Below are 288,358 nucleotides of genomic sequence, written 5' to 3' on the forward strand. Positions count from 1 at the left end.
TAATTTCTTTCTAACCCTTTTGTAAAAGGTTACAAAGAAATTAGCTTCAACTTTTGCACCTGCTGTAACCCTGTAAGTGCTTGGCAGAAAATTCATCCCGCTTGCGAATTCAAGTCAAGTCAAGTCAAGTCAAATGATTTATATAGCGCGCTACATACCCAAAGGGTCTCAAGGCGCTTGAAGAAGGGTGGGGAATTACTTGTCGAATATCCAAGTTTTAAGTTGCTTTCTGAATGCTAGGTGGTTCTGAGTGAGACGAAGGTGAGTGGGGAATGAGTTCCAGGTTTTAGCTGCCAGGTAGGAGAAGGATCTACCTCCCATGGTGGTTTTGTTGATGCGAGGTACGGTAGCAAGGGCTTGGTTGGAGGATCGTAGCTGGCGGGAGGGGGTGTAGAAGGAAAGTCGTGTGTTGAGGCATTCGGGTCCAAGTTCGTAAAGTGCTTTGTGTGCGTGGGTTAGGAGGCGGAAAGTAATCCTCTAATTGACGGGGAGCCAGTGGAGGTTTTTCAGGTGACTAGAGATGTGGTCTTTACGCGGGATGTCTAGTATGAGTCTGGCTGATGCGTTCTGGATGCGTTGGAGTTTTTTCTGGAGTTTTGCGGTGGTACCGGCGTATAGGGTGTTTCCATAGTCCAGGCGGCTTGTAACCAGTGCATGGGTGACCGTTTTTCTGGTTTCGGTGGGGATCCAGCTAAATGTTTTTTTGAGCATGCGAAGAATGTTGAAGCAAGATGATGAAACGGCGTTGACTTGTCTGTTTATAGAGAGTGAGGAGTCCAGGATGACGCCCAGGTTCCGTGCGTGGTCCGTCGGGATGGGTGCTTTTCCAAGGGCCTCTGGCCACCAAGAGTCATCCCAGGTGGAGGGGGAGGTACCTAAGATAAGGACTTCTGTTTTGTCTGAGTTCAGTTTCAGACGGCTGTGCTTCATCCACTCGGCTACTTCTTTCATTCCTTCATGTAGGTTGGTTTTGGCGGTGTTAGGGTCTTTGGTGAGTGAGAGGATCAGTTGAGTGTCGTCAGCGTAGGAGATGATGTTGAGATTGTGTTGGCGTACGATGGCCACGAGGGGGCTCATGTATACGTTGAAGAGGGTGGGGCTGAGTGAAGATCCTTGTGGTACGCCGCAGATGACTTCAGTGGCTTCTGACTTGAATGGTGGGAGGCGGACTCTCTGGGTTCTTCCGGTGAGGAACGAGGTGATCCATTCCAGTGCTTTTCCTTGGATTCCGATGTTTCTGAGGCGCTGTAATAGGGTGCTATGGCAGACTGTGTCGAAGGCTGCGGAGAGGTCGAGGAGGATGAGGGCGACTGTGTCTCCGTTGTCCAGTAGAGTTCGAATGTCGTCTGTTGCTGCGATGAGGGCGGTCTCAGTGCTGTGTTTGGCTCGGAAGCCGGACTGTGAGGAGTCGAGGGATTTGTTGGTTTCGGGGAAGGCGGCGAGCTGGTTGTTAACAGCTTTCTCGATGACTTTGGCCGGGAATGGAAGGAGCGAGATGGGGCGGTAGTTTTTGAGTTCGGTGGGGTCAGCTGTGGGTTTTTTAAGGAGGGCGCTAAGTTCTGCGTGTTTCCAGCTTTCCGGGAAGGTGGCGGAGTTGAGGGAGCAGTTGATGACGTCTCGGAGGTGTGGTGCTATGATGGAGTCTGCTTTGTTGAAGATGTGGTGAGGGCATGGGTCTGTGGGGGATCCTGAGTGGATGGAGTTCATCCGGCGGATGGTGTCCTCAGTGGAGATTGGGTTCCAGTCATTAAGGATGTTCAAGGGGGGTGAAGGTCCTGCAGAAGGTTGGGTGGGTTGGTCTCCGGGTCGGTTGTCGAAGCTATTGTGGATGTCTGCGATTTTGTTGTGGAAGAACGAAGCTAGGGAGTCGCAGAGGGCTTGAGAGGGGGTGATGTCGTTGGAGTTGGCTGAGGGGTTGGTGAATTCTTTGACGATGTTGAATAATTCCTTGCTGTTGTGGGCGTTGTTATCTAGTCGGTCTTTGAATACGGCTTTCTTGGCAGATCGGATCAGTTGGTGGTGTATGCGGGTGGCGTTTTTGAAGGCGTCCCTGGTGCTGGTGTTTGGGTCTTTTTTCCAGGCCTTCTCGAGGGAGCGACAGAGTTTCTTCGATTTCTTAAGATCATCGTTGAACCAGGAGGCGTTTTTGCTGCATAGTTTGATTTGACGTTTTTTCAACGGTGCTAGGATGTCGGCGCTGTTGGATAGCCATTGGGTGAGGTTAATGGCTGCTTGGTCGGGGTTTGAGGAGTGGGCAGGGGGGTTTTGAAGAAGAGATGAGGAGATCTGGTCGGTGGTGATTTTCTTCCAGTTTCTTCGCAGAGTAGGTTGAGGATGGTTGTGAGTTGTGGTCTTATTGTAGATAAAGTGAACGCAGCTGTGGTCCGTCCAATGGAGAGTTGTGGTGTGACTGAAGGAGACATGTTTGCTGGAGGTGAAGATAGGGTCGAGTGTGTGACCTGCGATGTGGGTGGGCGTAGTGACAAGTTGTTTGAGTCCGAGGTTGGCGAGATTGTCCAGAAGGGAGGTGGCGTTGTTGTCATAGCTCTTTTCCAGGTGAAAGTTGAGGTCTCCCAATATAATGTATTCCTCAGAGGGGAGGGCGTGTGGGGTGATAAAGTCAGTGATGTTGTCGCTGAATTGTGCACGGGGTCCTGGAGGTCGGTAGAGGAGGGTGCCTCTGAGTGTCGTCTTGGGGTCGGTGTGGATCTGGAAGTGAAGGTGTTCGGCGCTGGCAAGGTTGACGTCTGAGCTGGTTGAGATGCGGATGGAGTTCTTATGGACGATAGCGATGCCTCCTCCTGTTTGGTCGGTGCGGTCCTTACGGATGATCTTGTATCCTTCCGGGATGGCAATGGTGATGTCTGGGGCTGATGAGGCGTTCATCCATGTTTCTGTTAGGAAGGCGACGTCGGGAGAAATGGTGTCTAGTAGGTTCCAGAGGTCGATGGCGTGTCTGTGGACCGAGCGCGTGTTGAGCAGGATGCATTTTAGGTGGTTGGAGTCAGATATCTGTTGTGTGTTCGTGGATGAGGAGTTGTTCTTGGTGCCGTCGAACTTGCAGGAGTTGCAAGAGAAGGGTCCATGGGTGTGTCCAGGAGCGGCTTGGACGCAGTTGGGGAGACGGCCGGGATCACAGATTTTCAGCGATTTTGCGAGATTCGTGGATCGCGAAATCGCGGAAAATCCGCAAATTCCACGAGCGGAACGAATTTTCAGCCCGCCCTTACTTTTAGGCATTATAAGTATTTAGCCATGCAGCACATTACCCGTGGTTGTACAACATCTACTGTTATATCTTTTGTATCTTTGTATGGTGCTCCAACCCAGGACACCTGCACCACGATATTTACATTTGTAAATAAAAGCTCAATCACTCTGTTCTTGTTGACATTAGCATAGCCAACTGCTGATTTGGACTGTATTCAAATGCAGTCGGTGACTTTCAGCTTGTACACAGTTCACTGCAGTGGGACCTTATCCCACTAACCAGCTGTATCATGCTGCAACAACTGAGAATGTTGGTTCTTGACAGCCTTCATTTACTGCTGGGCGCATCCACAGGGGCCCACTGTTGTTGAAGTGACAGACGCTGAACCGCGTCAATTTTGCTTCAGATTGGTAACATGAATTCATGGTTCAGCATTAACGGTGATAGCGTAGAAAGATCGAAAACACCTTAATACATATAACCCCCGTAAGAATGATTTATGTAGTTATCCTACTTATGCACATCATTACCCCACACTCCTTACTACGCACACACATATACACACCTGGCAGTCACAGTGTAGCACAAACCTCTCTGTCCTGAGCATGGTGCAGATCTTTGGAACGGGCGCTGGATGTCGGCAACGGCCCACAGCTGTTTTTGTTGCAGGACTTTTTGAGGTCCAGGTGACATTAGAAACTTAAATGTGCTTACTAAAAATATGATAGCACAGAAGAAAATAATTTCTTCTAATCTTCACCTTAAAACGCTGATGATTATGGAAAGTGGTAGGATGTTATGTTATGTTAAATTTATCCTTATATAGCGCTAAGGTATCTTAGCGCTTTTAGAGAGAGGACCAGGGAGCATTAGGGTGGTTAAATAACATCACAAGCAAGCTCTACCTCCTTTGGACACACTGTTGTATCGTGGGGAACCAGGCGGCAGGCCTCGGAAGATCGTAAAGTGTGACTCAGGACGTAATTCTCAAGGTGTTCTTTGATATATAGTGGGGCTTGGACTTTGATTGCTTTATGTGCAATGCAGAGGCGCTTAAATTTTGCTCTTTGCTTAATCGGGAGCCAATGTAACTTGCACAGCCGGGGGGTAGCAGGTGTCCTTCTCGACAGCCTTAAAATCAATCTGGCTGCGTCGTTTAGTACCACCTGCAATTTATTGATAAAATACTGAGGGAGGCCAATGTATAAGGCATTGCCGTAGTCTAGTCTGGAGACAATAATTGCAGATACAATCGTCTGTAGTGAGGCAGTTGAAAGAAGGGGAGCAAGTTTCCGCAGTTGTCTCAGGAGGACTATGCATGTTCCGACCACTGAGGTGACCCAAGAATTGTTTTTCGTGGGTATGACAAGGACTTCCGTTTAGTCTGGGTTTATTTCTAGGGAATTGGCCATCATCCAGTTTACCGTGAATCTGAGGATGTTTTGTGCCAGGTCTTGAACATGGACGGAATTATCAATCCGAAGAATGAGTTGGGTGTCATCCGCATAATTGAAAACTCGACAGTCCATACGGGCTAGAGCTGCTACCAGAGGCTGTAGATATATATTAAAGAGGAGCAGTGGCAGTGCGGAGCCCTGGCGGACGCCACAGGTGAGGGTGCTCCTGTCCGACACTTGCTCACCTAACTGGATCTTCTGGGACCGGCCAGTCAGGAAGGATGAGAGCCACTGGTGTGCCTGTCCGCAAATGCCCAGATCAGTGATAGGGGCCAGTAGTTGGGTATGGCTGACCGTGTCGAACGCCGCTGATAGGTCTAATAAAATCAGGGCGCTCGGTTTTTTATTGTCAGCCTTGGTTCTAAGCTCATCTAGGACAGACAACATTACCAGCTCGCTACTGTGGTGGGCTCTAAAACCCGCCTGTCAGGCTTAGGGTAGCTGGTGTTCCTCTAGGAAGGCTGAAAGTGTCTTAAGGACAGGTTGTTCGATCACTTTCACTACGAAGGGGAGCTGTGATAAGGGCCTATAACTTTTGGGGGTAGTGGCATCAGCTACAGGTTTTTTTTAGCAGGGGAGTCACTCTGGCCTCAGGATGAAGATCAGGTTGCACCTACTGAATAGTAAAACTATCCAGCAATTTGAATTAAAAAGTAACAAGAATTAGATGAAGCACTTTTATTTGATCAAAGAAAGTCAAAGTTCATATGCTTGGCCTGTTCTAAAACAGTTAGTGGCCTGGCGTCGAAAATCACATATGAAACACTCTCTTTTAACCCATGAAGAAATGACAACATACCTGTCATGTTTTTCCAAGACCCATCTCGTCACCAAGAATTCATCCACGCTGATTTTTGACTGCCAAGATAACCAATTGACTCCATTGAGGTAGGTGGGGTGTGTGAGGGGAACGTTCTGTGTGTGGGTCTGTATCTCTATATGTCAGTCAGTCATGATAGCTGCAGGGCTTTAAGTGAGATGAAAAAACGGTGGGGGTGGTCTCTCCAGGGGCGTGGCCAATGTAATTAAGGGCGTGGCTTAAAATCACTGTAAGCTAAAAATCTGAGCTTAGCATAGTGTGCAACCCGACTGGTATTTTGCTGTTTCTGTCATAGCATCCAGATATATGATACAACAAGTAACATCATACCTACAACACGTCAGGACTATTGGCGTTGTCAATGGTTGTTAGTTGCATAAGATAAATAAGCAGTGTTAGACCTGTCAGACCTAGGGTGGTCTTTCCCTATTTTTTTCGCCCTTGCATAATTTTTCCCACCTTTTTTTTTGTTGGCCTTGGGTCTCCGAGCACCTTCCTAATGCTAATCAATGCTAAGGTGCAGGTGCTCACTTCCCCCAACATGGCTGCCACTGGCCCCTGCTACTGCAGCGTGGTCTTTTTAGTCGCATTCTAGTTCCCAGGAGCTGGCTGGAACCCTATAACATTGTTGCCATACCAGCCTGCCTTGCCTGCCCATAGCTAGACTAGGGAAGCTCCTGGAACCTTCTAGAATAGGGGCGGAGTCTGTTTTTGCAGGCTTAGAGCGTGGTCACCTGCCCTGGGCATATATAAAGAAAGGAGGGAAAGTTTTTAGTCAGTTGGGGCATCACTGACCTGGGGGACCCTATGCAGGAGACTTAGGCGGTAGGGCCTAGTCAGGATCCTATACCACTGGGGGTGACAGGGTTTAGGCGTTGCCCACCAAGCTGTGTGAGGAACACTGAACTATCCCACTGATCTGGCCCGGCGGGAGGGAAACCCAGGGACCACCTGCAGTGACCTGCTGAGGAATCCTGTCAGCAGCCTTCAACTCAACCCCCCCCCTCGTCAAGCAACTACCTACTAAGGGCGCAAGAACCACCAAGCGCCGAGAAGCCCACTTTCCTGTGCCACCAGGACCACTGGGGATCAAGCAGGTACCAGCGCTGTATCCACTCTGCGCTCCCCCTGCTCAACCTGTGCCCCCTGTGTGGCCCTGACCTGTTTTAACTAAACTGAGCTACCTTCTAAGCGCTCCCTACTTAGCGCTAGTACCCTGATCTGCCACTGTCGTGTGGCCTGGCCTGCCTTATTGCCCCTCGAGGCCGACGAGCCTCGTCGGCCTCGGGGCCGACGAGGCTGAAATGCCAGAAACCAGTCCCCGGTAGCTTGTATCCTTTCTGGTGAAGAATTGGCTTGGTAGTTTGGTCTGCCCTGTTCCCATGATGCTCGGGGCCAGGGACAGACTAATTTGCATATAGCCAGGTTCTGAGCTGGGATGGGGCAGTGAGCTAAATAACGGTGATGGATCAAGCCCTGATCTTTGGACTGGGTAAGAGTGGTCTGCTTAATTCAGACACTCTGTTCATCACCACCCCCTTTTCTGAATCGTTTTTGGCCACTATAGGTGTGGCAGGGTATACTCAGACATGAGTCCCTTGCTCACTGCTCCATCAGGATTCAAGCAAGCCGGGCCGACGAGGCTGAAATGCCAGAAACCGGTCCCCGGTAGCTTGTATCCTTTCTGGTGAAGAATTGGCTTGGTAGTTTGGTCTGCCCTGTTCCCATGATGCTCTGGGCCAGGGACAGACTAATTTGCATATAGCCAGGTTCTGAGCTGGGATGGGGCAGTGAGCTAAATAATGGTGATGGATCAAGCCCTGATCTTTGGACTGGGTAAGAGTGGTCTGCTTAATTCAGACACTCTGTTCATCACCACCCCCTTTTCTGAATCACCAGAGAAGCACTGGCCTCCCCAGAACTGCGGCGCCCTTACAAGCGCTATAGTTCGCTCCAGGCGCTGGACTCCCACATACACACACAATTGCTCCCCCCGCGCCTGCAGCGCTGTGGCGCACGAGACTGTTGGTGCCCCTTGAAGCACTGTACCTGCAAGCGCTGTGTCCCGTGAAGCGCTGGTCGGGTGGCTCGCCGCTGCGGCCCGGGAGTCCTCGGGGCTTCCCTGTCAACGCCACGGCCCGGCGCTCCCTCATCAGAGCCAGCGCCAACAACTTTGCCCCCTCCGCAGCCCCCGGAACCCGGAGAGGAGAGGGCCGCCGCTACATTCCCTCAGGCCGTGTTAGGCCCCGAAGCCTGAAACCAGCATCACGTGACGGGGGCGTCAGCGGAGACTCTGCCCCCGCCGTGTGCTCATTGGTTCCCTGCGCCGCGCCGCGCCCTGCAGGCCGCACTGCTATTGGCGTGTAAACACCGAGGAAGGCCGGGGACTGGGAAAGACACCCGCGCGGGGGCTCGGGAAGAGCACCGGAGCCCCCGCCCGCCACCGTCATCGCCGGAGGGCTCAGGAGGAGAGCGTGAGCCCCCATCAGTCCCCCAAGCCCCGGGGCTGCCGTCACTGCCGCAAGGGGCCCGAGGAGGCCCGAAGACTTCAGGTAACCCCTGGGGGAGGAGGGCGGCAAGCTCGAGTGGACACGAGGCCTCCAGGGAAGGAGGCCCCGAGGTCGCCCCTCCCCCGGGAGAACTGTGATAGGACCCCGTTGGCCCTAATTAACCGGCGAGAACTTGAGACGGGGTGTGTAGAGACCCAGAACCCCTGAACCGGGCATTAGCCCTCCTGTTATCCGAAATGTCCTCCATTAACATTATGAAATGTTCGCTCTGAAAGTGTCCTAGGAACAGTGGTTATCCCGAATCTGCCTAGGGCCAGTACTGTTACAGGAGCCTGTGTTTTACAGGAAAGGTTTGATGGCTGTTCCCCAATGAAATGTTGATTACTTCCTCAAAGATATTCTAGGAGATGGTTAGTCCAAGACAAGATTTACTCCTATCTAATGAAATGTTCTTCCCATGCCTGAGGAAAGGTTTATGCTTGAGTAATAAGGGTAATGCACTTCTTATCCCTGCATAAGGAAATGTTGATTAAGTGCCTATAGTTATCTAGTGAAGAATGGTCTAAAGAGTTACAACTACATGGTTTATTGATTTGCCTGACATTGATTAATGATAGGCTTAATAGGAAATGTTCTGCCTACAATGAAATGCGTTATTGAGTAAATGCTACACAGATCAATTGATTACCTTGAATTCTAATCTACATAAAAGTATATTGATTTGAATCAAACTTACTGGTGTGGTCTCAGTCATTGTGTGCGTTTCATTGTCTCAGTGGATGTGTGTGCGGTATGGTCACTTTACACCTAAGCTTTCGGGTGCCTACCTGCTCGGGCCAAGCTACCCCCCGGGGAACTGGTGACCCCAGTTCCTACATTTGGTGGCGAGCGGTGGAGATCAGGACCTGTGGCTATACAGCACCCTCCAGTGAGATGGGGAGCGCCTCAATTAGACTAGACACCTATCGTGCATGCAAGCCTACTCAATTGACCCCCCCCACTGTCTAACCTGAGTGTGTAGAGTCCTGTTTTGACCCAATCCTGTTACCTACGTCCTAGTATCTTTCCCTTGATTTATCTGGGTCCCCACCTGTCAAAATGGAGTTCCAGCTAGCCGACCTGGAAGAGTATACAGTGGTGCAGCTAAGGGAATTTTGTCAGGGGATGGGGATGCCGGTTGGGCGGAGAGCCGCGAAGGAGGAGCTCCGTTCCGCCTTGAGGGCATGTTTAAGGGCCCACCCAGAAGGGAGAGGGGATGGGGTACAGGAGGGCCAGGGCACACAACAGGAGGTGGGTGCTCCAGAAGAACTAGACCTACTAAACATAGATGTGAGTGAAAATGTGTGGCCAGGAAGACATTCCAGGACAGGCAGTAGTGGGTCTAGAAGGAGTACGTCGTCACAGGAATATGAGGACAGGAGGGAGGAGAGGCAATTGAAATGGGAGCTTGCCAAGCTAGAGCATGAGAGGGAGAGAGAAAGGGAAGATAAAAAGTTTGCATTGGAAGAGAAGAAGCTGGCGCACACGATTCAGCTGAAGGAGTTGGAGCTGAGAGCCTTGCAATTAAGTTCGCCAGGAAGTCCTAATGGTGGCAGCGTACCAGGGGCTCAACACAAGCCTAAGTTGTGGTTACCCAAAGAGGTGATAGCAAGTTACACCCAGGGGGATGACATCCGCAAGTGGTTGGAGGCGTATGAGGTGGCCTTGACAGCCCTGGGGTGCCTGAGAGCTACTGGGGAGGTGGCCTGTACCGATACATACCCCCAATGTCAGGGACACCCTCCTGTACCTAGATAAGGTGGACCAGTTCAGGTATCCCCCCATGAAGGAGGCATTTCTTGAAAAATTTGGCCTCAACCCCGAAAGGTATCGCCAGACGTTCCGTGGCAGCCTTAAGCTGTCCACACAGAATTGGGTGGACTTTTTCGATTATGCCCGTAAGGCTCTGGATGGTTGGGTGCGTGGCAGCGAGGTGCATGATTATAAGGGCCTGTATAACTTATTTTTGAGAGAGCACCCCTTGGATAAATGTTTTCCGGAGCTGCGCCAACATTTGGTGGACCGCAAGCTGACTGATCCCCGTGAGCTTGCGGAGGAGGCGGATACTTGGGTCAGCACCCAGGTGTCTCACAAGGGCCCCGGGCGAGATGGCCCGAAAGGCAGACAGGGTTTCCCCCAGAAGAAAGAGGGGGGAGATAAAAAGAAGTAGTTCTCACAAGGCCCACAAAACAGACAGTTTGGGAGAGGAGTAGGTACCCCACCTCAGTCCAGTTCCCCAAAGCCCACTTACCCTGACAAGAGTCAGCAGCCAAGATTTGTCCGGTGCTACGAATGCAGGGAGGTTGGACACTACAAGGCGGATCCCCAGTGTTGCAAGAGACCCCTAGCCCCCACAGGAGGCAAGAGTCCCGGGGTGGCTAGTGTAGCGCTTGGGATGGAGCTGCTCCTAGATAGGGAAGGAGAGTCGACAGGCCTGACCCTGGTTTAACTCGGGGATAGAGAGATGGTCCCAGTGACGCCCTTACCATCGAATACTGCTAAGTACCAGCGGAGGGTGAAGGTTAACGGGGAGGAGGTGGAGGCTCTGAGGGATACAGGTGCCAGCACGACCACCGTAGTGAGGCGGCTGGTGTCCCCTGAGCAAGTAGTACCTGATGTGTTCCATCTGGCTGTGTTGGCTGATGGCAGTCTTAGCTACTATCCCGTGGCTCAGGTTCCCTTTGAGTGGGGAGGAGTGAAAGGCCCGTTGAGAGTTGCTATAAGCCCTGCCTTGCCTGTGGACTGTCTGCTAGGAAACGACCTGGAACATACCGCCTGGAAGGAAGTGGAGTTTAAGGCCCATACTGAGATGCTGGGGTTACCAGGATGGACTTGCGTGGTCACGAGGTCCATGGCTGCCCGGCAAAGAACCCAACCCGGGTTGGAGCCTGAGACTACGGCCCAACCCAATGCCGGTCTCGAGGAGAATGGAGTGGATGTGATGGATGGGGAGCCCGCGGAGGTAACCCCGGAGTCCGCAGAGGTGGAGGTTGTTCCTGTGGGGGACCTGCCGACCCTTGCCGAGTGGCATGTGGAAGGAGGGCCTACCTGGGAGGAATTCTGTCAGGCGCAGAAGGAGTGCCCCACGCTTGAAGGCATGCGGCGGCAGGCCGAAGCCAAAGCGATCAACCAAGAGACCGGCAGTTATCATGTGTACTGGGAGGATGGCCTCCTCTACAGTGAGCCTAAGGTTCCGGTGCATGGATCCTCGAGGGCCTTAGTGGTCCCCCCAATGCTACCAGGCCTTCCTATTAGAATTGGTGCATGAAATACCTTTGGCTGGACACCTGGGCCAGGACAAGACCTTTGCGCGGCTAGTCCCACATTTTTATTGGCCAAGGATGAGAGTTGCCTCTGACACCTACTGCAAGACTTGCCAGGCAAGTGGCAAGACTGGGACTAAGGTGAAGGTCCCTTTGGAACCACTCCCGGTGGTCGGGACCCCTTTTGAGCGGGTCGGAATTGACATTGTTGGGCCATTGGACCCTCCGACCTCTGCGGGACACCGGTTCATCTTGGTGTTAGTGGACCACGCCACTCGGTACCCAGAGGCTATCCCTCTGAGGACCATCACTGCACCGGTGGTGGGCCGGGCCCTGATGGGGATTTTTACCCGAGTCGGATTCCCCAAGGTTGTGGTGTCAGATAGGGGCACGAACTTCATGTCGGCCTACATGCAGGCCATGTGGAAGGAGTGCGGAGTGACCTACCGGTTCTCCACTCCTTACCACCCACAGACTAACGGGCTCGCAGAGCGCTTTAATACGACTCTGAAGGGGATGATCCGGAGCCTGCCAGAGTACTTGAGGCGGAAGTGGGACGTCCTCCTCCTTTGCCTGCTGTTTTCATACAGCGAGGTACCACAGAAGGGAGTCGGGTTCAGCCCCTTTGAGCTGCTCTATGGCCACCCCGTTAGGGGGCCCCAGAGCCTTGTCAAGGAGGGGTGGGATAAGACTTCGAAGAAGCTTCCCCGTGATGTCGTCAGCTACATGCTGGCATTCTGCAGCCATATGGCCAAGCTGTGGAAGGAAGCCTCAGACAACCTGGAGGCTAGCCAAGCCGTCATGAAGGAGTGGTATGACCGCAACGCTCGGATGGTCGAGTTGGACGCTGGACAGAAGGTGTGGGTCATGGAGCCTGGGGAGCTTAGTGCCCTCCAGGACCGGTGGACTGGTCCGTACGAAATTGTGGAGCGTCGAGGCCAGACCACCTTTGTCGTGGATTTGAAGACCCCCGACAGCCCCATCGGGTGCTCCACGTCAACCGCCTGAAGCCTCACCATGAGCGATCTGAGCTTGCTCTCCTCATGGTGACGGATGTGAGCGAGGAGGAGGAGAGTGAGCCTCTTCCTGACCTTCTGGCGGCCCAGGAGAAGGATGGATTGGTGGAGGGAGTGGTCCTCTCCCCATCCTTGACCCCAGAGCAACAGAGGGACTGCCGCCAGGTGTTGGAGCAGTACGCCTCGTTGTTCTCCCTCACGCCTGACATTACACATCTGTGTACCCATGATGTGGACACAGGGGACAGTCCGCCTGTAAAAACCAAGTCTTACCGGCTGTCCGATAAAGTTAAGAACAGCATCCAGTGTGAGGTGGCCAAAATGCTGGAGCTGGGGGTGATCGAACCTTCCAGCAGCCCTTGGGCTAGTCCGGTTGTGTTGGTGCCGAAAGAGGCCCCACCGGGCACCACACCAGAACTTCGGTTCTGTGTGGACTATCGGGGATTGAACTCTGTCACCAAGACAGACGCTCACCCGATCCCACGGGCAGAGGAGCTGATCGACCGGCTGGGAGCAGCCCGGTACCTCAGCACCATCGACTTGACATCAGGGTACTGGCAGATTGCCATGGCTGACGGAGCAAAGGAGAAAACAGCGATCTCTCCCACGAGGGTCACTTCCAATTCAGAGTGATGCCCTTCAGGCTCAAGAATGCTCCGGCCACTTTACAGTGGTTGGTGAACCAGGTGCTGTCTGGCCTGGAGTCCTTCTCAGCGGCGTACCTGGACGACATAGCTGTCTTCAGTAGCACCTGGGAGGACCATCTGCAGCATCTCCACGAGGTGCTACAGGCTCTGCAACGTGCTGGCCTGACCATCAAGGCTAGTAAGTGCCATATTGGACAGGGATCTGTCGTCTACCTGGGACATCTGGTGGGCGGGGGTAAGGTGCAACCCCTCCAGGCCAAAATTGAGGCCATCTTGTCCTGGGAGCCCCCAAAACCCAAACTGAGGTCCGAGCTTTCCTCGGCCTCACTGGATATTACCGCCGGTTTGTCAAGGGATATGGTACCATCGTAGCCCCCTTGACTGAGTTAACGTCCAAGAAGCAGCCACGAAAAGTGATCTGGACGGCTGCTTGCCAAGAGACATTCGAGACACTGAAGCACGCAATGTGCACTGCTCCGGTGCTTGCAACACCTGACTTTTTGAAGGAATTCATCGTGCAGACGGACGCCTCTGAGCACGGCATAGGCGCTGTGCTTTCGCAACTCAACAACGACGGCCAAGACCAACCTGTGGCCTTTATCTCCAGAAGACTCCTCCCTCGGGAACGATGATGGAGTACCATCGAGCGAGAAGCCTTCGCAGTGGTCTGGGCCTTGAAGAAGTTGAGGCCATACCTTTTTGGCGCTCACTTCCTGATTCAAACCCACCACTGACCCCTTCGCTGGCTCATGCAGATGAGAGGTGAAAATCCCAAGTTGCTAAGGTGGTCCATTTCCCTACATGGGATAGACTTCAGGGTGGAACATCGGCCCGGAGTTGAGCACGCCAATGCTGACGGTCTCTCCCGGTTTTTCCGCCTTAGTGACGAGAACTCCCTAGTGGTTGGGTAGCTCTCCCCACTTTCGGCTGGGGGGGACACATGTTAGACCTGTCAGCCCTAGGGTGGTCTTTCCCTATTTTTTTAGCCCTTGCCTCATTTTTCCCACCTTTTTTTTTGTTGGCCTTAGGTCTCCGAGCACCTTCCCATTGCTAATCAATGCGAAGGTGCAGGTGCTCACTTCCCCCAACATGGCTGCCACTGGCCCCTGCTACTGCAGCGTGGTCTTTTTAATCTCACTCTAGTTCCCAGGAGCTGGCTGGAACCCTTAAACATTGTTGCCATACCAGCCGGCCTTGCCTGCCCATAGCTAGACTAGGGAAGCTCCTGGAACCTTCTAGAATAGGGGCGGAGTCTGGTTTTGTCGCCTTAGAGGGTGGTAACCTGACCTGGGCATATATAAAGAATAGAGGGAAAATTTTTAGTCAGTTGAGGCATCACTGACCAGGAGGGATCCTACTCAGGAGACTTAGGCGGTAGGGCCTAGTCAGGAACCTATACCACTTGGTGTGACAGGGTGTAGGCGCTGCCCACCATGCTGTGTGAGGAACACTGAACTAGCCCACTGATCTGGCCCGGCGGGAGGGGAACCCAGGGACCACCTGCAGTGACCTGCTGAGGAATCCTGTCAGCAGCCTTCAACTAACCCCCCCCCCTCTTCAAGCAACTACCTACTAAGGGCGCAAGAACCACCAAGCGCCGAGAAGCCCACTTTCCTGTGCCACCATGACCACTGGGGATCAACCAGGTACCAGCTCTGTATCCACTCTGCACTCCCTCTGCTCAACCTGTGCCCCCTGTATGGCCCTGACCTGTTTTAACTAAACTGAGCTACCTTCTAAGCGCTCCCTACTGGTCACCAGGCCTTCCTAATTGCCCCTCAAGAGCTCTCCTGTGTGCCACCAGAGAAGCGCTGGCCTCCCCAGAACTGCGGTGCCCTTACAAGCGATATATTTTGCCCCAGGTGCTGGACTGCCACATACTACTGTGCCACTGAATTGCTCTCCCCGCTATTGCAGCGCTGTGGCGCACAAGACTGTTGGTGCCCCGTGAAGCACTGTACCTGCAAGCGCTGCTGTTCCGTGAAGCGCTGGTCAGGTGGCTTGCCGCTGCGGCCCGGGATTCCTCGGGGCTTCCCTGTCAACGTCGCGGCCCGGCGCTCCCTCATCGGAGCCAGCGCCGACAACTTTGCCCCCGTGGCGTCCTCCGGAGCCCGGAGAGGGCCGCCGCTACATTCCCTCAGGCCGTGTTAGCCCCGAAGCCTGAAACCAGCATCACGTGACGGGGGCGTCAGCGGAGACTCCGCCCCCGCCGTGCGCTCATTGGTTCCCTGCGCCGCGCCCCGCAGCCCACACTGCTATTGGCGGCTGCGGGGGCGCCCTTGCTCCTGATTGGTTCCTGGGCCCTGCAAAAACTGACGAAGGCCCGGGACCGGGAAAGACACCCGTGCGGGGCTCGGGAAGAGCACCGGAGGCCCCGCCCGCCACCGACAGCGCCGGAGGGCTCAGGAGGACAGCGTGAGCCCCCCATCAGTCCCCAAGCCCTGGGGCTGCCGTCACCGCCGCAAGGGGCCAGAGGAGGCCCGAAGACTTCAGGTAACCCCTGGGGGAGGAGGGCAGCAAGCTCGAGTGGACGCGGGGCCTCCAGGGTGCCAGAAGGAGGCCCGAGGTCGCCCCTCCCCCGGGAGAACTGTGATAGGGGCCTGTTGGCCCTAATTAACTGGCGAGAACTTGAGACTGGGGGTGTAGGGACCCAGAACCCCTGAACCGGGCATTAGCCCTCCTGTTATCCGAAATGTCCTCCATTAACATTATAAAATGTTCGCTCTGGAAGTGTCATAGGAACGGTGGTTATCCCGAATCTGCCTAGGGCCAGTATTGTTACAGGAGCCTGTGTTTTACAGGAAAGGTTTGATGGCTGTTCCCCAATTAAATGTTGATTACTTCCTCAAAGGTATTCTGGGAGATGGTTAGTCCAAGACAAGATTTACTCCGATCTAATGAAATGTTCTTCTCATGCCTGAGGAAAGGTTTATGCTTGAGTAATAAGGGTAATGCACTGCTTATCCCTGCATAAGGAAATGTTGATTAAGTGCCTATAGTTATCTAGTGAAGAATGGTCTAAAGAGTTACAACTACATGGTTTATTGATTTGCCTGACATTGATTAATGATAGGCCTAATAGGAAATGTTCTGCCTACAGTGAAATGTGTTATTGAGTAAATGCTATACTGATCAATTGATTACCTTGAATTCTAATCTACATAAAAGTATATTGATTTGAATCAAACTTACTGGTGTGGTCTCAGTCATTGTGTGCGTTTCATTGACTCAGTGGATGTGTGTGCTGTATGGTCACTTTACACCTAAGCTTTCGGGTGCCTACCTGCTCGGGCCAAGCTACCCCCCGGGGAACTGGTGACCCCAGTTCCTACAAGCAGCAGATATGGCTTGGATATAATATTGAAAAAGCTTCCACATAAAGCCCTGGTGACACCACGACAATGTTGCTGTTCTTGAGTTTCAAAAAGAAAAGGGAAATCCAGTGAGAAAATGACTCTCTTTAAAGGATTTCCCTTCCCCTACAATGCTCACCCGGCATGACGTCATGCCATAACTTCTCCACTAGTGAGAAGTGAGCAGTGTGAGCACGCTCACATCGATGTGACTGCTGTCATTGCAGACCAGAAAAAACTGGACCGCCTGTGCCAAGGCACAAACCATAGCCCAATAGAGACCCGTTTCGAGGCCCCCTTTAAAACATTGCTGGTGCTCAGACCCGGCCCACTTAAAGCCATGGATAGCTTCCTGCCTCCCAGCGGAAGAGATGTGCAGAAACACACAGGGATGGGTGAATCCATTAAACTCCTGTTAGGACACAAGTAATCAACGTACTCAGCGATGTGGGATAACAAACACCATTAAGGGCGAGTACATTAGGAGGCCTGATATATGTTATAGTGAGTGGGCCGGCCCCCATCGGCCCCCAGATCCAAGCCTGGCCTTTGCTCAGACAGTAGCCAGGACAACACAAAGAAAACCTCCCACCCCCTCTGTTTTGAATCTTTAGAATAGTAGCTGTAGCCAAGGGGCACTGCCCGCCACAGAAAACAGAGGTACTTGCAGAGGAGTCCAGAGGAACTACTTCCCATTCCCAGGAAACTGATGGGTGAATGGGTGACTACAGTGCAAAGTATGCACTCTTCTCATCACCACACGTCCAGGCGCATTGACCTAAGACAAGATAGGAGCATCCTCTGGTCAAGAGCACAAAACTAGAAAAATCCTTCCAGACGGCTGTGCAACATTCTTCCAACCAAGCATTACCCTGTGGTGTAGTAGCTCCCCGTGTCTTGTGCTGCAGGGTATTGTCTGGGGTATGAAGTGATTCCAATCAAGCACTACCCTGTGGTGTAGCATGGTCCGGCGGGCTGTGCTTCAGGGCCTTGTCGGAGGTATGAAGTGCTTCCAACCCAGAACTGCTCTGTGGTGGAGCAGCTCCCGGTTTACTGTGCTGCAGGGCCTCGTCGGGGAAATGAAGTACTTCCATCCCAGCACTGCCCTGTGGTGTAGCAGCTCCCGGTGTGCTAATGTGCTGCAGGGCCTTGTCGGGGGTATGAAGTGCTTCCAACCCAGCACTACCCTGTGGTTTAGCGGCTCCCGGTGTGCTAATGTGCTGCAGGGCCTCGTCGGGGTATGAAATGCTTCCAACCCAGCACTACCCTGTGGTGTAGCCTGCTTCGGTGTGCTAATGTGCTGCAGGGACTTGTCGGGGGTATGAAGTGCTTCCAACCCAGCACTACCCTGTGGTGTAGCGGCTCCCGGTGTGCTAATGTGCTGCAGGGCCTCATCGGGGTATGAAGTGCTTCCAACCCAGCACTACCCTGTGGTGTAGCGGCACCCGGTGTGCTAATGTGCTGCAGGGCCTCGTCGGGGTATGAAGTGCTACCAACCCAGCACTACCCTGTGGTGAACCGGCTCGCTGTGTGCTATTGTGCTGCAGGGCCTTGTTGGGGTATGAAGTGCTTCCAACCCAGCGTTACCCTGTGGTGTACCAGCTCCTGGTGTGCTGTGCTGCAGGGCCTTGTCGGGGTATGAAGTGCTTCCAACCAAGCACTACCTTGTGGTGTAGCATGCCCTGGAGTGCTGTGCTGCAAGGCATTGTCCGGGATATGAGGTGCTTCCAACCCAGCACTACACTGTGGTGTAGCATGCTCCGGAGTGCAGTGCTGCAGGGCCTCGTCGTGGGAATGAAGTACTTCCAACCCAGCACTACCCTGTGGGATAGCATGCTCCTGTGTGCTGTGCTGCAGGGCCTGTGTGCTGTGCTGCAGGGCCTCGTCAGGTATGAAGTGATTCCAACCAAGCACTACCCTGTGGTGTAACAGCTCCCGGTGTGCTAATGTGCTGCAGAGCCTTGTCGGGGTATGAAGTGCTTTAACTAAGCACTACCCTGTGGTGTAGCAGCTTCCGGTGTGCTGTGCTGAAGGGCCTTGTTGGGTCAAGAAGTGCTTCCAATCCAGCACTACACTGTCGTGTAGCAGCTCCCGGTGTGCTGTGCTGCAGGGCCTTGTCGGGGTATGAAGTGCTTCCAACTATGCACAACCTAGTGGTGTAGCATGCTCCGGTGTGCAGTGCTTCAGGGCCTTGTCGGGGTAATTAAGTACTTCCATCCAAGCACTACCCTGTGGTGTAGCATGCACCGGTGTGCTGTGCTGCAGGGCCTTGTCGCGGTATGAAGTGCTTCGAACCCAGCACTACCCTATGGTGTAGCATGCTCTGATGTGCTAATGTGCTGCAGGGCCTTGTTGGGGGTATGAAGTGCTTCCAACCCAGCGTTACCCTGTGGTGTAGTAGCTCCCGGTGTGCTGTGCTGCAGGGCATTGCCGGGGTATGAAGTGCTTCCAACCCAGCACTACCGTGTGGTATAGCATGCTCCGTTGTGCTAATGTGCTGCTGGGCCTCGTCGGGTATGAAGTGCTTCCAACCCAGCACTACCCTGTGGTGTAGCATGCTCCGGCGTGCAGTGCTTCAGGGCCTTGTCGGGGGAATGAAGTGCTTCCATCCAAGCACTACCCTGTTGTGTAGCATGCACCGGATGGCTGTGTTGCAGAGCCTTGTCGGAGGTATGAAGTACTTTCATCCAAGCACTACCCTATGCTGTAGACTGCTCCAGTGTGCTAATGTGCTGCAGGGCCATGTCGGGGTATGAAGTGCTTCGTGCCCAGCACTACCCTGTGTGTAGCATGCTCCGGTGTGCTAATGTGTTGCAGGGCCTCGTCAGGTATGAAGTGATTCCAACCAAGCACTACGCTGTGGTGTAGCATGCTCCGGAGTGCTGTGCTGCAGGGCCTCGTCGTGGGAATGAAGTAGTTCCAACCCAGCACTACCCTGTGGGGTAGCATGCTCCTGCGTGCTGTGCTGCAGGGTCTCGTTGTTGTAAATTAGCAGCTATTAGGTTAGCATTCGCTGAAGCTACGCGAGATTTCAATGTTATGTTGACCGGTTTTCGGAGACCATTTTACATTCACGGCCTCCATTATGAGTATCTGCGTTACCTCGTAGTCACAATGCTCTTTGTCCTACCTCCCCGTCAGTTGACCACATGGTCTGCCGAGCAACAGGCTATATTTAGTCTGTGGTCAAGGTCCACGCATGCACAATCGAACCACATCTGTTATTAATCGATCACCGTTGAAAGATGTTTTTCCCAAACTGGTCAAGTTGTTAAATTTCTCCCACATGTTGGATGTGTTCCAAAAATGTCCTTATATGTACATAAACTCGTCTTACGTGTGTGCCGCCTACTTTCCAAACTCGTGTGTGAGTATAAAAGAACCATGTGCCTTCTGTACGGTGTGATACTTCTTGCATTACCGAAGGGTGTTGTTTGAATGTACCATCACCCCAGGGGGTCTAAATAAACATATCTTTTGTATTCCAGTTTCCGTGCCCACTTCTATTCCATGACAATAAGAGTTACTTGCGGCATACGTGGGCTCATTGAAACTCAATACAACAAATTGGCGCCTGAACAGGGACTCATCGGCGACTCGGATGCCCGAAGGACTGGTCGTGATGAAGGATTGGAAACTCACCCTGGACGCGATCGCTGCCAGAAGAGACCTGAGTCTTGGCATCTACGGCGTTTTCCCTTTCTTTCCGATCTGGCCTTCTAGGCGGCGCCGGTCTTCGACTGAGATCTCGATCATTGGGTTGCCGTGCAGTGACCGTTTGGTCGATTCGGGAACTTGGCAGTTGGAATGTGGACGGTTGAAAGGATCGGTAAGCTTTTGATTGGTAAGGTAGTCTACTGACACTTACTGTGGCTTCTGGATTTGTATGCGTTAGCTAACATTTGGATCTATGTTTTGCATCATATGTGGAGTGCACCTCACATAGGCAGGTAATGTGGAGATATTTCTCTGATCTTATATTTATTTGAACAGCACAACATATGTGAAATACTTTAAGTGCTACTTTATGTATATTATTGCATATTTTGAAATATTTCTGACATGCCTGTCCTCAAAACACTTCGAAAGATGTGTTGCGGTTGTAGTGGTACCAGTACCAGTCTACGATTAAATGAATCACGGCTCCCCCAGAGGGGACACCTAATAGGGAAATGTATGTTAAATTTGGACTTCCTCCCATAATGTATAGTACGTTATGGCATCAATATACTAGAAAGGATCCTGAGTTACGCTGGCCAATGCATGGGTCATTTGATTTACGGAAGGTTCAGTACGTGGAGCAGTGTTTGTTTGAGCGTCGGTCTAGACAAGATATGTTTGATTGTGTACGTATGTGGGAGAAAGCGGTGCGTGAGCGAACGAAGCGTGAGCAGGCCTTAGCTGATAAAGAGCAACGAAAGGCTGCCCATGTCAAAGCTTTACAGCTACAGGAGAAAGAAATAAGTGAGCAACAAGAGAGGGGGGAAAAGTGTGCCTAATTTACAGATTAATGGTCAATTCCCTGTTCGACGCCCTCTTTATCCTGTCCTTAATAATCTACCCAAAGATTTTTCATTATTAGATCGTTCTCCACCACCGTATGCAATGCCTTCGGCCCCAGACGTGGACGCCGGAGAATCCTCTGAAGATCGGGATAAGGCGCGGGACACTCGTTCCATGCTTTCTGCCTCTCGTGCTTCTGATTTACGATCCATCGCTCGTAAAATTAGCCTTAATACTGCTTCTGCCCTTGATGTTTTAGTGGGTATGAAAGAATGGTCAGAAAAGGAGCAGTTATATCTTATGGAGCATTTGGCTGAAGAGGTTATTGAACGATTTAGAAAATATTCGCCTGTGTTGGAACCTGAAGATGTATCAGATGATTATCAGAAATTGCGTATTGCTGTTTTTGTTCTCTCAGAGACAACTGATTTTTTTCGTCGTCTGATTAAAGTACGAGACTCCGCAACGCGACAGCGGGAGGAGAAGAAGGCGGCGGATCCAGCTGCGCTTCAGTCGACAACAGAAGAAGTAGAAGCTTATATGTTCGGATAAGATAAGAGTCACGTAATACACGCAAAACCCATGCGGGAAGTCACACCTTTGTATATTCCTCCTAAAGGCAATGGGTTGGATGATAATAAACTGTCTGCCGATGCAAAGGGTTATTTTATGTATAATTGGGTTTACACTCCATGGAATAGAGCGGATGTTATGGCCCTTAAGAATGCTTTCCCTGATCCGCGGAAAAACCCAGCAGCCTTTTATGAAGAAGTAGAGGGTGCTATCAGTTCCTGTGTTATGACATTAACTGACATTGACTTATTTTTTGGGTTAATATTACCCCCTGATATGTGGAGGACTATTCGTAAAACGGATGATCGAGTAAATTTGGGGGGAGATTGGAATGATTTGGAACAAGCGGATAGAGATAGGGAGCCTGCAAGTAAACCGTGCAAATTAATTCTAGATCTTCCAGCAGCTATTTTGACTAAATTGAAATGACTCATCCCGCCTAAAAAGATTGATTGGACTATGTTAGCTTTGTGTAAGCAGAAAGCAGATGAGTCAGTGTCAGATTTCTTTACGCGCTTCGAGGAAGCTTTTCATGACTTTAGTGGACAGTTATTAACAGATGATACGGGTAGACATCTGTTTGTTGATAAATATGTAGCAAACCTTTTACCAGAAATTACTAAGCGCTTGAAAGCTAGTGAAAGTTCGTGGACCACCGCGTCTCCCGCTTCCCTTTTAACTATGGCTCAGTATTATGAGCGGCAGGAGTTAGAAGCCAAAGAAAATGAAGACAAAAAGAGCAAAGATCTAAAGACAAAGGTTATGATGGCTCAGGTTTATGCCCCACCTGCAGAGGAAATGATAGGGGCAAACGTGGCTCTTATGGCCCGCCTTATTCTCGTCCTTGTTTATCTGCAGATCAATGTGCGTACTGCAAACAGTTAGGGCATTGGATTTCTGATTGCCCCGTGCTGCGTGCCCAGCAAAACCAATGTGGCCGAGGCCAATCTACAAACAGAATAGGATATTCAGGCCCTAGAGGGAGTATGAATGATCGTGCTAGGTTTGAGTCCAGTCGGCGTAGACAAGACTGGTACAATACCTTTGATAGGCGGAACCAGTATCAAATATCTGATTGTGTGCCTCCTGAATTTCAAGATGTTGCCTATGCATAGGATTGCCTAGGATGGGGTATGGAATCGGTTGAAGTTCCAGTAGATCAGAGAGGTCCATATATTACAGCGCTTGCTTTGGGTTCTACTGATTGGTTTCTGGTTGATACAGGAGCTACTCGTAGCGCTTTGTCTAAACAATTGGTTCCGAGAGCTCCCCTGTCTGGCACAACGATTACATCGATAGGGTTCGATGGAACACCTTCCCTTAGCCCATTGTCACAACCACTTCCATTCCACATTGATAAGTTTACAGCTCCCTGCCCGTTCTTGTTGTCTCCAAATACACTAGACAATATTGTGGGTCTTGATATGTTAAAGCACTTTAGGGCTACGATACGCTGCTCTCCTGAAGGGGTGCGCATCATCTTGAATGAGAACCATCCTATGGCTGGGAGATCGTGTCTTGTTAAGGAAGACGCCGCATTAGATTCACTCCCAAGTGTTTTGTGGGCCACTTCTGATACTGATGTAGGGCAGATGGTTATTCCCCCAGTGCATATTAGTGTCAAGTAGGACACTTTGTTGCCCAGGGTGCCACAATACAAGATTTCGCGAGAAGGAGAACCACTGACACACATTATTAGGGATTTGATTAAGGTTGGAGTTGTGGAAGAAGTCCCCTACAATGTCTGCAATAGTCCTATACTTCCTATTTTGAAGAAAGACACTGATACTAGGACTTATCGTTTCATCATTGATTTAGGGGAGGTAAATAAGATTGTGGTGCCCCAATATTCTGTGGTTTCTGATATAACTACACTGCTTACTTTGGTCCCACCCAAAGCAACTACGTTTTCCGTTATAGGCTTGAAGAATGCTTTCTTTTCGATCCCTATTCATCCTGATAGCCGATATTTATTCGGTTTCACTTTGAATAATCGATCGTATAGATTTTGTAGAGTTCCTCAAGGTTATACGGAGAGCCCAAGTATTTATAGTCAGGCATTGAAAAGTCAGCTGGACTCTTTCGAGCTACCGACAGGAGTGGCTCTCATTCAATATGTCAATGACATATTGTTGGCAGCCAGTACGCCTGAACAATGTGAGGAGAGTACTTTATCCTTGCTCTCTTTCCTTGCTACACACCACCATAAAGTGTCACGGAAGAAATTGCAATATTGTAGACCGAAGGTGACCTACTTAGGTCATCTTCTGTCTAAGGAGGGGCGTGCAATGACATCAAATCGTTTTCAAGCAATATTAGATACACCAGTGCCTTCCACTCAGAAATATGTTCGTGCTTTCATTGGTCTGACTTCATTTTGTAGACAATGGATATTAGGATTTTCCAATATTGTGAAACCCTTGTTAGCACTTTTAGCGAAAGACACCCCGATTCCCCTTTCATGGACAGATGAATGTCACAATGCTTTCCATCAGTTAAGACAAGCCCTTTGTTCTGCACCAGTTTTAGGCACACCAAATTATACGAAGACCTTTACACTTTATGTACATGTGAAAGATGGGTGCCCATTGTCAGTGTTAGTGCAGACACACAGAGATAAACAGCGTCCCTGTGCATACTTTTCAGTAGTACTTGATCCTGTTGCACGAGGGTTACCTGGGTGTTTTTGATCAGTTGCAGCAACAGCTGTATCTATACAACAGAGTGAAGGAATAGTTTTGTTGCACAAATTGTTGGTACTAGTACCCCATGCGGTTGATGCTTTGCTGAACCAAACGAAAACACAGCATTTAACTAGTGCTCGTCTAACAGAATGTGAGTTAACGTTGCTGGCGCCTCATATTACTTTGAAGAGGTGCGCAACTCTAAATCCAGCTACTTTGATGCCATATCCTGCATCTGAATCTCAGTCAAAAGAATCACATGATTGTATTTTTCTTACTGAAGAACAAACAAAGGGTTGCATTGACTTGCAAGATACGCCCCTTCCAGATGTCGATGGGGAACTGTGGGTTGATGGGTCATGTTTGAAGCTGCCAAATGGTACGACTTCCGCAGCCTATGCAATCACGACACTTGAGACAGTGGTAGAAACAGCTCGCATACCACAGAGGTTGGCTCAGGCAGCTGAGCCAATAGCACTGACAAGAGCATGCGAGCTTAGCGCTGGGTTGTGTGTAAACATGTATACAGATAGTCGGTATGCCTTCGGAGTGTTGCACGATTTCCGTTTGCTCTGGAGGAAGAGGGGGTTTTAACATCACATGGGACACAAATAATGCACGGAGAATTGGTTCACAACCTTTTAACTGCATTGACGTATCCAAAGAAGATAGCAATAGTGAAATGCAGTTCACATAAAAAGGTGACTGATAAAATAGGGGAAGTTAATGCTCTTGCTGACAAAACAGCTCATGAAACTACGAGGCGACAAAATGTTTCCCCCATGTATGTAGTAAAATCTCAAGCTAAGCGATGGCATGAAGCTAGAGAGGAAGTGTTAGACATACAGAAATCTGCTTCTGATATAGAACTCGAGCAGCGGTCTAAAGAAGGAGTACTGGATGATGAAGGTTCTTGGCGCAGCAAGAATATGGAGAAATGGAAATTGCCTGCGGCCTATTTACAACCGATGGTTCAAATGGCACATGGACTGGCACATGTTGGAGCTCTCGCAATTACTAAATTACTTGCACGAGTTTGGGAGCATCCTGAGATTTCCAGTACAGCTAAGAGAGTTGTACAGTCCTGCTTGATATGCTTGCAGCATAATCCTGGAAAAGGGACACCCACCCCTGCAGGAGGGTTCGCTCCACCAACCTCACTATTTGAAGTATTACAAATGGATTACATTCAACTTGAGCGCTGTAACAATTTGAAGTACGTCCTAGTAGTGGTATGTGCTTTCAGTAAATGGATAGAAGCCTACCCTACGAAAGATAATACAGCATTGACTACAGCCAAGGTATTACTGAAGGAGTACTTCCTGAGGCATGGTGTTTGTAAATTTTTGTGGAGCGATAATGGACCTCATTTTGTGGGAAAATTGTGGAGTATGTCCTGAAAGGATTAGGAATAAAACAAACATTTCATGCTGTGTTCCACCCGCAGTCAGCAGGATTGGTGGAACGATACAATGCTACTCTGAAGCTTAAGATAGCGAAAATTGTGGCCTCCACGTCCTTGAAATGGCCGGATGCACTGCCTCTGGCGTTATTGTCTATAAGATCGATACCTCATTCGCGATCTGGTCTTACGCCTTATGAGGTGGTGTGTGGGAGGCCTATGAATATTTGGGGAGTTCCTAAACCACGACCCATACACGATGTACCTTGTATATTGATGAATGACTATCTGGCACGCTTAACAGATAATTTGCTTTGTATTCATCAGCAGGTTCGAGAAGCTCTTCCAGACAGATCTACGGGTGAGGCACATGATCTTCGACCCGGCGACCACGTGATGATCCGGTCATTTGAAAAGTCGAGCAGTCTAGAGCCGAGGTGGCGTGGACCGGAACAGGTCCTCCTGGCAACAAGAACAGCAGTGTGAGTGATCAACCGGAAAAGGTGGATACATACCACCCACTGCCCCCGTGTTTCCTCCGACCTGGTGAAACCTGCCGTGTTGACCGACTACCGAGACATCTTGGACACGGAGAGGAGTCCATCCATCACGCCCGACAAATCTGAAGAAGTCTTCCCGGACCACACTACTCCTGGAACATCGGGATACCATCTGAGACCAAGAAAAGAATCAGTTGCGAAGAAATCTGGTTGAGCTACCGCCCGGGGTAGTGAAATGGAATGCCGAAATGGCAAGGGGGTATAAGCCCTGCTTAGTGTAGTGACACCCGTCTTGACCTTCGGTGAAGAAATCAACGGCTGCCCCTTGGGCTCAGGGCTCATTTGCTAAGTTCTTGCAGGAAATTTGTCCATGTTGCTATCAAAATGAAGAACAAGAAGATAATTTGTGTTTTAGGGTTTAATGTTACCATGATGGTCATAGCAACAGCAGCTTGGTTTGCAGAAAGAGTGGCCCCAGCACGAGAATATTTGTTTGCCACTACTCCTGCTCCACTTGAGCACTTTCATTTTACTCTTCCATACCATGAGCAAAAGCTTAGACAGATTTATTTGAATAACACTTTCATTCAGATGCTACATTATAAGCACAATACTACGAACACTACAAACTGTTGGGTGTGTGGAATGTTACCAGGTCATCAAAAGGAAGGAGGAACGCCTCTTATTCCTCTCCCTTTTTCCCATAATGGTTCCTGATATGCTTGGTATGCACTCTTGTTCACCTTAAGATGGCCATCAAAAGGTGGGCTTCTCTTTCGCCACAACCAAGTTTGTCATGAGGATGAAGATGGATACCCACAAGCGGAAGGGACTAGATTGGAGTGGGAAGAATACCGACCGGACAATGCATCCTCACTACATATCTTTACCAAGACAAGAACAACAAGTATGACTGATTTATTTGTAATTTCTGTTACTAAAGCTAAAGCAGATCTATGTATTAAAAATGAGGGAACAACTCCAGTTGGGGAAAGCGAATGCATTTGTAACTTCGCATAATACATTATTTATCTGTGGGAATAGAGGCTATCACCGGCTTCTAATGGGATGGTCAGGAATATGTTATGTGTCGTTTTTACTGCCCCCTGTGTTTATAGCCCCCGAAATATATCATAAAACGTTGTATTATTCCATGAATTAGTTGCAAATAATGTTAAGAGAACTATAAGCATATATAATGTGGACCAGACAGACACATCACTACAACAGTATGTTGATATTAATTTAGGCATATTTCCTTTTGCGGGTGCTGCTTTGAATAGTAGGAAAGTAAGACAATTAACACGTATTGTAGAAGTTGTTGCTAATCAAACTGCTATGGCATAAGGAAATATTACCGAGGAGCTTCAAATTACTAGGATTGTAGCGCTTCAGAACCGAATGGTTCTAGATGTTATATTAGCTGATTGAGGAGGTGCATGCCGAATTATCGGAAATAGTTGCTGTGTGTTTGTACCTGACAATTCGCCCTCAGTATATGACGCAATATCTAAATTACATAAAATTGCTGCTGAAATTCATCCGGGGAACGGTACATGGACCTTTTCGGGTTGGATATGAACATTACTCACCACTTGGGGATGGAGATTTTTGACAATTCTATGTGCAGTAATTGCTACATTCTTTACCCTTTGCTTATGTTTGCAGTGCGGTCCCACACTATGTTCCGTTTGTATCACTGCCAGCATCCCTTCCAAGAAACATATAACTGAGATAAAAGCCCGACAAATGATGGACCAAGAAATAGCTAAAATAATGCTCATTGACATTAACGATGTATATCAGGACTATTCGAGATATGGAGGTAGCTTCAGCTAAATGCTAAAAGGATCGTCTGTTGTAAATTAGCAGCTATTAGGCTAGCATTCGCTGAAGCTACGCGAGATTTCAATGTTATGTTGACCGGTTTTCGGAGACCATTTTACATTCACGGCCTCCATTATGAGTATCTGCGTTACCTCGTGGTCACTATGCTCTTTGTCCTACCTCCCCGTCAGTTGACCACATGGTCTGCCCAGCAACAGGCTATATTTAGTCTGTGGTCAAGGTCCGCGCATGCGCAATCGAACCACATCTGTTATTAATCGATCACCGTTGAAAGATGTTTTTCCCAAACTCGTCAAGTTGTTAAACTTCTCCCACATGTTGGATGTGTTCCAAAAATGTCCCTATATGTACATAAACTCGTCTTACGTGTGTGCCGCCTACTTTCCAAACTCGTGTGAGAGTATAAAAGAACCATGTGCCTTCTGTTCGGTGTGATACTTCTTGCATTACCGAAGGGTGTTGTTTGAATGTACCACCACCCCATGGGGTCTTAATAAACATATCTTTTGTATTCCAGTTTCCGTGCCAACTTCTATTTCATGACAATAAGAGTTATTTGCGGTATACGTGGGCTCATTGAAACTCAATACGACACTGTCAGGCGTATGAAGTGATTCCAACCCAGCACTAACCTGTGGTGTAACAGCTCCTGGTGTGCTAATGTGCTTCAGGGCCTTGTCGGGGGTATGAAGTGCTTCAACCAAGCACTACCCTGTGGTGTAGCATGCTCTAATGTGCAAATGTGCTGCAGGGCCTTGTCGGGGATATGAAATGCTAAACCCAGCACTGCCCTGTGGCGTAGCAGCTCCCAGTGTGCTCATGTGCTGCAGGGCCTCGTTGGGTATGAAGTGCTTCCATGCATGCACTACCCTGTGGTGTAGCGGCTCCCGGTGTACTCATGTGCTGCAGGGCCTTGCCGGGGGTATGAAATGCTTCAACCCAGCACTGCCCTGTGTGTATCATGCTCCGATGTGCTCATGTGCTGCAGGGACTTATCGGGTATGAAGTTCTTCCAACCATGCACGATCGTATGGTGTAGCAGCTCCCGGTGTGCTAATGTGCTGCAGGGCCTTGTCGGGGTATGAAGTGCTTCCAACCCAGCACTACCCTGTGGTGTAGCATGCTCCGGTGTGCTAATGTGCTGCAGGGTTTGAGAACAAAAGAATTGGGGAAAGGGGTTTTAAGCACAATTGCACCTATCCTGTGTACTGCCTTGTTCGTTCTTTTTTATGGTGCCGCGGATCGGAGATTCTATTCCCCTAAATCTCCTAGAACAAAGAATTGTTCCGACATGAAATTTTTAGCAATACTGATCCAGCACACAAACCATTATTTTGTAAACATGTACAGTAGTAATCAAAGTTCATGAATCACAATGGAAAAACATTCAGTAGCAGAATCTTGGATGTTTTTAGAAGTTCAATCTTTATTTGGTTCTTCACAAATGTAGCCAAATCCAAGATTCTGCTACTGAATGTTTTTCCATTGTGATTCATGAACTTTGATTACTACTGAACATGTTTACAAAATAATGGTTTGTGTGCTGGATCAGTATTGCTAAAAAATGTATGTGCTGCAGGGCCTTGTCGGGGTATGAAGTGCTTCCAAGCCAGCACTACTCTGTGGGCCACACTGGCTCCCGATGTGCTCATGTGCTGCAAGGCCTTGTCTGGTATGAAGTGCTTCCAACCCAGCAGTACCCAGTGGTGTAGCAGCTCCCGGTGTGCTGTAGGGCCTCATCATGGGAATGAAGTACTTCCAACCCAGCACTACCCTGTGGGGTAGGATGCTCCTGTGTACTGTGCTGCAGGGCCTCGTCAGGTATGAAGTGATTCCAACCAAGCACTACCCTGTGGTGTAACAGCTCCCGGTGTGCTAATATGCTGCAGGGCCTCGTCAGGCGTACGAAGTGCTTCCAACCCAGCACTACCCTGTGGTGTAACAGCTCCTGGTGTGCTAATATGCTGCAGGGCCTTTTCGGGGGTATCAAATGCTTCAACAAAGCACTACTCTGTGGTGAAGCAGCTCCCAGTGTGCTTGGCTGCAGGGCCTTGACGGGTATGAAGTGCTTCCAACCCAGCACTTACCTGTGGTGTAGCAGCTCCAGGTGTGCTGTGCTGCAGTGCCTTGTCGGGGTATGAAGTGCTTCCAACTATGCACAACCTAGTGGTGTAGCATGCTCCGGTGTGCAGTGCTTCAGGGCCTTGTCGGGGGAATGAAATGCTTCCATCCAAGCACTACCCTGTGATGTGGCAGCTCCTGGTGTAGTGTGCTGCAGGGCCTTGTCGGGGTATGAAGTGCTTCCAACCCAGCACTGCCCTATGGTATAGCATGCTCCGGTGTGCTAATGTGTTGCAGGGCCTTGTTGGGGGTATGAAGTGCTTCCAACCCAGCATTACCCTGTGGTGTAGCATGCTCCGGTGAGCTAATGTGCTGCAGGGCCTCAACTGGTATGAAGTGCTCCAGGTGTGCTGCACTGCACGGTCTTGTCAGGGGTATGAAGTGCTTCCATCCAAACACTACCCTGTGGTGTAACAGCTCCCGGTGTGCTGTGCTGCAGGGCATTGCCGGGGTATGAAGTGCTTCCAACCCAGCACTACCCTGTGGTGTAGCAGCTCCCGGTGTGCTGTGCTGCAGGGCATTGCCAGGGTATGAAGTGCTTCCAAACCAGCACTACCTTGTGGTGTAGCATGCTCCGGTGTGCTAATGTGCTGCAGGGCCTCATCTGGTATGAAGTGCTTCCAACCCAGCTTTACCCTGTGGTGTAGCATGCTCCGGTGTGCTGTGCTGCAGGGCCTTGTCGGGGTATGAAGTGCTTCCATCCAAGCACTAACCTGTGGTGTAGCCTGCTCCGGTGTGCTCTGCTGCAGGGCCTTGTCGGGGGTATGAAATGCTTCAACCAAGCACTACCCTGTGGTGTAGCAGCTCCCGGTGTGATGTGCTGCCGGGGTTTGTTGGGGTATGAAGTGCTTCCAACAATGCACTACCCTGTGGTGCAGCATGGTCCGGTGGGCTGTGCTGCAGGGCCTCATCGGGGGAATGAAGCACTTCCATCCCAGCACTACCCTGTGGTGTAGCCTGCTGAGGTGTGCTAATGTGCTGAAGGGCCTTGTGAGGGGGGGGTATGAAGTGCTTCCGTTCAAGCACTACCCTGTGGTGCAGTGTGCTAATGTGCTGCAGGGCCTTGTCGGGGAATAAAGTGTTTCAACCCAGCACTACACTGTGGTTTAGAGGCTCCTGGTGTGCTAATGTGCTGCAGGGCCTCGTTGGGTATGAAGTGCTTCCAACCCAGCACTACCCTGTGGTGTAGCATGCTCTGGTGTGCTAATGTGCTGCAGGGCCGTGTCGGGGGTATGAAGTGCTTTCAACCCAGCACTACCCTGTGGTGTAGCGTGCTTTAGGGCATTGTCGGGGGAATGAAGTGCTTCCATCCAAGCACTACCCTGTGGTGTAGCATGCACTGGTCGGCTGTGCTTCAGGGCCTTGTCGGGGTATGAAGTGCTTCAACCAAGCACTACCGTGTGGTGCAGCAGCGCCCAGTGTGCTGTGCTGCAGGGCCTTGTTAGGGTATGAAGTGCTTCCAACAATGCACTACCCTGTGGTACAGTATGGTCCGGTGGGCTGTGCTGCATGGCCTTATCGGGGGAATGAAGTACTTCCATCCCAGCACTACCCTGTGGTGCAGTGTGCTAATGTGCTGCAGGGCCTCATCGGGGGTATGAAGTGCTTCCATTCAAGCACTACCCTGTGGTGCAGTGTGCTAATGTGCTGCAGGGCCTCGTCGGGTATGAAGTGCTTCCGACCCACCACTATCCTGTGGTGTAGCAGCTCCCGGTGTGCTAATGTGCTGCAGGGCCTCATCGGGGTATGAAGTGCTTCCAACCCAGCACTACCCTGTGGTGTAGCATGCTCTGGTGTGCTAATGTGCTGCAGGGCCATGTCGGGGGTATGAAGTGCTTTCAACCCAGCCCTGTGGTGTAGCATTCTCCGTTGGGCTGTGCTTCAGGGCATTGTCGGGGGAATGAAGTGCTTCCAACCCAGCACTACCCTGTGGTGTAGCATGCTCCGTTGTGCTAATGTGCTGCAGGGCCTCGTCGGGTATGAAATGCTTCAACCAAGCACTGCCCCGTGGTGTAGCAGCTCCCGGTTTACTGTGCTGCAGGGCCATGTCGGGGTGTCAAGTGCTTCCAGCCCAGCACTACCCTGTGTGTAGCATGCTCCGGTGTGCAGTGCTTCAGGACTTTGTCGGGGAATGAAGTGCTTCCATCCAAGCACTACCCTGTGGTGTAGCCTGCTTCAGTGTGCTGTGCTGCAGGGCCTTATCGGGGGTATGAAATGCTTCAACCAAACACTACCCTGTGGTGTAGCAGCTCCCGGTGTGCTAATGTGCTGTAGGGCCATGTCAGGGGTATGAAGTGCTTCCAACCCAGCACTACCCTGTGGTGTAGCATGCTCCGCTGTGTAGTGCTTCAGGGCCTTGTTGGGGGAATGAAGTGCTTCCATCCAAGCACTACCCTGTGTACCCTGTGGTGTAGCAGCTCCTGGTGTGCTGTGCTGCAGGGCCTTGTCGGAGGTATGAAGTGCTTCCAACCAAGCACTGCCCTGTGGTGTAGCAGCTCCCGGTTTACTGTGCTGCAAGGCCATGTCGGGGTATGAAGTGCTTCCAGCCCAGCACTACCCTGTGTGTAGCATGCTCCGATGTGCTAATGTGATGCAGGGCCTTGTCGGGGTATAAAGTGCTTCCAACCCAGCACTGCCCTGTGGTGTAGCAGCTCCCACTTTACTGTGCTGCAGGGCCTCATCGGGGTATGAAGTGCTTCCAACCCAGCATTACCCTGTGGTGTAGCATGTTCTGGTCGGCTGTGATTCAGGGCTTTGTTGGGGTAAGAAGTGCTTCCAACCAAGCACCAAGGTGTAGCCTGATCCAGTGTGCTAATGTGCTGCAGGGCTCATCTGCTATGAAGAGCTTCCAACCCAGCACTACCCTGTGGTGTAGCATGTTCTGGTCGGCTGTGCTTCAGGGCCTTGTCTGGGGTATGAAGCGCTTCCATCCAAGCACTACCCTGCGGTGTAGCATGCCCCGGTGTGCTGTGCTGCAGGGCCTTGTCGGGGTATGAAATGCTTCAACCAAGCACTACCCTGGGGTGTAGCAGCTCCCGGTGTGCTCATGTGCTGCAGGGCTTTGTCGGGGAATGAAGTGCTTCCAACCAGCACTACCCTGTGGTGTAGCATGCTTCGGTGTGCTACTGTGCTGCAGCGCAGTGTCGAGGTATGAAGTGCTTCCAACCCAGCACTACCCTGTGGTGTAGCCTGCTCTGGTGTGCTAATGTGCTGCAGGCCCTCATCTGGTACGAAGTGCTTCCAATCCAGCACTACCCTGTGGTGCAGCATGCTCCGGTGGACTGTGCTTCAGGGCCTTGTCGGGGTATGAAGTGCTTCCAACTAAGCACTACCCTGTGGTGTAGCATGCTCTGGTTTCCTACCGGCGGTAGGGAAGACGGTGGCAGTGTCTTTCCTGACCAGCTTGTTCGCCTCAGGTGAAAGAATTATGCTTTTATGCTTAAGCTGCAATTTTAAAAACCACTCACTTATTTTAAAACTGGAATATTGAAATATTGAAATTTATCTGTGCTAGCCTGCAGTCAGGATACGCTATTGGTGCCACTTTAACTTTAATCTGAATTGCAAGGGGGGCTTGGCACTTTCAGTGTAATTTCAGAAGCCTGGGCTCGATCACCACTCCTGCCAGCCCTATTCGGACGCAGTAGCTAGTACCGTTGCGCGGAGGGCGGATCAGGGAGAGCCAGGCACTTCCGGTCTATCACTGGAGCGGTTAGCGCTCTAGTAGTAACATCCCCAGGGCTATTTAGGAGGAGTCTGATCGTCAGCGAGCTGCGGTAGGGAAGACGGTGGCAGTGTCTTCCCCGACCCGCTTGTTCGCCTCAGGTGAAAGAATTGTGCTTTTATGCTTATGCTGCAATTTTAAAAACCACTCGCTTGTTTTAAAACTGGAATATTGAAATATTCAAATTTATCTGTGCTAGCCTGCTGAGGAAAATTGAATTTTGCCTTGTCATGTGTCCCTACGTGTTCCCCATTATATGTTATATGTGCATGATCGATATGCATATGTTCCCCTTTGACCGAATAAAGACGCAATTATAGTTGTGTCCAACGTTAGTATGCCAGTTATCCAGTCCTCGTGAAAGCAACGAGTATTAGGCCTATGTTGCCAACGTTTTACATTGTGCACGTTAATTCATCGAGTTGTCCCCGTTTCTAGGCCTCAAAGGGCCCGGACACCAGATTCAAGCTCCAGTCTCCTGAAACCACTCCGAGGAGCGATGCAGCCCCTCCCGCATCCCTGACCCTTCGCTTACTTTCTGCCAAGCAGCGCGGTGCCCGGCCTGGCCTGCCTGCCTGTCTGCCAAGAATATGTTATGCCTCTAGTTATCAGTTCAGCTCCCCGGCCTCACATTCCTAAGCTAACGAACCGCATAAACATCTTCAGCTATAGTCTAGTCTTCCTGTCTCCATGCAAGAGAATTACTGAATTAGTATTCATAGAAGATTCATAGCACACGCAATACATGTAGAATATATGCATGCACCAGCCTTAGTGTCAAGTAGCCTTTGCCCTGATGACTTTTAGATTCAATCAACATGTACTCCAAACACCAGATACCAGATATGCTATAGGTACATGTCGTCCTGACATCCCAGACTTTAGTCTCCTCTTCTAGTGCAGAAGTCAGAGCCCCAGCTCTCCCTAGTTACACGTCATGGCCCGTTTTGCGCACACCAGTAGGTTAAAGGTTCCAGCTGCCCAGGTAGCCCCCTCCATGTATCCACCCATTTATGACACTTCTGTGACGTTTTCATCACATGTCTACGTGCACGCCCTGTGCACGCCTTCTTTGTACACCCATATGTTCTTATCTTACGTTTGTCACTTGTTACGCCTACTGTATGCAATGCAATTGTACTGTTTTACTATATATACTGTATAATGTTAATGAGACGTTGCAGCTGCCATTCCATTCCATTGCATGCCACTTCATGGTCTTTAGGCTCGAACCATCCGATTAAAGCCCATTCTGACTCAGATATCACGGATCCTGCCTCTTATTTATTGAGCTATCTGTTTTAGTTAATGTATAGAAAAATAGTACCGGTAATTAATTATTTATTTACCACATAAAATGGCGCCCGAACAGGGACGAGCCCCTTCCCCACGCGCCGGCGATGTAACGCAGGCACCCTGACCCTTCTACAGCCGTGACGGAACCTCTACCGTGCACGTGCAGATATTTCTGCTTCAAGTCTCCCTCAGGCCCACGGAGGAGATGGAGACTGCGGTCCGGCATCCAGACGAGGCGGTGAGGAAGGCGGGTCGTTCCGACCAGAGCCCAAGCCGAGAGAGCAAGGTCCGAGGTATCCGGAGGCCCACCTGTAACCGAAGCCCGAAGCGCATGCGTAGTGCGTAGCAGTAACCAGACGTCGTAGCAGTCCAGTCCAGTCCGAGGCCTTCAGTTTGCTTCCCGGTGAGTACCGTTGCTGGGGGTATCTAGACGGGTGTTCATTAATTTGTGCCCGGTCCGACGGGTTTGGGTACACAGATCCGGTCCGACGTGTTCACCAGGTGGATACGGTATGACGTGTCTCTTTAGGAGACCGGTATGTTCTGTACTGTTTTAGCAGTGCATCCAGTAAGTCCGTTCTCGAGAATTTCAAGTATTATGTTTTCTATGTATCAGGTAGTATTCTGTTCGAACTGTTATTGATGTGTTCTTGATGTCGTGGTATGAATGATTGTTTTGCTATTCATTACTGTGTTCATTGTGTATTGTGTTCAAGTTCAAGTACGGTCCAAATATGCCGCTGTTTTCGAAATTACGTCAGATAAAAACCAGAAAAGGGTTACTTGAAGAATCAGTTCCTGTCCCTCCCAGGGACAGTCCTGGACATTTCATGTATCATAAGCATGGCTTAGATGCCATACTGTATCTAGATTTATGGGTTGATTATACCAAGCATCTCGAAGAGAAATATAGATGGCCTGTTTCAGGAACATGGGATGCCGAGTGCATCATGAGAGTAGAAGAAGCATTATGGAAAAAGAAAGCCAGACAGTCCCAGAAAGATGCCATAGAGTTATGGCGTAAAGAATCTCATAAAAGAACTGAGAAAGAATTCAGAAAAGCAGAATTAATTAGGGAATCCTCAGAAAAAGCCCAAGAAAGGGAATTAATCGAAGAAGGTGAACGAGTTAGAGCAGAACAGTCAGACAGACAGAGAAATGCCCTTGTTAAAGGTATGTATCCTCTTCTCGCCGAGGGTTTGCCGAAGGCGGCCCCGGAAGCACTCCATAATTTACCGCCACCATTGGTTCCGACTAAGCTGCGTCATAAACCGACTGCAGCCGAAATTTTTCTTTCTTCCTATTTAGACGACACTGTTCCCGAATATGTTAATACAGATCCTACCCCGCCAGTCCAAGTTCAAGTCCAGCCCCCTGTTAATAATGTAATTCCTGTGCCTCCAGTCGTTGGTCCTGTCCATGCGCCAGTTCCCCAGGATCAACCCACATTACGTATTCCTACTTTGCCAGTCACGTTACCAGCACCCGCACACTCAGTATTAACTGACGATTCCAGTTCAGGAGGAGCAGGGGGAGGTATTCCTATCACCCCGCCTCCAACAAGGCGACGGACGCTGAGAGAGGTAGCGTTACAGCGTACGCCAAAATTGGCTACGTATGACGCTCTCAGAAAGTATCTTACAGAGTGCGGACCTGATTGTAGATATGATCCAGTACCAGGCGAAGATAGCATGTTAATATATTCCATACGTTTACGTCGAGTTGCAAGCTTCTTGGTTACCATATCAAATATGGAACAACATCTAGACAGAATATATCATTTTATTCAGACAGGGGAGAATCCAGAAAGTATTCACGAAGCTATGGCACACAGGAAAGTCGAGATTCAAGGCATGATTTTGCAATTTCTGATAAATTGTTTAATAAGAGAACAAGATTATCCTGATAAAAACAAGGAAGATATGAAAGTCCTGACAAGATGGAGTGACAATATAACAGAAGGAAAACACAGAACACAAAATTGTATAGAATCCATGTACAAAAAGATTGGTAAGGAAATTATAAGTATACACCAAAAGGAGGAAGAAATGAGAGTAGCCGAGAAAGAGAATGACTCTTCAAACGAAGAGGTAGACAGCGAGATTCCCACTAGAATAGCGTATGTAGGTAGAACGAGACTTTCAGATAGACATACACGCCTAGATTACAAGAAAGCTTTTCCTCCTCCCGTACCAGAACAGTGTTCTCTTGAACAAGTATTCCAGGCTACCGATAAAATTCTGAAATTACGAATAGGTTATATTGAGCTTAGTACCATGCATGAACAAGAACTAGCTCGATCAGCAGTCCGATGGGTTAGTGATTCTGCCACGTTTCCAGACGAAGTAGTGGCTCAAATGTTTCTGAAACTGCCCCCAGCCGAGCAGCGACTGGTGGGTATGTACATGATCCAGCACCTCATCATACTGTACGAAAGTCAGCATTCTGATCCAGGTCCCTTATATACTGTATTGAACGAGTTACTCCTAAACAGATGGAAAGGTCTAGGTACCGATTTAATTAGTGTCATTTTAGAACAGCGCCACAAATACAGAACGTTCCTGACTCCGCATTTTGTTCCTGTTTCACCTCCGTTCTACATAGACAGACAGAATCCGTTACGAGAAGTGCATCCAGTTAAGGGAGCGGGAGGTAATCTAGAACGAGTATTTGTTTACACCCCGATCACGAAAATAGAACTACTAGAGATGAAAAAGTTAATACCCTGTCACGATAAAGATCCAGCAGGGTTCCACCGAGAGTTAAAGGACATGCTCCGTATGGGAGAATACACGTATCCTGATATCATCAAAATGTTAAAGGTCTTGTTGCCTGCGGGCATATATGAAAAACTTAAAGAAAAAGAATGGGAGGTGGGAGAGAAAAAGATAGACTGGACCGCGTTAGAGACCGAAGATAATGCACGAGTCCCAGGTACTGGTCTAGGGGATAGAGCCAAAGAATTGCCCGAACTGTTAATACAAGTCTTGCCAAGATTACTAGCCACGAAAAAGGAAGATTGGGATGCCATCTCAGCCTGTAAACAGAAACAAGACGAAGACACTAGTGATTTTTATTCCAGATTTGAGAAATGTTTCATTATAAATAGTGGTCTGAAAACAAGTAGTGAATCGTATCCACATCTTTTTGTTACCAAACTAGTTGAGAATTCTTTCCCGCATGTCAAAAATAGAGTATTGAAAGTCGAGAGTACTTGGCAAGCTAATACCCCGTCTCAAATGCTCCAGATGCTACAGTATCACCAGAATAGAATCAGGGAAGAGCAAGAACACGAAAGGAGACGTATGAAAGACACGAAAATGAAAGTACTAGTTGCACAGTCTGTTCAACCAGATAGTCAGAAGAGGGGTCCGAATCAGACTAGTCATTCTGCAGCTCCTGTTAAAGGGACCTGCAATTACTGTAAACAGCCAGGTCATTATATAAACGAATGTGCAGTTCTGAAACACAACATAGCTACAGGTAAGACAAAAGAGAGACCACGTCCTCCTAGACAAGAACACGTTCCGCAGAATGCCCAGCCACCGCAGAACGCACAGACAGTTACAGTACCGCAGCCTATAGCTGCCACACAACACGTTACACAACAGATGTACCAGTACGCACAGTCAGATTATCCAGAATATCAGCAGTATTCATGAAACAGCCTAGAGAGGGAGGTTGGCTTGCCTCTCATCGAGATTCCTGTAGATCAAGAGGGTCCCTATGTACACAGTCAAGTATTAGGGAAAGACAGAAAGTTTCTGATTGATACAGGGGCAAGTAGGACTACCATCAGTCATGACGAGGTTCCAGGGGCTCCACTCTCAGGCTCAAGAAACGTTTCCCTGGGATTTTCAGGAAAGCCTATTGTTAATGAAATATCGAAACCAGTTTCCCTAGAAGTTGGTCCATTGTCCCGAACTACAGACTTGTTACTTACGAAATCATGTCCTGAAAATTTACTGGGTATTAAAACATTGAAAGAATTAGGAGCGGTTATATGCTGTTCCCCAGAAGGAGTGAGATTGTTTTTACGTGATTTTAAAGGTCATTATGTGTTACGAGATTTTGATCCAAGATTACTGAATGTACCACAGCATTTATGGGCGCAAGGTCCAACTGATGTAGGTTGTATGCACATTACACCATATCGTGTCACTCTGAAACAAGGTGTTGTATTACCACGAATCCGACAGTACAAATTGCCACCCGAGGCTGTAACAGCCTTATCGAAAATTATTGACGAGCTCATAGCTCAAGGAGTGGTTGTAGAAACTGACTCCAATGTATGTAATTCTCCTATCATTCCGATTCTTAAACGTACTGATCCAAATGCACCTCCAGTATATCGATTAGTGATTGACCTTCGAGAACTTAATAAATGTATCATACCGCAGTACCCTGTGGTCCCAGATATCTCTTCCCTATTGACTGCCATTGATTCTGAAGCTACGTTCTTTACTGTTATTGATCTCAAGAACGCATTCTTTAGTGTCCCCATTCATCCAGACAGCCAGTTTCTTTTCGGATTCTGTTTAAATGGAAGAAGCTATAAATTCACACGAGCTCCTCAAGGTTTCACAGAAAGTCCTAGTATTTACAGTCAAGCACTTAAAAGACAACTAGACAGTATTCATATGCCAACTGACACTGCCCTGCTCCAGTATGTCGATGATCTATTAATCACAGCCCGTACAGAACGTGACTGCGAACGTGCATCACTGACAGTTTTGTATTTTCTGGCGGAGACGGGGCATAAGGTGTCCCCTTCGAAACTGCAATTCTGTGTCCAGCAAGTGGTATACCTTGGACACTTACTGTCCAAGAGGGGTAGACAGTTGACACCTGACCGTATCCAGTTAATAGCACATCTTCCACAGCCCAAGACACAGAAGGAGGTACAAGCTTTTATCGGCCACACTTCTTACTGCAGACAATGGATTCCTCAGTATGCATATCTAGCCAAACCACTGATACAGTTAACGACACAGGAGGCAGCCACATCGACTGTCCTCCCTTGGACCCAGGAACATACACTTGTTTTTAATGAGTTAAAGAAAGCTTTATGTAATGCACCTGTGTTAGCGACACCGAACTACAGTAAGCCTTTTACACTTTTTGTCACTGAACGTGATGGTACAGCATTGTCTGTTCTCACACAAGATCAAGCAGGACAACACAAGCCTTGTGCTTATTTTTCTAGCACATTAGATCCAGTAGCCCAGGCTCTGCCTGCGTGCCTCAAGTCAGTTGCAGCCACAGCTCTAGCTATCAGACAAAGTGATTCCATAGTGTTAGGACACTCCCTGACAGTACAAGTTCCACACTCCGTGGAAGTTCTTTTAAACCGAACACAGACTCAGCACTTGACAATTGCACGTTTAACAGGATACGAACTGACACTGTTTCAGCCACACATAGAAATCAGACGCTGCAACGTTTTGAATCCTGCTACACTGTTACCCTCGACTACATCGAATCCTGCCACACATGACTGTGTGGAAGTTATTAACATCATGACGAAGCCAAGACAAGACTTGACAGACATTGCATTATCTGATCCCGACCTGACACTTTATGTGGATGGTTCAAGTATGAGAACAAGTACAGGAGAACTAGTAGCCGCGTATGCAGTGACTACTGACACTGAAGTTATAGAAACACATCGTATTGACACCCTGTCTGCTCAAGCAGCAGAGCTCATCGCTCTGACCCAAGCCTGTATACGAGCCAAGAACCTGAAAGTAAACATATATACAGATTCACGTTATGCATTCGGAGTCGTTCACGACTTTGGAGAACTCTGGCAAGAAAGAGGTTTCATGACCTCTCATGGAGCCAAGATTCAGCATGGCCCCCTCATTCAAGCTCTGTTAGAAGCAATACATTTGCCGAAAGCCATTGCTATTATGAAGTGCAAAGCACATACGAAAGCCACTGATACTATTTCTCAAGGTAACGATCTAGCAGATCGAATAGCCAAGCTTACAGCTCAGACTCCAGACACTCCAGTTAACATGACAAAGACAGATATTCCAGATCAGACTACTTGTATGACAGTTAAGGACCCTACACAAGATGTACTAGACATACAGTCACATGCTACTCCCGACGAAATCAAGAAATGGTCTGAACAAGGAGGGGTCCAGACAGATCAAGGATGGTTGACGAAGGGAAAAGCCACATGGTTTCTCCCCGACTCTATGGTCCAAGTCATTATTAACACCGCACATAGTCCAGCACATTTAGGAGAGAAAGCCATGTTAGACAGCATCCAGAATATTTGGTTTAACAAGCATTTACGAGCAGCAGCCAAACAGAAAGTACGTACCTGCATGATATGTTGTCAATTCAATCCAGGCAAAGGTGTTCCGGTGGAACAAGGTGGATTCCATCCTCCTGACCACCCTTTTGAAGTCCTCCAGATGGATTATATCCAGATGGATCGATGTCGAGGTTTCAAGTATGTCCTCGTAGTAGTATGCGCTTTGTCCAGATGGACAGAAGCATATCCAGTCCCAGATTACACTGCAGCGACCACTGCCAGGCAGTTGGTTCGTGAGTATTTCCCTCGCTATGGTTTACCTAGGGTCGTGTATTCAGACAATGGCCAGCCATTCTCATCTGAACTCATGAAACAAGTATCTCTTCTGTTAGGGTACCAGTGGAAGTTCCATTGTGTACGACACCCCGAGGCAGCTGGCCTCGTCGAGAGACATAATCAGACCCTGAAAATCCGCATTGCAAAAGTTTGCGCAGAGAAAGGCGTAGATTGGATGGTAGCACTGCCAGTCGCCCTTTTTTACATGAGAATGGTCGCTCACTCCCGTTCAGGTCTCTCACCCTATGAGGTTGTTTTCGGTCGTCCCCCGAACATGTGGGGTACACCGATGCCACGAAAAATTATCGATGTAGACAGTAATATGCTGACAGATTACCTGGCTTCCTTGATGTCTGCACTACTCTCTTGTCGTTCACAGGTTGCGGCTGCTTTTCCAGACAACACTCAAGTGAAACCGCACGAGGTCATTCCAGGCGACCTCGTACTCATAAGGAACTTTGATCGTTCAAGTCCGCTGGAGCCCCGCTGGAAGGAGCCGAAACTCGTTCTGATGACCACAAGGACAGCAGTTAAAGTGGAGGGCGGCAAAGGGTGGCTCCACTCCAGTCACGTCAAGCGATTTCATGGACTCCGTCCAAAGACTTTTTTCAAGGACTGCCCAGATACTGACTCTAAACTCCCCCTGTTAGAGAAAACTCCGCAGCAGGAGTATAAACTAAAGCTTCGGTCTAGTAAGTCAGACAGTTTAATTGTCTAAGTCCCTCTCGGGTGAAGCGGTTAGACAGGTTCCTGACATGTATGAGATAGACCCCCATAGTGAGAGAGTTAGTCGAAACTCCAAGAAAATACGTTATTGTAAAAATCTGCGCAGCAGATGCGTGGTTATGTTAATGTTTATGTTATTTCTGAGTCTTATGGTTACATGCATAAGTTATGTTTTACATGTATATTTTCCTCCTATTGATTCACATGTACATCTTTCTTCTAATGATACAGTAGAGCACACTTTTAGTGAACTACCTCCTCACGAGTTATCCTACAGACTTGCCATGCGCAACAATACTTTTATCCGAATGTTACACTATTCACACCAGACTAGCAATGCCACTAATTGTTGGGTGTGTGGAAGACTCCCCCCTTTCCAGACACCGAAGGGAGTTCTGCCACTCTTTCCCTATCCGTTTTCACACAATGGTTCGTGTGGAGCATGGTTTACGTTAACATCATCCACAGACGATAAGTCCCTTTTGAATAGAACATGTTTCCCAGACAAGGAAGGTCTCTCCCATAGAACAGGGTTAGATCTAGAAAATGAAGTATATGATCTAGGTAATTATTCCTCGAATTTCATGGTTTTGAATGTTCAGTCCGAGACTACTCCAGATTTGCCTGCTATTACAGTCCTGCCAGTGAAAGGCGAATTATGTGTCAGAAAGAATGGTTCAGTACATCTAGGACATAGTGATTGTACTACTGTGGTCGAGTATAGTGACAGTGGGAAATCTAATTTCAAAGCCTCACGTCATTCGTATTTTGTGTGTGGTCAGACCGCATATGTTCGTCTGCCCCTAGATTGGGATGGAACATGTTACATTGCCTTCTTACTGCCACCAGTTTTCCTAGCCCCATCCGATTATCACAGAAACACACATCTAGTACACGTCAGACATAAAAGGGAGACTGAGTCCCCAATTGTCGATCAAACTGAAACTGCCTTAGAACAGTATCAAGACTTCAATAAAGGTTTCTTCTTCTTCATAGGTCCTGTCCAGAATAGTAAGCTAATACGTAGGTTAACCAGAACCCTTGAAGCAGTAGTGAATGAGACTACTTCCGCTCTAGGTAACTTAACCGAGGAACAATCTGCTATGAGATTTGTTGTCCTTCAAAATCGCCTTGTTCTTGACGTCATACTGGCCGATAGGGGCGGAGCTTGTAGAGTCATCGGATCTAGTTGCTGCATTTTCATTCCTAATAACGCACCGTCTGTTTATTCAGCTATAACCAGACTTCATAAAATAGCCCATCAGTTGCACCAGAATCCAGGCACCTGGTCATGGTCCGGTTGGCTCTGGAGTATAATATCTGCCTGGGGATGGAAAGTATTGTCATTCCTAGGAATAGTAGTAATGATCATATTCAGTTGTTGTCTATGTTTACAATGTGGCCCTGCGATTTGCGGCTTGTGCGCTACCTCTTGTATTCCTAGTCCTAAGTCCCGTTCCAAGAAGATTCGAGACGAGCAAATGATGCTATATGAACAGATAGATGGTATCATGAATATTGATGTTTCCTGAAGGAAACGTAGGGCACAAGGAGGGAATGAGGAAAATTGAATTTTGCCTTGTCATGTGTCCCTACGTGTTCCCCATTATATGTTATATGTGCATGATCGATATGCATATGTTCCCCTTTGACGGAATAAAGACGCAATTATAGTTGTGTCCAACGTTAGTATGCCAGTTATCCAGTCCTCGTGAAAGCAACGAGTATTAGGCCTATGTTGCCAACGTTTTACATTGTGCACGTTAATTCATCGAGTTGTCCCCGTTTCTAGGCCTCAAAGGGCCCGGACACCAGATTCAAGCTCCAGTCTCCTGAAACCACTCCGAGGAGCGATGCAGCCCCTCCCGCATCCCTGACCCTTCGCTTACTTTCTGCCAAGCAGCGCGGTGCCCGGCCTGGCCTGCCTGCCTGTCTGCCAAGAATATGTTATGCCTCTAGTTATCAGTTCAGCTCCCCGGCTTCACATTCCCAAGCTAACGAACCGCATAAACATCTTCAGCTATAGTCTAGTCTTCCTGTCTCCATGCAAGAGAATTACTGAATTAGTATTCATAGAAGATTCATAGCACACGCAATACATGTAGAATATATGCATGCACCAGCCTTAGTGTCAAGTAGCCTTTGCCCTGATGACTTTTAGATTCAATCAACATGTACTCCAAACACCAGATACCAGATATGCTATAGGTACATGTCGTCCTGACATCCCAGACTTTAGTCTCCTCTTCTAGTGCAGAAGTCAGAGCCCCAGCTCTCCCTAGTTACACGTCATGGCCCGTTTTGCGCGCACCAGTAGGTTAAAGGTTCCAGCTGCCCAGGTAGCCCCCTCCATGTATCCACCCATTTATGACACTTCTGTGACGTTTTCATCACATGTCTACGTGCACGCCCTGTGCACGCCTTCTTTGTACGCCCATATGTTCTTATCTTACGTTTGTCACTTGTTACGCCTACTGTATGCAATGCAATTGTACTGTTTTACTATATATACTGTATAATGTTAATGAGACGTTGCAGCTGCCATTCCATTCCATTGCATGCCACTTCATGGTCTTTAGGCTCGAGCCATCCGATTAAAGCCCATTCTGATTCAGATATCACGGATCCTGCCTCTTATTTATTGAGCTATCTGTTTTAGTTAATGTATAGAAAAATAGTACCGGTAATTAATTATTTATTTACCACACTGCAGTCAGGATACGCTATCGGTGCCACTTTAACTTTAATCTGAATTGCAAGGGGGGCTTGGCACTTACATTGTAATTTCGGAAAGCCTGGGCTCGATCACCACTCCTGCCCGCCCTGGTCCGACGCGGTAGCTAGTACCGTTGCGCGGAGGGAGGGTCAGGGAGAGCCAGGCACTTCCGGTCTATCACTGGAGCAGTTAGCGCTCTAGTAGTAGCATCCCCAGGGCTATTTAGCCCTAGCCTGACCTCGAGCACGCAGCGGTCACGTGCAGGGGAGCCGAAGACACGCCAAAGAGTAGCCCGTCTGCGCCCGTCCGCGACTGGACGAGGCCAGGGGCTATGGACTCTGCTCAGGTCGGTATAGATCCTACTGTGGAACTCTGTATAAGGTATACAGCTCAAGCTTTATTAGATCTTCAATCAGTGCCTTTAGTGGGCTGTGCTCGTGACTCCTGGCCATACCTGGAAGGCCCTTTTGCGTGTATTTATTGTCGATTTCAGGCATCTCATACTACTATTTCTATTGGGCGCAATAGTGGGGAACTACCGGTGACGACTGGTTTGAAGAGTCTTCTTCTTAACATCCGCTCCTTACCCAAACACCACATTGAACTTTGGGACCTTATCTCCACTGCAAAACCCGAAATTTGCTTTTTGACCGAAACTTGGTTAAAACCGCATACGGTCCCCGCTATTACTTTGGGCATCCCTGCAGGATATAAAATATTAAGGCTTGACCGACCGGTCAAAACTGGGGGCGGTATTGCCATTGTTTATAATGAAGGGCTGAATGTTTCTATAGTGGAACAAAGGAGTAGCTCCTTGATGGAAGTTATGATCTTCAGGATCAGTTCTGCATCCAAAACCCATTGGAAGGGGGCACTGGTCTACCGTCCGCCAGGGCCAAGTGCCGGTTTTACACTTCCCCTTACTGAACTACTGGCCCCTCACTTTAAAGCCAGAGAGGATTTACTTCTTCTGGGGGATTTTAATATACATGGCGATCTTCCCAATCATTCTGAGACCTTATCTTTGTTTTCAGACCTTTCCTTATTCGGGCTTGCAAAACAAAATAATGGCCCTACACAGGTGGCAGGCCATACTTTGGATATGATCTTCTCTAACTGCTCTAAGATACTATGCCGACCCTCGACTCGAGTAAATTGGTCAGACCATTTCATAATTGAATTTTCACTTCTTGGTTTGGATAAACCTAACAAACGGCTTTCCCTTCCTTCTTTTTGGCACAGACAGTTGCACAAAGTGACATTGGATGAACTCCAGAAAGTATTGGTGGAACCCTTCATCTTACCATCTGACAATGTGGAGTCCGCTCTATCTAAGTTCAATTCTGCTCTTTTAGCTGCGGTTGACTCACTAGCCCCCATGAAACTGTTCAAACAGCGTCCTGCATCCCGTCAGGAGGCATGGTACACTGAACAACTTAGATTGGAGAAGCAGGGCTGCAGGAAACTGGAAAAAACTTGGAGGAAAACACACTCTGAGGAAAGTAGGAAAAATCACTCTGACACCCTGTCTCTATATCACAAAAATATTAGGCTGGCCAGGAAGAACTACCTTTCTTCTCAGTTGGCGGAAGCCGGCAACTCCTCCAAGGCACTATATCGGATCTTGCAGACTTTTATTAAACCAATGGCCTGTGAAAGTCCCAATGATTCCTCTCAATCCCTGTGCGATGACATCTCTCTTTTCTTTAAAAACAAAATAGAGTTGATTTATGACAACATTGTAACGGCTACAAACCCTAAGGGTAGTTCTTTCATCACCCCTCCTTCCTTTCCCATACATGTTACTGGCACATTTACCGCCTCTCCGGCGGTCAGTCAAGGTGACATCTATTCATTGATGGGCCAAATTAAAACAGGGTCCCCTCTGTATCTCTTGCCTGCTAAAATGGTTGCCTCTTTAGGCAACTTACTTTGCCCTATGATTCAGACGCTGATGAACCTTTCTCTTGGGGAGGGCCGGGTACCACAAGAATGGAAGAAAGCTTTAGTAAATCCTATTCGTAAGAACTCTGCCCTGCCATGGACAGAACTGTCCAACCTCCGCCCCATTTCCCTTTTGCCGTATTTGAGCAAGATGACTGAGAAGCATGTTAACACCCATTTATCGAGTTTCATCGAGGCGTCGGGAGGCTTAGATCATTCCCAATCGGGATTCAGATCCAACTACAGCACAGAATCAGCGCTCCTCTCTGTGACTGATACCATCAGGATGTCACAGGATAAAGGGGGCTCTATGATTCTGGTGCTGTTGGATTTGTCTGCAGCCTTCGACACGATATCACATGATATACTTCTCAGTCGTCTGCAGGAGGTGGGGGTAGGAGGTTTGGCTCTGTCCTGGCTAGAGAGCTTTCTTTCAGGCCGCTCACAAAGTGTCAGCCTGGGCTCCTTTCATTCTACATCTACGGAGCTCACTAAGGGGGTCCCACAAGGCTCGTGCCTAAGCCCTACACTATTCAATGTGTATGTGGCCCCCCTAGCTGACCTTGTGAGAGCGCATGGATTTACTCCGGTGTCGTATGCTGACGACACTCAGCTTTTATTTCCCTTCCAGACCCTCACTCCTGCAATTAAACACTCTTTTGCTGAAGGTATGAGAGCGGTGTCCTGCTGGATGGCCTCTAATTTCCTGCAATGCAATGTAGGGAAAACCGAGGTCATGCTATTTGGGCAGGCTCCTCTTCTGTGGTCGCCAGATTGGTGGCCACTGGACCTGGGGCCTGTCCCCAGTCCCAAACAGACAGTGAAAAACCTAGGCGTGCGGCTGGACCAAGGACTATCGTTTAAGGAACACGTGAATCAGGTGACTGGGTCCTGCTTTCGAGTAATCTGACTTCTGAGACGCTTGTTCCCTTTTCTGCCAGACATCTTTAGAAAGACCCTTGTCCAAGCCCTTGTAGTTAGCCGTTTGGATTATTGTTACGGTCTTCTTTTATCTGCTAATGACAATCTACTGCGCAGGCTACAAGTGGCTCAAAACACCGCGGCAAGGTTGGTTCTTAATGCCCCGCCCAGAACTCCATCCCACCCCCTCTTGGAGAAACTTCATTGGTTGCCCGTTCGGCAACGGGTCAAGTTTAAAACCAGCTGTGTCATCCATAAATGCATTTTTGGCTCACGCCCTCAGTACCTGGCTGAAAAGTTCACCCCTTATAAACCTGGACGTACCCTCCGCTCCAGTAATCAATCTTTGCTACAGGTTCCGCCAATCAGAAAGGCGCGACTGGGAGGCCGAGCGCTTTAATTCTTGGGCCCCAGTCGGTGGAACAAACATCCTCTTAATCTGAGACAAAACACTAACTATCTTGCCTTCAGGAAAGCTCTGAAGACGTTTTTGTTTCAGACAGCATGATTCTTCTTAGCACATAGGGTGTCGGGGGTCGAGTCCTGCGCTATATAAGCCTCTAAATAAATAAATAAATAAATAATGTGCTGCAAGGCCTCGTCTGGTATGAAGTGCTTCCAACCCAGCACTACCATGTGGTGTAGCATGCTCCGGTGGGCTGTGCTTCAGGGCCTTGTCGGGGTATGAAGTGCTTCCAACTAAGCACTACCCTGTGGTGTAGCATGGTCCGGTGGGCTGTGCTGCAGGGCCTCGTCGGGGGAATGAAGTACTTCCATCCCAGCACTACCCTGTGGTGTAGGCTGCTGAGGTGTGCTAATGTGCTGAAGGGCCTTGTCGGGGGTATGAAGTCCTTCCATTCAAGCACTACCCTGGGGTGTAGCAGCTCCCGGTGTGCTCATGTGCTGCAGGGCCTCATCGGGTATGAAGTGCTTCCAACCCAGCACTACCCTGTGGCGTAGCAGCTCCTGGTGTGCTAATGTGCTGCAGGGCCTTGTCGGGGTATGAAGTGCTTCCAACCCAGCTTTGCCCTGTAGTGTAGCATTCTCCGGTAGGCTGTGCTTTAGGGCCTTGTCGGAGGTATGAAGTGTTTCCATCCACGCACTACCCTGTGATGTAGCCTGCTTCGGTGTGCTAATGTGCTGCAGGGTCTTGTCAGGGATATGAAATGCTTCAACCAAGCAGCACCAAGTGGTGTAGCATGCTCCGGTGTCCTGTGCTGCAGATCATTGCCGGGGTATGAAGTGCTTCCAACCCAGCACTACCCTGTGGTGTAGCATGCTCCGGTGTGCTAATGTGCTGCAGGGCATTGCCAGGGTATGAAGTGCTTCCAAACCAGCACTACCCTGTGGTGCAGCAGGTCCCAGTGTGCTAATGTGCTGCAGGGCCTCGTCTGGAATGAAGTGCTTTTAACCCAGCACTACCCTGTGGTGTAGCATGTTCTGGTGTGATGTGCTGCAGGGCCTTGTCGGGGTATGAAGTGCTTCCAACCCAGCACTACCCTGTGGTGTAGCATGCTCCGGTGTGCTAATGTGGTGCAAGGCCTCATCTGGTATGAAGTGCTTCCAACCCAGCACTACCCAGTGGTGTAGCATGCTCCGGTGGGCTGTGCTTCAGGGCCTTGTCGGGGTATGAAGTGCTTCCAACCAAGCACTACCCTGTGGTGCAGCAGCTCCCAGTGTGCTGCGCTGCAGGGCCTTCTCAGGGGTATGAAGTGCTTCCATCCAAGCACTACCCTGTAGTGTAGCATGGTCGGGTGGGCTGTGCTGCAGGGCCTCGTCGGGGGAACGAAGTACTTCCATGCCAGCACTACCCTGTGGTGTAGCCTGCTTTGGTGTGCTAATGTGCTGAAGGGCCTTGTCAGGGGTATGAAGTGCTTCTAACCCAGCACTACCCTGTAGTGTAGCATGCTCCAGTGTGCTAATGTGCTGCAGGGCCTCATCGGGTCTGAAGTGCTTCCAACCCAGCAGTACCCTGTGGTGTAGCAGCTCCCGGTGTGCTAATGTGCTGCAGGGCCTCGTCAGGGGTATGAAGTGCTTCCAACCCAGCACTTCCCTGTGGTGTATCAGCTGCCGGTGTGCTAATGTGTTGCAGGGCCTCATCGGGGTATGAAGTGCTTCCAACCCAGCACTACCCTGTGGTGTAAAAGCTCCTGGTGTGCTAATGTGCTGCAGGGCCTTGCCGGGGTATGAACCGCTTCCAAACCTGCTTCTGTTGGAAGGGTTGAAGGTGAGTCATGTGAGGGTTCTGTCCTCAGTCATCATGTCACCGGCATCCTTGTGCTCGTTTCGGTCATTGATTGTGGAGGTGTACATGTCAAACACACCCTCTCCTGTTCCCATGAGGCACATGGTCAAGACTGATTTGCATATAGCTGGGTCTTAACTGAGGTGACGGAGTGAGCTAAAGAATGATGATGGATTCAACCCAGATCTGTGACGGGGGGTGAGTGTCTGAAAAGTTTCAGCGCTTTGTCTATCATCTCCTTGTGCTTGCTTTGTCCGCCCTAAGTTGGCAGGGTATGCCCAGACGTGGCTCCCTTGCTCCCTTTGCCACTGGATTCAAGGTAGCCTGCCTGATGGGGGCTGTTAGCCCGAACCCAGTCCCAGGCTGCTTGTTTCCGGTTCAGGGAAGACCTGGCTTGGCAGTTCAGGCTGGACTGTTCCCATGAGGCACAGGGTCAAGACTGATTTGCATATAGCTGAGTCTGAACTGAGGTGGTGTAGTGAGCTAAAGAACGATGATGGATTCAACCCAGATCTTTTGACTGGGTGTGAGTGTTTGATTGGTTCAGATGCTCCGTCCATCACCACCCCCTTTTGTACCGCTTTGCTGACGTGAGTCCCTTGCTCACTTTGCCACTGGATTCAAGCAAGCCGGGCTGAAGACGGCTGGAATGCCAGAAACCGGTCCTCGGAAGCTTGTTTCCGGTCCAGTGAAGGCATGGCTTGGCAGTTCGGGCTGGACTGTTCCCATGAGGCACAGGGTCAGACTGATTTGCATATAGCCATGTCTGAACTGGGGTGGCAGAGTGGGCTAAAGAACGGTGATGGATCAAACCCAGATCTTTTGACTGGGTGTGAGTGTTTGATTGGTTCAGATGCTCCGTCCATCACCACCCCCTTTAGTACCGCTTTTGGCCGCCATAAGTGTGGCAGGGTATGCTCAGACGTGAGTCCCTTGCTCACTTTGCCACTGGATTCAAGCAAGCCGGGCTGAAGACGGCTGGAATGCCAGAAACCGGTCCTCGGAAGCTTGTTTCCGGTCCAGGGAAGGCATGGCTTGGCAGTTCGGGCTGGACTGTTCCCATGAGGCACAGGGTCAGACTGATTTGCATATAGCGAGGTCTGAACTGGGGTGACAGAGTGGGCTAAAGAACGGTGATGGATCAAACCCAGATCTTTTGACTGGGTGTGAGTGCTTGATTGGTTCAGATGCTCCGTCCATCACCACCCCCTTTTGTACCGCTTTTGGCCGCCATAAGTGTGGCAGGGTATGCTCAGACGTGAGTCCCTTGCTCACTTTGCCACTGGATTCAAGCAAGCCGGGCTGAAGACGGCTGGAATTCCAGAAACCGGTCCTCGGAAGCTTGTTTCTGGTCCAGGGAAGGCATGGCTTGGCAGTTCGGGCTGGACTGTTCCCATGAGGCACAGGGTCAGACTGATTTGCATATAGCCATGTCTGAACTGGGGTGGCAGAGTGGGCTAAAGAACGGTGAGGGATCAAACCCAGATCTTTTGACTGGGTGTGAGTGTTTGATTGGTTCAGATGCTCCATCCATCACCACCCCCTTTTGTACCGCTTTTGGCCGCCTTAAGTGTGGCAGGGTATGCTCAGACGTGAGTCCCTTGCTCACTTTGCCACTGGATTCAAGCAAGCCGGGCTGAAGACGGCTGGAATGCCAGAAACCGGTCCTCGGAAGCTTGTTTCTGGTCCCGGGAAGGCATGGCTTGGCAGTTCTGGCTGGACTGTTCCCATGAGGCACAGGGTCAGACTGATTTGCATATAGCCATGTCTGAACTGGGGTGGCAGAGTGGGCTAAAGAACGGTGATGGATCAAACCCAGATCTTTTGACTGGGTATGAGTGTTTGATTGGTTCAGATGCTCCGTCCATCACCACCCCCTTTTGTACCGGGGTGTAAAGTTAAGCAGGTAGGTGTTCAGGGCGCGATTTTTAAAAGCAACACAACGTTTTTCTAAAAACACAGAAGAGCCCTCCACCCACCCAAATAGTACTTTGCACACTGAGAAGTGCTCCGTTCCCTTCTAAAAGCAGCAGGCAATAAGCTGCAAGTCAAGCAGAACGGACAAGCCCAACAGCAAATGTATGGCTTTTGAACAGCACGACAACTTGACCGCCGACCAAGATGGCGGGTCAGTGTGTGCTACCAGAAGTAGCTCTTTCCGGTCCTTGCTCTGAAACAGCCCTCCACATCAAACAGTCACAAGACTGCGGTGGAACGGGGCCTAGAGCCTAACAATGCTGGGGTGTAAAGTTAAGCAGGTAAGTGTTCAGGGCGCGATTTTTAAAAGCAACTCAAAGTTTTTCTAAAAACACAGAAGAGCCCTCCACCCACCTAAATAGTACTTTGCACACTGAGAAGTGCTACGTTCCCTTCTAAAAGCAGCAGGCAATAAGCTGCAAGTCAAGCAGAACGGACGAGGTCAGCAGCAAATTTATGGCTTTTGAACAGCATGAAAACTAGACCGCCGACCAAGATGGCGGGTCAGTGTGTGCTACTGGAAGTAGCTCTTTCCGGTCCTTGCTCTGAAACGGCCCTCCACATCCAACAGCCACAAGACTGCGGTGGAACGGGGCCTAGAGCGTAAGAATGCAGGGGTGTAAAGTTAAGCAGGTAGGTGTTCGGGGCGTGATTTTTAAAAGCAACACAACGTTTTTCTAAAAACACAGAAGAGCCCTCCACCCACCCAAATAGTACTTTGCACACTGGGAAGTGCTCCGTTCCCTTCTAAAAGCAGCAGGCAATAAGCTGCAAGTCAAGCAGAACGGAAGAGGCCAGCAGCAAATGTATGGCTTTTGAACAGCACAACTAGACCGCCGACGAAGATGGCGGGTCAGTGTGTGCTACCGGAAGTAGCTCTTTCCGGTCCTTGCTCTGAAACGGCCCTCCACATCCAACAGCCACAAGACTGCCGTGGAACGGGGCCTAGAGCGTAACAATGCTGTTGTGTAAAGTTAAGCAGGTAGGTGTTCAGGGCGCGATTTTTAAAAGCAACATAACATTTTTCTAAAAACACAGAAGAGCCCTCCACCCACCCAAATAGTACTTTGCACACTGAGAAGTGCTCCGTTCCCTTCTAAAAGCAGCAGGCAATAAGCTGCAAGTCAAGCAGCAGTAGTAATCCACTGCAAAGTTACAGACCCACAAGCTGGGGTGGTAACCCATTCACAGAAGGGAAAGGGTTCCTGGGGGCCCCTTCCCCATTGTGAATGTTAAAAGGTGTTTACTGGGGAGACTACAGGACCACTGCCAACTCTCAAGTCTTTTTTAAAGTTATATTTTTAAATACAGTCCCATTGTCATTAAGGAATGAGGGATACATTAAAAAACTATTTCATGAAACTCACTCACAGACATGGTGGCCCACTGGCCCGTGCAGGTCATCATTCCAGAATGTAGCAAATGGATTGTGTTACATTTTTCAACCTACCTGATGAATATTAAGGAGTCCAGTCAAGGCTCTTTCCTGTCTTACTACCAAGAACCTGAAGGTTCTGTTGACTAAAGGTAGGATCTATCACAGGGCCTATCTTATTACCATATCCCATCAGGTGCATCCAGTGTCACCGCACAGAGGCCTTCAAGTTTCTATTCCCTCATCATGTGGACTCCCTTGCAGTTTTTGTCTAATCGCTATTTGGCATACCTTAAGGTGGTATCCTATCACATCACTCCAAAGGTCTAACCCATTTTTAAGTTAAACCCCACAGACCTTTCCTACCATCATTCAGAGCACACCAAGGGTCTTGCAACATGCCAATCACACGTTCATCCTAGTAGAAGGTCATCCAAGGCTCTTTCTATCACCATCCAAAGGTCACCTGGCCACTACCAGCAGAGGTTGTTCCAGCTGGACAAAGTGACCTTAACCCTTGAGCCTCATTAGAGTGAAGTGGAATTAGCAAATCAGCCTATATTTGTGCTAAATGGGTGACACTTTATTAACCAATTCTCTGCCGTGTTGTGTTGCTTTTAAAAATCGCGCCCTGAACACCTGCCTGCTTAACTTTACACCCCAGCATTGTTACGCGCTAGGCCCCGTTCCACCGCAGTCTTGTGGCTGTTTGATGTGGAGGGCCGTTTCAGAGCAAGGACCGGAAAGAGCTACTTCCGGTAGCACACACTGACCCGCCACCTTGGTCGGCGGTCTATTTGTCCGACGTCCCCCGAAGTCCTATTTAGGCCGAGCATGACGCGGGAGCGCAGCGGACGGGCGCAGCGGGCGTGCCGATGGCGCGCCGAAGGTGCGCCAAAGGTAAGCCCGTCTGCGCCCGTCCGCGCCAGTCCACTGCCTCCCGACAGGGATGCTGCGCCTACCAATTTGGATGGACGTACCTACACAAGAGACGTCCTGTTGAGTGTGCGCCAGCAAGTCCATCAGTGCGAACGCCCTCCCCTCCATCCGCTGTGTGGCCTGTCCAAGTGCCCATGTGGGGATTTTTCACTTCACCAGCCTACCTCTATCAATGTACTCTCTGAGTCCCCGGCCGTACGGTATCTTAAGATCTTACAACTTAATGTCAGATCGTTTGTCAAACATCATGCCGAAGTTCATGACCTCATCTTAGATGAGGCACCTGGTATTTTCTTCATGACAGAAACCTGGCTCCACGATGAGGGGACGGCTGAGCTTCATTTAGCTCTCCCCACAGAGTACTCTATCTACACGAGTAATCGAAACATCAGGGGAGGGGGTATAGCTGTAGTTGTAAAATCCTGTTATCCGTGTGTGTGGAAGAAGATGGTGATAGATGGCTGTGAAAGTGTGCCCTTTTGCATCTCGGTAAACCATCACTTCACCTTCTCTGGACTACTGATCTACAGACCCCCAGGGAATGATGTCACATTCAGGAAAGCCCTTCCAGAGACAGTCGGCTCTCTTGCGATGGGAGCAGCTATCTTTAGTATCTTTGGTGATCTAAACCTTCATTTTGACCTATCCCAAACCTCGACCATCGGCAGCTTGCTCTCCGACTTAGCGGCGTTCCAGCTTTATCAGATGGTCACTAACCCTACTCATGTGGGTGGTCATATACTGGATCCTATATTCACCAACTTAGCAACGGCTAATGTCCAGTTGCCGACCCCAGTGGTATGGTCTGATCATCTACTGGTGGAGCTATCCCTTCCAGTCTTGGATCCACCATTTAAAAATATAGACAGAGTCGTTCTTAAACGTCCCTGGAGAAAGCTGAAGCTCGAGGACTTCCATCGCCTCCTTATGGAAAACACCCTGGTCCATTCAACGAAGTAGAGTCTGGCTATGACCTCTTCTGTGATTGGATCACCCGGGCTCTTGACTCCTTGATCCCAGTTACCTGGAGCAAATGCCGAACCCTTGAACCTAGTCCGTGGTATGACGACGCCTTGATACTCTTGAAGAAATCCTGTAAAAAGGCGGAGAGAGATTGGCGAAAAAACTAGGACTCTGGGAAGAAAACACTGTACCTAGCCAAAGTAAAAATCTATCATAGAGCCATCTGCAGAGCACGTGCTGCATATTACTCCAGCGAGATTAAACGTAGTTCTAATCCGACCAAGCTGGTCTTTAAGATCCTTAAAGATCTTACCGCTAAGAGAGTCCCAGTGTCAGAGGTTTCTTCAGAATCGCACTGTGAAGACCTCGCTGCCTTTTTCTTGGAAAAGGTACGCACCATCTATCGCTCATTTCCGCGCACTAGTCCCTCGAATGTATGGTCGATGCCTAGCCCCAGCACTAACTCCGATCTTACCATCATCCCTGGTGTGTCGGAGGTTGAATTCGACAAACTAGTGGTTAAAGTTAAATCTGGTTCCCCCGCCGATCCGCTTAGGCCTGCACAGTTTAGAGACTCTGCCGGGCTGTGCCTGCCTCCTTTACGCCAACTTATCAATGTTTCATTTGCCTCGGGTACAGTACCAACTAAATGGAAGCAAGCTTCTTTAACCCCCATCCTTAAGAAACCCACATTGGGCACGAGCAAGCCTGAGAATTACCGGCCAATCTCTCTCCTCCCCTGGGCTGCTAAGGTGGCCGAAGCACATGCCAACAGCATACTCACTAAACACCTCCAGACTAACAACATTCTGGATACCTCCCAGAATGGGTTCCGGGCTGGCCATAGCACCGAGACCGCCCTCCTTGCGATGACGCAACATCTGCGATCCGTGCTTGACTCCGGTCAAACAGCGGCACTGGTTCTCCTCGATCTCAGTGCCGCGTTCGACACGGTCTCGCACGTGGTATTGCTTCATCGCCTGGAAGAGGCAGGGATCACTGGCCTGGCCCTTGAATGGTTCAGATCGTTCCTCTCTGCAAGATCGTTACGGGTAGCCACTCCTCCTTTCCAATCCCAAGTCCATCCTATTGAGCAGGGAGTGCCTCAGGGGTCGGCATTGAGCCCTACCCTATTTAACCTTTATGTGCAGCCGCTAGCTGCTGTCGCCAAGCAGTGGGGCCTCCAGGTTCAGGAATGGGTTTGGCGGCAGTGGCAGGCTGGATGACAGCTAACTATCTCAAGCTGAATGCCAATAAAACGGAGGTCCTGATCGTCGGTAAGAACAGCGATCTGTGGGGAGATCAGTGGTGGCCTACGGTCCTGTATAAGACACCCATACCGGTAACTGAGGTAAAAAATCTGGGGCTCTGGCTAGACCCCTCCCTCAGCTTCTCTGGCAACACCAAAAAAGTTGCAGCCACGGGTTTTGGCATTCTACGTGGTATCAGACCAATCCTGTAATTTTTTGATGCTCCCATCAGGCAACTTATAATTCAGGCCACCATACTGTCCCGGCTGGACTACGCCAGCTCTCTCCTGTTGGGGGCTAACGAGGCGGAAATCATCCGGATGCAGCGCATACAGAACGATGCGGCCAGGGCCTTGGTTGGCCTACCTAGGTTTTGTTCAGCGAAGGAAACCATCCGGAAGCTGCACTGGCTCCCAATGGCCCAAAGGATACAATTCAAGACACTGTGCCTGTCCTTTAAAATTCTCAAACAGGACACTCCCAACATCCTTGAGAACCTGTTGACCCCCTATGTCCCTTCACGTTCTCTGAGGTCTAAAGGACAAGCCTTGGTCACGGTACCACGTTTTAAACGTTGTAGAGCTGGAGGGCGCTCCTTCCGCTATTTAGCGGAAAAACACTGGAACTCATTACCAGTCCATATCCGTGCTCTTAATGACCTTCTTTTGATTAGGAGGGTGCTCAAGACGCACCTCTTTCCATCCAGGATCTAACTTCTGCTACTGCCCCTGCTACTGTTTCTGCTGCCCTTTACTTCTGCTGGTAACTGGCTTCTCTGCTGGTCAAAGCGCCGGGACGCCCCTTTGCTGGGGCAGCTGCGCGCTATAGAAGTTTAATTAACATAACATAACATAACATCTCCGTCCTAAACTATTGATACATATCAATAGGAATCGCTATGTGGAAGGTATGCCCACAACACGCCCCTCCTAAACAGCAATTTATTATCCATTTCTAAACCCATTTTAGTAGAAATACATAAGTTCAAGACTTAAATGGGTTTAGTACATCCCACAAAACATTTTTGCAGTTGCAAACTCCGAATATCCATTTACAACTGCAAAAATGCTTTATGCATCTGCCTTAAGTATTGTAATAGACAGACCTTAAGGAACCTTGATGTTTTTCATATTTGGATATTCATTTATTTCAACATCCAGTGCCTCGGTTCCCTCAACTGTAATGACTGTAACAGATATCGATATGTGTAGAAATATGTGAACTTCATTGGTGGCTGGCAGGAAACGGGGGTGGCGGGCGGTGGTACGGAGGCGAAACAAAAAAAATAAAACCCTTACCTATTCACAGCTGCCATTTCTACTCAGTTTCAGTCCCTTCTCAAGGCAGCCTTCTCCTCAGCTTCGGTCCCGGAAGCACACAAGGTCCCCTAAGCCGCTCACTGCACTGCAATGCAGCATTGTGATTGGTCTGAGCGCCTTGGTTCGGCGCTCAGACTGGGACAGGGAGCCTGTGCATGGTTCTTACCAGGATGTGTATTACAGTCTGGTGGGAAACATGCAAAGTGAGCGTGACTGCTTGGCAAACCCATGACGGCCGGCCAAACCGTCATGCGCACTAAGGGCCTCATTAGGAAGGCGGGCGGACTTTGCCCGCCCGCCATCTTTGTGGTAATAGGGACCGCCCGCCTTAAGGGCCGGGGTCCCGTCGCCAGTATAAGGATGCGCCGGCCACTGTGGCGGGCGCATCCCGCATTCCTACCATTGTGGCGGGCGGTGCACTCAGCACCGCCTGCTACAATGGCAGGAAAGCATGCTGTGCACTTCCATGCACAGCATGGCAGGCACTGCGCGGTGCCTGCCATGCTGTGCATGGAAGTGCTGGGGGGTACCATAGGTACCCCCCATGTGCACAACCCACCTCCCCGGAGTCCCTGGGGGCCCGCAACAGGCCCCGCAGGGATTCTCCGCATGCCTTTCCGTCGCGGCATTGCCACCACAGAAAGGCATCCACAATCGCCCATCCTAATATGGCTGGCGGTGTCTGATAGACACCGCCAACATATTATTCCTTTTCCGCCCCGGCCGCAAGGCGTCTTTCCGTCCGCCGAGGTCCCCCCGCCATACTAATATGGCGGGGGGAAACGAGTGTGGATGTCGGCGGATTGCCCCCGACAGGCTGGCGGTGGCTACCGCCAGCCTGGCAGGGGCAATCCGCCCGACATAGTAATGGGCCCCTTAGTGTGCAAACCTTTCCTCCCGCTGTGACCCCAGCACTAACCCAGCCAGTATCGAAAAATAAATGATAATACCATGTTATTATCATTTTATTTTTCTTGCTCTGAGAGCAAAAGGGTGATGCTCTTCCGCCTTCGAGGAGGAGCATCGAGATAGTGCAGTGTGTCAAAATGAAGACAGGTAAATGACTGCTAAAGTCTTCTAGATGTGCAAGAAGTACACACAACCCCACATGCCCCTGGGACCAATTCATATGGACTCGTTTGTCACATTTGAAATGGGATTTTTCTTCTGGTTGTGGAAGAGGGTCAGTAAATCTCAGCCTCACCGCTTCTTCCAGGCACATCCTTCCAAATGTCCCATGGCAAAATCAAAACTGATAGTTTGAAAAGTTTAAGTCATGAAACTAAAAGTGAGGATTTTACTCTGAAAATGAATGCAAACTGTGGGATTATTTTTAAAGTATATAGTTGAGTCAGTTCGTCCATTTTTCAAATGATGAAGTTAGTTTGAGTTGTACTCTCCTTTTCTGTAAACGTTTTATTCTTATCTTGGAACTGCTGCAGCAAGTGGAGGGAGACTCCTCCGTGAATCCCCAGCTCTCGTGATTTCCTTAATATTAGCTACAGCAGCAAATGGAAGCGCCCGGATACTCACTTCTTTTTATCTCTTTTAATACTTGGAGGAAAACCAAATATAACTGTTGGAGAAATCCCCACTGATCAGCCATTCCCATTTCCCAACTGACCTCGTCCTGCATCGCTCAATGATTGAAAAAACAAATGCACTGATCAAAACTAAAGTTTCACCTTTTCAAGGTCATCCGCTGTTGCTTCTGAACAATTGTGTTTACTTACAAGGAGAATAAAGCCCACCCATTGCTTAACATTCGCTCGTCACTCATTTCCTTGCTCCTCTTTGGTCAGCGCATGCCAGCGTCACTTCCTCTTGGTGAGTATGTCCCTCCCCTGGAGCATGACTCAAGAAGTGCTTCCTTGCCCTTGTGTTCTTCCACTGCTTGCGCTTTCGGAGCTACTTTTATTTACTTGAGTTGCAGCACTCCATAAAAGAGCCTTTTTGCAGGCTGTCTACCCCCACCCTCCCCTCTGCTGTTTGCCCTCTACAGCCCTGCATTGTTGCTTCCCCTTCCAATCTTCCCACTTTGCTGCGCCCCACCCCCCCTGCCCACCATCTATGTTGCTTTGCCCCCACCCGTCCACTTTGTCCCCAAGACCTGCCATAAAATGAAGCATTATGGCGCAGACTCTGCCCCCAAAGTAATTTTGACCTTCCCCCACCCGCCCTCTGTGTTGCATTCCTCCCCCTCCCCACCCCCCTCAGTGTTACATTCCTTCCCCTCCCCACCCCCCTCAGTGTTGCCTGCCACCCCAGCCCCCCTCCCAACAGTCAGGTAATTAATTGTGTAGTATGTAATCTACACATGGTAATGGTGATAATAATGTAATAAAAGAGCTAGTGCATAAAACTTATTGACCGACTACGAATCCAAACTAGGTACTCTGGAAAAGGACTCTCAAAAATAGCAAATGAGTAGAAAACAAGGCACCAGTAGAAGATTTCAGTGAAAGAAAGAGCGTTTCAGCAAGTAAAACACTCAAGATGGAGAGAGGAACACAGCTGCACAAAGCCAAAACATGCACACTTCAAATAAATAAGCATTGACAAAGCCAATAGGTCTTGTCTACACAAGAGCTATCTGCATTGTCATTTTTCTCTAGCCATATTATACTGCAGCGCGGCCGCTATGCAGCATGGCGCCAAGTAAAAAAAAAAAAAAAGTACAACGATGCAGCCGCTTTTTCTTTTTTTAACTTTCAGCCATACTGCTGTACAACATGGCTGAAAAAAATATTGACAAAGCCGATAGATCTTATGTAGGTGAAGCCAATTGACATTGCTAATGCTTGTTCCCTTTTTCAAAAGTCCACTAGCCCACTTAATTATAATGCCATAACGCCTGATAAGATCATTCAGACTTTTCTCAAACTCAAGCATTTTTTTACTTTTATGCTTCCAAACAAAAATATTTTTGAACTAAAATTTTCAAATGTATTGTCAAAGGGAGTCAAAGCTGTTCTTCCATCAAGAGGCGCGGAACATATACATAAGACCGACAGGCAGAGGTTAATGCTGAAGTAAGAAATGTTTTTTAAAGCGCCATATTTTACAGAGCATCGAAAACAGCCAATTACTCATTATAGTTATAAGGCTGGAGTAATAGGAAGACACAAATTAGCAATCACTGATCGAAAATAGCTGTGTCCAAGGGCAGAGTAAGAACTCAAATAGCTGTGACTGTTTAAAAAAAACAGTGGCAAACAAAAATTCAATGGCTGCGAAAAGAAAATCTGAAAAAATATGATTTGTAAGTCTATGCAATTGACAGAGCTTATTCCCAGCTGCTCTTTCCATTCATAGGCTTGAAATACCATTTAGGCATCACAGAATCGGAGGCCTCTGGGAGCCATTGACAAACCAAGCATGTGGGCACAAGACCTGGATGGGAGTTCCTTTACAGAGTTGCCCTGGTGACGTCACGCCCTATGCACTCACCCTCCACTCCATAACAAACTCACCCGGTTTTAAGCACAGCACACCTAACAACCCCTTTATTTCACAGACAGCCAGTTGAAAGTATCAATGACATTCAGATCTGCACACTGGGTGACTTGATTTGTTTTTGGCCCCACTTGGTTCTTGTGGCTGTGTATTGGTTTGCGTTTGGACGAAATCTTGGTTCAAACATAATTCATTCAGAAATATATACATATTCATTTAAAAGGGGACTTCTGAAACTTATGCGGTCTGATTTGTAGAGCAATGTTCCAACTGAACAGGGGGTGTCTTGTAATAGCCTTGTTCTCGCATCACCATTCCCAGCAATGCTTCCTCACAGGTGAGTGACATCAAAAGAATGAAAGTGTTATTAGGTTATTTAAGCATTAAAATGTAAGTTATTTCATTCAGTAACTTTGCATCACTTGTTTATGTAGGAAACTGGGTTTTTGTTGAAGAACCACCCCCACACCTTTTGCCTGGTTTTTGATGCAGTACCAGTGTTCTTTCCCTAAACTGTACCAATTGTTTCCCAATTTTACACAACTTCAGTGGCCCTTGTAAGTCCCAAGTAGGCGGTACGCCTAGTACAGAGGGTGTTGGCACTGAAGAGGGACCTCAAGGGCTGCAGCACAAATTGTACCACCCTAGGGTTTCCTCACCAAGACCCATTGCAGACTGCGTGCCGTGGTGCAGGCCAAACTAAAGACTCAACGTGGCACAGATCTGTGTGTGCCATGCCCACAGACAGTGCGTGAGATATAGGTAAGACACCCCTCTAGCAGGCCTTAGCCCTAAGACAGGGTGCACTATATCTCCTGTGAGTGCATACCTGCATGTGTAGATTTGCCCCATGCAATATCCTGAACTGTGACCTGCTCTGGTAAGCGGTTTCCGACACCTTTGCACCTGTCCGGCTGGGCCTTGGTGAAGAGGACCAAAGGTGTCCCTACATCCCTGAGCATCGCAACTAACCTCTCCAGCTGATGATTTGCTTCCAACGACCTCCTGCGGCCATGTTCCGATTTTGCCTTTCTCCATTGCTCTACATTGGCACCCTGCTGCCCCTGGTGGTGTACGCTTGGTGCTGACTTGGACACTGCCCAGTTCTTGCTTCAACCCCTGGAGACTGGTACCCCAAGCTGGTGCTACTTACCTGTAAGCAGCATCTGTCTGATTGCCCCATTCTTCATTGAGTTGTATTGGGTGCCCAAACCTGTATTTGCACCCAGCAACCCTAGGTCGCTTATAGGGTATTGTTGGTGCTGAACTGAACCTTGCCCAAAACTGATCTTAACTCTCGAAGACTGGTTTAGTTAGTCGATGTTATCTATATGTATGCTGAATGCTTTCTTCCTCCTATAGGTTATCATTGCAAAGACTAAAAATTGCCCTTTTCTGAGATTGAAAATGAATTCTATTGCAAAATGTATTTTCCTAAGACGAAGATCTGTGGTTCTGAATAATAAATATAACCAAATATTTTTTTAAATAAATTTATCACAGATTTATTCATTGAGTGTGTGTCTCATTTTTTGCCTGAGTGTGTTCAACAAAGCCGAACTGCTCGCCCACACTACCATAAAGAGAGCTGTTCGTACTTACCTAATGTAGCCTCTGCTGTACCTCTGGGGACTCCCTTGACTCTGCGCACACTATACCTTACTTTGGTATAATATATACAGACCCAGCTTCCTACAGTTTATCTCTTCCATTGGAAGCAAAGAAACCACAGGACCTGTTAAACGTCTCAGCAGATATTGCTGGAGTGAAAGGATTTCATTTTATTTAGCAGATTCTCAGTTGCACACTCCCCTTTCCTTCAGGGTGGTAGTCAGATTCACCCACTCCTGCTCATGTACTGCTAGAAGGTTTCAGCTAAAAATTGCCCTCCACTGTCACTTACTATGACTTTCTGTAAACCTTCCTTTCGGAATACAGCATCCACAGAGTTCACCTCAGCAAAAAAATTCCCATTTGCTTCAATTTTGTAATCTGTACATAAAAGTAGTACTTTTATACACAACCACTCGCGCTTGCAAACGGTTTGAAATAAAGTTCGTAATGTGAAGCTTTCCAAAGAAATTAGGACAGTTTATGGTCTGAATACTAATGGGGCCATTGCATAACGGATGTCTCGATGATCTAACTAAAATGCATTCATTTTATTGCCCGCCTAAGGATGACATGCTGCATCAGCCTGCCTTAAATCGAACCGGTGGCCTACAACCCACTGAGCCATATGTCCAGTACACAAGTCTCTCCTGGAACATTTGCAAACTGACAAACGTGGCATTCAGGCCAGAGCTGACGTCTGTACTGGGGAACCAGGTGCCAATCTCCACATTTTTAATTGGACTTACAGTCTGTCCAAGGTCGATAAAATAGGATCAGCGAGTTTGCTAACAAGATCCCTTATTTACACATGCAAGAAGGCAATTCAGATGCATGGCGATGGGGAAAACATTAGCAAATGTTCTTTTATTCTGTCCTGAACAGTGCATCCCACCGCTGTGGAAATCTGAAATAATCTTCGTTAGCATGAGCTGAAGCCATCTTGGTTGTTGCAACCATTTTGTTAGCTTTGACTAAGCCTAAGACAGACCCAAGACCTGCTGAACTTCAGGAGGATACTCAAGACCTGGCTGTTCAATCAGAGTAGCCCCCCCCCCCCCCCCTTCACCCCAGCGCCTTCTAAATGAAATCTTTGCGCAGACAGTATAAAGCCACTGAAGGCAACTGGTTTCTGGAGCAACCACAAAGGACTGAAAGAGAACACCAGAAAGACTTTATAACAGATGGAAATAGAGCGCCCAAAAGACAAAATGTCAGTTTTCCTAAGGTTCTGATATCATTGCATAATATGGAATGCATAAAACAAAAAACAAAATACTCAACAGGGAGTCTGCCTCATCCTTCCAATTGACCACTCAGGTATCATTAGAGACCAATAAATACACATAACACCAGCTGCAGCCACTAAACAACAGCAATATTTTATGCGCAACTGCTCAATTTGAATTTTGTCCAAGGAAAGGGGCTGTAATATGGAGTGGGGTGTCTGATTAAAGACATGTTTTTTGGGTCAAGAGAAAGAAGGAGACACATACCATGGCATGTGGTCATGTGTTCCTATGTGGCCCTTCGCAAAGCTAGACTGCTCATCTGCCAGTCGGTTATTACCGTTCTTGGCTCTTTAATCTGGTAGTAAAAATGTGATATATTTTCCTAGATAGTGCAAAGCAATTGAAGGCGACTGTTTTCTGGAGCAACAACAAATAGCCAAAAGAGCCCACCAGAAAGACTTTATTGCAAGAGGAAAGAGAGTCCCCGAAACACATAATGCCAGGGCAGGGGTAGGAATGGTTCTAAGTTCATGTTTAAAAACAATCACTTTAAATAAGAACTTTTTAGTGCAGAACTATACATATTGATGTCAAACCGTCTCTTTATCGGAGCTGCTTTGTCGGTTTTTCTTTCATCCAGATTATCGAATTTTGCTATTGGACATCTGCCTAGGCCGGCTACACGAAGCACGGCTACGAAGTGACTTTTATGAGCTCTGAGAATTTTCCGTGATGAGCTGTTCCTTAACGGCGGCCCCCAAAGCGTCAAAATTACTGAAATTAAAAAAAGAAGAACCGCGGCAGCTTATGCGCCCGACTTCTCTAAAGACTAGAACCATATCGGAACCTGACATCGCGCTTTTTCTAACATTTTGATGCTTATAGCACAACCCCGTCGACCGTTATCCACTTAAATCCGTGGGCCAAGACTGCATAAAACTAGTAGCGGCCCTCTCCTTTTTGCCCCTATAGTTATGAGGGTGGCAGTCTGAAATAATTTCCCCTTGTTTGGTAAGACAGGTCCCATTGCTTTCCTTGTTGGACATAACAGTATATGCGCCCTGAAGAAGGTGGCACCCAAAAAAAGGGTTTTTTCCACCGAAACGCGCGTCAGCGCTTTGAAGTAGTCCACTCCTTTGATATCTTTGAACCATGTACCTTGAAACAATAATGAAACATGTTGAGAAGTTCCTTTTTTGAAACAATAACTGACTTTGACTGGAGTGACTTTGAGGTCCTTACCAGTATGGACCTATCAATAATTGTTAAAAATTTTAAAAATGAGTAACATGTACAGTATTGTTTAGTAGTTTAAATCCGCCGTTTTTGAACATTTATAGGCACTGTTGAGGGACTCAGGTGCACATCAAGCTGTTTTTTGTATATATGTGATAAATGCATCTGTGGTTCCGTATGATTATGGTTGGAGTATGAAGGTGACTGAGTGTTTGTGAATGGATCTTTGTGCGATGGGATCTGATTGTATTTATTAATGCATTGAAAATATATATAAGAACATTAAAAATTGAAAATAAAACAATGAATCACACAAATAAATGTTTCTATTTGTTTGTTAATGGTCCAGCCAGAGTGTCTGACTCAATATAGGACATATTGCATATCTTTAAAAGAAACAGTTAGAGTTTCTCTTGTTAATTGTAGTATCCCATTTACTGTGTATCATAGAATTGCATCTTAGGAATTGTTAAGCTCTGATCTGTGTTCTACACTCTGTATGTGGGAGTTGCTCAGCTCTTCTGGCATTCCCAACTTGGTGGTTGTATAAGCTGTTTCCTCTTCTGAATAAACTACTTCTACTTCAAGACTGTGTATCCAATTACTTCATAAACTGGCGACGATCGGGATACCAAGAAGAAGGACTCACTCTTTAAAGGAAGGAAGGAATTTCTTTTCTTTTTTTAATCGAGGAACAGCGTTCACGCATCTTAAAAAGGTATTTTTTTTAACTATCTTACTTACGTGTAAAACGATCGCACCAGCGGCAGTAATTAATTCTGTGCCTTGATCGCACCTGCGGCAGTGTTTGGCGGTGTTTTTCCATGGTTTTTAATTAACTTTGTCATCACCGTCTTCATTCAGCATGCTACTGCATTTTTCTTTTTCGCATATTTGACTTTACAAGATCAGCCTCAGCCTGTGCACTGTGTCGTGTGAAGCGTAACAACGGATATGCTGACCAAACTTTCAAGGAAAGTTAAAAGCCTTTGATTAATATCTTTGGATGATCTGTATGTTTTTGAACCTGACCTGAAGTTCCATGGCGCTTTGGTGAGCGAGCCCCAGAGTTCGCGCTGACGCCGGTGATTCAGTGTTCTCGTTCATGCCTGAGCGTGTTCTCTGTGTCAACATTCTGCACGACGCTCGTCTAAGGCGTCACACAGAGGTCAAAGTGTGACACACTTCGACGTAACGTAGCGGCCATCTTGCGGATTTATTTTTCTTTCCCCTTCTTTGTTTTCGACTATGCTGCATTACGCTAAGGATAACTATTAATTACATTTCCTTTTTGACAGCGCACAACGAACGGCTGCATCTAATAAACTGCTGCACAATTATTTCTCTTCCATTGGACTGTCTACAGGAAACCCCATTGAAGAAACGGTATTGACCACGGTGACTACATTTATTTTGTTAGTTCATTATTTTACTGTTGTTTTGTTGTACAAATCTGGGTGTTTAAGTTTCCTATTATTTATTGGAAATGTCGAATAATATTGCTTCTCCTTCGCATTTTTTACCTACTGCTGGGGATCCTAAGGTAGAATGGGACCTGTGGTATCCCACATTTGTAGCCTATGTGGATGTGGTGGAAGAGGATGGGTGTTCTCCCAAAAGAAAATTGGCACTATTAAAAAATTGTCTGGGAGGTGCAGGTCTTAAGGAGTTAGAAAACTTACCTCCCATTGAGGGTGCTGGTGATTTTAACATTTTTGAGGTCGTAGTAAAACAATTAGCTTCTTGGTTTGGAAGGAAAATTAATACAGTGATGGAGAGATTTAAGTTCTACTCTAGGGCACAGAAAAATGATGAGTCCATTGAGAACTATGTGGCTGCGTTACGAACTTTAGCAGGTTCGTGTGCTTTTGAAACGATTAATTTCAAACAGGTGTTAAGAGATCAAATTATGATGAAGACCAAGAGTAAAAAGATACAAGAACGTTTATGGATGGGAACTGAATCTTCTCTCAATGCAGTATTAAATATAGCTAAAGGTATTGAACAATCTGAACTTTTTCATTCATCAGATTGGAGGCCAAGATGTTAAGAATAAGGTAATAATTCCAGAGGTTGCTTTGGTAAAGGATGTCCATATTCAAAAAAAGTTTCCTTTCACTCAGACTAAAAAGGAGTATTTTGGAAAGGACAACAAATTCACGGGCAAGAAATCCCAAGTGATTTGTTACAGGTGTGGAGGAAACGATCATGTTGGTAATTACAGGGGTTGTCCAGCATGGAATAAAATTTGTATAAAATGCAAAAAGCCAGGCCATTTTAGTAAAATGTGTAGATCTCCACAAAAAGTAAATTTACTAACTGACTCAGAATATGAAAACTGTGAGGAGATTCAGGAAATTAATACTTTATTATGAGTTGGCGACACTAAATGCAAAGGTTTTCCCAAAGATATAATATCAATAAATGGTGTAGAAATTTCTATGCTCATAGACTCATGTGCCTGGTACAGTATAATTGGCAAAGATATCTTTAACAAGTACTGGGATTCTTCAGATTTACTTCCATAAGATGTTCGACCGGGAGGTTATACTGGTCAGAAAATTGATTTAGTTGGCTTTATGTGGGCGGATATTAAGTTCAAACATAGGAACATTAAAGGGAAAATGTATGTTGCATCCAAGGGAGCCTCTATCCTAAGCTGGCCACACCAACACGAATTAGGAATTAAACTGGATCCTAATGCCTCTCCACCAGTTTATTTAGTACCTCCGGTTGATGATGAGTTTACAGTTCAAATTAAAAGCAAGTTTCCTAACATTTTTTCTGATACACTGGGGGAATTTGTAAATTTCAAACATAAAAGTATCCTAAAGGAAAGTGCAATACCAGTTTAACATAAAGTCAGAAATGTACCTCTAGCATACCGAGACAAATTAAAAACTATATTGTTGGATTTAGTGACCAGAGGAATTATTGAACCAACTGAGTCCTCTCCCTGGGTTTCTCCAGTGGTTTTATCTATTAAAAGCAACGGCGAACTTCGTCTATGTGTTGACCTTCGCAGCTTGAATAGTGAAATTTGGGTTGATAGACATCCCCTACCCCATATTCATGAATTGATTTCTACGCTCTCTGGTGCTTGCGTCTTTTCAACCTTAGACTTGGCTAGTGCTTACCATCAGGTGTTACTACATGACGATTCTAAGTTTCTCACCACTTTTATAACACCAGAAGGCATGTTTCAATTTCGACGCATGCCATTTGGTTTAGCCAGTGCCTGGTCTGTATTCCAAAGACTTATGAAAGATGTTTTGGAAGGTTGTGATAACGCCATAGCCTTCCAAGATGATATTTTAATATAAAGGAAGAATTTTGAGGATCATGACAAGAATCTGGATAAGGTACTGAAATCTGTTCAAGGAAAAGGTTTGACTTTGAAATTTGCTAAATGTAAATTTAGACAGAGCACTGTAGAATACTTGGGACATGAAATTTCTGCTCAAGGCATCAAACCCAAACACAACCACATTCTTAGCATAACTAAGGCACCAGCACCTAGTAGCAAAGAACAATTAGTGTCATTTTTGGGCCTTACGGAGTTTTATAGTAAATTTGTACAAGATTACTCGTCTAAGGTTCATCCTTTAAGGTTATTGTTAAAAAAAGATGCTAAATTCATTTGGAACAATGAACAACAGACTGCTTTTAAATTACTTAAAAAAGAGATTGTAAATGCTCCTTTTTTAAGACCTTTTGATTTGGGTAAAGAATGCATTGTGTGTGTTGATGCTAGTAACGTGGGTCTTGGTTCTGTGCTGATGCAAAAGGATATGGGTGAGGAATATGTAGTTTCCTATGCATCTCGGACTCTTCGGGGTGCAGAGTTCAATTACTCCACCATTGAGAAGGAACTTCTAGCTTGCACTTGGGTGGTCGAACATTTTAGGCAGTTTCTTTGGGGAACGAAATTCCGTTTGCGAACCGACCATAAGCCCTTGATAAACATGTTAGCTGCTGGTGGGGGTCGTACTTTAACAGCACGTCTAGCATGTTTAGCCGCAAAACTACAAGAATTTCAATGTGTAGTAGAATATGTCTCTGACCGCTTAAATGTTCATGCAGATTGCATGTCTAGATTGCCTTGTGTGGTTTCAGAAGTAATTGCCAATATTCCTCGGGATATTGATGTGGTTTTAACTATTGATGATGTTAATGATGTTAAGTGTAATGCGTCATCCAGTATTATCTCAGAAACTGTTTGGAGAGACGCCATGTGGAAGGATGCTTGTTTGTCCAATGTGGTGGATTTTTTTAAACATGGGTGGCCTGAAGAAAGAAAACTTTCTGGTGATGTTTTGTCTTTTAGTAAAATAAAAGAGGAACTGATGTTTGATCAGGGTTTTGTAAATAGGGGAGATAAGATAGTTCCTCCTTGTGATTTGAGAGAAAAAATCATTTCCATGGCGCATGAGGGCCATATGGGCATGTCTAACACTAAAAGAAGAATCCGTGAATTCTACTGGTGGCCTGGTATCGATAGGATGGTTGACAAATGGGTCAGTTCTTGTCCTCCTTGTGCCAATAGTGATAAGTCAGTTAAACCTTTGGCTGCAAAAATGGATATTTCCCCTATTGAGTTTGCTATGTGTCCTTGGAAGAAACTTGGGATTGATATTGTTGGTCCTCTTGACTTATCAGATAATAAGTCTGTTTTCATCTTGGTATTGATTGATTACTTTTCTAAATGGCCAGAGTTGAAGATAGTGGATAAAGTTGGGTCCTCTCAGGTAGTTGAATTTCTTGATGAGATATTTTGTAGGGAGGGAATTCCAGCTGAGTTAGTATCGGATAATGGTCCACAATTTGTTAGTAGTGAGTTTTCTTCTTTCCTTGATAGGTGTGGTGTGGTACACAAAAGGGTGTCAAATTACAACCCACAGGCCAATGGTCAAACGGAGCGTTTCAATAGAGTTATTAAGGAGTCCATTCAACTGGCTGTTAAAAGCAAGTTAGATTGGAAGAAAACTCTTCGAGCGTCTCTTCTATCATACCGCATTTCGCCTAACTCAGTCACAGGCATATCCCCGTTTGAACTGTTAAAAGGTAGGAAACCTGGTTCGAAGCTGTTACCTTGGTGGATGAAGTTGAAGATTCCTTGTGAATCTTGTGTTGATCCATCCAAGCTTAGGGATAAGGTTTTGAAAAATCAGGAAAAGATGAGGTGTCCCTCTGGCCGTATAAGTGATCACAGATCTGGGATTAAAGTTGGTGACCTGGCGAGAGTCAAGTTTGGAAGAACTTCTGGTTCTAGATGGAACAAATGGTCTGATCCTTGTAGAGTTACTGAAGTTTTCAGTAAAGCTGTTAGGGTAGAAGGTGGTAAAGTGTGGAACTTTCGTAGGGTTTCTTTGTGTAGAGCTTCTAATTTGACAATGAGTTCTCTGCCCCCTTCCTCTGAGTCTGATGGTAATTCGTATCCGGCTCTTTTGGACACATTTGGGGGTGATGTACAAAGTTCTACGAGGATTAATGATGAGTTATTTGCAAATGTATTGGACTCTTTTGGACAAGAGTCTTTGGAATCTGATGTTATGTGTGACAGTCCTACTCAACAATGTCGTGCTAATGATTCCCACCTTAGTGTGGGTAAACTAAATATACAATCTACTGACGTTCCTTTAAGGAAAAGTTCTCGTGTCAAACATACTCCTGTTAAGTTACGTGATTTTGTTCATTAATTTTTTTTATGTGTTTATTGTTTTTTTTTTTGTTTTTTTTTAAAAGGGGGAACGTGTGTAGTATCCCTTTTACTGTGTATCATAGAATTGCATCTTAGGAATTGTTATGCTCTGATCTGTGTTCTACATTCTGTATGTGGGAGTTGCTCAGATCTTCTGGCATTCCCAACTTGGTGGTTGTATAAGCTGTTTCCTCTTCTGAATAAACTACTTCTACTTCAAGACTGTGTATCCAATTACTTCATTAATATTGGTCAAAACTACGCATGTCAAAGAAATGCACTTTTGAATTATGCAGACTTTATAATATTTTACGTGGTTTGCTTCATGATTTACATGGAAACATTTTCTGGGCGCTGCTCCTGCATGGGCTGTAAGAGGCAGGCCAGACCCTTGGCTTGGATCCCCCTGTTAATGTGTTGGCACGCCCACCTTTGCACGAAAGTGTACCCATTACCACAGCCTTCCCTGTCCTCTGACCCAGCACACTGTACACAGAGCCCCATTGCCAAACAATGCATACATCACAGAGACCCTGAGGGACTAGGGAAGAGCGCACTGTGGAATATAAACTGTGGAATATAAGTCTGTGCGGAAATACAGGGACAGTAATTTATTAATAATGACAATTCACAGGGCTGCCTGTTTACTGGGAGACACCATCTGTCACCATGAGAACAATCCTAATGGGAGCGCTGAACAGACTGTAGGGGCAGAAGAGCCCTTTAAAGCAGAAAATAACACCCTAATAAACGGGCCCCTCGCAAGAGACTTATCCCCAAACAGAGAGTTTTATCATTTAAAAGCGTCTCTGCGTGTGCTCGTCACCTTGTTATCACTGCAGAAGGGGGTGTGCGGCAGGGATGAGGGGCTGAAGCCTTCTGTAGCTCTCACACCAGCCTCATCTCTGTTCCTGCCTCGATCCAGAAGTACGGGAAGAGCCGCTCTGTGAAGGGGGCCTGCGGGGAGGTGTAGAGAAGCTCCATGGAGTCAGCATTATAGAGGGACAGCCGCCCCCCCTCGTAGTCCAGGTACACCCCCAGCTTCAGGGGCTTCTCACGAGGGGATAGAGGGGTCCGAGGGTAGGTGAGAGCCCTGTACTGACCCCCCAACCCCTGCACAGCCCAGACTCCCCCCTCAGGTGACCATGTGAAGCTTCCCTTCCTGTCCACAGACTCTGCTGCGACCCCCACATTCCACCCTCTCCCCTCCTGCAGCGGCTGCACCTCCCAGTAGTGTCTGCCGGAGGTGAACCCCTCGCTCCCCAGCACACAGGGGTAGTAGGTGAATCTCTTGGGAGTGTCCGGCAGGGGCTGTGCTGTGTCCGTCCATCTCACTCGTCTCCCCCCCTCAGAGAGGAGGAGCTGAGGATGAGCCGTGTCAGGATCCAGAGTCACCATCACTGCAGAGAAGAGATTCACAATTAGAGCTTTAATGACACAAATAAGGACTGTAATTACTACTTCTGTTTTACATATGATTAATTTACACCACATCTGGAAAGAGCACGCTGTGCTAGAGAGCGCAGCACTAGACTGCTCACTACACTAAAGAGTGTATTTATCTGGAACACACACTACACCAAACAATACACTGCTCTACATAGAAAGGACTTTATACTACACTGCACCAAACTACCACGCATGATGCATACTACACTACCCTACATATGAACCAAACTACACCACACCACACATGATGCATACTACACTACACAAAACTACCACTTATGACACATACTACACCACACATAAACCAAACTCTACTACACCACACATGACGCATACTACACTAAACAACACTACCACACATGAAGCATATCAAACTACACCCCACTACCACATGAGGCATTCTACAGTAGACCACAATACACACGAGAAGCATACTACACAACACCACACATGATCCAAGCTATGGTATACCACATATAACCCACACTACACTACACCCCAATACCACACATTTCAAATACTACACTACACCCTACTACCACACATGAAGTCATGCTGCACTACAGCACACATGAAGCATACTATACTACATAATACTATCACACATAAATCAAACCACACTACATCAAACTACCACATAAGAAGTATACTACACTACATCATACTACCACACATGAAACATACTTTTTGATACATCACACTACCACACATAAAACATACTACACTACACCATCCCCACAGATGACGTATACTACACATCACACTACCACACATTGCACATACTACACCGCACCACAGATGACCCAAACTATACTATACCACACATAAACCATAATACACCACACCAAGGTGTCATACATGAGATATAATATACTATGCATCAAACTTTAAGTATCCCACTTAGTACGTCAGGTGTGATCAATATATATATATATATATATATATATATATATATATATATATATATATATATATTACCTACTGGCGATAGCCAGTAGGTATATATAGTTAGGATTTTTTTCCTATGGGATTTTTGAAAATTCTATGTCGAATAACTTTGGCGTTTGAGGACAGAATTGGCTGAAATTTTCAGGAAAATGGAACATTTTGTTTCTGAGCAGCCCCTGAAAATTTGGGGGGGTTTCGTCAAGGGGGGGCCGAGAAAAAAGGGGGGTCCCAAAACGTGTTTTTCCCATGCAATTTTCCATAGGGCGGTTGGCCTCACTTTTAGCCTGAACGGCTGAATGGATTTACACCAAACTTGGCAAAATTGTAGGGACTGGTAGCCCGATGTGCCTTTGCTATGTCTCAAGATATAGGCTCCAGTGGTTTTTACGAAAATTAACTTTGAAAAATATATATTGGGCTACATTGGGCTATATATATGTTGGAGCCCAAATGTAGCCCAATGTAGCCCAAAGATGGCCACCAGAGACAAAAAAAAACAAATGTAGCCCAAATATCAGCCAGATGTAGCCCAACTATAGCCCAATGACAGAATGTCCCAGAGTGTTCTAAAGAACAACTAGAGTGCTAACAGTCCTACTTATTACAAAGGTATGGCACACCTGAAGCCATCTTGATTGGAATAAAGTGGTAACTCTTAAAACATTTAATTTAAAAAGGAACAAAATGAGGGGGTTCATTTTGCCATAGAAAGTATGATTAGCGAATATATGACGAAATCCCGCATACCATCAGTCCTCAAAAAAAATCCCGCATGTACTATTAGGCCGCAAATTAAAATAACGAAAACTTTTAGAACGAATATGCCTTTAGCATACACTAAACAACTAAACTACCCTAAACCCTAAAACACTACCCCCAGCATGACCCTACACTACACAAACAGTACAACACTACCCTAAACCCTAAAACACTACCCCCAGCATGACCCTACACTACACAAACACTACAACACTACCCTAAACCCTAAAACACTACCCCCAGCATGACCCTACACTACGCAAACACTACAACACTACCCAAAACCCTAAAACACTACACCCCAGCATGACCCTACACTACGCAAACACTACAACACTACCCTAAACCCTAAAACACTACCCCCAGCATGACCCTACACTACACAAACACTACAACACAACCCTAAACCCTAAAACACTACCCCCAGCATGACCCTACACTACGCAAACACTACAACACAACCCTAAACCCTAAAACACTACCCCCAGCATGACCCTACACTACGCAAACACTACAACACTACCCTAAACCCTAAAACACTACCCCCAGCATGACCCTACACTACGCAAACACTACAACACTACCCAAAACCCTAAAACACTACACCCCAGCATGACCCTACACTACGCAAACACTACAACACTACCCTAAACCCTAAAACACTACCCCCAGCATGACCCTACACTACGCAAACACTACAACACTACCCAAAACCCTAAAACACTACACCCCAGCATGACCCTACACTACGCAAACACTACAACACTACCCTAAACCCTAAAACACTACCCCCAGCATGACCCTACACTACGCAAACACTACAACACTACCCTAAACCCTAAAACACTACCCCCAGCATGACCCTACACTACGCAAACACTACAACACTACCCTAAACCCTAAAACACTACCCCCAGCATGACCCTACACTACGCAAACACTACAACACTACCCTAAACCCTAAAACACTACCCCCAGCATGACCCTACACTACGCAAACACTACAACACTACCCAAAACCCTAAAACACTACCCCCAGCATGACCCTACACTACGCAAACACTACAACACTACCCAAAACCCTAAAACACTACCCCCAGCATGACCCTACACTACGCAAACACTACAACACTACCCAAAACCCTAAAACACTACCCCCAGCATGACCCTACACTACGCAAACACTACAACACTACCCAAAACCCTAAAACACTACCCCCAGCATGACCCTACACTACGCAAACACTACAACACTACCCAAAACCCTAAAACACTACACCCCAGCATGACCCTACACTACGCAAACACTACAACACTACCCAAAACCCTAAAACACTACACCCCAGCATGACCCTACACTACGCAAACACTACAACACTACCCAAAACCCTAAAACACTACCCCCAGCATGACCCTACACTACGCAAACACTACAACACTACCCAAAACCCTAAAATACTACACCCCAGCATGACCCTACACTACGCAAACACTACAACACTACCCAAAACCCTAAAACACTACCCCCAGCATGACCCTACACTACGCAAACACTACAACACTACCCTAAACCCTAAAACACTACCCCCAGCATGACCCTACACTACGCAAACACTACAACACTACCCTAAACCCTAAAACACTACCCCCAGCATGACCCTACACTACGCAAACACTACAACACAACCCTAAACCCTAAAACACTACCCCCAGCATGACCCTACACTACGCAAACACTACAACACAACCCTAAACCCTAAAACACTACCCCCAGCATGACCCTACACTAAACAACCACCACAACTCTACACTACACTAACACAACACTACACTACACTACACTACACTACACAATCACTAACCCACGAAAAAATTAACACAAACCCACTTACCTCTCTCGTCATCGTGGTTTTCACAACGCAAATGCATTTACCATACATGCCTTTAAAACGTAATTCTTTGTAAAGGCATGCGCGATAAATGCACATGCGTTTTGAAAAAATGCGGGATAATGGTATGCTAGGTCAATGACCTTGCGGGATAATGGTATGCGGTCTGAAAGTCTGCGGGATAAAAAATGCGGGAAAATGGCTGCAAACCATGATTAGCAGCAGACTTCCCTGGTGAGCACTAGCTTTACTACAGTGATCTAATGAGCAACTAGAGTGCTAACATTCAGAATTTATGGCAAATGTGTGACACATCTGAATGCCTTCTTGATAGAACCAAAGTAAACAAGCATTGAAAATGCAATAGATCTCGCCCTCGTTTAAGTTAAAGCCATTCTGTTTGTAATGAGGTGGCTTTTTAGCTTTGCTTTTATTAGTGTTTTTAAAACTTTCATGTAAATAACATGCATATGTATGCATATATGTATATGTATGCATGCATTTATATTTATATAGATATGCAGATTATATATGTTTATATATGTATATTACCTACTGGCGATAGCCAGTGGCTATATATAGTTAGGATTTTTTCTCTATGGGATTTCTGAAAATTCTATGACTAATAACTTTGGCGTTTGTGGATGGAATGGGCTGAAGTTTCAGGAAAATGGCACATTTTGTTTCTGAGCAGCCCCTGAAAATTTGGGGGGGTTTCGTCAAGGGGGGGCCGAGAAAAAAGGGGGGTCCCAAAACGCGTTTTTCCCATTCATTTTTCCATAGGGCGGTTGGACTCACTTTTAGCTCGAACGGCTGAATAGATTTACATGAAACTTGGCAAAATTGTAGATATGGTTTGCCCGACGTGCCTTTGCTATGTCTCAATATATGTGCTCCAGTGGATTTTGAGAAATTAACGTTTAAAAAAATATATATATCTGTGACAGCGCTCCGGTTAGCGCCCCGGTTCGCGTACCTGACGCGTAACGGAACTTCGCGAAGCGAAGCTGATTGGCTCTCCGGTGTCTGTCAACATTCTAAACAGTCCGGAGCGGCCGCCATCTTGTCTCTCGGTACGATCGAGAGACAAGATGTGGTGAAAAACGAAGGGGGAAATGAAGGAAAGGGGGCAAGGTAGACCACTCCTGACCCCCTAGGATTGATGAGGGGGATATTAAAGTGCCCCGCGGGGCAAAAAATAAAAAAAAAAATTTTTTTGCGATTTTACGCCGTAGAGGCGCGTCCCGGGCAGCTCACCGGGCAGCTCACCGGGCAGCTAACCGGGCAGCTAACCGGCAGCGTAGCTGTCAACATTGTAAACAGTCCGGAGCGGCCGCCATCTTGTCTCTCGGTAGGTTCGAGAGACAAGATGTGGTGAAAAAAGAAGGGGGAAATGAAGGAAAGGGGGCAAGGTAAACCCCTCCTGACCCCCTAGGATTGATGAGGGGGATATTAAAGTCCCCCGCGATTTTTCACGGTAGAGGCGCTTGTGTTTTTGGAGCGTCCGGTTCGCGTACCGGGTAGCGTCCCGGTAAGCGTAACAAGGGGAAAACCAAGAGAAACAGTAAAAAAAAAATTAAGGGAATAGATTTCCAGCAACCTTGGCAAAATTGTAGGGACTGTTTGTTTGATGTGCCTTTGCAAGGCCTCAAGATATGTGCACGTGTGGATTTTGTCTAATTAAGGTTAAAAAAAAGATATATATCTGTAAGCGTGCTCCGGCACGCTTACGTTACGGGTTTTGTTTGCGCTGCAGAGCCGATACGTCACGGTTATGCGACGCGTCATGAGGCGTCTTACGTGGCTACGTGATACGTCACGTAATAAAGAATATATTTTACAGCTATAGATATTAGCTTTTAAAAAACCAATGAAATTCACTGAAAAAACCATAGGTTATAGACCATATATAGTTAGGAATTTGCATTTACAAAACCTTGAAAATTCACTGAAAAAACCATAGGTTAGAGACCATATATAGTTAGCTGGACATTTTATTGACATAAAACCAATGAAATTCCATATATAGTTAGTTGCACTAACTATATATCGCGCACCCGCAATCCACTGCTGATGATGTCACATATTACATCATTCATGACATGGTCAGTGACATCACTGATGACATCACTGATGACATCTCAAATGACATCACTGATGACATCATGACACACCAATACCAGTTACTACATACGCACTCACTGATTCCTACGTCTACACACACATTCACCCATACAATCACTCATACATACAGTCACTCATTATTACAACACTATCATATGCACTCATACACCTATGCAGACACTCACACACTGCCACTCATCCATGGAGTTACTCACACACCTAGTCAGTCCTGTAAAGAATCAATCACACTTCCATTTCCTCATCTATACAGTTAAACACAGAACACCATACTTCAGTGACATCACTGATGACATCACTTATGACATCTCAAATGACATCACTGATGACATCTCAAATGACATCACTGATGACATCATGACACACCAATACCAGTTACTACATACGCACTCACTGATTCCTACGTCTACACACACATTCACTCATTCACCCATACAATCACTCATACATACAGTCACTCATTATTACAACACTATCATAGGCACTCATACACCTAGTCAGTCCTGTGAAGAATCAATCACACTTCGATTTCCTCATCTATACAGTTAAACACAGAACACCATACTTTTCACACATTTACTAACACATACTTACTCTCTTATACAATCACTGATACAAGTACACATTGATATGCACAGAGTCACACACCTCCCAGCCAGCCACACACACACACTCAGTCTTCCATACATCCACTCATTCTTCAATATGTAAAACATATTTAAACTTTACAAAAACACACAGACACTAGATGATGTCATCAGTGATGTCATTTGAGATGTCATCAGTGATGTCATCAGTGATGTCACTGACCATGTCATGAATGATGTAATATGTGACATCATCAGCAGTGGATTGCGGGTGCGCGATATATAGTTAGTGCAACTAACTATATATGGAATTTCATTGGTTTTATGTCAATAAAATGTCCAGCTAACTATATATGGTCTCTAACCTATGGTTTTTTCAGTGAATATATATATATATATCCACACACAAGTTTGGCGTGCTTGAGCCGCTTTGGCAAAAAACACAGTTGATGGACAGAATGTAGAACAATGTCATACATTCACCCCAGTACAAGGATCTGGGCCTAAATCCATCGTTTTTTTGCACTCCACACCACCCTGGGTTAGACACTGGCTATATGCAAATCAGCTCTGACCCTGTGCCTCATGGGAACAGTCCAGTCCGAACTACCAAGCCATGTCTTTCCCAGACCGGAATCAAGCATCCAAGGACCGGTTTCTGGCTATCAGCCTTCATCAGCCTGGATAGCATGACTCCAGTGGTGTGGAGAGCCTGGGACTCACGTCTGAGCATCCCCAGCCCACTCGGGGTGAAATTGCAAAAAACACAGTTGATGGACAGAATGTAGAACAATGTCATACATTCACCCCAGTACAAGGATCTGGGCCTAAATCCATCGTTTGTTTGCAGTCCACACCACCCTGGGTTAGACACTGGCTATATGCAAATCAGCTCTGACCCTGTGCCTCATGGGAACAGGCCAGTCCGAACTACCAAGCCATGTCTTTCCCAGACCGAAATCAAGCATCCAAGGACCGGTTTCTGGCTATCAGCCTTCATCAGCCTGGATAGCATGACTCCAGTGGTGTGGACAGCCTGGGACTCACGTCTGAGCATCCCCAGCCCACTCGGGGTGAAATTGCAAAAAACACAGTTGATGGACAGAATGTAGAACAATGTCAATGCTTTGGCGGCGGGCTCTCGACGGGGTTCGCCAACCCCCTCCAATTACACACACTCCTGGCCTCAGTGGGTGTGTTATATATTAAATGGGGAAGTGGGTCGGCGGTTGCGCACACCGCTTCCGTTAAAGCCCCTGAAGAGAAGCAAATGGAGCTTCGAAACGCGTCGGGCAGATCCCGTTCGGAGCGGCGTCTACGAGTGGATCCCCGCCCTCACCTATACATAAACCAAGCTGCTGTTCGCGTGCTACTCAAAGGTGGACACCTTCGAGCATTGAGATATATATATATATATATATATTACACACACTCCTGGCCTCAGTTCCTTCGCGGGAAAAACCAGAGTCGAAGCCCAATTGTCACGGTGCAACATAAGTGTTTATTCACTTGATTGTGTGCTTCCCAGACCACACTTCCCAGAATGCACAGTCTCATTTGAGCCTCCCATCGGTGGGTGTGTTATATATTAAATGGGGAAGTAGGTCGGCGGTTGCGCACACCGCTTCCGTTAAAGCCCCTGAAGAGAAGCAAATGGAGCTTCGAAACGCGTCGGGCAGATCCCGTACGGAGCGGTGTCTACGAGTGGATCCCCGCCTTCACCTATACATAAACCAAGCTGCTGTTCACGTACTACTCAAAGGTGGACACCTTCGAGCATTGATTTATACGCGGCCGTCCAGCCGCGGAGTATGCACCACCCCGGTACCCTGGGGGTCACTACAGTGAAGCAGCAGTCGTACTTGGAATCGAGGACAGGCCCACTTGTGGAGTCCATACAGGACTTGATTGTGTGCTTCCCGGACCACACTTCCCAGAATGCACAGTCTCATTTGAGCCTCCCATCGGTGGGTGTGTTATATATTCAATGGGGAAGTGGGTCGGCGGTTGCGCACACCGCTTCCGTTAAAGCCCCTGAAGAGAAGCAAATGGAGCTTCGAAACGCGTCGGGCAGATCCCGTACGGAGCGGTGTCTACGAGTGGATCCCCGCCCTCACCTATACATAAACCAAGCTGCTGTTCGCGTGCTACTCAAAGGTGGACACCTTCGAGCATTGATTTATACGCGGCCGTCCAGCCGCGGAGTATGCACCACCCCGGTACCCTGGGGGTCACTACAGTGAAACAGCAGTCGTACTTGGAATCGAGGACGGGCCCACTTGTGGAGTCCATACAGGACTTGATTGTGTGCTTCCCGGACCACACTTCCTAGAATGCACAGTGTCATTTGAGCCTCCCATCGGTGGGTGTGTTATATAATAAATGGGGAAGTGGGTCGGCGGTTGCGCTCACCGCTTCCGTTAAAGCCCCTGAAGAGAAGCAAATGGAGCTTCGAAACGCGTCGGGCAGATCCCGTACGGAGCGGTGTCTACGAGTAGATCCCCGCCCTCACCTATACATAAACCAAGCTGCTGTTCGCGTGCTACTCAAAGGTGGACACCTTCGAGCATTGATTTATACGCGGCCGTCCAGCCGCAGAGTATGCACCACCCCGGTACCCTGGGGGTCACTACAGTGAAGCAGCAGTCGTACTTGGAATCGAGGACGGGCCCACTTGTGGAGTCCATACAGGACTTGATTGTGTGCTTCCCGGACCACACTTCCCAGAATGCACAGTCTCATTTGAGCCTCCCATCGGTGGGTGTGTTATATATTAAATGGGGAAGTGGGTCGGCGGTTGCGCACACCGCTTCCGTTAAAGCCCCTGAAGAGAAGCAAATGGAGCTTCGAAACGCGTCAGGCAGATCCCGTACGGAGCGGTGTCTACGAGTGGATCCCCGCCCTCACCTATACATAAACCAAGCTGCTGTTCGCGTGCTACTCAAAGGTGGACACCTTCAAGCATTGATATATATATATATATATATATATTCACTGAAAAAACCATAGGTTATAGACCATATATAGTTAGGAATTTGCATTTACAAAACCTTGAAAATTCACTGAAAAAACCATAGGTTAGAGACCATATATAGTTAGCCGGACATTTTATTGACATAAAACCAATGAAATTCCATATATAGTTAGTTGCACTAACTATATATCGCGCACCCGCAATCCACTGCTGATGATGTCACATATTACATCATTCATGACATGGTCAGTGACATCACTGATGACATCACTGATGACATCTCAAATGACATCACTGATGACATCACTGATGACATCTCAAATGACATCACTGATGACATCATCTAGTGTCTGTGTGTTTTTGTAAAGTTTAAATATGTTTTACATATTGAAGAATGAGTGGATGTATGGAAGACTGAGTGTGTGTGTGGCTGGCTGGGAGGTGTGTGACTCTGTGCATATCAATGTGTACTTGTATCAGTGATTGTATAAGAGAGTAAGTATGTGTTAGTATATGTGTGAAAAAGTATGGTGTTCTGTGTTTAACTGTATAGATGAGGAAATCGAAGTGTGATTGATTCTTCACAGGACTGACTAGGTGTATGACTGCATATGATAGTGTTGTAATAATGAGTGACTGTATGTATGAGTGATTGTATGGGTGAATGAGTGAATGTGTGTGTAGACGTAGGAATCAGTGAGTGCGTATGTAGTAACTGGTATTGGTGTGTCATGATGTCATCAGTGATGTCATTTGAGAGGTCATCAGTGATGTCATTTGAGATGTCATCAGTGATGTCATCAGTGATGTCACTGAAGTATGGTGTTCTGTGTTTAACTGTATAGATGAGGAAATGGAAGTGTGATTGATTCTTTACAGGACTGACTAGGTGTGTGAGTAACTCCATGGATGAGTGGCAGTGTGTGAGTGTCTGCATAGGTGTATGAGTGCATATGATAGTGTTGTAATAATGAGTGACTGTATGTATGAGTGATTGTATGGGTGAATGAGTGAATGTGTGTGTAGACGTAGGAATCAGTGAGTGCGTATGTAGTAACTGGTATTGGTGTGTTATGATGTCATCAGTGATGTCATTTGAGATGTCATCAGTGATGTCATTTGAGATGTCATCAGTGATGTCATCAGTGATGTCACTGACCATGTCATGAATGATGTAATATGTGACATCATCAGCAGTGGATTGCGGGTGCGCGATATATAGTTAGTGCAACTAACTATATATGGAATTTCATTGGTTTTATGTCAATAAAATGTCCAGCTAACTATATATGGTCTCTAACCTATGGTTTTTCAGTGAATTTTCAAGGTTTTGTAAATGCAAATTCCTAACTATATATGGTCTATAACCTATGGTTTTTTCAGTGAATTTCATTGGTTTTTTAAAAGCTAATATCTATAGCTGTAAAATATATTCTTTATTACGTGACGTATCACGTAGCCACGTGAGACGCCTCATGACGCGTCGCATAACCGTGACGTATCGGCTCTGCAGCGCAAACAAAACCCGTAACGTAAGCGTGCCGGAGCACGCTTACAGATATATATATTTTTTTTAACCTTAATTAGTCAAAATCCACACGTGCACATATCTTGAGGCCTTGCAAAGGCACATCAAACAAACAGTCCCTACAATTTTGCCAAGTTTGCTGGAAATCTATTCCCTTCATTTTTTTTTTACTGTTTCTCTTGGTTTTCCCCTTGTTACGCTTACCGGGACGCTACCCGGTACGCGAACCGGACGCTCCAAAAACACAAGATGGTGGACTCCCGTTACGCTGCCGGTTAGCTGCCCGGTTCGCGTACCCGGAAGCGCCTCAACCGCGAAAAATCGCGGGGGACTTTAATATCCCCCTCATCAACCCTAGGGGGTCAGGAGGGGTTTACCTTGCCCCCTTGCCTTCATTTCCCCCTTCTTTTTTCACCACATCTTGTCTCTCGAACCTACCGAGAGACAAGATGGCGGCCGCTCCGGACTGTTTACAATGTTGACAGCTACGCTGCCGGTTAGCTGCCCGGTTAGCTGCCCGGTGAGCTGTCCGGTTCGCGTACCGGGACGCGCCTCTACGGCGTTTTATTTTTTGCCCCGCGGGGCACTTTAATATCCCCCTCATCAATCCTAGGGGGTCAGGAGGGGTCTACCTTGCCCCCTTTTCTTCATTTCCCCCTTCGTTTTTCACCACATCTTGTCTCTCGATCCTACCGAGAGACAAGATGGCGGCCGCTCCGGACTGTTTAGAATGTTGACCGACACCGGAGAGCCAATCAGCTTCGCTTCGCGAAGTTCCGTTACGCGTAAGGTACGCGAACCGGGGCGCTAACCGGAGCGCTGTCACAGATATATATATTTTTTTAAACGTTAATTTCTCAAAATCCACTGGAGCACATATATTGAGACATAGCAAAGGCACGTCGGGCAAACCATATCTACAATTTTGCCAAGTTTTATGTAAATATATTCAGCCGTTCGAGCTAAAAGTGAGTCCAACCGCCCTATGGAAAAATGAATGTGAAAAACGCGTTTTGGGACCCCCCTTTTTTCTCGGCCCCCCCTTGACGAAACCCCCCCAACTTTTCAGGGGCGGCTCAGAAACAAAATGTGCCATTTTCCTGAAAATTTCAGCCAATTCCGTCCACAAACGCCAAAGTTATTAGACATAGAATTTTCAGAAATCCCATAGAGAAAAAATCCTAACTATATATACCCACTGGCTATCGCCAGTAGGTAATATACATATATAAACATATATAATCTGCATATCTATATAAATATAAATGCATGCATACATATACATATATGCATACATATGCATGTTATTTACATGAAAGTTTTAAAAACACTAATAAAAGCAAAGCTAAAAAGCCACCTCATTACAAACAGAATGGCTTTAACTTAAACGAGGGCGAGATCTATTGCATTTTCAATGCTTGTTTACTTTGGTTCTATCAAGAAGGCATTCAGATGTGTCACACATTTGCCATAAATTCTGAATGTTAGCACTCTAGTTGCTCATTAGATCACTGTAGTAAAGCTAGTGCTCACCAGGGAAGTCTGCTGCTAATTATGGTTTGCAGCCATTTTCCCGCATTTTTTATTCCGCAGACTTTCAGTCCGCATACCATTATCCCGCAAGGTCATTGACCTCGCATACCATTATCCCGCATTTTTTCAAAACGCATGTGCATTTATCGCGCATGCCTTTACAAAGAATTACGTTTTAAAGGCATGTATGGTAAATGCATTTGCGTTGTGAAAACCACGATGACGAGAGAGGTAAGTGGGTTTGTGTTAATTTTTTCGTGGGTTAGTGATTGTGTAGTGTAGTGTTGTGTAGTGTAGTGTTGTGTTAGTGTAGTGTAGAGTTGTGGTGGTTGTTTAGTGTAGGGTCATGCTGGGGGTAGTGTTTTAGGGTTTAGGGTTGTGTTGTAGTGTTTGCGTAGTGTAGGGTCATGCTGGGGCTAGTGTTTTAGGGTTTAGGGTAGTGTTGTAGTGTTTGCGTAGTGTAGGGTCATGCTGGGGGTAGTGTTTTAGGGTGTAGGGTAGTGTTGTAGTGTTTGCGTAGTGTAGGGTCATGCTGGGGGTAGTGTTTTAGGGTTTTTGGTAGTGTTGTAGTGTTTGCGTAGTGTAGGGTCATGCTGGGGGTAGTGTTTTAGGGTTTAGGGTAGTGTTGTAGTGTTTGCGTAGTGTAGGGTCATGCTGGGTGTAGTGTTTTAGGGTAGTGTTGTAGTGTTTGCGTAGTGTAGGGTCATGCTGGGGGTAGTGTTTTAGGGTTTAGGGTAGTGTTGTAGTGTTTGCGTAGTGTAGGGTCATGCTGGGGTGTAGTGTTTTAGGGTTTGGGGTAGTGTTGTAGTGTTTGCGTAGTGTAGGGTCATGCTGGGGGTAGTGTTTTAGGGTTTAGGGTAGTGTTGTAGTGTTTGCGTAGTGTAGGGTCATGCTGGGGGTAGTGTTTTAGGGTTTAGGGTAGTGTTGTAGTGTTTGCGTAGTGTAGGGTCATGCTGGGGGTCGTGTTTTAGGGTTTAGGGTAGTGTTGTAGTGTTTGCGTAGTGTAGGGTCATGCTGGGGGTAGTGTTTTAGGGTTTAGGGTAGTGTTGTAGTGTTTGCGTAGTGTAGGGTCATGCTGGGGTGTAGTGTTTTAGGGTTTTGGGTAGTGTTGTAGTGTTTGCGTAGTGTAGGGTCATGCTGGGGGTAGTGTTTTAGGGTAGTGTTGTAGTGTTTGCGTAGTGTAGGGTCATGCTGGGGTAGTGTTTTAGGGTTTAGGGTAGTGTTGTAGTGTTTGCGTAGTGTAGGGTCATGCTGGGGGTAGTGTTTTAGGGTTTAGGGTAGTGTTGTAGTGTTTGCGTAGTGTAGGGTCATGCTGGGGTGTAGTGTTTTAGGGTTTTGGGTAGTGTTGTAGTGTTTGCGTAGTGTAGGGTCATGCTGGGGGTAGTGTTTTAGGGTTTAGGGTAGTGTTGTAATGTTTGCGTAGTGTAGGGTCATGCTGGGGGTAGTGTTTTAGGGTTTAGGGTAGTGTTGTAGTGTTTGCGTAGTGTAGGGTCATGCTGGGGTGTAGTGTTTTAGGGTTTTGGGTAGTGTTGTAGTGTTTGCGTAGTGTAGGGTCATGCTGGGGGTAGTGTTTTAGGGTAGTGTTGTAGTGTTTGCGTAGTGTAGGGTCATGCTGGGGGTAGTGTTTTAGGGTTTAGGGTAGTGTTGTAGTGTTTGTGTAGTGTAGAATCATGCTGGGGGTAGTGTTTTAGGGTTTAGGGTAGTGTTGTAGTGTTTGCGTAGTGTAGGGTCATGCTGGGGTGTAGTGTTTTAGGGTTTTGCATAGTGTTGTAGTGTTTGCGTAGTGTAGGGTCATGCTGGGGGTAGTGTTTTAGGGTTTAGGGTAGTGTTGTAGTGTTTGCGTAGTGTAGGGTCATGCTGGGGTGTAGTGTTTTAGGGTTTAGGGTTGTGTTGTAGTGTTTGTGTAGTGTAGGGTCATGCTGGGGGTAGTGTTTTAGGGTAGTGTTGTAGTGTTTGTGTAGTGTAGGGTCATGCTGGGGTGTAGTGTTTTAGGGTTTTGGGTAGTGTTGTAGTGTTTGCGTAGTGTAGGGTCATGCTGGGGGTAGTGTTTTAGGGTTTAGGGTAGTGTTGTAGTGTTTGTGTAGTGTAGGGTCATGCTGGGGGTAGTGTTTTAGGGTTTAGGGTAGTGTTGTACTGTTTGTGTAGTGTAGGGTCATGCTGGGGGTAGTGTTTTAGGGTTTAGGGTAGTTTAGTTGTTTAGTGTATGCTAAAGGCATATTCGTTCTAAAAGTTTTCGTTATTTTAATTTGCGGCCTAATAGTACATGCAGGATTTTTTTTGCGGACTGATGGTATGCGGGATTTCGTCATATATTCGCTAATCATACTTTCTATGGCAAAATGAACCCCCTCATTTTGTTCCTTTTTAAATTAAATGTTTTAAGAGTTACCACTTTATTCCAATCAAGATGGCTTCAGGTGTGCCATACCTTTGTAATAAGTAGGACTGTTAGCACTCTAGTTGTTCTTTAGAACACTCTGGGACATTCTGTAATTGGGCTATAGTTGGGCTACATCTGGCTGATATTTGGGCTACATTTGGTTTTTTTGTCTCTGGTGGCCATCTTTGGGCTACATTGGGCTACATTGGGCTCCAACATATATATAGCCCAATGTAGCCCAATATATATTTTTCAAAGTTAATTTTCGTAAAAACCACTGGAGCCTATATCTTGAGACATAGCAAAGGCACATCGGGCTACCAGTCCCTACAATTTTGCCAAGTTTGGTGTAAATCCATTCAGCCGTTCGGGCTAAAAGTGAGGCCAACCGCCCTATGGAAAATTGCATGGGAAAAACACGTTTTGGGACCCCCCTTTTTTCTCGGCCCCCCCTTGACGAAACCCCCCCAAATTTTCAGGGGCTGCTCAGAAACAAAATGTTCCATTTTCCTGAAAATTTCAGCCAATTCTGTCATCAAACGCCAAAGTTATTCGACATAGAATTTTCAAAAATCCCATAGGAAAAAAATCCTAACTATATATACCTACTGGCTATCGCCAGTAGGTAATATATATATATATGTCATAAAAGCCTTTTTTGACTTGTTGTGTGGAATTATACATACTGTTACAGATATCACCCTCTGCATGCATCCCCCAGTGCATGCTTTTAAATGTGTGCTTAGAGATATCTCATTGTTGCCATCACTCCTACGTTCATGGAGTATTACTGTGTCAAGCATTTGTTGCTTACACTAAGTATCCCATATCACTGGTTCTGGATGCTTCCTTCCTAGCACTGCTTTAACGTGAAAGAAAGAGCACCACCACTTCTTTAAAGTGAAAGGAAGAGCAACAGCACTTTTGTAATGTGAAAGGAAGAGCCCCAGCACTTCTTTAATATGAAAGGAGGAGCACCAGTACGTATTTAAGGTGAAAGAAAGAGCCTGGTGGGGTATGCTGCCTAGTGTAATGTGTGTTGCAGTAAAGTGTGCTCTTTAGTGCAATGTGTTTCATGGTCTGTAGTGTACAGTGCTGTTAAAGCAATGTTCTACCTGCTGTAATGTGCTCAGTAGTGCAGTGTGCTGTCTAGTGGGCTGTAACGACTAGTATAGTATTATTTCTGGAACAGTTTACATTCTAGGACAGTAAACTGTATAATGCAGTGTACTCAGCTAGGAAGTGCATTATTTAGTACGGTGTAGTATTTAGTGCAGTGGTCTAGCTCGTACAGTGCACTGTCTGGTATAGTATGTTGTCTAATGCAGTACGTCTTGTGACATAGTATGCTTCGTGTGTGGTAGTGTGGTTTAGTGTAATTTGGTTCATGTGATGTGTAGTGTAGTAAGCTTCATGTGTGGTAGTGTAGTATAAAGCATGTGTGGTAGAGGGGTGCAACATAGTATGATTTGGTGTGGTGTACTGTAGTATGCGTCATGCAAGGTGTAGTGTAGTATGCTTCGTATGTGGTAATGTGCTGTAGTGTAGCATGTGTCATATGTGGTAGTGCGGTGTAGTGTAATATGCTTTATGTGTGGTAGTGTGGTATAGTGTAGTATGCGTCATATGTGGCAGTTTGGTGTAGTATAGTATGTGTTATGTGTGGTAGTGGGCTGTAGTGTAGTATGCATTATGTGTTGTAGTGTGGTGTAGTGCAGCATGTCATATGTGGTAATGTGGTGAAGTGTAGAATGCATCATGTGTGGTAATGTGATATAGTGTAGTATGCGTCATGTGTGGTAGAGTGGTGTAGTATAGTATGTGTTATGTGTGGTAGTGGGATGTAGTGTAGCATATGTTCTGTGTCGTGGTGTAGTATGTATCATTTGTGATAGTAAATTGTAGTGTAGTTTGGTTCAAGTGTGGTATAGTGTAGAATGCTTCATGTGTGGTAGTGGGATGTAGTGAAGTATGCATCATGTATTGAAGCAGGGTGGGGTGCAGTATGCGTCATGTGTGGCAGTGGGGTAATGTGTAGTTTGGGTCATGTGTTATGTAGTGTAGCGTGCATTATGTGTAGTATGCATAATGTGTGGTAGTGTGGTGCAGTGTAGTATGCCTCGTGTGGTATAGTGTATTATGCATCATATGTTGTATTATGGTTTATTGTAGTACGCTTCATGTGTGGTAATGTGGTGTAGTGTAGTATGCATCATGTGTGGTAGTGCGGTATAGTGTAGTATGAATCATGTGTAGTAGTATGGTATAGTATAGTATGTGTGGTAGTGTAGTGAAGTGTAGTAGGTGTCATGTGTGGTGTAGTGTAGTATGCTTTATGTGTGGTAGTGTGGTGTAGTGTAGCATGTGTAATGTGTGGTACTGTGGTGTAGTATGGTATGCATTATGTGTGGTCTTTGGGTGCAGTGTAGTGTGTGTCATGTGTAGCAGTGTCGGGTAGTGTAGTATGCATCATGTGTGGCAGTGTGGTGTAGTGTAATATATCTTATATGTAGTAGTGTGGTCTATCGTACTATGCTTCATGAGTGGTAGTGTGATGTGTTGTATGCATCATATGTGGTAGTGTTGATGCAGTGTTGTTTGGGTCATGAACATTAACATACAGAGCTAATCATCACAAGGCTATTTACCTTTATAACTCTTCACCACCACCTCTGGGCACTGAATCTTCACATTATCACACCTGTAATAACAATCATCATCTTTGTATGAAAGAGCAATGACAGCTACAGGAACAAAGGATGGACATCACATAAGTCACGTACTTGAAATAATAATCAGTATTAAGATCAGCGCCTGCGGACTAGAGCTCAGTGTGAGTTACTGTTCATACACAACAGTCAAAGCTCTAACGATATCCAAAAGTACCTTTAATATCTTGTGACAGGATGTGGGTGTTCTAAGGCAGATAGCTCAGTGAGACCAGGGTGCTTCATGTGATGCCACGGAGTGCCACAGTGGGGTCTTCTAGGAGCAGCGGCAAGCTCAGTGAGAGGGGCTGACTAACAGGTTACATCTGATCCTGGTGGAATCTCTAGTATACGTGTACGCACAAGACAACACTGCCACAATCAATCCCTGCCAGTGTGAACCGTGTCAACATTCCTTCACAACCTTGGAAGGATTAGCACACAACCACTGTTACTGCAAACTCCATCATGGCTGATCAAGAACATTAAAGCTCAACCCCTCTAAAAATATATCCGCAAGTTTACAAGAAGGCTCAGTGAGGTAAGTGCTCACTGCTGGCATCTGTCTGACCTCAAACAGAACTGTGAATTCCAGCAAGAAAACTCATCCTTTTATCTTTCTCGAGTTGTTACACTGCACACCATCAAGATGGGTAATGGCAATTGTATTAACAACAATGATGAGTGATCAAAAGCTGCAGTACTTTGGGAGATCTATGGCCACATACCCTCACTACCGAGGCAGAAAGGCACACAATCACTGCCAGTGTAATCACAGTCATCACTGCTCTAGAACCTTGAAGGGATGAGCACACAACCGCTAACACTGTAATCACCATTATCACTGCTCTAGAACCTTGATGGGATTAGCACACAACCGCTAACACTGTAATCACCATTATCACTGCTCTAGAACCTTGGTGGAATTAGCACACAACCGCTAACACTGTAATCACCATTATCACTGCTCTAGAACCTTGATGGGATTAGCACACAACCACTAACACTGTAATCACCATTATCACTGCTCTAGAACCTTGGTGGAATTAGCACACAACCGCTAACACTGTAATCACCATCATCACTGCTCTAGAACCTTGGTGGAATTAGCACGCAATACCCACAACTTAAAACCCCATCATAGCTGCTCTAGAACCTTGGATCAATAAACACACAATCCCTGCCAAGGTAAAACCCGTCTTCCCTGTTCTATAACCTTTAATGGGATTAGTGCCCCATACTACCTCTGGAGAGAGGAGAGTTCATGTCACTATACACTGCAACCTCGAGGCACTCTTACTTCATCTTTGGCTGAATTTGTCTGTGCCTTCCATAAGATCTATCTGTGCATTTCGCCTATGAAGGATCAATAGGATCAGCTTGGGCATTAATTTTAATAATGATAGATAATATTACCATCTGGACTCCTTCTTTGTGTATTTAGTTGTGTGGAACGAGATGTGTTAAATAAGATTCACCACTGTGCACTGGAAGTCCCCACGTGCACGAGGATGTGCATTCAAAGCCCTTTACTCAATCCCAGGCTGGGGTTATGCTACACCTAAAATGCATCCATCAGATTAACTTTAATGGGTAAAAAATAGGGTGCAATCCATTGGGATGTATCTCCACGGGTTATGCAGTCAGAGCCTCCTAGCTCCCACTGATACTCCCTTGAAAACATGGTAATCTTGGTTTACACCTTAGTGGTACATTTAATTTACGTTTAAGTCCCTAGTAAATCGTACTTCCTCTAGCAGGGCCTGTAAATTGAATGCTACTAGTGGGCAGCAGCACTCATTGTGCCACCCACTAAAGTAGCCTTTTAAAACATGTTTTAGGCCTGCCACTGCACTTTTAAGCTAACATTTTGTTCTAGAATAATAAACCTTTTGCCAAGTCTAATCCTTCCTTCTCAATGCTTATAAGGGCAGGGTGTTTAACAAGCATTTGCAATGCAATAGGTCTCGCATTGGCTATAGTTTTAGCTATTGGCGTTATAAATGACAATGCCTTTTATTTATGTGTTGGTTTTCTAAACAGATAAATAAAAACGCTTAGTCATTTACAATGCCAATAGCTCAAACTCTTGCAAATGTGAGACCGATTGCAATTCCAATGCAATCAGTCTCGCATTTGTTAAAATTAGAGCTCTTAGCATTAAAAATGACAATGTTTTTTACTTTTTTTTTATATGCAGTGGAGTGGTGATATTTGGATAGCGCTATTGCCATTTGTATGAATTTCCAGCGCTGGAGGACCAGAAAATGGCAACAGGTTATGAGGGAGTGAGACAAGAGTAGTATGCTGGCTAAAATTCTTTAAAAAGGGACAACATCCTGGAAAAAGTTAACACTTATAGGAAATACAAGATTAAAGCATGTGAAATTTATCAGGAATAACATGGTTACTTTAATGCTTTTACAGTTAGTGTTTTTGCCTGAAAAGTTAAGGGCATAACTACAGGGACCTGTTTTAATGTCCATTGCTTATATACTTACGAAACGTGAGCAGAAAGGTTTAAAGAACACATCCCTGAACACATAGCTGCGGTACACATTTTAAATACTAAAATAAGGAAAACAGCTGATACAATGTAGTTCAAAGAAAGATGAGAACCACCCGCGTAGCTAGGGGGGGTGCGGTCCGCCCCAGGCGGCAATGATTTGGGGGAGATGGTCTGTCTAGCTATAAGCTGTGCCTCTGGGTAAACAAGAAATACATTTGAAATGAGAATAAAGGGAATGCAGATTAATACACTCTTTTGGAAAAAATCTGTGAGGCGCCAACACGTTCGTGCTTATGGATCTTAGCAGCACGGTCCAGGATTGGTGAACGTGCTTGCAAAGCGCGGTGATGGCTGAGATATGATTGGAGGAGGACCAGAACAACCTGTGCGCTGAGTGACTGTCCAATCATATCCATAGTGAATGATGTACACGCCCGCCCCCATCCCCTCACACACACTGGCTGGGATTGAAGAACACCACTTGTTAAAAATGCAAGCGCACCGGCCTGCAATGCGGTGTGCGAAGCTGCACCCTAGCATAGTGCTGGAGAACTATGCTACCGGCGATACCATGCGCACCGGCGAATCCGTGTTTGAGAATCCCAGGGTCAGCCCCCGTACGGTGCTTTTAAATGCAATTGACGCACATGCACTCTGCTCTCTCAGCGCGGGGACAGACGGCAGAAGTGGCACTGAGTGACTTCAGTCCCGAAGTCTGTGGGGATCACTACCAAGGTGGCAAGTGGCAACGAGTCCCAAGACAAGCTTCTGGGTTGAGGCTTGTGACTTCTATGTCACTGACACCAGGGCACAAGTCCTAAATAAAGAAGTGGGGGGACGCTCACAGACAGGAAGTGACGTCACGGCCGGAAGTGACGTAACGAAAGGCAAAAACCTAGAAGTGGGGGGAACGCTCACAGACAGGAAGTGACGTCACGACCGGAAGTGACGACACGAAAGGCAAAAACCTGTTAAAATAGGTATGTGTTTGACAGTTGGTGTAGCGCTTTTGCGCAGGGCGTCCATCCATTGGTTGAAGATCTCTGGTAGGTGAAAAGGCGTGGTGACCAGCGTGGTGTCCTGCGGCAGTCCGAGAAACTTCCGATTTCAAAATGGTGGACGGCGTTTTGATTGAGCAGGGTGGACGGCGTCCACCCTGGAAAACCCTCGAAAATAAGTGGGGGGATGCCGTCCACCCGCGTGGTACCCCGACTCGTGCCCTGACTGACACACTCCGACCGTCTTTGAGTGAGTCACGCAGTACCCACTCACTTTGACAAAGACCGGGGCCAGCCTGAGACGGACTGGCCAGGTGGTGCGTGCTTGCTGCCCAGTCCTGTGCTGCTGTGACCCCCCGCCTCGAGTCGTCGTATGTTGATGACAGTTATGGGCCCTGGCGCAGCGAAAAGTAGTACGACCCACCCAAGTTAAAGTAAGTTAATAAGTCCACAGTTTATATGGTTGAGCATTGACTATTTCTGATGTTAAGGGCGGAAAGTAAAGAATTTGATGGACTGAATACAATGTAGCTTGTAGTACCCCTTATTACGTTGAGGGGGTGGGGGCCTTGGGCTAATGGCACAACGCTCTACTCTACCTTATACCTGTAACTGCAGACCATTGAGGAGTACAACTGAATACCTGTAATTGACAATATTGCTGTACCTTGTTGAATGTTTGCTTCTTCCTGTGCCTCATTTGACCTGCATGTATGTGCACGTATGGAATATGATTAGCATGTTCAGCAGGCCTTGAATTATGTTCCAGCTTGCTAGCTTATGCCACACATTTTTTCAGTCAACATCATCAAAGGCCACTTTGAAATCTATGAAACAGAAATATAATGGTGTTTTAGTGCCTCGGGCAGCTTTCATTCGGAGAGAAATTGCCAGTATATTTGTTGTTGTGTCAGATTGAATGGGATGAGGATGTTCTTGAAGGCCCACGATGATAGTGTAGTAAGTAAGCACGCTGAAGTCCGTAGTAGATTGAAGAACTTGTTTATTTCTTAACTACCTACTCAGAATTAAGAACTGTCTGAAATGTGAATTTATGCTGCCACAGAGGATAATGGGGTCTGCAAAGTCTTTACCTACCTGGGTGTTCCGACCAAGACATTCCTGGCCACCTGCACCCTCATATTTATTTAAGGGTGGCTGTTTAAGGTATCTGTTCCCATTCTTAGTCGGATATAGGTGAAAGTTGGACGGACCGCTAGTTTGTGACTTCAGGCCTATGGTGCTTTTCAAAGGAGTCTTGTATGACTGCAGTACTCGAGTCATCCCGTCGCGCTGTGGCCAGTAAATAAGTCTTGTTGATTGTTGTAGCTCCACCTGAAGTTACCTGGAGGCATGGGACAGGCCTATGGAATGCATGTGAATGAAAGTATGTAGATGAAAGTATGAAACTACCTGCTATGCTGTGTATTTCGCAGTGCCCTTTTCCATGGAAAATGTGTTTTTCTTTCCAGATGCCTTAAAGGGTAAAATATGTACTTTGAATTGTTTTCCCCCTTGAAAGTAATGGGGGTAGTTTTTGGAAGAAGTTGGCAAAGCAGATTTCGTTATTGGGTAAAACTATTTCTTCCTAAAATGGAATGCCTTGAAGCTAACATTTTTTTGTAGCTCCAGCACTTGGGTGGACTAACCAAGTTATTCAGTATGCAAGTGACATCATGGCATGTACCATCACAACCCATGATGTCACAATGCATGTCATCACAGTGACATTACAAGAAGTGACATCAGATATTAAGATCTTACACGTGCTTTTATTAGTTATATCACTGAGAACACATCATATAATATGCAGATGACATTATTTTTCTATGTAGCTAGGTAAGTGGGTTACTGCTTTGAACACAGATACTTTTGTTACTTGCAGTTCATAAATTGTAAGTCTTCTAATATAGCACAGTGAGCTATATAGAATGCGACTGCTACACCTTTTAACCCTTACTAACTCATGCAACGCATCTTGTACATTGATTTACACACTTGTATGATTTATTGTCAATGTGTATCTTATGTGGAGCTGGCATTCCGTTTAAAATAGAAATATTTGTGCCCGAGGTTTGACAGTGGGGTGAGATTCGAAATTCGTTTCGAGACTTGGCCTCGTACGGTCATGGGGCTGCGGATGCCATGGGCGGCAGTCTGTGGGATGGCCACGGGCTCTAGCTACACCCCTGATGAGAACACAAACAAGCACGTCACTGACAAACTCTGTAAAGTGGCTAACGTGCCATTCGTTTTAAATATATACTGTTCTACATACATGCAGAGATAGAGTGAGTTTCCACTGCTCCATGTATGGAGTGAGTAAACAGCACAGCTGTTGCCACACAATTAGATGGAATGGGGCTTTGGCTCCGTCCACATGTTGGGAGCCAAGAGTGCATGTTTTGATTAGGCGGAATTTGTGTGCTTCCAAAAAAAGAGTGCTTGCCATCCACACAGCTGGATCATTTAGTTTATCCCTCTGCCTAAGCTTAAAATTTCAAGAGCACCCACAAAACATTGGAATGCTATTAAAGTGTCTTAGATAAGTAGGTAATATATGTTGTTTTTCTCTGGCAGCAGCACCGATGGAAGGAGGTTAGTCATTAACCTACATGGATTTTTAGGCCTGGCTGAACAGTGCAACTGTCATCTGTCCTTTTAACCTACACCAATATTATTCTATTGTTATTTCTTCCAAATGAATATATGTATTCCCATAGTATTTACTTGTAATGCTTTACGTCACAATAAAAATTTCCTTTAAAGCCAGACCTATTGGCATTGGCAATGCTTGTTTTATTTTACATTTTGTTTTTGTAGTCCAATATTTTTAACTGATAAACTACAAATATAAGCATTCATAAAAAAATGGTAGGACACTTGCTTGCCATGAGCCAACATGAGAGCTTTAATTTGTTTTTTCTGGTGTTCTAAATGTAAATGTGCCCATGTCCTCTGAATGTTAGCTGCCCCCACATGACTGAATAGTTCAGAGTGCTGAAAGTATAATGCTGGCCTGGCTCACCTTAGCTCAAGTCTCCTTTGCACACACCGAGGAATACACCAGTTTAAGCTTTTCTCGCACACACAGAACAGTTACCACTTGGGTAACATCAGTGGCAGCTTCCCACGTGCACACATAACAAGGACTACCTTTATGCATTTATTTAAAGTTCCCTTGTGCACATAGATCAGGTGCCATGTTACACACCAGCTTATACTTTCCGCACAAAGACGACCCAATGGGGACAGCAGCAGCGCAAGCTTCCCTTTAACCAGGCAGTAGAGGTATAATGGGGTGGTGCAAGGCAGTGTTCTCCAGTGCCAGGAAAGCAAGACCCTTCCTCAAAGTAGTGCATAATTCAGAGAGAGAGAGAGAGAGGGGAAAGATGCATAACATGGGCCACAGCAGTACAAAAACAGAGTTTGGCAATATGCCATTTTGAGACTAAGCCCACATGCAAAGCATACAAAGAGGCACACAATAGTATTGTTTATTAAAATTCATCAGAAACTGTTACTTTCAGCCAACTGCATCACTCCATACATAGACATCTGACCAGCTACTGCTTCGGTTCTCAAGAAAGCAGAGACAGCCAATGGTTAATTTGTGGCGGTGGCTGTACAAGTGGGTGCAGGAAGTGAAACTCGCTCTTTGATTGGCTTGTCTACTTTCAGCTCTTACAATAAACAGCTCCTTACCCTGCAACAACCAGAGGGAAACTGACCTAAAGGAAACTCATCAAATTTTCTAACAGGCTCGTGAGGGTTTATTATAAGATAGAGCTAGTAACATGTTAAACACTGTTTGCATGTTCCCGAGTCCTAATGCTCTCCTTGAGGCACCACCTGTAAGGGGTTGTTTGGGAAGATCTGCTATAGACCTTCACCTCTGGCACCACCAGGCTGTTTTGAGGTCTCGGACTGCGTAGTCTGCGCTTGCACAGTTTCGCTCCGAGACTTTGTTTTCTAGAGTGGGGCTTAAACCCGCCCCTCTTCTCCATTGGCTGGCTTCCTAAACGGAGGCCAGCCATTCGAGGAGAGGGGCATCACTCCCTTTAAGCCTCGTCTTTTTCGGATTCGGGGGGTGTATTTTTTCGCTTCTTTCTCTTTTCTTTCTCTCCTCTTCAAATTGACTGGAATTTTACCTTCTAGACAATGGGAAGAGGAGAGAACGAAAAACACGCCCCTCAATCCCGAAAATGACAGTGGTTTCTCCGAGGCATTTCTGCTTCGCCTCGGAGAAACATGGTGGTGGGCATGACGTTGTCCGACCGGCCGCGCAACAGACAGAGACCCCACCCCCCCACCTCCTGAGCCGGTAAGTTTTCTTGCCTCTGTTCCCTGCCTGTGCTCATCTTCTTGCCTCTGTTCCCTGCCTGCGCTCGTCTTTTCTTGCCTCTGTTCTCTGCCTGGGCTCGTCTTTTCTTGCCTCTGTTCCCTGCCTGCGCTCGTCTTTTCTTGCCTCTGTTCCCTGCCTGCGCTCGCCCGGGTGCATGAGCACCTCCGTGGCATACGTGGTGAAGGAGGCCAGCCCCGGTGTGCAGGCATGTGAGGGAGCCGCGCTGGAGAGCCTGCGGGAGGCGTGCAGGCAACGAGGTAGAGGCAAATTCAGTTGGGACTCGTATAGGCAGACAGGCTGAATCCAGCAGATGGTAAGAGGGTTTGGACATTTTGGAAACGTATAGAGGAGGTGAATTGTGTTAATATTCTAATATTGCAGTCAGTTGTACATTCAACTCCTTTTAACGTTCTCCTCCATGTAAACTTCCTTGTCATATTGAATCTGGGACTTGGATAGAAATTGATATTCTGCTGAGGAAGCTTCGCTCAATTGGCCTATCTTACTGGCTAAGCTAGTTCAGTGGGCTATATTGATAAAGTGGCCAGCCTTATACCCAACTTCGCAGTCTTGCTTAAAGCAACGCAGGTTTTAATTCTTCCAAGGTTAGTTAAATGAGAACCGCCAAAGCACCTGTTACCTCTCTGCGAGAGATGGTAGTAAAAATCTATATCCATCGCAGCAACAGCAGTGAACTAAGATAATAATATATTGGTTCACGTATATAATTGGCATTAATAGAATGGTTTGCATGTTGAAGAAATATTTTTCCAGAAAAATAAATCTAATGCCAGAAAACTGATATTTTCTTTCCTCGAAAACAATGGTTCGATCGCTGCAGGTCTGCTTGTGAAAAATATCCCTGTGTGGGTAGTTTAAAGATGGCGGCCACGGAGGAGCCAAGATGGCGACCGGAGCAGACCTGTAGGCTCCCGGCTCCGCCAGTCCTTTTCAGCCGTGCCGATATCCTGATTCTGATCCTGGCGGAATTGACCGCAGAGTGGGTGCGATGCGGCGCTGATCCCGGCGGTGCTTTCCCGGACCCTCGACCTGCCCGGCAACCGGAGATAGCCACTTGCCAGTCCGTAGCCCTGGACCCCGCTTGTACGGGCTCATCCTGCCGTGCCTCGGAGACCTGCTGTCGGCCGGAGTGCTCCGTCGGCGCTGGCTGCTGGACCACCGGCGTGACCCTCGAGAGGCGCTGCCTGAGCCCAACCACCTGAAGGGATTCAAAGCGGGCGGAGGGACGGCGGCGCTCACGAAGCTGCATTACCCCATCGGAACGGCGCCTTTGTTTGAGGCTGAAGGTACGGGGAGAGGATTGCCCGGCCATGTTGGATTGCCCAGGACTGCCTGATCCCATGCCTCTCTATCCGGGATTGTCAGGGGGCGCCTAACCTGCACTGCTTGTCTCCCTGACACGGCACATAGCGCCCCGCCAGCATTAAAAGGGCGTATACTAGTGCTTTAATTATCCTGGTGAACGTCCCGGGGTTTTGCCATAATGGCTTTGTGTGCTGACATGTTTTGTGGGGAGATGCGCCCGTCCTCGCCAGCGACCTGTGCTGCCCCGCATGTAGGTGAGCCCGAGGTTCGAGAGATTCCCCCGGGACCTGTGGGACAGCCTATATTTTCTCTTGGCACCGTTCTGTCCGCTCTGTGCGACCTCCGTGCGAAGATGCACCACTGCTACGGAAGATTGGGAGGCAAGCTAGATGACATGGCGTCTGCGCTGCGGTGGGACAATAACGATCTGGTTCCGCAAAGCTGCCGCCTGCCCCCGCCTACACTGCACGAGGACACAGCGCTTTCTCCGGCCTGTTGGACACCTGAGCCCGCTTCCTATTTTGTTGGCACCCAAGATCGCCCGCCTGACAACTCCACCCAGGATACTTTGTTTTCCCTTACAGTGAAGAGTGATACATTGTGGCTGGACTTATTATCGTGTGCGCCTCGGGATCTATCTGTGGCATTGCTGGTTCTACCGTCTGCTCCTGTGTTGTGCCCCCTGACTTTGCTGCCTACAAACTCGTGTACTCCTGGTGTCTCTGTGGAACTTTCTGCTACATTCAACGGATTTCCTGGTGACTCTTTGCGGCCATTTTGCGCTCCCATATTGCTTTCGTTCTATCTCTCGCCATTTTGCTTCTTTGTTCTGCGGTGGGTGGGCCTCTCTGGGGAAGCGCATCTGGGGGTGTATCCACGTTCGGGCCAGGGCTAGGCTGCCTTTCCTGTTATCGGCTTCATGGCTGGTTGACCGGGGTCTGGGATTGTTTTTTTTTTGGCATCCAGATTACTTGACCGCTGTGAATTGCTGTTTCACCTTTTCTCGCCGGCCATATTGTCTCTTTGTGTCCGAGGGGATGGGTTTCCCTGGGGGACTGTATGCAGGGTTGCATCCACGATTGGGATAGGGCTAGGCTGCTTTTCTTTGCCATCGACTACCTGGCTGGCGAGAACGGGAATGGGACTGTTTTGTACATGCCTCGAGCGCGCACTGCGTGATGACTTTCTCCGCCTGTATTAGTGTTGCTATTTACTACTGTACTGGGTGTTCAGGGAGGAAGGTTTTGTGGACTGCGATCTTACTACCCCAGCCCTACTACGATGTCTCTTGCCCTAGGCGGCCAACAGCCTCGCCCTCAGCATTCATGGAGCCGCTGCTACAATAACTGGTTATCCTGGCCGACTGCGCCTATTCTGTGATGTTATCGATAAATTGTACTTTGCAACGCACTGATGCTTTGAATGCGCAGCTCCTTTTGCTTGATGGCGCTGTTTGGGAACGGTGGCGTCCATTTTGTCTAGGACCATCTCCTTTATGTTGAGTACGGCCATTTGGTCTCTTTGTTTTCAGTGGGGGCGGGCCCTCTGAGGGAGTCATGTTCTGGGATACGGTTGCGGACGGGCCAGGGCTAGGGGGCATTTTTTCTATGGCCGTGTGCTTGATTGGCGGGTGGGATTCGGGCTGGGGCGCTTCTTCATTGTGTGTCGCTGTTCTCTGTGCTGACTTTCCCCACTCTCTCGTGTGCTTAGGGCTGTCCTGTTGTGTTCGGGGTGGACGATTTACTTGTGGCCGGGGTGACCGAGAGCATATAGATTTGGCCCTCTTCTTAGTGAGGCTATGCCTGGGGGGGTTTTGTTGTACGGGCCGGGGCTGTGGGTGTTTTCCCCGTTTGTTTTGCTAGCCCGGCTGTGGGGGACCCAGATTGCACAACATTTTACTATGTTTCTTGCGTTGAATGTGCTGATTTTCCCCACTTCAGTTTGTAATTGCTATGTCATGTTCTTTACTCTTGCTGATGGGGGGGCGTACTTTGTGCTGGCCGGGGATCTGAGTGTGACTGATACTGCCATTCTTTTGGACCTATCTCTTCCGCATCTACTGCTCTGCACGGCGTGACGATTTTGTATGGCTGGGAGTCCGGGAGATCTGGTATTGGGTGGGCTCCTCCCCACCTTCTCTTTTTCTGGGAGTTGTGGATTGGTTTATTCTTTTCTCACTCCCTATATTTCAAGTGTGAGGGGTTTTCTTTCCTTTTTCTTCATTTTTCTTTTTCTTCCTTTTTTCTTGGTCTATATTTCGGGTTCTTTAATGGGCGACAGACACTTTGCCGGGGGGGGGTAGGCCGTAGCCTCCGCATTGGTGTAGGGTGGGGGGAGGGTTTTATTTTTCATTTAGTTTCTATGGGCCTTATTTTTCTATGTTTCTGCGCTTTCTTGGTCTGTTTCTGTTCTGGGTCCGCGGTAGGGGTTGATGGGGAGGGGGTGGCGCTGTAGGTGGGGCGTAAATGCTGGCTAATTATCTTGTTGTTTTACTTTGCACCGCCATACTGTCTGTGGTCTTATTTTCCGTTGTTGTTCTCAATGATGATGCCACCTGCCTATGTTGTGATTCTAATGTGTGGACTCAGTTCCCCTTATCTCTTATTCTTTACTGATTTATGTTTAGATTGGGAACGAACTTAAAATTAACCTTTAATGCTCCTTTTCCTCGGTGACATGATTCTATTCAGTGTAACGTTTATTAATTGTTGCTATGTCATCCGCTGCCGCTGAGGAAATGTATTGCTTGCAATTGTGCTTCAAAGTGTCGTGGCCGGCCTGACGGTTGTGGGCCCGTATTTGTTCTTTTTCGTGCACAATAAAGGTTTTCAAAAAAAAAAAAAAGAAGATGGCGGCCACGTTCACGCAAATAAACGTCGCCCACGGTTATGAATATGAGAGCCGTGTTATCGCCACAAGCATTCTACAGATATTAATAGAATTACATTTAGTGACATTGAAAACACACATGTAGTTCGTATTATATGGCAAGCATTCGAAACATTAAACTAGCATCAACATGTTGTACATTGTAGTGTTGTTTCAATGTATTATAGCAGACATGATTAAAATCAGTTCGATAGGTGTTTGCATGTTATACCAGTTGTATCAACGTTTGTTTTAAGTTTTGGACTCGCCACTAAGTTAGATCCAGCACCATTTCAAAACGGAATGGTGTCATGCTGAAACGGAGGTTGTTTTCATATTCTCGTGCTAGGAGAGTGTAGGACCTCGTTGGTCTCGCGATGCTGAGTGCGGTGACGCAGGGCCGTGTGCTGCGGCTTGTGGTGTTGAATGTGTTGGGCCAGGCGGTGTATGCTCTGCAGGCTGCACGTGGGAGAGGCGACAGGGGACTGATGGACACACAGTGAGTGCACAGCGGACAGGAGGGGGAGAAAGAAAGGTAGTATACGGATCCCGTGGTTGCAGCCTCTCTGCGGGATGCGGCATTGCGAGACCGAGAAGTGTAGCGGTGCGTGTGACCGTTGACACCGGTCTGTGCGTGTTTGCATTACAGACATACCTGCGTGCTCGCCTCTCACTCGCTTATGCAGGTGAGAGGCACTTTTCTGCCCCCCCTGTTCCCTCGTTGGGCTTGCTTTTCTGCCCCTTGTTCCCTCGTTGTGGTTGCTTTTCTGCCCCCCCGTCCCCTCGTTGTGCTTGCTTTTCTGCCCCCCCGTCCCCTCGTTGTGCTTGCTTTTCTGCCCCCGTTCCCTCGTTGTGCTTGCCTTTCTGCCCCCTGTTCCCTCGTTGTGCCTGCTTTTCTGCCCCACCGTTGTGCTTGCTTTTCTGCCCCCCCTGTTCCCTCGTTGTGCTTGCTTTTCTGCCCCCCGTTCACTTGTTGTGCTTGCTTTTCTGCCCCCCCTGTTCTTGCCTCTGTTCCCTGCCTGCGCTCGCCTGGGTGCATGAGCACCTCCGTGGCGTACGTGGTGAAGGAGGCCAGCCCCGGGGTGCAGGCCTGCGAGGGCGCCGCACTGGAGAGCCTGCGGGAGGCGTGCAAGGGGGCCGGCGTCCACCTGGAGAGGGGAACAACCTTTACAATGAAACTTTTACAACGAACTACCATTACAACGCAACTTTTACAACGCATTGTTCTGGGGGGCGCTCTAGGATAGGGAATAGGTTAATTTACTATCCAATAACCTTCCCTACTATCCACGGGGACTGGAGTTGGAATAGTAAATTAAACTATTCACTACCCAGCGCCCAAAAGCATTATGCGTTGTAATGGTATGCGTTGTAAAACTTGCGATGTAAAGGTAGGCGTTGTAAAAGTATGCGTTGTAACGTCATACATCCCCTGGAGATGCTGCCCTTCGGCAAGCTGGACTTCGGGGAGACCGGCATGCTGGACCGCTTCTACAATGCAGGTGAGAGGCCCTTTTCTGCCCCGTACCCTCGTTGTGCTTGCTTTTCTGCCCCCGTTCCCTTGTTGTGCTTGCTTTTCTGCCCCCCTGTTCCCTCGTTGTACTTGCCTTTCTGCCCCCCGTTCCCTCGTTGCTTGCTTTTCTGCCCCCCCATTCCCTCGTTGTGCTTGCTTTTCTGCCCCCCCGTTCCCTCGTTGTGCTTTGTTTTCTGCCCCCTGTTCCCTCGTTGTGCTTGCTTTTCTGCCCCCCCTGTTCCCTCGTTGTGCTTGCTTTTCTGCCCCCGTTCTCTCGTTGTGCTTGTTTTTCTGCCCCCCCGTTCCCTCGTTCTGCTTGCTTCTCTGCCCCCCGTTTCCTCGTTGTGCTTGCTTTTCTGCCCCCATTTCCTTGTTGTGCTTGCTTTTCTGCCACCCGTTTCCTCGTTGTGCTTGCTTTTTTTAAACATTTCTGTGTTTACCTGATGCTTTGTTATTCCCCGTTTCCTTTTCCTTCTATTGTTTGGCAGTCTTTAATCAGCCTCATTGTTTGCTCCTCTGGTGAACCCTGACTACCACATCCCCCATAATGGAAGTCCCCCGTGTTGGAGACCCAGCGCAGCGATCAAAAGCATGTTGCGCATCATGCAGGCCAATAACGGAGGTCTCCCTTGGGCTGATTCCAACTTTTCCATTATTTAGTGGTATCTCTTATCCTTTGATGTGTTGTGGAAACAGTCATATCTGGATTGGTATGTTTACTTTTCACAATTAGGCCTGTTACAAATTGCCATCAGTGTGGCGGTTGATTGGTGTCCGGAGACCAAGGCAGTTGTACAAGTCCGGATAAAGCTACTCTTAGACTTGTATCACTCTATAGCAGTCATTGGAAAAACTAGTAGCTCCGGTGCTGGCTAGTTGCCTTTTGCCTTTGTTGAATTTTGTTTTTTCTTGGTTTTTGTAAAACGTTTATTTTTGGGGGAGCTGCTTGTTTTTTCTTGCCTCTGTTCCCTGTGGCGTTACCGGGCAGAGATGGGCGTGTGGCTGACCTAGACTGAGGATTGTCTGTGTCTGTGTGTGTGTGTGTTGGGCTCTCTGTGTGTGTGTTGGGCTCTCTGTGTGTGTGTTGGGCTCTGTGTGTGTGTGGGGCTCTGTGTGTGTGTGTGTGTGTGGGGCTGTGTGTGTGTGTGTGTGTGTGGGGGGGGGCTCTGTGTGTGTGGGGGGGGGGCTCTGTGTGTGTGTGTGGGGCTCTGTGTGTCTGTGTGGGGCTCTGTGTGTCTGTGTGTGGCGCTCTGTGGCCTCTGTTCCCTGCTTTTGCTCGATTTTCTTGCCTCTGTTCCATGCTTGTGCTCGATTTTCTTGCCTCTGCTCCCTGCTTCTGATCGTTTTTTTTCTTGCCTATGTTCCATGCTTCTGATCGGTTTTTTTCTTGCCTCTGTTCCCTGCTTCTGATTGTTCCCTGCTTCTGATCATTTTTTTCTTGCCTCTGTTCCCTGGGTCGTTACTGGGCAGAGATGGGCGTGTGGCTGACCTAGACTGAGGGATGTCTGTGTGTGTGTGTGTTGGGCTCTGAGTGTGTGTGTTGGGCTCTGTGTGTGTGTGTAGGTGGCTCTGTGTGGGTGGCTCTGTGTGTGTGTGCGGGTGGCTCTATTGTTAACACGGTGGCGGCTGGTGACATTTGAAAGTGGCGAGGAGTAAACGATGTGGATAAGTGCCCAGTGGCAAGCGAATACATTGAGTGAACCAGACCGGCATTAGGGGTGGGGGGGGGGGGGGTTCTACCCCCGAAATTTTTTGAAAACAGAGTGGGCAAAGGGTGGATTTTCAAGTAGAGAGAGCACAAAGGTTAATTAAGCAAATGGGAAAGTGTAGTTAAGAGATCAGTAAATAAAAAGATTTCTTTTATTATAACAGTCTTTTAAAAGTACACACTTCCCAGCTTAGCTGGTAGCACCCTTACAATACCCATCGAAAACAATAAATGTGTGTCATTGGAAAGCAATTTTTTTGGGGTAACTATCTTTTAAAAACACACACTACACATCATAGCTGGTAGCTCCCTTGCAATACCTCTCAAAAGAATAAATGTGTCATCAGGAAGCTGCAATGGATTCCATTGATTAAAGCCAATACCGGCTCCCAAGCACCGTTTATATTTGCAGATGGACCCACTGCGTACATTGACATAGGCGCTAGACAAACAACCAAAACACATACCGTCCTTGACGTGCAACTGACCATTCTAAACGGCCTTCAAATGCAACTGCATTTTGGTCTCTGCTTCATATGTATTTACAATTGGCTCAGAGAAGTTTACCTTTTTCTCCCTCACTGCAGGGCCCTAGGGTACTGTACCTACTCTCAACATGAAACCTTATTGCCCCACGCTGACGGAGAGAATGAACCTTCCAATACAGAATGACTTTAATAGCGGCAAAATAAAAAAGATAAAAACATCCTGTAATACGGGTTATAAAAGCGGATATGAGTATCTTACAATGCAGGCATTGATGCATTCATCTCTTATCATCAATGGTCATCATGTAAACAACACATAATCCACTTCCAACATAAAGAGAATAACCTTTTACATTAATTTTCGAAAAGCTATTGCCGTGTTCTAGGAGTATTAAGAAAAAGAATAATTAAATAAAACGGAGTGATTTCTCTGTTCTTAATGTGTTTTTTTGTTTAACTTGGGAAATGGAGTGCACAGCTTTTTTTCTGGTGATGCATGTTTTTACTGTGTAGTCACTCTATCGATCAATTAACAGACATACAAAACGTAGCTGCGATGCATAAAAACATAATTGATTTAGGTCTGACCTTTAAAAAGCAGTCAGTAGAATATGTGTGGTTTCTTTTCTTTTCGCGTATTTCTGTTATTTAACTCTACACGGATAAGAATCTGTCCAGGGGAATGCTCATTTTATCTTTCCACTCGCATTCATGTCAGCGTTTTTGGTGCCCCTTGACCTTAGATCTCCATTACCCCTGCCTCTCTCTCCAAAGCGCTTAATAAAATCCAGGAAAGCTATTTTCAGATCCGGAGAGGTGCACATGTGAGATCGGCATTTTTCGATCTGATTGCAGTCCCGCAGCTCGTGGGGGGAGGGGGTTTAGCGCGGCTAGAGGGAAATTAAAATAAATCACAAATAAACTTACCGGATCCGTGCCACCTCTGCGAGTCCTCCTGGGCTGCTGTCCGACTCCCGTCCCGCGTTGGCACCTTGGCGAGTAGCGCTTGCTCTCAGCCAATCCAGACGCTGCACCAGCAGCAGCGCCAGGATTGGCATGAGTAGTAGTACGCATATTCTGTTTAGGGCTCAACAATTTTTGCTACCAGCCCGCACATGCGTACTAGGCTGCTCATTAGAAGAGCAGCATGGAAAAACCCTCGCTCTTCTAATGAGCAGCCTAGTGTGCGCATGTTCAGGGCTGGTGCAAAATGTTTAAGCCCTAAACAGAACATGCACACTCTTGCTGTGCGTTCCGCCGACCATCTGTGATGTTGGTGGATGTCACTTGCAGCTGCTGAACTCTGTCCTGTAGTGCTGCCCCGCCCCCTGCTAAGCTGACAGCATTATGTGAGTGATTGAGTCCGTCCGAGTTACAAAGTGACGGCAACGCTCAGTGGGGCCACGCCCACGCGCCCTAATGGACGCACCGCCCCTGTGTTAACATGTAATTTAACAAGCATGAACATTGCCGGCGCATTCTTGCCTAACAAGAGCCTCTACGTGCGCGTAAGCGGCAACCATTTTAGACATCACGGCCATTTCATACACTGCTGGTTACCTGTGTGTCACCCTGACCCAGCCATCATCCCCCGCGCTCTGACCAAGCCTGAACACACGTACTAGGGTCGTAAAACCTTGTCAGCATGACAATGCCCCGGAGTCACTTCCCCCACCAAACCAAACATGCACAGGCAAGCCCCCTTTTATAACCTCCTTCCCTGCACCTGACCACTCAGTCCGATCCCAGGCACTAACCGACCCCTGTGGACATTGTTTATTGCCTAGACACGGCAGGGCTTGTTTTACCAACAAAGGGGCCTGACTTAATCAATAACCCAAACCCTTAGATCTGACCGATCCCACGTGTCCAGCTGCGAGATAGCGATCATCTGTTACATCTGGGTGGGGACGATTACTGCTAGGCTTGTGTGGGAACTAGCTTGAGGCAGGGATTCCAAAGATGTTTTGACTATGCAATAAACTGATGTCAGGAATGTTTGACCATGTAATAAAGTGACGAAAATCCCTATAAAAGGCCATGCCACAGAGATGCGGTTAGAGCACCTCCTGACGATAGCCCTGGTGTCTGATGTGATGGAGTAATAAACGCGTTCTTCGCTTTCCACTTCCCAGTGCCTGCCTCGTTATTTTGATCATTAATCTGTGGTGAATTAGAGGTGGTTTGCACTAAGCGACACGTGGGTCCAGTGAGGGGAAACACCCGTTACAACGAAAGTACTGCATCGCGTTGCTATCGCAACGCGACTATTACATCGCCGGCGGCTGCACATCGCATGCCATCGCGCCGCATGCTAAGACGTCGCACTGACATGTACATCGCTAGTGATGAAGTGTTAGATTTAGAACAGACGCTGACATAATATATTAATAGAACGGGAAACGCAGGAAAGCACAGGAAACCAAGGTCCGAACCTCCTATCACATAAAACAAACAGCGAAACGTTGCTCCATAATACATTTAATAAACAAAACAAACATAATATATTAATACACACAAAATATATAAATATAAAACAAACGGGGAAACGATGCTCCATAATACATTAAATAAACAAAACAACATCGCTAGCGATGACGTGTTAGATTTAGAACAGACACTTACATAATATATTAATAGAACGGGAAACGCAGGAAAGCGCAGGAAACCAAGGTCCGAACCTCCTATCACATAAAACAAACAGCGAAACGATGCTCCATAATACATTAAATAAACAAAACAAACATAATATATTAATGCACACAAAATATATAAATTGTTATAAACTGAGCAAAGATGAAAAAAGACTAAAATGTGTTTACTACTAAGTACAAAACACACGGTCACAAAATATATAAATGTATGCAAAAATGAGGACCACATAAGGGGAGACGATGTGGTCTGAGGCCAAGCGCTGCCGACTTTGGTGATGGAAACCAAGGGTGGATGGATGATGGGTGGCTGGGTGGATGGATGATGGGTGGCTGGGTGGATGGATGATGGGTGGCTGGGTAGATGGATGGGTGATGGATGGATGGATGCTTGAATGATGGGTGGGTGGAGGGCTGGATTATGATTGAATGGATGGGTGGATGGATGATAGGGGGATGGATGCATGGGTGGGTGGGTGGATGGATTGGGTAGATGGGTGATGGATGGATGGATGGGTGATGCATGAATGATGGATGGGTGATGGATGGATGCATGAATGATAGATGGGTGGGTGGATGGATGGTGGGTGGATGGATGGATGGTGGGTGGATGGATGAATGATGGATGGATGCATGAATGATGGATGGATGAATGGCTGAATGGGTGGATGGATGATGGATGGATGCATGATGTATGGGTGGATGGATGGATAGATAAAAGTGTGGATGGGTGCATGATGGGTGGTTGGCTGGGTGGATGAATGGGTGGGTGGTTGGGTGGTGACAATTTGTGATGGATGGATGATGGATGCATGGTGGATGGGTGCATGATGGGTGGTTGGGTGGATGGATGGATGAATGGGTTAGGCAACAATTGGTGATGGATGCATGGTGGATAGGTGCATGATGGGTGCTTCGGGTTAGGGGACAGGATCCTAGGGGCAGTGTTACCGCTCTGGAAGTCCGAGGTGTTGGTATGAGGCATGGCATCTGCCCCGTGTAGCAGCTGGTAATATGAAGAGATCGCAAGGAAGAATGACCTCTATTGGTAAAGAGGTCATTAGTCACAATATCTTTTAAAACGTGAGCACGATGCACTGATCAGCATCTCAGCACCTCACGTTCACACACCACCGCGAGGAGCCCCTCTTTGCTCCCTCCACCCCTGGAGCAGTGTAGCCCTAATTTGCTGACCGTCACAGATCAAGTAGGCTGATTTGTTTTCTTCTTCTACATATTGCCATCTGTGATCGTGCAGGCTCTGCCTGTCTAGTTGTGATTGGGGGTCTTTCCGGCTTCCCTGTAATCAGCAGCGATGACGTTCCAAAAAGCACCCCGGAGCTGCACGAAAAAGCCCTGTACCATAAGAGCCACCACAGTAAATGAACATTTGCAATACAATAGGTGTCGCATTTATGAAATTCGTTAATGAGTGACCTATTGCATTGCAAATGCTTCATAGCATGCTGTGAAGGGGCGGTGTAAAGATGCAGGTTGCTGGTTGCTGTGTACATAGCACACTGCGTGCAGCATGTTTTGCATTATGTTTGTACTGACTGTATCACATTATGAAGGCTGCTCATAGTATGTGGCTTGGATTGTGTAAACACAGCCTGTGCTTACTTTATGACAGGTTTGACTATGTCTGGTTGTATGGCTGCACACGTTGTACAGTGTGCTCACAGTGGGGGATTGTGACTTTGCTCTAGATTGTGTGGCGTTGGGCGGAGCACACATTATGAAGGGTGCTGCTTGGGCTCTGGTCACGTTGTCCTGGCGGTGCACCATTGTGGGGTGAGTGGACTGCCTCAGGTTATGTCATGTTCTGGTGGTGCATACATTTCGCGTGCCACTGACACGGTTACAACTTCAAGTAAGGCCACGCCTAGGCGCACGGCAGTGGCGCAGCCACCTTCAAAATACAGAAATTGGGGGATTTTTCGGTGCATCTCTGGCGGAGTGACAGGCCTGGCTTGTTACATAAAATCATAAATAATACCATCCATCAGGCCCGTCGCTCACAAAAACAGATTGCTACATGCATGGGCCCCGGGCCCCCGAATGACACAAAAGTGATAGTTTAAACCCGTCTCTTTTCTTCTTTCCAGGGTTGCAGGCTTTCCAGGTTTGATTGATAATGGTGCTGTCAGTGTAGGATTCCAGGTCTTCTGTTTATAACAAAACACAGAAGAGCAGGTTCCCAGTGCCAACACGGTCATCAAGGCGGGCAGGTGACAGTTTTTCTTTGGGTTTCAAGAGGCTTCGTCAGATATTTTTAGAAGTGATCATCCTTCCCGTCACATTTTGAATTCGAAAGGTATGAAGCAGTTTCCCTTTCTACCCTCACATTATTACTCAATAGCGCTTTTCAATTATTTCTAAATGTGTTGCGTGAACGGAACGATATGGCAGACTGTTCAGTTTCTATGTATCCTTCTCAAAGAAAACAACCATTATATTAAACCACTGTTGCATGTTTTTAAAGACTAAAAATGCAGGCGAAAAGAAAAGATGGGGGGGGGGGGGGGGGGCGCAGGACGGCTGGTCACACAAAAAACATGGTTTCCCTGCAGCCTCGTCCCAGACAGTTATAGAGGCAAAAGAGAAAACTACGCGTGGTAATGGCCGCGCGATGTATTTGTATACGTGGTAATGCTTTGTTCCATAGGGGGAAACATATTAGCATTGAAACGACATGCAGTGAAAAAACACACGATGTAATAGTAATAGCGATGTAAAAACAGCGTGGTAAAAGCACGCGCTGTAAGCGTTTGCTATGTCGGATCATACATCCCCAGTGAGAGAGGTCCTGACCACGGAGTGAGCATCTAAATGATCGGGAAGTGCACCTGCCTGAAAGAGACCCTCGTCTGGCGGCCGATCAACTCAACTTCACCGGTTCCGAACGGACCGCTCTCGAGTGGCCTGCGGTCCTGACTGGGACCTTTCAGGAACGCCGCAATTTTGGAGTTAGAGGACAAACGGGCGCTGGAAGGGGACGACAAAGAAACTGTCAACAACGGTCCGGGTAAGGTCGTAAAAAAATCGATTCTTACTTGTTATTTGATTGTTTGGCTGGTCAAATAAGTTTGACCGAATACTAGTATTCCCCTTGGTTGAGACATTCCCTGCGTGCAAACAAACAGAGATTAGGAATACTCTCTTTCTTTGCAGACAGCGAAGGACACGTAATGCCTAATTTGATTTGAGATTTTTTGTTGACCTTTGTTACGTCATGCCTGTCTTCTCCAAAAAAAATGTGATTGATTGTTTTGGCCGGACCGTTTATTAGAGCTCAGTCATCCGGCACCGCCGGAAGGCACCCCTAATAAGGACATTTATGTGAAATATGGACTAGCCACTGTAACGTATAGCGAACTATGGCATAAACGCACTAAGAAAGATCGGGAAAATCCGTGGCCACTAACGGGATCTTTTGACCCCGATAAAATAGAAACACTAGGAATAGCCATTCGCAGAAAGAGAACTACGCCAGCCATGCTTGGCAGCTATGGTTCGTGGCAGAAAAGAAGCCACTCAAATGAAAAGAAAGAAACTAAGCTAGACTAGATAAAGAGATGCGAAAAACAGCTCACCAAGCTTGTAAAAGGGTAGAAGAAGACATAAAAGAAAGACGAAACTCGATTTTCAATGGACAATAGAATCAGTAATACAATTCTAAAAAAAAATAATTGATTAGGAAAGATGCAGTACGCGGAAACAACGCTAAAAGAATAATTAAGATATGTTTCATTCTACAACATGAGCACTTTGTAAGATCCTGGCATTTAGATATGAGCAATGAAGAAGATAGTAAATTCAGCCTCTTTTACTTCACACCCCCACACGGAGCAAAAGCACACTTTGTTGTTGAACATTTTTTTGTACTACTATTATATGGTTCCCAAAGGGAGTACTGTAACCAGATATTAGGTAACTGTGAACCCCCGGTGCATTATGGTCCTTGGGGTCCTAGACATCGAAAAAAAAAAAAATTATATATATTTTTATTAATTATAACACAAGAGTAAAAATATACATATCGGGCATCATTCGGTGGAACGTATCGTAATGGTGGACGGGCAAATCAATTAAGAAAATACACAAAAATTACAAGCATCTGAAAAACAGCAATAGCAGCGTAGGGCAGAGGTAAAACAATACGTTACCGTTAACCTAAGCAAACATCGCCGAATCCCGCCCACCCAGAATACAGGATATGAAGACCAGACATTCGATACCCAAATATGATGAGTAAACATCAGGAGAATACGCCACATCTCTTGTGAAGAAGGGAAAAGGGAAAAAGAGAGATCATAGAACAAAAGAAAGGAAAAATAACAACCCCCCCCCCCACTCTGCACCCCTGCGGATGGCTACGACCTAACCCACTAGCAGCGTGCCTGTCGCCCACTAAACTAACCCCAAGGAAGGGAAAAGATGGAGGAGGGAATATCGTAAAAGCAAACACACCCCCGGTCTCCCATACCCCCCGCCAGCAGCGACCATCCCGAGATATAATCGAACCAACATTTAGCAAAATATACAAACCAATCGGGAAAGTATAACAACGCACCACCCAACTCCCAGCACATTACATGTGACAATCCCGGCGTTGAATCAAGCCATATTATCAAGTCCAAGCCCTCAAGATCAACCCTGACCAGTACGGTATTTCGGGAGAGTCTCTTTCACTCGAACCACCATCACGAAGGAAAAGACAGAACGTTCATTAAAGTCCACATCAGTGTTGCAGGATCGACAAAATGATAGAAGGTCACGATAGCCACAAAACGAGTGAGGGAATGTGTCCAGAAATAGCAAATCTCCCCAACAGTCACTTTGGAACTTGTTACAGCACAGAAAACTATCCATATCTGTACGAGGCGGCAGCAGGATCGAGCAGGGGACAATCGCGGGCTCGCTGAGTATGAATTGGGGGCCGACAAAGCACATAGAATCCAGGTTCTGCCCGGGGACCTCTATCTCAGGCGTACATTGCACCGCTGGTACCACAGATGTAGTAGGACTAAACGGAGAGTCGTGTGCAGGTCCCAAGATACCGTCCACTTGCACGATCAGTGTCCGGAATACAGCGGTGGATTGTGAATGGAGCGCCTCAATGGCGGCCATGACGGCCTGTAGCGATGGCGTACTTTCCGTCCACCCCATCTCCTCTCACGAAGAGGCAGAGCAGGATTCGAACCCCGGAGGCCGGCTTCTCCGGGGTAACAGGCCACGCAAATCCGAAGACAATAATGGGCGCTCTCCGTCGTGCCAGATCGACACCTTTGCCGGCAGCGAGGGCCCCGGCCCATCAACCCCGGGAAGGGGCAGGGTCTCCGGGCGTCGGACCCCCGAACACGGCAACCGGTGCGGTACGCTGTTGTCTCCACGGTGTAGACCGCTCACAATGTCAGCATCAAACAAGCAGTTTACGATGCACTCCGGGGGACCGGGCTCAGTCCAGGTCCAGCGGCCGTTGTTGATCAACTCCAACCCGGATAGGCTAGAAATCGAGGCCCCGGCTTCCACACCATGTTAGGCCGAGAATGGGAACACGGCGTATCTTTGGCATCCGATAAGATAAAAAGCTCGGGATTACACCTTTAGAAGCAGGAATACTTCACGAACCCAGGAGACTGGTGCGAAGTCAGGATTGAGAACAGGATATACGAGCTGCTGGCGGAGGTCGGCGGAGCCGGGAGCTTACGCGGCCATCTTGGTTGCTGGCGTAGCTCCTCCTCAGACATCGAAATTTATTTTGCACACCAAGTGTTTCGCCTACCTTCCCACCCACGTTCCCAGTGCTTAATTTGTCAGTTTCAATTGACATACACTAATACTCATTCGTAAATTGTAATGGCTCCTGTGCTGTGTGCACCCGGCCTAGGCTAGAGGGCTTAAAATATCACATTAGGAAGTAAATGCATAGATATTGTAAAAAGCACTGGCACAAATTAAGACTGCACGTTCCACTCCAATAACATTGCCGACTTTTCAGAAGAGTTTTTCAAACATTCCTGAGCCATACCAGGGGTATGCCATCCAGTCAAACATTAGACAAGAAGTAATGTGTAAATCTATTAAATAAAAAGAGAAATGGGCTTCCCTAAATTGCTTGCATTGCCAAAACGAGGGCTTGGAGAATCATCACAAGAAAAGCTAATTTTTAAGTGCCAACATTTGGGGTCCATGTCACATGACCTGAATGAACATTTAAGGAAAGTCTTGCTCTGTTTTAACAACCCACAACCTCCTAGAAAGAAAAGGTTATCTGTTTATATTGTGACATGAGCAGGTTTTTCTAGCGATCGCATTTTTAGGAGTCAGGCGCAAGACACATATTGCTGGTTTTAGAAGTCAGCCAGCCCTGGCAGTTACAAATCCGTAATTTCCTAACACGACTGTGCCCACACGTTTTCTGAACTAAAACTGCACTGCCCCCACCCTCCCCATCCGCCCGAAAACCGATCCCCAAGCAAGCATTAAATGAATTTCTGTTAGTGGTGTTGCCACTGTAACAAAGATGCACACCCTTAAAAACAAAGATACAACCGATGAAACTTGACACCTCCTATAGTTTCCCTATTTTTGCAGATGGGAACAACCCCAGACTGCCGTAGATTGTTTGTTTAAATGAGAGCATTCATACATCACCCCTCCCCTACTCTATACTGAATGCATCTGACATCCGACCTTTTCCTACAAACGCAGTCTGTAAAGATGCACTTTGAACAATCCATGTAGTGAACGTTCCGCCATTAGTTAACCTTGCCGCACTGAATATTTCTGAGTTCAATACCCAGGCGCCAAAGACCGCATCTCAGAGATGAGTCTGATTCATGGTGGGATAAAAATAATCGTCATCACGTATATTGATGTGTTTTAGATGCTGTCCCCTCGCACCCTTTTTCTTTAGGTTATAGCGGTGTTTCAACTGAAGGTTGGAAAGGCTTCGCACACTGTCCTTTAGACAAAAATAGGCTAGTGTTATGAAATTGCGCTTTGTGTGTAGGGACTATCATGTTTGTATAGTATGCATGTGTATGTGTCATGTACGTATGGGCCCATGTGAGAATGCTTTTGTATGACTGGGTTGCTAACAAAGTGACGTGCATTAGTGAGAATGATGAATTTCGATTTATGAACTGACCAAATGAAGAAGTGAAGGGCCCCTGGGCTTGGATTCGCACTATCTCCCACCAACTAGAAGCTAGAGACATTGTCATGTTTGAGATTTACCTCTTCCTCTTCCATCCACATAGAAAGCTGTGCCATTGTACATCTGACTGGCATCCCCACTCTACGCCTATACATCAACTCTATCTATCGCTGCTAGATATTGGGGGACCCCACTGTAAGTATTAGTGCGACTGCACTTGTGTCTGGCCATCAGGAAAAGAAAGTAAGTATTTTCGGGTCATCTGCTTAGATCTTCTACTGTCAAAAGGGGGAAATAAGGAGCCTGGCCCCTGGGTAAATTGAAATGAACTATGAAATGCGCGAAACGCATTAAAAAGTCCCTTTTGTGTAACTAACGCCGTGTTTTTCGTGCTTGGTACATGTATTGTCAGGTCCTATTGCGTATTTTGTGTGTACAAAGACTGTGCGTTTTGTGTTTTTCTTTGGTTTATGTGCTTAAATATGCAAATTGTCCTGTAATGTTCTACGTGGTAAGTGCACTGGATAACTTGTTGTAGTGCACTCACTCTCTCTCTCTCTCTCTCTCTCTCTTTGAGCCTACCTACGCTGTCCAGGAATGATCATGCTGGGATCAATTCCATATAACAACTGGGTGGACTAACTCTTAGCCGTTCACTTCACAAGAACGCTGTGAATTTGCTTTTGGATAAATGACGACACTGTACCTCACAACTACATGTCTAATTGGCTTTAACACGACAGTGTTTGAATAAATTGACAGAAACGAAAAACCATATTTTGCCATGTTACTAGCCCTCCTCTCTGTAAAAATGATGGAATTTAATTGACTGAAAATGAAAGGACGGGTAAGACGACTGATGTCCCCTAATCTGGCCCTTAAAAGGGAGCTATAGGTCATTGGCTTTTTGTTTTATATACCTTAGTAGCACCACCATCATCCTTCATGTTACCACACACATTACACATAAGTAAGGTGACCAAACGTACCCGTTTTGCCGGGATGGTCCCAGTTTTAAAAAAGTTGTCTCAGAAAAATTTCAAGAAATGTAGCTCATGTCCTGGTTTTTAAAGATAATCGACTGAAATTGGTGGGAGGTGTTTTTCTCGTTCTACAAAACAGGGATAGTTAGCAATTGTTTCCAGGAAACAATTTGATTAGCACGAAAGCTACCAGGGTTAAAAATAGCAATTTATGTAAGTTCTTACTGACTGTTCTGTAACTCACTGGTAAGAAGCGCGCTCATCGCCTGAAGTAAAATAGAGTCCTTCTCCCAATTTTGTGAAATGTCCTCTGTTGTTTTGGCTCTAAAATTCCGGTCACCCTACGGATAAGTTGTAGGGGCATCGCAAGTCCTTCATTAACTAATGAAGTAACTAGGTTGTGAAGGACCATGCAGAAATAAGAATAATGTTTATAAAAAATTATTTGAACTAAAGCGAAAGGAATGTTGCAGTAAACCCTGCTGAATGGGTACTGAGGTCAAGATGTTTACTTAAAAGTAAGAAACATTGACAGGATGGGACAACGCTCAGCTTGTGTACTATTATGGTGCACAATACTAGGAAAGATACCTGTAGGCCCATGATAATAACGCATCACACTTTTTATTGTGGTTAGCAGATCTGGAAGAAAATGTAGCCTTGTAGGAATTTGTTTTGTAACAACAGGTTTTTTTGCTGAAAAAATTAGTTTGAATTTGACAGCCAATATGATGAAATAATTTTAGATTTCCTGCCACAACCATATTTGTGAAGGAAATAGGACACAAAAGATAATATGTATAATGGGAATTCCCATAGGTGTTCGTAGACCTGCACGACCGTGAAAGTTAGGAATGAATAAATATACACAAACAAAAGGATTCAGAGTATCCACATTATCATCCTTTTTAGTGAATGATACATATTTCCTCGACTGCTTGGGGTTGGGAGAGAAAACTAAATTGTGTAACATCTTCCCCTGCCAGTTCTCTAAACATTATTTTTATACTCACTGCTAGATTCAAGAATGCCCTCCAATCATTGGAAGAGAGAGGTCGGACGCGATGCACAGCCTGACTGCAAGGAGTGGAACACCTATGACTACGACCAAGGTGGAGCCGCAGAGCCAAGATATGCTGGACGGGGCACTAACACCGACAGGAAAGAAAGAAAGAAGGAAAGAAAGGAAGAAAGAAGGAAGGGCTGTTCAGAGGCCCCCAGCCTGTTGGTTTACTTGTGCCTGAAGTCTCAACCCATTGGGCCCAATTGGTGGGCTCAGTTGTGCGGAGTCTCTGTCCCCCTTGGTCCATCTCCAGGCTGACCCCCACTCCACCCTCTCATCCTTTGGCTCCCCCCTCTCCCAACCCCCCCTTTTCACATGGGGTTTTTATCAACCTGATGAAGGAACAATGGACGAAGATAGGATAGGGTTAGTAGGGATGGACTTCACGGATAAAGAATAAGGTGCGGGTACCCTGTCTAATGTACCAGCGATAGATTAGTTAGTAAACAGGGAAAAGGGATTGTGACCCCAGAGAAAGAACGACCTTGCCCTGCAACGTGGAATATGGATCTGAGCTGGACGCATAGCTCCATCGCCGGTGCTCAACAGCGCCAACGCTAAGATGAACTATGGGAGCCTACCAGTGATGGCTCACTGGAAAAAGACACTGGAAAACACTAATGCCCTGACCATCGATTATATTAGGTTAAACTTCTCTCCCATTCACCTTGTATTCGTTATGCCCCAAATGGACAAGAAAAAGTTTTTTTCTGTGAAATCCTACATCACTCGCATTCATAGTGTCATTGTATTAATGATAGCATGGGAATGTCATACCATATGGAAGAAAAAGTAAACTGTGTATCTCAAGGATTGTACAACGCCAGTTGCCAACATGAATATACTTATTAGTTTTGCCCCCCACAGTCCAGTTTTCAAAAGTCCACGCAATGGTTCCTATCCTTCGAAACAATAAGTATGACAAACTGGTTTTTGTGTTACAAGGAATTTACTGCCTCATCTAGGAATTGTGCTCATCACCAAGTTTAAACTACGGTACAGCGAATACCTTCTTGTATACCCCATCTCCCAGTTTGTTACACTCACCGCATAAGTTATTGACAATACTGTTTGCACTAATAATGATCCCCTTCTCCTACTGTCTGTGTATCTGCCTGTACAACCTGTATGCCACCCAAAACTACAATAATAGGCCAAAACTACATGTTTAGCTATGAGACATCTCGAAGGACTGGGGTTGAAAAATCTCAATGTTTCTCTTGGTCCCAGTACTGACAATATGTGGTTGTTGTTTGGATGTACACTGTATACCACCCTAGTGTTCCCTTTACAGAAGTACCCTGCGCCCAAAGACTATGGACACTCAGCTAATTAAGATAAGAGTAATGTATGATAGGGAAATACAGGAGGACATTATGGACATTAATGTGAACTGACAAGCGGTCTAGGTATGTTCAAAGGGGCGAAATTAACAAGCATGAACATTGCCGGCGCCATCTTGCCTAACAAAAGCCTCTACGTGCGCGTAAGCGGCAACCATTTTAGACATCACGGCCATTTCATACACTGCTGGTCACCTGTGTTTCACCCTGACCCCGCCATCATCCCCCGCGCTCTGACCAAGCCTGAACACACGTACTAGGGTCGTAAAACCTTGTCAGCATGACAATGCCCCGGAGTCAATTCCCACGCCAAACCCACTTGTCCTTTCAACCTCCATGCACAGGGAAACCTCCTTTTATAACCTCCTTCCCTGCACCTGGCCACTCAGTCTGGTCCCAGGCACTAACCGACCCCTGTGGACATTGTTTATTGCCTACACACGTCAGGGCTTGTTTTACCAACAAAGGGGCCTGACTTAATCAATAACCCAAACCCTTAGATCTGACCGATCCCACGTGTCCAGCTGCGAGATAGCGATCATCTGTTACATCTGGGTGGGGGACGATTACTGCTAGGCTTGTGTGGGAACTAGCTTGAGGCAGGGATTGCAAAGATGTTTTGACTATGCAATAAACTGATGTCAGGAATGTTTGACCATGTAATAAAGTGACGAAAATCCCTATGAAAGGCCACGCCACAGAGATGCGGTTAGAGCACCTCCTGACGATAGCCCCGGTGTCTGATGTGATGTGTTCTCCTCTGGAGTAATAAACGTGTTCTACGCCTTCCAAGTCCCAGCGCCTGCCTCGTTATTTTGATCACTAATCTGTGGTGAATTAGAGGTGGTTTGCACCAAGCGGCATCGACAGTCTTGGGAGTCTCGCTGCTTTTTCACACTATGTGAATGCCTATGTGGGTGGCTCTGTTTGGGTGGCTCTGTGTGGGTGGCTCTGTATGTGTGTGTGGGTGGCTTTGTGTGTGTGGCTCTGTGTGTGGGTGCAAATGCAATAGGTCTCGCATTTGCGAGAGATTAAGCTATTGGCATTGCAAATGACAATGACATTTATTTATATGTTTTAAAAACAAAAACATTACGAAAATAATGTCATGAGCAATGCCAATAGCTCTAACTTTAACAATGCCGAGACCGTTGCATTGTAAATGCTTGTTGACAAGAGGGGTGGATACATTATCTGTAAATCTGCCTCGTCTGGGTTTCCTGAAAACCTGGCATGGAAGAAGTCTTCATGTAACCATAAACCCCCTTCTTTACAGAGTGTTGATATAACATTGAAAAGTAACATACAGTCTACAGGTGTGCACTATTTGTAACTGCCCTTCCCCAAGGGCAATGGGCTTATAAGAAGGGCTCTCAAATATTGTCGATAACCTAGGGCTAAAATAGGCTCTGTAAGTCATCTGTAATTAGCATATTTCACCACATTATTTATATACATCAATACAGAACAGCACTCTCCCACTGCAGGAAGTATTCTGACCGCCAAGGGACTCGGCATCTTCAAACAAAATATTTAATTTGTTGCTGCAGTAAATGTGACAAACAACAAAAAACAGGTCTCTCGTGAAGCTCGAAGCTCTTCGTTGTTTGATCTCTTTTCAGCGAAGCAGATTTTGTTTTTAGTTTTTGCACAGGACTCGTGGTCTGGCGTCTGTCAACGTAGAGGTGATTTCTGTTCCTCATTCTTGACACTTATAAAGTGTGTTAAGATAAGAAGCAGAATACAACAGCAGAAGAAGGGTCCCCGGGGAGTCGTGCGACTGTGATGGTTTTTACATCAGAATCACTTTTGCAGCGTTGCAGAATTGACCCTGTTGTATTACTCCTATGTTCGGTGCCACTTCGTTTTTTGTGTAATAACATTTCTTTCTAGAAATAAACATTAATTTTGTGGCACAGTTCCAGATGTATCAAGATAGTTATTTGCGAATCACAAGGATTCGCAATTAGGGAATCGCAAAATGCAATGTATGAAGGTGTATAGTACACCTTTTGCGATTCCTAGGTGGTCGCAAATGACCTCTCATGAATATTAATGAGGTAGGTCGCACTTTGCGACCCCCTAGGAATAGCGAAAATAACGATCAGCAGACCACCACGTCCGTGATTGCTTTTCAATAAAGCAATTTTTTTTTAAATGTTTGAATGTCACATCACTGTACAACTAAACAAATTCCTGCAATGTTCCCTGTATCCTCACACACCTACAAACCTGGCCTTTTCATCAAGTGCCTCCTTATGTTTAATTACTTCCTGCTTTCTTCCTTCTGTTCTTCTGTCTCTCTATTTCTCTATTTTTCTATTTTCCCTCTTCATATTCCTCCTTGGCCTTCCATATCTCTCTCCCTCTTGGCTTTTCCATGCTTTCCCTACCCTTCGTGTTGGTTTCTCGCTACATAATTATGGTGACCGACTACTCTACATTACTATCTATAATATTGTACGTTGTCCATGGTGTTCCATTCCTCCCCTTCCCACAAACCCCCCTCCCTGCTTGTTGCCTAATTACTAACAAATTCACCTCCCACTTTACCTTCCCCCAACAATTTATTTTCCTTTTCTCTCTCTCCCACTTTCCATTTCTATTCTACACACCAATCTTACTCTCCCCTCCCTGTCTGTCAAAGGGATACACTACACCCTCTTTCCACTTATTCTTTATAAAGATTTTTACAGCCCTGAGGAAGCCCCAGGCCAGATGGCCATGTAAGGGGTGAAACGTGTTGGCTTCTGATTGGAATTTTTTACTAAGAAATAAGAGAAACTTATCTTGCCATGGCAATTCGGTATTAGGAAGGGACGCCCTAAACACGCCCTTCCCAATAGCGAATTGCAAACCCACTTTGCGCTTCAGCAACAGGTTACCGAATCGCAAATTTAGGTTTGCAATTTTTGTGTTCGCAAACGGGCAGCTTCTGTGAATCTGCCCGTTTGCGAAAGCAAAAATGCATGATACATCTGCCCCTAAATATATGCCGCCTAGTTAACCACTTTTACTGCTTTTATTCCAGATCCAGATATGCATTCATTTTTTATATTTCTAGATTGTAAATAGATGAATGTTTTATTTTTGTATACTTTGATGGTTTGAAACAAATAACCAAATAAAGTTATTTACGGGCTGGTTACGCCTACGCTAGTTTATATATTTTACATTTTATATGTAAATGCATGATTTAACAAATAGCATATGCTTTAGAGAATAGGTGTCATGTCCAGCAAGGAATGTACCAATATGGGTATTTTGGACATTGCTACTGTTTAGTATGAATCAAAAATGCATCCGTTATTCTACACCACTTGTTGCCGCTGCCTTGTCAGAGGTATCGGGGAGGCATCCATGGAGTTGGTGAATCAGGGAATTCCAGGATGAGAAATTAACAGGAGTGGGAGGAAGGACTCTCAGTGGCCCAGAACCCAAAGCCCGCCTCCTGGCCCAGTAACAAAGAAAATAGACACTAGGGTGCATCATCTGCATCACACCTCGTTCATCTAGCGGCTGCCCCAGCCCTGCTTATTTGGTATCAGGACGGACAGCAGCAGATTATTGCTATGAAATTCCACTCACTTGATGTAGCTCGATCATAGCCGCCCTGAAAAGAAAGTAAAGTAGATACAGTGTAAGTCACCTTTGACACCGCCGTCTTGCAACATCACCTCCTCTTCCGTAAAAGGGAACAACGCGTCAAGCTGGAAATGAGTAAGGCACGTCTAGCTTTCAATTAAAATGCTGCGCCATCTTGGCACGGGGACTGATGTATTGTCAGTTTACTTAACTTTCACAGAAAATCTTTTATTCATTTTTTTTTCTAACCGCTCAATTTATTTTTACAGTATATTAAATTAAACTATGAATGAAACATGTAAAGGTACTATGCCATTTAAGTATAATGTGTAAACAACTATGATTTAAACATGTAAAGGTACTATGTCATTTAAGTATAATGTGTAAAAAAATGTTTTTAACCAAGCCATTTTTGCATGTGTTCAACTACAGTCGATTATTTGATTCAACTTAGGTTACGAGTCCTCCCTCTTGGGTAAGTTGCGGTTACAAGATCAGATGGTTTGGATGGATAAAGCTCTTCCCTGTGATCTTCACGTCATTTGATAGAAATATATCAACAAGCTACGGTGTGGGAGCCATAGTGAAGGAGGAAGCAGTAAACAAGCATTGGGCAATGCAGGAAAATATGCTACATCCAATAGAACTGGGATGGGGGGGGGGGGAGTAAGGGGCCCGCACAGGAACCAATGGAAAGCCAGGAAAGAGAAGGGGCGGGATCTAACCCCTTTGCAGGCCATACCTAAACAAGCGCAATCCTCCATAAAACAAAGCCCAAAACCAAAATAACATCCTACAACAAAAAAAAGCCCGAATGACGGTCAACAGCATAAATTGCTAAAAGCCTAAAAAATATAACCACGAAGAGGGAGGCATGGTGAAACAAGTACCTCCAATACAACTGTGGAATTAGGAGGAGGTGGGAGGGAGGAACACTATATTTAAATGTAATCAGCTATGGCGCCGAAACTACACACAGGCAAACAGAAATAGAGCAGGAAACAACAAAATAAAGTAGTCCCCCAGAGAACAGACAAATAACTGTAATGTGATGAGACAGTACTCAGTCCCTGCTGCGTGGGAGGAATGGAAGAGAGAAAGGAGGGACAAAGAGGCATGACTGACCACTGGCAAGCAAGGATTTTTGAAGGACACTGAAACAAACAAATCCAAAAGCTGGGAGATGGCTTTAACGCAACATAAGAAATTACAATAGGTCTTGAATGCTCAAACTAAAATGTAGGATTTTTTATACATTTTTTGAGTCCTTGCAGTGAAAAACCCATAACGCCATTTTTCACTGTGAATGAATGAAAAGGCTCATACCACGACAGCTACTCAAAGAGTGTCCCTGCACTGATCCAAAAGGTAACTGCCTCTCCTCTTCACACCCCCTCCACATACCAGTCTCCCCTACAAGCCTCACACTCTCTTCACATCTCTCTTTATATCATCTCACCTACTGTACTGCCCTTATAATGGAACCCGCAGGCACACACTCCTACAACATCACCCCCCACAAGCTCACAAAAAAATCAGCCAAACGGTTCAAACATTATTTGATAAAAAGGCACCCTGAAACACTCTTTGCCGATCCTTATTATTCAACACACAACAGGATTACAACCACTGACCTCATTTTCTATACAAAGCGAAGAGCACAATGGAGGAAAGCATTCCTCACCTCACTCTCGATCTCTCCTTCCGAGGAAAACCGCACATGGTATTAGTTTAGGTATTTCGCCCTCCCAGCTCTTCCATGCGACAGCAACCATCACCATCTATATATATAAAAACGAATGTATGTCTGTCTGTCTTTTATGCATTATTACACCATTCATCCGATCGCCATGAAACATTGGGAAGTTGTTGAGTATACTCCCGCGAAGGTTTCTGGCATAATTTCTTTTTAAGTATCGGCCCCCCAGGGCCCTCATAATCTTTCGAATTGTACGCACCAGACGGAAAAACAACAAATCGTGTATCCACAAGCACTCGAATAAATAAATAGAATTAAAACACCATTCATCCGATCGCCATGAAACTTTGGGAAGTTGTTGAGTACACTCCCGCGAAGGTTTGTGGCATAAAGTATTTTTAAATATTGGCCCCCCAGGGCCCTCATAATCCTTCGAATACTGATGTACGTACCAGACGGAAAAACAAAAAATCGTGTATCCACAAGCACTCAAATAAATAGAATTAAAACGACACTTTGAATGTTTTCCATATTAAAATGAATAAGTTTCAATAAAAATGTCACAATGTAAATTGAATGTTATCATAACGAGTTTCCTAGAAACGCGACGGGTAAGCTAGTTTACAATAACGGTATTATCCTCATCCAAGCCACAGACCGCAATCTTAATCTCCTGGACTACATCTTCCCTACGATCAAAAACCTAATGTCCAAACCCCATGTGGTTACCCAATCTCCATCCATTACCATCACACAGGAAGTCATTTCACCCAACCAGTCTGAAAGCCCCCTTCCGACATTGGAGTTGTTGCAAAACGAGGCAGCATCTGTGAGGCCTGCACAAATAACATGACTACATTTGCCCCTCACTGGGAACCAAACACCCAATTGTAGCGTTACTGAGCAGTCTGAGGCGTACTCAAGGGAGGTGGTGTGGGCTAGTAATCACCATTTGCAGGTACGTAAAAATAACACTCAATAATTGATTGTCCAGTCTGTACTTTGCTTTATAAAAGTAAGAGTACATTTATTAAACACACACACTACTCAATACTATGCACCATTTACAAATATACATAAGCTGTTGGAATTACTTTGGGACATTGCATAACATCTCCACCCCTCCCGCAAGGGGGGGTGGGGTCTAGTACCACCACTCCCATGTATGCACATCATCTTTCCCCCAATGCAGTTAGTGGATCATAACCTGGAACAAGGGCCCTGCGCACTGGCACCATCCCAGTGGCGACCCACCCCAGTACTTCCACCAGCATTTAAAATAGGCAACGCTGCCTTGGTGACACACAACCCTGACCGAGCATTTCCTACTGATCATAAGGTATGTACCTCTATATCTTAAGGGCTAACAGTCTGGGTTCTTCACCTAAGCGCAGCAGCAAGAATACATGTTTAAGCATCACTTTAGAGTGACAGTACTCATAACATATTGATATCATTAGAATTCATTGCAATTACAGCCCCTAAATGCATCACTGATGATCACAGGATTAAGTTGTAAATACAGTCAGAGACCCTAGCAGGAGTGTCTAGCCACTTAAATCCACTGTGACATCACCTTACACCAGTACTTCACATTGAAGTCAGTCCCTCTAAAAGAAATAACCATTAATAAATGCATTTCAGTGCAATTACACCTCTGCACCTCCAGGGGATGACCTCCAGACATCCCCAACTCAGCCCTTCACTCCTTGATGCAATTATCAAAACACCCTCAGCTGAAGAACAAAAGTACCAGCCCAGAAGGTGTTAAATGCAGGTTGAGCCTTGGAGGGGTTGATTCCTTTAAATCCCCAAGACAATTGGGGTGGGACTTTGCTCTTCGTGCTGTGGGGAGACTAAATGCAGGTTGAGCCTTGGAGGGGTTGATTCCTTTAAATCCCCAAGACAATTGGGGTGGGACTTTGCTCTTCGTGCTGTGGGGAGACTGCAACTCTCCAGCAGCTCCCCCAGCACCTTTGCACATGTAGGGTGGTGACCCCGTTCTCCTGCGGCCACCACAAGCCAAGAAAATGATGGGTTGCCCTTGCCGGGCGGTCCTGGCCTGCAAGGCATTATGGGCTGTGCAGCATAATTGAGGATCAGCTCTCTCGTTGCTCCGAGGAGAGCTGCGATGTGGGCCCCCGGTCGCTTCTTTGACTGTTGGGGGGCCGGGTCCCACCCAGACCCCTAGGTGAGAGGATGCGGCTCCGGGAGCCCCCCTCCCGGCCGCTCTGCCAGTTGTTGGGGGGCCCGGTCCCCCCTAGGCCCCGATGCCGTCTTCGTTGTTCTGAGGGTCCAGGTCCTACCCGGGACCCTCCCACGTCGCTAGTGGTGGCGAGTAGCCCAGGGAGCCCACCCCTGGCTGCCCCCGCTGGATCCCCGCACGGCTAGCACTCTTCCGTGCTGCCACGGGAGCCGGCAGGGCACTTCTGATCTGCCTGCTCCGGCCGGCAGACGCGGTCTCAACGGTCCAGACGGGACCTTGGGGGGAGTGCTCACCCATCCTTCACCTCTTCGTCAGGGCCCAGGGATGGGGTCTCTGGCCCCTTGGGTATCTTCGGGGGGTGGTGGGCGACGGCGCTCCCCCTCACTTTGCCACCTCGGGTCCCGGAGTTGGGGTCCCGGGCACCTCCCCCTCTGGATGGGGTTGCACGACGGCACACCCCCTCACCATTTTCATCAGGGGGGCACGACAGGGGGCCTGGAGTAGGGCTTCCAGGCCCCTCTGTCCGCACCTCTTCAGGTTTCAGCGGGGGCCAGGGTGGGCTCCTGGCACCTGTGGGGGCAACTTCACGGGGCGCGCAACGGCGCACCCTGGCTTTACTTCTTTGGGGGGCAGCCCCCGGGAACTGACCCACCCCGGGGGCATCTCCGAGACCGGCGGCAGAGACCCACGCGCTTCATCGTCGGTCTTCTTAGGGGTCAAAGGTTGTCTTCCTTCCGGGGGCCATATCCCCGCCCCTGGGGATCCGATCTGCCCCATTTTCGCACCTTCTTGTTCCTGGTGGTGCCCCCAGCCACTGGGAGCACTCTCCTTCGTCCTCCGGGTCTGCAGGGAGCGGTCTTCCCTAACTCCCTCCGCCTCTCCTCCCTGTGCAGAGGCCTCTTCTTCTGCGCACCGGACCTGGGCTCCTCTTCTGGTGCGGTTAGGAGTCTGGGGTCAAAAAGGAAGTTAAAGCGCTTCTCATGGCAAAATTTACTTGACAACTCTACCCTGCCCTGAACCTTTTTCAACCGAGACGCGCCTGTTATGTTCTTTGACGACTTTTCTGTGTTTTTGTCCGGTGACCCCATGCTTCTGTACTTTACGACTTTTTCGTGTATATTCGTATATTTATTTATTATTACTGTACGTATAATATGTCATGCTATTCATTATGTACAATCAGCCCTGATCATTGTAAAGCGCTCTGATATCCGCAAGGATCTTGTTCGCGCTATATAAAACCTTCAAAATAAATAAATAAAGTAAATAAATAACCTCAGGAGGAGAGAAGGCCTTATGTTCTAAAAAGATGTGTTTTGATCCTTTTCCAAAAGCCTGTTTCATTCTGCAGGCCCCTAAGTTGAAACCATTCCAGTCTTTCACAGCTCGTATTATAAAGAATGACTCTTCGATCCGGACGCTCCTAAAGAGAGATAGCACCATCAGCCAAGCTTCTCTTGAGCGAAGCGTCCTAGTTAGATGGTACCGCTGCAGTCTGGCAGACAAATGCTGTGGCCCTGTGCTGCAGTAAGTACGATGGACTAAGACCAACGTCTTCAACAAAATTCTCTTTTATACCAGCAACCAGTACAACTCCAGTAAGTACGAGGAAATGGGCAAGCGACAGCAAAGCTTAAATAATAGGCGAGCTGCCACACTTTGCACCGGTTGCAAGCGCTGAATAAAGAACATTGGCATGATCAAGATGGGAGATGACCAATTAATGCAAAGAATATTCAGTTCCTACTGAAAAAAGTAACAAGGAATCGATACCTGTCTTTAACTTCCTAGAAGTACACAAGGTCCTTAGTTCCTGGAATTTAAGACCACTGTATCGAGGAGACTGGGGTACACTAGTATCCCCAGCTAAAGACATGGCCATTAGGTGTAGTGAGGTGTTGCAAATACCTAACCATAGTGTAAACTAAACTCCCTAAGATTGGCGAAACAGTTGTGCTACACCCATAACAGCCAATCTAGAACTTACTGAGTCTACCTAAATATTATATGTGCCTAATGCTAGTGATGATTTTTCAATTAGTCCGTACCTAGAATAGCTGGTAAAACAATGGAGGCTTGAATTTCAACTGCTGCACACCAATGTGAGAGGATGGCTTAGTACAAGTGTAGCACCATGCACTAATCTAGACAACCCTTATGGTGATTTTAGTGGTCTTAGACAACCTTAGAAAGCTCTCTAAGTGGTAGGTGTGGAGAGCAGACATCAGGCTTTGCCTAGGAGTATTGTAAAGCAGCTTGTTTTACCAATATGACATTTTATGGTGTAGGTTGAGTGAAAAAGAACCACACAGTGTAATTATTACAGACACTCACCAACACATTGCAGTATCTCCTACCCAGAGATACCATAACATTACACACAATACGTTTACAATAAAACAGGTAAATAGCACAGATACACCGTGGTCTCCAGGGGGAGACCAAACCATATACTAAAATAGTGGAATGCCAACCACGACCTCAGTTGAGACTTGCCCCAGAAGATGTAGAAGAGTCGGTGACACAAGGAATCACCCTAGGTGAGTATCTAGGGACCCCATGGAGGCCGTGTGCAGAGTGGGAACAGGATTGCGAGCTCAATAGAAGTCAATGGGTACATCACGATTGCAGGTTTTAAAGAAGAAAGACCCTTCCCAGTGGACTCTGAATAAACCCTGTGGAAGATGGAAGTTTGGACAGTCACCCCACATGTGGATACCCCAGGGACCAGGGTACAAACACCTGGGAAGCCGGGTGCAAAGGTGTGAAGTGACTTGAGAAACTGCTATAGACTACAAAGGAACCCAAAGGTGGATTCAAGTTGAGAAGAACATGCAAGAGGAGGGGAAAGATTCTATGCCACTCAGAAGTTACCAGGAGGCATGGGAGACGAATGCCCACCCATGTTGATAGATGCAGGGGAGTTGACTGTGCCCTTTAAGTTGCAGCTCTACTAGCCAGGTGATGAAGTGGAAGACCAGGAGCCGTTCACCAGCTGTCCCACGTCAGGTGTCAAGAGTCAGGGGGTCAGTGTCTGGCAGAGGCAATAATAGCGGCGGGCGGGGAGAGAGACACAGGTACTCAGGCTGTGACCGATCTTTGACGAATGTTGTAGTGACCAAGGTATTTTCAAATGATTGGGTCGGTTATGATCATTGCTCACCACCATCTCGGCATATTTTAGGCTAATATAGTGATATTTAGGCTTGTTTCTGACTTTACCTTGTTTTATGGCAGTGCCGACTATTGCCTTTGACATGCTTTCATGTTATCTTGCTTTGCAATTCATATCATCACATAGACATAGTGATGTGTAGACCTGAGGATACAAAGAAGGGTTTGATTATGTCTCTTTCTGTTTCTGACTTTATCTCACTTAATGGCAGGGCTTGCCTACTTGCTTTGGCATGATCTTATGCCTCCCTGTATGCCGCTTTTGCTCTTTTTCGGGCATAGAGGCCTATGCTCGAGTGACTCCATGTTCTAAGCTGTCGCTATTCTGCGAGCCTCTTTAGGTGAGAAGTTATGTTTTAATTCCTACTTGTTGTTCACCCCTTCTAAACTAGAGAGGACCAGTTCTTATTGGAGGAATGTGCTCACTTTGCGACTGAGTCATAGCAATCGCCTGGCATGCTTTTGTTGTGCTCTTGGTACGAGGTAGTGCAGGAATCTGGTGGGAAAGGTAGGTGAAGCTTTCTAGAAGCTTCGATGGAGGGTTGCATTCTATATTAGAGAGGGGAGGGCGGTTACGAGAGGCAGTTACGAGAGTCAGTTACGAGGGCGAGTTACGAAGAATCAGTGAGATGAGAGGTGCTGGTCTGGTGGTTTTGGCGGTCTGGTGATACATCACGGTGCAGACGTGCAGTCGTGGCTGTGGAACAGAGAGTTTAGACCTAACCAGAGAGAGAGAGAGAGAGACGGGCCTTTCTCCGAGTGTAAGATGACTAAGATCATGGTGAGGTGTTCCAATGACATTTGTTATATGATTACTTATGTCTAACTATTTCTTTCATTTTCAGCATAAATGTATATGTCAGTAATTGCTATTGTGAAGAATGTCTACTGTGATGTTTAGTTATTTCTTTCTTTTGTCATTCTATCATTGTGTAAAAAAGAAACCCCAGAGCATATAATTTGTCTGTATTCCTTGTGAGGGAAGGTTGGGCCCCTTTTTTACCAAGTGCTCAGGGAGGGATGGGTAAGTTGCCCTCCAACGGGTAGTTGTTGATGCGGGAGGGAAATCGGCTCCCAGCAGGGAAGTCCAAATTCTAAGTATTTCACCCCAGCATAGTGGAGGTAGGTGTTCGTTCGCCGGAAGGCGTTGTTCGTACTGAGGTGCGTTGTGTCCCGCAGTGGTGCGTTGTTTCACCGGAAGGTGTTGTCGCACAGTGGTGCGTTGTTTGTTTCGCACAGTGGTGCGTTGTTTGTTTCGTGCAGTGGCGCATTGTTTCATCGGAAGGTGTTGTCGCACAGTGGTGCGTAGTGTTGCTTGACATATATCCTCCTAACTATGGCTATAGATTTGCAGTATTTCTAGTCTTCAGTGTTATTCCTTTCTCAGGTAGGTATTCTAAAAGTGTGGTGTTTTCATGAGTCCTGAAAGGGGCTGTGGTAAGTAGTAGCCTGGTAACTGACAGAGGCACCAAAAATAGGAGAAAACCAAGTCAATACAAATGTATGACTACAAGACGGCACCATATTCCACCGATCCGCGTGGTGCAAATGAGCAATTTTCAGTAGAAATACTACTGGAACATAGGAAACACAGGTGAGCACATTAGGCCTCATTTTGCATGAAAAAGGTGCTGAACATAGAGCAGGGATACCCAGGAGTAGATAATCGAGCCCTGAAGAAGGCCCCAGACGCGTAAGGGCTCACGTTGAGGGTCGAAACATGTTGGCACTTTAAAGAGGGTACAACTGAACCAATTGAGTTCAAAACAAACCCGATTGATTTCACAAGTGCATCTCATACGAATAAATGTATGGTTTGGGTATACATGTAGGTATTTTTAATATCACCCATCTGGTTCCCTGCATGACCAGTCAATATTTTATATAAGAACTCCCATAACACTTTTTGTTGAGTCCGCCCAGGTACTTCCATCTTACCTGGGTGTGGAAAGACGCCAATGATGAAGTATGTCATGATATAAGTGAGTGAGGCATCTTCTTCAATATCTTTGGATACCCTCCCATCCGAAGTTGTTCTGAGGATGGACGGACCGCTTTCTGGGATCCCTTGGATTTATTCTTTCACCCACCTTCCCTAATTTTGACAGTCTGCATATCCGTAAGGGAGAATACAGACAATAGCAGTTGCCTTTTGTGATGCTAGGGGCACCAACAGGAGCAGAAGTCAAAGAAGGTGCAATGTCGGGACCAGTAAGGTTCAAGTGACTCACCACCACTAGGTAAGTCAGAGCACGCCCGAGCAAGCAGGGGGTGGGCAATGGAATCAAAGATGACCTTTGAGAGGACCTTCAGGCCGGAGGCACAGGAGTCCCAAGTGGGGCCAGAAGATCTCTGCAGGAGAGAGTCGCCAAGCCTTGGCAACGGCCAGTCGACGTGGTGCACACGATCTCGGTCCCAGGCCTGCCAACTGTAACAAAATATATATGAATATCCATATAAATTCATTTGCATGTACTTCCACAGATTTCTTGCTTCTTGCTTATATAAGATCACATTAACATGAGGCCTGGAGCTCAAAAGGGCTTCCTATCTGACCTTGACTGGACAAGCTTCAACAAGCTATTCTGTACCCCCTTAGAGGTCACTTTGCTTGTTTTTGACTACATGATATGCAAGTGTTACACAGTGCAGAGCCTGCCTTTCTGGTCTGCCCATATCTGGCTGTTTGCATGGTACAGACATTGCACATCCATGTCAGCCATATTTGGCTTGGTGCCTTTTCTAGTTCCACTGACATGGCATTACTCAAGGTATATAACACCTAGAAATCTGTCACTCTGGGAAGATGTGGTCTGAGAGCCCCTAAGGTGGCAGATCTGACTTCTTCCTTGCTAATTAGCAATGATGCATCCTTTTGGTACCATTAAATAAATGTCACTCTGTTTCTGAGCAAACCTGCTATGTCTGGTGAGTTTCATTCATATGCTCCTGGGAGGGTGCCAGTATTTCCCCATCAGAATGGTGTCAGAATGTGGGACATATTGAAGGACTGTGATTTCACCAGCTGGTAAGTGAGATGTAAGCTAAATAACTAACTTGCCTTGCTGCAAGTGACCTTTCAGTCTTTCAAATATGTATTTAACACATAGTATTAATAAAAGGGGCATTGACTGGCATTTAAAATAGACAGGAGACTGTAGAGAATGTTTTGAAAAATATTCTCTGTATCAATATACTAATTGATATGGGGCATACACTGCAGGAGAGCCCGGGTTAGAGAATAATTTATGTGTACCTACACATATAAGAAGTAGTGAAACAGGTGACTGATAAGTAACTAAGTTATTTTATGTCAATAAATATTGACAAATGGCTAGACACTTTGGGGGTTTTATAAAATCCATTTCAGGAGACCCTATGCTAGAAGGGGGTATTGATTTTATCCACAAAAAGAAACCCTCCCGGAATATAGTGGGTTGAGCTTCTGATTTGCTGGTGGCGCCGGAACACAAGGAATATTTTTGAAATATGCGTAGTTATGTCATGGATGAATGACTGCATTTGAATAGGGTATTGATCTTCAGTACTGAACCTCTATGCTTCCTTGACTTGTATAACAAGCATTTACAATGCAATGGTCTCGGCATTATTAAAGGTAGAGCTATTGGCATTGCTCATGACATTTAAAAAAAAATTTTTTTTAAACATAAATAAATGGTATTGTCATTTACAATGGCAATAGGTGAGCATTAGAGAGTAGTAGAGAGTATTCGCGGACACAGAGCCACACACACACACACACACACACACACACACACAGACAGAGCCGCACACACAGGCAGAGCCGCGCACACACAGGCAGAGCCGCGCACACACAGACAGAGCCGCGCACACACAGACAGAGCCGCGCACACACAGACAGAGCCGCGCACACACAGACAGCCGCGCACACACAGAGCCACACACACACAGAGCCACGCACACACACACACAGAGCCATGCACACACACACACAGAGCCACGCACACACACACACACACACACACACACACACACACACAGAGCCACGCACACAGACAGAGGCACGCACACACACAGAGCCACGCACACACACACAGACAGAGCCACACACACACAGGCAGAGCTACGCACATACACAGACAGAGCCACGCACACACACTGACAGAGCCACTCACACACACATAGAGCCACGCACACACAAACAGACAGAGCACGCACACACACAGACAGAGCCATGCACACACACAGACAGAGCCACGCACACACACAGAGCCAAGCACACACACAGAGCCAAGCACACACAGACAGAGCCACACACAGACAGAGCCACGCACACACAGACAGAGCCACGCACACACAGACAGAGCCACGCACACACAGACAGAGCCACGCACACACAGACAGAGCCACGCACACACAGACAGAGCCACGCACACACAGACAGAGCCACGCACACACAGACAGAGCCACGCACACACAGACAGAGCCACGCACACACAGACAGAGCCACGCACACACAGACAGAGCCACGCACACACAGACAGAGCCACGCACACACAGACAGAGCCACGCACACACAGACAGAGCCACGCACACAGAGGCACAGAAAAACCGGATGACAAGCAGGGAACAGAGGCACAGAAAACCCGGGGAACAGAGGCACAGACAAACCGGGGGAACAGAGGCACAGACAAACCGGGGGAACAGAGGCAGAGAAAAACAGGGATGACAAGCAGGGAACAGGAGTAAGAAGCAGACTAGAGATCTTCATGGAAGGAGTAAGACAAAGGCAGTGGGCACACCAGGAGTAAGATGCAGACTAGAGAGCTTTGTGGAGGGAGTACGACTTGGATTAACGATGTGTATGAGAAGAGCAAGGCATGGACTACAGAGGTACATGAGAGAAGTAAGACAAAGACTAGAGGAATGTATGAGAGGAGTAAGAGACTACAGAGATAGATGAGAGAAATAAGATGCAGACTATAGAAGTGGATGAAAGGAGTAAGAGACAAGAGGTGGATGAGAGGAGTAAGACACATGCTGGAGATGTTAGAGGGATCCAAGAGAGGAGTAAGACAGACCAGAGAGCTGCATGATGACAGTAAGCTGAGGACTAGAGAAGAGCATGAGAGGAGTAAAACCCAGACCAGGGAGGTGCATGAGAAGATAAAGAATAAAGATATGCATGAGAGGAGTAAGACAGACAAGACAGTGACATGACAGGTGTAAAATGCGAACTAGAGAGGAGCATGACAGGAGTACGACGCACACGAGATGTATGAGAGAAAAAGATACGGTTAGAGAGATGAGATGCATGAGAGGAGTAAGACAGACTAGAATGATACAAGTGGAGTAAGACAGAATGAAGAGATGCATGAGAGGAGTAAGAATAAAGAGATGCATGAATCAGAGGAGTAAGACAGAATACAGATGCATGGGAGGAGTAAAACAGGTCAAAGCGATGTATGAATGAGAGGATTAAGACAGAATAAAAAGATGCACGAGAGGACAAACAGAATAAAGAGCATGCATGAGTAGTAAGAAAGAATTGAGATGCATGATAGGAATAAGACAGAATAGAGATGCATGAGAGGAGTAAGACAGAATAAAGAGATGCATGAATCAGAGGAGTAAGACGGAATACAGATGCATGAGAGGAGTAAGACAGGATAAAGCGATGCATGAATGAGAGGATTAAGACAGAATAAAGAGATGCACGAGAGGACAAACAGAATAAAGAGATGCATGAGGAGTAAGACAGAATTGAGATGCATGAGAGGGGTAAGACAGAATAAAGATGCATGAGAGGAGTCAGACGGAATAAAGAGATGCATAAGAGGAGTTAGACGGAATAAAGAGATGCATGAGGAGTAAGACAGAATTGAGATGCATGAGAGGACTAAGACATAATAAAGAGATGCATGAGAGGAGTAAGGCAGAATAAAGATGCATGAGAGGAGTAAGACGGAATAAAGAGATGCACAAGAGGAGTAAGACGGAATAAAGAGATGCATGAGAGGAGTAAGAGACTAGAAAGGTGCAAGAGGAGTAAGATGGAATAAAGAGATAAAGGAGACAAAAGTAACGGAATAAGGAGATGTTGGAGACAAGTATGATGGAAAAAAAGAGGCATGAGAGGAGTAAGACAGAATAAAGAGATGCAGGAGAGGAGTAAAAGTAAGAGAATAAAGAGATGCAGGAGACGAGAAAGATGGAATAAGGAGATGCCAGAGAGGAAAAAGACAGACAGAATAAAGTGATGCATGAGGAGTAAGACAGAATGAAGAGATGCATGAGAGGAGTAAGACAGAATAAAGAGATGCAGGAGACGAGTAAGACAGAATAAAGAGATGCATGAGGAGTAAGACTATGCCATGGTAAAACCTGTCTTGCAGTGGTAAAACCTGGCAATTGATTGAATTACAATTTAAATCTAAACCTGGGATGACGAGGCAAAGTATGGGCTCATAACAGTAGTATCTGAGTGGAACAGTGGTGTCACAGCAGGAGCATGCACACTGGCAGGCAGGATCTATCCATGTCGAGGCAGAAGAAAACAAAAGCACACATTTGAAAGGACAATCTGAAATTCTGGAGGAAAGGATATTATTTGATGAGGAATAAGGTGTTTGTCAGAAAACACTTCTCAGGATAGCAACGGGTAGGTGTGAGGGAGAGCAAAGAGCATTGAAAGGACATAAGCGGTCTAACCCATGGACAATCCAAGACGCGAAGAAACATACAGAGGGTCCAAACCACAGAGAGATTCTGAGGAAGAGAGAAGCAAAAGCGACCCAAGGCACAGTGAGAGACTATGGGACAGGGAGAGACATGCACGAGATCAAACCACATAAAGGCTCAAGGATAGAGAGAGAGAGAGAGAGAGAGAGACGCAGTGAGTGGCTCAAACCACAGAGAAAGAAGCAGAAAAGACACAAGCAATGAGAGAACGTCAAGTAAACTGGGAGGTACGAGACGAGCACACACAGACATACACCTTGACCGGGGGAGACTCAGGAGGGGTCCAAGCCACAGAGACGTTGAGGCAAAGACAGCAGCGTATGAGATACAAGAAATAGAGCTGACCAACCCACTGAAGTGCCAGAGACACCAAGAGGGAAGGCACAAGCACACACCACCCCTGCAAGCACTGACTTGTAATGGTGACGCCAACCCCGCGCCCTCTGGCCCCCAGTACTCATGATGGGGACACTGGCCTTGCGCAGGTCGCGGTTCTCTTCCTGCAGGGCTTTGCACTTGAGCTTGTAGGGTTCTAGCTCGATCTTGAGGACCTTGTTCTCCTGCTGCAGAGACGCCAGCCAATTGCTGAGCTCCTCCAGGCGGAAGGGCGAGATGACGATGCCGGGCTTGCTAGAGGAGGAGGAGGATGAGCTCTGCATGGCGGTGGAGCCCGCACCGTCTGTGTCGCTCTCGCAGGCTATGTCCGCATGGTTGACCCGGGCCGGCGAGGAGCATAGACGGCGGCAGAGCGTGCACGTGAGTGCTTACACTGCGCATGTGCACCTACCCTGGGTCGTTGCGACAGAACGTCCCCAACCCTCGTTCTGCTGTGGTTGAGCACAGCGCCATCGCCGGGTCTGCGAAGCACCCGCGAGGTGCCGATCTGGGAGATCCCGGACTGCGGCAGGCTCCGACGAGGGGAGGGGGAGGGAGGAAGGAAGGGGGAGGCACCAGAGGGAAAGAGAAGAGGTGGGAAGAGACGGGGCAGGAGGAGGACACCAGGGGAGGGATCGTGAAAGAGCCCCGTCCTTATCAGATTGGGGGATGTGTTTTTTCATGATGACGTCACTGCGAAAAAGAAACGAAAAAACACGCCCCCCAATCCCAAAAAGACAGGGCTTAAACGGAGTGACGCCCCTCTCATCCAATGGCTGGCCAGCATTTACGAGGCCAGCCAATGGAGAAGAGGGGCGGGTTAATGCCCCGTACTAAGAAACATTAAATCTTCGGACCGAACTGCGCAAGCACAGCCTACGGTCCTCGACCTAAAAAATTAATCGCATTAGTGAATGAGAGAAGGAAATGGGTTTTATATATGATGTCTCTGGCTGGTCCAGTACTGTTGATTTCCCTCTTTTTAATTCATTCTATCCCTCACCTAACACTTTTCCCTTGCAGGAGACTTTTTGAATTTATCTTTCACGGTGTACGCGCTCATTGTAAGTACAAAGCAGACATCACAAGACAGGATCTCAGATGAAAATCATGGTAAGCGCACTAGAAAGCTGTTTAAAAAACCATCAGGAGAGAAAAATTCAAATGAAGGTAAGAATATGAAATATAGAAAATGTGTTAAGTACTATGGACAGTGAAGCAGTTACAAGGTATAGCATATAAAAAGAGACTGGTTTTGCATACATTGCTCTATATTCTACTTGTCCCTTTTGTGCCATGCAATGCGGCAACAAACTATGGCAACAATCTCATTGTATAAAAGTTTTGTTACAGCATCTCAGATTATGCCAGGGCTCATACCATAGTAGGGTTTGAATACTAGCAATTCCCTTATGTTGCCACGTTTCTGCAGGTCTACATACTGGGGCTGAAGTTAGTGGTAAGCAATAGTTCCAGGGTTGGAATGCCCTTTTGAGTCTGTGCAAACCTACTGACTTGCATGTTTATGGGTTTTCACCAATTCTTCTCAAATATTTTCATAATGAGAAGGGTTGGAAATTTATTTTTGACAGTGGCAGACGTAAAATTTCTTCCAGTGTTAGGAAAAACTGGTTGGAGGAAAAGTGAATTTATTAACATTCAGATTTTCACATGAGCAAATCTACACATGCAAATTTGCTCATGGAAAAATGCAGTTCACAAATGTTTTCTAGGAGTACTATTTCTTGGCCTATATATGCAAGGATATACACCATGCATGCACTTTTGAGACTGTTTAATAAGTGGGCTTCTAATTAGGCCTGGCGTTAGCCATGACTTTTTGTGTATATTAAAATTATGCCTGTCACTCTCTCTCCCAGCTGGCATCACTGTGAGTGACAGTATTCTGCTGTTTCACACGGAGCATATTGACACACAAAGTAGTTTTGTACAGTGCCCAGAATTCCTGGGGCAATGTATACTTTTGGAGACCAAAAACGATTTTTGCTTTTGCCAATGCTTGTTAGAATGGTGAGGGCCCAGTAGCTCCAACACTGATAAGGGTTTAGAAAAACCATGCTTAGAAAAAGGCATACATTGAGAAAAAAAAATCAAAAGAATGACCTTCAATTTCAGACCTACTGGCTTTGGCAATGCTTATTTATTTTTGTTTTCTATAAATGTATTTAAACTGGTTAAATCGATTTTCCAATATGAATATTTAGGGAAATAATAGCATACATCACCATGGGCCAGATGTATGAAGCTATTTTTTATTCGCAAACGCTGCGAATCGCTAAATAAGAGCGTTTGCGAGTAAAAAAATAGGTAAATGGGATGTATCATGCAAAAAGCCTCGCAATATTAACCGCATGCGTGCGGAGGCTTTTTTCGCGTTACGCGGCTTTTTTTAAAAAGCCGCGTTACATGACGAGCTCAGCTAGTCATCAGCGTGCGAGCGGCGCAACTGATGACGAGCTGAGCTCGTCATCAGAGCCGAACTGGTTAAGGAATCGCAAATTTTGCGATTCTTTAATATTGCGTAAGCATTTAAGAAATCGCAAATTGCGATTTCTTAAATGCTATGTATGAAGCATTTCATTTTTGAGAATTTTGGTTAAGAAATCGCAAATTACCACCAACTTGTAGTTGGTGGTAATTTGCGAATTCTTTTACAAAAGCAGTTTTTGCAATTTGTAAAGGTGCCATGTGACACTCATACATGCCATTAGGGCATGTATGTGCGCCATATGCGCACACATGTCATTTTCAGGGGTGCAGCTGGGCGTCCTTGAGACACCCCTGCACCCTTGAAATTATTCTCAATTTGCGATTAGCAAATTGCAAATCGCAAATTGGGAGTAATTTCACATTCATTCCTATGGGCCTTCTGGCCCATAGAAATGAATGGGTAATTATTCCTTAATTGCGATTAGCAATTTGCTAATCGCAATAAAGGAATTTTAAGAAATCGCTAAAAAATAGCGAATTTTTACATACATACCATTTTGCAATTCTCAAATAGCGTTTTTAAGGAATCGCTATTTGAGAATTGCCAGGCTCTTGCTGGGGACCAGCAAGCTGATAAGCTAGATTTGATTCTACAAGAGATCAGAGACTCCAGGCTCGCTATGGAAACACAACTGGGAGCCCTTACCACTAATCTCTCTATATTAAAAGCCGACCACTGCAAGTTGGCTGACAAGGTGAAAGAACAGGGTGTGATGTTGGCGGAGATAACCCCGACAGTGGCTGATCAGACTACCTCCATCAAACAACTACCAGAACAGGTGACGACCCTAATGGAGCGTGTGGAGGATGCCGAAGGCCGCAACCGGCGCAATAACATCCGCGTCATTGGGCTTCTGGAACGCAGTGAGGGGACCCACGCAACGGAGTTCATGGAACAGTGGTTCCGATATCATATGGCCGCAGAGGGCTTGTCGCCGCTCTTTTGTGTGGAAAGGGCACACGAATTCCTACGGGGAGGCCTAGACCAGGACAGCCGCCGCGACCGCTGATCGTCAAGATTCTTAACTACCGGGACAGAGACATGCTACTCCAGAAGGCCCGGGAGAAATCGCTCATAGAAAATGAAAATCAGCTAATCTCGCTACACCCGGACTACACTAATCAGGTGCAAAGACAAAGGTCCTCTTACTTTGCGGTCAAGAAGAGACTCCAGAAAGTAAACCTCCGTTACGCCCTACTGTTCCCGGCTCGCCTCAAGATAATCTATGACAATAAGACCCACTTTTACGAGAGTCCTACTGACATGGAGGAATGGTTGGAGGTGATGGACGTCGAGGCGCCCCAAGGAGCATCATCTAGCAAAGACTCGGATCGTACGGGCAGAACCTCCCCCACGCCGTCTGCACAGTCGAGACAACGCAAGCCCTCTACGGCACAGCAGAAGGAGGACCAGATGGTGGCTGTCAACATGGTGGGCTCCTTCAGAGATGAACACGAAACAATCAACACAGACACGGAGGACAGCACACTGCACTCAGACTCCGAACACAGCATGGTCCTGTTTCCGACTGACGCCGAGAGCGGCGGATGAACTACTGGACAACGGACAGGAGTAACTGTCCAACACGAAGTAACCTGTGCTTCCGTGTCCTACTGATATCCTTTGATGGTGACCCGAATGTGGCTGTGATATGCAGGGGGGAGGGGGTTGCGGGTCCTTTGAGTGATTGGGAGGTGTTTTTTCTTTTTCTGAGATGCTTAGCGGTTGGGTCCAAACTACAGCATTAAGTACCTCTCCCATGATAGTTGCAATCTGTTATCCTGCCAAAATAGACTCTTGCAGGCTGTGATTGCCTGACGATAGAAGGAAGAGAGGCCGGCAAGAATTATAGCTAACATAAAGACTTCCCTGGCGGCACCGTTGAGCCGGCAGCGCAGAACTGTAAGACTATGTGGATAAGGTACATGCTCAGCCACCCCCGAAGGCGTATGCACCAATGTTTGGTTTGTTATGGTTTACATTTTATGGTTCGGCACAGCAGTGTTTTCAGGCTGCGCCAAAAGAGTTCAAGTTTGGGGTGGGCAGAAGTACGTCTCCTGGCTATTGATAATATTACCTGCACTACAGATGAGGGCACTGTTTCTCAAGGCACTTACTGCCGAATATGGCTGACAATATAGGGAAGTACAGGCTGGCTACCTGGAACGTGCGGGGACTCGGCGCTATACAGAAGAGACACAGAGTACACGCATTCTTACTCCGACAGCATGCCCACATTGTATTCCTGCAAGAATCCCACTTAACACTATCCGAGGCACACACACTGCGGAAGAAATGGAGGGGTGCTGTATTTTCTACGACATACTCTGCTTTCTCCAGGGGGGCTACCATATGGGTGAGACACGGTACTCCCTTTGTTGAACTAGAGAGGAAGGTTGACGACCAGGGGAGGTATATCCTAGTGAGAGGTACACTGGACGTCACACTGGAGGTCCTGGGCAGCGTATACGCCCCGAACTTTGAACAAGATACATTCCTTACGAGGGTGGGCCGAGCACTGACTGATTGGGTGGACATCCGTTGGATCTTGGGAGGGAACTGGAATTTGGTACTAGACGTGAACCTGGATAGGTCACATCCCCCCTCCAGACGACAGGTATACATAGATTGATGGACTCTTATAGGACCTGGCTCCAGGGCTAGGGACTGACGGATGTATGGCGAGCATTACATCCGACACACAGGGAATATTTCTACTACTCTCCGGTGCATGCCCTACATACCCAATTAGACAGGTTCTTGTGTGCTAACTCCCTGATGTTCAAATGTGCGTACTCAGACTACCTGGCTAAAACCTTCTCCGACCACAGACCTCTGACACTCGACCTGCAGTGGGGAAGGGTGCCGTCTCCAGTGCCCACCTGGAGACTTAACCCGTTACTGTTGGAGGACGGTCCCTTCCGCGCATCCTTGTCGGATACATTGGATAATTATTTCCGTGAGAACTGGGACTCGGCGACTTCTAACTTACCGGTGTGGGATGCTATGAAGGCTGTGATAAGGGGGGCAGCCATAGGACAGATGGTGGGTGCTAGGCAGGAAATCCACAGGAAGCTGTGCGACGTTGAGGACCGCCTGAAGACCTTAGAGGCGGCGGTGGGTGCGGACACTGAACGCAGGGGGGAATTGCAAACAAGTAATATAGAGCATGCAGAACTTCTGGAGACGCTACGAGTTATTGATCATAAAGACTACTTACGACGGCAACAGGTCTGAATCGGACAGATCGGGTGCTCTACTAGCTCGGCTGGTACGAGACAGTCCCGAAGTTCCAGTGATTACGCAGGCTCAGGATAGAACGGGGAGAATGGTATCTACACAGTCGGCCATTAATGATGCCTTTAAGGACCACCTGAGTATATTATACGCCCCCCCCCCACCATGGAGGACCGAGAAGAGATGATAGCCTTTCTGAGGGACCTGCCTTTCCCAGTCCTGTCCCGAGATGAGCAGGCAGGGATGGACGGACCCATCACACAGCAGGAAATCAAAACGGCCATCCATTCTCTCAATCGAGGCAAGACTCCCGGTCAAGATGGACTACCGGTAGAATTTTACCAGACCTATTCTACAACCCTGGTACCCGTCTTGGAGAAAATCTATAAGGCATCCTATGAGTCCGGTCATCTACCTGTCTCGACGATGCAAGCCTCAGTTATATCAATCCCGAAACCCGGTAGGGACACCCTCGACCCAACTAATTACAGGCCCCTTTCAATGCTCTCTATGGAATACAAAATACTCAGTAAAGTCATAGCCCTGCGGATACAGGCCCACCTCCCGGCCATAATACACCCGGATCAATGCGGCTTCCTACCGGGGAGGAGCACGTCCCAAAACACGAGGAGGCTCCACACCCTTATGACTGCTGTGCCGTTGGCCCTCTCTCGGGCCGGCTGTGTCGCACTAGACCTCCGACAGTTATTTGATTCCCTGTCATGGTCCTTTATGTTCGAGGTCTTGAAACGTTTTGGCCTCCCCGACTCCCTAATACGGTGGATCCGACTACTATACACGCGCCCAACGGCCAGAGCACGCACGCACTGGCCGACATGTCTCCGATAGTTATGACATCCACGAGGCACCCGGCAGGGCTGCCCGCTGTCGCCCCTGCTGTTTGTCCTGACCCTTGAATCCCTGGCGATCGCCGTCAGGACCAGGTTGGATGGGATGGGCATTTCCATCAGGAGAAAGCACAACCTGATATCAATAAACGCCAACGACATCCTACTATATTTCCAAGACCTGGAGGAGAACCACTCGGCCCTAGCGACCATTTTTGACCGGTTTGCAGCTGTGTCGGGCCTGGCGGTCAACCCGGCGAAATCGGTGGGATTTTACTTCCAGGAGGGGCAACGACCCTCCCACATACAATTTGGTGACTCCCAAATCCCGATAGCATAGACCACATTCAAGTATTTGGGCATAAACGTTTATAGACGACCGGAAGACCAGATTGACGGTAATATTCGGCAGGCCATTACCAGCCTTCGTAGTAGTGTGCAATTTTGGACGTCCTTACCGCTGTCCGTCATGGGTAGGATAGCAGTTTCTAAAATGGTTATGTTTCCCCGCATGCTATATTATTTCGTAAATCTGCCGGTTCTTCTCCCGCAACACATATTTAATACACTAATTACGATCCTGATTAACCTCATCTGGGGCTCTGGACGGCGGAGAATAAGTCTCAGAAAACTTCAACTGGGTACCAGACAAGGAGGCCTTGGAGTGCCGGACCTACGTGGGTACTATTATGCGAGTCAATTGTAATGGTTGTCACGCTGGGTGGCGGGTAGGAACCTACACGAAATTGATATCACAAGTGACCAGATAGCGCGCGGAGAGCTGCACTCCCTCCTATTGCCATCCTCTTTTGCACACCGCCCTGACGTGCTGGCGAAGGGCTTTGGCGTACACGTCGACAGCCCAACCTTATGCAGATAATATTCCCCTGTTGGGATTCCCAACGCCGCAGGGACGTCTGACGCAATGCAGGTTACAGCCCTGGACGGATGCGGGAGTGGATAGAGTAGGTGACCTGTTCGGAGATGACACACTGTTAGACCATGCTTCCTTTGTACAAGCCACGGGGGCCCCACCACGACTATACTTCCTACATGCCACAGTGACACTACGTGCGGCGTACGTGGGCCCCGCAGCGCAGTAAACCCATGCAACATGAACTGGTGCACCTCCTTCACTACATGGGGACAGGTGGACACTCAGTGCGGTGGTTATACACTGGGATTAGGGAACATGCTGCTATGCCTCTTAACACACTCAGAGACACCTGGACGCTTGACACAGGGGAGGTTCTGACGGACGGGGCCTGGAAAATTGTTCTGGAGCACCCCAGAAGGGTGTCCAGGAATATGAAGTTCAAATTTATACAGGCCATGGTGCTGCATAGGGCATACCTTACCCCCCAAAGACTGCATAGGATGTTCCCTGCCTCTTCCCATTGCTGTCCCCAGTGTCAGGCGGATGAGGCCGGTCTTCTCCACATGATGTGGTCTTGCCCACGCCTGAGCGGTTATTGGGGACAGGTCCGACACATACTTCAAATTGTCATGAGCATGCAGATACCGGAGGGAGCGTTGCCTAGCCTGATCAGGCACAGGAAAAGACCCAAAGGACATAAAGCCCCACTGAAGCTCCTGGACTTGGCACTGTTGTTGGCAGTTGATGAGAAGTATGATATTACCAGTAAGGACCCACATGAGAACTTATTACTTTACACTGATCAGACCACGATGTCATTGGCGTTTTGTATGAACACAGTTATGAGAGACAATAAGTCAGATGCCTAAAGTTTAAAGCGAGAAAACGAGAAAAGACTGTGCAAGGACAATGATTGATGTGTGTATACTGTACTATCTGAATGCAGTCACGAATAAAGAGTTTAAAAAAAAATTAACTTGCAAACTGTTTCAAGACTTTGAAAGAGACATTGCGTACTGCACCTTCATGGGGACTGCTGGTCTGCCTGAATACAAACAGCCTTTCCATCTCTTTTTGCAGAGCAAAATAACATTGCAAATGAAGTGATGCTGCCAATGATGTGCTTACACAGCTGGAAAAGAAAGGCCTGTGGGACACAACTATGTGACTTTGCTTTCAGCAGTGATTAGGGGTCCGCAGCTGTGATGGTGGAGAGGATGGCTCTCATTGTGTTAGACTATACCTGTATTGTCTAGGCGCCATATTTGGTGCAGTTGTTGCTGTCTGGATCGACACAACATTTTTCTGCTAGCAGGCAAACAGGTTATAATGGCACCATGTAAGATGCCCACCTGTTAAATTGGCAAAAGTATTACCTGTAATAGGTTATTCTGATGAGATCCATTCTCTTAGAAACAGAAAAGACCCCCAAGTAAGTTGGCGTTAAGATTGTAGAAAACGGCACCACTCCAAGATTAGACACCATTAAAAAAGGTAGACTATAGGAGTGGTACACTGATGGTTCCTCAAGCAGACTGATAGACACTGATTACAGAGCAGGGTATGCTGTAGCAATTTCTGAAGTGCAGCTCTGCCACTTGGAACATCTACTCAATAAGATGAGCTGTATGCGTAACAAAGCATGAATACTAGTCAAGGGTAAAACTGTTAACATTTAAACTGACTCACATTATGCTTTGCAGTTCTTATTTGTGGCCAGCGGTGCAAATATCACAGATTCGTAACAGAAACAGGGCGCCTTATTAAAAATGATCCTTTAGTAAGGATCTTGATCAAAGCAATACTATTATACATCAGGATAGCGGTAATAAAATGCGAAGCATATACAGGAGCTAATACTAAGTTAGCCAAAGATGATGCGATTGCTGACACAGCATTCGATGAAAGCATGTTACAGCCAGTGCAGATGGGAGTAATGAATAAAGCATTCCAAAAATACAGCTCATTCATAGACAATTGTAGCAAGCTAATGTAAAGGAAGCACAATGGTCTCCAACAACAGATGAATACAAAGGGAGGATTGATGATGGATGCAAGCCGAATAATGAAGAGAGTATGGGCCTACCAGGATAAGATAGATGCCTGTGTCCCCATGCAGTATGTTCCTTTCCCTTACAAGACTGGAGCAGGGACCCTCTGATATTGCACAAGGGAGGATGAATGCGCAGCTGCATGTTCCTTCCCAGTGAATGGATTTAAATATTTGCTGGTGTGGGTGGATATGTTTTCAAAATGAATGGAGGTGTATCCAACAGGGAAGAATAATGCAGCAACTGAGGCGCAGTACTTCAGTAAAGCCATCTCTCCAAGGCTAGGGACCCACCAGGGCATAAATAGCGATAGGAGGAGATCACCTAGGGACTACATTTATGCTAAAGAGGTTGTTTTTGGGAATAAAGTATAACATGCATACCCCATACCACCCTCCAACTTGAGGCCAGGGAGAGTAAATAAACTCCAAAATAAAAAAAATAAAAAAAAATTGATTATTAGTAAAAGCAACTGATTGAACAGGCCTGAAGCTCTGACTTTAGTACTGCCTGCAATATGGCAAAGACTTCTAAAGTGATTATGGATACATGGTCATGAAAAATAAAAGCTGTTTCTTTTAGTTCTAGGTGGTCTGGTCCACAGACGGTGAACCAACGCCATGAATGGATTGAGGGTTGAAGTTGCAAGGCAGCGCCCCAACGCCTGAGGGGACGGTACTAGAAAGTGATGACCATCTGTCACCAGAGGACCTGAGCAACACAGCAGTAAAGAAGAGGACAGACCAGACCATTTCCACGATCCATGAGGGCCCATCATAAAGTGACAGAGGGACACAACATCTACATCTACTGATGTTGTTGAGTGAAGTACACATGATGGTCTGCACCTGCAGAAAAATAGACTGAAGAGGTCAACGCAGGGCAGGTCCGTGACACTGCCCCTGAACAAGACGACTGCGGACCAGGAGGAGAAGCAGATGACCGCTCACTGCGTGCCTTTAAATTACTGACACTTGCAAAAAGTGCTTAGGAACTGAGTGACTAAATTGACACTGTAGCACTAAGCTTTGCACAGAGATAAATATTTGTTGGACACTTACTGCTGGTATCACAACAGCCTGCCTATATAATACTGATCTCATCAAGATGTATCAATGTGACAATGCATGCATTGTATGCAAACACTGTGTAATGCCATTCAAAGATATGCAACTAATGTTTCATACATATATATATATATATATATATATATATATATATATATATATATATATAATTGCTCCACTTACTCCAAATTCTCCCAGCCGGGATTGAAGACAAAGTAAGGCACTCACGGGGTTTCTTTTAGCTCAGCAGCAGTATTTATTTTTCAGACGCGTTTCGGGAGAACGCTCCCTTCGTCAGTGTTTTACAAAAAACGCGCGCAGTGGCAGCATATTATATCATTTCCGGTTTACAGGCATTGACATAAACATAGGACAAGCTTCGAGTCTAGTCATGCGCTCCATCTTGTAGTGTCTAATGCCATCTATTTGTCGTAATGGGTGTACGATTACATCAAACCAATTTGCCTAAATGAAAGTTATTCATATTATTCAATGTGTATGGCCATGATGCTTACTGGTAATCCACAAGTCAAAACTGTGGACACTTTAAGGACGCCAAGATGCGTGTTGTGTGACCATCTAATTTAATAAATGATCAAAATGTAGCCGTGGATCAGCTATAGCAGCATTAAAGCTGCCAGTATTTAAAAGCACCAAAATAGTGCAATGCGACTGAAGACCAAACGGTCTACCTGTCGTGATCTCGCCGTGGATCGGCATTGCAGCCACTAAGGCTGCTCAATACCTAAGTATGCTTCGTGACCATAATTCCACATCGTAAATTCTAAGGCTGGTTATTCTATCACACCCAAACAAATGATTTTCCATCCAAAGCTTCAATCATCAGAACAGGACCAAATAAATTTCCAAATGTCCAAACGTAAAAAACATGTTACATAATTCAGAAAGCTCGTCTGTACATCAATTAGATCCAATTAATGTCAACATGTTCTACAGAACTGTAATCAAGAGCACATAACAACAGGTAAGAATGTGTGCTTTAGCCCAGGTGAGTTGCCAATTCTTCCCCCATATTAAGCCCCCCCGGGGCCTTCGTTTCCATGTCTATTATATAGCGGGATTCCAACCTTCTGAGCATCTGTAACCTGTTTCCTCCTCTAGGATTGTCCACTACATAATCCACACAGAAGAACCTCAACAGATCCCTGTTGCTGTTGTGCTTGATAGCAAAGTGACGAGCGACCGGATAGGAAAAATCCTTATTCGCGATCGCTCGCATATGCTCAAGTATTCGAAGTTTTACCGAATTAATAGTACTACCAACATATCTAAGTTGGCAGGGACATATCAAACAGTAAACTGCGTGATCTGTGTGACAGGACATAAACTTCTGTATCCTCTTTCCCCCTTTACAGCCTTTCACCTCATATGACAATGTACGCCTGCTGTAGGCGCAAGCCTTGCATTTTCCACACGGAAAAAAGCCCTTAGTTTCATTCAGGGTCCCGGGGCTTTTTCTGGTGGAACTCAGATGACTTTGGACCAGATGGTCTTGTACACTTCTGGCCTTACCAAAGGTGATCAAAGGGACAGCTGGCAAATCCGATCCAATGATCTGATCAGTTTTTAGAATGTGCCAGTGTTTTTGCATGATTGCTCTCAATTGCCAGGAGTTTGCTGAATAGGGGGTAATCATCCGAAATTGATTTTCAGGATTTGGACGTGGTTTAGTCTTTTGTTCAAAAAGAGAGTGTCTGGAAAGTCCTCTAACTCGGTTGAGTGCATTATTTAAGAGGTTGTGTTTATACCCTCTTTCAGAGAATCTGTCAATACTCTCTCGAGCAGCCTGTTCAAAATCACTATCTAAAGTGCAGTTACGTCTTAATCTGAGTAATTCTCCGTAAGGGATACTCTTCACTAATTTATTAGGGTGGCTGCTTGTAGCGTGCAAAACGCTATTACCCGCTGTTGGCTTGCGGTACAATGAAGTACAGATTTTATCATCCCTTATAGTGACTAGTAGGTCTAGATAGCTGACCTGCCCTTTACTGATCTCCCCCGTGAATGTCAGATTACAATCATTGATATTTAATGATTGGACGAACTGTTTAGCCTCTTCTATGGACCCATCCCAAATAAGAAACAGGTCATCGATATACCTGTACCAGGCAATCACCTTCCTGTTAGATGTCTCATGTTGTGGGGCCCAGGCTACCTGCTCCTCCCACCAGCCCACGAACAAGTTCGCGTAACTGGGGGCGAAGCAGGAACCCATTGCTGTGCCAGACAATTGTTTGTATATCTGATCCTGAAATATAAAGATGTTAAAATACAAACAAAATTGGATAAGTTCCAACAACATTTTGTTGTGCATAGCAAATTTCAATAGTTTCTTATCCAGAAAATATTTCACAGCAAGCAGACCTTTCTCATGTTCAATGCTCGTATAGAGACTCGTGATATCAAGAGTCACGAGTGTATAGGTTGGGTGCCAATGGATCTTCTCAATTTTTTCAATAAAGTCAGACGTATCTCTTATGTATGACTTTAGTGAAATCACAAATTCGAACAGGTAATGATCAAGGTATTTGGACAGATTTTCAGTTAAGCCACCAATAGACGAAATGATGGGTCTACCCGGTGGATTACTTATGCTTTTGTGGACCTTGGGAAGGTGGTAAAACGTTGGTAAGATGGGATGTATAGGTTTTAAAAACAAATATTCCTCCAGGTCTATCATTTGTTTTCCATGCCAGTTCTTCAAGATGTCATATAATTTATCTATGCTTTCGGCATATTCCTTTCTTGTTATTTTGGCATAACAATTCCCATCCTGTAATTGCCGCATTGCTTCAGTTGTATACTGTTCCTTTGTCATAATGACGATGTTACCTCCCTTGTCTGAGGGTTTACATATGATGGATTTATCCTTACATAGAGTTGTTATTGCCATCCTCTGTTCTTTGGAAATGTTGAAAGATTTCGTTTGGTGGGTATGTTTTGTTCTCGATTTCATCAGGTCCTTGACGACTGTGTCCGAAAAAATGTCAATCGCGTCTACAGCCGTCTGTGGTACGAATTTCGAGGGTAGTTTCAGCCCACTCTTTGGAACCTCTTGTTCAACATCCACATTCATCAATCTTTGTGTTAATGTGTGTGTTGTTTCATTAACTTCTATGCTCCCTTCTGAACGGAGGTTTTGCAGCATTTCACATGCGGTCAAGTCGTTCACCGTAAGGAGATCGGTATTTTTCTTATTGAGTCTCAGATGTTTCGTTTCTAGGGCCGTTGGTTTTACTTTGAAGAATTTGTAAAGTTTGACCTTCCGAATGAATTTGTAGAGGTCTATTCTAGTCTGTGTGTATTCAAAGTTCACATTGGGACAGAATGTCAGACCCAAACTATATAATATACATGGAAACGAAGGCCCCGGGGGGGCTTAATATGGGGGAAGAATTGGCAACTCACCTGGGCTAAAGCACAAATTCTTACCTGTTGTTATGTGCTCTTGATTACAGTTCTGTAGAACATGTTGACATTAATTGGATCTAATTGATGTACAGACGAGCTTTCTGAATTATGTAACATGTTTTTTACGTTTGGACATTTGGAAATTTATTTGGTCCTGTTCTGATGATTGAAGCTTTGGATGGAAAATCATTTGTTTGGGTGTGATAGAATAACCAGCCTTAGAATTTACGATGTGGAATTATGGTCACGAAGCATACTTAGGTATTGAGCAGCCTTAGTGGCTGCAATGCCGATCCACGGCGAGATCACGACAGGTAGACCGTTTGGTCTTCAGTCGCATTGCACTATTTTGGTGCTTTTAAATACTGGCAGCTTTAATGCTGCTATAGCCGATCCACGGCTACATTTTGATCATTTATTAAATTAGATGGTCACACAACACGCATCTTGGCGTCCTTAAAGTGTCCACAGTTTTGACTTGTGGATTACCAGTAAGCATCATGGCCATACACATTGAATAATATGAATAACTTTCATTTAGGCAAATTGGTTTGATGTAATCGTACACCCATTACGACAAATAGATGGCATTAGTCACTACAAGATGGAGCGCATGACTAGACTCGAAGCTTGTCCTATGTTTATGTCAATGCCTGTAAACCGGAAATGATATAATATGCTGCCACTGCGCGCGTTTTTTGTAAAACACTGACGAAGGGAGCGTTCTCCCGAAACGCGTCTGAAAAATAAATACTGCTGCTGAGCTAAAAGAAACCCCGTGAGTGCCTTACTTTGTCTTCAATCCCGGCTGGGAGATTTTGGAGTAAGTGGAGCAATCATTTTGGATCGCGGTAGCACCACCGCGAAAAACGGCACCCGCTGCTGGAGTGACTCGTAACTGGTGTGTAGGAGCGTGGATATATATATATATATATATATATATATATATATATATATGAAGAAAACAGCCCCTGCTCCGTCAATGAACGACGGAGTACACAAGGTTTCAGACCTCCAAAAGCCCCACGAAGTGCAGCGACAAATAAGCCCAAAGATCACTGAAGCCTCAAGTGAGTTGCAGAATGGCGTTTTAATTAATGAAAGATGACGCGTTTCACTCCACTAGGGAGCTTGTTCACATAGCGCGCTCAAAGTAATTCAAGCATATAAATAGTGAAAATAAAAGTGGGACAATGAAAAACAGTGTACACGCCCTCTCTGCATTCCAGGCTAAACATAGTGAATAGACTTGTATGGATACAAGTGCAAAAAAAATAAAGAAGACAGACTATTATGCTTATGTTTAACATAATGATAGATATCAATACAATGTGAACATCCAATTTGACAAAAAGAGTGGGTTGAAACAAATAAATGAAAAATTCATAAATCCACAATGAACATAGGTGAAAACTTGGACTTTCCATACAGAAAAGAAACCAAAAGTTTCTCTAGTGCATAATAACGGCATAGTGCCCTAAATGTGGAAACAGTCAAAAATATTCACCCTAATACATTGCAAAAGTGTCATAGTGACATCAACCCAAAACTAAAGCCATGATCACAATGTAATATTGAAACTAACTCTGTCAAGAATGAACAACCTAACACAGAAATATAGTGATAAATAAAATATTAAAGAAAAAAAGGGGGAGGGCCCAAAAAAATTATTTTAATTGGGTTTAGAAACCCAAACAATGAAAAATATTTTTTAGTTCAACTATTTTGAATTCAAAGGAAGCACACAGTGAAGAAATCATCAATAAAGAACAATCTAAATATGTGATAATCAATATCCACTGTAGAAATGACACATATTGACAATTCTATTGCCTAATCAAAAATCCATTGATAATGTTATATAGAATATGTACAAAAAGTAAAGTCACCAGCCGGTGACTGAATCAAAGTAAACACACCCTATGGACCAACGCAGTAGATGCGTAAACAAGATGGTAACAGTAAAAAATGGACTCTCTAGGAATAAAGAGAGACAATGAAGGGCTGCTCAAATGTCGGATACATGAGAGATGGAAACAGTCAAGGGGTACTTACTAAAAATAAAGAAACAGAGACAGTATAGATTTACTTAGACAACAGATCATAGGAAATTACTCAGGTCTTCCGTTAGGTTAAGACCATTGGGGGCCTTTGTATCTAACGACAGTATGAGGTGTGACTCCTTCTGCCTTCAGTAGCTTCATTCGGTCACCTCCCCGACTAGGCTGAGGTACCGAGCATAGAACAGTGTCCTCAAAATCTTTGAGTTTTTTATCATGAACAGCACGAAAATGCCTAGCTACAGGATAATTACTGTCGCTGTTGACAATTGCACGAATGTGTTGAAGAATACGTTGATGTACAGGAAGCTTAGTGCTACCGATGTATTCAAGATTGCAAGTGCATCTTAGTTTGTATACAACGTATTCAGATCTGCATGTCAGGTGTTCACGAATAGGTATCGGTGTTGTACTGAAGGCTGTGACATAGTGTGTACTGTTCTTGGCGAATGTGCAAGCGCGGCAGAAACCTGTTTTAGATACAAGGCTCTTTTTAACTGGGCCTTCTGGCATAGGCCTGTCTAGTGAATCGCGCATAGAGGGTGCCCTTCTGAATGTTATGGTGGGTGTTTTGGAAAGTAAAGGTCCAAGAATGACGTCCGTCAATATTATGGGCCATTCTGTGCAAATGATACGTCTAATCTTACGTTCTTGTGTGCTATAATTGGTAATGAGTCTCACAGTGCATTCGGAGGTTGGAACAACTGGGACCTTGGGAACTAGAAGTGTACTACGTCCAATTGAACAGGCTTTCAGAAGTGCTTGTTCTAAGAGTTGATTAGAGTAACCTCTATTGAGAAATCGTGCTTTGGATTCTTTTAAGCATTCCTCAAGTGACTCTTCGTTACTACAAATCCTGCAGATACGGATAAACTCCCCATAGGGGATGCTTCTGATAGTATGAGCCGGATGGGCACTCTGAGCATGCAGAATTGCATTGCCTGCTGTGGATTTGCGATGGAGACAGGTCTCAATTTTGCTGTTTTTAATGAAAACTCGGACATCTAAAAATTCGGCTGAATCAGATGTGACAGTAGATGTAAATTTAAGATTCAATTCATTCATATTGATATCACTCACAAATGCATTAGCTTGCTCCACTGAACCCTTCCAAATAATACAAACATTATCGATGTAGCGCCAGTAATTGATAATGTTGGATGCCCAACATTGGTGCGTGGTCCTGAGCTCGTGTTCCTCCCACCAACCCACATGTAAACATGAGTAGCTGGGGGAGAAACACGAGCCCATCGCCACTCCACGCAATTGCTGGTATATCTGGCCCTGAAAACGGAAAAAGTTAGTGGTGAGACAGATTTTGATCATTTCGAGAATCATTTTGTTGTGCTCTCGAAAACCCATGTCTCTTCTGTTCAGATAATGCTCACAGGCATTGATACCTTGCTGATGGTAAATTGAGGTATAGAGCGACTCAATGTCCATAACTAAGAACAGATAGTCATCACACCATTCAACATTCATGATTTTGTTTAAAAAATCCGTGGTGTCCTTAAGATATGATGGGAGATTTGTCATATGAGTTTGTAGAAAAAAATCCACATACTTGGAGAGGTTTTCGTTCATACTGCCAATGGCAGCAATAATGGGGCGTCCTGGAGTGGGTGTCAATTGCTTGTGAACTTTCGGGAGAAAGTACAGGACTGGCGTCACTGGGTGGTCATTGTTCAGAAAATTATTTTCATCTTTCGTTAGTAGACCCAGTCTTTTCCATGCATGGATTTTTTTGCGAGTTGTGGCATGGCTTTGTGTCATGGCAAATTGGGTGGTCAAAAGGTAGCAGGAAGTGTCAAGTAAATGTCTCTCTGCCTCAATGATATAATCCTTAGTTTGCCACAACACCGTGTTTCCTCCCTTATCGGCATTTTTAATTATGACATCCTTGTTTTTTTGCAGTTTACTGACAAGCTTATGATATTGTTTGTCATTGTAGTTTTCTTGTCTCCTTTGATTCAAAGTTTGTCTGTTCAGTGCCTTAAGTTCTATAATCACCCTATCGCTGAATACATCAACCGCATCGCGTGGCATGATTGGTAAAAAAGTAGATTTTGGGCGAAAAGGTGTAGCAACTGAACGTCGAACATCAGTGCTTTGGCTTACACTGGGGATTGGTTGAGGGTCGTTTTCATAGGCTAAGTCTAACAAATTTTGTAAATCCGTCATATCTTGTACCTGGAGAGATGGTATTGATGGTCCTGATGTTTCTTGGACATCTGCCACAGAAACTTTGTTGCGTTTAGATTCAAGTTTGAAGTATTTTATTAGCTTAATTTTGCGGATAAACTTATAGACATCAATGCGTGTCTGATTATAGGAAAATCTGTTCGGTGGACAATAAGACAGCCCGAGAGAAAGTAACTGTTGTTCAGAACTTGTCAAAGTGAGATTAGTCAAATTAATGACAGTGTTGTGCGTCTGGCTCGTCATTTTCTCCAGTTCCTTTTTGTTTTCCCTCGCGAGGTACTTGCGTTTGAAGATCCTCCTCCTGATGCGTCTGCGCTGGCTGACTGATTGCCTTGTTTTGTTTGAGGTTGCCGGGAGCGCAGGGAATATCGCCGGTCCTCGCTGACAAAATTCAGCTCCTCAATTATTGAGAAATTTTCACAGCCACTGGTACTGGGTGTGGGTCTCACTGGTACATTGTCTTCATCACTGGTTGAAGTCAGAGAATTTATTGACACGGTGTCACTGTTGTCCGTTTGTAAAGTATTGTTGGAAGAAGAGAGTTGATTGCGTGTTAGATTGGAGCTGTTAGCCAACCCTTTGCGTTTAAGATTGTCGTATTTGCGTGAAAAGGTGAAAATCCTGCCAGTGGCATAGTCATTTTTATCACGTGCAAATTTTGTAATTTTCCTCTCAATTATTGTTTCCTCCAATTTCTTTATACGAATATCAATCTCTGCTTTACTTTTGGTGATCAGATCGGTTTCACCTGAGGCTTCCAGAAGGCTATTAATACAATCGATTTCAGTTAGTAGTTTGTCGCGATCTGATTCCGCATATTTAATAAGAATATGTAGATTATTCATTGAAAATTTTAAGTTGTTGTCAGCCCATTCTTGGAGCATCTGGGGATCTGGATTCTCGTAGGTTGGCACAAGAAGCACCCTTAAACCACGTGGTATCCTGTTAGCATCTCTATATTTCTCGAGGGATTTTTTCTCCCACCACTTGGAAAGTTCACCACGTAATAATTTCTCTAATGTCTTTAAGAGTGTTTTCACATCACTGTTGGAGGAAATGGGTGTAACAGTAGTAGGAATAGAAGTGTCAATAGGTAAATTATCAAAGCGGGCTTCAGCTGTGGCTTCCCTGTTTCTGAGCGCGTCGCTTGATATCATAATCGAAAGAATAAATTCACAGTTCAAACGCCAAACTTGGTATAATTAGAACCAAGTAGTCTGCAAAGATGTAATCCGTGACGCTGCATGCACAGTAAAAGAGGCAGATCCCGTAACCCGCTATAGCAGAGTGAAAGAAATACTGAGTAAACACGACCAAAAGGGAAAAGGGGAGTATCCTACCGGAATCGGTGCCGGGTTGCCTGCCAATCATCCGACCGGTAATTTTCCACAGTCACCAAGCCGAAAGGAACAGATTCCCTACCTCCTTAGCGTGTAGCTCGTCGTATCCAAAGTCACACTCAGACATCCGCCCTCCAGCGACGTGAAAGGAAGGAACAACAAACAGGGAATTTCAGGTGAGGCCGTTTAATGGCAACTGGACAGCGTAGGTATTATGCATTTCGGATTTACTCCTTCTTCAGACACCTTTTGCTGCCGCGCCTCATGTCCGTATTGCCCAAATTAAATGTCCGTGTCATTTTAAAGCGGTATGCTGCCAAACGCCACCCAAACCATGTGATCATCCGCCATGTTGCAGATAGTGTAGAACTCCAACACCCAGAATGCTGTATGTCTGGAATGGCGTGATGTGGGAAACCAAAGTTATTTCTTATAGTTTGTTGGCGTTATGGAGCTGGGCAGACTTGATGAGGTCGCTTTTTGAATGTCCTGGCCCCTCGAGTCCCTGCATACCGTTCAAACCCGCAGGGCGCCATGTAGCTGGGTCATAGGTAGGCGAGATTGCACCAACACTCCTGTGAAGTCACGGTCTGCGCTTAAGCAGTGTCCCTCTCATGCCGGCGCTCAGTTGGTGGATTGCCTGAAAGCCCATACCTGAGCACGCTCCATTACTCTGCTTGCGCAGAAACCAGAAAAGCAGGCAACCACTTGACAGAACGGGGCTCCTTGACGTGTCTTCTGGCCGACACGAAATATCAGCATTCGCCCTCCAGCGACGTGAAAGGAAGGAGCAACAAACAGGGAATTTCAGGTGAGGCTGTTTAATGGCAACTGGACAGCGTAGGTATTATATATATATATATATTGGTTTTACACTAATGTTGTATAGGTCTATCCAAAAGGGGGGATTGTTACAAAATATATATGAATATCCATATAAATTCATTTGCTTGTACTTCCAAAGATTTCTTGCCTATATGAGATCACATTAACATGAGGCATGGAGCTCAAAAGGGCTTCCTATCTGACCTTGACTGGGCAAGCTTCAACAAGCTATTCTGTACCCCCTTAGAGGTCACTTTGCTTTTTTTTTTACTACATGATATGCAAGTGCTACACAGTGCAGAGCCTGCCTTTCTGGTCTGCCCATATCTGGCTGTTTTGCATGGTGCAGACATTGCACATCCATGTCAGCCATATTTGGCTTGGTGTATTATTCTAGTTACACTGACATGGCATTACTCAAGGTATAGAACACCTAGAAATCTGTCAGTCTGGGAAGAAGCGGTCTGAGAGCCCCTAAGGTGACAGATCTGACTTCTTCCTTGCTAATTAGCAATGATGCATGCTTTTCGTACCAATAAATACATTTCACTCTGTTTCTGAGCAAACCTCCTATGTCTGGTGAGTATCATTCATATGCTCCTGGGAGGGTGCCAGTATTTCCCCATCACTGACGAGGGATACTGGCTTCAGAATCGGTATGAAGACAGTGCAGGCTCGAGGGAGTTGCAGAACTGCCACCCCTGTTATTGAGCCTATCGGAGTCCATCGGAGCCCAGGATCAGCAAACCCGGTCAGCTATGTTGCGGTGCCTGCAGATGCAGGGGAGGGACTCCTTCACTCCAAAGGAGATTCCTTCGGGTGTCTTGGATGTCCACAGGACACATACGTTGCAGCAGACTTGAAGGACGACAAGACCAGGAGTAGCTGGGGACTTCTAGGTTGCGGTCTCGGTTCCCAAAGCGTAGTTTGATGCGGTCAGTCCCACTGCGATCAGAGTGTCCAGACGGTTAAAGATAATCTGAATCAAATCCGACGACACATCTAGGGACCCACCCACAGGTAAGCTCTTAAGTACCCTAAGGAAAGGGTTGGGTCATTTAAGGGGTCCCACCCAGAGGAGGGACTGGACAGTGGGGAGGATACTCCCATGGCCTATGTCCATTTTAGCACCAGAGTGGGAGCTTATGGCTCCCCGAACTGGTTTGAGCTGGAGTATGCAAGGAGGGCACCAAATGTGTCCTTCAAGCAGTCTCAGTGGCACTGGCAAGCACCCCCACCCTGTCCCAATACACTAAAGCCTGTCTGGGAGGTGGTCACACCTCCCTGTGACAGGATACCTATTAGACTGCCTTCCCCTGCCCGTGCCTGGATCAGCAGCAAGAGGGCAGAATCGTGTCTCTGGTCGGCAGCAGCCATATCTTGCTGTCCGGTTCTGGAAGACTGGTACTGGGAGCACTGAGGGCTTTATAGAGCATGGAATCATACAACGGTTATGGTGTGGGGGTATGATTCCAACATGTTTGATACCAAACATGACAGGGTTTGTTACTGCCAGCTTAGAGTTGGTCATTGCGGAATGACGCATGGCCCCTCTATATGTCTTGATGGCTGATACACTTACAACCAGGGAGAATGGACTCCATAGGTTGTAGGGGTGTCCTGCTCATGCAGAGGCACCCTTACACTTAAGACCCAGCACCCTGCCTTCAGGATTGAAAGGCTTGACTTAGGGGTGACTTATAGGTTTAAGTGTCGTGACCTCAGAAATAGGGGAAACATATATCTGTTGGTGGTGTTAGCACCAGCTTACACAGGCTGCAATGGCAGGCCTTGAGTCACATTTTGAGTGGTCTCTCATGGGAGGCATAATACATGCTGCAGCCCATGGGAGACCCCTGGTGTACCTATGCCCTGGGTACCTTAGAACCATATACTAGGGACTTATAAGGGTACATCGGTAGCCAATCAGGAATGTACCAAAGTACTTACCATAGCCAATTTAGGAAAGAAGCAAAGAGACTGGGGTCCAGGTTAGCATGATCCCTGTCAGACTAGTCAGAAAAAAAGTATGACACCAGCAAAAATTAGGGGTAACCATGAAAGCAGATTCTCCTTTCCTACACCAGAGATGGTTTAATTGCCGGTATGACAAGTGTGATTTAAAAATAACTAAGAGGTACCCTAATATTATTTAATGTCTGGGTTCCTTTGTTATGATTTATTTATTTATTTTAAAGGTTTTATATAGCGCTGGCTAGACCCGGGGGCATCAGAGCGCTTTACATGAGTATCAGACCATAGTTGAAGGTTACATCTTTACAAAGTTTTAGAGCATAGCTACATAGTTACATGTTGGGTCGAGACAAACAATAAGGACATATACGTAAGGGAAAAAGCAGGCAAAGGGAGAGATTCAGGGGTAGGAGCAGGGGAAGTAGACAGAGAGAACGAAGGAGGGAAAGAGGAGGGGGAAGGTGAGAGACACAGCATGGAAGAGGAGGGGAGGGTGAAGGGGGCACATACCAGTAGACGAGTAATAGCTGCGTCCAAAGTCTAGTAAGCTGTGATCCCAGGGGAAGTGGTATCATTCCCCCATCTCCGTTGCAAGAGGCTCCCTTTACGAAGTGAACTCTCTCAGAGGGGTCGCTGAGACTCCAAGGCCTATCTACTGGATCCTTCCCCAAAAAGGGGAGAGGGAGTGCTTTGGCATGGGGCGCCATACCATACCTCAACTGAGAGTGGATCCCTTGGCACTGTGGACTCTGTCAGAGGGATCACTGAGACTCCAGAGTATGATTATTGGTTCTTTCCCCAACAAGGGGAGAAGGAGTGCTTAGTCAAAGGGCAACAAGGGAAGGAGGGCTAGGAGGCAGGTCGGAACTGGTAGGTCAACAGAGGGGGAACATACGGTATAAGAAAAAAAAGTCACATTAATTACAGAAAGAAAACACATTCAATACCAGGGTAAATCAGCGAGTTGAAGAGTCCCACAAGGAAGAGCTACAGGTAGCAGAAAAGGAAACATATACATTGTAGAGTCACTCAGGGGAGAGATGCAAACGGGAAAGCTCAGAATCACAAAATAGTGATATTAAGTACATGAACTACTACATATACTAGTGGTTAGAGGTGTACCTATGCAAATTGTAAATTAACTCAAGATTGCATTTACACAACGATTAGGCTAAAACGATTATATATTACTTATCTTGTGGTAAATAAATAAATAATACCTCTCTTTTTGAATGCATAAATGATTGACAGATAGCTCAATAAATAAGAGTCAAGATTCGAGGTAGTAGGAGTTTTGCAGGTTTAATACAGCATAAAGGACAGGAACAGGACAACCTGCACGGGAACAGAATGGTAAGCCCTGGCAGCGCTGCCAGGATCTGGACAAGAAGGCTAGGAAGGATAACTTTTTTAATAACAGTACATGAGCATATATACATAGCGCAAGCACATAGCATTACATTGCAATAGGCGTAGCAGTGGGTGGAGCAATAGGCGTGACGCGTAGCAGTCGCGAAAGATAAGGGTGAAAAGAGGTGTAACAGGGCGTATACATAGACATGTGATGCAAACGTAACAGAATATGTCATGAATGGGGCGGAAACCATGGAGGGGGCTACCTAAGGAGCCGGGACCTCTAACCTGATGGTGCGCGCAAACTAGCAATGACGTGTTACTAGGAGAAGCTGGGGGCTATGAACTCTGTGCTAGGAGCAGAGACTGAAGTCTGGAGAGTCAGGGCGACATGTACCCAAACAGTATCTAGTATCTGATGTTTAGGGAACATGTTGATATAAACTAGAAGTCAGGAGGAGAAAGGCTAACAGACTCTAAGACTGGAGCATGCATTATTCTACATGTAGTGCGTGATGAAGAATATTAAATGACCATTAAATGCAGTATTTCTCTTACATGGAGACGTGAAAGCTAGACTATGACGGTAACTATTGATGCGATTCAGTAGCTTTAGGAATGCAGAGGAGGAGGGCTGAACTGATAACTGGAATCATAACATACTCTTGGCAGACTCAGAGGCAGAGCCAGGCTGAACCGGGCACTGCGAGGCAGGAAGTAAGTGAAGGGTCGAGGATACAGGTGGGGGCTGTATCGCTCCTCAGCGAGGCTTCAGGAGACAGGAGCTGAATCTGGTGTCCGGGCCCTTTTGAGGCCTAGAAACGGGGACTTTACAATGGAATAACGTGCACACTGAGAAACGTGGCAACGTAGCTTTACATAGGCCTGATATTCGTAGTATTCACGAGAACTGGAAACTGGCATACTAGAGGTGGACACAACTATAATTGCGTCTTTAATCGAACATGGGGAATAACATATGCATATTAATCATGCACAGATAACATATGATGGATGACACGTAGGGACACAGAACATGGCAAAATTTACTTTTCCACATTCCCTCCTTGTCACTACGTTTCCATCAGGAAACATCAATATTCATGATACCATCTATCATTTCATACAGTATCATTTGCTCGTCTCGAATTTTCTTGGAACGGGATTTAGAACGGGGCTTGGGACTAGGAATACAAGAGGTAGCACAAATGCCGCAAATCGCAGGGCCACATTGTATACAGAGGCAGCAGCTGAATATGATCGCTACTGCAATACCTAGAAAGGACAAGACTTTCCATCCCCAGGCGGAAATTATACTCCAGAGCCAACCGGACCATGTCCAGGTGCCTGGATCTTGGTGTAACAGATGGGCAATTTTATGGAGTCTGGTTATAGCTGAATAAACAGACGGCGCGTTATTTGGAATGAAAATGCAGCAACTAGATCCGATGACTCTACAGGCCCCGCCCCTATCGGCCAATATGACGTCAAGGACGAGACGATTCTGGAGCACGACAATTCTCATAAAGGATTGTTCTTCGGTTAAATTACTTAGAGCAGAAGTAGTCTCAATTACTACTGCTTCGAGTGTTCTGGTTAATCTACGTATCAGTTTACTATTCACGACTGTACCTAAATAAGGGAAGACACCTTTATTGATATCTATATATTGTTCTAGAGCAGTTTCAGTATAATCGACAATCGGGAGGTTTCTCTTGTGTCTTGTATGTACTAGGTGGGAATTCCTATGGTAGTCGGTGGGGCTAGAAAAACAGGTGGCAGTAGGAAGGCAATGTAACAGGTTCCCTCACAATCGAGGGGCAGGCGAACATATGCGGTCTGACCACAAATAAAATAAGAATGACGTGAAGCTTTGAAAATAGATTTCCCACTGTCACTGTATTTGACTATAGTAGTACAATCGCTATGTCCTACATGTACGGAACCATTATTTCGGACACATAATTCGCCTTTGACTGGTAGTACTGAAATAGCAGGTAAGTCTGGAGTGGAATCAGACTGAACATTCAGGACCATGAAATTCGAAGAATAATTACCTAAATTGTACACTTCATTTTCTAGATCTAACCCGGTTCTATGGGGAAGACCTTGCTTGTCTGGAAAACATGTACTGTTAAGAAAAGACATATCTGTTGAGGATGACGTTAACGTGGACCATGCTCCACACGAACCATTATGTGAAAATGGATAAGGAAAGAGTGGCAGAACTCCCTTCGGTATCTGGAAAGGGGGGAGTCGACCACACACCCAACAATTAGTGGCATTGCTGGTCTGGTGTGAATAATGTAACATGCGGATGAAAGAATTATTACGCATAGCGAGGCGGTAAGAGAGTTCATGAGGAGGCAGATCACTAAACATGTGTTCTACTGTAACATTAGAAGACTTATTTACATGAGAAACTGGAAAATACAGATAAAATGCATAACTGGTGCAGGAAATCATAATGCTGAGAAATAATATGAAACATAGAAAAACGATACATCGGATTGAGTTTTGACTAACTCTCTCACTATGGGGGTCTATTTTATACATGTCAGAAACAGTCTAACCGTTTCACCTAGGGGAGGACTTAGACAATCAAACTGGCTGACTTATTTTACTAGACCGGAGTTTCAACTTATACTCCTGCTGTGGAGTTTTCTCTAACAGGGAGGGTGCAGTATCATTGTTCTTTGCGGGACAGTCCTTGAGAATAGTACTTTGGTAATCCTTCAAATCCTGGGAAATGTTCTTTGAGACCGGTTTCAGTCCATAAAACTTCTTTATATGTGAAAGATGCACCCAGCCTTTGCGTCCCTCCAACTTCACGGCTGTACGGGTGGCGAGGAGGACCTGTCGGGGCTCCTTCCAGCGTGGCTCCAGCGGACTTGAGCGGTCAAAATTGCGAACCAAGACCATGGATCCGGGAACGATTTCATGCGGTGCCACCTCGGTATTGTCTGGAAATGTGGCGGCAACCTGTGAACGACAAGAGTTGAGGGCAGACATCAAGGAAGCTAGGTAATCTGTCAGCATATTACTTGAAACATCGGTAATACTTCGGGGTCTGGGTGTACCCCACATGTTAGGGGGGCGGCCGAAAACGACCTCATACGGGGACAGACCTGATCTGGAATGTGCGACCATGCGCATATAGAACAAAGCGACTGGCAGAGCTACTAGCCAGTCCACACCTTTCTCTTTACATATTTTGGCGATGCGAATTTTCAGGGTCTGATTATGTCTCTCTACGAGACCTGCTGCTTCAGGATGGCGTACACAATGGAACTTCGACTGGTATCCTAACAAAAGGGAAACGTGCTTCATTAACTCTGATGAGAATGGCTGGCCGTTATCAGAATATACGACCCTAGGGAGTCCGTAACGGGGAAAGAATTCACGAACCAACTGCTTGGCAGTGGTCGTGGCTGTGTAATCTGGGACTGGATATGCTTCTGTCCACCTGGACAAAGCGCATACAACTACAAGGACATACTTGAAACCTCGACATCGCTCCATCTGAATATAATCCATCTGGAGGACTTCAAAAGGGTGGTCAGGGGGCTGGAATCCACCTTGTTCCACCGGGACACTTTTACCTGGATTAAACTGACAACATATCATACAGGTACGGACTTTCTGCTTGGCTGCAGCTCGTAAATGCTTGTTGAACCAAATGTTCTGGATACTGTCTAACATTGCTTTTTCCCCTAAATGTGCTGGGCTATGTGCGGTATTGATAATGACTTGAACCATAGAGTCGGGGAGAAACCATGTGGTTCTACCCTTTGTTACCCATCCCTGATCTGTCTGTACCCCTCCTTGTTCGGACCATTTCTTGATTTCATCGGGAGTAGCATGTAACTGGATATCTATGACGTCTTGAGTAGGGTCTTTAACTGTCATACATGTAGTCGGATCTGGAGTATGTGTCTGTGTCGGATTAACTAACATATCTGGAGTCTGAGCTGTAAGCTTGGCTGTGCGATCTGCTAGATCATTAGCCTGGGAAATAATGTCAGTAACTTTCGTATGTGCTTTGCACTTCATGATAGCAATGGATGTCGGTAAATGTATGGCATCTAACAGAGCTTGAATAAGGAGACCATGCTGAATCTTGGTTCCATGAGAAGTCATGAAACCTCTGTCTTGCCAGAGCACTCCGAAGTCGTGTACAACTCCAAATGCGTAACGTGAATCGGTGTAAATATTAACTTTCAAGTTCTTGGCGTGTATGCAGGCTTGTGTCAGAGCAACTAGCTCTGCTGCTTGAGCAGACAGGGTGTCAATACGGTGTGTCTCAATAACGTCAGTGTCAGTAGTCACTGCATACGCGGCTACTAGTTCTCCCGTACTAGTTCTCATGCATGAACCATCCACATAAAGTGTCAGGTCGGGATCTGGTAATGGAATATCTGTCAGATCTTGTCTTGGCTTTGTCATGATGTTAACTATTTCCACACAGTCGTGTGTGGCAGAATTCGAAGTAACTGATGGTAACAATGTAGCAGGATTTAAAACGTTGCAGCGTCTGATTTCTATATGTGGCTGGAACAGTGTCAATTCATAACCTGTTAAACGTGCAATTGTCAAGTGCTGAGTTTGTGTTCGGTTTAAAAGAACTTCCACGGAGTGTGTGACTTGTACTGTCAGGGAATGTCCTAATACTATGGAATCACTTTGTCTGATAGCTAGTGCTGTGGCTGCAACTGACTTGAGGCACGCAGGCAGAGCCTGGGCTACAGGATCTAATGTGCTCGAAAAATAAGCACATGGCTTGTATTGTCCTGCTTGATCTTGTGTGAGAACAGATAATGCTGTACCTTCACGTTCTGTGACGAAAAGTGTAAAAGGCTTACTGTAGTTTGGTGTGGCTAGAACTGGAGCTTGGCATAAAGCTTTCTTTAACTCATTAAAACTAAGTGTATGTTCAGATGTCCAAGGGAGGACAGTCGATACGGCTGCCTCCTGTGTCGTTAACTGTATCAGTGGCTTGGCTAGAAATGCATACTGAGGAATCCATTGTCTGCAGTAAGAAGTAAGGCCGATAAAAGCACGTACCTCCTTCTGGGTCTTGGGCTGAGGAAGACTCGCTATTAACTGGATACGGTCTGGTGTCAACTGCCTACCCCTCTTGGACAGTAAGTGTCCTAAGTAGACCACTTGCTGGACACAGAATTGAAGCTTAGAAGGGGACACCTTGTGCCCCATCTCGGCTAGGAAATACAGAACTGTGAGGGATGCTCGCTCGCAAGCACGTTCAGAACGGGCTGTGATCAATAGATCATCGACATACTGGAGCAGGGCAGTGTCAGTTGGCATGTGAACATTATCAAGCTGTCTCTTAAGTGCTTGACTGTAAATACTAGGACTTTCTGTGAAACCTTGAGGAGCTCGTGTGAACATATAGCTCCTTCCATTTAAACAAAATCCGAAAAGAAACTGGCTGTCTGGATGAATGGGAACACTGAAAAACGCGTTCTTGAGGTCGATTACAGTAAAGAACATGGCTTCGGAATCAATGGCTGTTAATAGGGAAGAGATATCTGGGACCACTGGGTACTGAGGAATAATACATTTATTAAGTTCTCGTAGGTCAATCACTAATTGATATACTGGGGGTGCATTTGGATCAGTACGTTTCATGACTGGAATGATCGGAGAATTGCATACATTGGAGTCAGTTTCTACAACCACTCCTTGAGCGATGAGCTCGTCAATAATTTTGGATAAGGCTGCTACAGCCTCAGGTGGCAATCTGTACTGTCTGATTCGTGGTAACACTACACCTGGCTTGAGAGTCACACGATGGGGTGTGATTTGCATGTACCCTACATCGGTTGGACCTTGCGCCCATAAATGCTGCGGAACATTAGACAATCTGGGATCAAAATCTCGTAATACATAGTGACCCTTAAAGTCACGTAGGAACAGACGTATTCCCTCTGGGGAACAGCATATAACTGCACCTAATTCTTTCAGTGTTTTAATGCCTAATAGATTTTCTGGACATGACTTAGTAAGTAACAGATCAGTAGTGCGGGACAATGGACCTACTTCTAGAGTAACTGGCTTTGATATCTCATTTACGATAGGTTTTCCTGAAAATCCAAGGGAAACATTTCTTGAGCCTGAGAGCGGAGCCCCTGGAACTTCGGCGTGACTTATAGTGGTCCTACTTGCCCCTGTATCAATCAGAAACTTTCTGTCTTTCCCTAATACTTGACTATGAACATAGGGACCTTCTTGATCTACAGGTATCTCGATGAGAGGCAAGCCTACCTCCCTCTCTAGGCTGTTTCATGAATACTGCTGATACTCTGGATACTCAGACTGTGCATACTGGTACATCTGCTGTGTAACATGCTGTGTTGCAGCAATAGGCTGCGGTGCTGTAACTGTCTGTGGTGCATTCTGTGACTGAAGAGTCTGTGTAACTTGTTCTTGTCTCGGCGGACGTGGTCTTTCTTTAGTCTTACCAGTAGCTATGTTGTGTTTCAGAACTGCACACTCGTTTATAAAATGACCTGGCTGTTTACAATAATTGCAGTTCCCTTTAACGGGAGCTGCAGGATGACTGGCTTGATTCGGACCCCTCTTCTGACTGTCTTGAGGAACAGATTGTGCAACTAGTACTTTCATTTTCGTGTCTTTCATACGTTTTCTCTCATGTTCTTGCTCTTCTCTGATTCTGTTCTGGTGGTATTGGAGCATCTGTAACATCTGGGACGGGGTATTAGCTTGCCAGGTACTTTCGACTTTCAAAACTCGGTTTTTAATTTGTGGGCTTGAATTTCATTACAAGACCGGAGGCTACATTATGCATTTATCCTTTAATAGCAACTCACACAGCCGCACTACATCACAAAGGATAAAGTTTTAGAGTCATAACAAAGGATGTATCTAGGAGATGATCTGCCTCTTTTAAAAGCGGCTCGCCAGCAGATAAGTCACTACTATTACTTGCTCCTTGTCTTTAAGCTTAGACTTGTATTTTGCTTTAATCTTTATCTCTATATCGCTTTATTTTCATTGTATTGTATAACAGGTACCTTTATGCCTATTTAGACCTATTTTCACTGTCTTAACCCGTTTTTTCAGCGTTTTCTGGCAACCTCGCCATGCTCTCCCTTCAATTCTGTGTCTCAGCACAGATCTTGATGGTGGTGGGTGGCGCAGGCTTCCCCCCTCCCACCCCACCTCCCTACTAATGGACTTCCAATCTATGGTTGTCCACCTCCTTTCTCCCCCATAAAACGCGCGACCGCGCTTCCCCTCATACCGTCTTTCCGACCGTCCTCCCTTCTTTCCGCCTTAAAGCGCGTCGGATCTCCGCTTCATGCGGCAGAGGCGCGCTTAAGATTTGGATCCATTTCCTGACTTTGGGGATTAGAGGAAAGCACGCTCGCGACACCCGCGTTGCGTGCCTTCCCTGCCAAGCCACTTTCTTTTCCCCCGGCGGCTGAGCTCGAGCGCGACTGATCTAGTTTGTCAGTTGCTCTGCTTCAGCCGCCGGGGACCTACGACCACTGCGCTCGTCTCCCTGACTCATCTGGGCATATATCTAAACACGCTTTTAAGCGTCCCTTCGTCTCTCCAATACTTCCCTGCAGCCTCATTAAATTTCTTTTTAAATTAGGTCGTGACCCCAGAAAAGGCTTGGAGAGGGCCCTCAAGGGCTGCCAAGACCGACTCCTGGACGTCCTGGGACCCTTGGTTAGAATCCTAGATATGGCGGAGCAGTCCCACCTCTCCTCTACCCCCTTGAACGTCGACCTCGTTCGAGGCTGGAGCCAAAGGGCTATCGTCCTCCTTGGCAACGCCAACTCTGGTTTGAACATTGAGAGGAGGAGATCTATCCTGAACAAAATCAACCCCAAATTAGGTGACATGGCGGAGAAAGAACCCTCCCAGAACCCCAAAGGCCTCCTTTTCGGAGAAGACATAATCAAAGAAATTGGCAAATATGTAAACACCTTTACTGCCCTTGATAGAGCCCAGAACAACCTGAGACGAGTCTTCAACACCAACCTTTTTGGCCAGGCCGGCAGAAGGGGTCGCTCTTCCGGCCGAGGCAACCAACGACCCTACTCATCCTTCAGAGGAACAGGAAGGGGCTTCTACCCCCCTAGACAACCCTTCTTCCCCCAAAGAGGAAGAGGCCCGAGAAACCGTGGCTCAAGAGGCCGAGGCGCCCCCAACACCTCCAACTCTACAAGTAAGTACTACTCCTCCTTCTTCTATCCCCATAGTAGGGGGCAGGCTAAAACAGTTTTATCATGTTTGGGACTCAATTACCCAAGACCCATGGGTTTTAGAAACCGTCAGGGGCTTCAAGATAGACTTCGTACAGATTCCCCTCCAGTCACACCTACCCCACCCCTTTGTCCTCTCAGAAGATCAAGAAAAGATCGTGGAGGAAGAAATCGCTTCCATGCTCAAAAAAGACGCAATAGTGGAGGTTCCTTGGTCCGATGCAAGGTTCATAAGCACTCTGTTTCTCGTTCAAAAAAAGGACAAGGGTTGGAGACCCGTAATAAACCTTCGGGAAGTCAACAAATTCCTAGTTTATCGCCATTTCAAAATGGAGGGTATCCACCTCCTGAGGGATCTCCTTCTGGAAGGGGACTGGATGGCCAAGTTAGACCTGAAGGACGCTTATTTCACGATTCCCATGTACAAGGAACATCAACCCTTCCTTCAATTTGCTTGGAAGGAACATCTCTACCAATTCCAAGCTCTTCCCTTCGGCCTCTCTTCTGCCCCTTGGTGCTTTACCAAGATCATGAAGTGTGTCGTTACAATTCTAAGAGAGAGGGGTATCCGCCTCATCATTTACTTGGACGATATTCTTATCATGTCCCAATCCCGTTCAGATCTCCTAAGAGACCTAGAAACCTCCATGAACCTGATAGAGAGCCTTGGGTTCATCATCAACAGAGACAAGTCCCTGCTCTCTCCCTGCAGGACTATAGAATTCCTCGGCTTCACTCTAGACACCACGAAATGTCTCCTTCTTCTTCCGGCCAAGAAGATTGCCAAGATCCGGAAGGAGATCAGATCTGTTCTGAAACAAGAGTCTTTAACTCTCCGCGAACTAGCCAGACTTCTTGGGCTCCTCTCCTCGTCCATCCAGGCCATTTTCCCCGGCCCTCTGAGCTACCGCGCACTTCAGAGAATAAAAAGGAAAGCCCTCAATTCAGGTCTGTGGTATGGGGACCTTGTCTCTCTAGATCCGGAGGCGAGAACAGAACTTTTTTGGTGGCTAGAGAACTTAGATGCCTGGAACGGCAAAGCTATCTTTGGCTCATCCCCGGATTTTGTCCTAGAATCAGACGCCAGTCTTCATGGCTGGGGTGCTCGCTTTGGAGACCAGGACACCGGTGGGGTGTGGACCCTATCGGAGTCCTCCCAACACATAAATTTTCTGGAGTTGATGGCTGGTTTATACGCTCTTATGAGCTTCAAACACTCCATCCAAGGGAGGTCCGTTGTTCTGAAAATGGACAACGTCTCCGCTGTAGCCTATATCAATCGCCTTGGAGGGACGAGGTCTGCGGATCTCTCCAACCTTGCCAGGAGACTTTGGATGTTCTGTCTGGAACACAAAATCTCCCTCAGGGCGGAATATCTCCCCGGGAAATCGAACATTTCAGCAGACTGGAATTCGAGATTCCTTATAGACTTCTCGGACTGGAAACTCGACGTGAACGTCTTCAATTCCCTCTCCCTCTTTTGGGGTCCCATAGACGTGGATCTATTCGCCAGCAGGCTCACCTTCCAACTTCCCAACTACTTCAGTTGGATGCCAGACCCGGGCGCTCTTGCTGTGAACGCGTTTCTCCAACCCTGGTCCCACTTCCTGGGTTATGCCTTTCCCCCTTTCGCCATGATTCAGAGGGTCCTTCAGAAGGTCAGATCGGAGCAATGCTCCCTAATCCTGATAACTCCCTTTTGGCCGTCCCAAGCCTGGTTCCCGACAGCCCTGGAACTAGCATGCGACATTCCCTTTCTCATCCCAGCCTCTCCAGGCCTGGTCTCAAACGCAGACGGGGAAGATCACCGTCTTATTCTCGAGGGGAATTTGAACCTTCTTGCCTGGAAAGTGTCAGGCAATCTAACGAGCTGTCTGGACTTTCGTCGACAGCTCTCTCTCTCCTCGGAGAATCTTGGGCACCTGGGACACACCTTAGATACAACAGCATTTGGAAGAAATGGTTTCATTGGTGCCTGGAAAGGAGTCTGGATCCCGTGGAGACTCCTGTTGTGAATATCGTTAATTTTCTGGTCGAACAATTTGACAGAGGCCTTTCCTATCGCTCTATTAACTGCTTCAGATCCGCAATCTCCGCTGGTCACGCTCCTATCAACGGTAAATCGGTAGGTAAAAATCCTATCATTTGTAGGGTCCTCAAGAGTATAAGACTAAGGAGACCCCCTAGGCCTAAATACCAGACCCTTTGGGATGTCAAGTGCATTTTAGACCTTTTTTGTTCCTGGCCAGATAACTCTTCCCTTAATAGAAAGTTTCTCTCCTTTAAGCTTGCTACACTCTTGTGCTTAATTTCCTGTAGGAGGGTTTCTGACATCAGAAGTTTAGACATTTCTAATAGATGTTATGATATGTTTGGTGTCAAGTTCGAATTACTTAGAAGAACCAAAACGATGTCAGATTTTATCTTCTATCCTCGTTTTGACACCTTACCTAAACTTTGTGTGGTTGCTTGCATGAAAGAATATGACGCTAGGATGTCTCTCCTGCGCCCCAATGGCGCAAATCAACTCTTAGTTTCCTTTGTGAAACCTTTCAAACCTGTCTCTTCCACCTCCATTGCTAGATGGGTTAAGTCTACCATGAAGCTCGCTGGTGTTGACCTCTCTAAGTTCCAAGCTCATTCTGTCAGAGGAGCTATGGCCAGTAAGTCCTTCTGGGCAGGTGGTAAGTTGGATGATATTCTGAAAGCTGCTGACTGGTCAAATGCTAATACCTTTGCTCGTCATTACTGTAAGCCTATCGAGCATATGTCTGAGGTGGTCCTTCGGGGCTACGAACATGCATAATGTAGCCTCCGGTCTTGTAATGAAATTGCGATTCTCCTATTAACATGACCAGAGAATCTGGATTTCATTAAAGACACGGAGGCTGACATTATCCCTCCCTCCTCCCTTTCACGACTTGAGGGGGTATTACTTCTACATCTTTGATGTATTGTATTTGTGCATGATTTTAAGATTTACTTCAATTGATTTTAATCCTTGTTATGACCATGTGATGAATTTACTCTTCAGGCTCTTGGTTCTTACTCATCTCTTTCTTTCAGGCAACTCCGTTTAACCGGCTGGCCTTTGACTTGCTGAAGTTCCTTCCTTGATGTTTCATCTCACGAAGTTGTTTCCCGTTACCGGATCTCTCAGTTCCTTTTGAAGTTCTTCCTGCTGCGATTCTTTTAAAAGAGGCAGATCATCTCCTAGATACATCCTTTGTTATGACTCTAGAACTTTATCCTTTGTGATGTAGTGCGGCTGTGTGAGTTGCTATTAAAGGATAAATGCATAATGTCAGCCTCCGTGTCTTTAATGAAATCCAGATTCTCTGGTCATGTTAATAGGAGAATCGCAATTCTCGACTAATTTAGTAACAAAAAGATGAGGGTATGACTCGCTACTTGTCTTGAGGCCACTGTTTATGGTAAAACATTTCTCAAATCTGGAATAATAATCACTAATATCTTCGTCTTGTTTCTGTTTACAGGCTGAGATTGCATCCCAGTCTTCTTTTCTAGTTGTCAATAACCTAGGCAAAACTTGTATTAACAATTCTGGTAATTCTTTACATTTATCTCCAAGACCGGTACCTGGTACTCGTGCCTTATCTTCAGCTTCTAGAACTGCCCAATCTATCTTTTTCTCTCCCACCTCCCATTCTTTTTCCTTGAGCTTTTCATACACCCCTGCGGGCAGCAGAACCTTTAACATTTTAATTATATCTGGATACGTTTATTCTCCCATACGGAGCATGTCTTAATTCTCGGTGGAACCCTGCTGGATCTTTATCATGACAGGGGATTAATTTTTTCATCTCTAGGAGTTCCATCTTTGTAATCGGAGTGTAAACAAACACTCGTTCTACTTCGCCACCCGTTCCTCTAACTGGGTGGACTTCTCGTAACGGATTCTGTCTCTCCATGTAAAATGGTTTACTTTCTGGGGGTGAGACATGAACAAAATGCGGGTTCAGAAACGTTCTATATTTGTGGCGCTGTTCTAGAATGACACTAATTAAATCCGTACCTAGACCTTTCCATCTATACTGGAGTAACTCGTTCAGGATATCATGTAACGGACCTGGATCAGAGTGTTGACCCTCATACAGAGTAATGAGGTGCTGGATCATATACATACCCACCAGTCGTTGCTCGGCTGGGGGCAATTTCAGAAACATTTGTGCCACTATTTCGTCTGGAAAAGTGGTAGAATCAGTAATCCATCGGACTGCTGATCGGGCTAGTTCTTGTTCATGCATAGTACTTAACTCACTGTAACCGATTCGTGATTTCAGAATGTGATCGGTGGCTTGAAACACTTGTTCTAGAGAACCTTGTTCTGGTGCTGGATGATGGAAAGTAGACTTGTGTTCTAGGCGTAAATGGCGATCTCGAAATCTAGATTTTCCCACATACGCTATTCTGGCGGAATGCTCGTCGTCTACCTCTTCAGTATCAGAGTTACTTTCTTTCTCGCTTACTTGTGCCGCTTTACGCTGCTCGTGTAACTTTATTATTTCTTTACGGATTTTCTTGTACATACTTTCCATAGCACTGATGGTCTTGTGCTTACCCTCGGCTATATTATCACTCCACCTTGTCAGGATTTTCATTTCGGCCGGATCTTTAGACGGGTAATCTTGTTCTCTTATTAGACAGTTAATCAGGAACTTTAGTATCATAAGCTGGATCTCGGCTTTCCTTTGAGACATGGCCTCGCCAATGCTTTCTGGATCATCCCCTGTACGGATGAAACGATATATTCTGTCTAGGTCTTCTTTCATATTCGGTAGGGTGACTAGATACTCGGCCACCTTTCTTACGCGGAATGAATATAAAACCATATTATCCTCGCCTGGGACTGGATCATAGCCGCATTCATTAAGGGCTTTTCTTATTTCTGCTACAGACTGATGTCTGGGCGTACGCTGTGACGCTTGTGCATGTAATTCGGCTGACGTTAAACGCTTATGTGGCGGCGGGGTCTGAGGAGGACCTCCTCCTGCGGCCCCTAAACTAGAATCGTCGACTGATCCTATTCGTACTAGTGTGGCAGGAAATTGAAATGCGGGCTGAACTGGTATGGCGGGCTGGACCGGGGGGACCGTAACAGGTACTGCAAGGGGTACCCCGGTGTCTGGAGGAACGGGAAGTGCCTGATTTACAGGGACTGGCGGAGCGCGAACAGGATTTGCATATTCTGGGACTGTGTCGTCCAAATAGGACGAAATAAAAATATCAGCTGCGGTCGGTTTGTGACGTAGCTTGGTCGGAACTAATGGTGGCGGGAAATTACTGGATGCCTCTGGGGTCGCTTTTGGCAAGCCCTCGGCAAGAAGAGGATACATACCCCTAATAAGAGCATGCCTCTGTCTGTCTGACTGTTCGGCTTTAACTTGTTCACCTATCTCGATTAGTTCTTTTTCTTGTGCTCGTTCTAAGGATTCTCTACTTAATTCTGACTTTCTGATTTCTTTTTCGGTTCTTTTATGAGCTTCTTTGCGCCATAACTCGATGGCATCTTTCTGTGACTGTCTGGCTTTCTTTTTCCATAATGCCTCTTCTACTCTCATGATGCACTCGGCATCCCACGTACCTGATACGGGCCACCTATACTTTTCCTCTAACTCTTTGGTATACTCTACCCATAAATCTAGATATAATATGGCACTTATGCCATGCTTCTGATACATAAAATGACCTGGACTGTCCCTAGGCGGAACTGGAACTGCTGCTTCCAGCAGACCCTTTCTAGTTTTTAACTGACGTAACTTAGAAAACAAGGGCATGACTGGACTGTAATCTAGACACAATACAATACACAATGAACACGATACTTATTCCCCATTCATACCACGACATTAAAATACATGAAGAACATTTAAAATAACAGTTCGAACAGAATACTACCTGGAATACGGAAAACAGAATACATGAATTTTCTCGAGAACAGAACTGACTGGAACAGAAACTAGATGCACTGCTGAAACAGTACGAAACTTACCGGTCTCATACAGAGACACGTCAGGACCCGGATCCACCGGAGTGGACACTTCGTTTGTGGGTCTGTGTACCACCAACCCACGGACCAGAGTCAATTAAATTGACCCTGTCTAGATACTACCCCAGTAATGGTACTCACCGGGCAGTAAGAACGGAAGGCCTCGGACTGGACTGGACTGCTTCGACGTCGGACGGACGAACTTCGGACTTCTGTTACGGGTGGGCCTCCGGATACCTCGGACCTTGGACTCTCGGCTTGGGCTCTGGTCGGGACTCGCCGCGTTCCTCCACCGTCTCGTCTGGATGCTGGACCGCCTCCTCCGTCTCCTCCGTGGGCCTGAGGGATACTTGAAGCAGAAATATCTGCCGGTGCGCAGAAGAGTTCCGTCACGACTGCAGAGGGTCAGGGGGTCGGTGTGGCCTCACCGACGCGTGGGGAAAGGGCAAGTCCCTATTCGGGCGCCATTATGTGGTAAATAAATAAATAATACCTCTCTTTTTGAATGCATAAATGATTGACAGATAGCTCAATAAATAAGAGTCAAGATTCGAGGTAGTAGGAGTTTTGCAGGTTTAATACAGCATAAAGGACAGGAACAGGACAACCTGCACGGGAACAGAATGGTAAGCCCTGGCAGCGCTGCCAGGATCTGGACAAGAAGGCTAGGAAGGATAACTTTTTTAATAACAGTACATGAGCATATATACATAGCGCAAGCACATAGCATTACATTGCAATAGGCGAAGCAGTGGGTGGAGCAATAGGCGTGACGCGTAGCAGTCGCGAAAGATAAGGGTGAAAAGAGGTGTAACAGGGCGTATACATAGACATGTGATGCAAACGTAACAGAATATGTCATGAATGGGGCGGAAACCATGGAGGGGGCTACCTAAGGAGCCGGGACCTCTAACCTGATGGTGCGCGCAAACTAGCAATGACGTGTTACTAGGAGAAGCTGGGGGCTATGAACTCTGTGCTAGGAGCAGAGACTGAAGTCTGGAGAGTCAGGGCGACATGTACCCAAACAGTATCTAGTATCTGATGTTTAGGGAACATGTTGATATAAACTAGAAGTCAGGAGGAGAAAGGCTAACAGACTCTAAGACTGGAGCATGCATTATTCTACATGTAGTGCGTGATGAAGAATATTAAATGACCATTAAATGCAGTATTTCTCTTACATGGAGACGTGAAAGCTAGACTATGACGGTAACTATTGATGCGATTCAGTAGCTTTAGGAATGCAGAGGAGGAGGGCTGAACTGATAACTGGAATCATAACATACTCTTGGCAGACTCAGAGGCAGAGCCAGGCTGAACCGGGCACTGCGAGGCAGGAAGTAAGTGAAGGGTCGAGGATACAGGTGGGGGCTGTATCGCTCCTCAGCGAGGCTTCAGGAGACAGGAGCTGAATCTGGTGTCCGGGCCCTTTTGAGGCCTAGAAACGGGGACTTTACAATGGAATAACGTGCACACTGAGAAACGTGGCAACGTAGCTTTACATAGGCCTGATATTCGTAGTATTCACGAGAACTGGAAACTGGCATACTAGAGGTGGACACAACTATAATTGCGTCTTTAATCGAACATGGGGAATAACATATGCATATTAATCATGCACAGATAACATATGATGGATGACACGTAGGGACACAGAACATGGCAAAATTTACTTTTCCACAATCTACAGAGTGAACTGAGAAATAAGACATCTAAGGACGTAGAGAGCGGGAGGGGGGGGGAGATGAGATAGGGGATAGGAGAGACAGGGGCCTGGGTGGGGAGAAGGAGATAAGGCAGTCCAGACGAGGAGCAATGTCTGAGGGTCAGCAGGATGAAGTCCAACGGACCGAGGGAGAGGACAAGAAACAACAAAATGGTGGCACTGTGTCGTGTTTCAGTGACTAAATATCTAGGGACAGAATATCGACTGTTCAGAATATCGATTCAAAAATATCGAAGGACAGAAAATAGAATCCCTATCTACAATAAGGTAACTACTAAAATATCGAGTTCAAAATATCGATAGATAAAATATAGTTAACTAAAATATCAAATTTTTTAAATGTATTCAAAATCTTATAGAAGTAATTAAATAAGAAAAGCAATTAAATAAAACAGTTAAAATAATGTAAATAAAGTTAAAATGTAAAAATAATAAATGTAATGTAAAAAAACATCCTTTTTTAACATGTATATTTACTTAATAATATTATAAAATAATTATTAATCTTAATTATAAATATTTAAAACATTATTAAAAATATATTTACATATATATATATACCCATTATAAATATAAAAATAAATATTGTAATATTGTAATAATTAAAGTAATACTGGTTAGGTCAATTAATAATTTACAATTCATTAAATATAACAAAATTAAAAACATTACATAGCTAAGGGAATAAAATTAGTATTCACACTCCAAAAAGTGCAATAGTAGAGAATTTGTTGGATAGCGGGTGGGTACAAATTACTATTCCCACTCCAGTGAGTGGAACAGTAGGGAAAGCGTTGGATAGTGGGAGGGTAAAAATTACTATTCCCACTCCAGTGCGTGCAGCAGTAGGGAAAGCGTTGGATAGCGTAGGGGTAAAAATTACTATTCCCACTCCAGTGAGTGCGACAGTAGGGAAAGTGGTGGATAGCGGGTGGGTAAAAATTACTATTCCCACTCCAGTAAGTGCAACAGCAGGGAAAGCGTTGGATAGTGGGAGGGTAAAAATTAATATCCCCACTCCAGTGAGTGCAACAGTAGGGAAAGCGTTGGATAGTTGGAGGGTAAAAATTACTATTCTCACTCCAGCGAGTGCAACAGTAGGGAAAGCGTTGGATAGCGGGTAGGTAAAAATTACTATTCCAACTCCAGTGAGTGGAACAGTAGGGAAAGAGTTGGATAGCGTACGGCTAAAAATGACTATTCCCACTTTAGTGAGTGCAACAGTAGGGAAAGTGTTGGAAAGTGGGAGGGTAAAATTACTATTCCCACTCTAGCGAGTGGAACAGTAGAGAAAGCGTTGGATAGCGGGAAGGTAAAAATTACTTGTCCCACTCCAATGAGTGCAACAGTAGGGAAAGCGTTGGATTGCATAGGGGTAACAACTACTATTCCCACTCCAGCGAGTGCAACAGTAGGGACAATGTTGGATAGCGGGTAGGTAAAAATTACTATTCCCACTCCAGTGAGTGCAACAGTAGGGAAAGTGTTGGATAGCGGGTAGGTAAAAATTACTATTCCAACTCCAGTGAGTGGAACAGTAGGGAAAGAGATGGATAGCGTACGGCCAAATATTACTATTCACATCTAGTGAGTGACACAGTAGGGAAAGTGTTGGATAGCGGGTGGGTAAAAATTCCTATTCCCACTCCAGTGAGTGCAACAGTAGCGAAAGCGTTGGATAGTGGGAGGGTAAAAATGACTATTCCCACTCCAGTGAGCGCAACAGTAGGGAAAGTGTTGGATAGTGGGAGGGTAAAAAGTACTATTCCCACTCCAGCGAGTGGAACAGTAGGGAAAGAGTTGGGTAGCGGGAATGTAAAAATGACTTTTCCCACTCCAGTGAGTTCAACAGTAGGGAAAGCGTTGGATTACTATTCCCACTCCAGTTAATGCAAAATTAGGGAAAGTGTTGGATAGCGTTAGGGTAAAAATTACTATTCCCACTCCAGTGAGTGTAACAGTAGGGAAAGCGTTGGATAGCCTAGGGGTAAAAATTACTATTCCCACTCCAGAGAGTGCAACAGTAGGGAAAGTGTTGGATAGCGTAGACTAGAGGAATAATTTAGTAGACCCAGTCCTACAATTTAATTAAAATTAATTAAAAAATATATATATTATTTAAATTTAATTCCCACTATTTTCCACTATAAACGTCACCTCCAATAATCTCAAATATACTATGAATTAACATCACTAATTAACATTTAATTAATTTCCTAATAACAATTAACAAATATATAAAAACAATGATATATAAATTAACACAACAGTATAAAATAACTGATTAAATATTTCATAAATATTAATAAAAATGTATTTCCAAATATTTTATCAAACACCATACTCCCCTATAAACACTCAACACACTCCTCAAAAAATTAACATGAATAACATATTAATACATTAATTATTAATAACTGATATTTAATGTATTTAATGTATTACTAATTAATAACAATTTACACAATTTACATATTTATCAAGTAATCAAAAACTTGTATTAATAACCTTTTTAATATTGAGTAATACATTAACGTAATTAGCAATATTAATTATTAACCATAACATTATTAATACATTATTTTATTTTTTAATTTTTATTAAATTACTTCCCACCCTATTCCCCTATGAACCCACAACCCGCTACGGAACTAATATACGCAAACATTAATTACCAATAGTAATTATTAACCATTAAATTATTAATTAATCATTTTTTTACATTTTATTTTTTAATTAAATTACTTCCCACCCTATTCCCCTATTATCCCGCAACGGAACTAATATACACAAAAATTAATTACCATAATTCATTATCTTAAAAAAAAAGTTGTAACATACATTAAAAAAATATTATATACTTTTAACACATATAATATCATTTAAAAAATTCGATATAACATTCTATATTATGACATTCTATTTCATAACATACTATATAATGACATTCGATATAATAACATTCGATATTACTTACCTATAAGTCGATATTATTTCCAACTATATTGTGTCCATTCTATATTTTGTACTCTCGATATTTTTCATTCGATATTATGTCCTCTTGATATTTTGTAGCCCACCCCGCCTGCTGCCGAGTCGCCTGCAGCCCGAGAGCCCGGTGAGTGGGGCATTGGGGGAACCGGTGGCAAGGAGGGGGCAACGGGGCACGTTATCGGTGCCTGCCCCCGGGGATCCTTCCAAGAGGACCAGAGTAGTCATGCTGGCTTTCCCAGCTGCCCCGCTTTGCAGGGGGCAGCTGCGACGTGCGTCTAATTGGAGTGGGAGTCCAAGTTGGGGCATTGTGAGCTGATAGCCCCAGAAGAGGGGCTCCCCCTTGCCCAGTGCCGTACTGCCTGTGCCTTGCGCAACTGCCCCACCAGACAGTGGGCAGTTGCACGTTAGTGTTCTTTTGGGGATAATATTGTTTAAGTCCCAGAGTAGGGGCTCCCCACGGGACATTGTCGGGCCAGGACTGACTTCACACCACAGCCCCGCTGGACAGTGGCCAGTGGCAACGACTGGGGCACACAGAGTTTATGCTTGTGAGGCCTCATGATTTACGCGTCATGGGTTGTCTGCCTCATGATTTCTGCCTAATACATCTATACTGAAAAGGTTGTAGGCCAATGGTACACATGCGGTGTTGTTCTGCCCCATGATAACTGTGGTTCATGCCGTTCGGCTTCATGTGAGATGCTGGATGCTAATACCTCCCCCCCCCCTAATGCAGGATGTGATATAGGCTTATGGTTTAGGCCCCAGCTGAGTGTGGTGTGCCTAATGACCTGCAGAATATGCTCACCCGTGTATGCCTAATGTATTCATGTTTCCAGGTCCACTGTGATGGTATGCATAAGGGGTTGATTCATGCTTTATGCCTGACCACTGTGTCAGGCATAATGGTTTCTTTTCCCCTAAGGCTGCAATGCTGGTGTTCTGCATACTATGCCTAACCTGATGTTTCCATTCCAGGCCTACAGCAACGGGGATTTATGCCTGAAGTTATGCATAGTGTGTTTTCATGACTACTGCCTTTATGCTAATGAGATTGTCTTTAGCTCATGATGAGGCTTCATGGTTATGCCTAATGTTTCCCAGGTTCAGTGCTTCTCGTTAATGTGATGTATGCCCAAAGGTCTATGCCTAACGGTAATGCTTTCTGTGTATGGCAATGTTGCCCAGGCTAGGCATAATGGACTTATGCTAAAATTGTTGTTGCTAATGAGATGCTCTTATGCTAAGGGGAAGTTCTAAGTTTAGGACTTTGCCAGAACTGCTGGCTGATACCCGTCAAAAGTTGATGGTCTTCACCTTTATTCTTCACACTTAACATTTGTGCTAACTGTACCAGCGATTGTTCTGGTAGCGGCCCGATTGGCGCTGCCCTGTAAATAGCCCCCGTGTAAATTGCTACCCAGTGCCAGTTGGCACATTGTATATGCAACTGTGATTACGTTCTGATGTGTTCATTCTACAATACACATACTGTTTTTCACCTAACTTGGTGTGGAGTCTTTTTTTGTAGTGTGCCTTGTGTGTCGCCTGTGTGTGCTGCGCGGATGCTTTACATATTTCCTCCGGAGCTTGGCCCGCCCGCTCTGCACCACGCTACCCGTGTCTAACAGGGGAGCAGTCTCTGCGGGGGAGGGAAGGTAGGCTGAGAGGGCTGGAGTCAGCCCCTCCCCCATGGGCCACAGGGACGGAGCAGTGTGTGGACTGACACCCTGGCCAACGGTGTGACCACAGTGCAATAGTTGTAAACAAATGTCTCTTTATCTTATTACAGAAAAGAAAAATGGCCATGATCTGATACCCCCGAACTATACCCTTATGTTTTCAATGATATACGACATGTGACTGATGATGCTAAGCCACTGATATTTTTTGTTTGAATCTGTATTGTTACCAAGAAATGATACATAAAGACCTTACAAAAAAGGATTGAAATGTGAAATGAGGCTTCTGAAGACACACAATGAAGTCTCTGAGGACTTGAAGAAGGATTTGTTGCCTGGAATGAGTGATCAGGGACCTGGGGAGAGCTTTGAGGATTGAAATGAGGCTTCTAAAGAGTCAAGAGGATGCTATGGATTAGAGGGAGGCGATCCAAAAGGGGATGATGGACGGAGCGTTTGAGCAAATCAAACACTCACCCCCAGTCAACTGATCTGGGTTTAATCCATCACCATTCTTTAGCTCACTCGGCCACCCCAGTTCAGACATGGCTATATGCAAATCAGTCTGACCCTGTGCCTCATGGGAACAGTCCTGCACGAACTGCCAAGCCATGTCTTCCCTGGACCGGAAACAAGCATCCTGGGACCGGTTTCGGATTCATAATCCTCATCAGCCAGGCTATCTTGAATCCAGTGGCCAAGTGAGCAAGGGACTCACGTCTGAGCATACCCTGCCACACTTAGGGCGAACAAAGCGATACAAAAGGGGATGATGGACGGAGCGTTTGAGCAAATCAAACACTCACCCCCAGTCAACTGATCTGGGTTTAATCCATCACCATTCTTTAGCTCACTCGGCCACCCCAGTTCAGACATGGCTATATGCAAATCAGTCTGACCCTGTGCCTCATGGGCACAGTCCAGCCCGATCTGCATTTTGTATCGAAGGATTAGAGGGAGGTCACTGCAGACCGGAGAGAGATTTAATAGGACTAGGAGCAGATCTGAGGATTACAAAGAGGTTTATGAGAACTGGACTAGACCTTTTCTAATTGGAGGGAATTTACTAATGAATGAGGCCTGAACATTGCTTTAATTACATTTCAATACTGATTGGAAGCACTCAAGAGATGTTTTGAAGGTTGGCATCGTAGTTAGAAAACTTTGAATGAGTTTTTGCACAACTCCTAATTGAGGAAAACCTGAGGGGACTTTTCTAGAATGTGCTTGTGTTTTGTGTGTGTTCAGGGTTCTTTTCTCAGGGCTTTAGTCAAGTTGTAAAGATACAAATATGTTTTGTGAGGACAGCATATCATTGTTGTAGTAATTATTTCAGGACTCGAAGGAGTTTGCTGATGACTCGCAGGGATTTATGAAAATGTAAGAGAGCTGTCGGTGTGCAGGGCTCAGCTGGGCCATTTGCTGAGGGAATGAACTCATGCTGAACACACCCTGGCGGGAGCCTAAGTCCAGGGTGTTACATCCGCGAGCTGCCATCACTCGTTCCTTTGCTTGGGCCATTACTCAACCTGGTGGGACTGCAAGTCCCAGGGTGCAACGCAAGGTATTCCCGCTGCTGCAGGTGAGGGGGAGGTGGTTCCATCGCGCTATAAAGTGCTGCCTCACCCCCCGTGGCGCAGGCCGCATCCGGGCGAAGCCCAGGCCAAGGGCGGGCCTGTCTGCGCCCGTCAGAGCCAGAAAGAGGCTGGGCTGGGCTACCCCGTTTGGTTTTTTGACTTGGGGATCTAAGTTCTGCCTCCCGCCTTGTGGATTGAACTCCAGCTGGGTGATTAACATTACCATTCTGGTCTGAACAGCAAGGCGGTGAGCTATCAAGACAAAGAACACTCCCTTTATATTACTGCGCATGGCTACCAAGACTGTGTGACTTTATATGATGTGCAGTAGGGAGGGTCTGTAAGTAGCCAGTGTTACACTGTGGTATTTGAAGCAGTAATAGATGGGTTATAAGGTCGGTTCAGTTTAATAGGTTTTAATCCTATTTATGTGTAGTGTATTGTATATTTCATGTTTTGTATCGTTTCTTATTGTGAATATTTTCTGGTGATTAGCATTGTTTAATCTGTTTTTTAACTCCAATTTTATACAAATTTTATCTTCATATCGAGGGTCATTAATTTATCATACTTAGCCCTTTTTTATAGTACTTGGTAATCGATATTCTCTTTCCTCCCCTACAAATTAACGTATTTGGTACTTCGCCTTTCAGTTTTTATTGGCACACTGCACTTTTGCACTTTGTACTTTAAGGATACGGTCTGTACCACTAAGGTATTATTTCTCCTTTTTTGTATTAATCTACATTTTGTATCTTGCATTTGGCACTTTGCATTATGTGGATACAGCTTGTATTATCAAAGCTGTATAATACAAACCAGGATGGAGAAGCGAAAGCAGCAAAAGTTACACAAACTTTTAGTTGACCCCCCCATTTGCCACCATTGATTCTTACCTAGTGCACGTGGTTAGCGCAATTAATGTTGAAATTGATAGGGCGGAATGTCGTATTTCATTAGGAGCGGGCATAGTGATGGAAGACGTGGTTGGGGTGGGTAGTGGGATAAACCAGCAAGAAGTTGAGGATGCTCCCTGTAATAAGCAATAAGGCACCTCATTGACAATAGAGAGTATAGGCAGTTGTGGTATATATCTATATATGCAGACTGATGCACCACGATTACAATCGCCTAGTGGATAACTTACCCTAAAAGGAAAAGGGGCTGTAAAAAAAAGTCAAGTAAAAACAGGGAATAATAATAAAAATAATAAAGGCCCATTACAGAATACGATAGTTGATGTACATGAAGATCCTTTTGAACAAGGGCTTTTGACAGATTTGCAAACTACCCAGATTATAGCCCTTTTAGCCAAAAACTGGAGGAATCACTTAAGCCACTCCATAACAAATTAGACAAATTGAATGGAGAAATAGTTAAGTTCAGTAATATAATAAAGAATACTGATGGAAATATCCGGGTTAAGACGAATGGGATGCTGGGGGGTCATGATGACCAATTGCCACAGGGTATAACTAAAGCCAAGGTGGTAACTAGTATGCTAGCTATCGGTAATGGGGATGGTGGGGGCCAGAGTAGAATACCCTTAGGGAACGGAAATGGCCCCATTGTGGTCCCAAATCATTCTAATCAGAATGAGACCCTGAATAACCAGCCATGCTATACTGGAGGGTACAGGACAGAGAGAACACAGATGATTATGAACTTGAATAAGCAAGGTGAGAAGAGGGCCCCTAAGTGAGGTACTGGCATCTGCATAAATGTCCCCCCCCCCCGAATGCTGCCCATATGTGGCGAATGTACCTTAGCTAAGAAAAACCAAAGGTGATGATAGACGGAGCGTTGACAATACAAACACTCACCCCCAGTCAACTGATCTGGGTTTAATCCATCACCGTTCTTTAGCTCACTCCGCCACCCAAGTTCGGACATGGCCATATGCAAATCAGTCTGACCCTGTGCCTCATGGGAACAGTCCAGCCCGAACTGACAAGCCATGTCTTCCCTGGACCGAAATCAAGCTTCCCAGGACCGGTTTCTGGCATTCCAGCCGTCTTCAGCCGGGCTTGCTGGACTCCAGTGGCAAAGTGAGCAAGGGACTCACGTCTGAACATACCCTGCCAACTTAGGGCGAACAAAGAAAAACCAAAGGTGATGATAGACGGAGCGTTGACAATACAAACACTCACCCCCAGTCAACTGATCTGGGTTTAATCCATCACCGTTCCATGTACCTTAGCTAACATCGGACCAAAAGGTATCGGATCAGCGGCTAGGCTGGTGAAGGTGCCTAGATTTAGGAAGGTTGGAGCAGGGGGTAGATCCTTTCAGGTGGCCGCTGCCAAACTATGGAATCTGCTCCCGTTCAATATAAGGCAAACCAGGGAACTTCTCCCTTTTAGGAGAAAGATTAAAACCTGGCTATTTCCCAAGTAACTGTACTGCTCTGTCACGTCTCGCCTGATACTCGCCCGCCCTTTTTGAGCCAGTCAGCGCCAGGATGCCTGCTTCAAAAAATAAAGTGGTCCATTGGCTAAACAATAACTGTGGTTACCCAGTGGGTTGTGCTGACCAGATACTCTTAACCCGAAAGTAATCTGGATTGGCCCCCTAGATAATAATTTACAAGGCGATTGCATTATTATTAATTTTAGGAGTCCCAATTGGGCTAGGAACACTCTGGAAAGAGTGGTTGTATCATCATATCATGGCTCCAATGTTTTTCCGATACCCCTGTGTTATTTCTACAGACCTTTAATGCCTATATATAACAGGGGAGGAGTCCAGGGGAAATTTAGGGCTGATTCTGTAGTGCCAGCCCAAAAACCATATGCACTATTAGTGTCTAATAGATTCCAAGCCCTTAGTACGTTCCCAGAAAACGATTGACATAGTATTGTCCGTCTACCCAGTATGGAGGTTACACACGATAGAGATGGATTGACGGAAGAAGAGATGACAGGAGTCAGTATATTTAATGCGGTTAAGCTATTATTAACTATGCCTAATTCCCACCCAAATGATACAAATCCATCTGTAATACACCCATTTATCAGTGAGGAGGATGTCACTTTATGTGAATACCCTGATGATTATGCAGGGAATCTACCAGTAAATGTTATAAATTCACCTGTAATGCACCCACTTATTAGCGAAGAGGATGTTAGTATATGTGAATACCTTGATGACAATATAGGGGATTTGCCAGTAAACGGCTATATTATTGTTACCAGGAATATAGTCGGACTGGCAAATAAAAAGAATTCACTTGGTTGGGCAGATTTTATTAATAAACATGATATTATCTGTATGCAAGAAACTTGGAGTACAGGCCAAGTATATTTTGAAGGGTTCACCTCCTATGATTTACCGGCATTACCCTGACCTGAAGGTAGAGCTAAAGGTGGGTTGTTAATCCTCCTGTCAAATAAATTGCCTGTAGTGGTTAAAAGAGAGATCAAAATAGGTGATCATTTGCAGATATTATGGATGTGTTGTAAGGATGGTCAGGATGTTTTGCTGGTTAATTTTTATAACAATGTCTTTGACTCGACTCGCCATAATGTAGTATTTGAATTAGAGAAAAGGCTAGATAATGTGGCCAAATTAGTGAATACTAATGTTGCACTTGTATGGGTAGGGGATTTTAATATAGCTCTATGCCCACTATCTATGACTAAAGTTTGCGGATATAAGAGTGACGAAGGGGATGATGACCTACACTTCCCACACAGTAGTTATGGAGGTACCTTAAATACAGTGCTGTCTAAATATGATCTAGATTTAGTACAATGTGCACGAGATAGGAATGGCAGGGAGATACCAACCTTTACCTGAAGAAACGCAAATACAACAATTGATCAGTTTTAATATCTGCAAGTATTATACATTTATGCTCTAATCCGAGGATTGCTCAACTGTTGCTTAGTGATCATAATTGTATTATTATGCCAATACTCATTTGGGGCAACAAATCTGTGCTGCAACAAACAGTTATTGGAAATATCACTCCGATCAGACCAAATGGTCCAAGAATTAAATGGGAGGGGATTGATCCGGGTAAAGCTTTAAATAAGATTGAAAAAGAATGTGGTATGGAGATTTTGGACTGTCTTAAAGATGCTGTTAAGCCTACAATGATATTAACTAATTTTAGTAAAATCAATGGCACTCAGGGCTCGACTGGCCATAGCGGGCACCGGGCGTTTCCCTGGTAGGCCGCTAGGGTGGGGGCCGGTTCTGGGCCCTTTGGGGCCGTTTTTGTTACAGGGGGGTCCGCAATATCGGCCCCCTGTAACAAAATCAGCCGAAACTGGCCCTCGCAAACTGCTCGGCTGCACTCCCCCTCACCCCAGGGGGGGCCAGCTGAGCAGTTTGCCACGGCCGGTTTCTGTTCCCAGTCCGGCCCGGATGGCACTATTGATAGGATTATGACGGCACCTTGTAGTGATAACCCCACACAAAGCAGGTAGTGGTTTAACCATGCGTGATCCAGTTAAACCAGGCTCTCTGCAGTATGTCAAGGAACAAAAAGTTAGTCCAAAAATTAAGATCTGACTACAAACTAGTCCTTAAGTTAAGGAAAAGGGAGCTCCAGGAGGAGTGTGGGACAAATTATCTTTGGCCGCGAGTACATCCTATAATAAGCTTTTCTGGGAAACTGTTAATTCGCCATTTCTCAAAAATGAAGCTTCCCCAGACTTATTGTCCTATGTTAGCTGTGAGGAATGGGTGATGTATTTCTCCAGTATTTTTAATCCACTAAATCAGGATGTGTTTTAAAGTTGTCGTTTAATAGATTGTAAAAGGCCAATTATTCCTCTTAACATTACGCTTGATGAGGTTGAGTTAGGAATTAAGGGTAGTAAAGGAGGAAAAGCTCCGGGTCCTGATGGTGTCCCCATAGATGTTTATAAAATGCTACTGGATCTATGGGGACCTAGACTCACTAGAGTTTTTAACTATGCAGTTACCGAGGGTACCTCACTTACTTGGGGTCAATCGATTATTATCCCAATTTATAAAAAGGGGAATAAATCAGAAGTTAAAAGTTGCCGTCCTATTTCCCTCCTAGACTCCTCAGTAAAGGTGATGAGTAGAGTTTTATTAGTAAGATTGGAGGAGTGGGTAATGGAGAATGAGATTTTATCACAGGTTCAATATGGGTTTTGAAGAGGGCTAGGTACAACAGAACAATGTATTAATTTAGAGCTTTTAGTGGATAAATATACGAGTGCTAAAAAAGGGAGTCTATTTTTATGTTTTGCAGACCTTAGTAGAGCTTTCTTTTGACCTTGTAGATCATGCCATTCTCTAGCCAATCCTACTCAATCTCAGTGCCCCGGACTCTATTATCTATTTGCTCGCGAGGTTATATGAGAAGTTAACAACTAGAGTCCGGTATGGCCAACGGGGTGAGTGTACACCATATTTTAGGGTCAAACGAGGCATCCACCAAGAATGTGTTTTAGCGCCATTGCTTTTTTCTTTATTCATTAACGAAGTTGATACAGTTCTTAACCCCTTCGCTGCGGGGCTTATTCCCCCGCTGTGCTGGTGGGGAGGGGGGTGCGCACAGCACCCCCATGCTCATGACGAGCTGAGCTCGTCATGAGCTGCAGCGCTCCTGTGCTCATGATGAGCTCAGCTCGTCACAGGTGTATTGACTCCCGTGGAACGCTCAGCACAGCGGGGGAATTCTCCCCGCACCTGAGCGTTCCACGGGCCATGACGAGCTGAGCTTGTCATGAGCACCGGAGCGACGTGGCTCATGACGAGCTCAGCTCGTCATGAGCGTCCAAGGGGTTAAGTTGGTGCAGGCGGATGCACCCCAAGTCACAGGTCAGGCCATACCGGTTCTGCTTTATGCAGATGATGCTGTGCTATTATCCAGAACTCCGGTCAGCTAACAGCGACTAATAGATAAGTTTACAGATTTTATTACTGGAAGGAAATTGCGAACTAATAATGCAAAAACATTCACTATGGTATGTTGTCTAAAACCCAAGAAACCTAAACCATATTTTGTGGATAATGCGAGAGTGGAAGCTGTTAACAATTTTTGTTTTCTAGGGATTAGTTTTTCTGGTAAGGGTAATTGGTCACACGAAATATCTAATGTCCGAGCAACAATGTTAAAGAGGGCACACGGAGTCTTCCGGTTTGTAACCAAATAGGGGGACCGCCGTATTAAGGACATGATAGATATTTATAAAGCAAGATGCGCTTCAATTGCATTATATGGCGCAGGGGTGTAGGGCCATAGTTCTAGTCAGGCAATGCAAATAGAGGAAATTTTCTTCATAAAACAACTCTTATGCCTGCCAGCATCCGCATCCTCTGAGATTGTACACAGAGAAGTGGGACTAGGATACCTATCTGATGTGATTGCTTTGAGACCTCTAATGCTCTGGAGACCTATTTGGGCTAAAGAGGAGACAAAATATACCCAAATTATTATTTGGGATTGCCTCCAATTGGATAATAGTTTATCCATTCATTCGTTAAAATATGTTGCAGATGTAAATAGGGATTTATTTAGTATTAAGATCCAGGAAAACCCAACCTTTGTGACAGGCCTGTCTAAGCAAGAAATGAAGGCTATATTTCTGACTAATAAAAATGAGACCCGTATGAGAACTGTTGGGAAGCAATCTACATTCCTGTTGTACCAATCGATTTTAGACACTGATGGCTTCCAAAGTGTTGAAAAGATAGGAGGTCCACAACAAGGTTATGTTCCAGGATAAAGTTTAATCCAAGACAGGTGGAACAGCTTAACAACCACCGACTGCTAACAGGCACAGTCCAGCTCCAACTGACCATTACAGAATCCCACTGACAGAACTCGAATAGAACATTCTACGTTCTAAGAAGCTTGCGTGCTGAGAAGCACACAAGCAGCATACAACACACCTCCCTCCCCTAAAAAAAAACAAAAAAAACTAAGCACAAACATAATCTTTCATTTTTACAGGTGGACGCGAAACACGTAAACTTCTTCTAGGTACAGAATCTGCAACTCTTTGCACAGACTCATCTTGACCAACAGGACCAAATTCGACAACACCATGATCACACAAAACATCAGTGTTGTTGACAATCTCCTGTGGACCAAGAGTGGTGACAACAGGTACGTCAGAACCAATAGGCAGAGTCTTCTGTGAGCTTTGCATAGCATTGAAATCATCTAAAAACAATTGATCATTATCCTCAACATAAATATGAGAAGAACATTTCTTAGAATTCATTAACGATTTGTCAGATCTAACAACAGGCACACGTCTAAAATTCCAAATTTTCCCCCCTTCAACACGTACAGCCTTACTGAATACTTCAATCACTTTAACAGGATCCGACCACTTAGCCCAATTCTTAGCAAGTGAACTTCCAAATTTCACACGCACCAAATCACCAACTTTGACCTTGTGGCGTGAAACCCTTTTCGCAGAACATTTGCCCATTTTCTCTTGATAAATTTTGACACGTTCTCTCATTTCCTTGACATTAAAACCAGACACAGCAGAGTCATCAGATTTTAACCACCAAGGTAACAGCTTTGATCCAGCTTTGCGACCCCTGAATAATTCAAAAGGAGAACACCCTGTTACAGAATTGGGTGAGATGCGATAAGTAAGCAAAGTGGCACACAATGCTTTTTTCCAATTCAAATTATTCTTAACAGCTAACTGAATGGATTCTTTAACAACTCTATTAAAGCGCTCAGTCTGACCATTAGCTTGAGGATTATAATTGGAAACCCTCTTGTGAGAAATACCATGTTCTTTAAAAAATATTTCAATCTCACTGCTAATAAACTGCGTTCCATTATCAGAAATAATCTCGGAAGGAAGACCCTCACGACTAAAAATGTTGTTAAGAAAATCAATAACCTGACTAGAGGTAATTCTTTCAACAATTTTAACCTCTGGCCATTTCGAAAAATAGTCAATTAAATCTAATCCATAAACCTCTTTACAACCAGGCAAATTTAAAGGACCAATAATATCAATCCCTAATCTTCTCCAAGGTCCTTCCGAATACTCAATAGGAGTGATTGAGGAGGACAAAGGTTTCACACTTTTGTCACTATTGGAACAAGGTTGACAATTCCTGGCCCATCTATCCACAATAGCATCCATAGAGGGCCACCAATAGTACTCCCTTAACCGCCTCTTAGTGGTAGACATGCCCATGTGGCCCTCGTGGGCAATCCTAATCAAATTTTCCCTGACTGAAACAGGGGGAATAATTTTGTCACCCCTGGTGATAATGTTGTCAGAACACATAAGTTCATCCTTAACCTTAAAAAATGAACTCAAATCGCCTGACAACTTCCTTTCTTCAGGCCAACCACACTTCAGATAGGTATTAACCAAACCCAAAATATTATCCTCTGACACAGCTTCCACCCAAATATCTTCATTGATAACTTTTAAATCATCAACATTTATGTCTTTCGTGGTGTAGGCTATGTCACATTCATCAGAATGTCCATCATCCTGATGGGGTAAGGCTAATCTGGACATGCAGTCAGCATGCACATTGAGTCTACCAGGAATATACTCCACGGTGCATCGATACTCTTGCAATTTGGCCGCCAATCTGGCCAAACGAGCTGTCAAAATCCTTCCACCACCCGCAGCTAACATACTCACCAGTGGCTTATGGTCGGTTCTGAGCACAAATTTAGTACCCCATAAAAATTGTCGGAAATGCTGGGCTGCCCAGGTACATGCTAATAATTCCTTTTCAATTGTTGAATAGTTATACTCAGCACCTTTCAATGTTCTTGAAGCATACGAAATAATACTTTCTTCACCAATGCCTTTCTGCATAAGAACTGCCCCCAAACCAGTATTGCATGCATCAACTGAAACAATACATTCTTTACCCACAACAAATGGTTTTAAGAAAGGTGCAGAACAAATTTCCTTTTTTAACACATCAACTTGCAGTTGCTGTTCATTACCCCATGAAAACTTTGCATTTTTTTTTAAGTAAGACTCGAAGGGAAGACACTTTAGAAGCATAATTTCTTACACATTTGCTAAAATATTCAGTTAAACCTAGAAAAGAAAACAATTGATCCTTATTGATAGGGGCAGGGGCTTTTGAAATACTGGCGATATGATCGAATTTAGGTTTAATACCTTCCTTGGAAATCTCATGCCCCAAATACTCTACCTTCTATTGTCTGAATTTGGACTTCGAGAACTTTAAAGTCAAACCTTTTGATTGTATCCCACCCAAAACAGCTTTAAGATTCTTATCATGTTGCACAACATCACTGCCAAAGACCAGAATGTCGTCTTGGAATGCAATGGCACCCTTACAGCCCTCCAACACTTCCTTCATTAAGGGTTGAAAGACAGATGCGGCACTCGCAAGACCGAATGGCATATGCAAATAGCGAAACATACCCTCAGGAGTAACAAAAGCTGTTAGATTCCTAGATTCCTCATGTAGAACTACTTGGTGATATGCACTAGCAAGATCTAATGTGGAGAATACACTCGCACCAGAGAGGGTGGAAATTAGTTCATTAATTTTCGGTAAAGGATGCATGTCAGTCCATATCTCTTTATTGAGGCTGCGAAGGTCCACACATAAACGGAGCTCGCCATTGGCCTTTAAAGAAAGAACAATAGGGGAAACCCAAGGAGATGACTCGATGGGTTAGATGATATTTGATTTAACTAAATCATCGAGAATACCTTTCAATTTGTTACGATATGCCAAAGGTACATTTCTGACCCTATGCCTTACAGGTACTGCATTGTTCTTAAGAATGATTTTGTGTTTAAATTGAGCATACTCACCTAATTTCTCTTTGAATACACTGGGGAAATACTTCTTAATGTTATCCACAAATTCATTGTCACTAGGGGTTACAATGCAAACAGGCCATGAGATATTCGGGTCAATATATACAGGAGGTGAAGCATTAGGATCCAGTTTGATTCCCATCTCTTTCTGGTGGGGCCAACCTAAAATCGACTCCCCTTTGTTAGCAATATAGATTTTAGCTTGAGTGAACCTGTCCTTAAATTCTACCTTTGCCCAAAAGAAACTAATTAATTCGATTTTATGGCCCGAATAACTACCAGGTTTGATATCAGGACACGTGAATTCTCTATTGGGCCACAATTCCTCAAAAATATCTTTCCCAATTATAGAATACCATGCACAGGAATCCACTAACATGGAAACTTCCCTTCCGTCAATGTAAAACAAAGCAGATGGAAAACTTTTGCAATCATCAGAAGATATACATGAAATACAGTTGAACTCACTGAATTCTGCATCAAACTCTTCTTTGTCTAATGAAATACAATTTACTTTTTGAGGCGAACGACACATTTTCCCAAAATGACCAGTTTTTTTACATTTTACGCAAATCTTATTTAAAGCAGGACAACTTTTAAAATTCCCCACATGGTCAAAACTTCCACATCTATAGCATATTATAAATGTACGTCTATTATTAAATCTATTTTCTTTCATGAAACGTTCTTTTTTGAAAGTGGGGACAACAGATTTCTTTTGAAAAACTTGACCTTTGACAACAGAAACTTCAGGTATAGACTCTTGGATCTTGACTGAAAGACCCTGACTCTGACTTCTTATTTCAGTCACGAACTTCTCTGATTGTTCGATACCCTTAGCTATGTTAACCACAGCTTTAAGCGAAGTTTCAGTTCCTAACCACAATCTTTCTTGTATCTTCTTGCTTTTTGTCTTCATCATAATTTGGTCCCTAAGAACCTGTTCATAGTTGATAGTGTCGAAGGCACAAGATCCAGCCAAAGCACGTAACGCAGATATATAATTCTCAATGGACTAGTTTTCTTTTTGTGCTCTTGAATAAAATTTAAAACGTTCCATCACAGTGTTGACTTTTTTTCCAAATATAATAGTAAGTTGCTTGACAGCAATTTCAAAAACATCAGTTTCAGAATCAGAATCTTCCAAGGGAGGCAAATCTGATAACTCCTTGATGCCTTGACCACCTAAAGACAACCGTAATAGATCTAATTTCCTTTTGGACGAACACCCATCTTCCTCTAGAACACTGACGTAAGCCAGGAACATGGGATACCACAAATCCCAATCCATTTTAGGATCACCTGCCACTGGTAGAAAATGCGGTGGAACCATAATGTTTGCCATGACTGTTGACCAAAAAAAAAAATTTTTTTCTATAAATAGACTAGTTTAATTGTTAATAAACTATTATAACTGTTATAAATTTTGAATTTCTTAAAGTATATAAAAAAATTTTTTTTGAAGTATTGCTGTTCAGAAAAACTAATATATTTTTTTCAAGAATTTTATTGTTGAAACGGAGAAAATTCCAGATCAAAAACGTTTCTCAGACAGAAATGTTGTTTAAAACATGCTGTCCGCCGGCTTTACGAATTCTCCCCAACTAAGATGGCCGAAAACGTGAGAAGACGTGATAGCGTCACTCCCACAATGCCCTGCAACTGTGACGATCACTCAGAGAAGGATATGCCTGACGATCATGAAGCAGAGAGAATGATGAGCCTCAAACGTTCTGATTGCGCAGCAAGAAAGGCGAGGCGCTCGAGCCCATACAAGTAAGTTACCGTTATTTTGAAGAATAACGACGTTATTTTAATTCACAGTCTCCCACGTTAATTTTGTATTTTAAGAGTTTGCTGTGATTTGTATTTTAAGTGTCTGCCGCGGGTGCCATCAAGTGCACTGATATTAAACTGCCGCAGAAACGCAGGAGTGTTTACACTCGAAAATACTTGAAAAGGTTCCCAAATAAATTGATTAAAGACAGTTTTTTACAGCCGCTGGTGCTATCAAAGCACAATTAACAAGAATGAAAATCTTACTTTAATTGGAGCACAAAGTGAACGCTGTTCCTTCTTGAGTATCCTGATTTCTTGCAAGGTTGCTCCCACTGTCGCCAATATGTTGAAAAGATAGGAGGTCCACAACAAGGTTATGTTCCAGGATAAAGTTTAATCCAAGACAGGTGGAACAGCTTAACAACCACCGACTGCTAACAGGCACAGTCCAGCTCCAACTGACCATTACAGAATCCCACTGACAGAACTCGAATAGAACATTCTACGTTCTAAGAAGCTTGCGTGCTGAGAAGCACACAAGCAGCATACAACACAAAGCTATTTGTTATTTGTTACAAGGCCCTTGGATCGTTTTGTACTAATGAGAATGAGACTGGGCATTGCTCATCACTTAGTTGCATTTCCTGAAATGAAAATACGGCCTGTCATTTCATGCCCATGTGATGAGTATTCTAAACAGAACACTATGCATTTTTTACTTTTTTGTGATTTTTATTTGTATTACAGACTCGCCAATTTGAAATCTCGGTTTAAAAAATATACTGTAAGAACTACTAATACTGCTATGAACCTATTGATTGCACTAAGAGACCCCGAGATCTGTTTTTATGTTGCGACATTTATTTTAAAATCGATTCATGCGAGGAAAAGTATCATGTTTTTGTAAATCGTTTTAACTGATCTTAATGTATTAATTAATTAGATGATGTTTGTGTAATTGGATCTAATTGTTTGTACATGTATATGTTTCTTTTTTGGTTGCTACACATGCCGAGTAAACCTTGTTGAACCGAATCGAAGAGAGCTTCCTGATAATGCAAAGAAGTTTTCCAAGGACTTAAGTTTTTGGGGAAACAAAGGTTTTTTTCCGAGGACTTAATATTTTGTTTGAGGATGCAAAGTGATTTTATGAGGATCTGAAAGTTTCCTAACACTGTGAGCTCAGTAGTGGCATTAACACACTGCAGCAGCAAGACCTGCTTCTTACACACTGACAGGAGGAAAATAAACCAACCATACCTGATTAGGGTGCTTCTGACATCCTGCAAAACAGAAAAATAGACACAATGAAATCAGTTTCCACAGGGGATGTTCAAGTTATGGAAGTATTTTTAGGATTCAAACACTTCTATCTATCTATGGTTAGAAAACAGTGACTGGGATCACATGACACAGCACATTCTGTGGTATCGCATGACTAAGCACAGGGGGCCAGATGTACAACCCTTTTTAGCGCTTGCAAACGGGAGATCGGCCCGTTTGTGACCACAAAAAAGGGTCCTGGCATGTACAAATGCTATTTTGTGAGTCAATGACTCACAAAATAGCACTTGCGAATCTCGCTATTAGGAAGGGGCGTCCTTTTCTAATAGCGAGACTCAATGCCATGTACTATTGTTTTGCAACTACATTTGCTGCCGCTAAACACTCACATTTTAACACCTACTTCAAGCAGGTGGTAAACCACTCGCAAACTTTGTGAGTGTGTGCGAAAATATATTTTAAGAGCAGAGCAGGCAGTGGTCCCAGGGACCACTACCTGCCCTTAAAAATGAAACTGAAAAATTTCATTTTTCTTTTTTAAATGCATTTTGTTTTCCTTTAAGGAAAACGGGCTGCATTTTTTTTTTTAAACTGCTTTATTTTAAAAGCAGTCACAGACATGGTTGTCTGCTGACCCCAGCAGGCCACCATCCCTGGGAGTGCTAGCCATCACCAAAGGGGTCGCAAATTGTGCTTGCACCATGAATTTTAATGAGGCATCCAATTTGCGACCCCATTGGGAATCGCAAACAGTGCCTGAGACACTGTTGTACATTCACTTTTGTCACAATTCGACGCAATTTGCGACTTGCAAAAGTGAATGGTTGTGCATCTGGCCCAGAAAGTGATATTCTGAATGAGGTCACATGACATAGCAGAAACTAATACTCTGAATGGCAATGACACAGCACAGTGTCATTCTGAATGGAGTTGCAAAACACAGCACATTCAAATATTCTGAATGGAGTCCCTTGGCACATTGCATGATGTTCTCTACATGGTCACCTGCATGGGTATCATTTAGGGATTGACAGGGGTTGCAGCTGCGACTCCTGGCTTCAGAGGTAGCAAAATCAGTTCCAAGAAGATAGAGACAGCTTATCCTTAAGGGAGTCATGCTTCACCTTCGTTTTCAGCCAATTCTTAATTACACTAATAGTGAATACTAGCTAGTGGCAGTGGATTCCTGCTAGTGGCAGATGTTTTAAGTTAAAAAAAATGTATGCAGTATGCATGCTGCTGGATGAGTGTTTTGTGTGAAAGAGAGTATGTGTTTGAGAGAGTATGTCTGTAAGTGTGAGCTCCTTGTTTGTGCTTCTAATCGCTGCCACAGTCTTGAACTTGCAGAGACTCTCTTGTCCTTAACGTCTCCAAGCCTACACCTCGCGGAACCCGCTACGCGGGTCCCGCTTTGCTCAGAGGACTGAGCGCTTGCTTGCTGTGGGGACAGAGGGGTGTGCAACAGGGCAGGGCTGCGAGCGTGGAACCCGGGACTCGCTTTCCCAGGAGTCCCGGTTCTTCCACTGGCCGTGACAGCTGGCCCGCTCTCCCTGACCGCCCCGCCCACCTCCATCCAGCAGAAAAGGCGAGGACGCCTTAGCGTCGTGGGATACTCCTTGTTTGTGCTTCTAATCGCTGCCACAGTCTTGAACTTGCAGAGACTCTCTTGTCCTTAACGTCTCCAAGCCTACACCTCGCGGAACCCGCTACGCGGGTCCCGCTTCGCTCAGAGGACTGAGCGCTTGCTTGCTGTGGGGACAGAGGGGTGTGCGACAGGGCAGGGCTGCGAGCGTGGAACCCGGGAATCGCTTTCCCAGGAGTCCCGGTTCTTCCACTGGCCGTGACAGCTGGCCCGCTCTCCCTGACCGCCCCGCCCACCTCCATCCAGCAGAAAAGGCGAGGACGCCTTAGCGTCGTGGGATACTCCTTGTTTGTGCTTCTAATCGCTGCCACAGTCTTGAACTTGCAGAGACTCTCTTGTCCTTAATGTCTCCAAGCCTACACCTCGCGGAACCCGCTACGCGGGTCCCGCTTCGCTCAGAGGACTGAGCGCTTGCTTGCTGTGGGGACAGAGGGGTGTGCGACAGGGCAGGGCTGCGAGCGTGGAACCCGGGACTCGCTTTCCCAGGAGTCCCGGTTCTTCCACTGGCCGTGACAGCTGGCCAGCTCTCCCTGACCGCCCCGCCCACCTCCATCCAGCAGAAAAGGCGAGGACGCCTTAGCGTCGTGGGATACTCCTTGTTTGTGCTTCTAATCGCTGCCACAGTCTTGAACTTGCAGAGACTCTCTTGTCCTTAACGTCTCCAAGCCTACACCTCGCGGAACCCGCTACGCGGGTCCCTCTTCGCTCAGAGGACTGAGCGCTTGCTTGCTGTGGGGACAGAGGGGTGTGCGACAGGGCAGGGCTGCGAGCGTGGAACCCGGGACTCGCTTTCCCAGGAGTCCCGGTTCTTCCACTGGCCGTGACAGCTGGCCCGCTCTCCCTGACCGCCCCGCCCATCTCCTCTTATCCTCCCTACAAATACGTTTAAGGCACGCTGCGCGGGAGCGCGCGGGAGCGCCCGGGGCTAAGCCCGGGCAAAGGGCGGGCCGTCTATGGCCGTCCGGGGCCGATCGTGGACGGGACGGGCCACCCTATTAACATCACCGCCCAAAAATTGAATCCTTGTCAAAAGGTTATTTCTGTTTCATCGACAAAAGAGGCAAACTAATCTTTTACCAGTAAGGAGGATCTGCCTAGAGTTTCGCGCTGACTCGTACAACATACCAGGAACACGACTCACCGAGAATTTCATCAGTAATACCATCGGAGAATCACCAACAGGAAAGTGAAATGGGTCTAAAAAAACTACGTTCACGCACAATATTTATGAAGCGAATGGGTACTGAGGAAGCAGTCAGGAAATCTACAGATAAAGCAATAAAACCTGGTCGAAGTACTTTAACCCCGGCAATTAATGAATATTTTTCTGCTATACCATCAAAAAAGGAACCTGATAAGAAAATGCCAGACATCGAAACTAAACTCAAACCACTCCTAAGCACATGGCTTCCATTAATAAGTCCAACCACTCCTCGAATGATCCAGAATTAACGGACTATAAAGCTACTCTCTTGAAATCCTCAACTCCTATAAGAGGCCATGGGAGTCTATATAAACTAGAGGACCCAAGTATACTTAACTTAAAATCAGAAGAATATAGTCCTGAAATAAAGTTACCTCCTATAAGAGGCAATGGGAGCCTACATAAATCAGAGGATCCAGGTATACTTAACTTAAAGTCAGAAGAAAATAGTCCTGAAATAAAGCTATCAAACACTCTTTCTAAAAAAAACATCTGAACAATCTCAAGAACAAGACTCCTTCTTGGACCCTTTCTTAACTGAAAACAATAATCCTGACAAATCCACAATTCCACTATCTAAGGCTCTCTTTTCATTACAGGAAATATTAGAATCGGTTCTCTCCTTCCTAGGAAACATCCTTGAAAATTCAGATCAAACTTTGGATGTCCAAATAGGTATCCTAAAGTTCCTAGTAGAAGAGAAAAAGAAAAAGGAGTCCTCAAGATCAACGGAAAATCAATTAAATAATATCACCAAGCAAATGGAAAACGGTCCCAAACAAACAAAATGTAATTCTACTACTCAGACATCAGAAAAAGACCTAATAGAAACATATAAAAGGAAAAAAATCGGAATCTCTAAATGAATCTACACTCTATTCTTTGAAAAAATTATTTAGAGAAAAATCACAAAAAAAGCTAAAACAGTTTCCGATTTTCATAAAACATAGAAAAATGGATACATATGATAAAGACTCTGCTAAGGACGACAAAGATATTAGTACAAAAACTAGCCCAGAAACTCTAGAAGGAGGAATAACAACAAATAAAAATAAGGAACGCGAGCAAGTAGGAAGAAATAAGAGGAGAAAAAAACCTTTAAGAAGGATTCACAAAAAGAAAACCCGCAAACTAAAATTCCAAAAATCTAATATACCTCAAATAGATCTAGAGGGAAAAAATGGAGAGATCACTACGCCACATACTACTAAAAAAGAAGAATCCACTAAAGGAAATATTATAGAGACAATGCAAATATTGAACCCAAGAGCAGATGAATATCTCCCAGCCAGGACACTCATAAAGATAAGACATGAAAATATCGGCGCTGAAAGAGGCGACGAGAGGAACCTCCAATGCAGTGAAAATATACAGTCGAATGTACTTCAGTTCGAAGAACTTTTTCCCACCGATAATATGCCACTTAATAGAGGCAGGATACTCAATCTTTTGCAAAATATATGGCCTCTCCAATCATTGACCAGCAATGAAATAGACTTAGTGACTTTCCCCAAAAGAGGTTATAATAAAATCGCACTGGTCTCCTTTTGGTCACCAGTATTACCCGGGATCATTCTCAAGGAAAAAGAAATAATACATAGATTTGGATACGATGTAATTGAGAAGGTCGAGCCCAAAGGAAACAAAATCTATAAAACCTTAAAAGATCATACTCAACCAATCTTTAGTCCACAACCAAAAAATACTCTTAGAGCTTTCCCGGCGTCGGAAGACTCAGGAGTAAGCTACTTAAGAGGTATGCGACAAGGAGAGGATACCTTGAAAATCCAAGTGAGTAAAGGGGAAAGGGAAGTTTGGTACTCGGATTCAAATGAGAACAGAATTACTGACATTGATACTGCGAAGTCCTGGACCTGGTTATCGGGGACACTGAACTGCAACAAAAGTTCTAACCGCCTGAAGCACCCTGTTTAACCAAGGTCTAAACTTAACATCGTGGAACATGGCAGGGAGAACAAAAAACAAAATGAATGAAGTCCTCAATAATCAGCCTGATATTCTGACTCTACAAGAAACTTGGGCAATAGAACCCTTCTCACAGAAAGGCTATTATGTTTACAACATACCAGCAAAAGCAACTAATCGGGGCCATGCTAAAGGAGGTTTGGCTATCTTAATGAGGGAGGATTATCTATGGGCTCAGGAGATAGTTGAGACTAATCATGACAATCTGCAATGTATTAAGCTTTCTTTAAACACTCACAACATGGCCTCACAAAGTGCAATCTTGCTCTTTAATATATATGCCCCCCCTGGAAGAAAGCAAGACACCTTATTTGTAGATACCATGGAAACTATCATGCAAATAATAGAAGTCCATATGTTTCCGTCGTACATAATCATGGGTGATTTCAATGGTAAAATCTCAAACTCTGAAATCAAAAAGTGGGAAAGAATATTTGAAGAGGAAACATTGGACTTTTCAACTCCCCAATTCCCCGGAGCTATTCACTCTAATAAAAGAGGGAAAATGATGCTATCAGCACTATTTAACATAAATGGGGTAATCTTAAACGGGAACATTGAAGGAGATATCCCGGCATCATATACTAGACAGGGAAACGGGACCCCTTCAATTATAGATTACATCATCTGTGGCAAGGATCTATTTGAAACCATCACGTATTTTCACTCCAATTTCACACCCGACAGCGATCATGCCGTGATACAACTAGTTACCAGTTGGACAGCTCACTCTGCAGCAGAAGGACAGATGATCCTCTATAGAAATGCAACCTTGGTAAATTGCGAACAAAGACGTATCTTCTGGAACTCATCACTTATGGACAAAATAACAGATTTGATCAAACATATACAATTATTAAGGAAATCTTATTCAGATGACCCTATAGTAAACTTTGAGAGTATGCTCAAGGAATTCAAAGAGGTACTATCAAAAATGATACATCAAGAAAATACAGGTAATAAAATGAAGAAAAATACAAACAAATTCCGAAACACATTAACAAAGAAAAAACTTAAACTGATACGTGCTCAATATTTAAATCCTTCTCTTACAAGAAAGAAAGAAATAAACAAACTGAAAAATCAGCTGAGAAGAGAGAAAACAAGTAAGAAAAAAACTTTTCAAGATCGCAACTGGGTTGATTTACAAATAGCTGCAAAAGAACATAACCAGAGAACATATTGGTCCTTAATAGCTAAATTAACCGGAACAAAAAAGAAATTAGCTGTACCGGTTCCGCCTAATGACTGGGAAATTTATCTGACTGATCTTTACAAATCAAATATGGTTGAACTACAAGAAAATAGCGTAGGTAAAATAAAGGAAAAACATAAATCACTAATTCCTAAAACAACGGCAATAATGGTAGAATCTCATATTCGAAAAGCTAGAAGCACAGGTGCCTTCGGCCCCGACCAAATACCGATTAAGGCCCTGCAGGTAGATCCTAAGGAATGGAGTCTTATGTTAACACCATTTTTTAACCATATTTTGATCACTGGACAAGTACCAAAATCATGGCAGGGGAGCATCATTATCCCTATACATAAAAAAGGTAGCAAAACGGTAGCAGAAAAATACCGCCAAATAGCATTGATGGACGCCACTGGAAAAATTTTCGCTGCGGAAGTATTATATCATCTGAAAAATTGGGCTTTTTCGCTGGGTCTAATACCTATGTTTCAGGCCGGTTTTAGACCTAAGCATTCTGTTACGGACAACATTGCAATTATACAGGTCATCCTTGACAAATATGTAACACGAAAAATTCAGATTGTCTATACGGCATTTATAGACTATTCTACTGCATTTGATCGTGTCGATCGACCCACATTATGGAATAAATTGAGGAGTTTCGGAATCAACGAACATCTGCTACAGGCAATAATAAGCCTTCACACCAAAACCTGGTGTCAAGTTCAAATGGGGGGCGAAAAAGGCTTAACGAAAAGAATAAACACAGCAAATGGTCTTAAACAAGGATGTCTCCTAGCCCCTATGTTATTCTCCCTATTTGTATTTGTATTTGTATTTGTATTTGACTTATATAGCGCACGAATCACCCGAAGGTCTCAAGGCGCTTGCTTAGGGAACCCGTCCTGGTATTCCCCTGTGAGATACCCCTGCAGGGTATCCACAAGGTGAAAGCCAGGCATCCCGCCGCGAGGGGCCGTAGTGGAGATTAAGCAAGCTATTGCCCAGAGTCGCAGAGTGTGACCCCGTGAGTCGAGTAGGCACCGGTGCGAGAATTGTCGAGTCCATGGAATTTTGAGCCCGAGACCCGCCGAGGCGGGGAATCGAACCCTGGTCCACGGCCGATCTCATCTTCCGGGTCTGCCGCCTCTAACCACTGAGCCACGCTTCTCCACCTATACCTCAGTGACTTGCCATATCAGTTACAACAGGGTTCGAGCCTGCCTCCAAAAATAAACAAACAAAGAATACACTCGTTGCTTTATGCGGATGACATAGTGATGTTTGATCTCACTCCATTTGGTTTGCAAAAATCTCTGGACATTCTGTATCAATACTCAAAAGAAAATTTCCTAATCCCAAATATAAAGAAAACAAAAGTTGTAGCCTTTTCTGGGAGGAAAAAAAGTGTCAAATACAACTGGAGGCTAGGTGGAGAAAAGATAGATGAAGTAAATGAATACATATATCTTGGCAGGATTCTCTCAAAGAATCTAACAAACACAAAACATATAGATAACCTAATAAAGAAATCTGATTTACATGCTGGAGCACTTTCAAGACTTTATAGCGCTACTGGGAGCAGGCATTTTTCCTCATTGTTAAAAACATATAAAGTAAAGATTCCTGCAGTCCTGTCGTACGCAATGGAATATATCCCTATAAAACGGATCTATGATGTTACAACGCACACTTTTACAACGCATACCGTTACAACGCATTTTTTACAACGCAAAAACTTTTACAACGCATACCATTACAACGCATGTTTTTACAACGCAAGTACTTTTACAACGCATGCCATTACAACGTAAGTATTGGTAAGTATATAATATATTTTTTTTAAATTAATTGTAATTAATATAATTTAATTTAATTTAATTTATTTAATTTAATTTTTTTACCCTGTACCCCTGTACCCCCAAAACCCAAATTAACCCAGAAACCTAAAAATACCCCTGTACCCCAAAAACCCAAAACTGTCCCTGAACCCAAAAAAAACCCTGTATCTCATAAACCCAAAACTGACCCTGAACCCTAAAAATACCCCTTTACCCAAAAACTGAAAACTGACCCTGAACCCTAAAAATACCCCTTTACCCAAAAACTGAAAACTGATCCTGAACACTAAAAATACCCCTTTACCCAAAAACTGAAAACTGACCCTGAATCCTAAAAATACCCTTTTACCCAAAAACTGAAAACTGACCCTGAACCCTAAAAATACCCCTTTACCCAAAAACTGAAAACTGATCCTGAACCCTAAAAATACCCCTTTACCCAAAAACTGAAAACTGACCCTGAACCCTAAAAATACCCCTTTACCCAAAAACTGAAAACTGACCCTGAACCCTAAAAATACCCCTTTATCCAAAAACTGAAAACTGACCCTGAACCCTAAAAATACCCCTTTACCCAAAAACTGAAAACTGACCCTGAACCCTAAAAATACCCCTTTACCCAAAAACTGAAAACTGACCCTGAACCCTAAAAATACCCCTTTACCCAAAAGATTAAAACGTAAAAAAAAACCAAACATATAAATTATTAAATATAATTATATACTTACCAATACTTACGTTGTAATGGCATGCGTTGTAAAAGTACTTGCGTTGTAAAAACATGCGTTGTAATGGTATGCGTTGTAAAAGTTTTTGCGTTGTAAAAAATGCGTTGTAATGGTAGTGCGTTGTAAAAGTTGCGTTGTAAATGTTGTTCCCCTATAAAACAATGGGGCTTCATGGATCGCCAAGAAGGAAAAATCCTGAAAAGAATTATGAAGGTCCCAGCAGCTACACCAGTACAAGTCCTAAGACTAGAATTTGCTATAACAAGTTCTTATGCCACGGCTGTGGCCAACATCATTAGGTGGGCCTATAACCTCCTCCATGCAAAGGAGGGAACACTCAGATTCCTGCTGAACAAAGAAACTTTTGATACAGAAGCTGCTAAGCAAACTTTTCTAGGGAACATGACAGTTGCATTTCGAATGGCTGAAATTAGTACAGATATCTTACTCACTTGGTCTGTATCGCAATTAAAACTCTTCCTTAAATGTTTTACCCCTAGACTGAGTTTTGATCTGGACCTTGCACATAGCAAAAAATTACCAACATACAAATCTTTTATAAACCTACTGGAGTATAAACACATCCAGCCGTACATCGGGTTTTCTCTTACACATAGTGCAAGGAGGGTGATCTTAATGTTACGAATAGGTATTTTGCCTGTGCAATCCTATAAATCAAGATGGTCAGCTGGAGAATCTTCTCTTTGTTCTTTATGTCAAGGGGGCGAGCAGACCATTGAGCATTTACTATTCGTTTGCCCCAGTTCTAAAGTAGTAGTAGCTCGTGCTATGTATCTTGATCCAATATATCGTATTTGCAGGATTACAAAGGAAAAAGAACTATTAACAGCGGGCAAATCGCCCCCGAATGAACTCGTATGTTATAATTTTTACAAATTTTTTAAATCTTTGTTGTTTCTATACTAATGAATGATGTAAATTTTCTTTTCATTTTGTTTAAATGCTATATTTGTGGTCCTCTGTCGAGTACCAACACAAATAAAATCTTTTTGACTTTTGACTTTTTTGTGTGAGCATGAGTGTGTGTAAGTGAGTGAGTGCCACTAAAAGCTAGTGAGTGAGAATAAGTGAGATTGAGGGTCAGTAAGTATGAGTGAGTGAGAATGAGCTACAAAAAGAGTGAGCGCACAAGTGAAAAAGCATGAGTGAGTAAGAATTTATGTGAATGTGAGTGAATGCGAATGAAGGAGAGAGAATGAGTGAGTATGTTGGAGTTAGAGTAAGAATGAGTGAGAGTGTGTTAGAGTGAGTGAGAATCAATGAGTGCAAGTGAGAATGAATGATCGAGTGTGAGTGAGTGAATGTAATTAAATTAAATGTGAGTGAAAATGTTATGTCATTTTTGCTAATCTGCCATAGGCCCTTACATATTGAAGGTAATTTGTGACTTATAGAGGGGCCGGTGTAAAATTTCCACTTCTGGCATAGCAGAGGAAAATGTTAACATGAAAGGCACCTGTTAAAACTACTGCTTCTGGCATGCTGGGGTGTAATTCTTTCCCTAATGGGAACCCACTACGTACTACTGGCACACTTGAGGCAATTGTTGGCATAGTGGTCCCCCATGGTAAAATGCTGGCACTAGCTCATTGGAGATGCTACTTGGTATAATGGAAAAGATGCGCCCTCATGGACTGCATGGAACCCAGTTCCAACCACAGCAAGGAACTCTTTAACATTGTCAGAGACTTCTCCTGCCCTTTAGCCACAGAGAACACCATCTCCCCTTCCCAGGAACTCCGCAACACCCGGGCTTACTACCACAACACGATATCCACTGTATGGAAACTGCTCACCACACAGAGCACCACAGCCATCATGAACTCCATCTACTCTGGAGCACCCACGGACCCTTGCCCCCACTAACTCTTCAACCTCAGGAGCAAGGAAATCAGCTGCAAACTCACCTCCATTCTCAAAGCAATCATCACCACAGCCACCTTTTCCGATCAATGGAAACATGCAGAGGTCAGAGCCGTCTTCAAGAAACCCTCCGCCGACCCCAGAGAACTCAAGAACTATTTCCCCATCTCTCTGCTCCCCTTCCCAGCCAAAGTCCATGAAAAGGCGATCAATCCCCAACTCACCAAACACCAGGTCAACAATCCGCTGGACACCTCCCAAACCGGTATCTATGCCAACCACAGCACCGAGACTGCCCTGATTGCTGCAACTTACGACATCCTCGACCATGGAAAGACATAGGCCATGATCCCTCTTGACCTCTCAGTAGCGTGTGACACAGTATTCTACCACACCCACATCAAAAGACTCTGCCACATTGGAATCCAGGGAGATACACTCAACTGGATCACATACTTCCTCACAGGACGAACCCAAAAGATCTGCCAACCACCCTTCACTTCGGAACCCAAGAGCATCATCTGTGGCGTCCCTCAAGGCAGATCAATCAGCCCCCACTGTTCAACACATATATTGGCTGATATCGTCGGAACCCATGGCCTAAACATCATATCTTACGCAGATGACATCCAGCTCATCCTCTCACTCACAGAAGACCCCTCCCCCACCAGGACCAACTTCCACAACTGCATGATGAGCGTAGTCAACAGGATGAAGACCAACCGCCTGAAGTGCAACATGGACAAGAAGGAAGTGCTGATTTTTGGGAACACCTCCCCTTGAAATGACACCTGATGGCCCTCCGAACTCAGACCTACACCCACACCAACAGACCACGACCACAACCGTAATTGGACAGCAAACTCACCATGAAACACCAGATCAAAGCAGTCTCCTCCACCTGATTCCTCACTCTCCGCATGCTGTGAATCATCTTCAGATGGCTCCACATCAACACCAGGAAAGCGTCACTCAAGCCCTAGTCAACAGCTGGCTGGACTACGGCAATGGGCTCTACCCTGGAGTCTCCACCCAACTATCGAAGACACTTCAGACAATACAAAACTCAGCTGCCAGACTTATCCTGGACCTCCCTGGGAGGAAACACATCACGCCCCACCTCAGGAACCTCCACAGGCTCTCCATCCAGAAAAGATGCCAATTTAAGATGTCGACATATGCCAAAAATGCCGTCCATGACCATGGATCAGCATACATCAACCACCTCCTGAACTTCCACCAACCCTACAGAAACATGTCCTTCGCCTCACTCGTTCACTCTCCGCCAAAGCAGCAGTGCTAGGATGTTCCTTCCCCTAAATTAACCAACAAGTGCTAAAAAGACCTCCCCCAGCACCTCCGAACATCATCCTCTCTCCCTGAATTCAGAAAAGGACCCAAGACTTGGATTTTCAACTGATCCCAACAGGAACCCAGCGTCTGAATACCCTCAAGGATGATTAGCCGTGCTCTACAAATTCATGATTGATTGATATCTCACCTTCAGGAGTTCCCATGCTGGTGCCTCACACTTCTTTTCTATCTCGGTTATCAGGGCCTTGAGAGAGGTGATTTGATTGGACAGTTTGGTGATATTTGCATTTTCCACCATGGTGATTTTCTTCTCCATCTCCTCCAGTCTTCTGTTCAGTGTTTGCTCATTTTCTTTCAGGAGCTGCCGCAGTTTTTCAAACTCGAATTCAATTTTCTTCTTCTCAGTTCTTAACTTGTCCTGTCAGAAGCAAAAAAAAGCTGGTTAGATATTAAAACGCTTTCTACACATGTCCCTAGAGTGGGAGTTCAGGGGGAGGGTGGACTGGTTGAAGGCTACTTTCAAAAATCAGAACACAAGCTTGCTTCTCCCAATTTCTGGACTGCAGCCTCTTACTACCTTCCCTTTTACCATCTTGTGTCCTTCTCGCACTCCTGCCCTCCCCCTTTACTCTGATACCTCACAGACTGTGGAGAGGTCAGAGTTTGAAAAGCTGCAGAGAAGCTCGATCCATGGAGAGAGTTCAAGGAAGTGAACCCACCGCAGGCAAAGATGAAGACCCAGGGACAGGCTGAGCGGAGAGATTGTCTGAAGAAAAGTGTCAGTAAATGTGACTGTCCCAAGAGAATGTAAATGGGGGATGGGGCAGGAAGTTGAAGCACTTGGGATGGAAGAGAGGATGTAAGTGGTGTGCGGGCTACCCCGGTGTTGCCAGAACACTGGATGTGTTCCCCCAGAAGGAGACGCTGAGGGGGTGTCCTACTGTGGCCTCATTCAAAGTGAGGGGGAATCACAGATGTGGTAATTTCATGTTTAAAATCATAAAGAAATTATGTGTATTCTGTTATTGAATGGAGAATTACCAGATAAATCAATGTTACTGCAGGTAATTCACAAATTCCTTTAGAAGATATATAAGGAGGAAGGTTAGATATCTTGTCCTATCCTAAGATACTGCCGACAGCCACTGGGGGCGGTTGAGGTGTGTCCTGCATTTCCTGGGTGACTCAGAACTGGGCTGAATAGACCTGGGCTGCATTTAGAGTGGTGGGATGCGATTTCCCTTGCACCTGAATAGACCCTGTCTCCCTTGCACAATGCTGCCTCCACCTCCTGTCGAGAAGCTGGCCCCGAGAGAACAGAACTGGTTTGGGCTGAGCACGGACACTTTTGCCCAAGAGAAGAAAGAGAAACGGAGTATAAATATTGGGGTCCAGGCCCCCGAACTTCAGATTACTGCTGAACTAAGGAACCTGCTAGGAAGAATGGCTGGAAAAGCTGTCAGGAGGAACTGCCACTTTTTTCTGTGCTCTGCTGTGTTGGCTTCCAGCTTGCTGTTTCTGTTTTGGGCAGAGAAAGGACTGGGTTGAACATGCTGCTGTAAGAGTCTTCTCCAAGACCTTTAAGTAGAGCTTGCCTCTGGTTGGAAGTCTCAGGAAGATAACAGACTTCAGAAAAATCTGTGGAATCAAGGAATCTGCCAAGAAGAAGGGCTGTTTTTTAGGTTGACCTGCAGTTGCTGCTTCTGCCTTGGGCAGTGAAAGGACTAGACTGAATTTTCTATACTTGTGCTGACTATTTCCAATATCTTGAAACCGAGCTTGCCCCCGGTTCACGAAATCTCAAGGACATCAAAGAATTCACTCACCTCTTGGTACCACCTCTAGAACGTAGGTTTCAGTTGCCACAGAGGGGGAGAGCTGCCGACTCAGTCGCTGACTCTGGGTCCTGAAGGCACCGCAGACGGCACCGCTGCATCTCCTAAGCAACCCTGGTCTCACCGATGACAACGACTGACGCCATCACGACCTGCTGCTTGTACCATGACCTGTGGACACCCACTTCGCACCGCTTCACTCCGACTGCCCGGGTCTCACCGACGCCATCACTGCACACTGACTTTGACAACCGTGACTACACAGTGGCTTGGGGGCACTGCTCGCGAGTCCTCCGACGCACCACCCCATCCCACACCACAGTCTGGGCCCACCAATGTCAGCTTCCCATCAACCAGCTCTTTTGCTTGTACCGTGACCTATCAGCACCACATTGAGCACCACCCTACTTTGCACCAAAGCCCTGGTCTCACCAACGCCACTGGCCGACTGTCACCGAGCGGCTGCCTGCACCGCAACCTGAGGGCACAGCACGCCGCACCACAACTCTTCACTTCACACCGCTGCCACAACCGGCGCACACCAACATGATCAGCCGCAACGGAAAAGGTATTGTTTACGAGTCTGCCGACCTTACCGCTGACCTGGACATGGACAGAGCTAACTACTTCAAGGAACTGCATATCTAAAGTTATTTTTGCAAAGTGCATATTTTTAATTACTGTATGTTGGTCTTGTATCGTTTTGGTCTTGTTTTGCACATATAAATATTGGCTATTTTTCTAAAACTGGTGTGCTGTCCTTTTGCAGTGTTTTCACTGTATTACTGTTGGTTATGTGCAAATCCGATACAAACTGCCTCTGAAATAAACCTGATTGCTCGTGCAAAGCTACCAAGGGGGTGAGCGGGTGTTATTTTAGCGGTGAATCCCCCTTATCCTGACTAGGAAGTAGAGTGCCTACTTGGACAGAGGTGCAAGCCTATTGCTAACTAGAAACCCCGATTTCTAACAACCGTATATACACAAACCCCGCAAATTCACCCTCTCACATAGGCACACCCATATATATTCATACGGACACAGATATGCCTTCATAATGTCACTGATGTATAACTTATGAAAACACAAGCTCACAGAGGCATACACTCATACAGATGCCTGGTGGTCTCTCTGGCTCAGGAGGGTGCCCCCTTAGCTGGGGTGGATCTAGTGGGTTGTCTGGAGAAGGTCAAAAGCTGGATGACCAAGTCTTGTCTCAAACTCAATGGAGACAAGACTGAGCTTATGTTATTGGGTCGGCTCGCACCAGTTTCCATCGATGCGGTCTGGCCATCCTGTCTGGGCCCCCCACCGGTACCCAATGATACCATTAAGAGCCTTGGCATCTGGTTAGATAAGTCTCTGTCATTTGACCATCAGGCAACTAGACTATCTGCCATTTGCTTCGGTATCCTTATAGTTATCAGGTAGATTCTCCCCCTGCTACCGTTTAAAGCAAAACAGACTGTGATACATCCTGATTCAATCACGTCTGGACTTCAGGGAATGCCCTGTTTCTGGGAGCACCTGACTTTGTCCTGCGCAAACTACAATTAATACAAAATTGTGCTGCCCGGACGTTACTGCAAATTCCTCGCAGGTCGTCTATCAAGTTTAGGCTCAAAAGCCTACACTGGCTCCCTGTTAGGGAGAGAATCAGTTTCAAATCCCTATGTATCGCTCACCAGGCCTTTTGGGCCACGGGTCCATCAATCAACCTCTCCTTGATCACCCCATACCACCCTGCCAGACAGCTGCGCTCAACCCATGCCACTCTGGCCACTGTACCGAAAATAAAGAGAACTAGAGCGGGAGGCCGCTCCTTCTCTTTTAATGTGGCCAAGATGTGGAATGCCCTCCCTCAATATCTAAGGTCCAACCCAGAACTTACTTCCTTTCAGAAGCAATTAAAAACGTTTCTGTTTAATAAATAGAATCCTCTCTGGTCACATCATTCTTGGCATCTGCACCCTTGCTTTCAATCTTAGCGCTTGGACGCCTCAGGGCAGCTACGTGCGCTTTACAAAAATCATTTTCATTTCATTTCATGCCCATGCATTTACAAATTCACAAATATCACTAGACTTTGCGGTATGGAATCCCCTAGACAGGCATTCACATGTGCAAGTACAAACCCACAGCCAATAACTCCAAACTAAGGCATACCCAATCCTCAAACACATGTACACGCATGCATCTGGATTCTCTACAGCTCAAAATATATACATGCATACACAGACACACTCATCCATTCCCACAAAAACCACACAAAGATAGAGATGTGCAGACATGCATGCACTCTTATGAGTAACTCCAGGACCCATACCTGAACACATACTTAGACATGTATAACTAAGGATGAACGTGCAAACACACACACAGGCACATACTCACAGCCAGATAATGCTGCACCTGTGCACACACAGGCACATACTCACAGCCAGATAATGCTGCACCTGTGCACACACACACACACACAGGCACATACTCACAGCCAGATAATGCTGCACCTGTGCACACATACACTACCACACACCATGCAAGTATGTGAGTAATTACTATCTTAAGGTCAGAAAAATAATTATTGTTTTTATTTATTTTAGGACGAGCCCTTGGCCGATTTCAGCCCTAATGTCCAAGCACAGTGACTCCGGTCAGTATATTTACCTGGTGGGAACCATAACCCAGTCTGTAGGGTCACTCATCAGCCTCTGTGTGCCCACACATAGACATGGACACAGATATATACAGACACATTGATACACAGGTCTCACTGCAGCCACTCACCCTCATGGTTTTATATTGTTCCTCTTCCTTGACTTTAGATTCCAGAATATATTCTTCCTCTTTCTTGAGTTGACACAACCACTCTTGAAGTTTTACCTGCAGGGGTGAGAGTGCAAAAAATAAGAGTAGATCTGTAAAGTGTGGTCTTACTTGCAAAAAAGAGTTGCAACAGTATCAACCCCATGTGCGCAGAATGTACGTACCAGTCATACACAAACATTTTAAGTACCTGTCGCACATACCCGTATTGTAAGCACCAGCCGTAAGAATCACAGAAAAGGACACAGACAACTGTGTCACTACTTTGGTTCTGTCCCTGCCTATAAGCACCTGAAATCCTGTTCCATGCAAACTAGCTTCATCCCTGGCCCTTACTGCTACTTGATAAAGACACTGGGCTCGATTCACAAAGGTAAACTTAGACGTTTGGTCTAAACTTAGACCAAACATATATGTTTACAACTTTTTAGAATTCACAAAGGGCATTTAAGAATATCAATCAATCAATCATTGATCTTTATTCGAATATGTATTATCCATAAAAGTACATACATTTCACATGATCCATCATCAATAAGAATAAGAAAAATGACCTCCAACAACCTCCAACAACTGTGTATAAAAGAGACTATTAAAGAGACGGATTTCACATGGAGGGGCACAAAGCGCTCTGCGCAGGGCCGGGCCTCGCCTGGGAATAAATAAATGCCAGCTGGAATTTTTATGGTCTTTGAAGGTGCGGACATAGACGCAGCTCCATTTCAAACGTGAGGGCCGCGTGTTACATTATCGCTATTAATGGCGGTTTGAGAAACATGAGGCCTGCGGGGCACAGAGGGGCCGAATTCAACTCCCGCCGGTTCAGGCCGAGAAAGCTGTGCTTTCACCTGTGGCTGCGCCTCGCCCAGGTATGTTTTCAATACTACAGAGCTGGTGGCTGTCGGGGATTGGCCGAGTGTTGCTAAACACTACTGTTGTGCCCCGGGCCAAGCGCTTGCTCGGAACGTCTAACAAACGAACGCATTTTTAGGGGTATCTTTTGAAAAAAAAAATATATATTCTGTGAACATCAAATTAACCCCGGGGAGGCCTCGCGATAATTAAGAGCGTGTGTCAACTGAGCAAAGATCTCAGACAAATATTCCAGATAATTCATGACGGCTAATACATGTAAACAAAGAGTGCAATCTGGCGAGGTACACAATCTCTAACTATAAAACACCACATTTATCGTAATCCATTCATTGTAGCTGTATGTGCAAATAATGCAAGTAATAAACAAAAAACAGATCTCACAGCGTCTTATTCTCTTCCCAGGCTCAGGTTTGCTACAATGTAAACAGTAACATTAACAAATTACAATGTGTTTGTACCCTGAAGCGGTCACTCAGACATGAGATGTGTTCCTTACAGAGAAGACATCAAAAAATACCCAGCGGTAGTGACATTGAAAACAAGCGGCACTGAAAAGAAAAAAAAAACACGCCCGCGAGTGGTGTGCACGCGCGCCACGGTGAGCCATATGTCTTCAATTATCGCGCCTGTGTCTGGGCACGATAATTGAAGACATTTGGGCTTTGGTGCGTGTAACAGACACCGATAGGCCTTGGGCGGAGCAATGTGCCCGTCTTTGGCCTACTGCGTGCTCTGTTAACAAAACACACGCACTGAAAGCCCAATCACATAAGAGCTGACAAAAAAAACACACCCGAGCGTGTGCGATTCCAGGGTCCATTTCTGAACCCCGGACAAAAGGACTCCCGCCTGCAGGAGCACTGCTGCACAGTGCAACGCAGGCTGCGAGACCTAAAAATGAAACTTCAAAGTTTCATTTTTTTTTTTAAATGCATCCCGGAAAATATGTTGCATTTGGAAAAAATAACTGCTTTGTTTAAAAGCAGTCCCTGACAAGGTGGTCTGCTGAGCCCGGCAGGCCACTATCCCGAGGAGGGCCAGCCATTCCCAATGGGATCGAAAATTGCGACAGCCTCATTAATATGCATGAGGCATGCAATGTGCGACCCCATTGGGAATTGCACACAGTGTCTGAGACACTGTTGTACAGTGCATTCAGCGAGTCGCAATATGCGACTCGCTAAATGCGAGCGTCGTACATCTGGCCCTTAGACTTGTCAATTTGTTTTTAACAAGGGGGAGATGTCGTGTGAGTTAGAAACGGTGAGGCCCTTTTGGCTCCCGATGAACACTTATGACATGAAATTTCAAATGCAGGGAAGGGAAGACCGGTTTGGAACATTGAATTCACGTTTACATGCTGATGAATAAAGACGTGTAAAACTAACCTCCTTGTGTAAAACTAACCTCCGTGTGAAAAACTAACCTCCATGTGTAAAACTAACCTCCGTGTGTAAAACTAACCTCCGTGTGTAAAACTAACCTCTGTGCTACACACAGGGCATTCTGACCCTCACTCTTAGTAACTCTACCATACCAACTCTTTCAAGCTCCTCTCCTGCCACTTCCTTCTATCAATCTCCAAAATATCATCCTTTGAACTGATCTACAGACGACCCGGACCAAACAAGCACTTAGCAGAAGAAATCTCAGACATGATCACATCTGTCTCCATCCAATGCAGTCACCAACATTCCTCAGAGATTTACAACTCCAACACAAAATGTATGAAGGGATCCTTCACAGCACACAAGACATAAAACAACTCATCAATAACCCAACACTAAGGCAACACACCAGGCCTTATTCAATAAGCCTCTCCCAATAGGTGCAACTAGATACCTCTAGCCCTTGACTGGAGCGACCGCCTTTCCATCCACAGCTGAGCATCATCACCTTACCACCATCTTCACCATCCATATTCTACACCCGAGAACCAAGGACAACCAATTAGAAGAAAAAGATTCCTCCACTCCATCAGAGACCGTCTTCTGAAAGAAAACCAAGAACATGCCAGAGCACTTCAGCCCTCCAGAGATGTCAGAGCGTGACGATAATAAACGTACCATACGAAAACAGGAGTAGTCAAACAGCCTACTAAAAACACTAACTGCAGATCCTTCAGCATAGCAGCTAAATCCTTTTACTACAAAACCACCATCAGTAAGAACAGAAGACAAACTCTATTCAAGCTGTCAAACATTGAACCAATCCTCTCGCCGAAGCCACAATCTCTGCATCTGTCGAGAAATGCAATGCCATCAAACTCTTCTTTACCAAGATCAACAAATCATATCCAACATTGTTGCTGCTTCCACAGTCCCTCCGCTTCCAACCATCCCCTACTGCCACACTCCCCAATGGATCTTCTTCAATCCAGTATCATGCATAGATCTTCGCAATATCCTAAACGATTAAAAGAAGACCCTTCCTTCATCTATCATCAAATTGATTCACATGGTCAGCATCTCCCTCAGCCAAGGACCACTTAGACACTCGCAAGATCTTTTGACTGCTGAAGAAACCATCTCTGGGCCTAGCCGACCTCACAGACATCAGCCCTATTACCCACCCTTCATTTATGGGGAGATCAACAAGAAAGCAGTTGCCACACTCCACAGGAGCACATCAGCAAGCGTTATCTTCTACAGGATGACTAATCTGTCTTCAGACCGTGCTGCAGCCCTGACACAGCCACACTCCAAATAGTCGACAACACCCTCCTCTTCAACGACAATCAAAAACTCCTGACCTCATAGTCCTGATCTTGAACATCTCTGCAGTCTTCGACACAGACAACCATCCAGCTCTGATCAATACCCGTGAAAAATTAGTTCGATTTTCAGGCACTGTCTCGAAATGGTTCACATCCTACATCACCAACTGGCACCAGTTCATGCAAATAGGTTCCAAGTGATCACAGAAATGTCCTGTCTCTTGCAGAGTACCTCAGGGCTCCTTCCTTTCTCTCACCATTTTTAACCTCTACAAGGGATCTCTCGGATCCATCCTTACAGACAGCAGCATCAAGATCCATAATTATGCAGTTGAAGTCCAACTCTACCTTAAATTTCCTCACCCAATGACATTCGCATATCTGCCGTGATCTCATCCAGTCTTGGATGTCAACTAATGTATTAAAGTTAAATGCCACAAAGAAGGAACTCTTCCTGTGTGCCGCCAGCTCAAAATAGACCCATATTTAAGCCTTGCTCTCCAAGTTAAAGCTATCTGTCTTTACCCCCACCCTCAACACAGACCTCTCATTCAAGCACCACATTCAATAAGTGACAAAGAATGCCAAGAAAACTTGATTCCAATGTCCTCTCTTGAAGAATTTGTTTCTCCTGGATGATGACTTCAGAACAAACGTACAAGGCCTCTCCCATGGGGCAGAGACAAGGCCCTGGTCAATGGTCTCTCCAACACCACCCTAGCTCCACTTAAAGACAGCACACATGAAGCGGCGCAGCTCATCAAAGGCTTGAAGAAATCACCAGCACATTAAAAGACCTATACTGGCTGCTCCTTCCAGCCTAGCTCATCTTCATGTACAGCTGCATCACATAAAGCTCTCTTTAACAAGACCCCAGCTCACCTGGCAAACAAGCTATACACGTTCAAGGAACAACATCAGTCCAGGAGCATGGATATCACCAAACTTAAGACGAACAATTGTAAGAAGACAAACCCAGAAGGCAAGCCTTCTCCGTTCACGCTCCAGGATCCCTTTCGATACAGCATCAGCTTCAACTCCCCCTCCCCTCCCCGCCATTGACCTTCCCTCAACATCTGTATCTTCTCAAGGATCATCCCCTCTGTTTACACTCTGTATCCAGGCTGGAAGTGCTGCCCATATATATTAAGACTGTCAGTACCAGTAACTGATGTCGAGAGTGTAAATTCTAGCCACACCTTTCCATATTGTTCTTAAATATGTAAAATCTAGACCCCCTCAACGGATTAACCATATCTGGACCTTGTCCTATACAGGTGCCAGCCACATGCAGGGTCTGTGAAAGAACAAACAACCAAAGAAATGATCACAGTCTGTGACAGAAAACAGACACAGGAAGAGTGCAGGCCCCAACCCCAGGCAGGGTCTGTGACAGAGAACAGACACAGGAAGAATGCAGGCCCAACCCCAGGCAGGGTCTGTGACAGAGAACAAACAGGCACAGGAAGAGTGCAGGCCCCAACCCCAGGCAGGGTCTGTGACAGAGAGACAGACACAGGAAGAGAGCAGGCCCAACCCCAGGCAGGGTCTGTGACAGAAAACACACACAGGAAGAATGCAGGCCCAACCCCACGCAGGGTCTGTGACAGAGAACAAACAGGCACAGCAAGAGAGCAGGTGCCAGCACCATTTAGGGTCTTCAACAGAGAAGAGACAACCAACATGAGAGAGTGGGCACCAAACATTTACACAGTCTGTGATAGAGAACACTCACAGCAAGAGAACAGGCACCAGCCTCATACAGGGTCTTTGATGGAGAACAGCACAGCAAGAGAACAAGCAGGCGCCAGGTCTGGGAGAGAGATCAGACAGCAGGCACCATATAGAGTAGAAGACATGAAACGGGCAGCGAGAGAGGGTGAGCACAGATATCAAGCCCTTTCAGGGTCTATGACAGGAGTCAGACTGTTGTCCGCAGAGAGAGTCTGCAACAGAGCAGGTACCAGCCCTTTACAAGGTCTGAAGCAGGAATCAGACACCAGCCTCTTACGGGGTCTGCAACAGAGAAAGCACCCAACAGACTCATGCAGGAGTCTGAGACCAGCAACTGGCCTGAAGAAGAGAGCAGACACCAGCCCTTTCCAGGGTCTGCAAGAGGAAACAGGCACCGACCTCATACAGGGCTGCAGCTGGGAACAGGCAGGATTTGTGAGAGCAGGCAACACCCTGATGCACAGTCTGCAACAAGGATCAGGCAGAGCAGGAGAGCAGGCACCGACCCCAAGCGAGGTGAATGGCAGCAAACAGATTGAGCACGCGAACAGTAGGGTCAAAGGTTTTGGCGCAGTGTCCATGTGACAAACGGCTCCCGTTTTACTATCCTGGCCCGGGATATCCTCTAGTGCAGGAGACTCGTAGCACGAGCCCCCTGACAAGTGCTTTACATCTGGTGTGTTTCTCTCCATCAGAGTACGAGGTTGAGGTTCACCCAAAGAGGTCCTACTTATAACCCGAGTGTATCCCCCTCCCATGACCAGCTGACGACACTACTCAAGGTTATGGCAGCCGAGAATAGTAGTATGGTGGATGTTGACGCAGAGTGGAGAGCACTACCTTCTGACTCCGTGTAGTATGTCATATCTGGGCGCCATCTGTATGTATGTGCAGCATGCGTGCTTTGACACAGATCTGTCTAGCGCTGTATTACCATGAGCAGGGCCTCACAGTGCTGTCAGGCTCAGGTCCAGGTCTATAGGATGCAGTGCTTGTGGATATGTGACATGAGGTTTCCCTGTGCAGTGATGAGAGCCTCGGTGTGAGTGAAACGCTTTCTGTTGTAGAGTGAATCAGATTCTTAGTTGTAGTCAGCGCCTACAGTCCCCCTTCTCTTTGTAGCCTCCCCGCTATTCACTGCTCCTCACACCCCGTCCTCCATTAGAAAGTTTTTAAGGCCTAGTACATTTGTTTGATGTCCATGTGAGCCCATATGCCACACCCTGCATAGCAGAGGCCTAGAAGACCGGCGCCCTAACGAACGCCGTGCCCCCGGACACCGAACCAGTTTGGGGGTAATTTTCGGCGAGAAAAGCGCCAACCGAGAGCAAGGCCAAACCTCCCCCTTCAGACAGTAAGGCGCCGACCCCCCCCAGCCAATGGGGACCCCCGCGCCTACAAACGACCCAATGGGGCGCCAGGCCTCGGCCAGGACGAACGGCGCAGGGGAAGGATATAAACCGACTCCCCCCAGGTATACTCCTATCTTCGGGGAGCAGCACAGCGCCGGAAGGAACATCGTTTTTGACCCACACCTAAGGAACATCTATGTCGCAGAGCGGAAGTTCACACAGGGTGTTGGTGGAGAATAACGGGGAGAATGGTTGGTACAGAGGCACACCGGAGGGCGGGGTGCCGGGACAAGACCAATTACCTTAGGATGCCGCACGGCTGGGTAAAAAGTCACCGAAGGAGGACGGGTAGGACCACTCACCGTATGATGCCTCACAGCTGGGTGAGGCGGCCTACCAAGAGGGGTAGCCAACGGAGACGGCGCTCGCAACCCAGCCCCCGCACATTGGCGGGGCACAACCCGAGACCGACAGGTAGCGAGTTGGGCCTAAACTCCGGGACGACGGCTATCCCCCATCACAAGCTGGCGGAAGACCAAGAAAATCCAACCGAAGAGCAACAGAAAGTTATATCATGCTATGCATAAAATACGAGCAAATAAAATGCTTGTAAACCTGAATAAAACTGCGGCCATCAAATGACCACCACAAAGAAGTGTGTATGGTGGCTTTATTACAGCATCTCGGGGATGCGATGGGTTTCATGCGAATTGAGGGGAGTGGGGCTGAGTGCGGGGGTTATTGCTGCACCTCTTCTGATGTGTCTGCTCCCATGTAAGCCTGTGTGCTACAACCTGCACTGCTGCACCTTTTCTTTTGTGTTTGATGTCGATGTGAGCAAATATGCCCTACCCTACATTACGCAAAATAGAATTAGGATAGATGCACTGCCTAGTTTCGTAGGAAGGTTTTTCCAAGTATGGTATATGTTCGATTAGTTTGAAGGTGCTCAGCCAGGTGGCGTCGAGTGCCCAACGGCGTCCGGAGATACAAGTGAAACAGTGAGACCAGAGAGTCTCTGGTCTCATCCCTGGACTGGCACACCCATGTTTGTCTTGTAAAGACATTGCCTGAGTGGAAAAATCAATGTATGAAATGTAATGAAAAATATATGATATCTAAGCCTGGAACACTTGAGTGAGAAAATATATGAAGTACAATATATAAAGACACTTTAAAGAAATTTATGTTTGGAAGTCTTACTTTTATAAGACAAACATGGGTGTGCCAGTCCAGGGATGAGACCAGAGACTCTCTGGTCTCACTGTTTCACTTATACCCTACATTACTGCACCTCTTTTGCTGTGTCTGTGCCCATGTGAGCCTGTGTGCCACACCCTGCATTGTTGCATCAAGTCTTCTGACCCCGATACCTCACACTGCAGTGCCACACGGATCTTTTGAGTATAGCACAAGGTCCCAAAACACACCACACACATCCCTTCTGATCCTCTGCAGCTGCCTCTGTGGCTCACAGTATACGACCTATGATCTCAGCGCTCTGACAGACAGTTTGTGCTCTTTTACAGCTTCTTATATAGGCCTCACAGAGTGTGTTCACTAAACACCAACAAACATACCATGTAATTTTCAGCAGCCCTCTCTAGGGACACATAACACTCCCAAAATATACATCGTATCCTCTTAAAGACTTAACATGTGCATTCACTTGTGAACCGTGAACACCCACACACACTCCTTGCACAGACTTCTCTTTGGGTCCACGGGTGCATTATGATCCATAAACATCCACACACATACCCTGTGCTCTTCAGCAGCCTCCTCTATGGACTCTTGGGGTGCCTTGTGATTCCCTGAACACCCACAGACACACCCATGCCACCGGTACTCAACATTTCTAGGGTTTTGATTTAACAGATCGGGGCATTCTGGGAGTTGTAGTCTTGGTTCATTTTACTTGAACCTATTGCTTCGACACACCAGATATAAATGATATGTAAAAGCAAAATCCAGGAATGGAAAAGTGTTGCCTCAGTGACATGGAGCCATCTGCCACCATATTAAAAGGGTGACTCGTGATCTCTGAACACTCTCACACACAGCGTGTGCTCTCCGGCTGCCCCTTGGTGTGGCTCACCAAGCGACTCTGTGATCCCTGAACATCCACAGACGTACCTTGTGCTCCTCTGCAGCCTCCTCTATAGGACTTGCTGAATGAGTTTTATGCTCCTTGGACTCCCGGCAGACCCAGCATATCAACCTCTGATCCTCTGCACAGAACAGCCTCAGTTTCTCTTCATGTTTCTCGCACAGATTCTCCTCTGGGGGCCTCAAAGAGGACAGATGAAGCTGTTTTGCAATTTCCACCACGTTCCCCACTAGTCTGTTGGGTCGGAGGTTTTTCCCAGATGATATTTCCCTGCACTGTGGACAGGGGAAGTTTTCATCTCTCCCCTCCCAGCTCTGAGTGATGCAGGAGCGGCAGAAGTTGTGGCCACACTCAATAGTCACTGGATCTTTAAAATATTCCAGACAGATGGAACAAGTGGCCTCTTCCTGGAGGTTCCCGAGCTGAGCTGCTGCCGCCATGATGCAGAAATGCCGGAAGTGAAGGTAAGTTTCAGTTTCTCTCTGTGTGCAGTGGGTGTGTCTGTGCGTCTGTCCCTCCCTGTGTGCAGTGGGTGTGTCTGTGCGTCTGCCCCTCTCTTGCTGTGCCGGGATTTCCGGGTTCATGTTACAAGCACAGAGCAGAGAACTGACTCCTCTGCTGCCTGTGTTTGATTCCAGGTTTCCCTCCTTTCTCGGCTAAAATACCAGCAATTGGTTTTATTCTCAGATTCTGTAAGTGCCAGGAGCGGTCACCTAAATATGGATTTCTTTAAAATCCTCTGTTATTTTTAACGTGGCAATTCTGCGTCTGTTATAATTAATATCTGTGTTAGAACCTTATGGACAGCTTGAAAATATTCATGACAATTTCTTCCTGCATTTTCTCTTTTACTTATGTTTCAAAGGCTTACAAATAACTGCTTTTCTCAATTCTTCACACTAATGATTCATTATCGGGGTCACTGGAATTACCCACAATCGGAGGACCAATTTATGCCGCAGGGTTGCCTGAATTATACAGCGATATAAGGCAAATTATGCGACGTAACAAGTAACAACAATCTCTGAGATCATTGTTTCAATATCGTGGACTTTTATCTCACACAATCATTGTCTGAGCAGAGGTTTCATCTCATTCGTGCAGTTAAACACCTCACTGCAACATTCATCAGAGACATGGTGATCGGTGAAGCCTTGAAAGGGGCTGCCACTATGGGCCACATTGGTGCTTTTTAGTAATTTTTCATCTGTTTGAGGTAAATACAGTTTTTAAGTGGCATAGCCGTAATTAAATGCACAATTCACCCTGTGCAAAATCCCTTAATTCTGTTGGCTCTGGTCCCAAAGTATGTGTGCAAAACATGCTTTCTATCTCGTTAGGAAAATTATTAATACATATTTTCCTGGTTAATAACTATACAAATTATTTTACTTTTAACATCGTAGAATTTCACGTGTATTCAGTATTTACACTGCTCATATTAGCTACTTTTGTACTGAAACAGGAGCTGTTCGTTGAAGGTCAGAGGTCTAAACCTAATAGTGACTACAATAAAAAGCTGAGTTTGCTTTCTCGTGGTAGATCTACTGAAAAAGTGAATAAAACATAAAAGACACTTTTACTCTGATCCTCTTGCATAGTTAGAGGTCACTATTAACTATTTCCAAATCCAATGTAAACATATGAAATATATACACTTTGCAGATATTAGGCGTGCACCTTTAATTGTTAGTTTGTGTTTATTTAGCAGATGTCCTGTTGCTGGAAAGTCTATTGTTTACTCATTTCTTTCCTCCTGGTCTCTCCTCAGCTGTTTCTGGTTTCTTACCGGTTATGACGTTTCAGGCAGATGCTGAAAGAAGAGAGTGGGGCTTCCCCAGGATTCTGTGAAGAGTGAAAGGATGGAAAGTCCTTCAGGGTCAGTGTAAGGCATGAGAATTAAATATATACACTTTTGCAAATATTAGGCGTGCTCCTTTAATTGTTAGTTTGTGTCTCTTTAGCAGACGTCCTGGTGCTGTAAGTGTATTGTTTACTAATGTCTTTCTTCGAGGTCCCTCCTCAGCTGTTTGTCATTTATTCCTGCTTAGGACGTTTCAGGCTGATGCTGAAAGAAGAGAGAGGGGCTTCCCCAGGATTCGTTGAATAGTGTAAGGATAGAAAGTCTTCAGGGTCAGTGTAAGTCATGAAAATTAAATATCTCCACAACTTGTCTGCAGCTTGCACCCCTCCTGCGTGTGATAAGAACAATTCACTGTCTACATGTAACAGGGCTACCCTGATAATCTGTAATTATTTACTATATTATGCAGATAACCACAGATGTGTGTGCCATATCCCAGAGAGTTCAGCTGTTCTTATGCCCTTCTAAACTTTGTCCTAACAGGCTGCACCAAGAAGGGCCAATCCCTGTGTGTACATTTACTAATACTTATATATATGATTTAATTATGTAAAAAATATGCATGGAGGTTTTTATTCTTACATTTCAGTCATTCATTAAAAATACCATGATGTGAGGTTTCTATAGTATTCTTTTTTTAGGTCTGGCGTTAGCCAAGACCTTTAGATTTTACTAAAATATGTATATTATAGGGACTTTCAGCCACCCCTTTTCATCCATTGGTCTGTTGTTGTGTCATTCACATTTTGCCCCCACCCACTACAGCCACAGCATGGGGCAGAGGGTCAGCCTACTAAGGCCACTGGTTAACTTCACTTTGAGTGACTGCATGCTGCTCACTCACAAGGAGCACATCCACACAAGCTAATTCCCTTCAGTGCTAGTGTTTTTGTTGTTCTTGATGATTAGTTTGGTGTTGCTTTTGTGGTTAGAGCTGGATGTGATAGCTTGACGCTTCTAGTGCACATTCCATCTTTACCAGATCCCATCTCTTGCCAATGCTGTTGTAAATTCCTTTTGGCCTGTTTTGCTTTTCTGGTGGCTGCTATTTCACAGCATACAAGACTGTATCAATTTGAAACTGTTCTGTATTACAGTATATTCTTTTTACTTTATTTTTCTCCCCTTTTCTTTTCTTCGTTCTTTCTTTCCTTCGTTCTTTCTTTCCTCCCTACTACCCTTCCTTCTTTCTTTCTGTTTCCTTCGTTCATCCTTGCCTTCTTTCATTCTTTTTTCTTTCTCACTTTACTTCTTTCATTGTTTCTCCTTCTCTCTCTCATCTCTTCTCTCTTTCCATCTTTCTGTCCTTCCTTCTTTTCTTCTTTCTTTTTCTCTTTCTTTCAGTCTCTTCCCTTTTTTCTTTCACTTTTCTTCCTTTTCTTGGCTTTCATTATTTCCTTCTCTCTATCTTTATCTCTCCTTTTTAGGTCTCGCTGAGTCAGCGCGCATGCGCTGCTTGGAGAGACATTTAGTAGCAACTTTGGGAAGTGTTCCCAAAGCGGCGACCAGCTTGCTAGAGAGCGCAACAAGCCAGCTCGTGCATCCCTTGCGTTGTATCCCTGTCATTCTCATTATGTGTGCTCGACTTGCTTCGGCCTGCTTTGGGAAGTGCTCCCAAAGCGGCGACCAGCTTGATAGAACGTGCAACAAGCACGCGCGCTGCTGCGCGCGCATCCCATGCGTTGTATCCCTGTCATTCTAATTATGTGGGCTCGACTTGCTTCGGCCTTTTTTCACGTCTTGTTTTATTTAACTCCCGGCTGGGTCACGCAGCCAATGCTTGTTGCAGTAGGAGTCACTCTGCCCTTGTAGCCCCAGGATGCTAAAACATGCGGATCCTTGCTCATCATTGTTAATACTTGATGGCACACCACACTCTACCATTTTACCAGGTCCGCTTTTTTTTTTTACTTCGCCATAAATGTCAGCGCGCTAACGTGTCTCCTACAAACGAACGCCCAAGCTTGGCAGCACACGTTTAACTTCATCAGAAAGTTTATTAGTGTCCAGCTAGTTGAGAATGTGGGCAGTTCTTGATTGCATACATTTTTGTTTCTAAAGTAGATAAAGTTGTGCATTTGAGACCTAAAAATTGCTGACCCATCGGCATTCGACTGTGGGCTTTGTTGACTCTGTATTTATGACTCACGTCTGCCTTGTATTTACTCTTGATCAGTGCGGATGGCAAGATTATTTTGTGTCGGGTGACCTAAAGTTCCCTGATATATGCACGATCAGTGATCCGACATGCACAGTTTTACAAAGTGTCACCCGAGATTACGAACTGAGTTGTGTAACAAACAATATGTTTATTTTAAAGACCTGGTTATATGTTTATAACCTGCTGTTCGGTTTTATTTCACATCGCATGTGCAGTAAGTAATGTGAAGAGATTGGCCTGTGTGATGCTAGTTGTGGAATTTCCCCTCTGTTGAGTGGTGATTGGAAATCAACGTAAACAGGTGTTTTGATTGGTTGTCTTTTCTTGCTCTCTGAACCTTGGTTTTGTTTACTTAGTAGGCAGGCAGGTTCTTTTATAGTATGCTACATGGGCACATTATTTCCGCGAGGTAGCACTTTTATTGATTGCAGTAAACATGGGTTTTTCATAGTAAGGCGCTCCTGCCTGGGAGGTATTTGAATTTTTTTGTCATGCCTCATTTATCAAATTTAGACCACTGCAGGAATGTCTATTTAAATGTGCTTTCTAAATGTTGAGCTAAGACTCCATAGAGGAACTCAAAAAATTAAACTTTTAAACGTTTTTCAGCTGTAGGCACACTTCACAGTTTGTAGATGATGATGAACCTTTCTAGAAGAGTGTTTGATTTAGCACAGCAAGAAAACCATTTCAGTTTTAGTTGGAATGGTTGACGGGTTCAACTAGTTGAACCACTTCAAGCTCCCTGTTCCTCAGTTGTGTAATTGTAGTAAGTAAGACTATTCCCTGGGGATTCATTTGGCGCACTGTCACCCGTGTGCCTTAATTTTCATCACTGCTGGCCATTTGTTTATGTAACACTCGTTTAAATGTGAGTGAGCACATCCACTTTATTAAAATTAACTGCTGCAAAGGAATATTTTTTTCTAGACTTCAAGCTGTTTACTGAGATGAAATGCATTGAGTAGCTGATCCATGCCACTGTTCAGTCTAATTTGATGATCACAAGTGTTAGACCTGTCTAGCCTTTTTCGTAGTCCCTCCAAATTATTATTTATTTTGTCCCCTTTTTGCCCCTCATACCTTTATTAATTTTTGTGTCCACCAGCTTTTTCAAGGTGTTGGTCTAGGGGATAGGTACTCTTTCACCCTCATAGCTTTTCACCTCAGGCCTAGAGGCCTTTTCTGACAGGAATATAGTTGGAGTCACAAAATGGTGGCTACCAACTGTCCCAACTGTCATACCCAGAACCTGTCCCATAGGATAGAGTAGGGCATTCCAGAACCTTCTGGTCCCTTCTGGACCTCTGAGGGTCAGCCTATAAAAGGCGGAATGCTGGTCAGTCATTTTGTCTTACCAGAGAGAGTCAGCTGGAGGACAGGCTGTAGCGGAAGGTGGGGGTAGGATAGTCAAAGGGTAGACCTATTGATTCACCACCCTTCCTCCCTTGGGTTACTTGTCTTGTCCCCGCTGTATAGGATTACTGGTGACCCTGAGCGCCTGACCATCCCCTAGTCTAGAAGTAAGGGGTGTGTGTAGGAGAAGGAGACTGCAGCGCTGTGGAGCGCAGTCCTCTGCCCAGTTGAAGAGTCTTTGGAAGAGTGTCCCTCACCCCCCCCCCCCTTATCACCAGCCTCTGCCCAGTATTAAGAAGGCTAATGCCCTTACCGGACGTGTAGCTGGCAAGTCACCTATTCCCCTCATGATCTAAAGAAAGGGGAGGAGCGCCGGATTCCTGGTGAATAGCGCCGATTCCGCTGTGAGCAGGACCCCGGGGGCATCAACTGTAGTGTTGAGGTGTCATCGCTGATTTGAGGAGAGGCGGGGGCTGATTGCTGAAGTTAGACGCCTTCGCGCATGCCCCAGACAGTGTCATTAACTCTTACCAGAAGGGGCCTTGGAGCGAGCAGGCCCATAGGTGAGCCTCTTCCAGCAGCAGGCGGCTGGGGCAGACTCCGGACTTGGTACGCTGATCTCCCGCACATGCGCGGTCGCACCGCTGTGAGGGAGACGTCGGAGTTCAGCGCTTCTCTGTGGAAGTAGACGGTCCTGGAGGAAGTGGCGGGAAGTGCGCATCGGCGCTTCCTGGTTCGTGGGTCTCTCTTCCCAACTCAGGCCTCAACGAGGATCGGCCGTGAGCAGGGGAGGAGGGGCGGAGGGCGGCAACGAGCGCCTGAGGAGAGTGGTTCCTCTCCATCATTGTGAGACAGAGATACCGGCCTCAGGGGCCCCACGCACTGTGACCAAGTAAGGAGGTTGTGAGAGTGGGAAGTTGGAGGCCAGTGAGTCATCTACAAGGGAACAAGACTTCCGTTTGACAAAATAAGAGATGGGCTAATGCTGGGGAATGTTATCAAGACTCTTTTAAGGAGCTACTAAGATTCCATTTTCCACACAGGAGGTTTCCCCTCGGTAATCAGACTATCTTTTTCCAAGATTTCCCCCCCCCCCCCCCCTTTTTTTACCATTGTCAGAACTGGCGAGGAGCTTATATAAAGCAATTAAAGTAAGAAAAGCTCAACAATTCCTCTGGTTGAATGGTGGGAAGAGGGTAAATGAGTAAACTGTTCTTTTAAAGCTATGGTAATCTGATGTAACTTTATAGAGCTAAGTAGAGTGACTATTTTAACCATTTTAAGGAAGTTACAAGTCCTCTGACTGAATGTAATGTGTAGTAAATTGGAAAACTGTTTAATGTCAAGTTTTGGCAATTCTAAGAGTGTTAATATTTTCATGACAAACTGTAATGTGTTAAACTGAGATTTCAAAAGACAGGAGAGCAAAGTATATTTTTATAAACAAGCTCGTATTTTTCCAAACATTGGTGTAGCGTCCTTTTTGAGTGAAATTGCGTTGATTTGCTGTTGGGTGGTTTTGCAACCTTTACACATGTGCCTTTAGTGATTGTGTCTTACCCTAGGCCAGGCTACCCTAGGTGACCTGTCATCCCAGGTTCCAACAAGTTGGTGTCTAGCGGTGGGATCCTGACTGTGGTTGCAGCTACTCAGTAGTAATTGAGCGTAATTCTCCTCGCGGCCCTCCTAATTTTTACTTTTGTTTTTCCAAATTTGTTCCTGGTGGTGGGGTGGAGGTAGCTTCAGGTTGCCCTTGCAACTCAAATTTCCTTGTGTGTATAACTTGGTATTGCCTATTGTAAAATGGAGTTTGCACTAGAAAACCTAGACACCTATTCTGTGGCTCAGCTGAAAGATTTCTGCCAACAAATGGGGGTATTTTTTAAGCATGGTGCCAGAAAGGGGAAACTCCAGACCAGTCTAAGGGCTTGGGTGGAGGCACACAAAGAAGGAAAGGAGGAGGATGAAGGGGCAGACCGGGACACGGTTGTGGAGATAGAAGGATTATTCCACTTAGAGGGGGAAAACCTACTCCCAGGACCAGTGTCCTACTCCAGGAAAGGCAGTAGTGTCTCCGGGGGAGGCTTAACCGAAGCAGAGCTCGCTGACAGGAGGGAAAAGAGGAAATTAAAATGGGAGTTGGCTAAGCTGGAGCAGGAGAAGGAAGAGAAGAGGATGATTCATGAGTTCAGGTTGAAAGAGTTGGAACTCCAGGCCCTGCAACGGGGGCCCTCTCCTGTAATGAATGGTGGCAGCGAATCGAAAGAAACAGCCAGGGAGTCCAGACCCTATTTGCCAAAAGACCTTATTGCTAGCTTTAGTCAGGGGGATGACATAGCCAAGTGGTTGGCTGCCTATGAGGTCTCCTTAAGAGCCCATGGGGTGCAGGAGAAGCACTGGGGGGGTGGTTTGTATAAGTACATGCCTCCTACTGGACGGGACACCTTGCTGGCCCTGGAACCAGAGGAGCAAACCAACTACCCCACCATGAAGCTAGCATTGGTAAGGAAGTTTGGGCTTACCCCAGAGAGGTACCGTCAGAAGTTCAGGGGGAGCCACAAGTTAAGCACCCAGAACTGGGTGGACTTCCTTGATTATGCAAGAAAGGCATTAGAGGGCTGGGTCAAGGGCAGTAAGGTGAAGGATTATGAGGGGTTGTATGATCTATTTTTGAAAGAGCACCTCCTCGAGAAATGCTTTCCCGAGCTGCGCCAACACCTCGTGGACAGCAAGCTGACCAATCCCCGGAAGCTTGCAGAGGAGGCGGACATCTGGGCAAGTACCCGGGTGTCCTCAAAGGGGACTGGAGGGGATTCCCAAAAGGCCGTACAGGGCGCCCCCCAGAAGAAGGAGGGGGGAGATAAAAAGAGGGAGTTCTCTAAAGGTCCCCAAAACAATTTCCAGGGAAAGGGAACAGGTCTCACCCCTAGGGCAAACCCGCCCAGAAACCCTAATCCTGGCCAAAGCCAGTAGCCAAGGGTTCTCCACTGCTTTGAGTGTGGTGGTGTTGGACATTATAAGGGAGATGTCAGATGCCCAAAGAGACCACCCCCTCCCACCGGAGGAAAACCACCGGGAGTAGCTAGTGTAGCGCTCGGGGAGGAGTTGCCCTTAGATAAGGGGGGTGAGTGGGCGGGTGTCACCTTAGTGTCCCTGGGAGAACGGGAGATGGTCCCAAAGATCCAAGTGCCCCCAAATACTGTTAAGTATGGGCAATGGGTCACCATCAATGGCCAAAGAGGGGAGGCTCTGAGAGATACAGGAGCCAGTATGACTATGGTGAGAAGTCGACTGGTGTCTCCAGAGCAGGTGATTCCCAATGTACTCCACCCCGCCGCGATGGCTGACGGCAGAATGGGCCACTATTTAGTGGCTGAGGTTCCCTTTGAGTGGGAAGGGGTTGCAGGTTCACTTCGAGTTGCCGTGAGCCCTGCCGTGCCAGTTGATTGTCTGCTGGGAAATGATATGGAGCACAACACTTGGAGAGAGGTGGAATACCGGACGCACACTGCGATGCTGGGTACACCTGACTGGGCCTGTGTGAGCACAAGGTCTGCGGCTGCCCGGAGAGGGAGTTCGCCTGGGTTGGAGCCTGGAACAATGGCCCAACCCGCTGCCAAAAAGGGACAGACCCGAAGACGGGAGGAGCCTGCTTCGGCTTCCGCACCCCATGTGACGGATCGGCCACCTGCAGTGGTGGACCAGGAGTCCGTGGAGGGGGAAGTAGACTCTCTGGAGGATTTACCCATCCCTGCTGAGTGGCATGTGGAGGGGGGGCCTACCAGAGAGGAATTCTGTAAGGGGCAGAGGGAGTGCCCTACCCTTGAGGGACTGAGGCGACAGGCTGAAGCCCAGGCAGCAGGTGATGTCACGGGACACTACCATATTTACTGGGAGGATGGACTCCTCTACAGTGAACCCAAGGTACCCTTACCTGGTACATCGAGGGCCTTGGTAGTCCCGCAACAATACCGAGCCTTTCTGCTGGAATTGGCTCATGCAATACCCTTGGCAGGACACTTAGGTCAGGACAAGACCTTTGCTAGGCTTGTCCCCCACTTTTACTGGCCTCAAATGAAAGTGGCGTCCAACACTTACTGTCGGACATGTGTATCCTGCCAGGCCAGTGGGAAAACAGGGGTGAAGCTGAAAGCTCCCCTGGAACCACTTCCAGTCGTTAGCACCCCCTTTGAAAGGGTGGGCATCGACATTGTAGGGCCATTGGATCCACCAACAACAGCTGGTCACAGGTTTATCCTGGTTCTGGTGGATCATGCCACACGGTATCCAGAGGCCATTCCTCTGAGGACTGTTACTGCACCTGTGGTGGCTAGGGCCCTGATGGGGATCTTTACCCGAGTGGGATTCCCCAAGGAAGTTGTGTCCGACAGGGGGACCAACTTTATGTCAGCTTACATGCGGGCGATGTGGAAGGAGTGTGGAGTAACTTACCGGTTCACCACTCCTTATCACCCCCAGTCGAATGGACTGGTAGAGAGGTTCAATAAGACCCTGAAGGGCATGATAAGAAGTCTGCCTGAGAGCCTACGGAGGAAGTGGGACGTCCTCCTGCCATGTTTGCTGTTCTCCTACCGAGAAGTGCCGCAGAAGGGAGTGGGCTTCAGCCCTTTTGAACTGTTGTACGGGCACCCTGTGCGTGGACCTCTCAGCCTGGTGAAGGATGGATGGGAAAAGTCTCCCAGAAAGCCTCCTCAGGATGTGGTGAGAACCTTCCAACAGCCCTTGGTCCAGTCCGGTGGGGCTAGTGCCAGAAGCCGCTCCACCGGGCACCACGCCAGAACTGAGGTTCTGTGTGGATTACCGGGGACTGAACTCAGTTACAAAGACTGATGCTCATCCGATCCCTAGGGCGGATGAATTGATTGACCGGCTAGGAGCTGCCCAATATCTAAGTACCTTTGACCTCACTTCAGGGTACTGGCAGATCTCCTTGACAGATGGAGCGAAGGAAAGGTCAGCCTTCTCCACGCCTGAGGGACACTTCCAATTTTGTGTAATGCCCTTTGGGCTCAAAAATGCCCCTGCCACATTTCAGCGGCTGGTGAATCAGGTCCTCTCTGGAATGGAGAGTTTCTCTGCTGCTTACCTGGATGACATTGCTGTCTTCAGTAGCAGTTGGGAGGACCATTTGCAACATTTGCAAGCAGTTCTCCAGGCCCTGAAACAAGCTGGATTGACAATCAAGGCCAGCAAATGCCAGATTGGGCAGGGGTCGGTTGTGTACCTTGGACACTTGGTGGGTAGGGGGACAGTGCAGCCCCTGCAGGCAAAGATTGAGGCAATCATGGCCTGGGAACCCCCCAAGACACAGACTGAGGTCCGAGCTTTCCTGGGCCTCACAGGCTACTACCGTCGCTTTGTGAAGGGGTATGGCACTATTGTAGCGCCCCTCACAGAGCTCACCTCAAAGAAACAACCTCGACGGGTAGTTTGGACGGAGGCTTGTCAGCAAGCCTTTGAAAAGTTGAAGCAGGCAATGTGTGCAGCACCGGTCCTGAGGGCCCCAGACTTCTCCAAGGAGTTCATTGTCCAGACAGATGCATCAGAACATGGCATTGGGGCAGTGTTATCGCAACTGAATGAAGAGGGCCTGGATCAACCTGTGGTTTTCCTATCTAGGAGACTGCTTCCCCGGGAACAGAAGTGGAGTGCAATTGAGAGGGAAGCTTTTGCGGTGGTGTGGGCTCTGAAGAAGCTGCGGCCATACCTGTTTGGCTCGCACTTCCTTGTTCAGACTGACCACCGACCCCTTCGTTGGCTAATGCAGATGAAGGGGGAGAATCCCAAGTTGCTGAGATGGTCCATCTCCCTACAGGGAATGGACTTCCGGGTGGAACATCGGCCTGGAGTGGACCACGCCAATGCAGACGGTCTCTCCAGGTATTTCCGCCTTAGTGATGAGGACTCCCAAGGGGTTGGGTAGTTCTCCCCACTTTCAGCTGGGGGGGACGTGTGTTAGACCTGTCTAGCCTTTTTCGTAGTCCCTCCAAATTATTATTTATTTTGTCCACTTTTTGCCCCTCATACCTTTATTAATTTTTGTGTCCACCAGCTTTTTCAAGGTGTTGGTCTAGGGGATAGGTACTCTTTCACCCTCATAGCTTTTCACCTCAGGCCTAGAGGCCTTTTCTGACAGGAATATAGTTGGAGTCACAAAATGGTGGCTACCAACTGTCCCAACTGTCATACCCAGAACCTGTCCCATAGGATAGAGTAGGGCATTCCAGAACCTTCTGGTCCCTTCTGGACCTCTGAGGGTCAGCCTATAAAAGGCGGAATGCTGGTCAGCCATTTTGTCTTACCAGAGAGAGTCAGCTGGAGGACAGGCTGTAGCAGAAGGTGGGGGTAGGATAGTCAAAGGGTAGACCTATTGATTCACCACCCTTCCTCCCTTGGGTTACTTGTCTTGTCCCCGCTGTATAGGATTACTGGTGACCCTGGGCGCCTGACCATCCCCTAGTCTAGAAGTAAGGGGTGTGTGTAGGAGAAGCAGACTGCAGCGCTGTGGAGCGCAGTCCTCTGCCCAGTTGAAGAGTCTTTGGAAGAGTGTCCCTCACCCCCCCCCCCTTATCACCAGCCTCTGCCCAGTATTAAGAAGGCTAATGCCCTTACCGGACGTGTAGCTGGCAAGTCACCTATTCCCCTCATGATCTAAAGAAAGGGGAGGAGCGCCGGATTCCTGGTGAATAGCGCCGATTCCGCTGTGAGCAGGACCCCGGGGGCATCAACTGTAGTGTTGAGGTGTCATCGCTGATTTGAGGAGAGGCGGGGGCTGATTGCTGAAGTTAGACGCCTTCGCGCATGCCCCAGACAGTGTCATTAACTCTTACCAGAAGGGGCCTTGGAGCGAGCAGGCCCGTAGGTGAGCCTCTTCCAGCAGCAGGCGGCCGGGGCAGACTCCGGACTTGGTACGCTGATCTCCCGCACATGCGCGGTCGCACCGCTGCGAGGGAGACGTCGGAGTTCAGCGCTTCTCTGTGGAAGTAGACGGTCCTGGAGGAAGTGGCGGGAAGTGCGCATCGGCGCTTCCTGGTTCGTGGGTCTCTCTTCCCAACTCAGGCCTCAACGAGGATCGGCCGTGAGCAGGGGAGGAGGGGCGGAGGGCGGCAACGAGCGCCCGAGGAGAGTGGTTCCTCTCCCTCATTGTGAGACAGAGATACCGGCCTCAGGGGCCCCACGCACTGTGACCAAGTAAGGAGGTTGTGAGAGTGGGAAGTTGGAGGCCAGTGAGTCATCTACAAGGGAACAAGACTTCCGTTTGACAAAATAAGATATGGGCTAATGCTGGGGAATGTTATCAAGACTCTTTTAAGGAGCTACTAAGATTCCATTTTCCACACAGGAGGTTTCCCCTCGGTAATCAGACTATCTTTTTCCAAGATTTCCCCCCCCCCCTTTTTTTTACCATTGTCAGAACTGGCGAGGAGCTTATATAAAGCAATTAAAGTAAGAAAAGCTCAACAATTCCTCTGGTTGAATGGTGGGAAGAGGGTAAATGAGTAAACTGTTCTTTTAAAGCTATGGTAATCTGATGTAACTTTATAGAGCTAAGTAGAGTGACTATTTTAACCATTTTAAGGAAGTTACAAGTCCTCTGACTGAATGTAATGTGTAGTAAATTGGAAAACTGTTTAATGTCAAGTTTTGGCAATTCTAAGAGTGTTAATATTTTCATGACAAACTGTAATGTGTTAAACTGAGATTTCAAAAGACAGGAGAGCAAAGTATATTTTTATAAACAAGCTCGTATTTTTCCAAACATTGGTGTAGCGTCCTTTTTGAGTAAAATTGCGTTGATTTGCTGTTGGGTGGTTTTGCAACCTTTACACATGTGCCTTTAGTGATTGTGTCTTACCCTAGGCCAGGCTACCCTAGGTGACCTGTCATCCCAGGTTCCAACAACAAGTTTATGTAAAGAGCATGAACTCTGCGTAAAAAAAGTTGTGGTAAGGCCTCCATTTGTCACGTACACTAAATTTACACCAAATTAACCTCGCAGTGTAATGGGATTATGCATTTTTTATAATTTAGAGCTTTAGAACGTTAGAGCTGGGCATTCAGTTTTGTGAGGTCTTTTTGAACTTTTTCGTTGCTCCTTCCAAAACGAAAAGCTGAGGTTGAAACATATTGGCAGTACTTTCTCAATTTATTAAATTTTATTTAATTTTATTTAAATCACTTATAAAGCGCACTATCCCCATCTAGGTATCCTGGCACTAAGAGCCTATACGTAAACAAAGTCACCTGCACTGCCAATCCCCACTGATGTTGAGCACCTGTGCAAACCAGGTGATCAATGTCCACTTGATAGTCACCCCAATCATGAAAAAGCATTTGCAATGCAATAGGTCTCGCATTTTCTAGAGTTTGAGCTATTCGCATTGCAGATTACAATGCCTTTTATTAATGCGTTGGTTTTAAAAAATAAAAATAAAAGGCATTGTCATTTACAATGCCAATAGCATAAACTCTCGCAAAAGCGAGACCTATTGGCTATGCCAATGCTTGTTCTTTCTTTCTTTCTTCTTCCTTTTCTCCTTATTTCTTCTATTTTTTTTCTTTCCTTCTCTCTTACAGCTTTTGCACATAACTCTCAGTAGTAGCCGTGATCGAGCAGTCAAGTCTCCCTTGATAGGGGGATGAGGGAGGAGGGGGTCATGGAACACGGCTCATAACTCAAAATGCAAACAATACGAGCAATAAAACAATGTCCAGCCAAATAGTTGCTATTATAAGAAAAAGTTGTATTTTATTTCTAGCTGTGCACATGCAAACGTACATGACATTCAGAAGCAATAGCACAATCATCTTTGAGGTTTGGGGCTGTAGTAGTTGTCAGGAAAATCCCTGTCCCACTCTCCTTTTTGTTAGGTCTCGGCCTAAAGACGCGCTGAAAGCGCGTTCTCGGCAGAGAACTATTGCAATCGTTTCAGTCTCCAAAGCCAACAAAAGGAGACAAGAGCTGGGCACGCGCCCAGCATTCTCAATGGGAGAGGTGCGACAAGAGATGGCCACGCGCGGATTCAGACGCGCGCACGCTCACGGTGCCAGCGTCCCCGCCGCGCGCTGATCACTGCTCTCTTCCTGGCCGGCATCGAGGAGTTTCGCAATGCAGTGAGGGCACTGAGAAGTAGGTACTTCTTCAGAATAGGCAGTCCCTTGGTCTCCCGCATTCTTTGCTATTGTGTCTGAGTGTCTGCCTTTTATTGTATTACTATACCTCTACTTGTGATCTGCTTGGGGGTTCAAGAGGCCGGACAACTCAGACTTTTTGAGGGCACGGTGCCTATTTTAGGTTAAAGAAGCAGCACCGATAGGAAAGGGCCCTGCATGGTAGCTCTCGTCTGACACCGATAACCTGCTCTGGTAACCCTGTGACCTTGGCATCTCGGATTGTGTGCAAGGAGCGTGCAGTTTTCCTCCCTCCAAGACTCCCACCAGACAGTGAGTATCGGCAGTGCCGTAGCCAGATGAGGAAGCTTGTCACTGAGGTGTGCCGAGGCGCTACGCTCATCTTTAACAAAGCTACGTTTTGAAGAAACTGTTTCAAAGATTGCATGGTAAAACAATTCAAAAGTAGGCCTTGCATCAAAAAAAAGTCTGCAAAAACCATTAGTGGCAGAATTCTTTCGCACATCGACTTTGCTCACTTTACTTCAGGCAGATTTTTGTACTTGAAGTAAATGCATGCAGTTTTGCTTGCCCACAAGGCCTGTGACTAATTTATTGAAAGAAGATTTGTATCCACATGGTTTCTTTAACTTGTAAAAGAGCTGCCTTCGGATGCAGTAGAAGGCGGGGAGGGGTAAATGCTTTACACAGCGAGACACCACATGGAAGAACGGTTTAAAGTGGAAACAAAAGTAAGAGGAATTCCGTGGAAAACTGGTTCGGGGTTTTTTAAAAATATTGTGCTTATACCATTTAGTTCGACGCACCTCGGGTTACAAATCCTCAGAGGCTGTGGGGTGTCTTAACCAGCAAGTTGTGAGATGGGCGGGCTTACTGCTGTTTATTTCACACTTTTTTGATTAAAAAACGGCACGGTGATCTATCGGTAAAGTAAAAACGCACATATGCACCTATACCATGGAGGGGCAAATGGGGGTGTCAACAATGGGATGCTAACATTGAAACCCATATCTGAATATTATGCATGGCGGCTAATTATTTTTGAGTGTAATTGCATTTGCAGTGACCTTTAGCTGGCGGTGTAATGGCTTCTCAATCCGTGCAGCTTTCTCGACGCCGAGATATCACAGATTATGATGTGTGGCTGCTCTGGTGAGACTGCAGCTGTGAATCTGAAAAGGATGTAACCGTGCAGAATGGTTCTTTTAAGACGGTCATTAGCGCTGCATAAGTACAAGCCTCGCTCTCGGAGAGCATTTATTCTTCACAGTTCTCTTCCTAGTTTTTGATGGCGCTCTCATTTGCCAAACACTGAATATCAATGAAGGGTTTATTGGAGTACAGTATTCAGCACCAGTATTTTTAACGGCGTGCTTTGCACACGGCTGCTCATTTTCATGCATATCTGAGGACAGTGAGGGAGTCAATACAGTCTTCTGCTTTTCACGTTCTTCGGGTGAGTTGGCGGCTTTGGAAATCGCCTGGTGGGAGAAGCTGTCTGTGCCCTTGAAGCATATGCAGCCTTCTCTCCATGGGGGTCTTTCTGCTGACACCGCCTGCTTTTCCCATTCATGGTGCCCCTTCGGTACTGTTGGCCTTTCACACAGCAGGCGATTAGTTCTCTGGGAAACACGAGGCCACAAGAATTTTGTAGCCGTCGTTCAGTGGAAGTACAAAAGCAGGACTAGCCTGTGCTCTGCAAACTTGTATTAAACTTGTGTGTTCGTTTATGTTTTTAACCAATGCGTCCTAGCCCCTTTTCTCCCTACAGAAGATCCTCTCGAGTTTGCAGCACGGTAGGGGCACCACAAAGTGAATGGATTATTCACGTCTGTTGTGACAATTTTAAAACCTACTCTTCGTGTTGCCACTTGGGGTAATCTTTCAAATGTTGCTGAAGCAGAAGTTGGCGCCCCCTTTGATTGGCAGTAGTGGGGTCACAATACGTGTCATACTTGGTATATGGTCATGACATTAACCTATAAAACCTTGGCAAACCCAAACAATAATTCTATATCCTGGCTCATTCGTGATTGCACTCAATGATTTTACCTCACTCAGAACATTATCACTTTACAAAGTGTGGAAAAGAAGGCAGTTGCAAATGGCTGCCAATTATGGCATCCACCAGAACAGAAGGATGAAGTTAAATAACAACCCAAAACAATTGGAGATAGAAAGAAGACTCACTTTGTGTAACAATGAGGTGTTTAACCCATCTTCTTAAATGGCCGCAAAGGCCATAGGGAAGGAAGCAAGAGACGTGCATGAATTCAAACTAACTGTGGCAGTGTTATCTGAGAACAAAGGAAAAGATGAGCACCAGGGAAAGTACGATATCCGATGGACAGATGGCGAGAGCAGCAGAAGGGCCACTGCTAGCTGGCATGGCCAGTAAGAAGGCAACAATTTGGTATGAGATTGGATGGGGAGTGATAATATTTGGAAATCATGGGTTGGAAGAGGGTAGGAGAACAAGAACTGTATTGTTTTCAGCGCCTGTTGTAGTAGCATCCTCTGCGTCTGTGGGTGGCACATAAAGATGGGTGAAAAATATCAAAGGTTTATGCAACTTGTTGTTTTAGTCTCAGTGCTAGAGTTCCATCAGTGTAAACTTGAAGTTGTTAATGATTTGCAGTTTGTGTAATTCGAGATTATTGCACTCTAAATTTAAACACAATTCAATGCTTTGAAGTAACTATAAGGAAAAGGAAAAATATATTTGCCGCATTTATTGTGCTGGCTGTAGTATCACTTGCCGGATCCTATCAGGGTCTCAGAATGGTGCCATGTGGTGTATGCCAGACGTGTTCGTATCAGAACCCAATTTCTCTGGGGCTGTTGCCATCCGTTGCACATAAAGAGACCTGAAGTAGGGTGAAGGATGAGTTTAGCCAGCCACATGCTTTAGGAAGCCCATTGGTGATTGAGCAATTTCAATTTCCCAAACCAAAGAAAGGGTGCTCTTTTGACAGTTTCATGTTGGTGGTATGTGTGCATGATTTGTTTTTGACATGGTTAACTGTATGATGTATGATACTAAAAAAGTATTCAGCAGTGCCATAGCAATGATTGAATTTGTAAAGCAAACTTCTCATTATTTCATTCTACTGCAGTATTTAAGAGATTTAGTTACTTGCTTTGTCCTTCCCTGCATATCCCGTGGACAGATGGTATAACTGTTTCCTGGATTATCTTCGAGGGGTTCAGCTATATGCTAGAGAGTTGTTAGGTCTCGGCCTAGAGAGACGCTGAAAGCGCGTTCTCGGCAGAGAACTATAGTGATCGTTCTGCCGATAAAACGAGACAAGAGCTGTGCACGCGCCCAGCATTCTCAATCGGAGAGGGAGCGTCAAGAGCTGGCCACGCGCGTATTCGGTCGCGCGCACGCTCACGGCGCCAGCGTCGCCGCCGCGCGCCGATCACTGCTCTATTCCTGTCCGGCATTGAGAAGTTTCGCAACGCAGTGAGGGCACTGAGAGAGGTAGGTGCTTGTTCTTTTTGCCTTTTAGTGCTTTTATGTGCAGACTGTAGTAAGATTTGATTATTGCAAGAGTTTCCAAAATGATTTGCATGATTTGTTTCCATGTATTTGTTGTGTCATTCTTAGCCGCAAATTAAAAACCTGTTTACAAGTTGCTTTCTGTCCTGAGATGCCAGCAGCAGTTTGTCTCCTAGCAAGACTGTGGCTGTTCTACATTTTAACAGCAATCTTAAAATGTGTGACTGTTGAGAATAGAAAAATAAGCACTCCAATGCTCTCTTTCTTTCCTTTCCCTCTGTCTTTCTCTTGTGCTGTCTCCATTACAGTGGTTTGTCCGTCCACCATCGTAATGGAGCCCTATGTTTTTAAAAAATAATCCAGTACTTTAAAAAAACCTGCGTATTTATACACTACCCCACCCAAAACATATCCTTTTAAATTAAATTGTAAGATAAACATATATTTTGAAAAAAATCCAAACTAGAAGAATAAATATTAATTAATTCACAAGTATTTAAATTTAAAACTTGTGAATGTTTGCCATGCCCTTTTTATTCACTTTTTTGATGTATAATAATAAAAAATAAAAAAACGTAACTTACTTACCTCCGTTACTTACCTAAAATACCAAAATATAAAAATAAATAAAAAATAAAAACATACCTCACTTACCTGCGTTGTAATGGCATGCATTTTAATGGAATGCGTTGTAATGGCACATGCATTGTAATGGCATGCGATTTAATGTCACCTGCATTGTAAAAGTTGAGTTGTAAAGGCATTACGATGTAATGCCTGGGTTGTTAATGGACATTTCCCAACATGAGAGGACTTAGAAGAGATCACAACTACACCTGAGATGTAGAACCTTCATTTGTGCATGCTAATGTACGGGGTCTGCTGCAAACATCCAGAGATCTTTTGATATACAATCACTTTTCTTCTGTAGGAGAGCGGGGTTCATTTAGCTTGTCTATCATCACGACGGCTCCTTTTATGACTGATGGATTGCTTACTATGCTGTCCATATTTGTGTTAAGCATCTTCTTACTTGTTGTGGCACGCATACTGCATACTAGAGTACAATAGTTAAAATAAATATTTTAAACTTTTCTCGTGACTCTGTCAGATCTTATTGTGGACATGTACGAGAGTGAAAGGGTGTGTCCTGTCACCGGGATTCCTGAGTGAGTTCGGAGTATTGTGTTCTGGGGTATGTAATCACTTGTTTCTCTGTGAGTGAGTAGGATAGCAAGTGAGACACTATAGCTAGTCGGTCCCGGCTTATGGGTACTAAGGTGGTTGGATAGCTTGGTCCCTGCCTACTACGGTTCTATGGCTCCAAGCATAGTACTGTGATTTTGCAGAATCCCTGCAACAGCGCCAGGTCCCAATGGTCTTCCAGCTAAATGTGCTCCGGAGGGCTGGGCAGTGGTCTTAACCCTGCTATTCACTCACACTTTTATTTTGCCACAAATTCCAAAGGCTTGAAAAGGTTTTACTCTATGCCTGAAATTTAAGAAAGGATACCAAACAGAACCAACCAATTAACATTTGATAGCTCTGCTTGACCTTGAGGCCAAAGCATATGCCCCATTACTACTAAGCAAACTGGAAGCCCGGATATTGGACAGTGGAGTCCTTCCATTCTTCCAGACAGACTTCAGCGGAGAAGCGTCCACCATTGATAACATCACTACACTTGCCGCCCTGGACCACCAAGCAGCACAAAGCAATCAGCTACCACTCTTCTGCTGCTTTACTGATTATAGTGCAGCTTTTGACAAGGTGGACAGACCAACGCTGTGGAGGACTCTGTTACTCTGGGGTATTCCCCTCAACCTTCTACGGGTGATAATCCATGTGAGTACCGGCCCTCACACAATCACCCCCAGAATTACCACGCAAGGGGGTTTGAAGCAAGGCCGTGTGCTCTCTCCTCTACTCTTTAATTTATACGCAGCAGAACTGTGAACTGTGGAAAGCACTGGCAGCAGCCTTGCTCTCCCTCAATTAGGCAAGATGTCTCGTCATATTTTACAATATGCAGATGACATGAGGCCCGATTCACAGAACTAACTTAAGAAAAAATCATAAACTTACTACCATTTTGGTATTCACAGAAGGCAGTTACTCATTTCGGTATTCACAGAAGTTAGGAGTTCTAACGTTAGGACTCCTAAATGCCTTCTGTGAATACCGAAAGTCTTAAAGTTAGTATTTTTCTCACTTTAGGACTCCTAAACTGAGAAAAATCATAACTTTAAGACTTGGTATTCACAGATGGCATTTAGGAGACCTAAAGTTAGGACTCCTAACTTCTGTGGATACCGAAATGAGTTAGTGCCTTCTATGAATACCAAAATGAGTAAGTGCCTTCTGTGAATACCAAAATGAGTAAGTGCCTTCTGTGAATACCAAAATGAGTAAGTGCCTTCTGTGAATACCAAAATGGTAGTAAGTTTAGGATTTTGTCTTAAGTTAGTTCTGTGAATCGGGCCCATACTAATTATGGATCATACAAAATAGGGTTTACAGCGAGCAATAGACCAGCCTTCACAAGTAGAACAAGAGGGATTACAATTAATCAGGAAAGGCCAAAATTGTAATCTTCAGCCATTCAAGAATAAGGAATTCCTTACAGGCAGCATGGGGCCAAAGACCATCAATACGGCAGCGAAATCCACATATTTGGGGGTTCAGATCACAGAGTCCTCTCAATCCTAGGATCATAAAAGCTCGCTAAAAAAGAAATCAACTGCAATTATTTGCATCTTAGCCATCCTCACTAATGGGTTTATTATAATGCCGGAAGGACCGCCACCGCCTGGCGATGATGGCGGTCCGTCCGCCATCACATAGAGAGGAACCCACTGCCATATTAGGATGACGGTGGGTATCGCGGAGGACGCAAAGTCTGTCTGCCGATTTTCCACCGGTGGCAATCGCACCGATTGCCTGGCGGACGGAAGGGCCACTAATATGGTGGCGGTGCCTAGCAGGCACCGTCCGCCATATTAGGATGTGTTTGTTAAGAGGCCTTTCCATTGTGGCGATGCCGCCATGGAAAGGCTGGCGGGGATTCCCTTGTGTGGGGGGGGGCAGTATTGCTGCACTGGGGGGTCGCCATGGTACCCCCCCTGCATTTCCATGCACGAAATGGCAGGCACCGCTTGGTGCAGGGGAATGCGGTGCAAGCACCTTTAACCTTGTGGAGGGTGCTGCAGCCACCAGCAACGCCCGCAATGTTAAAGGTCGAGGATGCGCCAGCCAGTATGGCAGGCGCATCCTTATTGCACTGGTGGGACCGCCACATGTCTAGCGGGCGGTCCCAATCACCGCTACGGTGCCGCCATCATAATCTGCACCTTAGAAACTAAACAGCCCCTCGACAGGATCAATAATCAAAGTCATTAAGGCCTCTCTTCTCCCAGCACAGCAATATGGCCACTAGGCTTTTCCTGGTGCCTGTTCTGGCTGCCTTGAGAACGCAAGAAAATCATTCAACAGCCCAGGAACCTCTGCAGATCAAGAGCTCGGTTGGAATTTGCCCTGCTAAATCGAACCCTAACTTGTGAGTCAGAAAATTCCCTTAAGGCCTGTTTCAGAGTTATTTTTGAGAACCCAGGGAGCCCATGGAACAGGCAACTACAGAGGGCAATTGCATCTTTCTAAATTAAACCAGCAGCGCCTACTTTTGACTCCATCACCTTTTTGACGTGAAAAAGGTAATCACCAGGCAGTTACGGCTAGCTTCATTCCAGCAAGACACTACTTCGCTAAGGTCCTTTGAGATTTTACACCCTCTAAATTCATCATACCTGGCTGGGAGACCTCAGCTAAACCTTTCAGTCTCCATTAACAGCAGAGTGCACAGTGACATTGTGTATATGCGTTTGCTCGGCCTACCAACAGTAGATTTCAACCCGGCATGGGCCAACCCGGACGAAGAAGGGGCCTGCAGATTACGCAACTTCAAGCGGGGATTATGGCTGCGCCTTCTGTGCTGCTGCCCTGCTCTTGTCGATGCAAGGAGGGCCCTACTGAAACCCATATTTCTGACAATGGGCGTCCCCCATATGCTTTTCCCAATCTAAAACAACTTCTTTATCAAGGTGCGGGAAATACATCAAATTCTCAGCGCTTCCTTTCAAAGGATTCTGGTACCTCCAAACCCTTGCCCAATGTTCAAAAACCTATAACTGACTACTACACCAAGAAACCCGGAAACATCTAGCTCTGCTCACTGGAGCCTCTCTAAATGTAAATCGTTTAATAATGACTGTCTTTTAGTCACCATTTATCACGATTGCACTTTCCAGCTCTGCTCGAGTTTACACCTGTTGGTTTTAGCTCTTTTACAAACAATTGTTTGGTTCACTGGGCTGCAATCCAACCTGTTTAGAATCGATTTACAAGCATTAGACCGTTTTCTGCCACAGGACTGAACTTGATGGCTGCCCGCATAATTGTTTCACGTGAAAAATATTTATAGCTTTACTAATGTAATGAGCTTACAGTGCATCTAATTTATTGACTTGATGATTTCACACTCCAACAAGTTATGATGTGAATTATCTGTGAATTATCTGAATAATTAGACCTTTTTATGAAGTGCTTTTAGTTTTAGATAGCTCTTATTTTTTAATTAGATCAAATCTAATTGGTGGAAGAGTAAACGCACTTGCACAACCACGATATATTTTTTTAAATGACTAATATACAACAGTAAAGCACAAGAGTTAACCCTTTGGGTGCTCGTGATGGAACCACTCCGTCACGAGCGTCGGGCGCGCTGTGCTAATGACGGAGAGGTTCCGTCACGGCCCCGCCGCCACGCCTGTGCGGCAGCGATTTCGCGCCTGCGCTGAGCGTTCTATTGTGCAGCGGGGCCGTGACGGAACCACTCCGTCATTAGCACAGCGCGCCCGACGCTCGTGAAGGAGTGGTTCCGTGACGAGCATGGCGGCGCCGCACAGCCCCGCCTCCCCCCTAGCGCTGCGGCGGAATTACCGCCACAGCCAAGGGGTTAAAGCGTTTTAGAAGGAGGAAAAAGGCCATCAAAAACGCCTACTTCGTCTGCCTACTTCAGCCTCCTCTGGGATTATTCATAGAGAAGTATGGCTACAGTACCTCACACATATAGTTACACTCAGCCCCTTGTTGCTTTGGCTTTCTATATGGTCCAAAGAAGAGACTAGTTTTACCAAGTTAATTATTTTAGATTGACATTGACCTAAAACACTGGTACTCTCCCCCAGCAGCCCCTGCTTCTCCAGGCTGAGAGGCTTCAATTCCTAGAACACAGGTACTCTCCACCAGCCGCCCCACTCCAGCATCTGAGGAGGGCTGCTATTAATAATAATAATTCCATCTATAGCGCGCCTGGTTACACCCAACGGTGTGTCCCCGTGCTGGAAACCATTCTACTGTAGGGAGGCCAAAACAAAGAAGCCTAGAAACTAAACAGAGCAAAGATGCAAATAAAAGCCTCAAGGATGGAAAAGCCAGGTTTTTAATCTTTAACGAAAGGCGTTCTCCGAGGGCTCGGATCCCAAGGAGAGAGGTAAGGAGTTCCACTTTTTGGCTGCCAAGGAGCCAAAAGAGCACGCTCCCATTGAGGCCCTTTGAACTTAGGGAATTTTGACCAGATCAGCTCCAGCCGACCTCAAATTGCGGGCAGGATGATAAGACATTAGCCTATAATGAAGATACCTAGGGCCTTTTCCCCTGCAAAATTCGGTGACAATATCACAAAGCTTTGTAGCAGATTCTTTTTTCTTCTGGCAAACAGTGGAGGGAGTCCAGAGCTCTGGCAGAAGAGGCTCTTCTGAGGAGATTGAGAAACATACGTGCAGCCACACTTTGAATGTGTTTCAGTTTATTCAGACATTTTTTCGCAGTTCCTAAGTGAAGGATGCTTCCATAGTCCAACTGAGATGTGACCAGGGCATGTACTAAGGTTTTCCTCGCCGATAGATGAAGTAAGTCTAAGATTTTTTGGGACTTCGAGGGTTCCAAAGCATTTTTAGACAACCTTCATGATATGGGTCTCGAAGGAGAGTTTGGGGTCAAGCCAGACTCCAAGGATATTAGTTTCTTCCTTAGCGGACGGAGTTGGACCCAGAGTCTGGGGCCACCATGCTGAGGACCAAACAGAAGGGACCTTCCCCACAATCAGTACCTCACGTTTACTGCTGTTTAATTTAAGGCAGTTATTAGTTATGCAAGTGGCAAGCTCGCTCAAGCAGGAAGAAAACTGATCGGCTGCTTCCTCCGAGTTTTGAGATAAGGTGACGATTAGTTGCATATTATCCGCATAGGAAACGATGGTGACTTTATATTTTTCAACAATCCCTGCCAAGGATCCAATGTATAGATTGAAAGGAGTAGGAATCAGTATTGAGCCCTGTGGGAGCCCTTGTGAAAGTGGGATGTTTTTGGAAATATGCGGGTGCTGCGCAACTTGGAAGCTGCGAGCATGAAGAAAGGAGGTCAGCCAGCATAGAGCTGGACCCTCAATCCCATAGATCCTTAATCTCTGACGGGGCATGTTATGGGAGACGGTGTCAAAGGCTGCACTGAGGAGCAACAGGACCAGTGCAGCAGTCTGACCATCTTTGGCGCACTTACACAAGGTCTCAGTTGCGAGGAGCAATGCCCACTCCATAGAGTGGGCGGCTCGAAAACCTGATTGCGAAGGATTGAATACGTTATTTCAATCGATGTGGGCAACCAGTTGAAGTGTTGGTCATCCATGGGGCAATTGCATCCAACTATTCGAAGATCCACTTTTCAACAGCCGAATTGGCTGAGTTAATATCATATCCCCGCTGGAGATAGGTCTGCTGGAGAGTTTGAGTTAAACTATCCGGGTTGAACCTAGACCATTTCCCGCAAGAACATTTCTGGCAGGTCCTGGTGGGTGGGGGGGGCTCTGGCCAAATAGGTGGTAATGGCCACCGGATGGTCCGACCAAGGGACTGCAATTGAGGTCTCAACTTCAATCTCAGGACAGTTGGAGAAGATAGGGTCTAATATATGGCCCAACTGATGTGTGGGAAGATTGTTTTTCAGATTTAACTTCATGGTAGTTCGTTTTTAACATAAAGACTGTGCTTTCACGTTCATATTTGAGTCAAAATGTAGGTTAAGATCACCTAAAATAATCAAATTGTTGTGGCCCAAAGCTAATTGAACCACATTTTCCACGAGGCTCATTATAAAGTTGGCTGCCGGACCAGGAGGCCGGTAGATAAAAAAAACCAGCTATCGCATAGTCGTCTATAGCAGCAATAGTGAAGGAGATAGCTTCACAGTTATCAATATTGGCAGCTTTACCAGTGCATTTAAGGGAGAGTTTATGAATAATAGCTATCCCTCCGCCTCAAATGATTGGACGGTCATACCTTAAAATGCCATAATCTTGAGGGAGAGCTTCTAGATTTTCAGGGGTTGAGGACTCATTCAGCCAAGTTTCAGTAAGAGACAAGTCAACAAGACATTAATGGATTTCATATCTATGTTTACTTGCTGACCTGCAATTGTTGAGAAGGAACTTAAGTTTATCCTTACTAATAGTGGATTCCTTTGGCAGGTTCTGATTGAACGAGCTGTGTGTGCATAAGACTCAACTCACTAAAACATGCAAAATTGAGCCAGAGTTACTAATGGCATGGCTTGGCTAACATGCTGTTAAGTACTGATCCTAAGCCCCATATCCTGGCAGACAGGTTCTGGTTGTGCTTGGCTGAGCTCTTGCTTAGTACCAATGCTGAGCCCTACATCCTGGCAGACATGTTCTGGGTGTGCTTGGCTGAGCTACAGTTAAGCACTGATGCTGAGCCCCACATCCTGGAAGACGGGTTCTGGTTGTGCTTGGCTGAGCTACTGTTAAGTACTGATGCTGAGCCCCACACCTTGGCGGACAGATTTTGGTTGTGCTTGGCTGAGCTCCTGAGAGGTACAGATGCTGAGTCCCACATCCCTGGCAGACAGGTTCTGGTTGTGCTTGACTGAGCTCCTGTTAAGTTCTGATACTGAGCCCCACATCCTGGCAGACAGTATCTGGTTGTGCTTGGCTGAGCTCTTGTTAAGTAAAGATGCTGAGCCCTGCAGCCTGGCAGCCAGGTTCTGGTTGAAATTAACTAAGATCCTGTTAAGTACTGATGCTGAACCCCACATCCTAGCAGGCAAGTTCTGGTTGTGCTTGACTGAACTCCTGTTAAGCACTGATGCTAAGCCCCATAACCTGGCAGATAGGATCTGCTTGTGTTTGGCCGAGCTCCTGTTATGTACTGATGTTGAGCCCCACATCCTGGCAGACAGGTTCTGGTTGCACTTGGCTGAGCTTCTGTTAAATACTGATGCTGAGCCCCACATCCTGGCAGACAGGTTCTGGTTGTACTTGGCTAAGCACCTGTTGAGTACTGATGCTAAGCCCTACATACTGGCAGACAGGTTTTGGTTGTGCTTGGCTGAGCTGTTGTTAAGCAGTGATGCTGAGCCCCGCATCCTGGCAGACAGGTTTATTTATTTATTTAGTAAGGATTTTTATATAGCGCTAGCCTGACCCGAGGGTATTGGAGCGCTTCACAACAGTTTTTGAGCAAGATTCATACAATAAGCAGTATTCTACATATAAGTTCGGCAGTCCAAGTGTGCTGAGCAGCATTGAGGTAGTAAGTGAGTCCTGAGATAACCTCATAGAGTGCACGTTGTCTTGGGGTTGATACAATAAAGCAGGATTCTACATAATAGGTTCGGAAATTCAAGTGTGCTGAGTAGCATTGAGGTAGTCCATGAGTCCTGAGATAACCTCATAGAGAGCACGTTGTCTTGGGATTGAACCAATTAAGGGGGGGCAGTTGGGGGTCGAATAGCAGGGAGGAGGAAAGTCTTAGAGCTACAATGTCAGGAAGAGACGACGAGCAGGGAATATAGTTTTGATGGCGGCTATCCATTCGGGAGGGAGCGGTTGAGGAAAAAGACTAAGTTGTTTTTTTAATTTTGTGAAGGACGGAATAGTCCTGATACCGACTGGAATGGCCTTCCAGATTTTCAGTGCATTTCCGGCAAAGGACCATGCAGCAGTTTTTTTTGCGTGTTTTCATGGGGATGAGTAGTAGGGTACTGGAGCTCCTGAGGTTCCTTGTCTGACCAGCCCTCTTGAGTTTGGCAGCCAAATACTCAGGTTTTCCTGTGTGCAGGGCTTTATGTGTGAGGCAGGCAGTTCTGTATCTGGCACGCAGTTTCGATTGGGAGCCATTTTAGTTCTCTGAGTGCTGGTGAGATTTGATCATATTTCCTGATTCCAGTGACCATTCTTGCTGCTGCGTTGAGAGTAGTTTTGGGGGGGCTAGGTGCGATTTTGTTGTACCAGTAAGAGTGGCATTCCCATAGTTGAGTCGGGATACCACCAGTGATTGGGTGGCTTGTTTGAGGTTGTTGGTTGGGATGAATGGTTTTATTTTGTTAAGTAACTTCAGTTTGATGAAGGCACTCTTTGCGTTAAGAGCATCCAAAGCTTTTAGCCATTCTGAAATATGAGGGTTCTCCTCTTTGTTGGAGATGTATTTTATTTATTTATAAAGTCTTATATAGCGCGAACGTGACCCACGAGGGTATCAGAGCGCTTTACAATAGAAGAATAAGCCATGGAAGAGGTAGTCAATACAAACAACATGTCAGATTGTCATAATAGAGCAATAGCATCTGCAGAACAAATTACATTAGAAATTGTGCTATCAGCCGCACAGATCTATATCCCACGAAAAACATTAATCAGCAAACAATTGTGGAGCAACAGGGGATGTGATAAAAGACATGCAGCCAGATATGTCCCATACTTGGATTTAGGACATTAGTTTGTTCATTAATAGACTTTTTACTTCCTTTTTGAATACAGTAAGGAATGTGATTCCACGCACTCGGGGTGGTAGAGAGTTCCAGATCTTTGGAGCAATCCCTGAAAAGGCTCTACAGCCTGTTCTCTTCTTTCTGAAGGATTGGGGTTTCAGAAGTAGAGTGGTCACACTTCGTAGTTGTCTGCAGCCTCCTGATTTTTCCAACTTTAGCGCCAAGTAGCTGGGTGTATTGTTGTGAATTGCTTTGTGCGTCATGCAAGCCACTTTAAGGTGTATTCTTGCTTCATAAGGCAACCAGTTCAGTGCTTTCAAGGTTGGTGAGATGTGATTGTTTCTTTTGGTTCCTGATACCAGTCTAGCCGCAGCATTCAGAGCTGCTCTCAACGGTGCAAGCCTGTATTTCGTGAGACCAGCGAGGGTGGTACTTCCGTAGTCTAGTCTTGGTAGTACCAGAGCTTGTACAGCAACTTTTAGGTCAGCCTGGGGGAGGAAGGGTTTAAGTTTTCTTAATATATTCATTTTGTGATTAGCTCCCTTGGTGGCAGTAGAGATGTGCGCCTGCATATTCAAGTGTTTGTCAATGGTGACACCTAGGGATTTAGCCGAGTCTATGATGAGGGGGACACAGTCAAAGGAGGTTAGGTGTTTTAACCAGAGGTCTATCTTTGGGGTTTAGTTTGGTGGTGAGATGAGGATGAATTCCGTTTTTTTGGTGTTTAGCATGGGATGGTTGTTGTGAGCCAGCTTTGCGTGTTCAGAAGCGTAGTGTTAAGAGCAACGAAGTCATCTGGCGAGGTGATTTTAAGGTATAGCTGCGTGTCATCCGCATAAAGGTGATATAGAATGTTCGCAGAATTCAGAGCATTCGCCAGGGGCTCCATTAACAAATTGAAGAGAATGGGTGAAAGGGCAGATCCCTGAGGTACACCAAGAATGACCATGGATGGTTGCGAGAGTGAGTTCTTCATCTTGAATCTTTGAGATCTGTTATTCAGGAAGGAGGAGAACCACTGTAGCACAACGCCCGAGAGGCCCATCCTTCTTTCCAATAGGGCTAGGAGCTTATCGTGCTTGACCGTATCGAAGGCGGAAGGCAGATCAAGGAGTATTAAAAGGCATGATTCATTTCGATCAAGCATGATTAGTATATCATCCATAATGTGCGTGAGTGCAGATTCAGTGCTGTGCCCACTACGGAAGCCCGATTGGTGACTGTCTAAGAGGTTGAAGCTCTCAATGTGATTGCATAATTGGATTTGAACACATTTCTCCAATAGTTTAGCCAAGGTGGGGATATTGGTTATAGGACGGTAGTTGTTAGGATCAGCTGGAGAAGCATCAGCCTTCTTTAGTATAGGAGTGACCTGTCCTATTTTAAGGCAATCCGGAATTACACCTTGAGTCAAGGAGGCGTTTACAATTTTAGACCATAAAGGTAGTATAGCGGTTTTTAAAATCTTGAATAGGGCAGGTGGTAAGGGATCTGAGAAGTGATTGGAAGGGTTGATTGCTTGGAGAGTGTTGTAGATAGTTTGTTGAGAGATTGGCGAGAAGGTGTGCCAGGAGGCATTGTTTTTTGGTACTTCCCTTGGGTTAATATAATTAATAAGGTCTTCAGATAAACCGTCCAATTTGGGATCTAGAGCCATAGGATGGCGGGTGGCCAGCTTTGATTGGATGTCTAGCTCAATAGTTCTAGTCTTTTCATGGAAGAAACTGGCAAGAACATCACATGTAGGAGTGGCCAGGTCATTTAACTCACTGTAGTTAGTTGTATTGCAAGTTTATTCCTTGATGATTTCAAAGAGTTTTTTTTGGTCGGTTGCTCGCTAAGTTCAGCTGAGTTCGGAAGAAGTCTGCCTTTGCCTTAAGAATCTTCCTATTGTATGAGTTCCTCAATTTTCTAAGATGATCAAGGTTGGAAGTGCTAGGAGCTGATTTCCAAAGACGTTCAGCAGCTCTTAGCTGTCTACGCTCCAAGTTCAGGTCTTCATTTAACCAAGGTTTGGACCTCTTGGTGGAAACATTTTTTACCTGTAGTGGAGCTGTGGAGTCCAGAGCTTCAAGCATCTTGTCGTTGTAGAAGGTTGTAAGCTCATGAACATCAGTTATGTCAGACATTAGGGACAACGCGGAGTTGCACTGGTTTACTAGGGAGATGGGATTGATATTTTGTAGATTCCGATTCCATTGCTTTAACTTTGACGGTTGTCCCCTTTTATGCATTACTTCAGTATTGATGGAGAAGAGGATGCAGTAATGATCAGACCAATCGCAGGGAGTGATGGATTCCAGTAGGATGATGTTAGATTTTGCAATGATGAGGTCCAAAGTCTCTCCCTTGTTATGCGTTGGGCTGTCACAGAATTGGGATAATTCCTGCTCTGATAGAAATTCTTTAAAACAGCCTACAATATGATCACTAGAATTATTCCAATGGAGGTTGAAATCGCCTAAGAAAATATGAGGAACTAGGGAGTTGGAGTTGGATGCCATGATCTCCATAATCTCATCAATACAAGTCAAGTTATCACCAGGAGGGTGGTAAAATATGTGTAACTTACAAGTGATGTGCTTAGAGTCTGAGATATTGATGCAAAGATAATCGCACGACGTCAGTTCAATGGAGTCTGCTTGTTTGACTGATAGAGAGTTACGATAAATGCAGGCTACCCCTCCACCAGTTTTCCCAATCCTATCAAGTCGAATTAGATCATGGGAGGGAGGAACCAGTAGGTCGAGAATGGGAGATGAGGAGTTTGTTAGCCAAGTTTCTGTGAGGACTAGAATGTCTAAGTTGTCATCTAAAATGAGATTGAAGATATCAGTAGCATGTTTGCTGGCAGATCTACAATTTAAAAGCCCACACTTCAGTTTGTTGAGCGAGGGGATTGAGGCAGTCAGTCCTAAATTGATGTGTGTGAGGTTATCTCTGTTAACCGCTCTGTTATTAAGTGTAGGTTCTCTGAGGGGGTTGGTTACAATGGATTGAATTGCGCTGCAATGAGACTTACTATTGTCAGAATCCAGAGCATAGGATGTAAGAAGGTCATCAATGTCACTGTCGGAAAGATGATCGCTTGGTCTCTTTGACCAAGAGATGGAGGATAGACTATCATGAGTGGAGTTGATCGGGAGGGAGACATAGGGTGTAGTTATACTAGGTTGGCAATAGGTTTGGTTGTGTTGAGTAGAGTTGTCAATGGGAGCATTAGTGGAGTAATAGTTTCTCGTTTGGAGATTGATCAGATTCACTGTGTCATTGGTGGCTCTATGTAGGGTAAGAAGATCTTTCGTAATGGTTGAAAGGTTAAGCATATCATCCTTAAGATGAGATATGCTGGATGCTAACATATTAATTTGGTCGATCATGACAGAGATGGGGGAGAAAGTAATAGGTGTTGGTGTATGAGCTGTTAGGGGAGGCGAAGTGCCCGTGGTATCAATGTGCATGTCTTTTGCAGGAGTGGTATAATAGCTCCCCACTTGAGGTTGAGGAAGGGTCATTGAGTTCAATGATGGTATCGGAGAGAAGAGTGTAGCCACTGTCGGGGTTCCTTCAGACATTGTGGTAGGTGGTAGGTGAGTGGAGCCTAGACCATCCTTTATGTCCGATTGTATAGGAGAAAAGAATGTAGCAGATGTAAGAGTTCCTTCAGATGTTGCAGCGGATAATAGGTGAGTGGGGACTGGGCTAGCCCCCGTGTGAGAGGTAGGGGGGAGGGAGGCAATACTGGTCATATCCAATTTTGAGCTATCCACCAAGGGTGGTCTGGTTAATATTGAATTGGAGTGATCGATATCAAGAACTATGTGTGAATCTTCTGGTATGAGGGGATCAGGAGTAATTTCAGAAAGATGATCTAGTTGGCGGTGATTATTGGGGGAGTCAGTCCCACTAATGATAGGGGCTGAGAGCAGACCAAACACGCATGTTCCAGTGGACCCATGTATACCTGTAATAGAAGTGTCAGGGGAGATAGGCACCAAAACCGGGGCGCTATTTGACAGATTGGGAGAGTCTGGAGGATTCGAAGTGTCAGGAGAGATAGGTACCAAGGCAGAAGCGACATTTGTTCGATTTGGAGAGTCTGAACAGGTATACTGGGAGGTAGGCGTTAGGGGGAAGTCTAAATTTTGGCGATGGGAGGAGGCAGAGAGTGTGATACTATTGTTTACTGCATTCTTGATAGTAGGGAAAAGCCTGTCAAACATATCCAGATACGCGTCAGTGGATTGTATAAGAATATTACCATTATTGTAAATAGTAATGCTGGCATTCAGAGGATAAAGGTTTGAAGCAAGGACTGTCAATTTGATGGCATACGGGGTTTTCTTCATTGTGGAAATATGAAGCATAGAATGAAAGGTATTTCTCCATTGGGCACGTTTATTCGTATGGAAGATAAGGTCGTTAGCAACAATGCCCTTGTTAGTGCAGAAGTATGTATCTAAAACAAGAGTCTCTGTATTTTGTACCATAAGACGGTGTTTGAATTTCTAAATTGCATTCTTTTTAGTGAGGTTAGCTGGGTAGCGAATGGTGAAGGCATTGTGGCCTGTAGGTTCCAGGTCTAAAGCCATTTTTTTTTTTTGTTTGTTTTTTTATTAAGGAATAGCTATATATTTCAGAGGATAAGGAATAATGCTTAATAATAAAGGATAATAAGAGTCCTAATCCGCTAATGTAGGACCAGTCAGCTGGAATGGTAGGAGAGAGAGAGGAGGGGTGACATAACTTCTGCTTGTATTAGGTCCATAGTTAAACACAGCAAATGAGGGCCTCCAAGAGGTAATCTGTCTATTTTTATCTGTTTCACTGTTAAGAAACAATGAAAGAGACATCAATTATAGTTGTGAAGAGGTCTAGAGCAGGCGCCATTTTAGGAGCCGGGTAGCTTGATAGTGGAATTCTAGTCCTGTTTCTATTTTTATTGCAGGAGGAGAGTCACAAACAGACGCCATTTTAAAGTCAGGCATCAGTCCAGTTCAGTGCTTTATTTATTTGTGCCCGGCACTCCGCATGAGTTGGCAAGTCTGATAAGTTGTGGTGCCTCAATTCAGCTGTATTAATGTGATTTTGGAGCAGACGGTATATTTTCGATCATAGTACACACTTCCCTGAGGATATTTGGTGAAAATGTGCGACAAATGATGTCTTTTAAAACATATTAATTAAAAAATGAATATTATTGTAAATTACAATTTGATGGAGTAAGGCAGGAGAGGCGGTTTTCCTTAAACAGTATTGGGAACATTCTTGTGCACTGATTCACATATAGCATGGTAGGTTAGTAGCCCTGGTCAAAGCGTTTTGAAGCAACTGTGGGGATCCGGATCCCACTATAGGAATTTTGCCTAAGGCAAAGATTATACATCACAAAGCTTATTAGGGCATTTACAATAGCCAGCAGTGGATATAATTAAAATACAATTATAGCAAAGATGTGAGAATTCTCCTCAAAAGCAAAAATAACAAGCATTTGCAATGCAATTGGTCTCACATTTGCAAAAGCTAGAACTATTGGCGTTGTAAATGACATTGTCTTTTACACATGTGTTTTGTTTTGGAGTGGAGTGGATGTATGTGGTTTGGAATAGAATGTTGTGGGCTGAATTGGAATTGTTAGATGTGTAAATGTGTGGTGTGTAGAGTATTTGTGTAGTGGAATTATGTGGCACGATGAATAGAAATAGGTGAGAGATGCACAGAATAAAAAGAAAGGAAGATAGCAAGGGAGAGATAGTTTGTGAACGAAGTGGTGAATGAACTCCAGGCAGAGGAGCAGATAGAGAGTATGAGAATGAGCGAAAGAGCAGGCTACGGACACATAAAGAGGGAGTCCCTGTGTACTAGTCAGAAGACACGCTAAGAAGAAGAGGAAAGAGTGGGATTGAGGGACAGAAAATCTTGAAAAGGCACAGGAAATAAATTGTCTTCGACGCCCTAAAGTGAACCAATGTGAGAGAGTCGGAAAGAGTGTATGAGAGAGCCAGAGAGAGGTGTGTGTGAGAGTGAAAGGGGCGAGTGGGAGGGGCACCTAGAGTGAGAGGGGATGGGAGGAAGGCAAGTGGTGGTCCAGTGCACAATGCGAGGCGGTACAGGTAGGTAGCATGTGTGAGCAGGCAGTACAGAGAGGAGATAGGGAGTGTGAGGGAGTGATGAGAGGGCGCAGTGGGATTGTGGGATGGGTAGTGGGGTGTGAGGGAGAGATGAGCGGTGCAGTGGGAGTGTGGGGGAGAGATGACTTCGTTTGGGGAAGTGAGATGTAGATATGGGGTGTATTGGAATTGTTTGTTGTGAATTTGTGTGAAATGAAAATGAAATGAAAAATAAATTTATAAAGCGCACTGCGGCCAAGCGGCTTCCTGGCGCTGAGGAACACATCAGTATCTGCAGAGAGTCCGAGGGGGATTAGCCGGGGAAAGCCTGGAGAAAAAGAAAAGTTTTGAGGGCTTTACGAAAGTGGGAGAAGATAGGGATAGAGCGAATGGAGATAGGGAGATTGTTCCAAATCTGGGGGGCCCGCACTGAGAAGCGGGTGCCCCCAGTACGGGATTTACGGAAGCGGGGAACGTGAAGAAGAGAAAGAGAGGAGGAACGGAGAGAGCGGCTGGGGGCATGGGAGGAGATTAGAGAGTTAATGAAGAGCGGGGCAGAACGGGCGTGCGCCTGAAAGGCCAAACAGGCTAGTTTAAACTGGGATCTAAAATGAACAGGGAGCCAGTGAAGGGATTTGAGGGCCGGAGTGATGTGGGACTCTGTGGTGTGGAGTTGTATAGTAGGAATTTGTGGTGTGGTGTGCTGTAGAATCATGTTGAAATGAAGACCCTAGAAAGATCACCTTTGCTGTATACACTGAGGAAATTGGTTTTTGAAATAAGGAAGGAACTTTACAACGTATCTTCAATGTATATTTAGTGTCCAAATAATAGTTGTCTTCTTAATTTTTTAATTGAGAGCCCCCTTCTATACACCCTCCCTAATTGGCTCCTAGTGCCCTGATGCAGCTTGTGTGGTATGCAGCCCCTACAACATCACCACACCAATTAAAACTATGGCTATTTTGGGGTATTTATCTATACTGATATAATAAAGAGAGAGCCCAAACCTACAGCGTTGTAAAGGGCAGTTGAAGCAGAAGGACATAGGCTATGTAGACGCCCACGATATACATTTAAAACGTAAAAGAACGGTGCCAGGAAAGTAGTCCCTTGTGGGCGTGTCTGCGTTGTGCTGTGGGCGTGTGCTGGGGGCGTGACAAACGCTGGGGGCGTGGTACGTTCCGCCCTTCATGCCATGTCTCATATCTTGTGCTGTGGGCATGTGCTGGGGGCGTGGGCGTGTGCTGGGGGCATGGACGTGTGCAGGGCGCGAGATTATGGAAAAAAAAAGCGAGCGTTGTGCCCAATATTTCATTGTTTTTTCTTCCCAGGTTCTGTACATTCCAGTTCCGGGTGTCCACCCTGCTCCCTTTAAATACCCCTGCACCACATAATCATAACCCACCCTTACTCCTTAAAATACCCCAACACCATTAAACACGAACCCATCTTAACTCTATAAATATACCCTGTACCCCAAAACCCAAACCTATCCCTAAACCCTAAAAATACCCCTGTACCCCAAAAGCCAAACCTAGCCCTGAACCCTAAAAATACCCCTACACCCCAAAACCCAAACCTAGCCCTGAACCCTAAAAATACCCCTGTTCCCCAAAACCCAAACCTACCCCTGAACCCTAAAATACCCCTGTACCCCAAAACCAAAACCTAGCCCTGAACCCTTAAAATACCCCCTGTACCCCAAAATCCAAACCTACTCCTGAACTCTAAAAATACCCCTGTACCCCAAAACCCAAATTTAGCCCTGAACCCTAAAATACCCCTGTACCCCAAAACCCAAACCTAGCCCTGAACCCTTAAAATACCCCTGTACCCCAAAACCCAAACCTACCCCTGAACCCTAAAAATACCCCTGTACCCCAAAACCCATACCTACCCCTAAACCCTAAATCTACCCCTGTACTCCATACCCAAAACTATATCTGAACCCTTAAAATACCCAAACACCCCAAAACATATGCCTCAGTACCCCAAAACATACACCCCTATACCCATACTTACCTTATCCAAACATTTTTTAAAAAACATGCTTTTACCATTCATGCATTTACAACGAATTTCGTTGTAAATGTATGCGTGGTAAAAGCATATCAAATGTAATGCCATGCGTTATAATGGCATTGCGGAGTCATGGTACTTTTGTAATGAAAGTATGCGGAGTGTTGGAATGCGGAAAGAAATTTGCGGAATAATGGGTGTTTACCCTCCCCCGGTAAGTACATTGGTGGCACGGCGGCCCACATCTCCAGCAACATACTCATATTTTTTCACCACCCATTTGAAAAATGCACAGGTCTCTCTCATTGATGGCCAGCACCGTCATACACTTTTAGACACACCTCCCGCCACAAGTTCTAGAATTGCGAAATTTAGAGCTGGGGAGCTACGGTCGAATCTCGGCATCAGCTCAACATCCTGTGATCCCAGGAAAATCGCTTTGTCTCCCCGTGCCTACCACAAATGAATGTGTTCTTCTGTAATGTAAATTGTGCTCATGCCATGTTGTCGAGTTCACGCTACATAATATTGCAAGGAAAAATAAAGTAGGGAAACTCGAGTTCACACACTACTGAACGCGTACTCTTAAGTGCATCAGCAGTGCACTGTGAATCGGAGCGTTTCACAGGCCGGTCACAGATAAGAAATGCTATCAAAACGAAATCCTACAAAACAATATACTACTGGCCGCCAGCAATTCATACCCGGACAACGTGGGACGGGCTGCTAGTTTTGTGATATTTCTACATGCATTTAGCCTTATTTGTGTTTGTGCTTCACTCCTCTGTATCCTCATTTATTTTTTTATTTTTAAAGGACACTATGGCTGGAGTTTCCTGATGGTCTTTGGAGACCTCAGCTTATGGCTGGGGTCTCCTGATGGCGCAGCTCTTACATGTCCACATGACGTGGACTCTGTGAATTTGCATTCATTGAACAAGCCATTCATTCTGCTGCTCCCTTACTAGGCCTTCATCTTTGTTTCTCATCACTTATTTTTGGCAGAGACACTCTCTCCCAAGTGCTCTATAGATTTCATCTCTCCAGCTCTGAACCTCTCAAAAGATTCATGTAATTTATTAGAGGGATTGCAATCTCCCAATATTTGTTCAGGTACTCTCTAAAAGTCTCAACAACTTTGCAAAGATCTGGCACTTTCTTTTTAAGATTAAACAAATACGTGAAAACATTCAGACTGAAATAATGCCTACACCCAACCAACAACCTTTCTTTAAGATCTTACCACCTGTACCTCCTTTGCACCTGTTGATGCAACCAACCTTGATGCCGCCCTTGCAGGCTGCGCCCACAGGACACCCTTCAGATTCTGCCCTGTTTCTGCTGCTCAAGACCCCCTTGCTGGAATTGTCGAGTCTTCCTTTAGGACAAGGCACCTTCCTCACTGCCTGGAAAAGTGCCGTTGTGAAACCCCTCCTGAAAAAGGTTTGCTGCACCCTCGGGATATTAATAATTTCTGTCCAATCTCTCTCACCATTCTGGGTCAGTTAATTGAAACACTACTTTTCCAAGATCTTCAAACATTCGCGAGAGAAAACAATATTTATAACTTTCTCAACTGGATTAGCAGTTTTGCTAGACATACTTGAGAGTTCCTGGAAAGCTCCACATCCCCCTGCACTGCATGGCCCAGAAGTTAGATCTATCACTGGTGGCAGACGGCGGCACCCAGATCTCAGCCCAGTAGCCTGTGTAAAGCCCATGGCAGGTTAACTGTCTCCTGTGTGGAACAAGCTGCACCTGCCTGCCCTTGCCTGCTCCTGTCAGATCCTGGCTGCTCCTGTCTGCCCCTGCCTGCTCCTGTCAGATCCTGACTGCTCCTGCCTGCCCCACCTGCTCCTGTCAGACCCTGCCTGTGCGCCTGCTCCTGTCTGCCCCTGTCTGCTCTTGCTAGGCCCTCCCGGCTACTGTCTGCCCCTGCCTGCTTCTGTCAAAACCTCCTTGCCCCTACCTGTCCTGGAAGCCTTGCTTGCTTCTGTCTGCCCCGGCCTGCTCCTGACTGCCCCTGCCTGCTTCTGTCAGACCCTGCTTGCCCCTGTCTGCTTCTATCAGGTCCTGTCTTCTCCTGTCTGCCCCTGCCTCCTCCTGTCTGTACCTGCCTGCTCCTGTCAGACCCTGCCTGCCCACCTGCTCCTGTCTCCCTTGCCGGCTCTCGTTAGGCCTGCATGCTACTATCTGCCTCTGCCTCTGCCTCTGCCTCTGCCCCTGCCCTCCCTTGCACTTAGCCGGGAATGTCCATATTTCTAATTCTTGTAACTTTATTCGATAACATTTTTATCATAAAAGTTGACATTCATTACAGTACCAAGAGACCACCAAACCATAAGTACATTCAGCTATAGATTAAAAATACAAAAATGTACGCACAATTAAAAATAAATATATAAAATATACAATAAAACACAATACAATATTATATAAAAACAATGTACAAAAGTCCATAAAAAGAGTCGTCTATTGGGGCATGAACTTTATCCTGCGCATGCGAGTCTGCCATGCACTGCCCAAAAACTTTGCTACTCCACTGATCAGGACTAGGGAGGAAGTATCAGTAATAAATTCCCGCAGGGCCATCCGGTGACACCTAAGGCCCAGCACCTTACATATTGGCTTTAGCCATGTCTTTTTTGCACCCCTATATGCTGGACATGCTAAGAGGAGATGAGTCACGGACTCTTTAGGGGCAGCACACCCAGGGCAAGATTTAGCTGGCAAGCTTAACTTGTTCCACCCTTCCGTAAATTCGTTCCCCGGGGAGTGTCCCAAATCTTAATTTTAAATAGAGTAATCTATCCAGGGGTTTTTGTATAAAATCGAGAAACGGTTCAAGTTTCCTACCAGGTTTAAACTCTAGGAACCGCTCTGAAAGGGTACCCCCTTTCCCTCTACATAGGTCCTCCTCCAGTACCCAAACCCAGTATAATTTCTTCATTACTTGCTTGGGCGGAGGTGCTTGGCTGGCCCATACTTCATACAATCCTAATTTTAAAACCAGCTGTCTGAGATTATTCAACCACTTGATCTTGTTACTCAAATTGAGTGTGAGTAATTCATCCAAGACAACTGCATAATTTGAGAGTTCTGGGGTCCTCCTTAATCGAACCCAGTAAAGTAATGGGCGCAGACAAGCTATATCCCTTAATGACCGCCTGCCCATATCTTGTCATAATGGTTTTAACGGAGTGGAGGTGGGGAGTGACACCAGTTCACGGAAAAACTTATTTTCCGATCTTACTAGGTCAGTAGTATTCTCGAACCCCCATAACTCTGATCCATAAAGTGCCGAGGGCAGAGCTTGACCCTCATACACAGAAAGGGCCGGAGCTACAGGTTTGCTCGTTGACTCTCGCTGCTCCCGCAGGATCGCTCCAGATACACGCTTATGATTTAAAAGCATTTTGGCCAAATGGTCCCTCCAATTCATCCGACTATTGACCCTTACCCCCAAATAGTCGATGAGTCTACCAACTCCAGTGGGGTGCCATTAAGGGAGACATTATTCTTAAATCTCTTAGAGGGGGAGAAGGCCATAAGCTTGGTCTTAGAGGTATTAATGATAAGACCTCTATCCTCACAAAATGAGCTGAATCGGTCCAACAGCTTTTGAAGGCCGGTGGGGGTTTTAGAAATCAGGAGGGTGTCGTCCGCAAAGAGCAGGGTAGGTGTTTTTTCCCCTGCCAGGGATGGGGCGTCAGCTGGGTCCTCCCTCAAATGGTCCACCACCCCATTCACACAGAGGGAGAACAAATTCGGCGCCATCACACATCCCTGACGGACTCCCCTACTCACAGTCACCCTCTCTGTCAGCTGGCCCTGGGATCCCCATCTAATCATTGCATAGTTCCCCTCGTTTAATTTCATGATATAATCAAGGAGGGTGACAGGGAGCCCCATTGTTTGTAGTACATTCCATAATCTGGAGCGTGGCACTAGGTCAAAAGCTGTTTTAAGATCTATAAACGCCAAGTACAGGCTACCCTTCCCGATGGTCACGGTCTTCCAATAAATAGCAAAAAATCGGAAGACCTGGTCCATCGTGCCCACCTTCTGTCTAAATCCCGCTTGAAAATGGGAAAGGATGTTCTCCTCTTCTATCCAGGTCCCTACCCTGGAGATAATGACCCTGCCAACCACTTTCTGAATCACGTCTATCAGACTGATTGGTCTGTAGTTGGCAGGGTCATCTCTCCCCCCCCCCTTTTTAAACACTGTTACCACCTCAGCCCCCTTCCAAGAGTCCGGGACTGGGTGGCCCCTTGAAATCAGGTACATTATTAGGGAAATGAGGTTTGCCCATGTTGCAGGGTCATTTAGAAGGAGATCCCCGGTTAGCCCATCGGGCCCTGCCGCCTTTCCCGGGCCAGATGTTTAATGGCCGTTTTTACCTCATTAACGGAGAAGGGGTCTTCGGCAACCATAAGTACTCTGCCAACACTATCAAGTACTAATGGTGGAGAGCATGGCTTGACTGATCCGCCGTATAGCTCAGAAAAATGTGAGTGCCACTGTTGTTCCGTTATATGATTCAAGATGGGCTCTGCGCCACCCCTCCTGGCTTTGTTGATTAAATCCCAGAATAGGGAAGAGTTCTTCATCTGGGAAGCGGATTTAAGATCCTGCCAATGTTGGTTTTCCCATTCCCTTTTAGTTAGCACTAAGGACCTGGCGTAGTCCTTCCTAGCCGGTCTAACTAGTGAAGGATTTTTTTTAAGCAAAGCTGCAGTTAGCGTCTTCCTTTTATCGCTAAAATGAGCCGAGTACTAGGGATTACTTGACTTTACATGAGTGTGGTTCTGTCTGCCACTACTATCCTGTGTGGTGAAATATTGGCCCACTTTCTCTATTGCGCTTTTGTACACTAGTGGGAAAGAAAGGCCCTGTAAACTTACAGGTTCCACTGCAAGTTGCTCTAGGTCAGCGATCATCTCTACTAAGTGCTCACTAATCTTGCTCAAATTCCCTTCCTGGGATTGCACCCTTTCCCATTTTAGTCTGCGGTTGGAATTAAAGGGAACAACTTCCTTAGTTTGCATTAGGGGTGCTTTAATTATTGTTTCATTTTTTGTCCCCCACCTTAGCTTCATGCACAAGGGATGTCCAGGGATGTCGCTATCCAGGGATGGTATTATCTCCATATCAATTAGATCTCGCCACAGATCAATGTCCAGTAAGATATAGTCTATTCTTGATGGGCCGATAAACCTATTAAAGGTATTTGCCCCATCTGGATCAGAGCTTGTCCTTCCATTTAGCGCTCTCAGATTGTATTCCAGGGTCAGGGCATTGATCTGAATTGCTCTCGGGGACCATTTTTTAATTGGTTCTAATGTCAGGGCAGGTATAAACCGTCTAGAGTCTTCCTCCTCTATCCCCAGGGAATCTTCCCTACTTAGGGGTTCAAAGGTGCAGTTAAAGTCACCTCCTACAATAGTTTTAGATAGCGGAGGTCTGTTAGCTATTTCTGACTTTAGAACTGTTATCGTGTATGACATTTGGGCCCCAGCAGATCCCCTTGCATAGGCATTATATAAATCTTTCCTGCTGTCCCTATCTCGCCCTTGGAATGAAAGATGTAAAATATCATCAGATGCTGATTTGTGGACAGTGATGTTCCAGTTTAATGCAATCGTAATCCAAACATGGAGGCCCCCTGCTGGTCTACCCTTCCCTGAACTTATTGCAGGGGTATAAAAAGTAGAATACCCAGATTTATATATGGGGAGCAGACTCCATGTCTCTTTGAACATGCAAACATCAAATTTGTCGATGAAGTTATTCCATTCTGGTAAGACCACTTTTTTGTGTAGCCCTGCAATGTTCCAGGAGAGTAATTGTATCACCTTCTGGTTCATTGCAGGGACAGCCGGTATAACTCCCATACTCCCGTCTCTCCCACTTGGAATTGATTCAACACTATCTGTGCTAGTACTTAATTGATCCTGAGGGGTTCTACTGGCAACATTACCTACCAATTCCCCTTGACCGCTACGTATTCGAGGTAAGGGATTCTGCCACGCCCGGCATCATTCGACCTGATCTAACACGCAGTACCAATTTTTTTGTGGAAATAGAAAGAGTGAAGAGTAATGCGGTTGGTAGACCTCCCAAGGTGTTATTCCCTGTCTAGTTTTTGGTGGCACAATAATCTGGCCCTCCTCCTGTAGGCTACCTCTCCTCTGACCAGGTCTCCAATGGGGGGTAGGGTAGAAATATGTTAAATGTAGAGGGAAAATTTGGGTGTGTGCCCAGAATTGTGACCTGTTGCAAATGTATTCCACTGCCTGGGTACCCTTCTTACATTCAATATTTCGCCAGAGGTGTTGGGGGGAAGTGGCCTGTTTGAGTTAAGCCATTGTATGCATTTGTTTTTTAACCCCTACCGCGCTACCGCGTTTTCCCGCTGTGCATTGATTTTTCAAAAACGCGTTGTTTATGACAAAGCCAGCTCGTCATCCGTGTAGCGCAGGTAACGCCCATGACGAGCTGGCTTTGTCATTAGCGCGGAAGGGGTTAATTCAGTGTGATCCTCGCTTTTCCCCTGACTTAGAGGGGGAACCCGGGCAAGGACCACAACATATGGTAGGGACTCGGCCGGAAGGTCCAGGTTAGGCAGAACTAATTGGGTCCCCTCCTCCAGACTAATTCTACTAGATCTCGGATGGCGGTTTGCTGCATCTGTTCTGTTTTCTGTGGGCCCCCCCGGCACAGTACTTTTCCCCTTCTCAACTATACCAGCACTAGTCAAGGGTAACACAGAATCATAGGTAGAGTTAGCTGTTCCCGGAGCCAGTGGGGCTGATATATTTTTGCCGCCTGGTAATGTTTTTGGGTCGGGGATAACAGTAGGCTTACTGGTACTGGGGTTCCCAGGCAAGCTACTCAACTGGGCTCTCCCTAAGCCTGCATTATTAATCGTAGAAATCAATCTATCTAATCTAGATGACAGTGGTTTAAAATAAGAACCAATAATCTGCTCAATATGGGATTCTAAATCAGATAGGAGATGCGTCACCCAGACTGGAGTTCCCAGATTATGTAAAGGAGGACCAACAACAGGCTGCACGTCATCCGATACATTTGCAGATGTTTTAACCAATTTTTTACTTTTACTTTTCTTACTTTTGGTACGGGGCTTAGGGGCTTTTCTAGCTACGGCTTGTGGGGGAGAGTTAGAGGCCTCTGGGATATCAATTACATCTTGAACTATTTGCGTACAAGGCAAGTCAGCAAAAGAGTACACAATAGAAGAACTAAAGTCTGGGGGGTTAATTGTACCAGCTGAAAAATCCCCAACGGCTTGAAGAGGGGGAATAGCGGGAGTGATAGATAATCGCCTCTCCGTATTCTCTATTGCAGAAGCCACAACTCCAATAGTCTTCTGTAACATCTTATCAATGGTAGTAAGACTTGGAAGGGGTTGTGCCGCAGCAACCTGAAGCCTAGTGATACGGCGAGAGGAAGCGGACTTAGGCATGTTACCCTTGTCACTCATAGCTACAATATGTTAAAAGGTCACACAATGCACTTTACCCAAACTTATACACCAAATAATCGTAAAATCTAGAAACAAACAATAAAATTTAAGGTAAAAAAGCGTCCTACTACTAAAGTTATAAAATATTTAAACAATTGGCCAATAAAATATGTATAATTACAAGCACCTCAGAAGCAGTTCCCAAGTGTCCTGGCAAGGCGTTAGAGGGGTGGCCCAGCCCAGCCTCATCAGGCCTCGGACAGCCGCAGACGGTCCCGCCCTTGTCCCGGGCTTCTCCCGGTGCGCTCCCGCGCGCGTCCCCGCGGGACGAGGTTCCAGGCGTGCCTTTATGCGCCTCCTGGCGCATGGTGATGAGTGGAGCTGGGGAAGATGGGAGACGTAGTCCAGAAGAGAAGAGCAACGCCCGAAACAGGCAGGCACATGCAGACCCCCACAGCGCCTCGGCGGAGCTAAGCTCGTGGAGAACCGGGCCTTATGGGCCGGGCGGCGCAGGGCATGCCTAATATCTCCGGGTTCACCTGCCTTGTCAGACAGCGCCACGAGACACTCTGTTGGGCGTAGAAAATCAGATTTATTAGCTGCAGCCAAGCACAGTGGTCCAAGAAGTACAACAGAGGTAAGTTCTTAGGAGACTGCCCCTTAACTCCGTGGCTCACAATCTCTTATAGGTCATAGGTTTACAATGCCCACTCCCAAAACCAACGAATAGGAATAGTTCGAAAACAAGCTATCGAGTGTCCAAAACACACCCTTCTTTCAGACCCCATGTGCTCTCCTCCCCTCAAGTTAATCAGCACTAGTGTCTGTAATTCAATTTGCAGGTGGTAGAGTATGTTCGTATACTTCAACGGATAGTTTATGTAACAAGAGAATACACGAAGAGAATAGCGAAGGCCAGTCAAATAAGATAAAGTCAGAAAGAATAGTGGGACCCAAACAGTGGAGTAAAGCAAGGATTAATCAGTCTAGACATGGTTTTAAGAAACTCGGCCAGGCCCTAACATCAGTTTCGTAATCAAGGACAAAGGGTTACTCTTTAACAGACGAGACACGTAGCAGCTGAAGAGGCAAAAGCACCGCGTTCGCCGTGCTGCCTGAGTGAGGCAACACAAAATGGCAGCTGAACACAAAATGGCGGCTAAATACGAAGCGGAGTCAAAAACCACGGAACCTCAGACCCCTCCTTTTTCCATACTCAGGCAAAGCGCAAAGGACTCATGTTAGTCTGAGTCGATGTCAATGGTCATGAGGTCATTGAGTTGTTGCTGTAACATCATTCTAATATTCTCTGTTTTCTGTGACACTGGCTTTGGAACGCATACAGTGGCACAAAGTCCACCGATGGCTGGGCCACACTGCAAACAGCGGCAACAAGAAAAGATGATCGCTAGAATTATTCAAAGAAAAGTTAACACTTTCCATCCCCATGTGGACAGTAGTCCCCAAAACCATCCCATCAAAGACCAATCTCCAGTGTCTTGATGAATGGACTCGGAAATGACATATAGCTTAGAAATGGCTTGGTATACTGTAGGGGCATTATCGGGAACATAAACACAGCAACTAGACCCGATTATTTTACAGACTCCTCTATAAGAACAATATCTAAAACCATTCGGTTTTGTAAAGTTATAAGACGATCCGCCTGAAGTTCAGCTGTCAGATTATTCAATGCTCCAGAGGTCACATTTATGGTAGCATCGACCACACAGACTAGACGTCTGATGTTTCTGCTATTAACTATTGGACCCCAAAAGGGAAGAAACCCTTTCAGAAAATCTCCTCCCTCTTGTCCAGCTGTGTCTTCAGAATCAATAACCCCACTACCATATCTCTTTCTATGATGATCTGCAGGAGCAGTATATGTTGGAGGAAGAAGGAAAGCTATATGACATGTTCCCGACAAATAGGTGGGAAGCCATGTATAGGCTCTGTCGTGGCAGATAAAATATGTACCTTGAGATGGTACCAACGGTGAAGAAACCAAGGGTGTATAAACGTATGTATGGGAACAATTACTCTTTTCCTGTTTGATCTTAGTGTTCTGGCCATTTATTTGTAAACACAAATTACCTTTATGAGGTATAGTCCAAATCGGTACAGATCTTCTCTGTTTAATCTTATCAGTGAGGCTAGTAATATTACGGGTCACATTCCAACCATCATTCGCTTGTTTCTCATCCATGGAATCTTACTAATGTCAGCAATTTTTGCCATAGTCACTATTCCCTTTATCAAAGGACTGTGGCGAAAATCTACTCCACCATTATATGACCCACCTGGATATCGGAGTTGATTCTGGTATGCATTAGAAAACATAGCCAGATAAGCCCAAGCAGAACCTTCATATGAAAACGGGAGAACTAAGTACAGCATCCCTCTCTTTGTATTATGGGGCATGAGCCCAAAGACCCAACAGTATTGACTACCAATTGATGCTGATGCAACAACTGGATGAATGAGGTATTGAGATATTCTGTTCTCCTCATTTGCTCATGGTCTGGGAGTGCATAGAATTTGCGTGGAGAAATAGTAGAAGAGAAAATCAAAGAAACAGAAGTAGGAGCAGGTGTTGGCTGCATAATGTGGACAATCCATCCTACACAAGCTAATAAACTACATAAACATACTAGAATGCATAATGCTACGCCACAACGACTAAACAGTAACTTCTTATAATGGTTTCTTTTCATCATCTTAATATCACGCCCTTCCACTTCGTTTTCCATTACTCTAAAGGCGTTGCTCACGATAATCTTCCTAGATCACTTGGCTGTGATTATTAGCCGTCCTATGACACTGCAAGTCCTGTTGACCTAGTCACTATTCAGGTCACAGCCTAAGACTCCTACCGTGACCCTGCAACTTGATGGATAGTTGAAAAGAATGCCTTTTAATACACAACAAAATTATAACCAGCAAAAGGAAAGAAAAACACAAAGTTCAATTGTTCTTGGTCAACCTAGGTCTCAGGTTGTACCGTGTCTTGCCAGGTATTGTTTGATATTTGAACAAGGCCTCTGGATCTGACGTGTTCAGTCGCAGGTGCAATGGTACAGATTCCTGTAACACGTCGTCATCTTCCTTTTCAGAATTTGTCCAGTCCAGGCGTGCACTACTGAATGGTACAAATCTGGGTACTTTCTCAGTTTCGTGGTCACCAATGCCTTCTCTAACCCACTGGTCATAGGATAAAGGCAAGGGTACCTTTTTGCAGTGCACGCCGTGAATCCATTTTTTTTTTCCCACGACCTTCACGGCTGTGCGTGTTGTCAACAAAACTTGTCTCGGCAGCCCCCAACGAGGTTCCAAATTCTTTTTCCTCTGAAAATTCTTCAGGCAGACCCAGTCCCCAGGTTGGATGGGGTGTCCTGGATCTGAGGAAGCCTCTGGCAAAGCGTTTTGAACCTGTTGACGAATAACACGTAATTTAGTGGTGAGGTCATGCAAATAATCAACCAACAATGGATACAAAACATCAGAGTATTTCATTGGTCGAGGGACTCCCCAAACATTAGCTGGGCGTCCAAAAACAATCTCTTATGGACTAAGTCCTAAACGAGAATGAACCGTCGTTCTTGTTGAGAGAAGTGCCAGAGGCGAGGCATCAGGCCAAGAAAGGCCTGTGCTGGCCTGAATCTTTGCTAACTTGAGCTTGAGAGTGCCATTATAACACTCTACCAAACCCGCTGACTGAGGGTGGTTTGCCGCATGGAATTTCTGTCTGATACCAAGACCCATACACACCTTCTGCATAATTTGGCCTACAAATTCACTCCCATTGTCACTCCAGACAATGCGGGCAAACCAAACCTCAGGAAGAATTCCTTCAGGAGGACTTTAGCAGTGGACAAAGCAGTATTGTCCTTTAGGGGGTAGGCCTCTATCCATCTGGAAAAGGCACAAACCACCACCAGGACATATTTGAGGTTGTTGGAACTTTCCATATGAATGTAATCTATTTGCAATACTTCAAAAGGGTATGTAGGGGGAGCAAAATGACCTGCCGGAGTTGGTGTTCCCTTTCCTGGATTGTGCATCAAACAGACAATACAATGCTTCACCACATTCTCTGCACATTTGGGAATACCTTCATTCTGCCATACTGGAGCCAAAAGTTTACTTATACCCCTTGCATTGATATGAGCTGGACCATGCGCCATACGAACTACAGGTAGTACATACGCGTCTGGTAACAACCACCGCTGGTGCTCTGACAATTCCGTCCAACATCCCGTCGTGTCCAACATTCCCGTATTCTCTCTCCACTTACTCAATTTTGCTTCCTTCTGGATCATTTTCACACTTTCTACTGTGTCTTCACAAATACCTCCTTCTGCGACCCATCTTGCAGGGCCTGCAACATACATGTGACTTTTAACATCTTTCGCTGTTTCTTTCGCTACCTTATCCGCAAATGCATTCCCTCAACCGACTTCATCAGTGATCCTTTTATGTGCTCTGCACTTCACAATCGCTACTTGAGCAGGCAAGGCAAGTGATTCAAGAAGGTCAGTTACCAACTGACCATGCTGTATTTTAGTGCCGTGGGAGGTAAAGAATCCTCTTTCCTTCCACAAACGGCTGAAACTATGAGCAACGCCAAAGGCGTATTGGCTATCTGTATAAACAGTCACTCTTTTCCCTTTCGCCAACACACATGCTCTTGTTAATGCAATTAACTCTGCAGCTTGCGCTGAATTCTGTGTAATGCGTGCAGTTTCTACTACTGTATGTAAAGTAGTAACAGCATAGGCTGCTGTCATCTCACCATTTGTAAGTTTAAAACAAGACCCATCTACCCACAGGATCCCATCTGGATCCACAAGTGGTGTGTCTTTCAAATCTATTCGGCCTTTAGTTTCTTCTTCTGTGCGAAGAAAACAATCATGTTGTTTCTGTGTATCTTTCTCATCTAAAACAGGTAACAATGTTGCTGGATTTAGAACATTACATTGCTTGATGTGTATGTGACTAGCTAAAAGTGTTAACTCATATCCAGACAAACGGGCACTCGTTAAATGTTGCGTCTTTGTTCTGTTCAAAAGGGTATCCACTGCATGTGGCACCATAACATTAAGAGTGTGATCCAACACCAATCCTGCAGATTGACGAATGGAAATCGCCGCTGCTGTTGTTGCTCTGAGACAACTAGGTAACGCCTTTGCTAGTGGATCCAATGTAGCCGAAAAATAGGCACATGGCCTTTGTTTGTCTCCAAATTGTTGTGTCAAGACTGATAATGCACAACCTTCTCGTTCATGAACATAGAGTGTGACAGGCTTACTATATTCTGGAGTACCTAACACAGGAGCAGAACACAACGCAATACGTAAATCAGAAAAACTCTTCTGACATTCATCAGTCCAAAGTAGAGGCTGGGGCGTGTCTTTCAAAGTGAGTGCTAACAAAGGTTTAGCCAACAAGGAAAAATTTGTGATCCATTGTCTACAATAAGAGGTAATACCTAAGAAAGCACGCACCTCTCTTTGTGTGGATGGTACCGACATACGTGCAATTGCATGAATACGTTCTGGGGTCAATTGCCTTCCCTCCTTCGACAAGAGATGACCTAAATAGGTAACCTCTTGGCGACAATATTGTAACTTGGAAGGTGACACCTTATGGTGTAAATCAGATAAATGTTGCAGAAGTAACACAGTCAAATTTTTACAGACATCTTCTGAATCAGCAGCTACTAACAAATCATCCACATACTGGAAAGGGTAGCACCAGGAGGCAAAGAAAAAGTATCAAGCTGAGATTTCAAAGCCTGACTATAGATGGAGGGACTCTCACAATAGCCTTGAGGAGCACGTTTGAATCGGAAGCTTCGGCCTCCGAGAGAGAAGCCAAAAAGATCCCTACTCTCTTTAGCAATAGGAATGCTAAAGAAAGCATTTTTTAGATCAATAACCGAAAACCAAGCTGCCGAAGCAGGAATCATAGTGAGCAGAGCAGTAATGTCCGGGACAACAGGAAACTGAGGGACAACAATTTTGTTGACCTCTCGAAGATCAATCACAAAACGGTACACAGGTGGCTCAGAAGGATCAGTATGCTTAAGAACAGGCAGAACAGGGCTATTGCAAACATTTCCTCTTGTCTCTTCGACAACACCCTTCTGAACTAAATCATGAACAATTGCCAACAAAGCTCTTTCGCCATCATTAGAGATCTTATTTTGAGGAATGCGAGGCAACTTAACATCAGCTTAACAGTGATCACATAAGGCGGAATTTGGAGCAAACCAACATCATTCGGACCCGTAGCCCAAAGCGTAGCAGGAAGCGAACGCAATTCGAGTGGTAGTTGATCTTTAGATACATACATCGGAGAAGTCAATCTATCACCTAAAGTAAGATGTACACCAGAAGGGGAACAATACAATGTGGCATGCAAGCGTTTCAATAAATCCAAACGCAATAAATTCTCTCCGCAACCAGTCATCAAAAGAAGTGGAGCTTCTAAATCATACGGACCAATGGAAATAGGCAAAGGACAGGAAACAGTGTTACTAACTGGGGCGCCAGAGAATCCTACAGAAACATTCATCATGCCAGACAAAGGTGCCCCAGGGAGTTTGGAATGCATAATAGAACTTCTCATTGCACCAGTATCCAAAAGAAATGGTTCTATAACACCCAATGCTACAACATCAACATAAGGTCCATTCTGATCCACTGGAACTGATACGACTCCCTTGCTTTGTCTATGGCTGTCCTAGTCAGTGTGAAAATCGGGACTTTCATTCTCTGCACAATAATCGTCATTATAATATTGCGCAGACTGAGAATTCTGTTGATCAAAATAATTCATAGTGTTCTGCGGGGGTGAGGAACATTGTCCTTGGGACAACGCACCTCGCCCTCTACCCCTAGGTGCTGACTGAAAACCTCCTCGACCTCGTGGCACAGATTGTCCACCAGTGCATTGTAGTAAAACCAGACAATTAACTTTAAAATGACCTTCCTCTTTACAATAGGCGCATTGATTAGGACCCAACGAAGATCGAGGAACAGACGGTGTAGGTTTCTGTAACAATCTCTGAAACTGTGGAGGCTGTTGTGATTGGGGCTGACCAGAACGAGGGGGATAAGCTTGTTGCAAAAGAATCTTCGTTTTCAATTTCTTAGTCTTTTTCTCCATTTCTTCCTTATCCCTATTCTCATAATACTGAGCAGTAGCTAATATCTGGGCAGTCGATGAAACGGCCCATGAACTCTCTGATTGTTTCAATTTGTATGATAATTCCGGAAGTAAATTAAATACAAATTTATCCATGAATAATCGCTGTCCACCTTTAGTACTCATATCTTGACCACTATGGTCGATGAAAGTTTCTTCGAAACGAGTAAAGAAATCGGAGACACTTTCATCCGTCTTTTGTTTACAAGCCGCTAACTTATCCCAGTTAACGCGTACAGCAGGCATCATCGTTTTCATAAGAGCTATTATTCTACCAGGCAATTCTGTAATTAAATCATCGGGCTTAGCACCACCTATTTGTCCTGCATCTGCGGCTGTAATAGCAGCCCAATTACCACCTAAAGCTTGATCGTGGTCTTCCCTACGAATCTTAGCCCATAGTGCTTGTGGGACTACATTTCCCATCAACAAATCAATATCTGCCAAATTCATGATACACGCATCAACAGTCTGGGACAACTCTTTATAATACCCAGCAGGATTCTTACGAGGGTCCGGTAAAGACTGTTTAAGCGCCAACACTTCCGATCTTTTCCAAGGATCATGTACCCATATACGCTGGAAATGAGCTGGGACACCTGGAACATTACCCGCCTGTGGAACCGCATCTCTCCATACCGAAGGAACTTCTCGCATAGGGTATTGGTTTATTTCACGCCGAATCGTAGGATCAGGTTCAAGAGAAGCTCGAGAGAAAAAGGAAGACCGAAAAGTAACAAGTTTTTGAACAGCGTGTTCTACATCAGAACCTACAATAAGTCCCTTATCAAATTGGTCCTGTATCTTGAACAAACCCTGAGGAGGTAGATCCAAATCCATATCACCCCATCCTTTAATAAGAGTATTACACATAACATTAAAGACATATCTCTGCGTGGGTGGATTCCATTGTAAAAAGGTATCTAAAATGTCGCGCACTCTATACTGTGGACCACTCATGATCCAATTATGAGCGAGAGAATCTAGCTTAATCTGCTCTTTGGAATCCGGAATTTGACTACGAGATTGCCTTCGAGACGAGGCAGGAGAAAAATTAAGGGACCCAAAGAAAGGTGACAAAAGACCGGAAACGGTGTCAACTAATCGTTGACGAGCCGTAGGGGAATCCGACACTAGAACGGGAGATAATGTATTCAGTACAGTAGGAGAAGAGCTAGTAGCAAAAGAAACTGAAGGTGAAGAAGACTGAGGCACAGAGGACTGAGGTACAGAAGTCTGAGGTACAGAAGTCGGTGGCAAAGGAGGTGGAGGTGGAATTACTGGAAGAGGCAATTGTGCATGAACCGGAATAACTGGTTGAGCAACAGGTTGCTGGACAACAGGTTGTAATGGGGGTGCATTAGCACCTAATACATAAGGTGGAGGTAATCTCAACAAATGGGACATGAAAGGATCTTCGTCAAGATCCTTAATCTTTGGCGAAGTAGGTAACACAGGGTAACATCTATCTATTGCCATGCGATGCTGTCTTTCTGAGACTTCATTCATCTGATCAGTCTCATCATTTTTAAACTGCTGAGCAGCCTGTAAAATCGTCATATTTAGCTCCTTTTTATCTTTCTTCATTTTCTTAATTTCTTTCTGTTGGGCTTCCTTACGCCAGAGGCGGAAAGAGTCAAACATTGCCGGCCGGGCTTTTCTCTTGAACAAAATCGCTTCCATATTATTTAATATATCAGGCTCAAAACTACCATTTTGTGGCCACTGTAGGACACCATCTTTCTTCGTATATCGGATCCATGTTTCATTGAAAATAATAGGACCAAGACCATGTTTCGAATAGAGCTGATAAGTGGGAGTTCCAACCAGAGGAATCGGACAAGAATCCTCTAGCCAGGAATCCCTAGAACAACCTAAACAGCAAAATTTCTTAAACCTACTGAATCCAGGCATTTCGTAACGAACTGGATTTTTCACAAACTTCGAGGGGTGTAAGATAATACAGTCACAGCACAAACGTACTTACCCCTCAGCTTCGATAAGTGCACTGATCGAATGACAAAAACAAAACCCAAATCAAAGAGTGGGCGCTACCCACGAATACTTAACTAAGTGTTTTCTCACGCCAACAGATGTCCGTCTAACGTCTCGCGATACCAATCATCACCAGAGGGCCAAGGCAGGGTCACAGTCAGGGCAGCAGTCGTCAGCAGCCGTCGGAAAGGAGTAGCCGCGCTGCAAAAGACTTTCGGTCCACTTCGACATACAGGGGTCGCTCTCGTGGTTCGCGAATCCTCCAGAATTTTATTGCGAAGCTCCTCACGACCCTTGGGCTGAACCGCTACCACTGAAGTCATCCCACGTTGGGTGCCAGCTGGAGAACCGGGCGTTATGGGCCGGGCGGCGCAGGGCACGCCTAATATCACCGGGTTCACCTGCCTTGTCAGAGACACGAGACACTCTGATGGGCGTAGAAAATCAGATTTATTAGCTGCAGCCAAGCTCAGTGGTCCAAGAAGTACAACAGAGGTAAGTTCTTAGGAGACTGCCACTTAACTCCGTGGCTCACAATCTCATATAGGTCATAGGTTTACAATGCCCACTCCCAAAACATACACAACCAACGAATAGGAATAGTTCGAAAACAAGCTATTGAGTGTCGAAAACACACCCTCCTTTCAGACCCCGTGTGCTCTCCTCCCCTCAAGTTAATCAAAACTAGTGCCTGTAATTCAATTTGCAGGTGGTAGAACATGTTTGTATGCTGCAAAGGATAGTTTATGTAACAAGAGAATACACGAACAGAATAGCGAAGGCAAGTCAAATAAGATAAAATCAGAAAGAATGGTGGGACCCAAACAGTGGAGTAAAGCAAGGATTAATCAGTCTAGACATGGTTTTAACAAACTCGGCCAGGCCCTAACATCAGTTTCGTAATCAAGGACAAAGGGTTACTCTTTAACAGACGAGACACGTAGCAGCTGAAGAGGCAAAAGCACCGCGTTCGCCGTGCTGCCTGAGTGAGGCAACACAAAATGGCGGCTGAACACAAAATGGCGGCTAAATACGAAGCGGAGTCAAAAACCACAGAACCTCACCCGGCCGGCGATGGAGAGAGTGGAGGTAAGCCCCCGCAGCGTTTCCAGCGGAACGGAGCCCAGCCACAGACACGCGACCCCAGCGATAACTGCCACAAGGTTCTCGACCCCGGGCGTGCCTTTATGCTCCTCCAGGCGCGTGGTGATGAGGGGTGATGGGAAAGATGGGAGACGTAGTCCAGCAGAGCAGAGCAACGCCCGAAACAGGCAGGCACAAGCAGACCCCCACAGCGCCTCGGCGGAGCTAAGCCCGGCCGGCGATGGAGAGAGTGGAGGTATGCCCCCGCAGCGTTTCCAGCGGAGCGGAGCCCAGCCACAGACACACGACCCCAGAGATAACTGACACAAGGTCCACGGCCCCGGGCGTGCCTTTATGCGCCTCCTGGCGCGTGATGATGAGGGGAGCTGGGGAAGATAGGAAACGTAGTCCAGCAGAGCAGAGCAACGCCCGAAACAGGCAGGCACAAGCAGACCCCCACAGCGCCTCGGCAGAGCTAAGCCCGGCCGGCGATGGAGAGAGTGGAGGTAAGCCCCCGCAGCGTTTCCAGCGGAGCGGAGCCCAGCGACTGACATGCGACCCCAGAGATAACTGCCACAAGGTCCTCGGCCCCGGGCGTGCCTTTATACGCCTCCTGGTGCGTGGTGATGGTGGGAGCTGGGGAAGATGGGAGACGTAGTCCAGCAGAGCAGAGCAACACCCGAAACAGGCAGGCACAAGCAGACTCCCACAGCGCCTCGGCAGAGCTAAGCCCGGCCGGCGATGGAGAGAGTGGAGGTATGCCCCCGCAGCGTTTCCAGCGGAGCGGAGCCCAGCCACAGACACACGACCCCAGAGATAACTGACACAAGGTCCACGGCCCCGGGCGTGCCTTTATGCGCCTCCTGGCGCGTGGTGATGAGGGGAGCTGGGGAAGATGGGAGACGTAGTCCAGCAGAGCAGAGCAATGCCCGAAACAGGCAGGCACAAGCAGACCCCCACAGCGCCTCGACGGAGCTAAGCCCGGCCGGCGATGGAGAGAGTGGAGGTAAGCCCCCGCAGCGTTTCCAGCGGAGCGGAGCCCAGCGACAGACATGCGACCCCAGAGATAACTGCCACAAGGTCCTCGGCCCCGGGCGTGCCTTTATACGCCTCCTGGTGCGTGGTGATGGTGGGAGCTGGGGAAGATGGGAGACGTAGTCCAGCAGAGCAGAGCAACGCCCGAAACAGGCAGGCACAAGCAGACTCCCACAGCGCCTCGGCAGAGCTAAGCCCGGCCAGCGATGGCGAGAGTGGAGGCAAGCCCCCGCAGCGTTTCCAGCGGAGCGGAGCCCAGCCACAGACACACGACCCCAGAAATAACTGCCACAATGTCCTCGGCCCCGGGCATGCCTTTATGCGCCTCCTGGCACGTGGTGATGAGGGGAGCTGGGGAAGATGGGAGACGTAGTCAAGCAGAGCAGAGCAGAGCAACGCCCGAAACAGGCAGGCACACGCAGACCCCCACAGCGCCTCGGCGGAGCTAAGCCCGGCCAGCGATGGAGAGAGTGGAGGTAAGCCCCCGCAGCGTTTCCAGCGGAGCGGAGCCCGGAGCGGAGCCCAGACACAGACACGCGGCCCCAGAGATAATTGCCCCTGTCTATAACCTGAGCCAAGAAAGGAACTTAACCCTTTGACCGCGGTGAAAATTTCGCCATGGTGCGGGTGATTTATGGCATGGGCGTGGTTCGGACGGCCCCCGGCCGTCCTCCGCACACGCCCACCGTGACGTCGGCCGGCCGCCGGACGTCCGACGCATGCGAGGGGTTAAAGAACTTATCCTGCAACGTTGCTGGTTTAAAAGGTAAGCTGTCCTGCCCTTATTCTGGGCTTTTTATCGACCAGTTTGATATCTGCCTATTCCAGGAGACATAGACACGGCAAGATTCTTTCAGGGTGGGGTTTGCCTCGTTCACCATACCAGCGACTTCAGGAGGCAGGGGCAAACCGTCCGGGGGTTTATGTATTTGGGTTGGTTGTAACTCGTACAAACAAGGGCGTAACACAGGCCCCCACAGCCCACACGGTGCGGGGGGGGGGGGGGCCCTAGCTCCAAGGGCCCCCCTCGGCACTGAACTCTGCCCGGGAGAGCTCCTGATTGAGCCCAGAGGGGGCCCCTCTAAGTACCGTGCAGGGAGGCCCCCTCTCTTTTCGTTACGCCAGTGCGTACAAAATTAATTAAGGGACGACCAGGAGAAACAATGAGTGAGTTCTCCAGGGGAGTGAACAACTTTAAAAGAGGAGGGACACGAAGGCCAAAAACCCACTAGAATGGCAGGATTTATAAAAGACAACCAAATAGACAAATCCAAACCCATGGAAGGAGTTAGACTCCACAATATACAGACAGCAGATCACATGAAAGCCGAAGCCCTGTCTAGGCTCGACCTAAAAATGTTTTTTAAAAAACAGAATCATCCCATTCCGAGAACATAAGCTCTTCACAGGCAAGCTACTACAAAAATATAACAAGCATTGCATAGCCAATAGGTCTCGGCTTTTTGGCCTTATGCGGGCTGACCAACACGTCCTCGCAGGGGACCCTCATAAGAGGGCGGCCCCTTTAGTGCCACAGGATGGCACACTGGACAGCCTACTGTCTGGACCCCTTCGGGTTCCGTCCATCACTTCCGGCCAAGGTGGGGGAAGGGGAGAGGTATATTTGCCCCCCGCCCACCTGGCGGCCTCTTTGTCCCTCACCCGGATGCCATTTGGTTTTCCTGGTCAGGCTGTCCCCCTGGCTCCGGCAGTGTGTAGGTCGGCTCCGGGGGGGGGTAGTATTGCGTCGTTGTTGCAGGTCGAGTCGGTGTTTGGTGCGGTGAGTCAGGGCCCGTTGAGTCAGTTCTTTCATCTTGTAGTCGCAGTGTTGGTGGCGAGATGGGTGCCCCTCGGGGTTCTCCCCTCCCCTAGCCCTTGCCTAATGGTGTGCAGGGTCAGTTTATGGGCACTGTTCGACTTGATACCCCGGCTGTGGCAGTGTGTATGACGGGGTTGTGGAGTCTGGCAAAGAGCAGAGGCGGTGCCGTGGTCATTTATGAACGTTGAAAGTTTTTCGGCCAGATTGCTTAATGGGACATGTCCGGCAGGAATGGAGCAGTGCAGCTCCACACTGCCCTAGTCTTTGCCAGCCGGGCGGAATCTCTGATCACTTCCTGTCCCTTAATTTCAGTCCTTCAGCGATCTCCACCACTTTCATGCCCCCGTAAATATGCAAGAGTATATATACCCACTCACAGCTGGTGTTGACTTATCTACTACTGCGAGATCCTGCAAATTACCGCCCCATAAGCCTCCTATCTGGCCTATCGAAGCTCTTCGAAAAAGTTATCCTCGCCCGTCTCGTGGACTTTGCGACAAGCGAAAACCTCTTTGCCAAAGAACAGTTTGGGTTCCGGAAAGACCACTCAACCAATCACCAACTCTTCAGAGTTATGGACATCATCAGCCTTGGATTCAACATCAACAAGTCTACTGGAGTAGTCTTTCTGGATGTAGCCAAAGCATTCGACCGAGTATGGCATGAGGGACTGCTTTACAAACTTATCAAGCTCAAGTTTCCAAGCTACCTGGTCAAGCTGCTGTCCAGCTACTTGTCAAAACGGACCTTTCACGTGGCGGTGCGAGAAGAATGCTCATCGCCACTCCCAATTCTTGCTGGAGTGCCTCAGGGATCATCCTAGGACCATTCCTCTTCAACATATTCACAAATGACGAAGATGAAGTTAATGTAGTTTCAGTTTATATGGCCAACTCGGTAAATGTGCGAAGTGGGCAATTCTGGCACGCGTTTCTGGTTTGGCGTCGGGGTGTGCGGGTTACATCCCAGGTCTCGTGGTCGGCTCCCTATGTTGCAATGAGTTGTGCCCCTATCCTCCCTATCCTCCTGGGTGTGCGGTCCTCAGGAGGATTTGTGAAAGGGTGGAGAAATAGACCTGGCGTATGGGCCAAGTGCTGACTATTTTGGGGCACCAGATTTTCGAGAGATGTGTTGTGCTAGAACTGCAAGTGGCCAGTAGGAGAAGAGCTGAGGAAGCATCTGTCTTGCGATCGGAGTATGGGATCTAGTAAACACCGGTGAGCCCTGCCGGTTGCGCGTCACGGCCCTGGGTCGGGACTAAAGTATCACCTTCTTTCTACTGTCGGGAGCCCCTGACCAGAGGTACCATACGGTAATGGTTGCAACCGCTCTCTGGGCTTTCAGTGTTTTGGTGTGGTCTCGCCATAGTCGGTTGCTCGAATCTGGTCTGGTGGTACGAGGAGGGGTTCATTCAGGGGACCAGTCGAGTCGGGGCCTGGTGGCCTGTGGCCCCGTCGGGCGCACTGGTTGGTGTTTGCAATCGACGTAGGGGACATACTCCACAGTGGCCCCCGCGGGTTACTTTGTGATCCTAAATGGTTTCCCTGCTTTGCGCAGCTCCATGGTCCTGGTTTTGAGTCCATCAATGGACATTGGGTGTGATGAGGCCAGCGGGGGTCAGGGGAGGAACATAGGGCTTCAGGGTCCGGGGGCGCAAAGCCCCAGCCCTGTGCCCAATGAGGTCCACATTGTAATTACCCTTGGAGGCCTCCACTAGGTGGGACATAACAGCCGGCGTTGCAAGGTCAAAGCCCTGTGTGGGAGGCGGGCACGCACGACCGTGTCTGTCCAGTAAGCCTGCAGGGCTCTCCCTACCGTGTGCTGCAGGCCTTATTGTGCGAAGATAAATGTGCTGGTTCGAAGCATAGCTATCTCGAACGCCCTGGAAGAAGGCTGTGGTGAAACGTAGGATCCCGGGCTCCCTCTTGGGGGTCTGTAAAATGAGTTTGGGGTCTTCACAGTGAGACGGAATTTCGGTTGGGGCGCGGGTATGCCTGCAGGCATGCTTGAGTGCACCGGGTGGCTGCGGGGCTTTTGCTTTAAGTTGGTTGTAGGGCGACTGGCCTGTCGTGAGGGAGCCGTGGGATTCACATATGAGTCCGAACTCTAAAGGCAAAGGCACTATGAAAACAAGGGTAACAGTTTACCACTCATACAGCGGTTGCCACTGCAACGCATTTCTCGCTTTGCCGCGGGGGGGGGGGGGGGGGGGGGGGGCACAGCCAGTTCGTTCTGATGGAAACAAGGGCAATAGTTTACCACACTTTCACTTCTTACAGCTTTGCACCGTGTTGATCTGCAAAGAGGAGTTGGGGGCTAGGTAAGGGGTAAAGGGAATGCAAAGCGATCGGGGTCCGAGGATTATTTTCAGTCTCATCTGTAAATGCATAGTTGTTATGACTTAGTAGTTGTTTCAGCTGCATCTCAACTCACCACCCAGATGGGGTGGCGAAAGCTAAGCCCAGACCCGAACCTTGACTGTGCAGCAGGTGCCGGGTGGCAGAGAGCCACGCATCCCCGGAATAATAGCGGGCGGCCGCACACCACACCCCTTGACAGCGCCCAGCTCTTTAATTAATTCTACTGCTCAGTGCGATCCTTGTCGGAGAAGTGGGCAGCATTCCAGAAGCAGAGCGGTTCGAAGAAATCGTTCAGCAGATAATGTGTTGTATGTGTGGGGAAGAGTGTCAGCCTTGAATCTGCAAGGGAAAATGCCTTGGGTTGCCTGTATCTGCGGCAAAGACAGATCGGCTGAACACACTAATCAGCTTGCATTCGGATTAAGAGACAAGTTTTGCTATGCTAGGGAGTGATTGCGGGCTGACTGACACGTCCCCGCAGGGGACCCTCATAAGATGGCGGCCCCTTTAGTGCCACAGGATGGCACACTGGACAGCCTAGTGTCCAGTGTGGCTCGGGCAGGGTCACAGCGGTGTATTGCAGTCTAAGAGGGGTAATCCTGGCTCCATAGGGTGGGCGGTTTCGGACATGTTTTGTTTGCAAAATCAGCATAGATCTTGTCTATTAGGGGGGGCGACACCTCTCAGAGGGAACCACCATGCTAAGTGAAAGTGCCCGAGGCTGTGTCCGGCCCAATGTCACGCCCCTCTTCACATGGTGAACATTTACAGAAATTGTCAGGTCTGCCAATTTTTCACTTACCCTCATTTGATGCTTGAACCTTATGTAAAACAACACAACCCTCTCTCATAAATTTAACAGATTATGATGTGATTGTCTATGATGGAGCTTGTATTAAGAAAGAATGGGTTTAGTATATAAGTAAACAACATCAGACCAGTGCAAAAGAATGTCGCAGCACTGGTAATTTTCGGCCAGTCTATCAATGAAGGGGCGTTAGGTAAGTAGTCCTGTTGATGAACTCCGACAGCTAAAGGTGTGCCTGGTTAATTTTAGCCATAGTCAGGCTACGGTTTGATGTCCCACAACTAATTAATACAGCCAAGCTCCTGTTTTATTACATGTCAGAGGGGAATGCTTATATAAAGGGATTCATTGGGAATGGAGAACAAAAATGTAATAAACTACTTAAAGGCGTGGCGGGCCTGCTTTGGGGCACGGGGTATTCTGCTCCTCAGCGGCAAAATCATGGTTTAATCAATGAGAACTCCGAGGCAGGGCAGCATCTTTAAACAGGGTAGACTGAAGCAATTTTAATTTCCATTCCTGACCCAAGATAACCCTTCATAGAGTCTAAAGAGCAGTCAGCACTCGTCCTTAGCATCCCGGGCCCCAGAGGCCAGTAGGGTTGAGGTGGTTCAGTCATCTCCATTCTAGAAAAGGGTGATAAAAAATCACGCAAGCTGGGCACTAGCCGCAGCCTGCTCTTTCCAGCGCAAATTAAGTGGCACTCGCCTTGCTAGGGATTTATGAGGGTGCACTTTTGTTGAATGTTATGCATCCACGCATTTCTCTCTCCCTTACACACAGCACGCACAAGACAAGTTACGCAATTGTTTTAAGGGGTACCCGGCGGGGTTGCCTGAGGTGAAGTACAAAGGTATTGAGAGGTGCCCAGTGTCCAGGACCCTAGAGCATAATACAGGACTGACCTGCCTGCCTCTGACTTTATCTCACTAGAGGAGGATAGGTAGGGAATAACTTTCCTCCTTTGTACTTACCGCATAGGTTTTATGTCACTTACGCATGACATTAAGTTTAAATAAAAGTAAGTGCCGGGGCACTCACAAATACCCACTCCTGCTGCTGCCCAAGACATTACTATAGCCTTGGGGGGCCTGGACCAGACTGAATCGCCACACTCGCTCACGTGTTAAGGGATAGGTGATGCTTCAGGGGTTTGGCTGCACAGCGGGAGCAGTGTACGGGGCAGGCGGGTTCGGCCTCCGGCCGTGAGCCATAGGGATGTTGCTTTTGTTTGGCCACATTGCAGGGCCGGAGAGCACGTGACCGACCTGGGTACATTGTGATTACAGGACGACTATTTCATTCATGTAGCGTCAGATTATGACCTTGATTGCAAAAGGAAATTGAATATAGCAAGCGAGGGACCCAAACATACTTCACCCTTGCCTTAATAAGAGCCAGTAATACACACTTTTATTACTTGAATCAGGCATTGTAGTTACAGCCTCCTGGATAGCGCAAATGTGGCCCGGAGGCACCAGGGAGCCTCACAACAATAGCAGGATAACCAGTGTACTGGGAGTTGCAGTTACAATAATCTTGCATAGCTGCCAAGGTTATACAAAGCCATGAGAGACATGTTCCTAATTTCAGTGTAATAATGCGTGATGTTTCAACGAATATAGGGCCGGCAGAGTTTCGTAATAAAGGGGGCGAGCTTATCGTACTATAGTATTATGTGGTATAGTACCTTTTGACATATGTACTAGTGGTTAATTCCATGTATACACGTGGCAAAGTTAACTCAAGCATATGATACAAGCAGGCTATCTGTATGTATCCACTTTAATAGGGCGCGTGGTAGTATATTACGTTACTAAGTGCAGCTAGTAGAGTTGTTTTAATCAGCTATTGTTGTATCCCTTTCACATGCTTTGCTCGAATATACCCAGATACACTAAAAATTGTGATCCATGGGCAAAGCCTCAGAATTCTCCGCAGCAGCAAACCTCGTGCTGCCAGGGGTTTCTAATTTTGATACCTTTATAAACTCATGGGCAGACTGCAGCACGTTTGGTATTTGCCGTGCTGCTCAGAACCTGTCAGTACATAGGTGCTTGAACTAAGAACCGACGGATTTAACTTTGCCCACATTAACTTAAGGTGTATCACAACATCACCATTCCCTTAGAGTCAGGGCCACTGGCATTATGGTGAGGCGGCAGCAAGTGGCACAAACCTTGGGACCTGCAGTAGCCTCTCATATACCTCCTCCATTCTGGCCCACACCTGGTCCATTCGGCTATGACTCCACTGTTGGTCTGGCTGATACAACAAAGACTTTATTTGTTTAATGTCTTTGGATTTAACGTTTTGTTTTAATTTCTGTTGCCCAGAATAACTGTTGCAGGAAACCAAACATGGTTTTAGTATCTTTCTGTCAAATTTGTAACTGGTTTAACCCCACAATGGAGAAAGTCAAGTCAGGACTTCTGGAAGTGCGGCAATGGCCCGCCACTGCTATTTCCAGCAGCAAGTTCACCGGAGCTCAATCTGACAGGGTTTTTTTTCTGGTACGCGGCACCGTCCCCCAATTGTCACAACTGGCACCACTGACAATCGGCCACTAAGTGGCACTGTCTGGCTTTCAGAGAGGACCACTACAACAGCCACTGAGTAAGTCGAGATCATGGATGACTATTGCCTTTGGATTTTAATTTCTATTGCCCAGAATACATTAGACACATATTGGCACATTTATGGCCATATAGGGTTGTATCTTAGGAGGAGGGCCTGTGCTGGGGTTGGCTGGTTTTACTTGTAGGGTCCTGATGTGGGCAGGCAAAAACTATAGTCTAAAATGCAACAGCAGGGGTTCACATACCGTGGAGGGCTCTTGGCTAGGTGCACTAGTAATCCTTCTACCTGAGACAGTATTTATTTAGTGGTTATTCAGGTACTAAGGTGGGGAGATCTTAGGCAGTATTTACATGCCGGGAAGTACGTAGTGATGAAGTAATAGTGTCCCAAGTTGCGCAACATGATATATACATTCGGATAGGGTGCTTGTTAGAAGCTGCCTTGGGTCCAACGAGTGCCCAAACGGGGCGACTTGTCAAGAGACAAACATGAATAGTTACCCGGTGTAATAGAAGGGATGTTGTTTAAGCAGGTCTCAAACTAGCCTTAAATGCATGATGGAGACAATTAGTGACATGCCTAAGTTGGTAAACCTTGTGTTAAAGGGATGGTATGCCAAGGGAGATAGCTTGGTCTGCCCGCACAGGCAGGCGATTTCCGCAGTTGCTTAGCTAAGCTTGCGGCCAGGCAGTGGGCTTGTCCAACTAATGTGATAATGTTAAGGGTTCCAAGCATGCACTAAGAGATGGATCCTCAAAACCATCCAAGACAGACAAAAACATCCGCCCTATAGCCAGAGAGCCAGGCAGCTGCAGAAGCTGCCAGGTAATTTGTGGGTTGAGGTGCAATATGCTGAGGAAACATGGGGTCAGAGCATAACTTGGCTACAATGTTTGAAGAAGGATTGTTTTGGCGTTCCCACTGCTGAAGAAGGGGCAAGTATTCGTTCATGTGGTTCCCCCTTTTGCACGGCAAGTACACGAGCACACTCGTGCTTATGTCACATATCCCATGGCAGGATAGTAACCAAAGGGGGGGAATGGCCAGTTACACGCCTTGGCAGGACAGGGATAGCCACTCACACTAACTGGAGCCTGTAGGGGAGATAAAAGTTAGAAACAGACTGTGGTGTGCTGTTCCCAAACCCCTCACCAAAGCTGCGGGGGGCATCAGGCTGTCAGGTGTCTTTGAGATACGGGCAAGGGCATTAAAGGGCCGTAGTGAGTGACACAACATTTGCAGGGACACAGAAGGGTCCCAGCGGATCCACCAAAGGGACTACAGTGAAACATGTGACACAAAATCTTGTAGTCCGACACCATTACTGGTGTAAGTATCAAGGGTCACAGGTGGATAGCAGGGACCGGGCATCTGTGACCGGTCGAAGGTTCGGCAAGCAGGGTAGGCTGCATAAGTTGTCACTTCACGAAAGGGTGCAGTGTCTAATATCGGGCACCATACACTTATTCCCTCAAACGTGTGGTGACACCATTACGATGTGCACCAGGGATTTGGTTTCATTAGACATGGGTGCTACACGCCAAATTCACAGGGTGTTTGATGATGGGGTACATCTGTCCAGTATAAGCATGGACCTGTTCTTGCTGGAAAGGGGAGAGGCCCTAGAAATAGCAGGTTATAAGGAGGAATGCTGGCCTTGGTGGGGGCCCTGGCTGTGACGGTCGCCACACCCAGGGCTGTGGCGGAGTTACAGGGCGATCCAGAGGCGGAAAGGTACTCAGGGGTACCCTCTTCAGGAGCACAAAGGGTGCTGAGACCTAATATCCCCAAAAAGTCTGTGTGGTGGACCCTAGGGTGCGAAGGTGCCCCGTCTGTCCTACGGGCGGTTGGAAACCTGTACAACCGGGGGTCGCTTGAATGCTCCGCCCCTTGTAGCGGGGGGCGTGAGTAAGAGGGTAGGCCGATAGTTCACCGGAAGTGGGAGGGGCTATCCCCTCACCACAACCTCTAAGCACCGATTGGGTAAGGCCACAATGCAAGTTGGCCCATCAGGTGGTAGGCCGCGAGGGGCTGCTTGCCTTTGGATCGCATATTTGGTATGCTAATAAACCTGCAGCAATTTTTCCCACCAAAAAGTTGTCTTGTTTGCTTATTTATGTTACATGTATGTTGCTGAGGGAGGGCTGGTGAGTGTGGCCGACATTGGCACTATGCTGGCTGACCGATACGTCCCCGCAAGGGACCCTCATAAGATGGCGGCCCCTTTAGTGCCATGAGATGGCACACTGTACAGCCTAGTGTCCGGACCCCTTTGGGGTGCCGTGCGTCTATTCCGGCCGATGTGGGGGAATCGGAGAGGTATATATGCCTCCCCCGCCCAACTGGCGGTCTCTTTGTCTCTCACCTGGATGCCGTTTCCGTCCCTACCACTTATCCGGCGTATTAGGGTGGGGGAAGGTTCTTCTAATCCTCTTTATTTGTGTTGTAGGCAGAACTACAGGGCGATCCAGAGGCGGAAAGGTACTCAGGGGTACCCTCTTCAGGAGCACAAATGGTACTGAGGTCTAATATCCCCAGGAAGTCTGTGCGTTGAACCCTGGGGTTCGACGGCGCCCCGTCTGCCCTACGGGCGGTTGGAAACCTGAACAACCGGGGGTCACCTGAACGCTTCGCCCCTCGTAGGGGGGGGGCGTGAGTAAGAGGGTGGACCGATGGTTCACCAGAAGTGAGAGGGGCTATCCCCTCACCACAACCGCTAAGTACCTATTGGCTAAGGCCACAATGCAAGTTGGCCCATCAGGTGGTAGGCCGCGAGGGGCGGCTTGCCTTTGGATCGCCTGTAAGATAACCCACCATGTTGGCATATTTGGTATACTAATAAACCTGCAGCAATTTTTCCTACCAAAAAGTTGTCTTGTCTGCTTATTTATGTTACATGTATGTTGCTGTGGGAGGGCTGGTGAGTGTGGTCGATATTGGCACTATAAGTATTTAGCTGCAACACAGTATCCTGGGTTGTACAACATCTCCTGTTATATCTTTTGTATCTTTGTATGCTGCTCCAACCCAGGACACCTGCACCACAATATTTAAATTTGTAAATAAAAGCTCAATCACTCTGTTATTGTTGACATCAGCATAGCCAACTGCTGATTTGGACTGTATTCAAATGCAGTCGGTGACTTTCAGCTTGTACACAGTTCACTGCAGTCGGACCTTATCCCACTAACCTGCTCTATCATGCTGCAACAACTGAGAACGTTGGTTCTTCAAAGCCTTCATGTACTGCTGGGCGTATCCACAGGGGCCCACTGTTGTTGAAGTGGCAGACTCCGGCTGTGCCGCGTCACCTTTGCTTCAGATTGGTAACATGAACTCATGGTTCAGCATTAACGGTGATAGCGAATAAAAATCGAAAAAACCTTAATACAGCTGTTTTTGTTGCAGGACTTTTTGAGGTCCAGGTGACATTAGAACCTTAAATGTGCCTACTAAAAATATGATAGCACAGAAGAAAATAATTTCTTCTAATCTTCACCTTAAAATGCTGATGGTTATGGAAAGTGATAGGATGTTATGTAATGTTAAACTTATTCTTATATAGTGCCTAATCACCAACAGGTCTCTTAGCTCTTTTAGAGAGAGGGCCACGGAGCTTTAGGGTGTTTACATAACATCACAAGCAGGGTAGTTAGGGCCTCCCTAAACAAGATTGTTTTTAGCTGTTTCCTAAAAGGTAGGAGTGCAGGTTCCTTGCGTAGATGATCTGGTAGTAGGTACCATAGTTGCGGGAGTAGGACGGAGAAAGCTCTACCTCCTTTGGACACACTGTTGTATCGTGGGGGAACCAGGCGACAGGCCTCGGAAGACTGTAAAGTGCGACTCGGGACGTAATTCTCAAGGCGTTCTTTGATATATAGTGGGGCTTGGCCGTAGATTGCTTCATGTCAAGCGTCCAGCGCCGGACCCTCTGGTCGGGGCACCGTGAGCACTGTAATCTACCTCACCTATGATCGGAGGACATTGTGGGCCCTAGGGGGAGAAGGTAGAACATCAGGTTGCGTATGTCTTGAACTCTGTAAAGACCCGCAGGCTGTATTACATCGATGCCCGAGCTGTTATAAAGCCCTTCCAAAGGTCTGGTGGCAGGCTATTAACGCCGTTCCCAATACAGGTAGAGGAGAGGTGAAGGTTGAGTCTGTCGATGTTAAATGTCTGTTGCAGAATGCTAGATCCCTAGTTAAACATAGTATTGAACTAGCAGACTTGATACAGGAAACAGATGTAAAGATAGCTTTTATAACTGAATCATGGACTGATGCAGCCTCTGGTCCAGACATTGTCAAAGCCACCCCCCCAATTATGGGTGCCATGTACAGAATAGATGTGGGAAGGGAGGTGGCGGTCTGGCAATCATCTACCATGATTCTGTAAGAGGGAATTTTCAGCCAGTAGTGGTAGACTTGGGTGAAGCACTGGCTTTTAACTTTAGCTTGTCCCATCATCAATCCCTCCGAGGCTGTTTACTGTATAGACCCCCTGGGACTAAGGCCCCATTTCTAGCGGCATTAGGAAGTCTGCTAGAGGAAGCAGCATGTGCTAAGACTTTTACAGTTCTAGGTGATTTTAATTTCCACCTTGACTGCTGCTCTGACCCGGATACGCTCATGGAGTTAATGGATGGGGTGGAGTTAAAGCAGTTGGTGATCGGCCCGACTCATAAGGCATGGCATATCCTTGATGGAGTTTTTTCCAACCATCCTAATATAGGTGTCATGACTATGTGCCCGGTTCCCTGGTCCAGTTTGTTTCAATATCGCTATGGCACTACCCCCTAGATCGAGACAGGTTAAGAAACCAGCTAGGACTATCAGGAAGTGGAAAAATATAGAAGGCGCGTCCCTTGACGACCTATTGATATCCACAATGGTGCCCCTCTCAGCTGATGTAGAGGATGCGGCCACCACCTACACAAATTAGGTGGACGAGGCTTGTAGACAATTAGCACCTCCCAAACTTTGCCACTCTATTCGCACGTCGCCATCAGCATAAAATCATCTGTAAGAAACTAGAACGGGAATGGAG

The 288,358-nt window shown here is 46.1% G+C and overlaps 1 protein-coding gene across 1 annotated transcript; it reads right to left on the reverse strand.

Moving 5' to 3' along the window:
- Positions 1 to 65,798: 65,798 nt before the first annotated feature.
- LOC144754200 (E3 ubiquitin-protein ligase TRIM39-like) lies at positions 65,799 to 221,377 on the reverse strand. The gene is made up of 8 exons (XM_078641787.1): positions 220,950 to 221,377; positions 212,097 to 212,192; positions 207,662 to 207,892; positions 195,657 to 195,679; positions 90,020 to 90,072; positions 71,661 to 72,582; positions 71,421 to 71,612; positions 65,799 to 65,893 (listed from the first exon to the last, which is right to left on the reverse strand). Exons 1-6 carry the CDS (start codon positions 221,361 to 221,363, stop codon positions 72,071 to 72,073), a joined length of 1,329 nt encoding a protein of 442 aa, XP_078497913.1. The 5' UTR covers positions 221,364 to 221,377; the 3' UTR covers positions 65,799 to 65,893; positions 71,421 to 71,612; positions 71,661 to 72,070.
- Between the last annotated feature and the right edge of the window lie 66,981 nt (positions 221,378 to 288,358).

This window comes from Lissotriton helveticus, chromosome 5_1 (genome assembly GCF_964261635.1).
Source record: "Lissotriton helveticus chromosome 5_1, aLisHel1.1, whole genome shotgun sequence".
NCBI classification, from domain to species: Eukaryota; Metazoa; Chordata; class Amphibia; order Caudata; family Salamandridae; genus Lissotriton; species Lissotriton helveticus.

Excerpts from the sequence above, each read along its gene's own strand:
- LOC144754200 (XM_078641787.1), bottom strand. The coding sequence starts at position 221,363 with ATGGCGGCAGCAGCTCAGCTCGGGAACCTCCAGGAAGAGGCCACTTGT. Across the intron at positions 207,893-212,096 it reads AACAATATAAAACCATGAGG|GACAAGTTAAGAACTGAGAA; the intron begins GTGAGTGGCTGC and ends TGCTTCTGACAG. Across the intron at positions 90,073-195,656 it reads GTCAGAAGCACCCTAATCAG|GTGTGATAATGTGAAGATTC; the intron begins GTATGGTTGGTT and ends TTGTTATTACAG.